Below are 241,664 nucleotides of genomic sequence, written 5' to 3'. Positions count from 1 at the left end.
TGGGGGGCAATGAAGGCCACCACTCATGGTATTTATATTAAACAAAAGGCTTACCTACAGATACTTTCAACCATTGGAAAATTAGATCTTGAAATTAAGATTTAGTGGAATTGTATAAGAGGACTTTTATATGTCTGTTGTCTTTGTCCATGGAGTTTTCTTGGCAGGGATACTGGAGTGGCTTGCCGGTCCCCCCTCCAGGTGGAATTATTTGAATTCTGGTGCTGGAGGAGACTCTTGAGAGTCCCATGGACTGCAAGAAGATCAAACGTATCCATTCTGAAGGAAATCAGCCCTGAGTGCTCACTGGAAGGACAGATCTTGAAGCTGAGGCTCCAATACTTTGGCCACCTCATGAGAAGACTCCTTGGAAAAGACCCTGATGTTGGGAAAGATGGAGGGCACAAGGAGAAGGGGATGACAGAGGATGAGATGGTTGGACAGTGTTCTCGAAGCTACCAGCATGAGTTTGACCAAACTGCGGGAGGCAGTGGAAGACAGGAGTGCCTGGCGTGCTCTGGTCCATGGGGTCATGAAGAGTCGTACACGACTAAACGACTAAACAACAACATAAGAGGACTTGATCTAAGAAAATGCACAAGTTGATCAAATATAAAAGACATGAAGTATATTCTTTTATTTCTGAACCTCAGAATAGTATACCCATCTTGATGCAAATGAAAGAATCTTTTGGTAAGATATCAGGTTATTCTGTTAATTAGTCCAAATCAGAATTGATGCCAATAGGTCAAAATTTGTTTAAACACTCATTCAAGGAATATCAATTTCGTGTTTGTTCCAAATCTATTAAATATCTAGGTATGTTAATACCAAGAGATATAACACAGTTAGTTACAGTTAATAAGAGTAAATTACCGTATTTTTCGCCCCATAGGGCGCACCGGCCCATAGGACGCATCTAGTTTTTTGGGGGGGAAATAAAGAGAAAAAAATTTATTTCCCCCCCAGGTGCGGGGCTGGGGCAGGGGAAGCCCGAGCTTCCCCCGACCCCAGCCCCCAGAACAGGCTGCTATCCACAAGCTGTGGGAGAGCTGCGCGAAGCCCGAAGCCTGAGGCGTGCTGAGCTCAGCGCGCCCCAAGCTTCTGGGTGCAGGCAAGCTCTCCACTAGCGGATAGCTTCCTGAAGCCTGCATTCACCCCATAGGACGCACACATATTTCATTTTTGGAGGGGAAGAGGTGCGTCCTATAGGGCGAAAAATACGGTAATAAAAGAGGTTTCTTCAGGTACTAATAGGTGGGAGTCATTGAACTTTACCTTTTGGGGAAAGGTGAATGCTGAATATTATTCCCAGATTCATTTATATCCTGAGAGGACTTCCTCTGGATCATATTTACAAAATATAAACTTATTGCTGAGGAAATGCCTTTGGGACTCAGCAACATCAAGAATATCCTTGCAGAGAATGCAGTTAACAATTAAAGAAGGTGATTTCAGAATCCCAAATTTGGAATTATATCACTATGCTTACCTACTGCCACCTACTAAATATTGGAATCCCATGTGTTGGCCCTAATTTTCCGATGTGGGCAACCCTAGACTATATGTAAATAACACATTTGGTTGCTTGGACAATACTAGAATCAAAATATATTTTAAATCTCAGGGGACTCTGGAAACAATTAAATCACTTAGAAGAATATGGAACATATTGGGTAATAAAAACATGTTTGATACATTTTCACATGCTAAACTTACTCTGTGGGGAAACCCCACACTAATAATTTTTTAAAAGATGGTTATATGGAAAAAAATGGATGGAAGCAGGTGTATTGACATTGGACCAACTGACAGATAGGAAAGATGAATTTTATACTTTTACTATTTTAATACAAAAATATCATCTATCAGATGCAGCCCAATAGTAATATCTTCAATTACAACATCTCCTAACAAGTGTGTTTGGGCTATCAGCCCTTTCAGCTTCTGAGATACCTGAGATATTGGAGCAATTGGACAACTCATTCAAAAATAAAAAGCCAGCAATTAGAGTTTATTGGACTCCTTTACGGTTGTATAAAAAAGGGTTAGCTAAGATAACTCAGTGTTGGAAATGTGGCAAGGACAATGCCTCTCTGAAACACATGTTTGTACAGTGTTCTTTACTTAACAAGTTTTAGGAGAATGTGCTGGACTGTGTAACTTTGTGCAGAAAAAGTTAAATCTTTTAGTGGAGAATATTTTATTGAATTATATACCTGCAGTATGGAAATTATCAACAGGACAACGGAAATGGATTTTTCATGCCCTAATGGCCAAGAGATTGATATTGAGGAATTGGAAAAATAAATATATGATACCCTTTAATCAATGGACTGACAATATGACATCACTGGTGTCAAGGCTGCCTCAGGTCTCAGCTCACAAAAGACCAACGCCAATCTCTTCTTATATTCAAAAGTGTTTATTGCAGTTCATTGTTTGCTTCATATCCGAGGCGCGCAGCCTCACGTCTGTACGCTTAGACCGTTGAAGTCCCCTCTGAGTCAGTCCCTCCCCTGCACCAGTTTAAGAGCCTTGCGCTGCTCCACCTCTTTCTCTCTTTCCTTTTCCTCAGGGTCTTCCTGCCCGCTGGGGTTTCGCCCCTCCTGGATTCCCCTGACGCGCTATCCCCCGACTGCTCTTCCCCCCTCCTGCGGGCTTTAGGACCTGGCCCTTCCTCCGGGCTCCCTGTACTTCCGCGCGCCTCTACATTTGAACCTGGCGCGCGCGCCCAACCTCTAACTTTCCTTTTGACAGTTACACTACTCCCTTTACTACTCCCCTCCCCTTCCGGGAGGGTGGCTTGCTCTGACCTCCCTCCCTTCTCTGCTGCCGGAGCTGCTTCCCCTGATACACTGGAAACTCCACCCCCTTCGCTGCACTCTGGTGGGGAGGCTGGTCCTGACGCCCAGCTGCCACTTTGGGATCCCCCGCTGGCCCCCTGTTCCTGACACGTCCCCCCTGGGGCTCCCCTGGCCTTGACCACTGGCGCCCCCTTCTGGGAATCCTCTGATTCGCTGGACTCATGGAATCTCTTGAGTCATTGTCATCCTCTTCCTCGCTGTCCTGGGATTCATCCCCATCGCTCTCCATCTCCTCCCTACCCTGTGCCTCTGTCCCTGAACCCCTGACATCCATCCCCCCCTCGAAGCCCCCCCTTCCCCCCTCCCGCTGCTCGGGCGCAGGTTCCGGGAGCTCCGTTGTAGCGGGGGTAGATGCTGGATACAGTTCGTCAACGTCGATCTCCTCTGCTTCCAGTTCAGTGTATGAGTGCTCGAAACCGGGGTCCTCCCCCAACACATCCAAACCCTTCCCTCCCCCTGTTACTTCAGGCGATGCTGCTTGCCAAGGCCCCCTTCGCCACCCCACTTCTGGTTGATCGTCCCACCAATAAGAGCGGTCCGTGTCCACCCCGGAGCACGATCCCCTTGGAGGGCTCGATTCCGGCGTGGTCTCCTCTGCGGAGGAGAACCCCCGGAAGGTGCTGCCTGAAAGTGTGGGCGTAAAAAGCCAGTCGTCAAAATACTCCGCTGGCATGGGCCTGTGTGGGAAGAGTGCATGGAACTCGTCTTTAAGAAGAGGTTCCTCCAGAGCATAATCTGGCACCCAACTGTTGGCGCTGGCCGGGGTACCTTCCCCGGCGAGGAGATATTCCACTCCCTCCTCCCCCCATCTCGAGTCCAGAATTTCCGTGACCTCGTTGAGTGTCGGGGTCCTCGGTGACTTCCCCCCCCTGGTGACTTTCTACGTGGGTCTGGTGCCGTCCCTGGCTCCTGAAATCTGTGTGGGGCCTTGTAGGGTGTAAGCACCGACCTATGAAAGACCGGGTGCATTCTGGAACCTTCTGGGAGGGTCAACCGAAAGGCTACGGGATTGATCCTGCCCTCAACTTGGTATGGCCCTAGCTGTTTGTGTCCTAGCTTCTTCTTAGCTAACGACTTGGCCGGCACCGCCTGGGCTGCTAACCATACCCAGTCCCCCACCTGGATGTCTTCTCCTGCCCTCCTGTGCCTGTCTGCCTGCACTTTGTAGGCGTGTTTAGCTAGTTCCAAGTGCCGTCGTAGCTCCTCGTGGACCTCCTGCAATTCTGCTGCTAAATGCTCAGCTCCCTGCGACTCCCCCTGCGTCGTTGTCTCCAACGCCGGGAAGGTTCTGGGATGTCACCCATTGTTGGCGAAGAACGGTGTCACCCCCGTTGACGCGTGCTTCGTGTTGTTGTAGGCAAACTCGGCCATCGGTAAGTAGTCCACCCAAGTTGCAGGCTTTTGATTGGCGTAACATCGCAGGTACTGCTGCATGATGGCGTTGACCCTCTCCGCTTGGCCGTTGGTTTGCGGGTGTCTCGCCAACGCTAAGTTGATCTTGACATTCAGGATGCCCAGGAGCTTCTGCCAGAAACTGGAAATGAATTGGCGACCCCGGTCGGACAGGATGGACCGCGGTAAGCCGTGCACCTGGAACACGTGGTCTATGAACAGCTTGGCGGTCTGTTCCGCTGTTGCCACCTTCGCGCAAGGAATGAAGTGCGCCATCTTGGTGAACAGATCTACAACCACAAGCACCGCCGTCTTGCCCCGCGAACTGGGCAGATCAGTAACAAAGTCCAGCGCCACCCTATCCCACGGCTGTAGTGGCGTCTCCAGCGGTTCCAGCAATCCCGCTGGCTTCTTGTGCACTGGCTTGGACCTCTGACAAGTGTCACACCTGGCGACGTAATCCGCGACCTCTCCCCGCATCTGGGGCCACCAAAAGTCTCTGGCTACTAAGTCCGCCATCTTTTCTTTGCTGAAGTGACCCGCGCTGGGTGCGTCGTGTAACTGCTGTAGAACCTTCGCGCGGAGATCGTCTCCCGGCACGTAGAGAGCACCTTTGCGGGTCAGCAGGCCGTCGCATATCTGGAATTCGCCGTCCTTTGCTGTCCCTCTTCGCACCTCCTCCATCTTGGATTGTGCGAACGGATCCGTCTGTAGCGCGCGTCGTACTGCGTCCAGGTCCACGGTGGCGGAAGCGCACGCCCACGCTTGCGGTGCGAAAATGTGCCTGGCTGCCACTGGTGCCGCTTCCTCGAGATACTGCGGTTTCCTGGAGAGCGCATCCGCTATGACGTTGTTGTCTCCCGGGATATACTCTATCCTGAAGTCGAAATCCGCAAAGAACTCCACCCATCTTATGTGCCTCTGGCTCTGGAGCTTCGCCGTGCGCCAATACTCTAGGTTCTTGTGGTCCGTGCGGACCTGCACGGTGTGCTTGGCTCCGATGAGGAAGTGCCGCCACGCCTTGAAAGCCGCGTGGATGGCCAACAACTCCCTGTCCCAGATGGTGTAGTTCTGTTCCGACTTGCTGAGCTTCCGGGAATAGAAAGCGCAGGGCCTCCAGTTCCCTTGTGGATCTTTCTGCAAGAGGACGGCCCCCACTGCTCTGTCAGATGCGTCAGTCTCAACCCGCATGGGCCTGCCGGGATTCACGTGTAGCAGCTGTTCTTCGGACGCGAAGAGGCTCTTAAGTCTCCTGAAGGACTCCGCCTGGTCCGTCCAGGTGAACTTTTTCTTCTTGGAACTGAGGGTGTCCGTGATAGCTGCCGTCTCTTTTGCGAAACCCCTGATGAACTTGCGGTAAAAGTTGGCGAAGCCGACGAACCTCTGGACCTCCTTCCGATTGCACGGGCTATTCCAGTCCAACACCGCGCGGACTTTGGCGCTGTCCATGGCTAGTCCCTTGTCGGACAGCCGGTAGCCCAGGAAATCCACCTCCGTCACGTCGAACTGGCACTTCTCCAGTTTGGCGTAGAGTCTGTGCTCCCGTAGCCTCTGCAGGACCTCCTTTACGTCTCTCTCGTGAGTCTCCTGTGATTCTGAGAAGATCAGAATGTCGTCGAGGAAGCATACGCACTTCTTGTAGAGGAGTCCTGCTAGCACGTGGTGCATGAATGCTTGGAAACAGTGGGAGCCATTTTGGAGACCAAACGGCATAACTCTGTATTCATAGGTGCCCAGCGGCGTGAACATGGCCGTCTTCCACTCGTCACCTTCCCTCATGCGTATTAGATTGTATGCTCCGCGTAGATCCAACTTGGTGAAGATCCTCCCCTTCCTCACCGTCGCGAGCAGGTCGTCAATCTTGGGCATGGGGAAGGCCTTGGGCTTTGTCATCGAGTTTATGGCCCTATAGTCCACAATGAGCCGTTTTTGGGGCGTGTCCTTCTTCTTCACAAAAAACACAGGACTGCCCCCCACTGCCTTGGATTCTCGGATGAATCCCCGCTTCAAATTGTGATCTATGAACTCCCTGAATTCCTGCATCTCATCTTCAGACATGGAATACAGCTTCGCAGTCGGCAGCGTCGCCCCTGGTAGGAGGTCAATTGCACAGTCGTAGGGCCGGTGGGGTGGTAATTGGTCAGCTTCCTTTTCGCAGAAGACCTCCAAAAACCCCTTGTACTTGTGGGGCACCGCCTGCAACATGCCGAGATGCAACTGCTGCCCCTCCTCGTGGCCCTCCTCCTCCTGGCCGGTCTGGATGCAATGTTGTGCGCAGTAGGACGAGCCAAAGGTGAGCTGCCGCTGGTACCACGCTAATGATGGGCTGTGTCTATCCAGCCAACTCATGCCTAACACTATAGGCGTGTCTGACAGGCGGGTGACGTTGAAACTGATGACCTCGCGATGATTCCCGATCTGCAGCACCATGGGTGGCGACTGCTGTACCACTTGCCCGCCCAGCAACTTCCTGCCATCTACGGTGACGACGTTCAGAGGCAGCGTGGCTGGTAGAAGCGCTATGCGATGCTGCTTGATGAACTGCTTCCCCACGAAGTCTGCGTTGCTCCCTGAGTCAATTGTAATGGGGACTTCCAGGGTGAGTCCATTAGGTAGCTGGAGAGTAGCAGTGAGCTGTACCACTGGCTTGGGTGGTAAGGGATCTGTAGGCTGCAAAAGCGCTGGGGACTGCTTTACTGACTCGCCTGGCCGTGCCCCAGCATTCTTGCTGCCAGCCAGGCATTGTCGTTTCCCTGAAACTGCTCTCCCTGTAGCGCTGCTTCTGTTACTGTTGCTAAGGCTGCAGTGTGCTTCTGGAGCCTCTGGGGACACTCTTTAGCCATGTGCTGTGCACTGTCACAGATGTAACACTTCCTGGTCCCTCTAGGAGGCTTCGCCTTGACTGCTCCGGACGCTGAGGCTCCGGCAGCTGTCTGAGCCTTTGCACCACCCAGCTCCATTGGTTCCTCCCCCCCCCCTTCAGCATAGGCGAGGGATTTGTACGTCCCAGGTCCCTGGGAAGAAAAGGAGGCGCTCTAGCTGGTGTGCGGACGTGACGCCCCTCCTCACTGTGCCAAGGGCGTTCTTCGTGGCGCACCCCTATCGTGAGTGCCCTCTGCACGACGTCTGCTAGGGTTTGAGGTCTGTCCCCCCTGGCCAGCTCATCTTTTACTGAGCCATGAAGCCCCTCCCAGAACAAGTCTCTCACTGCCAGGGAGTCCTTTTCCCAGCCCAGCACATTCAGCAATGCAAAAAAGCGAGAATGGTACTGACGCACTGTAGCCTTGCCCTGCCGCAATCCATGCATCTCCTGGCGCGCCACATCAACGTAAACGGTAGATTGGAAGCAAGCGTCCATGGCTTTGATAAATTCGTCAGAGTCCCTGCGGGCAAGACCATCTTCGCGCCACAAATTGCGTAATCAGGTTCTAGCTTCCCCATGCAAATGGGACACAATAAAGCCTACTTTCTCCTCCTCATCTTTGAAGTCTTTTCGAAGCAAATGCAGCGCGTATACGACGTCTGCTCTGAAATTGGGATAATGCTTCAGGTTCCCATCGAAGTGGGCTACTAAATTGCCCCCCCTCCGTCCGAGTCCGATTCCCTCTGATCTGGACCCCGGGAACCCCTCTTTGCACGCATGATCCCACCTGGCTTGCAGATCCTGGCATCGCGCTTCTGCTTCGGCAACTGTCTTCTGAGAGACCACTACCGCAGTGGAGAGCTCGGCGACTGCGTTTTGCAGGGACGCTATCTGCTCCTCAGTAGTCATGTCTGCCAAACTTCGTGAGCTTTGCAAAAAAAAATTTTGCGGTTTCTGTTGAGAGGGGACTTACTGTCAAGGCTGCCTCAGGTCTCAGCTCACAAAAGACCAACGCCAATCTCTTCTTATATTCAAAAGTGTTTATTGCAGTTCATTGTTTGCTTCATATCCGAGGCGCGCAGCCTCACGTCTGTACGCTTAGACCGTTGAAGTCCCCTCTGAGTCAGTCCCTCCCCTGCACCAGTTTAAGAGCCTTGTGCTGCTCCACCTCTTTCTCTCTTTCCTTTTCCTCAGGGTCTTCCTGCCCGCTGGGGTTTCGCCCCTCCTGGATTCCCCTGACGCGCTATCCCCCGACTGCTCTTCCCCCCTCCTGCGGGCTTTAGGACCTGGCCCTTCCTCCGGGCTCCCTGTACTTCCGCGCGCCTCTACATTTGAACCTGGCGCGCGCGCCCAACCTCTAACTTTCCTTTTGACAGTTACACTACTCCCTTCACTACTCCCCTCCCCTTCCGGGAGGGTGGCTTGCTCTGACCTCCCTCCCTTCTCTGCTGCCGGAGCTGCTTCCCCTGATACACTGGAAACTCCACCCCCTTCGCTGCACTCTGGTGGGGAGGCTGGTCCTGACGCCCAGCTGCCACTTTGGGATCCCCCGCTGGCCCCCTGTTCCTGACACGTCCCCCCTGGGGCTCCCCTGGCCTTGACCACTGGCGCCCCCTTCTGGGAATCCTCTGATTCGCTGGAAAGACTCATGGAATCTCTTGAGTCATTGTCATCCTCTTCCTCGCTGTCCTGGGATTCATCCCCATCGCTCTCCATCTCCTCCCTACCCTGTGCCTCTGTCCCTGAACCCCTGACAACTGGCAATTTATGAGCGGACTGCTTACAGGCACAGACTCTGTATGGATAAATATAGCATTTGGAATGAGTTTGTACAAAATGTAGTAGGCTATTAGCATTTACATAAGCACTAGGACAATAAAACTCTACCAATTTATACAAGAATGTATGGGAATATTGTATATCGCCCCCCTTTTTTTGCAAAGTTTCACTTTTATATGTATCTTTGTTGTTGCTTTTTCTCCCTCTCAATTTTCCTTCTTTTTGTTCCTGTATCACTTTATTTATTTTAACTGAAATCACCTTAAATTTCAGAAAGATGAAATGAGGGACTCTCTGGCTTAACTCCAGCTCAAAAAAAGGGGAGGGGGGAAGCAAAGTATATTTTCTTGAAATCAATCAAACTTTGGTCAACTTTTGGTACCTCAAACAGTGCTATTATAAATTCAGTGGTAAGAACTCCATGGTGTTAGCTAGCAAATGTGAATGTTGGAAAATCAAATTTAGGGTCAAATGCATCATGAAGGAGGGTGGGACCAAAACATTTCCAACTGAGGAAATCTGTCAATAATTTTCTGCTTTTTACCCTTCTTTATATACTTCTATATATCCCAAAGATACTAAGACAGATGGTATAACTCTTCCTGTGGTAAAACTATGGTGCGATTTTTGCTAGTTGCTTTGTCATTTTATTTCAGCAAATACTGACGACCAAAACTCCTGTACAATGGGACGCTCCCACCATGCATGGATATAAGCACCAACTGAGTGGCACCCCCCTCCAAGAGTTTGGCAACGAACCAGGACAATCACTGCTAATTTCCTAGGGCTTAGATATCACTGATACAATAACTTCAAATTTAATTCCCTGTTCCTCACCAAGACCAATTGAAAAAGGGGTCTTAAGCTCTTTTATATTCACTTGTAAAATACCTACTGTAGGATAGGTTGCTATGCCGCTGCTTTGCTGAGTGGCGTTGGGGGCTCCCCACTTTATAACTTTATTCTCTAAAGAATATCTAAATACATTGTTAGATATAGTGCTCTTTCTATTTTAGAAGATGGTATATGGAAATGGAAATAATTGATGAAATTCCAATATTGGGATTGTTTTAAAAGTGCAAAATAGGTTCAGTGCTTGGGCAGAAAAATCAGGAGTGTTGTCACCTGCCCTGTCACTATTAATACCCCTAGCCTTCCACCTGCTTTCTTTTTTTAATAATACTTACCATACATATGATATAGCTGGGTGGAGGGTTAGGGGTCTTTATTGATTGCATGATTTTTACAAGGGCAATTCATTGACTGTAACTGAAATTCAAACTAAGCTAGATAATAAACACATGCCATGGCTACTGAAGTAATTCAACAGCTTCAAACGTCTTCTTTTTAAAGCAAACTCATCTACAAAAGAAGCAGCTACCAGACAATTATCCTCCTTCGAGAAATTATTAATGTCTGGAAAGGCTTTAGGGAAAGGCCTGACATCTAAGATGTACAAAAATCTGTTATTTTGGAGGCACTCTGGATTCAATAAAGCACCAATGGGAGTGAGATTTTGGTTATGAAATTGATTCAGCTCAGGGGAGTTAGCTATGGGCCAGGAATGGACACCCTGACAGTGAAATGGTCTTGAGCGCCTCTATATATTTTCTCTCTGTTCAGCTTGCTCCTGCAGAAGGATCCAACTGTTAGGGGCAAAAGCACTGGATGCAGTGGCTATGGTTTCCAGGCTTTCTTCATCTCTTCACAGCAACATCATGGCATCTGCAGGAAGACATGTTGCAGCAGGAATCCATTTTCCACCCATCTCTGGAGCTGTTCCAACAGTTGTGGCTGTGTGGTCCTGGCTAGTGGAACCAGTGCTGGAGGCTCTCTTGGTGTCACCTAAAGACTATGAATATGAGTTTTCTTGGATTGATGCCAGCCTAATTGGGAAGGATTCCTCAGCCAGGGAGAGGGCAGATGTGTTGGGGTTTCTTCAGGCTGGTTTGGAGTGCCAGTACAATCAGGTGGCAGGTAACAGCCTTGATCCGTATTTTGAACTGTAAAGGGGACTTTGTGTTGTTCAGAAGATTCATCAAAGAGGTCCATTGTGGAATCTGCCTGTGGTGAATCGCTTCCCTGGTTTTCCAGGACCCCTGGGGAAACCATTTTTAGACATAGACATTTTTTAGACATAGACATTTTTACCATGAATTTCTGCTTGCAGGGTTCCTGGATGGAAGTGTCCAGGCATTTAGTCACAGCTGATGGGCGTTTTGTCAGCCATGGTTGTATGGGGATAGTGTCTATTGGGGGAAGTCCTGCCAAAACATCCTGCTCCCTTTGTACTGTTACTGTTCTCCATTTTGCTATGGATGTTCTCTGTTTGCCCTCTGGGCGGTTTTCTCTGTCCTAAGTATATATCTGCATCAGAGCAGGGGCCTGCCTGTTCTGGTGTCCTGCTACGTGGATGGCGTATTCATGGAGTTGAGGGATCATCCTTGCTCTGCCAGCCAGCCTGTCTGGTGAGAGTGAGAATGGCCCCTCCCATGGGTAGGATAATCTATTCTAATTAGTGCCCAACTACCTGGTAGCAGGTGCCATTCCAGTCTTGAGACTGCCCTCCAGGAACCCTGGGAATAGAAACTCACAGTAAGAATTTCTGTTTTCCACTTCTCTGTCATTGTCAATTGGCATCAGAACTGGACATCACATAGCATGTATTGTGTTCCTGTGAGAGGGAGAGGAAGAGTCACAATGCCCAGCCATATTTTCCTGTATCCTTAAGTGGCACCCTCCAGATAAAACTACCATTTGGTTGTGGTATGCACTGTATCAAGCAGACATCAGCCCAGCCTGTCTTCCAAGCTGGGGTTGTGCTATGTAAGGCCACCAATTTCAGAGAATTTTCTTTCTTAGCACAGTTGCCTATTAGAGGAAATACCTCTATTTCCTGGCTGCATCTCCCCTTTTTTGTGGCTATCTCTGATGTTTCATCAGAGTGTATAGAAACAAAAATAACTCAATCTTTTAACTGATGCTCTGCTTATTATTGTTCTAAAGTAGGCATAACAATAAATTTCACTTAGTGGAAAAATGCTAATTTTTATGCACCACAACTGTTAGAATAAAAAATCAGTTTAGACCCCAGTGACTCTTGTCAGGCCTTGTTAAAGTGTGTCAGAACTCCTGTGTGATGGCAGTAAATAATCCAGGGGACATCACTTGGAAAATCAAGATGATAATTAGGATTGAAAATCCAGCTGGATTGTGCCTTTTGCCAACAACCACAATGGACAGTGATCAACCATCCTGTTGTGGAAGGTCCAGGGGCATGAGCATCCTCTTAAGTACCAGCTGAGGGGGGGGGCAGAGCAGCAGAGTGGGGGATTGTTCGTAGTTAGATGCTACAACTGGAATCCCATTGCCCAAAGAGACAGCAATTAGGTAGTACAGGAGTCGTTTGTGAAACAAGACCAAGCCACTATTGTGTAGTATTAGAATGTAAATACAAGCCTGTGCATTAATAAAACAATAAGCAAAATGAATAATTTACCAGTGCTTGCATTAAAAAAGAAAAAAGAAATAGGGAGAGTGGGTTGGACGGAGATTTCCTTCCCGTCTGGACCAAATTTCCCACCACAACATTTCTGTTTGTAGACTGTGCTCCAAAGAATTGCATGCCTACCTTACCATGTTCACCGCAATCCCAATTAACACTTTTTCCAAACTGAATTTAGGTGTTCTCCCCCCCTTCCTAATGAGGTTTTTCCTTCCCTGCTGTCTTGATACAAAGCTTTATGCTGTATGAGTGTGTTCATATGGTGCTTGAGTGCGTTATCTGACCTTGATTGGTGTTTTGGGAGCCAGTTAAATAGATTACATAGAGGTTACCTTGACAACTGTCTTTGCTGATTTAGCAATGCAGTTCATTCTTGAGCACAAGACTCTCAGCAACAGTGGAATTCCACTGACTTCATATTAATCATTAACACAATGTTCTAGAGAGGCTCTGCCAAACCAGCAATAAGGCCTGTATTGAAATCATTTTCCTTTAAAGAGAGAGAGAGAATATTATACATCAACCAATGCTTGCAACATCAGATGCTTGTTCGCAGGCGTTAAAGCAGGTGTGCACATTCTCTGCTTTGTCTTCTCACTCTCTGTCCCTGTTTTTTCACATTCATATTGTACTAATAAATCAGATGGGTTAAGATGATCCTTGACATGGTATATCCTCTTTGAGATTCATTGACTACCATATGTTCTTTTAGGTATGTGTGTATGATAAATAGCTAACTACAGTCCTAAATAGGCCCAGGAGTGGAGAATGATGAGTTTAATCTTGGTGTAGAATGGTGAGGAGTGCTTAAAACCAAGTTCTGTTGCCTACAGGTGTTAAAGTTAAGCCTATTTCCCATCACAGGAGTGCAATCAAGACAGAGGGAAAAATGAATTGCTTGCTGCAGCGTAGAACCAGCAGCATTAAAAACTGCCATCAAAACATGTTTATCTTGTTATGAGCTTTTGTAGGCAGCAGCCTTATCTTGCATCTAGCATTTCCACTGAATTTTCCTCTGAAGTGAAATTCAGAGTGATTTTTGAGATTTCCGTTTGAGTGAAACATCTGAGAAATCCCAAGGGAAGCAAAAAAAAATAACAACATGATTTCCACATATCCTTGAGAGGCTTTTGTCTATACATGTTATTATCCACCAAGGGACCCTTGCATTATTTGTACCCCTGCAGCTAAAAGCTAATGCTTATATCAACAAATCTTATAAAATTCAGCAGCCAGGAATTGGGACATTTCCAGCTTTTGCTCTGAGCGGTTCTGATTGCTTCAAATAGGAAGTCTAGGAATTAAACCACACCTTAAAAAGAAAAAGGAGGAAGGGCTACCTCCTATTCTTGTGATGCTTTGGAGCTACTGTTTGTGTTTTGGCAGAATAATTGTTTAAACATGTTGCTTAAAATTCCTGTAGTGCTTTTTTGTGACTATATACACTGTCAAAAGGAAGAGCATATGATCAGTTTTATAGTTGAAAGAAAGTCTAAAACTCCAATTTCGGAAAGGAGTTAAGTATCTTGTCCCAACAGCAATACATAAAACTGCCATATTTGCTTTGGTAACCGAAATCTCTGCTCAGGAGAGATACACAATATAGTTTGCTTAGAGAGTGATTTATCTCACTTTCCTGTTAGCAAGAGCTGTCGTTCTAGGTCAAGGTTGAAGACTGTGCAGTGCAGACTAGCAAAGCTGGAGCTTTGATATTCTACATAGTACCTGGCCCAATGATAAACAAACAACTCATATAATTTTTTTGGGTGCTTCAAAGGAGGCTTTTTGTGAGGAAAATCATCTTCCCAAGAACAAAGGAAGAGGGAAAGGGGAAAGGGAGAAGAAAGGAAGCAATGAAAACTGTACAACAAATAGAAAGGTTTGTATCAAGGAACAGATCTTATGTTTGCCAACAAAGGTAACTGAGGTGAACCAGCCATACCAGAGGAGGGGTATGCGGTCCATTCATTCTTTTGTTGGATTTCCACCTGAGGTGAGGGGGAAATGAGGGACCAGCTTCTCAGTCTCCTCTCTAACAGACTCTACTAGCAGGTCCTTTTTTCCACACCTCTTTTGCTTCCCCATTTGCAGCTAGAAAGCTGGCTGGCATCTTCCCAGGAGAGCAAATTTGAGCAGGGGCCTGCATTTGCCAATCACCAATCTTTTCAGCAGAATTCACTAGACCTTGGTAAAGATACAGGCAGCTCCCCATTTAACAAGCATTCAAGGCAAGCACAACCGCGCGCACACGCATTGCCACAAACCCAGATGTGGCACAAAAAGGGGCAAAAATGGCCTTAAAAGTGCGCCAAAACTACAAAAATGGCACGAAAATAGCATATAGCAATCCCATGAGCCTTTGCAGGTGCAATCCCACGAACCTTTTCACTGACCTTTGAGACCTGTGGAGAGTTTGAGCAAGGAGGTTTGGAGAGAGCGATTGTGGTGAAGTTTGGTGGGTTTTTGGTTTTTCAAAGGGTTTGCAAAGGTTTGGAGGATGCTTGCAGGCTTTTTAAACAGTGTTCCTATTATACGCGATTTCACTTAAATGTGCAGTGCCTTGGAGCGTAACCCCCCCGTAAATGGGGAGTTGCACATGTGTGTCTGAATTTCCTCAGGCTCATGGAATGTTTACAATGGGACATTAATATCCTTGACACGGTGAGGAGCAACAACAACACTATTCCAGTTTTTGCTTGCTCCTTTTGTAGGCTGTCCTCTTTTGCATTCTGTTAAGTATACAAGACGTAGAAAACAATCTGTTCTGTAGGCATGTCATCATATAATTCTACAATAATTGGTTCCCCCACCAGGGGTACATTAAATTACCCTGTGGGTAGGTTTCTAGCCACCTTAGGTTTCACCTTAACAGTTAGAACAACATAAAAAATAGCTGCACTTCTTACACTTAATCTCATTATGCCTTCCCCTCTTGAATGAGTCATTTCCTCAACCCCCCATCCTCAACATGCCAAGGCAAAACTATTGGGTTGTTAGATAAGTTTGGGACATGGGGACCAGCCTCTAATTAAGCATTGCCCAGCACTGTCAACTTTGGCATTTGGATTGTATTTTCCAGTACTTTCAGATACGTGTATCAGTATATGGAGATTATTAGCTATAGCTCTGGAAGCCTATTCCAAAGTCATGCTGATTGAAAAAGCTGCAAAAACTTGCCCAATACTAAGAAATTATTCAAATTGCAGAATTTGGTTTTTCTGGTCACAGAATTCTGCCAAGATCTACATGTGTGTGCATGCACATCATTCTAAGTTAATTCTTATTCATTTGTTTAACATCAGATGAATTTTCTCACAGAGAGCCCCACAGCTCCTATTGCTGTTCTTTCCTTTCCTTTTCCTTCCAATATGACCTTTTGAGTAGAGTAAACATGTTTTGATGGGAATGTTGCACTACTAGGCTTATATGATCTTTGACCTATGTGTGATGTGTACTGTATAACCTTTGTGGAAAGCGCTGCCTGGGGTAATCTATCATGAAGCAGTCTTCTGGATTTAACGGCTGTGACCCTCAAACAAACATGCAGTTAAAACGGTTTCTGGCAACATTTGTTTCACTTGGGACTATATTCCATTCTGCATCAAGGGAAAGGGGACATGAAGCATCTCAGGGAAGCCTTCACGTGGGGCATTTCACTTACAGGGGAGAGGGGTGAAACTTACCGTCTTTTTTGCACCATAACACTCACTTTTTTCCTCCTAGAAAGTAAGGGGAAATGTCTGTGCGTGTTATGGAGGGAATGCCTACGGGTGGCGGGGGGATCTGCTGCAGTCGTGAGCAGAGGATCCATGGTTCCCCTTCCTTCCCTCCTCCGTGGCTCGCTTTGAAACAGCAAAGCGGGAGAAGAGCCGCTGAGTGGGGAGGAGAGAGGGACAGAGAGCCTGCTTCTTTAAAGGAGCAAAGCGGGAGAGGAGAGGAGCCACTTACACGAGTGTAAGGGCTCCTGTCCGGTTGGTTCCTTTAAAGCAAGCAGGCTCTCTGTCCCTCTCTCCTCCCCACTCAGCTCGCTACATAACAGCAAAGTTTTTCAGCTCGCTAAGCTGGGGATGAGCAGGGAGGAGGGAGAAAAGCAGAGCCTGCTTGCTTTAAAGGAGCAAAGTGGGAGAGGAGAGGAGCCTTCTCCCCTTATACCCCTCTTCTTCATTATTAGCAGCATCCTTCTCCACACACCCCCACATGTTCCTTCTCCCCTTAAATCCCTCACCTGCATTATTAGCAGCATCCTTCTCCACCCACCCCACGCGTGCTCCTTGTCCCTTGAGTGCTTTTCCTTCCCTCCCCACTTAAAACGTGGTTACAAAGCACGGATCCACATGGATCCTCAGGATTTTTGCACTGGGTCACCCCAAATTCACCATCAGATCACATAGCATGTCCATGGCTACATCTTGCACCAAAAAAATCACGCACCCACTGTTGCCTGGGGCCGCAGTGGTGCAAAAACGTGGTTACAAAGCATGGATCCACATGGATCCTCAGGATTTTTGCATTGGGCTACTCCAAACTCACTGTCAGATCACATGTCTGTGGCCACAGCATGAACCACAAAACTCATACATCCACTGTTTCATTTAGAATATTTTTTTTCTTGTTTTCCTCCTCTAAAAACTACGTGCGTGTTATGGTCAGGTGCGTGTTATAGAGCAAAAAATGCGGTATATTCTTTTATATAGCGTATTTGTGGGGTTTTGTGTCAGTGTCACTATTTGGTTGTTTTTTATGTTGTACTTATTGCTTAGGACAACTTTTGCTATGTTGTGTTTATTCATGTTGTAAGCCGCCTTGGGTGTGGTTTGAACTATGGAATGGCGGCATACAAATAAAATTATGTATGTAGAATGTATTCCTAGTTCTGAATGGGACACTTGCATATTTCACCCTGGCCCTACTGTTTGCTGTTTTGTATCTTGTTCTCATGTGGTCCAATGCAAGCAAGACAATCTCTTGCACCCTAATCCCTGACGGTCAGTGTCAGTTGCATAAAAAAACCTATGTGCTGTTTGTTCTGATTCAGCATTAAAGAGTATGTTTTCTCAGAGAAAATGGAGGGGCAAAAAGAAAAGAGTGTTTGGACACAGACTGAGAAAGTACCAAACTGTGTCTAGAAAGCACAGGGCAAAAAATTAGTGTGGATGAGCCCTTAATGAATGTTGCTGAAGGTAGGCCCTGTTGATTTCAACTGAAATTCTTTGCAACTAATGATGCTTAGTGTCACAGCCTAATATTGCCCCCCCCCCACCACCAATGTTGTTATTTATGTGTCAAAACTTAGGCTCAGCCATATATTATTTTTAAGGAAGAAAGATCATTTACCATTTTCAGAACAATTGTGCCTCTGACATCTCAGTGAAGTCAAGCAAGTGGTTCTACCAGAAAGGAAACTGTCAGGAATTCTGAATTACCACAGCCTGTTTGGAAAGAAAATTCATCATCTCTCAAATTTCCCATGAATTTCTGATATCTGAGTTCATTGTGCATAAGATTAGCACTTCACTGTAGAGTAAGATATCATCTCTTGCTACTCTGGTTAAGACGCCAATCTGATTACAATTTTATGACTTTGCATTATTATTCAGAATGATTTATTCCTGAGTTAGGAAATGCATATGTCTCAGGAGAAATAGTTGGCCTTTTGCCCTCTCTGATTATCCAGAGATTATAGAGAACAACTACAAGCTTCCATTAGATCTGTTCTGAAGTCTTTGCTAGACAGATCTGGCTGCTGGAGGCAACTTCTAACAGTTATTTGAGATGATATATAACTCTTCCCCCTCACAAAGAGATGGCTGGCTCCATTCGTTTCTTCTGCAATCCTCAGACATTGTTTATACAGCACCTATTCAAAACATGCCACCTACTTTTTAAAAAGCCACCTACATGATCTGCAGGGTGGGTTTGTGTTTGATCACAGCTGTCATTTAACCAACTTTGTATCTACATGGAGTCTTCTTTTAAAATATCTTAGCCATGCCACTAATTTTTAATATTAACCACTATGTACTGAATCCAGCCCAGTCAAACATTAGTGATGGCACATTTGCACTGGACATTCTGAAAGCTAGTCTAGGCTAAGTCAGGTGCATGACAGCATGAGAGGAAGATACACACATAGCTGACATGGCTGTCTTTCTCATGGCCACCAATTAGCTGAATTGACCATAAGAACAGGACATCATAAGTGCTGCCAGAAGAGAGATTTGTTTTCTTTGCAGATACAACTTAGTAGGGTGTGTTGAATTTGTCAACCTTAAAATATTGACTTCTTTGCGTTTTTGTCGAATATCCAATAATTTTAAATTTGTCTTACTAAAATTTGTGTGTGCTTAAAATGTGCTTAAGGGATGCGGGTGGGGCTGTGGGTTAAACCACAGAGCCTAGGACTTGCCAATCAGAAGGTCTGCGGCATTTCCGTGCACTGCTCTGGTTCGCCAGAAGCGGCTTAGTCATGCTGGCCACATGACCCGGAAGCTGTACGCCGGCTCCCTTGGCCAAAAAAGCGAGATGAGCGCAGCAACCCCAGAGTCTGCCACGACTGGACCTAATGGTGAGGGGTCCTTTACCTAAAATGTGCTTAACATTTTGTGCTTAAAATTGCATTAAAATAATTTAAAATGATTGCCAAGTACTTGCAGTTATATTGTATATGCGTAACAGACAAGTCAGGCAAGACGAGCAAGAAGACAAGAAAGAAAGCCTTGCTGAATTAAAGGAGAGAAGTAAGCAGGATGCTTCAATGCCATCAAATTTTCTCTGCTGGTGAAAATAAAGCTGGTCCCAAAGATGGAAATTATGGTGGTTATGAATTGACATTAGGAAAACCAAGCACATCTTCCACTTCTAATAAAAATATAGAGTACAACACATTAGAAATACATAATGTTGCTATACAGAACATCAGATATGGTGTTGGCCTGCATGCCACAACTGCCATCACCGCTGTTGGCTTTATTGATGACTTGATCACTGAAGAAGACAAGGGACTTGTAGTTGATCACAATAAAGTCAAGAGGGCCAAAGAAAATGTTACGAAATCCCTGGACCAGGAATTTGATTACCTTTGTCAGAAGGGTGAAACTGACCGCATCTTCTCTGATGGCCATAAAGATCCAACTGAAGTTATGCTGAAATCAACAGTTCCCCAGCATAATCACAAAACAGCATTCTTCTCTGTGCAGTGAGCCAGGTGGAAGATATCTCTACCTCTTTACTCTGGAGAAAGGCTCAAGCAGAGAAAAGTCAGCTGAAGTTATTGCTAATAATGTTATAGATTTTGTGAAAAAGAAGGGCATTGATAAGAGCCTACAGGCCATTGGAGGTGATTCTACAAATGTTAACACTGGATGGGAGGGTGGTACCAAGCACTAGGTGGAGGTCTAGCTTGGTCTGGTTGATTTGTGCCCTCCACACCAATGAGTTACCCCGTGACACTTGATCACAGCATTTGAAGGGAGGACCTTGTCTAACAGCAAGTAGAGAGGTAACATTGGCAAGCTGCTAGACAGCACTACAGAACTTGAAATTGATCCTTCTTCCTTCACCAAACTCTCAGTTGGAGAGCCTCTTACTTCACTGAATGACAACGTCATAAAGGATCTGTCTACTGATCAAGCCAGAAGTACAGGCAAACTTCTCACGGATCTGGCCCTTCTTGAAAGTGAGCCATTCAAGGTGGTAAACAACAGCAAACAGGCTTTCCTGCCTAAGGATTTCAAAACATTGCCTTAAAGGCAAAACCCTTAACAACTTAAGACTGAAAGTGGAATATATCATTTGTGTGCAGTATCCCTATTGCTTCAGTATCAAACTACCTTTGGTGGAAGGCCCACGCCACATCTTGTTTCAGCTGCATCAAGTTAGGCTGCAAAAGAAGGCTGTAGCGAATGCTGTTTTGCCAACTGTACAGTGCTCAACATGGTTTGCATTCAGCGAAATGATAACCCACACACTGTCAGATGACAGTGAGGAGAGGAGAGCTGGTGTCCAAAAGATTGTTAACTTGGGGGGCTGAGATGACACATTGGGAGATCTTTCTGTACATTGTGGGAATACACTTTCCATCAGCCCCAGTGCTCCATCCCGATTGGAGCTGATACCATGGCCTCCATGGGGCTGTCCCTGAATACGTTTGGCCCAACGCATAGCCACGGACATGCCTTAGACCTGGTTTCACCTCTATGGATGTTGGTGATCTGACATTAAGTAAAAGTGAAACAAAAGTGTCATGGTCAGATCACTTCCTGGTGCAACTGGACTTCTCTGCAACCCTTCCCCTCTGCAGGGAGGTGGGACCGATTCGGATGGTCCGCCCCCGCCACTTAATGGATCCAGATGGTTTCCAGAGAGTGGTAGGGAATGTTTTATCCCATGTTGATGGTCTCTCAGCTGATTCCCTGGTGACCCGCTGGAATACAGAGTTAACCAGGGCTATTGACTGTCTGGCTCCGAAGCGCCCTCTCTGATTGCATGGAGCCCAAACAGCCCCATGGTTTTCCCCAGAGCTGAGGGTGATGAAACAATCGCTGAGACGGCTAGAGCACCAGTGGTGGAAAACTCATTCTGAATCAGACCGGACATGGGCTAGAGCTCAAGGTCGAGCCTACCAAGTGGCGATGGCAACGGCGAAGAGGACCTTATTTGCCGCTTCTATTGCATCTGCAGAAAACAGCAGCAGGAGACTCTTTCAGGTGGTTCGTAATCTATCGGAACCACCTTCATCATCAGGGCCGGGTAGGGACCCCAAGATCTCCTGCAATGCTTTTGCAAAGTTTATAAAGTTGCTCAGATTCGGAAGGAGGTAGACTCCACAGTGGAAGCAGGTCCGGGGCGGGAGAGTGCTAGAGTCCTGTCTAGTCAAGTTGCACGGGATCAATTCCAATCTGTTACCCCCGAGGATGTGGACAGGCTGCTTGGACGAGTGAAACCAACCACCTGTCTCCTTGCTCCTTGCCCATCCTGGCTTATAAAAGCTAGCCAGGAAGGGCTGGGTGATGGACTTTGTGGGGTGGTGAATGCTTCTCTCTGTGAGGGAGCCTTCCCAGACCCACTGAAAGAGGCGGTTATCAAACTGCTTCTTAAAAAACCATCTTTAGATGCTGCCAATATGGCCAACTATCACTCATTCTCAAATCTTCCATTCTTGGGCAAGGTGATTGAGCGGGTGATTCAGGCCTCACCATGGGACTGAAACTGCCTTGGTCACACTGGTCGATGATCTCCGGCGGGCTAGGGACAAAGGTGAGAGCTGTTTCCTAGTTCTGCTGGATCTCTCAGCGGCCTTTGACACCATCGACCATAACATCCTTCTGGACCGTCTAGAGGGGCTGGGAGCTGGGGGCGCTGTTATACAGTGGTTCCGCTCCTTTCTCCTGGGCCGTGTCCAGAAAATGGTGTTGGAGGATGAGTGTTCAGACTCTGGGCTCTCACTTGTGGGGTGCCTCAGGCTTCCGTCCTCTCCCCCATGCTTTTTAATATCTATATTAATCCCTCCGCTGGGAGAGATCATCGGGGGGTTTGGGCTGGGTGTTTATCAGTATGCAGATGATACCCAGTTCTACCTCTCTTTTAAATCAGAACCAGTGAAGCCGGTGAAGGTCCTGTGTGAGTGTCTGGAGGCGGTTGGAGGATGGATGGCGGCTAACAGATGGAGGTTGAATCCTGACAAGACTGAAGTACTGTTTTTGGGGGACAGGGGGCGGGCAGGTGTGGGGGACTCCCTGGTCCTGAATGGGGTAACTGTGCCCCTGAAGGACCAGGTGCGCAGCCTGGGAGTCATTTTGGACTCACAGCTGTCCATGGAGGCGCAGGCTAATTCTGTGTCCAGGACGGCTGTCTACCAGCTTCATCTGGTACGCAGGCTGAGACCCTACCTGCCCGTGGACTGTCTTGCCAGAGTGGTGCATGCTCTAGTTATCTCCCGCTTGGACTACTGCAATGCGCTCTACATGGGGCTACCTTTGAAGGTGACCCGGAAACTGCAATTAATCCAGAATGCGGCAGCTAGACTGGTGACTGGGAGTGGCCGCCAGGACCACATAACACCGGTCCTGAGAGATCTGCATTGGCTCCCAGTACGTTTCTGAGCACAATTCAAAGTGTTGGTGCTGACCTTTAAAGCCCTAAAGGGCCTCGGTCCTGTATACCTGAAGGAGCGTCTCCACCCCCATCATTCAGCCCGGACACTGAGGTCCAGCACCGAGGGCCTTCTGGCGGTTCCCTCATTGCGAGAAGTGAGGTTACATGGGACCAGACAGAGGGCCTTCTCTGTAGTGGCACCCGCCCTGTGGAACGCCCTCCTTTCAGATGTGAAGGAAATAAGCAGCTATCTTCTTTTTAAAAGACATCTGAAGGCAGCCCTGAAGGCAGGGAAGTTTTTAATATTTAATGCTGTATTGTTTTTAACACTTGATTGGAAGCCACCCAGAGTGGCTGGGGAAACTCAGCCAGATGGGCGGGGTATAAATAATAAATTATTATTATTATTATTTATAGACTAGCTGATATGAATCTCCTTGGACATGTAAACATACTACAGTGAAAGAAGTTAATTGATGAAACCATGCAAGTTCCACAGTGGCCCTGTCATGCTCAGTCTATTGGGAGGTGTGTGGAACAAGTGACTGAGGCAGCATGCAGGGTGTATACACATAAGAAATGTGGGGGCTACATCAGAGGCCAAGAAGCAAATCGGCGGCCGATGTCCAAAAACTTGAGGAAACTTGTTTAAATTTCTTATTAGCTGATGTCATTACTTTCTAATGTTTTAGGATTATAAGGCAATGTTGTGTGCTTATTAGGATATGTTTTATGTAGAGAAACTATTTTTTTTATAGCATTTACTGACATTTTCAGAAGGTAAAACTTAAACTCTCTGTTTATCTTTGACCCATCTAGTTGTTTGGTGGGCATTACTTATGTTATCAAGTGCCTCACATCACTGCCATTTAAAGGACAGGAAATGCCTGCTATTAAAATACTGTCAAGATGCTTTCCATTAACAGTGGGAATGTTTGAAATTTGCAGCATGGCATAGCCAGAGTTTCAAACACAGGAAAATAGGGAAGCAGGTAGAAGAAGGTGATTAGCCTACCAGCTGCTGATTTTGCAGTAGTTCTTAACCCTGCAATAAAATAGATGGGTTCTGGAAGGATGTGACATTTGGGGCAGTCCCCCTGCTGAAAGGTGACAGGGTCTCAGACATGGACAAAAATAATCCCTCCTTCTTAGCTTTATTAAGGCATCTGTCCTTATGCAAGGGACATGGCAAAAAACAGGGTTCCAGTTACGGAGCTCCTTCCTTAGGGAGGCTAGCTGGGTGCAAACTACGGTATTATCTTTTAGATGTCAGGTTAACAGATTGTTATTCTCTCGGGCATATTTTTTAATGGATTGTATTTTAAGTATTGGAAGGGTGCCGTATATCAAACACTGTACGTGATGTTTTCATTCTGATGTTTTAATTGATATTTAATTTTCTTTTGTTTTTCTTAAAATATAATTGTTTTATTTTTCATATCAATGGCTTATCAATGGCTTAAATAAATTTGTAATATATAATAATAATAATAATAATAATAATAATAATAATAATAATAATATTTATTACGGCCATAGGCCCATACAGATAAAAACAAGACATAAATAACAGCTTGTGCACGTGGGTAAAAACAGCCGCTGAAACACCACTGTAACAATAAAATACTATGAGATGGAATGACATACTGCGCCTTAATTAGCTTGTAGTGCTCCTTGGCAACGCTTTTGGGTAAGGACAGCGACCAGAAACCTAGCCACTTTCAGGGTCGTATGGGTATCCTTATCCTGCAAGATTTGGGCAAGGTGGAATTTTGGTGGGGTACCCTCTAGTTTCTGCATGATTGATCCCAACAAATTTGCCCGTGGCACGTTGAACAAGGGGCAAGTGAACATAATGTGCTGAAGCGACTCCGGCGTCTCCTTATCACATTCGCACATGGTGGAGGCTTGGCCCTTTGAGAATCTATGTCTCAGGACATTGGAGGGAAAAACTTTAAACCTCGCTTTGGTGAAGGCCAGCCTATGGGCAACAGTCGAAAGGGAGGAGAGGTATGATGGAACGCAGTAAGTTAAAGTGATACCAATGTTCTGGGGCGAACAAACACCTCCCCCCAACGTATAATTTCGCTGTAAATCGATGTCATCCAGTCTTTGGCGGATCAGTCTTTGAGCAGTGATTTGATCTAGTTTTAGGGAATCTAAGGGAGAGATTCCATAACTCAGGAGTTTGGCATGAATTCTACTAGTCCAAAGGCTGGAGAATTCATCTCGCCATAAGCATTGGACAAGGTAATGGTCTGGTAATCTATGCCACAATGATAACCAATAACTGAAGACTTGCTTCCACAGGCAAGTTTCTAGGGATGCGATCTTCAATTCTAGTCGCATGGCTGCGTTACTTACGCACAGGGGGAGCATTAGGATCCGACGTAGGAATTGGTTTTGCAGAGTCTCAAGAGGAGCAAGATCTGTCATCACGGCCCAGAGCGGGGCAGCATAGGCAAGCGCGGTAACCACTTTTGCCTTGAACACCTTTAGGGCCGAGGGAACATGCAAGGCTCCATCCGAAAAGAAAAATCGGAGGAGCGCATATGACAGAGTTTTGGCCTTATTAAGTAGGTGTTGAATTTGTGCTTTCCACCCCAAATTGTATTGAAAAATAACTCCTAGGTATTGAAATTTTAGGACTTGCTCTATTTTTGCTCCGCCAAGCTTCCATTCGTATAATCTCCGACTTCTGGCGAAAATCAGAATCTTAGATTTAACATGGTTGATGGTTAATTGGTTGAGTTGACAATACGTGGCAAAGATCTTCAGAGCTCTGGTTAGTCCAACACGTGTATAAGATAGAATTACCGCATCGTCCGCATATAAAAGGAGTGGACAGCGGTAATCCGCTAGTCTAGGCGCGTGTGTACTTGGAGATGAGTTGACTAGGGGTGCTCGCATGTCGCTGATGAATAGGCTGAATAGGCAGGGAGCCAATATACATCCTTGGCGCACTCCCTTGTTTATTGGTATCGAATTTGTGAGGTCGCCCGCAGGAGTAAGTCTCACTCTGGCATGGGTATCTTCGTGGAGCTGACTTATAAGCCATAGGAGTCTTCTATCGATGCCCTGTTTCGCAAGTTTCTCCCAAAGAATATTTCTAGGAACGCTGTCAAAGGCTGCCTTTAGATCTAAGAAGGCAGCACAAAGGTAGCCCCGGGGAGGGGAGGAGTACTTCCGTGCCAGATGGTAAAGAACTATCGCATGATCAGTTGTAGAACGTTTAGTTCTGAACCCTGCTTGTTCATGGCCAATCTGGTTAGTCTCATCTACCCATCGCGATAGTTTAGTCAGCAAAAAGCTGGCATAAATTTTCCCTATGATCGAGAGGAGGCTGATGTTACGGTAGTTTTCCGGCTCCATTGGAGAACCTTTTTTATGAATTGGTACTATAATGGCCTCCTTCCATATTTTGGGGATGAGACCGGAAGCGTTGATTGCGTCGAAGGTTTTGGCCAAGATGCCAGCCCACCATTTTGGGTGTAGTTTGATGGCTTCAGCAGGGATCAGGTCGGGCCCTGGGGCTTTGCCCGGTTTCAGCTGGGCTATTAGCTTAGCTATTTCGTCAGGATCGGTAGGAGGCCAAATAGGTAGGTGGGAAAACAGATGCATCAGATGGTCGGAGGGGGCATCTGCCTGTGAGAAACATTTCTTCAGGAACAATTCCCATGTCGGTGCTGGGATGACAGCCCTTGGGTATTTCCTCACCCTTCTATTAATCAAAGACCAGAATTCCCTGGATCTATGTGGCTTTGAAGCAGTAATCAAGGCCTGCCAGCGATTTTGTTGCCACTCACGTTTGGCAGTTTTCTGCGTGCGTTTGTAAACTTGCTTGGCTTGTGCATAACTAGCTGGCAGAGTAGATGCATCAGAGGTCTTATATACATTATATATAGCACGAAGGCGCTGTCTTGCTTGTTTGCACTGAGAATTATACCAGGGGGCACCGTAAGTATACTCGTTTCGATTTAATATTTTGGGTGGTAACCTGAAGAAGGACGTAAGATCAGTCGTATGATGGTGGAAGCGTTTCAACACTATGCTATGCTCATCTGAGGCAGAGCCTATGTTGGAATGGGGCCCGAGGATTTCTTTTTGAAAGAATTCCTGATACCTTTGAGCCTGGGTCTCCGACCATTTGATTCCTCTTACTTGGAGAGATTCGTTGGTTACCATCTGGGTCGCATGTCTATGGGCCTCCGACTGCCAGTTCAGGGAAAGCTTGGCTACCAGGGGAAGATGATCACTAGATTGTACATTCTCGATCTTAAAGGTGGAAATACACTTAAGTAGATCACTGGAGACCAACAGGTAATCGAGGACGCTGTTTGATTTGACGCTCAGGTGAGTGAAATCCCCTGGAATATCAGGGAGGCATGTGCCATTTAGGGGGACCAGATTTAAACGGATGGCCATTTGATAGAGGAGTACTCCAGCCTCATTTGCTCGTTGGTCTTTAGAAGTTCTCCTCATGATATGTAATATATGAAATGAATGGTTCAGTAGGAAGCAGTTGGTGATGGTGGTGATAATTTATTCTTGAGACAGAGATAGGCAAACATGTCGATTTTGGTTTCTCTTGGTTTTTCATTTTTCTACTCGTAACCAGTTCTTCATATTTTCATGTCAGTTTGCATCTTTTGTATTAAAACCATCAAGAAAATGCATACATTTTGTGCAGATTTCTCCTACTACACATATTTTTATTTGCAGTTTCGCCCTAATACAGTTCACTTCTAACTTGCATGCATTTAACTTGCAGAATTGTAGCTTCTCGCGCTTGGCACCCAGCTAGTTGCCATCACACTAATTAAATGCACACAAGGCCAAGAGCTTAAAAGCTCTTTCCAAGCTTTTAAGCTCTCGGCCTTGCTTACTGAGCTCTGGAAAGGTTTCACGTGGGCTCCGAGAGGCTCCCATGAGATCTTGGATGGCCCCACGAGAGCTTCCACAAGGGAGCCTCCCAGAGCTTGGAAAGCAGGGCAGAGAGGTTAAAAGCTCTCTGCCTTGCGTGGGGTGCAAGGTCCACTTGGTGTGTTGGCTTTGGAAAGGTAAGGATGGCCACACAGGGGCAGTTTCAGGGTTGTTCGGAGTACACAATTTTGGCTTTAGGCCCAACCCTACAAAACCTAACCACTGAACAAGTGTTGAGCCTACGGTATCCACATTTTAGCAAAGCAATTTCCCATGATACACAGTAATTTATTTCTGTATGTTATTTTCACTAACATCTGCATTTACATGCACACTTTCCCCATTGTATGTGAATTCTTGAACAAATTACTTAATAATAATAATAATAATAATAATAATAAATTTTATTTATACTCTGCCCTCCCCAGCCAAGGCCGGGCTCAGGGCGGCCAGCAACCAATAATAAAAACAAGTTGAATGAATACAACTTAAAAACAAGATTAAAATACAACATTAAAACATTAAAATGCAGCCTCATCACAGGAGGAGAAAGGAAAAAAGAAAGAGGGGGAGGGAATCAAATTGACTCCAAGCCAAAGGCCAGGCAGAACAACTCTGTCTTACAGGCCCTACGGAAAGAAATCAGATCCCGCAGGGCCCTGGTCTCATGAGACAGAGTGTTCCACCAGGCCGGAGCCAGTGTTGAAAAGGCCCTGGCTCTGGTTGAGGCTAATCTAACTTCCTTAGGGCCCGGGACCTCTAGGGTGTTGCTATTTATGGACCTTAAGGTCCTCCGTGGGGCATACCAGGAGAGGCAGTCCCGTAGGTACGAGGGTCCTAGGCCGTGAAGGGCTTTAAAGGTCAAAACCAGCACCTTAAATCTAACCCTGTACTCCACCGGGAGCCAGTGCAGCTGAAAAACCACTGGGTGAATATGCTCCCATGGCAGAAACCCTGTGAGGAGCCTTGCTGCAGATTCTGCACCCGCTGGAGTGTCTGGGACAGCTTCAAGGGCAGCCCCGCGTAGAGCAAATTACAGTAGTCAAGCCTGGAGGTGACCATCGCATGGATCACTGTGGCCAGGTCGGGGAGGGAAAGGTAAGGGACCAACTGCTTGATGTGGCGAAGGTGGAAAAATGTCGCCTTGGCTGTTGCTGTAACCTGCGCCTCCATGGAAAGGGAGGCGTCAAGGATTACACCCAAACTCTTAACGAAAGGCAATGGAACTAATTGGGCCCCCGCAAGAGAAGGGAGTTGGTCCCTCATCCCCATACCATCCCGACCGAGCCATAGGACCTCTGTCTTCAAAGGATTTAGATTCAATTGGCTCCCACAAAACCGTCCAGCCACAGCTTCCAAGCATCTGGTGAGTGTGTCCGGGGCCGAATCGGTGTGGCCATCCATCAGCAGATAGAGCTGAGTGTCATCAGCATATTGGTGACAGCCCAGCCCAAAGCTCCGGACAATCTGGGCAAGGGGGCGCATAAAGTTGTTAAAAAGGATCGGGGAGAGGATTGCGCCCTGTGGCACTCCACACATCAAGGAGTGGCGCGACGACATTTCCCTCCCTAGTGCCACCCTCTGTCCCTGACCAGAGATAAAAGAGCACAGCCAGTTACGGGCTATGCCCTGTATCCCCACGTTTGTGAGGCGGTGGTCCAGAAGATCATGATCGACCATGTCAAAGGCTGCTGACAAATCTAAAAGGATCAGCAGTCCTGACCCGCCTCGATCCAGTTGTCTACGGAGATCATCTGTTAGGGCAACCAGAGCTGTCTCGGTCCCAAAACCAGGACGGAAACAGGACTGAAATGGATCTAAAGCCGGTGTTTCCTCCAGAAACCTACCGAGCTGCTCAGCAACCGCTCTTTCAATTACCTTACCCAGATATGGAAGATTTGAAATTGGGCGGTAATTGGATAGGTCTAAAGGATCTAGTGAAGTTTTCTTTAAGAGCGGACACACCACTGCTTCCTTCAGTTCCCCTGGGAATGTCCCCATGCCAAGGGACAAATTGATAATTTCAACCAGGGGGGTCCGTGCAACATCTGTACACACCCTAATCAGCCAAGACGGGCACGGATCAAGGAGGCAGGTGGTGGGCCTACCAGCTTGGAGGAATCTATCCACATAAGCAGGGAATATCTGATCGAAATGGTCCAACACTGGACCTGAAGACAGTCAAGGGGCCTGCAGTTCAGTCACTGTATCTAAATTGGCAGAGAGGTCACGGCGGAGCAACAGGACTTTCTCCGCAAAAAAGCTCGTGAATGCCTCACAGCTGTGGATTGAATTTGTGCTTAAATTTGGTTGTCCTCCTAAGGACGTTATCGACCTAATTATTCTAAAAAGTTGTGCCGGGCGAGAGCTAGCGGATGCAATGGAAGTAAGATTTCTTAGCAGCTTTCATAGCCATCTCATAGGCTTTCATAAGCGTACTATAAGATGTTCTTGAAGCTCCGTCACGAGTCCGTCGCCATACTCGCTCTAGCAGTCTGAGATCCCGCTTCATTTTCCGGAGCTCCTCAGTAAACCAAGGGGCCCAGTTTCAACAGGGTTGCAGAGGGCGCTTAGGCACGATTGATGGCCGCCAAGAGCCGGTTATTCCAGTCCTCGACAAGGTCATCTAATGAGTCGCCAGGAGGAGCACGGTTCTGCAAAGCCTGACAGAATCTATCAGGATCCATCAGCCTTCGCAGGCGAGCCCAAATAGGATTGCCACATGAGCAGGGGAGGAGCAGGAAGTCAATATTGGCTTTCAGAGCGTAGTGATCAGACCATGGCACCTTCATCGAAGGAGACATGATCACATCTATACCTACGCCAAAGATCAGATCCAGCGTGTGGCCTGCTTGATGAGTGGGGCTCCAAACAAACTTGGAGAGCCCTAGTGTTGCCATGGAAGTCACTAGGTCCAGAGCCTGTGGGGGGGGGGCATTGGCATGGTCATTGAAGTCTCCCAAAACCAGTAGGCTTGGGAACTCCAAGGCCCAGCCCGCTGCCACCTCCAGCAGATCTGACAGGGTGGCTGCCGGTGCGCTGGGTGGTCAGTACACCAGCCAGACAGCCAAGCTCTCCTTGGTGCCCCACACAAGACCAACACATTCAATGCCGGAGATCACTGGTGCTGGCAGAGCTCTGAAAGAGCAATACTCCTGGATTAACAACGCTACTCCCCCCCGACCCACAGTCCGTGATTGATGGAGGACAGAGAAACCTGGGGGTGTTATCTCATGTAGGGAGACTATTTTGCCTTCCCGTACCTAGGTCTCCATCATGCAAGCCAGGTCAATCCCCTGCGAGACAAAAAAGTCATGCATGGTGGCGGTTTTGTTGCCTATGGACCTGGCATTACACAACACCAATGACGGAGGTGGGTAATCCCTGCTCACCCTACCCTCGTCCCTTGGGATGGGGCGTAGATTGGAAGGGGTTTGAGCATCACTTCATCTCAAAACCCTTCGCTGATAGTGATATCTAGCCCCACCGCCATTCCTCCCTAGCCCTTCAATAGTGGGAATCCCAGACCCCATACTAGCTTCCCCAATAGAGGGGTAACATCCCCTCACTAACAAGTCATCCCTGGGCCAGGACTCCTGGGTCAAAACGGTATGGGGAAGAAGTGAAGGTTTGATAGGGTAAGTATCCCTAGAAAATAAAACCCAACCAACCGTACCCCAAGCAGGGAGGGCAGTCCCATGGTGTGAAGAACTGCTTCGCAAAATTCAGAGAAGTGGGAATTCCAAAGGGTAGCTGTATTTCAGTTTGCACGCTGTTAGAAAACACAAATTTTGTAAACTTGTCTTTAAATAATAATTTATTATTTATACCCCGCCCATCTGGCTGAGTTTCCCCAGCCACTCTGGACGGCTTCCAATCAAGTGTTAAAAACAATACAGCATTAAATATTAAAAACTTCCCTGCCTTCAGGGCTGCCTTCAGATGTCTTTTAAAAAGAAGATAGCTGCTTATTTCCTTCACATCTGAAGGGAGGGCGTTCCACAGGGCGTGCGCCACTACCGAGAAGGCCCTCTGTCTGGTTCCCTGTAACCTCACTTCTCACAATGAGGGAACCGCCAGAAGGCCCTCGGTGCTGGACCTCAGTGTCCGGGCTGAATGATCGGGGTGGAGACGCTCCTTCAGGTATACAGGACCAGGGCCGTTTAGGGCTTTAAAGGTCAGCACCAACACTTTGAATTGTGCTCAGAAACGTACTGGGAGCCAATGCTGATCTCTCAGGACCGGTGTTATGTGGTCCTGGCGGCCACTCCCAGTCACCAGTCTAGCTGCCGCATTCTGGATTAATTGCAGTTTCCGGGTCACCTTCAAAGGTAGCCCCATGTAGAGCGCATTGCAGTAGTCCAAGCGGGAGATAACTAGAGCATGCACCACTCTGGCAAGACAGTCCACGGGCAGGTAGGGTCTCAGCCTGCGTACCAGATGGAGCTGGTACACAGCCGTCCTGGACACAGAATTAGCCTGCGCCTCCATGGATAGCTGTGAGTCCAAAATGACTCCCAGGCTGCGCACCTGGTCCTTCAGGGACACAGTTACCCCATTCAGGACCAGGGAGTCCCCCACACCCGCCCGCCCCCTGTCCCCCAAAAACAGTAGTTCAGTCTTGTCAGGATTCAACCTCAATCTGTTAGCCGCCATCCATCCTCCAGCCGCCTCCAGACACTAACACAGGACCTTCACCGGCTTCACTGGTTCTGATTTAAAAGAGAGGTAGAGCTGGGTATCATCTGCATACTGATAAACACCCAGCCCAAACCCCCTGATGATCTCTCCCAACGGAGGGATTGATATAGATATTAAAAAGCATGGGGGAGAGGACGGAAGCCTGAGGCACCCCACAAGTGAGAGCCCAGGGTCTGAACACTCATCCCCCAATACCACTTTCTGGACACGGCCCAGGAGAAAGGAGTGGAACCACTGTATAACAGTGCCCCCAGCTCCCAGCCCCTCTAGACGGTCCAGAAGGATGTTATGGTTGATGGTGTCAAAGGCCGCTGAGAGATCCAGCAGAACTAGGAAACAGCTCTCACCTTTGTCCCTAGCCCGCCGGAGATCATCGACCAGTGCGACCAAGGCAGTTTCAGTCCCATGGTGAGGCCTGAATCCCGATTGGAAGGGATCCAAATGGTCCACATCCTCCAGGCATGCTTGGAGTTGTTCAGCAACCACCCGCTCAATCACCTTGCCCAAGAATGGAAGATTTGAGAATGAGTGATAGTTGGCCATATTGGCAGCATCTAAAGATGGTTTTTTAAGAAGCAGTTTGATAACCGCCTCTTTCAGTGGGTCTGGGAAGGCTCCCTCACAGAGAGAAGCATTCACCACCCCACAAAGTCCATCACCCAGCCCTTCCTGGCTAGCTTTTATAAGCCAGGATGGGCAAGGAGCAAGGAGACAGGTGGTTGGTTTCACTCGTCCAAGCAGCCTGTCCACATCCTCGGGGGTAACAGATTGGAATTGATCCCACACAACCTGACTAGACAGGACTCTAGCACTCTCCCGCCCCGGACCTGCTCCCACAGTGGAGTCTACCTCCTTCCGAATCTGAGCAACTTTATCTGCAATAAACTTTGCAAAAGCATTGCAGGAGATCTTGGGGTCCCCACCTGGCCCCGATGATGAAGGTGGTTCCGATAGATTACGAACCACCTGAAAGAGACTCCTGCTGCTGTTTTCTGTAGATGCAATAGAAGCGGCAAATAAGGTCCTCTTCGCCGTTGCCATCGCCACTTGGTAGGCTCGACCTTGAGCTCTAGCCCGTGTCCGGTCTGATTCGGAGTGAGTTTTCCGCCACCGGCGCTCTAGCCTTCTCAGCGATTGTTTCATCACCCTCAGCTCTGGGGAAAACCATGGGGCTGTTTGGGCTCCATGCAATCAGAGAGGGCGCTTCGGAGCCAGACAGTCAATAGCCCTGGTTAACTCCGTATTTCAACGGGTCACCAGGGAATCAGCTGAAAGGCCATCAACATGGGATAAAACATCCCCTACCACTCTCTGGAAACCATTTGGATCCATTAAGTGGCTGGGGCGGACCATCCAAATTGGTCCCACCTCCCTGCAGAGGGGAAGGGTCATGGAGAAGTCCAGTTGCACCAGGAAGTGATCTGACCATGGCACTTCTTTTGTTTCACTTTTACTTAATGTCAGATCACCAACATCCATAGAGGTGAACACCATGTCTAAGGCATGTCTGCGGCTATGAGGTGGGCCAAACTTATTCAGGGACAGCCCCATGGAGGCCATGCTTTCCATGAAGTCCCAAACGGCCCCTTGTAAGGTCGTGTCGGCATGGATGTTAAAATCCCCTAGGACAACCAAACTAGGTGTCTCCAGGAGCACATCCGCCATGACCTGAAGCAGCTCGGGCAGGGAATCCTTGGTGCACGGGGGAGGTCGGTACACCAATAGGAATCCTGTACTGCCCCTATTGCCCAACTTCCAGAACCTGCACTCAGAAAACTGGGTCTTCCTAATAGGACGTCTGGTGCAAACTAATGACTTCCTAAAAATCATTGCAACCCCCCCTCCCCGCCCACAAGGCCTGGGTTGTTGTGCGTAAGAGAAACCTGGTGGGCAAGCAGCGGCAAGGACGGGCCCATCTGCTTCATCCAACCAAGTCTCTGTCACACATGCCAGGTCAAGTCCTCCATCCACAATCAGGTCGTGGATGGCAGTGGTCTTATTCATCATTGACCTGGCATTGCACAGCAACACTTTCAGGCCATGTGGGTTTCCCTTGCTGATTCTAGTATCCTTCCGGTCAGGACCAGACCCGGAGGTAGGGATAGTCCTCAGACAACGACTAAACCTGCCTCCTCGGTAATGACATGTCTTAGCGTAGCTCCTCCTCCTGCCCGTGATCACTGAGATCGGGTGTCCTGGTCCTTCTGCCCCTGTGGAACCTGCCCCAGCCATTCTGTTGGCTGAGGCCCACTCCCAGGCAGCCCTGACCCTTTCCCCTTAAAAAGCAAAATACAAACTTAACAGTGGCCTAACAAAAAAGTAAAGCAAAACAAGCCAAAAACAATTATACTAAAATAAAACTAATCCCCACCCCACTCAACATTTATCCCACCCCAAACCAAAATAAAATAAAATAAAAATACATAAATAAAAACCACCGTTCACAGTGGTGCAACAAAGTAAAAGCACTTTTAAAACATTTTTAAATATGTAAAAACATTTTTGACATTTGCTGCAGCAGTAGCAGCAGCGCCAGTGTCCTTAAAGCTGTGGCGGTGGTGAGTCTGGGCCCCGCCCCTAGGCCTGGTGGAATTGGCCTGAGGAGGGAGCGGCCTTCCCCAGCACTCATGGTGGCAGCAGCAGCATATTTCTCTCCCATTCTTGCTACAAAAGCTCATTTGATATGAGACATTAGTGTTGTGTACAGTATAAGGTCAGGGAAGAAGGGGGGCGTGAAACTTATATTCTTTTATATATTGCATGTGTGGGGTTTTGGGTCCGCGTCACTTTTTGGTTGTTGCTTTTTATGTTGTGTTTATTTTTTAGGACTACTTTTGTTATGTTATATTTTTGCATCTTCATGTTGTAAGCCGCCTTGAGTGTGGTTTGAACTATGGAAAGGTGGCATACAAATAAAATTATGTATGTAGAATGTATTCCTAGTTCTGAATGTGACATTTGCATATTTCACATTGGCCTTACTGTTTGTCATTTTGTATGAGTAAGTCTCTCTGCATATACATTTGCATTGATAGTGCTGTAACAACAACAATAACAACAAAACAACATTGTATGATGTTTTAATAATAACGTATAATATATTTTTCTTTACTAAACCAATTTAATACACAGTGCCAGTCCCTTGACTCCTATACTTCCTTCAGTTTGCAGCAACAGGCTTCTATCGGGAAATCTCTTCTTAAAAGCTCGATTTCTTTTTGTAAATGTTTATTTAATAAGATCAGCCCATTGGCAATTGCATAAGCCTGCTAGTTTATCTGTCTTTCAATTTCTGAAGTTTTATTAATCAGCATGGCCCTTGAAGCAGCTTGCTTGAAAAATCCACTACAAGTATAAACAATCACTATTATCAGAGCTCTTTAATGGTGGTGGTAGGGGGAGAGAATGATCTGTCGGATTAAATTCTTATTTGGAAGCATTATTATTATGAGTTTCATTGATTATTATTGCACATTAATTTGCCTCAGTGAGACAGTACAATGCAGCTGTCTAAGCCAGAGCTGTAAGACTTGCGAGTGCAGAAGGAAACGGCAATGCTATCCTGCAGAACTCCTTCACAAACCTCCCTGTACACTGTGAAGTGCTGCCACAATCAGAGGGTGGGTTATATCCCACAGAGTAAGACTCCCTTAGGGACCCAGGGAGACTAGCACTCTCACCACTGCAACTACCGTATTTTTTGCTCTATAAGATTCACTTTTTCCCTCCTAAAATGTAAGGGGGAATGTGTGTGCGTCTTATGGAGCGAATGCAGGCTGCGCAGCTATCCCAGAAGCCAGAACAGCAAGAGGGATTGCTGCTTTCACTGCGCAGTGATCCCTCTTGCTGTTCTGGCTTCTGAGATTCAGAATATTTTTTTTTTCTTGTTTTCCTCCTCCAAAAAGTAGGTGCGTCTTGTGGTCTGGTGCGTCTTATAGAGCGAAAAATACGGTAATTTTGGTCCAAGTCCTAACTTGCTGGGAACCATCTGGAGTGGGGCTGTAGGTACCAATGTTCCAGTAAGGAAGGATGGGGAACATCCAGCCCATGAGCCAAACCTGGCCTGCCAGGCTTCCGCATTTGGCCCACATGCCCCCCCCCCCTTTAGAAGTCCTGCCTACCCGGGCGGAGGTAAGGTGCAGCTTCAAAGGAAAAATTAGGAGATTAAAGCCAGCTGTGGAACATTCATTTGCTGGAGCAGGGCTGATTCGCAGAAGCCTTCAGCTGATTGCTTTAGGAGGGGAGTGTAGCTTCTATTGAATAGAAGCTGCTTCTAATTCCTAGAACTGCTCTTTGAACCTCTGAGAACTGGAGGTTCAAAGAACAGTGTGCCCTGGCTCCTAGTTGCTAGAGAACAGCCTTTCTCAAGGCTTTAGTGCTTATATTACTGCCAAGGACTGTCAGGACCAAGTAAACACATTTCCCCAAATGAGGCGAATAAGGAAATGAGGCACTGGAACCCTCCAGCATCCTAGGAATTGCAGTTGTGGTATTAAAAAAGAAGAAGAAGGCTGGAAGTGGGACTGAACAGGGTGAAGGACGACCTCTTTCTCCCCCCCCCCACGCTTTTATCAGTCCCTAATCTCCCTCCCCCCCGCCACCTTGCCCCGGTCTCTACCCATGTCCTAGTGAACATAGCCCAACCTGGCTCAACTTTGGGAGGAGGAGAAAGGAAGGGGCACAGTAGGCCTGGCTTACAATGGCCTGCTGCAGTTGATTGGGAGAGATGGGGCAAGCAGGGAAGCCAGCACAGGGAGAGAGAGGGGATGCTGGGAATGGTTTCTCTTGGTGGCAAGGCCACCTATTCTCTATTGTGATAGAGCCAGAGTTGCTGACAGCTGCTGCTAGGTGGATTGGCAGCAGCGGGGCAAAGGAAAGATTGCTGTTAGATGATGGGTTTGGTGTGAAACTGAGCTGGCAGGACGGGGGGGGGGGTAAAGGGACACTGGGAAAGTTTGCTCTCCTGTCTTTGGTCCTCACCCTGCACTCAGTTCTCACCTGTAGCTCCTAGAAGCTGTCGGCATGTGACAGCAGCCACACCCTGGGAATGGTTTCAACTGGCTGGCTAAGCCAGGTAGCCAATGGGTCTCAAATGAGCTAGGGTAGGGGTCAGCAAACTTTTTCAGCAGGGGGCCAGTCCACTGTCCCTCTGACCTTGTGGGGGGGGTTGGACTATATTTTTTTTGGTGGGGAGAATGAACAAATTCCTATGTCCCACAAATAACCCAGAGATGCATTTTAAATAAAAGGACACATTCTGCTCCTGTAAAAACATGATGATTCCTGGACCATCCGTGGGCCGGATTTAGAAGGCAATTGGGCCGGATCCAGCCCCTGGGCCTTAGTTTGTGTACACATGAGCTAGGGACTTTCCCTGCATGTGAAGACAGGCTGTGTGGCAGATTGAGTGGATGAGAACCTGCAGTGTGTCCAAGAAGGTGGTTTCTGCATGAGCTATAGAGGGCAGTGAGGGGGTCATCAATCTGGGAAGACAGCCCATCTAGGAAAAAGAAAAACCTGATCCTAAACCTCTGCTGCCTTGCAGGATATATTTGGGAGAGAAAAAGGCTAGGAAGTAAACCCTACACAGATCCAGAGTGGAGTCCCTAATGGTTGGGTGGGTTCTTATATGCCTCCTTCCAGCAACTGCTGCAGCCATTCTGGTGCCAGATATATTGCTCTACCCCATCCTCCTCCTCCTCCCCTGAGCGCTTGCCTGCCACACACCTGCTGTTGCATGACCTTCCTTCCAGGGCTCCATTTTGAAAAACAAACCATTGCAACTTTGCCCTGCATATTACAACATGTGATGCCATCACATCTCCAGTTTTTGGAAGTTTAAAGAGCAACATGAGACATTTTTGCAAAACGGCTTTCAAACAATCCTGTTGTGCTTTGAAGGCCCAACAACTCCCTACCCCTGGAGTAAGGAGCAGGATGTGGTGTAATGAGAGTTGGACTAGGATCTGGGAGAGCAGGGTTTGGATCCCCATTCAGCCATGAAGCTCATTGGGTGAATTTAGACCAGTCTAACCTACCTCACAGGGTTGTTTTGAGGATGAAATGGGGAGGAGAAGAACCATGTACACCACCTTGAGATCACTGGAAGATAAAGGTGGTATGTAAATGGAGAGAGAGAGAGAGAGAGAGAGATGCTATATAGGAGTCGTCCCAGTTCACACATCAAGGAAGTTAAGAAGGTGGCTACATTACTTCTAGTCTCTCCCCGCTGGTCCCTTCTGCTCTCCAGCTGCCTTCATTCAGCTATGTCTCTTCCTTTTCCTTCCTGATTCCACTCTACATATGGGACATCACTCTTTGATATGTGCAGGCATGTGGTACCTTACAAACACTCCTAGCAAGTGGTCTGCGTATTTTATAAGCTTTTGCCATTTAAAGCAAAGAATACAATAAAATGCAATAGAAGAGGAAACCTGTTTCCTTGTTGGAGCTATATTCTAGAAATGATACAAGCACCAATTCTCATGGTGGTTATTTCATAGGATTGCTATGTTGAAAAGCCACCACATGGTGCTGTTTGTGGATGGTCTTCTGAACATTCTGACGCATCTCTAAGGATAAGCCAAGAACCTTTCTTGCTGCCATCCCAAAACTTTCCCAACACCAGTCATCCCAATAAATGTATTAGCCTATAACTTTTCCCCTGAAGCTAGATTTCCATGTTCTAGGGGTGTTAAGAAAGCAGCAATTTCTGTTCCAATCTGTATTCATTTCAATAAGCTCTGTTTCGGTTCTGCTGTAGTTCCGTTTCCGCCAAATACGACATTATTTATCAATGTATCTCTTTACATAACTTGTGTAACTTACATCCATTTCAGTGTAAAGGGAATGTCAAAACAATGCAAAAAGAAGTCATTAATTACGTATCATTCATGCGCTTAAAAACAACAAGAACTATATGAACGAATGCCGATTCTATTCGCTTGACAGATTTCTGTTCCTGACTGGAGAAGAGCATGCAAACTAATGCAATTTCCATTCCCTTTTCAGTTTTCATCAAAAAAATTCTCTGACATTCATAACTGAGAGCGTGTAAGAAATATCTCTAAGAACTCTAGCATGTCATTCTGTTGTGCACCTTAATTCTTAGTTGCACTTGATGAGCCTTGGGAAGTTGTTTAGATAGGATCATTATGATAAACAAAATCCCAGAATCCTGACCTGGCACAATTCTTCCTTTCTTCCTTCCTTTCTCTTGTTTTCATTTCCCATTTTTGGTGGTAAACTTCTTCAACGGGAGAAACCTTTTTGGCAGGGCTGGCCCAGAAAGTTTACCCACACTGCAGCCTGCCTCCTCCTCCTCCTCTGCAGCCACTTCCACAACTCTCAAGTTTCAGGGCCTCCACAGACCCTCCGAGTGTCACTATTTTCCAGGGACGTCCCTGATTTAGAGAAGCCATCCCAGTTTCTGATTTAATCCTGGAATGTCCCACTTTTCCTCAGGATGTCCCTATTTTCATAGGAGAAATGTTGGAGGGTATGGAGTTATCTGACCCCCAAACCATCTGAAGGAAATCCTGTATAGGGAAGGTTTTTAAAAGGAATGTTTAATATTTTATTATGTTTTTTCTATATGTTGGAAGCTGCCCAGAGTGGCTGGGGCAACCCAGTCAGATGTGTGGGGTATAAATAGTAAAAATTATCATTATTGAACGGGACGTCCCTATTTTCATCAGAGAAATGTTGGAGGGTATGCCTCCACCATACACAGCCACCAAAAGGGAGGAGGAGGCTGCAAGGGGGGAGGCAGAAGAGAAAGCTGCAGCAACTGTGGGGCTTCAGGTTTTTTACCTCTCTCAGCTGCCGCCCTGTCTCATCTAGTTTCATGGGTGGCCCAGGCCTGCTTTTTTGGAGATCTTAGAATCATAGAATTGCAGTGTTGGAAGGCAACACAAGGTCATATTGCCCAATCCCCTGCAATGTAGGAATCTTTTGCCCAATGTGGGGCTCAAACCATGGCCTGGAGATTAAATCTCTTGCTCTACCAACTGTTGAGCTGTATTTTTTCCAGCTGTATGCTCTATTCTGCCTGTAAAGATGCCACAAACTTCAGCCCATAATCTTCCTCCTCCTCCTCCTCCTCCTCCTCCTCCTCTCTCTTTCTCTCTCTCTGCCCCACTCTATATTCCAGTTCCCAAGATTCCATCATGCTTTACCATGACCAAGAAAATAATGCCAGGATGGATGACTGCGCATACACACGCACAAACTTTGCAATTTGCTCTTGCGTGTGATGAAAAAATGAAGCACTATGCAGAGGGACACTTTGTTGACTGTACTAATATGATTTGAATGCTTCCATGTCAGGAGTATAAACTGCAGCTTACAAATTTTATTGTAAATAAAACAAAACCACAAAACCATTCTTCCTTGGGAAGTACAAAGTGCCTTCCACAAAGGCTCCTGACAGTCTCCTCTTTCTATCTCCCCTCCAAGTATCTCTATTTTCCAGGGACAGTCCCAGATTCACAAAAGCAGTCTCGGTATCTGATTTGATCCCAGAATGTCCCACTTTTCCTTAAGACGTCCCTATTTTCACCAGAGTATTGTTGGAGGGTATGGTTAAGGTAAAGGGACCCCTGACCATTAGGTCCAGTTGCGGACGATTCTGGGGTTGCGGCGCTCATATTGCTTTACTGGCCAAGGGAGCCGGCATACAACTTCCAGGTCATGTGGCCAGCATGAAAAAGCTGCTTCTTGCGAACCAGAGCAGTGCACAGAAACGCTGTTTACCTTCCTGCCAGAGAGGTACCTATTTATTTACTTGCACTTTGACGTGCTTTTGAACTGCTAGGTTGGCAGGAGCTGGGACTGAACAATGGGAGCTCACTCTGTCGAGGGGATTCGAACTGCCAACCTTCTGATCGGCAAGTCCTAGGCTCAGTGGTTTAACCCACAGCGCCACCCCATCCCCAAGGGTATGGTTAGGATGTCCCTATTTTCATTAGAAAAATGTTGGCGGATAAGCAGCTATGCGACCACTGAGCCAAGGAGATAAGTATTTATACAACTATACAACCTTTAGAACACATCTGAATGCAGATCTGTATAGGGAAGGTTTTTCTAATGTTTAATGTTTTATATTTTTATATATGTTGCAAGCTGCCCAGTTATATTTTTAAATTCTTATTATTAAATAGGATGTTCCTATTTTTATCAGAGAAATATGGGAGCAAATGCTATCTCTCTATCTATATATATCTATCTATCAACAACCCACTCATCTTGAGCAGCACTACAGTTTTGAGTGTTCTCAGATCACGCAGTATGTCCTTTTCCCCCACAAAAGCCATATCTATTCTTCTCCCCTTGTGTAGGTTAGCACAACCCCTTCTGAAAGAGAATCCTTCTGAAGGATCACAATGTTCAATGTACCTTACCGAAGACCTTTGCAGGACGCAAGTCCTCTTACAACGAAGATCATTTCGCTGCTATTAATAGTCAGAACAAGCTTTGTAAAAAGCCAAGGTTCTAAATATGCCAAATTGGTTTCCATTGTCCACCAAAGTGCACATCAAGGAATATAACAGCAAGATGCTAACCACTTAGACCTGATAAAGCCAGCTGATCAGCTTGTAATTTTTACTCGGTTGCCCTGTTTAATTCAAGGCACCGCTAGAGTAGCAGATCAACACCTAATGCTGGGTAGATTTAACGGGGGGGGGGGGGAGAGAGAAATAAATAAAATTAAAGAAATAAGTGCTTAAGTAGCAAAGTGATTTTTCTTACAGCCCCAGAATTAATAACTACAGCTCTCTTTCAGAAAAGAAACAGTACCATTCATACTGAAAAATATTCTTTTCCCTCCCACAGGGGATGCCTGCGTAGGTGTGGAGCTGCAGTCTGGGAAATTAAAAAATGCAAATTTAAAAAATGCAAATGCAAAAGCAAAGCAAAACCACTTGCCATGGTGCTCGAAGGGCTTTCTTGAATAGCAACAAATTAAAGAAATGCTATGTAATCAAAGTTTATATCTAGCCTTAAGAAAGAAAAGCACCACAATCTCTAAATATAGTGGTAGTACTGTCTGTCTGCCTTTGACACCGTGTGCCAATTACTGGTGAATTACCAATACTGAGCCTCCAATTTTAACAAGAAAATGCCTCTCTCACTTTAGCTTGTTTAATTAACTAATGACAATTAGGAGGGATATCGCATTGGAGTAAACGGCAGCCAGGATCCAGGAACAATTCTATACATGTAAAAAGATCTGGCTGGTGCAACCACCCGCTGAGGTGTAGCTATCTAGGAATGGCAATCCTGCTTCCTGTACTGGGTTTCTCTTTAAAAATTCCACACTTTTAGCCATAACAGCTGTACTTTCTTACATTATTGGGAATCTGTGTCCCCGGTCATATCTGCAGCTTACGAGGAATGTGGAATACTTCCTGTTCTTCTGAACTTGTGCAGCATAATTGTTTACATACTATCGCATGAGGTCACACAGAATCATAGAATTGGAAGGGACCCAAAGTGTCATCTAGTCCAACCCCCCAGAATCATATCAAGGGTCAGAGCAAGGGGGCATGTTTTTGAGTCTACATTATAGGGGCACTGAAGTTAAGGCCAGTCGCAAAACCAAGGTAACATCGTTATAAGCCTCAAAGTTCTATAACTTATATTTAAGAAAATTGGCATCTGTTCGGCAAATAACCCGAAACATAGTAAACTATGTTAAATATGTATTCTGTAGTTGACCTCCTTTGTAATGTTTTATTTTGAATCTTTAAGATAATATTTTAGTTTTCTGTTATGTTGTTTTGACTGTATGCTCTATATTTGACTTTCTTCAGATTGTTTTATATATGTTTTATTGATTTAATATGCTGTAAACCGCTTTGAGATTTTTATTAAAAATATAAAGCGGTATAGGAATTTTATAAACAAACGAACAAACATTATCTTCCTAATGAGGTCTACAAAACTGCCAAAATTCAAGCCAAACTCATTAAAACTGCTTCAGATACAGCTAATTAAAAAATGTTGAAAATGTTGAAAATTGCTATATTGACCTCTTCCCACCCTCCACGCCAGTTCAGATCACATGTTGGCAGCAAAATCATCAGAATTGGCAGTGGTAGTCTCGCTGCTATCAGAGGATATTCCATCAGAGGAATCTCTCATCTCCCACTCCTTAACACTTCCTACCAGCTACTTAATGCGAGCAACAAGCAGGCATGGATCAACTCAAACTGCAAAGGTTCCTCTAAACAATGTAATCAGGCTCAGATGCTTCAGAGGCAATACAGAGCCAGGACTTAGGACCAGGGCAATGTGGGGCAGCTTTGCTAGTCCCAGGCATTCCATCCTACCATCTAGAATTTGGCCCAAAAGACCAGGGAAATGTGTGGATGCATGCAGGGTAAGTTGCAAGCAACCAAAAGACCAGTGCTAATTATGGGACATCAGCCTCAGGAACCATCCTCCTGGTTTTGTTGAGCTTGAGGCAACACCCGGAAACTTCAGATTCAGTCTTATACCAGGAGGGATTCTGATAATATCAACTTTTCATGTATGTGCTTGAAAGACTGTATGAATCATGGCCAATATGGTAAATGCTTTAGAAAGGCGGGCTCCTAAAATGAACTGGGGGGGGGGGGGGACGGCTGTGGAAAATTAAAGCATTCACAGAACATTAACAGAATTATAGAAGTGGAAGGGACCCTGAGGATCATCTAGTCCAACTCCCTGCCATGCAGGAATATGCAGCTGTCCCATACAGGGATCGAACCTGCAACCTTGGTGTTATTAGCACCACATTCTAACCAGCCGAGCTATCCAGGTATTGGATCCATTGCATCCAATGGTTCCCGCCCTCCAAAAAAAGTCTTTTCTCCATAGGAAGCATCTCCTTTGAGAGGAAGGGAACCTCTGAGTGCAAACCATGTTTTAAATCCTTTCCTGAATATGTATTGCCAGTTATTTGGCGCTACCTGATCCAAGGGATATGGTGGGTTCCTACAAGCCTTTGTTCCCCTCCAACGCAGAAGGAGAAGGAGCCATCTGCTGGAGCTGCATTCTTTGGCTCCGTGCTTTGGGGGCATGCAGTAGCCTGTCCCTGACCCCAAAAATATAGGGGTGGTGCAAATGGTTCACCCCTAGGAACCGGTGTCCCTGGCAGCACTAAAGTGACCTCCCTGGGGCACAAGCCTGGGCAGTGTGTCAGGAGGTCCTGGGCTGCCCGTCTCTCGGCCTCGCTGCTGTGTCCAAAGGAAAGCAGAGAAAAACATTTGGCACCAGCTTGGCTGTAGGAGTTGCCAGAAGGAGGTGTACAAGGTGCCAGCTAACCATCTTAGGGTCTCCACTCTGGATTTGTGTAGGATTTAATTCTTTACCTTTTCTTCTCTGGGGTTGCGGTGCTCATCTCACTTTATTGGCTGAGGGAGCCGGTGTACAGCTTCCGGGTCATGTGGCCAGCATGACTAAGCCGCTTCTGGCAAACCAGAGCAGCGCATGGAAAAACCGTTTACCTTCCCGCTGGAGCGGTACCTATTTATCTACTTGCACTTTGACGTGCTTTCAAACTGCTAGGTTGGCAGGAGCTGGGACCGAGCAACGGGAGCTCACCCCATCGCGGGGATTCGAACTGCCAACCTTCTGATCGGCAAGTCCTAGGCTCTGTGGTTTAACCCACAGCCCCGCCTGTGTCCCATGAATGAGGGTATTCTTGAGCTTTAGGACATCTCCCAATGGGTTGATTTTAGTAAATGATTATGATTGTGGGTGAAGCTCTCTCAGAATTCTCCCCTTCTTCAATATTAGCCACGCTGGGGAGCCAGAATAGACGGAAGTCTGGGTGCACCAAAGCCAGAGGGTTAGTTGCATTATGCTTTATTCTGTTCTTGGATTGTACCGACAGGGTCTTCCATGAATTTTAGTGCCTTTGAAATCAAGCCCCAAAGCCCAAAGATATATGACCACTAGAAAAAGATAATTTCTTGCATCCACATTTTAATTAAAAGGAAGGATAACTGCCCCATTGTGACTCCATTACAGTTTACAGTGCTCACTTCATTTTAATTAATCAGACAATTCCTATAAATCAGCAAAGGGGTTAAAAAATGTTTGCAAAGCCTTGCAGATTAAAAGATAAAAACTCAAGCAACCTTAACCAAATATATAGCTAATAAAAACAGCATTAATAACATTCCCCACATACCTCTATGGAGGAGCTGTGCTAATGGTCTTTGAAAAGATCAACTGTTAATACGTGTAAACAAAACTATAAAATATCTTTAATGTCTATTTCCCCTTTATCTAACTCATATCTAATCTCTCCCTATGGGAGGATCTGCACCCCTTCGCTTGTGCTGATTATCAGGTAGCAGCGGGGGAATACATTCCCCAAATAGGGCCATCCTCCCAGTCTCCAAGAAGGCAATGAAATATATATAGCGCATTCAAAGTGCTTCTGTCCCAAGAATCCCTAAAGCAACTCACTAAAGGTAAAGGGACCCCTGACCATTAGGTCCAGTTGTGACCGACTCTGGGGTTGCAGCACTCAGCTTGCTTTATTGGCCGAGGGAGCCGGTGTACAGCTTCCGGGTCATGAGGCCAGCATGACTAAGCCGCTTCTGGCGAACCAGAGCAGCGCACGGAAACGTCATTTACCTTCCCGCTGGAGTGGTACCTATTTATCTACTTGCACTTTGACGTGCTTTTGAACTGCTAGGTTGGCAGGAGCAGGGCCGAGCAACAGGAGCTCACCCCATCAAGGGGATTCAAACCACCGACCTTCCGATCGGCAAGCCCAATAGGCTCAGTGGTTTAGACCACAGTGCCACCCGCAATTCACTAGACTAGATTAAATATTGCAAGCTGTATAAGATGGCAGGGGAGACTGTCCCACCCACGACTAATCTTTGCAGAGTCAAGATTGAAACTGAGGACTTTCTGGTTCAAAGCTAGACTGCAGCAGCACATAGGGCTTGTCCACATTTGAACATAATTGAACTGTTAACCCACTCTTCTACCATTTGGAATTTAGACCAGGGTGGTCCACAACTCTCATTCTATAGCTGCACATACACCTTGTTTTTTACTTATTATTTTTTAAATTCCCCACCCTGGAAGCGTACAAAAGCACAGTCAGGCAACTGTGAATTTGTGCCGTTCTCTGGTTTTGTGGGAAAGTGAGGTATCAAAAGGAGTGTGTGTGTGTTTGGATTAGCTGCTGACCAACCTTACTAGCACATTGGGAAAGAAATGAAAGCAAATATAAATTCTTGTAACAAATTTTTCAGATTGCTACCCAATATTTATTGTATTTTATGTGGTTTGCTTATGTTTTTCTGCAAACCCGAGATACTAAAAGAAAGAAAGAAAACCGTCATTCAGGAAATAGTTGTGAGCATGGCCAAAAAAGAAATTAAACTGTTGAAGTACTAGTGAGCGCAGAGTAGAAGTGAGTTGCAGAAAGCGATAATTGATTCACCCACTCCAAAAAACACCAAAAGTAGTCATCTGCAGGCCAGAGTGGTGCAGTTTGGAGCTTGATTTCCACCAATTTATCAGATTATCCACACATCAGGCGGGGAGCAGTGAGATTGGTCTTGCTTGAGAGTAATGCCATGTGGATTACACAAATTAAATGGGAATACAAACAACTGAAAGAAAAAAAGTAAACTCTAGAGTGGACTTTGTGGCTGCAAAGTTTTAGCAGTAGTGTTGGCTGGGTTTGGAATTGGTCATAATCTTCCCTTGCCCTGCGCATTAAAAAATCAGATGTTGCGAAGAAGCATTTTAACTGAGTGTTCTAACCAACACCCCAATTTTCTAAGTGTAGGAACTGACAATTCTCAAGCACAGGTTTACCAACTAGAACCACATGTTACACAAATTTTTGTGTTTTCTTTCTTGGTTTTTTTTTTTTTTTTTAACTTCCAAAATCAGTCTGAACAGCCTGTGAGCCTGTGTGGAGGAAGGGTGGGCAGAGAACAGCTGCTTAATCCTGTCTCCTTTGGTCATTTTCCCCCCAATTCCTTAAGCTCCTTTTTCACCCTTGGGAGGTGGCGGGAGATGCAGGGAACCCAGTTAATCATCATCTCTCTGCCCACCCTCCCTCCACGCAAATTCAGAGCCTGTCCAATCCTATCTTGTGTTTGAACAGAGGGGGGCGGAAGTAACTATCCATGAAATGTGTAGTTTGAGCCTGAGATTTCAGCCTTAGTTATGCTCAGGAAGGTTGAAAGCATTTTCTTGCCTTGGGGGAGATTTGACAAGGTTTTGAGGACCCCCTGCCTTTTGATTAAGAGAGCTCATCAGGCATTGTAGTGATCAGTATTCTAGACACTTCTTTGTCCTCCTTATGTAAAACTCAGGTCTAAGTCTCCTTTGACATTTTAATAACTAAATGGGGAAGGCCACTTGTGTTTTTATGATAACCCAGTACATCTCTCTCTCTCTCTCTCTCTCTCTCTCTCTCTCTCTCTCTCTGATGTACACACTGCAGATTTGAAACATGTCCAAATTGTCTACTCTTAGACGCTTGCTACACGATTCCATTATTCTTAACTTCAAATGCTGTCATAAAAAAAGATTACAACCGCTTACAAACTCACCACCATTGTCTGCAAGAAAGCACCCGTTACTTTACTTAGACCTTGTCTTGGTCTGTGATTTCTAAATCCGTCTGATTTCGACGCAGCTGCAAAATGGGGGTGAAAGCCAGTTTAAAAAGTAGGGGAGCGGTTTTCATACAGCTGCTGGTTCAAGGTGCAAGCAAGTATGTATGAATAAGGGAGTTGCTGCATTTTGCTCTTGTGGATTATAGCAAGCTTCACCCCACTTTGGCAGTGATTAAAATGCTAATATGCTTATCTCTATCATACGTGCTTCATATCAGCCCTCTGCCTTTTTGTTTTTAAAATGTGGTATAACAGTTCATTCTATTGTGTATTCATTTGGCAACTAGTTTTTTTTTTGTTTTTGGTTTTTTTAAACTTGTTGAAAGCTGCTCCAGAAAGTGTTTATGGGGTGGGCTGGCGACCTTGTAACATCACAGGGCCCAGCCAATCAGTGCTGGCCACAGCCAGCTTCATTTGCAAATGAAAAGATTTTTTGATGAAGCTAATCCTGAAAAAAACATATGTTTGTACGAAATGCTGCATGTGCACTTTTCAGTGACTCACCACTCGAATTAAGTTATCTATGTACGTATCCTTATTATTCTTCTGTGCTGGAACTCCAGAGTTCCTTCTCCCCCCACCCCCCTTTCCTCAAATGAGCCTGGCTTTGTTGACTAGAAACAACTGTTTTGTTCCTTTGGACTATAGAGGTTGCATTCAAAACTGCTTAGGGTGTGACCAGCATTGTTATTTCACGTGGGTGTGGGCATAATTTTTGTCACACATGACCTCCGTTGATGAATGAGCAGTATCACTTCTAAATCCCATTAACTTCCTAGCATCATACTGCAAGTGTGATTTTTTTCCCCCTTCCAGTTTCTCAAAAGCAATAATTTTTATGTCCTAATGACCTTCACAAGTCTTTCCGAGTTCTAATGAAACAGAAATGTCTCCAGATTAATAGGATGGCAAGGTCCATGTTAGCATGCAACCACAGGCACAAGGGCTGCCAGGCGAACAGCTGCAGGTGCCAATGTGCCCACTTGTATGTCCTGTGGTCTCAGTAAAAACAAACAAACAAACAAACATAAATAAATCCACAGTGCAGAAGAGACTGTTTGCTCTCCTTGCTCAGTTCCTGTTTGCACTAGTTCAGCCTTTCCTGAATTGAACAAGCCCACATTTCATTCAGTTCCAGAATTAAACACTCATCTGCCTATGCATTTTAAACAGTGACTGGGTGTGGGAGGTCTCTCTGTGAGCTAATGCAGCACTAGCATTCCCAGGAGCCACATGTTGCTGGTGGGCAGGACTTGAGGTGAAAATAGGAAGAGCAATTAATGCAAATTTCACCTTTGCATAGTGGGCAAGTTTCTACATGCAATTACAGACCCCTCCCTTTCCTCCATACTGGCAAGCAAGGGCATACCTTCCAAGTGTCCCTATTTTCTGTGAATTTATAAAAGCCATCCTGGCTTTTCCTTCTCCTAGATAGGCTACCTTCCTAGGTTGACAAGTCCCTCACTTCCCTCTACAGCACATGCAGAAACACCCTTCTTGATTGTTGGAACCACTACTGGTCTCCTCTGCTCAATCTGCCAGAGCCTGTCTTTGCATGCAGGAGAAGTCCTTAACACGCCAAGGTTTTGAGACCTATCGGCTACCCTGACCGGGTTTAGATGGCCAGTTGAAGTCGTTCCCCAGGATGTGGCCTCTGTCACATGCTTCCAGCAGCCCCAGGTGAGAACTGAGTGCAGGGTAGGGACCAAAGGTGGACAGGCTACCCCAGAACTAACCCCCCCCCATACACTCCTATTCTGAATAATGCTTTTGAACAGGGTAGTAGGGTGCTAGGAATGAGTTGACGGAACCAAATGTGTGGTGGCCCAAAAAAGCTTTAGGTGAACGCAGACAGTCGTTTTAACAAAAGTCTGCACCTCACAAGTGGCAAGATGATGCAGAAAAGGTCAGTTTTCTACTAGAGGACTACCATGATGGGAAAGAGCTTAGTCTAGAATGGCTGATTGTCTCGATCTTATGCTAAGATTTCCAAACCAATGACTTTCAAGCATTCATTCATACATTACTGTTTAGTAAAAGTAATGTTATTTCACATGGGGGGGGGTAAATTTGTGGAAAAATCAGCCTCCTTTAGTGGACATGCTTATTATAATAATAAATATCAGAAATAAGATTGTCTTAAGCCAAGGACAATGGCCACACACGGTTTATGACCAGCTGCTCAGTGTAGTGGTTGAGTAGGCCAAAAGGGGAAGGTAATAAGTGAAATTAAAAAGGGAGAGCACAGGGTTTCTGCCAATTTTGAAGTAATCAAACAGGCAGGTAGGAGAGTTAAGACTAAAATATGTAACCTTCTTCAAATGTGGATTGAAATCTTTCCAAATATCAATTAATCCCTAATCTAACATGCATTTCTTAGTTGCTTCCTGTGCATTATTAATGGGCTGGTCACCCTGAGACGAAGGTAGGAAGTGAAAAGCAATTAAATCCCTCTGCCACCCCTGAAGATATGGCTGACCTAGAGAATTCAAGTAAAAGAAGAAGAAAAATGATAAAAGGGCACAAAATTAATAAAGATATCTCTCATAAGCTATTTCTGTAGAGGCAGGGATAGCAAAGCCATCTTTAGGATCGTGAGAGTCTTGCCTTCGGATCTGCAACAGATAAAGGGAAATCCAGAAGTATTTCCTCTAATTATATGTCTGATTTTGACGTGATTTAGTAGTAGTGGCAGTAGTAAGTCTGGTTTTTCTGAAGCAGAACTGAAGGCAGCAGCTTTTTTTTTCATATCATGACAAAAGGGAAAGACTCAACTGTTTCTTGGGAGCAACTGATCCCATTCAAAACACAAGTGATACTTTGAGCTTTACCAAAAGTTACTGTTTTTTGCATTAGACACCCAAATCTGCTTAAAGGTCTTTGTAAAGATCCAAGTTGTCCACAAGTTGTCTCTCATTCACCATAAGAATTGGAAAGCTAATAATAATAATAATAATAATAATAATAATTTTAAAAATGTATTATTTTTATGCTGCCCATAATGTTGCCCCAGCCACTCTGGGCGACTCCCAACAAAAAATAGTTAAAGCACAATACAACACCACACACTAAAAACTTCCCTTCACTGTATTGATTTTGGGCTGGGGGTGGGGCTGGGGTATGCCAAACAGCCAAATAAAATCCTTATGGTGTGCTTACTTCAGTTCATAGCTAATTATGTCTAAGCTATGAAGCTTTTTTTTTAACCAAAACAAGGTTTATAAGAGAAGTATTGACACAGCCTTAACTATAGCCCTGTGAATGGGGCTACTGTGATATTGTTTGGAAATACAGTCCTAAAAGGGAATCTTTTATTAAAAGAAATGCCAGCTGTTCTCTTTGGAAACATCTAGTTCAATGGCTTACAGTAAAACTGGCTGTGGAAAAAATACAACAACTCTTTAGGCTTATTAAGATTTAAGATCACAACAAGGCCTAAAACATGCGTGGATCCAGGAATATCATTGCTGCTTTTTTATCATAGGATTTGAATACTTATTGGCTTAGATTTCAAGGCTGGGAGATTAACTGGTTAGAGGTGGGTAACTGATTCCTTCATTATTGTATACCCTGCAAATGTCCGGGGGCGACGGGACATCCTGGCAGTCATTTTGGGTGCCATGATCTCACATGATTTTGCACCATGATTCCTACCCCAAAACAGTGCCCTCAAATGTGTGATTTTGGCCACCATACCCAGAAACGTGCTTTTTGGGGGAGGGGATTGTGGCATGAAATTACGTGAGATCATGATGTCCCAGGCTGTATGAATTGTGTATTGCTTTGTAACGATTTGTTGGGTCTCTGGACCGTAATAAAGGTTGATGATGATGATGTCCCAAATGGCCACTGTCTTTTCACAAGAAAAAGCAGGAAGATGACTTCTTGGAAGATGATTTTGCCTTTGATGCATTGGAAGGTAACTATTTAACACTGGTTTGTGTTAAATGTCATTTGTAAACATAGACCTGAAAAAGGTCAATAATAATGATGGCCAGTCTGAAAGCCAACAGAGTACATCTCTTGATCTGAGCTGTGTATTTCAACACCTCATCCCTTGCAACAATGCTGACAGTGCTCTGGATTTGGACCTCTGAGAGGCTGTGCTAGGGTGCAGTGAGTGACACACACACACCCCACTGACACCTTTAATGGTACGTCCCACCAAACATGGTTCACCTACTACACTGAGGTGGGGGCATTGGCACAAGATCTCCTCTGCCTGCATGCCTGATTTGAATCAGAACAGCTGGCATGGATCTTCCTGTTTGCACCACCACTTTTTTAACAACCTTGTGAGACATTAGGCTGAGAGATGACGACTTAGCCTACAAGCTTTGTATCTGAGTGAATATTGGAAGCCAGCTCTCCATAGGTCAAGTCTGGCACTCTGTCCACCGAATCGCCCTCACTTTGACCACATGTTGGTGTTGGTGCTAGGACAGGTCCTTCTTCTGGTATATTGTCAAAAGTTGCAACTGTCCACTAACATTGTAGCTGGTGTCAAATGGTCATGGTGACTTACCTTAATTAGGGAGCAGGTCACTGTGCAGTAACTAAAGGTTTTGAGCAGTCACTGTCCTGCCCTTAGAAGTTTTGCATGGACAGCTCTGAAATTTTTTGGCTAAAAACAAGCACAGTTTTGGCTGGGCTGTCAGTCAGTGCCTAACATACGCTGGGGCTGTTTAATTCCCCTTCCTGCCAATTGCTACGTTAGCTGGTTTCTTTTGGCCTTAATCAATCTATCATCTCTGTCTTTTGCCATGTCATTGAACTTTCGCTGCCTCTGGATTCATTAACAATCATTGTTTTGGTACAGAAAATAAATCCTGTACTGCACATTACAGGATGACCTGAGGCCATTCTGTAATGTTCCCATATGGGTATTCTGTATACCATATATCAATGTGCTGAGAAAATATCCTTTGTCCCAGGTCATGTAACCAATGTGGCTGTTAAATGTTTTAAAAGCAGTTATATAACAGGCATTTAAAATGTTTTATTGAAAAACCTTAATGCTACTGTAACTGAAATGACCTTAAGCCCAGTAAAAGGCATCCCATCTTAAAATGGAATTTGATTAGAAATATCACACAGGAATATGATACACCTCTTTCTCTTTTTGCACACCACCATTGTTCAGTCCTCATCAGTGGAGGAACTAGTGCTCTCGAGCACAGTTTCAGTCCATGTCAGTCTGTGTTGGAGCTGAGACTTCTGTTATTTGCCTTTCAACCTAATGCATTCCTTAAACTTATAAACAATATTGATAATCAATGCTTTCAATTTGCATTTTTAACATGGGTATAAACAGACTGGGAATTAAATGGCGAAATACACATGCCTCAATAATACAGTTTCTATGTAATAATCCGTCAAAGAGCAAGCCAGCAGTAAATCACACCATTCAAAGTTTTATTAGCAAAAGCATGTTCTTCATAGTCTTGGCTAAGTGTCACAGCAGATCCTCCCTGATAGGTCTTACCCCATGAATCAGTTGCTAAGGTTGAAAGTCCCTGCCTCCCCACAGCTGTCCATCTAAGTCCCCTCCTCTCCAGGGCTTTCCCCAAGCAATCAGATACTGTGTCTGTGTGCCTGTCTTGTTCCTCCCGTTTCATGCCTCTCCTGGTTCTGAGAGACCAGGGGCAAGGGAGATTGCCACAGCACCAAGTGGAGACACCAGCTTAACTCATCTCTGTCTCTTGGCGTCCCTCCTCTCCTGCTTCAGCTTCTGCCTCTGATTCTGGACTTCTCCCCGCCACAGACTCTCCCAGCTCACTAAGCCCTGTTACCTCCAAGGAAAGTGTATATAGGATTGCAGCCTTCGTGAAGATGAAGCTGTTGCCAGCCCAAGACATTTTATGACCCCATACGAGGCAGGATCATGTTGTGACTGCAGTGTTGTAGAGAAGCTGCTGCAAGACTTGCAAGCTTTGCCAAAGTCCCCAGCCAAGCAGCATGGCAGCAGCTGACAGGAGGCATGGTTGTTTTGGCTTCCCAGTGGGGGCTTGGGCAGGCAGACAGGGGATGACTCACTGCTGCTGCTTCAGATCTGCTGCCTGATACAGGTATGTGTGATTCAAAAGCAGGGCCAGTCATAGACACATCCTATGTCATTCCTTCACCGGTCTCATCATCCACCCTCTTCTTCCACCTGCAGGGCTGTAATTTTGCCTTGGCAAAATATCAGGACTGCTCCATCCCTAGCGTTTGTCTCAAATGCACCTGAAATACCGTATTTTTTTCTCTATAAGACTCGCTTTTTCCCTCCTAAAAAGTAAGGGGAAATGTGTGTGTGTCATACGGAGCGAATGCAGGCTGCGCAGCTATCCCAGAAGCCAGAACAGCAAGAGGGATTGCTGCTTTCACTGCGCAGCCATCCCTCTTGCTGTTCTGGCTTCTGAGATTCAGAATATTTTTTTTCTTGTTTTCCTCCTCCAAAAACTTGGTGCGTCTTGTGGTCTGGTGCGTCTTATAGAGCGAAAAATACGGTATCTAATAATAATAATAATAAATCTGGCTGAATGAATTGTATGTTGAAACTCCACTTCCTGTTAGCACTTTAATTCAGACAGAAGCATCCTTCAGTGCTTCCCAAAGAGGCATTTTATGGGGCTTGGCAAATCTTTGAATGCAAAATCTCTACTGCAGCTTACCATGAAAAATGGCCCGCTTAAGGTATGAACAAAGGAAAAAGAAGGCACAATTATGACAGGACATAGAGAGAGAGAGATCTATAAAGACTGAGATTCCCTCAATATCCTCCCTCCCCTGTGTCCTATTGAGACCCTATTGAGATCACCTAATGAAGCTGATTTTCAGTATACACAGACAAAAGAAAGTATACCTCTTCACACAATGCAAATTAGCTTGCAAAATTCACTACAAATGTGGATACCGAGATAGCTTTAAAAAAAAAATGTTCAAAATCTTATGGAGGATAGGTAAGTTAGCACTGGCTACTAACCATAATGTACAAGGTAGTGTACTTATGAATACCAATTGCTGAAGATGAAGACCATCACCTTCATGCTTTGCTTACGAGTTCCCAGACACATTTATCTGATGGGAAACAAAATGTTGGACTAGATGGGACTTTTGGACTGACCCAATAAGGTTATGAACACCATTATCTGTTGAGTACAACCGTAGCCGTACTCATGATGTATTATATTTAAACAATGTTAAACCATGGAAATGTTAAACTATGGAAATTGCCTCCACAGGACAGTGATGGTCACCAGTTTAATGAGGGATTAGACAAATTATTGGAGGATAAGGCTATCAATGGCTTCCTAGTCGTGGTGTTGGCTGTACAGTGGTACCTCGGGTTGCAGATGCTTCAGGTTACATACGCTTCAGGTTACAGACTCCGCTAACCCAGAAATAGTGCTTCAGGTTAAGAACTTTGCTTCAGGATGAGAACAGAAATTGTGCTCCGGCGGCGTGGTAGCAGCAGGAGGCCCCATTAGCTAAAGTGGTGCTTCAGGTTAAGAACAGTTTCAGGTTAAGTACAGACCTCCAGAACGAATTACCGTATTTTTCGCTCTATAACACGCACCCGACCATAACACGCACGTAGTTTTTATAGGAGGAAAATCCGTAGGCATGCCACCCTTAGGCATTCCCTCCATAACACGCACAGACATTTCCCCTTACTTTCTAGGAGGAAAGAAGTGAGTGTTATGGTGCAAAAAATACGGTAAGTACTTAACCTGAGGTGCCACTGTATATTAATTCCAAGATCAGCAGCATAGCCATAGCTGTCAACCGTCCCTTATTTGGTGGGAAAGTCCCTTATCCCAGCGCTGTGTCCCGCTGCTGTCCCTTATTGATGATGTCCCTTAAATTTCCCAGGTTTCAAAGGAAGCAGCTCCTCTCCCTCCCTCCCTGCCGGCAAGGGAGGAGGGAGGCTCCAACTGTGTTGCTTGGCTGCGTTGCTCACCCAATAAGGAGTCTAAGAACGACTGGGGGGTGGAGCTTGCATGCCTTGTGCCGATCAAATCGGCCGCATTGCCTGGGGACTCGCCTTTGCTCAGCGCTTCCCAGCCGAGAGGTGACGGTGGTTTTCCTTGCTGCATCCCCTTTGCCAGGTTGCTGCGCTGTGGGAACCACCGCTTGAGGCTTCGTTTGGCTGCTGGCTGGGCTTTCTGCCTTTGGCTCGGAGGGGCTCAGAAGTTGAACATACCTGTGCTCTGAAAATCCCTTATTTTGGCTGCTAATCCCTTATTTTCAAGGCTGATGGTCCCTTATTTTCAAATTTGAAGGTTGACAGCTATGAGCATAGCATAGCTGCTAGAGTGTGAGACTCTTAATCTCATGGTTGTGGGTTCGAGCCCCATGTTGGTCAAAAGACTCCTGCATGGTTAGGGGTTGGATTAGATGACCCTCATGATCCCTTCCAACTCTTCAGTTCTATGATTCTGTGAATCCCAGCCACCAAGGAAGAATATCAGGAAATGGTTGTTGGACTCATGTCCTGCTGGGTTTCCCATAGTCACCTGGTTGGACACTGTAGGATACAGGATGCTCTGGGCTATTGGTCTGATCCAGCATAGCTTTTCATATATATATATATATATATATATATATATATATATATATATAATCTGAGCTGCAAGGTCAGTGAAAATGCCACAAAATAATGGGTGGTTGCCAAGCCCCAGTCTGAGCATCTCCCATAAGCTATGTTCCATCTAAGATTTGATGGCTGATATTAAGAAATATTTTATTTGGTATATTTTGGAAATGATTTTATCATTCACCATGTACTACGTGCCCTGAGCCCCAGCATGGGACACACATCACACTTCAGAAATCAATGTCTGTTAAGTGTCTGTTAAGGGATGCATGGCCTGCGTGTTTGTCATGGAACACAACATGTGGAAAGAATCAAAAACAGTACATTCCGATGGATGTTTGGTCAATACACTGTTCCCTTTCACTGTGGTGTCCTAGCAGGGAGGTAGCAGTTAATACGCAATTTCTTGGGAATAATTCACAGTGGAAGGGTGCTTGGTGATTTGTCAGTGTAGCAAGAGAGAGGAAGGCTTGGACTGGCAACAAAGGAAATGTCAGTAGCTAAAAAAATAATTCTCCTGATAACGGGTCATATAATCAACACCGAGAGAGAAATGTTCAACTTAATAAATAACACAAAACCAAATTGTCCAATAATGCAGCTGAGCAGTGTTTGCAACATCATACCTTCCTTAGAAGCAGCAAGAATTGAGCAGAGGAGGGTAGAATAAGAGAGAGATACGACCATAACAATAGATGTATATTATGTGTCCTAAGAGCACATGATATGGAGCCAGATGGAGGGAATGAACTGGGGAGAAATCTTCACGGTCTCTCAGAATGCAAAAACTAAATCATCTGTTGACAAATTACAGGTTCAAGACAAGCTGAAGAAAGTATATACTTCATACTGTGCACAACAGACTTTTGGAATACATTGCTGTTATATAGGACACTCATGATTGTCTTTAAAATAAATGGTTCACAGAATGTTCCAAGAAGTTATCAGGCATATAAAATGCACTACTTCCATGCCTAGAGATAATAGACTTTTGACTGTCAGGTGATGAGAACTAACAACAGAAGAAAGGATATCACCATCATGCTTGTGTGTCTGCTGCACTTTGGGGCCAAGACATCATTCTTAGGTGGATAAGTGGTCCTGTGGCATAATATGGTTACGGCACAGAGGGGGTTGTGCTGTTGTTGTTGTATTGATTCATGGATCACCTTCCATATAAATTTCAAGGTGATTTACAAGCAAACAATGAAAATGACTAAAAATAGGTTTAGAAACAATGCATAATACAGCCAAAGACAGGTTTTAAAACAAAACAAAGCAAAACACCCAGCTCAGAGACCTAAATCCTACCCCAACCACTCCCAATCAACATGGAAAAGCTTGTTGAAAAAAACGTGTCTTCAACTGCAAATAGTGAGTGGCTGTCGTATCTCAACAGAGATGCTGTTGCACAGAACAGGGGCAGCCACACTGAGAAGCTTCCTCCAAGTTGCAGCAGGGTAAGGACTTGGAGAGACTCTCCTGAAGCACGCAGTAGCCCAAGAATAGTGCAAGTCTTGGGCTATCTCTGCAGCGGGAAAGCTAACTTAGCAACTTTGCCATACCCTTTCACACTTCAAGCACTGTTAGAAACTGGAAGAGAGACAGAATTCTAATTCAGAGTGAATTTGGAAAGAAGGGAGCAAGTGCCAGATAATTAAAATTCAAAATTTGGTCCTCAGTTGGACTTAGTACCTCCTCAGTTAATTACCTGGTATACAGTGGGCATCCTGAAGTACTGACAACCTGTGGTTTCATTGCTGTTGTGGAAGTGTACATTCATATCTTCCAACATAGCAATTCCTTGCCTTGGATTTAACACATGTACAGATATCTTTACCCATGCCTGTTTAAAAAATTGTAGTTAAGTGGTTTTGCCGTATTTTGAATGCCAAGATGTCTGGAGGAAGATTGATGGAAGAGTGCACAATTGTTCTCTCTGGGAGTGCCAGGCATCTACCTCATTATGTCAGCCAATTAGCAAGCCAGCTCTCTAAACCTGACAATCCGTTATGGCGGCTGTCAGTCAGTCAGTCATTGCTTAGCATATGCTTCTTGTGTTCTCCTTAGTGTGCTTATTTTGTAAAATTGACGATTTACGGGTCTGCCTCATTCCAGACTGTAAATTATTTGTGGGCATATACTTCAGCTCACTATATAAAGAGGGGCACTGGCTCTCTATATTTAACTCCTTTGTCACATACTTTTACTTACACTGTCTCCTTTGCGGGGGAGGGTAGGGTTTGATTGATGAATATTGATTCCAACTCAGGGTGGGTTTTGCGGCTGGGGCTGTGAGTGACTATGCCCAAATCTCAACCTTGAATATGTGTTCTTCGGCCCAGAGTTCTTGAAATCACTAGTTGAAAGGAGTGATTTGTGGAGTGTCCTTTTTTCGCTCCTGGTCACATTTAATGTTCTTCCAACCCAAGTGCTTTGGGACAGGTATACTGGCGGCACCCCTCCTTCCTTAAGGGCAAGAATCTATGCAGTGCATCCTTCTGTTCTGTCCTTTCTATGCTGGATTTTAGCAGTATACTATTGGCCCTTTGGCTCTTGCCAACCTAGCAGTTCGAAAGCACGTCAAAGTGCAAGTAGATAAATAGGCACCGCTCTGGCGGGAAGGTAAACGGTGTTTCCGTGCGCTGCTCTGGTTTGCCAGAAGCGGCTTAGTCATGCTGGCCACATGACCCAGAAGCTGTACGCCGGCTCCCTCGGCCAATAAAGCGAGATGAGCGCTTCAACCCCAGAGTTGGTCACGACTGGACCTAATGGTCAGGGGTCCCTTTACCTTTTATTGGCCCTTTGCTGACCAAACTGCTGTTCAATTTAATTTTAATTGATGGACTTACTGAAAACTAAAATGCAGCAGGCAGAAGTGCTATAAGCCAGGCAAGTGCAGAAAGCTGGGCTCTTAGTATATCCATAGCAGACCTGGCCTATAGAAGCACCTGTGCAATCACAACAGTTGGCGTTTGTTTGTTTGTTTGTTTGTTGTTTGTTTGTTTGTTTGTTTGTTTACATTTTTATCCTGTCCTTGCTCCAAGGAACTTAGGTGTCATGGACTGGTTGGGCACATATGATTAGTGGGATGAAACAGTTGGGGAACCACTAGGGGAAGAGGGCTCAGAGCCGGGGGGGGGGGGGGAATGGGACAACAGTGAGTGGCCAGAGGGAGAAGAAGAGGTGTTGGAAGCTGAAGAGGTAGCAGGGTTTAGTGAGCTGGGAGAATCTGTGACAGAGAGAAGTCCAGAATCAGGGGCAGAAGCTGAAGCAGAAGCATGGAATGAGGGAGGCCAAGAAGCAGATATGAGTCCAGCTGGTAAAGAGTCATGGTTGTCTCCCCATCCTGCTGCAACAACCTGCCGTTCCCCCTGGTCTCCCAGAACCAGGAGAGGCAATAAACGGGAGGAGCAAAGACAGGCAAGCAGGCACAGTCTCCCGACTGCTTAAAAAACGCCTGGGGAGTATTGTTAGGCCTGATACTGCACCAGGTCCAGGCAGATCATGTTTTTGCTAATAAAGAGTTAACTCCAACTTGCACAATGTGATTTACTGCCAGCCTGCTTCTGACATTAAGCCAGCATGCACAGTCTCCCTTCTCCCTCATTTTTTCATCGCAAAAACCCTGCAAGACACATTAAGCAGAGACCTGATGACTGGTGCATTAAGCTTCCTGGCTGAAAGGGGATCTGAACCTGCATTTCCCTGTTCCTACTCTAGCACAGTGGCTGCTACACCACAATGGCTCTCTCCAGGTGTATCAGACAGTGCTGTGCTTTCTGTGTGGGCTCAAGGTAACTCCCTTGGCTAGGTTTCAGCCACAGGAGATTCAGTTCCTGTCTCAGCCTTGGAATCCCTGCCACTAAAGACCGAGTAACTAATCACAAGGACATTTTCAGCAGATGTGCAGCTGTTCGTTCTGTCTTGTGGGAGAGTCAGCACAGGTCTAGGTGGAAACACATTACTGCCAAATATGAACTGTTCACATTTCTGCTTCTTCAGCTGATTTGAAGACTAAATGTGCACATAGCGAACCAGTCATCTGAGCACTACACTATGGTCCTAAACAGTGCTTTTTATTCTGGGGGGATGTGGGTGTACACATACCCCTAAACATTTTGTGAATCTAAGTTTGACCTCATTGAGGGGCAGCATTTCAAAATGAGTAGGAAAATGAGAGTACCCCAAAACATTTCTTTAGAAAAAAAAGCACTGGTGTCGCCACCCACAGCAACGGTCGCATCGGGGAGGGCCCTCCACGGACCGGCCTGCTGACCGGTGCTCAGGTGGAGCGGACGCCTCCCCTTCCCCCCGTCAGTCCGGCGTTCCAGCGCCCTCTGTAGCGACCCGATCTAGGCGCGGTACCCGCTCCCAGGCAGTGGCGCATCCTGCCCTGTCTGCACATGGCTGTGCCGTGCCGACAGCTTCCCCTCGCCTGCCGCCGTCGGGGTGGGGTCCAGGGGCCCACCGAGCCGGAGACGATTGCATGGCTGCCGTGCACCCGCTGTCCCCTCAGCATCTGCGTCCTCCCGGCGCCCGCCTGTCTCCGCGGGTGCATCCTTCTTTCGCTCCCCCAGCTGCGTTGTTGTTGTCGTTCTCCCAGCTAGCCATCCCAGCGTGTCGCGGGCCCCCTTGGCTGCTCCCCGCGCAGGGAACCAGAGCGGCTCCTCTCTCGCCCACCCACCAGCCTGCGGGGTCCCAGCCGAGGGGCCAGCCCCGGGGTGCAGCACGGCCAAACCGACCACCACGACCCGTCCCCCACCCAGCGAGGGTCCAGGGCGGCTAGCTGATTGATTCTGCCTGTAGCATATGCTTGCCTGAAAGATTAAGCCATGCATGTCTAAGTACACATGGGTGTTACAGCGAAACTGCGAATGGCTCATTAAATCAGTTATGGTTCCTTTGGTCGCTCCCACCGTTCCTTGGATAACTGTGGTAATTCTAGAGCTAATGCACAAAAGGGGGGTGGGGAGAGGGGAAAAAAAAAAAGCACTGGTCCTAACTAGTAAGTGTTTCAATGTGTTTTGCTTGGGAGCCTTTTTCCAACAATTGTTCAGATATTTCCAAGCTTTTGTGTGTGGGATTTAGGAGCCTGCTTTTACAAAAACGAGGAAGCTACTGGAAATTTGCTTTTTAAAAAGTACCCACGTTCTCTTACTCCTAGGGAAACCCACTTTTCAGGATGACTACTGGGCGAGAAGTGCTAAAGTGTTAAGGACAGTAGTAGGTTGACCCTTTCAGGGTAGAAGGGCACATCTCTTTCCCAAGCTGCAATGCACCAACTGCTGGTGGTGACCAGTGGCGTAGCGTGGGTTGTCAGCACCCGGGGCAAGGCAAGTAATTTGCGCCCCCTAACCCGTGGATTTTAGCACTCGAGTGCGAGCGCCCCCCCAGGTGTTGCGCCCGGCCCCCCTGCACCCCCCCACGCTACGCCACTGGGGCTGGGGGCGAGCGAAGGAGCCAAGGACCCCCCCCAAAGGCTCAGCAGGAATTTATTAAATTTATTATTTGCGGAGCCCCCGCGGGCCGAGGCAGCCGAAGCCCCCTCCCCTCAGGCGCCTCCCCGCCCCCTCCTCTCCTTGGGCTGTAGGTGGAGCTCCAGATCCGGGCTTGGCGAGCGCCTCTCCTCCTCCCGGCCGGGTCCGGGGGCTTCCAGCCGTGCTCCGTCCTCGCCCCCCCCCGCGGTTGAGACTTGCGCTGAGAGCCGGAGCCAGCGGCGCCCCCTTCTGCCGGGAGACCCTCGCCCGCCCGCCGGCTTCCTCTCGGAGGGTTTTGGGGAGCGCAAGGCGCGGCGAGGCCCCTCGGAGCTCTCCTCCCTCCCAGTCAGCAGAAGCAGCCGCCGCCTGTGGCTGGGCCGAGGGGATGGCGGCGGCGGCGGGGTGCGGAGGCTGCCCGTGCCCGGCCAGGCGTCGGTGGCAGCGTCGGCGCTGCTGCAGCGGCTGTTCCTCCTGCGAGCAGTGAGTGGAGCGCAGTCGCAGCGGCGGCGGGGAGCGCGCACGCGCTAGGGCGTAAGGCTGGCGGTAGCGACGGGGAGCCCGGCGGAGGAAGGAACTTGTCCCTTCCCTCTGGACTCGCGCCCCCCCAATGTTGCGCCCGGTGCGGCCGGCACCCTTGGCACCCCCCACGCTACGCCACTGGTGGTGACCAGAGACCCAACAGGTGAAAGCAGCACCCCAGGAAGTTAAGGTCATGCTGCTGTTTGTTTTTTAAAGATCAAACCATTCTGCATTTGCAAACAAGTTGACTACTTACAGGGATTGATAGTTTTCAGGGCCTGTGTATCATTCCCTTGACAATGTGCATGGTATGCTTTTGCGGTATCATTTGTGCATTCAGATTATTAAAAAGGGACAAGGACTGGATGAATCGTTTCTTTTTGAAATGCTTAGAGACTTTTACACACAGTCATGTGAAAAGAAAAGAAAGCCTGTAGGTCCAATGAGATTAGAAGTTCTCTGGTGCACATCTGGCTTGCCAACTTCCTTTCTTTCCGGGTCTCTTTCTTCCCTTTCTCCCCAGGGTGCTCCCAGATTCCTCAGGGATGGCATGAAAAAAACGCTTCCACAAAGCTCCAGTGACAGGAGGGCGGAGGCACAGGTATTCCCGGTAAACAGGAGGACTTGAAATGCAGCTGATCAAAAGAAAAATATAAGAAAGCTGCATTCACATCATAAGATAAATATTCAGAGAAGTGCTAGAATGTGGAGAGAAGCAAAAGGAGATGAAGTAGGGAAAGTTCTTTCCACAGTGGAAGTTTAGGGCACCTCTGACCTTTTCTAAAATATGTCCTTTTTACAAAATAAAAAGAAAGAAAGCAAAATAACTGAGATCTTCTATTCCAAAACACATGAGGCACTTTAAAGAAAGTGCTGTCTCGCTATTAGCCACCTTGGGTACCTAAACATAGAAAGGTAGAATATAAATAATAAATGGATGGATGTCCTCCTAGTGAGAGGGGCTGTTTAAAATAGTTGTTTGCAAGCGTTTTTCCAGAGGGCCCACCAGTTGAGTGTTGTCTTCACTCAGAACAATGATCCAATCAAGACTTCCCTGTTTGGGATGACCTACGGTGCTCAGTGATAAAGCCAGGATGGGTGAACAAACTCTTACCTCTATCTACAGTTGTACCTTGGTTCTCAAACGGAATCCGTTCCAGAAGTCCGTTCAACTTCCGAAAACATTTGAAGTCCAAGGCACGGCTTCTGATTGGCTACAGGAGCTTCCTGCACTCAATCAGAAGCTGCAGAAGCTGCAACAGACATTCAGCTTCCAAAAAACATTTGCAAACTGGAACACTCACTTCCGGGGTTGTGGTATTCGGGAGCCAAATGTTCAACCTGCTAGAAATACTTTGTGTATACCAATTCCAGACGCTCCAAGTGTCCCTATTTTCCAGGGACAGTCCCAGATTTATAGTAGCCATCCCAGTTTCTGATTTGATCCCAGAACGTCGCACTCTTCCTTAGGTTGTCCCCATTTTCATCAGAGAAATATTTGAGGGTATGAAATTAAGCAACACCCGAGCCAAGGAAATAAGTAAGTATAGAACCTTTAGAAGACATCTGAAGGCAGCCCTGTATAGGGAAAGTTTTTTTAAAAAAAGTTTTAATGTTTTATTAAGTTTTTATATCTGCTGGAAGCCATCCAGAGTGGCTGGAGCAACCCAGTCAGGGGCAACCCAGGCATAAATAATGTTGTTGTTGTTGTTGTTGTTGTTGTTGTTGTTGTTGTTGTTGTTGTAACTGAATAGGATGTCCCTACTTTCATCAGAGAAATGTTGGAGGGTATGCAATTCTTTTTGGGGGGAGAGAGGAGAGTACAAAGATCTTTCTAGCTCCCGCCTACTGTTGTTGAAAGTGAAGAGTGAAGAAGGGGAGGAGACCACACAGGAAGGATCCTGGGGATTTGATTTTATAATTCCCAGTGCTACTGAACTCTAGGTCAGAGGAAGCATGTGGGGCAAACCCAGTCAGTATTGCAAAAATCCCCCACTCACTCTCTTTCTTGCAAAGCTCTGAACTCTTGAAATCCATGGGAAGATGGTGCTTCCTACACTTGGGTCCTTAACCCAACAGTGAGCCTGTTCTGCCCTCCTGATTAGACCCTGGGGTTTAAGGAGCTCTCTGATACGCTTCTATAAAGCAGCCATGTCTGTGGCAAAGCACAGCAGCAGCAGCAGCCCTTGCTTTGTCACACTTAACAATGCTTCACTCAATAAAACAGTTTGACACCGCAGGTGAAAGATTCTGAAACATTTTAATTAACTAGCTGGAGCACCTTTTGATTTTATCTTCCTGGGGGTGGCAGAAACCCCCAGAAGCTCGGTTCTTTGACTGCTGATGAATAAAATCCCTAAATATGCCTGGAACAGGTTTGCTCTTAGAGGAGACATACTGAAATCTACAGGAGAGTTTGCATCGAGGTGGAGGAAACGATGGCTTGCCCATCTAGAAATTTCCATCAGCAAGATTTTTTTATCCCAAAAGCAAAGCAAAACAGCAGTTTAGGGCTCAGCTGTGTAGGCTCCTGCAAATATATTATGCGGTACATTCGTTCTCTCCATTTATGCTTATAAAATCAATTAATTAGGGCATACATCCCCAATGTCCTTGAGCCAGGCAGTGGTTTTTTGATGGACCTGTGACATTAGGCTTCTGAAAACAAGGGAAAACAGGCGGGGGGAGGGGGGACAATCCGAAGATGAGAGCAGCTTGCCTGTGCAGTTTCAAATGAGATGCTATTTTTATTTTTTGAAATGGTTCATTTTTTAAAAAAAAGTTATATAAGAGCATGCATTTCCATGGGCTGACATCGCACAGATGTAATAAGGGTTCTGAGTCATCATCAAAGAACCTCGCTTCCATACAATGAAATAATTATTCAACTGTTCCTGGCCTTTTAATTTAACTGAACCCAGTGGGTCATGGTGTCCCTGTACAAGATCTCCAGGGGACAGGAACAAGCAGAACAAGTGCAGAAACTTCCAGAAAACTAAAGGGAAAGGGACAAGAGGGGAGGAGGCTGTCCATTGTCTTCTCTCATCCCAGTTCCTTCACAGCCAGGTAGCAGCCAAGGGTGAGAAAGGGAAAAGGCAGTAAGAATGAGGAACAGAGGAGCAATTAAACTCCTTATCAAGTCTCTACTTAAAGTCTCCAATAGTTGTGAGGAAACCCTTGCCAGTGACTATAATGGGGGACACCAAACTAGCTAAGAAAAACTTTTAGATTGAAACTTTAAGCTTACTTAAGTAAATCTCAATGAACTCTGTAGAACTCGCTGAACATGCTTCAGAGATGGCGAGACACCTAAAGCTCTCCCATCACTTTCTAGAGATGTGTGGCCCTTGGATTCTTTCGCCCCATCTTTTTGTGCCTGCCAAACAGCCGTGTCATGCTTATGATAATATTTTACAGTCATACCTCGGGTTAAATATGCTTCAGGTTGAGTGCTTTTGGGTTGCCATGACCCACGCATGCACGGATGCCGGTTGCATTCGCTTCAGGATGTGTACAGGGATCCGGAACGGATCCCGTTCGTATCCAGAGGCACCACTGTATTCTCGTTAATTATTCCGTTTTAAATGTGCATTTTATATTTGACTTCACTTAGCAATGGGTTGTTGTTTTTTGGAAATGTTTAAGATTTTATTTTATTTTCGTTACCTTTGTTTGTGTTAAATATGTATTCTGTAGTTGGCCTCCTTTGTAATGTTTTACTTTGAAATCTTTTAAGATAATATTTCAGTCTTCTGTTAATTATGTTGCTTTGACCATATATATTTGACTTTCTTCTGAAATGTTTGATTCCTGATTGTTTTATTGATGTTTTATTATGCTGTAAACCGCTTTGAGATTTTTCTTTAAAATATAAAGTGCTATAGAAATGAAATAAATAATAATAAAACAATAATAAGTATACAGTGGTACCTCAGGTTAAGTACTTAATTCGTTCCAGAGGTCCATTCTTAACCTGAAACTGTTCTTAACCTGAAGCACCACTTTAGCTAATGGGGCTCCCGCTGCTGTGCAATTTCTGTTCTCATCCTGAGGCAAAGTTCTTAACCCGAGGTAATATTTCTGGGTTAGCGGAGTCTGTAACCTGAAGCGTATGTAACCTGAAGTGTATGTAACCCGAGGTGCCACTGTACCTGTTTTCTGAACATGCCTGTGACATGACACAGCTGCTGTGTAACTGTTAGAAGTTTAATGTGGTTGAAAGGTATATCTGTGCTCCTTTACAAAGCCGCAGTTCTGTATGCATTTATCCTGTTGAACTTGGTGGCACTTACGGTACTTTTGAGTAATATTGAACTATCAGTGTTGGGTTTCTGGGATGCACTATATAGCTGTGGCCTCTTCAGCCTCTTTTCCCAGATACATGAAAGGCTGTGAAGTATGCTTTCTAAACTTGGCTGTCTTTTCTCTTGGAGAACTTAGAAATGCAAGTGTTCTTGCTTTCCTCCAAGCAGTGTGCTTTCTTGAATGTAAACTAGCATATTTAATCAGTGAGGGATCATGCTATTAATTTCTCTCTTTTCAGGTTATAAGAAACTAGGCATTCATATTGGGGGAATACTCGAATCAGGAATTCCCTAATGGGTAATTCCGCCTTAAATAAATAACAAAAACATCAAAGCAGAGTAGTGCAATTGTAAGATTTGCCATTTGCTCTGCAGAAGTGATTACATGAATCATAAGAAGAGATTTTGCAGGTTATTCAGGTACAGGTCCGTGGGCAGAATTCTCAGGTGCCTTCCACTCAGTTTGTATCAGCCTTTCAAAAAGGAAGGCAAATAGTTTTAATAGCCCAGCAAAACAATATTATCACTGGAATATTATATTATACTGGAAGGTTTTTGCTTTTAGAAGTCATGCCACGGCTGTGAAATGTCTAGGTTTCTAGGACCTCCAAGTCTCGCTTTTTCCCAGGGACAGTCCTGGATTTACAGAAGCCATCTGATTTGATCCTGAAATGTCATGCTCTTCCTTAGGATGTCCATATTTACACTGGAGAAATGCTGGAGGGTATGGCACCCCAATTTTCATCAGAAATGTTGGGATGTCCCTATTTTCATCGGAGAAATGATGGCGGGTATGGTTTTCCTCTGGCCTTGGCCCTCACACCTTAATTCCAGCTTTTCCCAAAACCCATAAGAAGTTTGTGTTCTTTCTATGTCTTTGCTGTCACATCTGACTGCCCAGTTAAGCTCTGTGAGGGTCAGTTCACACTTGCAAATTGTGTGAACTGTCTCAGTTGAGCAGCTTAGTTTAATGGGGCAATAGGAAGTTTTGCCTGTAGCTAGATGGTTGTTGCTTCACACAAGCATGCCATTAATACAGTCATCATGCAGTGAATATGCACATGTGAACTAGTCCTTGGATGCCTTTCTGTAGTCTTAGGCTCATGCAGGTGGGAATGGCTGAGAAAGCAAAACAGGAACAGAGCTGGGCTTCCATGGTCACCATGTGGGGCACTGCTTAAATGTCTTACCCCCTGATAAATTATGCAAAATAAACAGACATGCAGGTGTGCCTAGATTGTGCACTTCATTCAGAATCCAGGTTGCATTGTTTGGGTTGTGCTGGTGCTTGTGTGAATCCAAGCTCTGCCTGTCATGAGCCAAGAGTCCAGAGGCAACCAAGACTCAGAGCCTGCTGCTGGAGACTGGGAACCTGAGATGGAGAGGAGCCCCAGAACAACCTCCCAAACCACCAAGGGCTATGGGGCCAGAACCAGCTCCCTCATGGGTACCTTTACCTGAGGAACCAAACACCCCACCTCAGTGGGTCAGCAGCTAAAGGAGCACAACAGATGAGAGGCTATGAAGAAGAGAAGGAGTGCCTGCCCTCAGGCCAAAAGGCTGGCCCTTTAGGAATCTAAAGTTATCCAGAAGTTATTTTCACTCAAAGAATTCTGGGAACTGTAGTTTATTAAGCCTGCTGGGAATTGCAGCTCTTGAGGGGGGAGGGCAAACTACAGTTCTGAAGTTTCCTTGGGGGAAGCCATGTGCCTTTAATGTACATTGTGTACACTGTCTCTGTCTGCTCCCAAACTTTGTGGGAGCAATTTGCTCTCTCAGAGCTTTCTGTGGACTGACTCAACTACATTAGTAAAGAAAAAGTGTTTTAAATGCGTTATAACACTGTGACACCAGATGGTGCTGTGGAGACCTGTCTTTTGGCAACACAGTTTCCCGTTTTGAGGTTTACAATGTGTTTTCCTAAAACATTTTTTTTACGCGTCTAGATCCAGTCTTAGGCCCTGTTGCTCCTGCCTTGCCATGGCACATGAGGTACATGGCACAGGACACTGCCCTGCTCTGCCTGTAAGGCACTATTGCCCTCAACCTGAAGGCCATCAGAATTGGTCCAAAACAAGAGAGGCCTTTCTGTCATATGTCATCCATAGGTCAGTGGTCTGCTTACTTTACCACAAATCTAATCCCTGTATACAACTATGAATAAATCAACAAGATCTCTACAAAAATCTGGAAATATGTAGGTGCTGTGTGGGAATCTAACCATCCAGGACACAGCTGTAATTGCACTCTCTGATTTATAAAATATGTATCAACATTAGAGCAAACTGTAACATGATCTGTAGCAATTTTTCTACATCACAAAAATGCTTCCACTTTTGTCTTTTTCTTTTTCTTCTTCTTCAAGGATCTGCTTTCTCATTCTGTTGCATATCTTTCTGAGCCTCCCCCTGGAAATATTGAAATCAACAGTTAAAATGGAAATATGCTAAAGACGCATAGTTTTGTCTTTATTTGCCTTGGCTAGGGGCAAAGTGTTAGTACATTATGTGGCTGAGATGCAACAGAGCAGACAACAGCAAAGAAAGGAACATTAGATGTTTATGTATAGATGCAAATCACATTGCTAACAGAGAGCCCAATGCAGAATAATTCTGGAGGGTTTAGCATAGCTGTTCATCATGATGTTGCATAACTGTTGGACAAGTCTTTCTTGTGCTGCTCAAGCTGAGCAAAGCAAAGCCAAAAGGCTTCATGGTGAAGAACTGGTGCTTGGGACACAGCGTCCAGATTCTGGTCACTTTTGTCCTTCTCCCCATAACATGGGACCTGCATGCTTGCGCAGTGTTTACTGTACTGCAGGTAGTGCACTGCTGTATGCCTGTTTCCTCCTTGGAGTTCAGACACCTTAACCAAAGGGGAAGTCCCAGTAGTGTAGCGTGGGGGGCCATGGGGGACATGGCACCGGGCACAAATTTCTGAGAGGGTGCAACCAGGCACCTCCATAACAGGCTCCCTCATTGACGTCAGAGCTGAAGGGAGGCAAGCCATGCCTGGGCCAGGCCTTCGGGGCTGGCGCAGTGCCTCTTTCTTGTGGCCAGTGAAGGGACACCCATGCACACCCCTGGGTCAGCTGAGAGGGAGGGCAGGAAGGAAGGCAGGAAAGTACTGCCAGAGCTGCATGTGTTGCCCAGAGAGCTTCGATGCAAGGATTAGAGAGTGAGACAATACAGCGGAGCTCTGGAAATTCATGTTTCTCTGCCTTATCTCTGCTCCCAGGTTGGGACTAGTTTGCAAGGAGAGACACCCTCGCAAGGGAAGGGACTGACCGCTGCCCAGTCCACTAGGGGGTGCAACATCTGCCCCACCCCAGGCACTGGCAACCCATGCTACGTCCCTGGGAGGCCCTGCTCCTGTGTGCAGTCCACAAATGTAGGCTGCTACCCCGCAGTCCTTTCTAGCCTCTCCAGGAACAGTCCAGCAGTTTATAAGATACAGCAGTCCCAGGGCTCCCAATACATGGGGCCATCTCCATTTAACATGGGTTACCAGCTGAAGCTGTGGCTACCAGAACAAACCGTCCTGCCAATGACAGCCAATTAAATGGCTATCAGGAGGTAGAGCAGCCCAAGGAAGGCAGAAAAACCTAACAGTTGTCAACTCTGAGCGGGGGGGTGGGGGGGAGAGTGTGAGTGAGCAGTGGGATTTGGCAGCAGCTCACGTGAAAGGGTGGTGTTGGTTCATTGGCAACCTCTGCCACCATCATTCATTCCACTGCCCAGCCAACTCTCCAAAGTTAGCTACTGAAAGGGGGTTCTGCTTCCTGTCGTTAATTTCTTCCAGCAACAAAACGTTCGTGCTTGAGATGGATGGATTACACTGGCAATTTTAACTCAAAATTGTCAATTTGTACAAAGGGAGAGAAGGGAAGTCAGTCCCTTCCTCAGCCGCCTAGGGCCAGCGATTCCTTCAGCACCAGCAAAGGGCAAAATAAGGAAGCAGCCACGGCCACCGGCTTTTCTGAGGGACCAACAACTTTTGGCTCCTCCTCTTGAACTGTCCCCATTCTAGCTGTTCATTATAAGTGTCTGAGTTTGGTCTTTCTCCCTGCATCCCTCTCCAGCCCCTCCCTTTGTGTGTCTGTCTTTTTTACTGTGAGCTGAAGTGCAAGGAATGTCTTATCCTTGATCTCTGTAAGCCTCTGCGGGAGCCTTTTTCCAGCTGAACAGCAGGGTAAAAACCACTCACATAAATGAATAGCCTTTCAATAAGCTTGTTGACAGTTGACTTCCAGTGTCAGTGAGTTCCGTAGATCATCAGTTTGTTCTACGAAGAAAATAAACCATTCATTCTTTGGCTGAATCTGCCTGCACCACGTGAAGTGATGCTGAATTTACAAAAGGGTTTTGTGTGGAGAATTGCACAGCAAGGTTTCCATACTGTAAGCCCAGGATCCCTCCTGAACAGCGCCAAATGTGTCCTCCTGTAGCTTTGCCTGTTCTCACTTTGCTTCCTGCAACACTGTCCAGATCATTGCTCTCCCTAAGGCATTTAGCAGATATTTCCTCTCTCAGAGCGCACACTTGTGGGAGATTAGCAGGGAGGAGTTATAATAGGTTTCCCTTCCTTCCCCACCACCCTTCCTTATTCCTCTATGTGGCTCCACCCAAGAGGGGGTGTTGGCATAGGACCAACTTCACCAACTTCAAAGAGTTCCCTTCTGCCAGTTGCTTTTGCTCTCTTTGGGGGGTGGGGGAGATATTGCAAATCATTGATTATTCCAAGAAGTCTTAGACCCAGAGAAAGAAATAAATAAAATAAATAATAAGCCAGAACAAATAGTGTAGTAAAATGCTTGCCTATCCAGTAGCAAGAATTCAGTGAAATGACCATTTATTTATTTATGCATTTATTTATTTTTAAATGTTTGTAATCTGTCTTTGCTCCAGCCCCGGCTACAGATTGGCTTACGATAGAATTGCTTTAGATAATCTATAAAGCCATTAAACAACATACCATCGAGAAATCAGAAGGCAATTAAAAGCAGCAAGTTATTTTGTTATTGCCTTCTCCCCCCCCCCCCCCCCGCCCCCGGAAAAAAAGATAACAAGGAAAATGGGGGAGATGACACAAAAGGGAATCCATACTTAGAAGGAATTGTGTCAGAAAATGATATCATGCTGATATATTTTGGTTCCAAACTTAAGATTATCTCACAGACCTTCAAAGATGCTATATTGGATCTTCATTCTCACCCAGAGAATTCTGAAATCAATCAGTCTATTCATGCCTTCACATCTGCTGAGCTTGCAGATGAATAAAACTTTGTCTGCCACTTTAACAGTTCACTGTTTTGGCAAGCAAATTGTTTCGCTCTCCCCCCCCCCCCCCCGTCCTAGGGACACACTGTGAACCAGCTCCTTATATTTAAAATCTGCATTTTGTTCACTGTTACCTCGGGGTCAATGAATTTTTCATTAGCTACAACCCTGTTCTACTCAGACCATTTCATGGATGTAACATAGGTAGACTCACAACAGGGAAGATTTTACATTTCTTAATTAATTGCTTGTCGCAGAGGTAACAAAGTTGCTGGGACTTGGGATAAATTAGGAACAGCAGGGCAAGTATCAGAAACCAGTGTAGGGGCCTAAAGCACCAAACAAGGATCTAGACCAAACTTGGATCACCAGTTCTTTTTGGACTACAACTCCTACCATCCCTAGCCAGCAGACCCAGTGTTCAGGGATGATGGGAATTGTAATCCAAAACAGCTGGAGACACAAGTTTGGGAAACTGTGATCTAGACTCTTCTCGGGATTATGTGCTTGCTGAACCTGCCTCTCTAGATGAAAGCACCTCATAATAATTTATTATTTGTACCCAGCCCATCTGGCTGGGTTTCCCCAGCTACTCTGGGTGGCTTCCAACAGAATATTAAAATACAATAACCTATTAAACATTAAAAGCTTCCCTAAAAAGGGCTGCCTTTGGATGTCTTCTAAAAGTCTGGTAGTTGTTTTTCTCTTTGACATCTGGTAAGAGGGCGTTCGATAGGGCAGGTGCCACTACCAAGAAGGCCCTCTGCCTGGTTCCCTGTAACTTGGCTTCTCACAGCGAGGGAACCGCCAGAAGGCCCTCGGCGCTGGACCTCAGTCTCCAGGCAGAACGATAGGAGTGGAGACGCTCCTTCAGGTATACAGGACCGAGGCTGTTTAGGGCTTTAAAGGTCAGCACCAACACTTTGAATTGTGTTCGGAAACGTACTGGGAGCCAGTGTAGATCTTTCAAAACAGGTGTTATATGGTCTCGGTGGCCGCTCCCAGTCACCAGTCTAGCTGCCGCATTCTGGATTAGTTGTAGTTTCCGGGTCACCTTCAAAGGTAGCCCCACACAGAGCGCATTGCAGTAGTCCAAGCGAGGGATAACTAGAGCATGCACCACTCTGGCGAGACAGTCTGCAGGCAGGTAAACAGCGAGCTGATAAACAGCTGCCCTGGACACAAAATTGACCTGTGCCTCCATGGACAGCTGTGAGTCTAGAAAGACTCCCAGGCAGCGCACTTGGTCCTTCAGGGGCACAGTTACCCCATTCAGGACCAGGGAGTCCTCCACATTTTTAAAAGAACTCTCCGCTGTTCTGAGTCCTCCTGGGCAGCAGCAGCAGCAGCGGCAACACTCCTTATGAGGCCTGTCAGGCCCTGCCCTGGGCTGGGAGGTGAGTGACAGGAACCGACCCTTAGGCACTCAAGCAGGTGAGTCCTCCTGGGCAAGCCAGTAATGATTATGAAGAATCGAAAGCTTCTACATAAGATAAGTTGAAGACAGGAGATGGGGGGGGGGGGGTTGCAGAATCCAATTTAGCCTTTATGCACAGATTCAGGGTGTTCCAGAACCCAAAAGCCCACCCAGAACAAACAAATTGTTCCATCAGTTTCAAGGTAAATTAATGAATGGTTTTTGACTCTGCAAAACAGGAAGTTTTAATTTGTATGCTGACGCTATTGCTTCAAAATGGCACTCTGACATTCAGCTGCTATGACAACAAATTACCTATACCTCGCTAACTCTTTAGTTATGGAAAGGCCCGTTTTCCCAGAAAAAGGGGAATGTGCTAGGCTATCTATTTGACAAAAACAACTGCTTTGACCACGTTTTGCAAATCCTTCTCTTCTGTGGACTCGGATCTTTAGAGCTGTACGATCACAGCGATGGAGAGGGTTTAGTATGCATGCTTAAAAGGGTGAGGTTCTCAAATTCAACAGGATCAAACATATCGGGGCACCTTATTGATTAATTGCTAACAGCATCTCTAATCATTGGCTTCTTTGGCAACAAATCACCTATACTTGGCCAACCAATTCTCCCAAGCAAACGGAAATATGCTGGGCTATCTACTTAACAGAGGAAACTGGTTTGCCTTTTTTAAAAAATTTTGCAACCTTCCTCTTCTTAAGCAGTAAAGATTAAAACAGATTGTTGTTGTCCTTGGCATCCATCTGTCTCAAGAGACAATGGAGTATGCCTCCAGGGGTGAAGTCAGACTGCTGGAAAATCATGGCACTCTCTGTAGCTTCAGAGACTGGGAAGTCCTAACTGCTGCTTCTTGCATTGTTTTTGCTGCAGCACTGAAGCAACTTCTCCAGGGCAGTGTGTCTGGAGGTCCTGGGCTGCCCAGAAAAAAGACCCCCTCTCTCAGCCTTGCTAATGTGGTCCAAAGGAAAGCAGAGCAATAAATTTGGCACCAGCTTGACTGCAAGGGTTGCCAGAAGTAGACGTACAAGACGCCATCCAACTGTCTTAGGGACTCCACTCCAGATTTGTGTAAGGTTTACTCCTGAGCCTTTTCTTCTCCCCAATATATCCTGCAAGGTAGTGGAGGTTTAAGGGACGAGGGTGGCGCTGTGGGTTAAACCACAGAGCCTAGGACTTGCCGATCAGAAGGTTGGCGGTTTGAATTCCCACGACGGGGTGAGCTCCCGTTGCTCGGTCCCTGCTCCTGCCAACTTAGCAGTTTGAAAGCACGTCAAAGTGCAAGTAGATAAATAGGTACCGCTCCGGCAGGAAGGTAAACGGGGTTTCCGTGCACTGCTCTGGTTCGCCAGAAGCCGCTTAGTCATGCTGGCCACATGACCCGGAAGCTGTACGCTGGCTCCCTCGGCCAGTAAAGCGAGATGAGCGCTGCAACCCCAGAGTCGGACACAACTGGACCTAATAGTCAGGGGTCCCTTTACCTTTACTAGTAGAGGTTTAGGATCAGAATTTTCCTTCTCTCAGATGGGCTAACTTCCCAAGTTGATGAGTGTCACCTTCTCCTCTCTTCTATCTACAGCACATGCAGAAGCCGCCATCTTGACCATTGGACCCACTCTTAGTCTCGTCCACTCAATCCACTGGAGCCTGGCCTGCAAACACTTCCAATCCTGTGCCTGAAAAGGAAGAGAGTCTGGGCGCAGGCTCACAGTGATGCTCACGGTGTCGCTCGCCCTGCTCCAAGCATGTGCAACCTCCACATGCCTCACTGGCTGCAGCGGCCTCTTCATGTTGTTTCCTGCCCTGCAAAACCCACCGCGTCTGCACATCTCTCGCTCTCAATAGGTACTGCTCAACCGTAATGAAAGTATTATGGAGAATCTAAATGCAAGCATTGTGGACAGTAAAAAAATTCTACATTTTGACGTATGGGGGAAATAGTTTTATATGCATGCGGCAAAGGACAAAGGGGTAGGAAGTCAGTCTGTGCATGGGATGGCAAGGTGGGGACCCATACACCCGCAGGACTCATATCTGGAGTACCACTGGGGCCATTCTTGTGCCCACTTAACTTATTATCTTCGTTAAAAAGTTTATCTTACTTTGTAAAATACGTGAAGTTGTGTGTCTATAAAAATCATATCATCTCATTGGAGTAAACCTATGTCAAAGATGTGTAAACAAAGGAGAATGATCCCTGTGATTTGCTTGAACAAATATCATGCTATATAAAATCTGTGCTGTTATAGTAAGGGTTAGGCAGCAATCCTCTGTACACTTACTTGGAAATATTCATTGATCTAACTTTCTGTTGTTAGCTAACCTGCAATCTTCAGGATGAATGGAGGAGGCATACAAATCTAATTAATAATAATAGTAATACTCAAATATGTATCTCCTACTTTTCAGCTCAATTGTTTCAGTTTTCTACTGTAGGCTACTTTGAGTATTCATTCCACAGACAAAAAAGAGTCAAAGCTATTTAAAAAGAGACACAACAGTTAAATTTTACCAAACAAAATCAAGGAAATATAAAACATGATCTGCTCCTCAGGCTTGTTGAGCAATGTAAAATAAAAAAAAGATATTCAGGAAGCAGCAAAACAAAAACAAAAAATCAAGGAAGAGGCAAGGTGGGCCTCCCTAAGCAAGGAGTTGCCTAACGAAAGGTGCTGCCACAGAAAAGTCTCTGCCCTCTGTCCCCACCAACCATACTGCTGATTTCAGGACATGAAGAAAAGCTTCCCCAGGCAAGGTTCATATGGGTGACTCCCATTTAGATCTGGGAGACTTAATTTTGAGTAAATAAGCACAGCCAGGCTCTTACTCTATGCCTAAGCTTTTAGCACAGGTAAGATTTACATCAGGAACAAATAGGATGGGGGAGAAAGAAAGATTGGCATTGGGATCTGCTGCCATCTGAGGTGGTCACCTCATCTTGCTGCACAGGTGGACTGGGCCTGATCACAGGTGCATTGAATTGAAAAGCTGGAACATGCACACTACGGACAGTGGTCTTAGTCGTTCAGTGACACTCAGGATGAGGAGTATGGGCCTTCTATATCATTCACAGTTGCCTAGCCTCTCTAGCACCCTTTAACTGCCACACTGTCTTTGCTACCGGAAGGCTTGATTATGCACAGGTTTGACTTTATGCTCTCTTGTTTTTTACACTGTTGCTTTAAAAATACTTTCTCCTTCCTTTTTTAAAAAAATTAATAGAAAACTAAAGCCAGCCTCAGCTTGTGCAAAAGCAAAACGACCCATGTATCTTCTGCCACAAAAAGCTGACAGAATGGAAGGTGTGCGTATGGAGGGGTGTCTTTTGAGATTTTATTACTTTTTTGCTTTGTGATGACTGGCTTCAAGCCCACACATTTATTGAATACACAATAGGGAGTTGGGTACGACTGCAGAAATAAATTTTATTAACACACATTTGCTACTGCTGCTGCTGCTGCTGTTGAAGCAGCAGACAGAGAGAGACAGACAGAATAATCTCCTTTAGCCTTCTCTGGCTTGCAGAGTTGGCATCATAGCTGGTCAAGTCAATTAGTGGTATAATGTACGACAGGTTTTATTTAAAGGGGGCTTTAATTAAAGTTTTGATACAATGCTCATGCAAACCAACAATCTGTCTTTGTGGGATACATATTATCCAGAAATTGATTTTAACTTCAGCACTAATTTATAGGCTGTCCCCTTCAATAAGTGTGATTCCTTGGGAGATATTAAAATCCCCTTGCCCCAGATAATTTAGGCCGTGTTCAGGGTTTGAGAACACACTTAACCTAAAGCAAATAATATACCTGATTGTTGAGCAAAGAATCTGAATGATTTTCAATTATCCTTTTTCACATGTGGCAGGAGTACAACAAGCACAAAACAGTTTTGTGAATCCCACAAAAAGGGAGTAGATCCATTCTCCAGTATCTTGTGTAATTAGTGCCGTAGATTAAACTATCCATTTTAGTTTAGTTTGGTGTTTTTTTTTTTGTTTTTTTTGTATATGCTAGGAAGCTTAACAGCTCTTAAGAGAGTTTTCCTTCTTTCCCTACGGGGTTTTAAGATGGTCAGTGAGAGAAAACTTCCATTTACACACCCTGTTAAAATATAAAAAGGTGCTGCAGGTTCCTATGTTCTTAACAAGTCCCTTGCCATTTGCTGACAAATATTTGCAAAACAACTCCCCCCCAGCCCCCCCAAACCGCATGTTTATCACTTACAGTTGTTGTCCTTCAGTAGAAAAATAGATCAATTCAATAGGTTTTAACTGAGTAGCTCTTGAAAGAAGAAAAAAACAGCACCCCAAATATGAAAGGCAGTTCTTGGGAGAAAGCAGCTACAGAAACAAATTTGTTCAAATTAAAAAAAAAATGTTTTTGAGAGGTTTGTAGCCATCAGTTCCATGTGGTTAACTCAGTTCCAAGAAGCGGTGATCACCACACTGATTAAAAATGAGAGGCTGGGACTATTAACCTCTTTATAAAGGCTAAACAAGCCAGCTCTTTCTTCCAAAAACAAACAACCCCCAAAACAAAACCCACCCCTTCACAGGTGCATACACACAGGGAGAGAGACAGCACACACAATATGATTTGTGGTTCTAATGTAGGAGCCAAAAGACTCAGGTGAATAGCTGAAGGCTCACCCAGCAGTAGTAACATAGGCTACAAGACAAGGTAGGGGATTGACCTGGGCAATTAAACTGAAATATTTTTATGGATTGGAATTCTAACTAGTGAGCCAAGAGGCGGCTTTTTTAAACTTGACATTTTAACAAGTGCAAGGCATAAATCTATGTATGACCGTTTGCTCCCAGTGTGTGGAGTGTGTGAGAAATGGAACAGGAACGAGGCCTGGAGATTCAGAGGCAGCTTTTTCCTTCTGTGCTTGTAAAGAACTTTGACAGACTAAGAACCAATATATGTAGACATTACCGCATTACAGCAGTAACATCAATGGGGTTCCCCCACTTTTTTCCCCTTTTGGTTTTGGTTTTTTATGAGGTTGAGTACATGCTGGCATCAAAGTTACTTTAACTACACTCAGGACATAATTCAGCCTACGGATAAGTGTGCTTAAGTGCCATTGATTTATTTTAGGATTTTTCCCGCGATCCACTTCCACCTGGCGCAATCCATAAATTGACCTAGAGGGTAGAAAGAAATCGAATCTAAAGAAATAGGCTTTCCCACCCTCAGATTACTTACGTTTCTGTCTAAAACCTGCAAATTCAAAAGCGTGAAGAGTTTTCTCACCAATAAAAGTTAGGTTTGGCACGAACCACAACAAACTGGTGAACATTTGCCATGCTTAAGCTGAATAGGTTTTGAAATTAGATTACTAATTTGCATAGGTTTTGAAATAGATTACTGCAGCACGTTATACATGGGGCTGCCTCTGAAGACTGTTCAGAAACTTCAGTTAGTGCAGAATTCAGCGGCCAGACTGCTCACCTGGGCAAGATGTTTTGAGCATATTGTGCTGATCCTGACCCAACTGTACTGGCCGCCAGTTGGCTTCTGGGCCCAATTCAAAGTGCTGGTTTTGACCTATAAAGCTTTAAAGACCTCAGGATCGCAACACCTCAAGGACCACCCCTTTCTATATGAACCAACCCAAACTCTGCAATTATCTTCTGAGGCCCTTCTTCACAAGAGGCCCAGAGAGAGGCAATAGGAAAACGAACCTTCCCTGCTTGTAGCTTGCTCTCTCAAGTGAGGCTTGCCTGACACCTTTGTTACATATTTTTAGGTGCCAGGAAAAAAACTTTCTCTACAACCAAGCCTTTGGTTGATTCAGATTCTATGGCCTTTCCTTTTAAATGTGTGGGTTGTGGGGTTTTTTGTTTGTTTTGTTTTTTTGGAGGGGTTATTGGTTTGTTTGTTTGTTTGTTTGTTTGTTTGTTTGTTTGCTTTTGTTACGTATCTTGTGTTCTCATTTTGTATTTCTATATTGTGAATCACCCTGTAATCTTCAGATGAAGGATGGTATACAAATTTAATTAATTAATTAATTAATTAATTAGTGTTGCCAGATAGCTGGGAGATTGTACTTTGTAGAGTTAAACTACACATAAAACAGAACATAACATTTCCTGAAATTGTTGGGAAAATGCAATACTCGAAAAGTTTGCTTATTTTCAATATTAAACTTGCCGCTGAGTGGAGGAGAGCAGAAATTCTCCCTCCTACTTGGATTGTCATATGTGGTTAATGTTTACATTGTTAGGGTTTTTTTAATCGATACTAATTAAATTTATATTCTGCCTTTCCTCCAAGTAGCTTAACACGGTGTGCACAGTCCCCCGCCTCATTTTATTCTCACAACAGTTCTCTGAGATAGATTAGGCAAATAAAAAATAAATCTGTGAACTGCCCAGAGACCTCTGCGTATAGGGTGGTATCTAAATTCAATAAATAATAATAATAATACAGTAATAATAATAAAACTACGACTGTCCCAAGGCTATCCAGTCAACTCCATGGCTGAGCGGACATTTGAAATGGAGGATTCCCAGTCTTGATCTGTTATTCTGTCCACTAGGTTGACTTAATGAACCTTCCTAGTTCTGGAAGTTATTACTTACATTTCTTTTCTCCAAAGAGCTCAAGGCAGGTGTACAGAGTTATCCCCCCAACTTCATCTTTACAACAACCCTGTGAGGTAGGTGGGTATGAGAAACAGCGACTGTCCCAAGGTCACCCTGATTCCAGGTCTGGCACTCTAACCACTAGGCCACACTGACTTTCGCAAGCACAGTGTCATTCCTTTTCTAAATTGTTCACCTTCAAGCATAAAGAACACTGAGCCTTCCCCTGAGAAATCTTAGCTGCTGGACTGAAAATGTTTAACAATGATTTTTGAATTCCTTTCATTTGTTTTTGAAACTCAGTTTGTTCCATCCAGATTTATCTCTGAGGCTTTGAGGACTAGTAACTTATTCTTTTAAAAGGGAGGAAAAATGAGTTCCGAGGATTTTACCAGGAGCTTGTGAGCCTCAGAGGTTCATGATGGAGCTGCTGTGGCTTTTTTCTTTTCTTTTTTTTGCATTCCTCTGTGTACCAACTTAACCCTTCAAATACTGCTCTTGTCTATGTTAGAAATAAAAGTGAAATAAAAACCCCACCCAGTTTTGTAAGAAGCAAATGGGGCATGTAAACTAGAGTGCTCTGGGGTAGCTGCTTCTATTTTATATATGTATATATTTTAAAAAGGTCCCTTGGAGCTTTCTGCCATATGCTTTCAAATGCTCTTTGCTCAGCCAAAGCGATCATGTGGTATTAAAAAAAAAATACACAGATTATTGCTGAAGGAAATAGGGGTGTGTGATAATGATTGCAACAAGAATTGAAATGTTTGTAAATGAATTAAGCTAGTGTCTATCAGCCTTTATTAGACTGATCTCTCATGGAAAAGGGGGGCGGGGAAAGGTCAGCGCACAAGATTTCCTCTGCTTCCTGGAATTCTTACATTTTTTCACTATGATAACATTGTGTGTGTGTGTGTGTGTGTGTGTGTGTGCGCGCGCGCGCATAAACACTAGCTGGAAGCTCCCCCCCCCCCCAGTGCAGTCCTGGGAGAATGCCTGAAGCATGAGCTCAGATGTTCAGGCCGCTCCATGCATGGTGTCATACACTTCCACAAGCAAATTCACAGTGACATTAAAGAAAATAAGAACAGAAGCATAATCTGTTAGGGAAGATGTTCTGCGTGAAAAACATTAAGAGGTGTGCCAGTGCATCTCTCCTAGCAGTGCTTGTGCGCATCTTCCGTACATTTCAAAGAGGCATGTGCAGGAGAACTTCCCATGAGATTGCATCCCTTTGCATCCTGTTCTACAAAACATTCGGAACCCCGGGGTGGGGGGAATTATTTTGGAAGGCGGTTTGGCTTATCAAAGTATCCGGTTGGCAGTCTGATCCTATGCATGTTTCACTCCGAAGCGTTTTATTATGGCAATTATTATTTATTAAATTTATATGCCGCTCTTCATCATAAGACCACATAATAAAATGCAAGATTAAAAACAAAACAATGACCTCTCCCCGTTTCCCCAGACAGATTTAAAAGGCTGGAAAAGGTCTGGTTGAAGAGGAAGGTTTTTCCTGAGGTTTAGTGGGACATATTCCCAAGTAAGTGAAAGGGGTTGCAGTCTGATATAAGAGAGAGATGGAGGTGTGCAGGGCTTTTTTCAGCTGGAACTCGACGGAATTCAGTTCTGGCACCTCTCAGGTGGGCACCATTGCCATTATAAGAGAACAAGGGAGGCGTTCCTGGTGAGGTCCGGCACCTCTTTTTCTAGAAAAATAACACTGGGTGTGTGGATCTGGTTTCTCCCCCCCCCCCCCCAATACACAGATATGCAGTTTTATGAAATCTCATCTTCAGTCCCCTCCTAAACACCTCCACTTTGTGTGCACAAAGACCAAGCAGGGTGGGCATGGAAAGGCCTGGGAGAACTGCCACACTTTGGTGCCTGTTAATGAATTCCCCTTTTGTGGAATAAAAAATAAAAGGTGGACAAAAGCTTCACAATAAGATGTGAGTACAAAGGGATGCACTGCTGTGGTATGTGCTTCTTAGGAACAGATTTAAATGATTTGCATATGGCCACCTAAATATTTAATGCCTGTGCCGTTGAGAAAGAAAGGTTTGGAACTCAAATGCATGAGCAAATGACAGTCTCACTTACTGACTTTGTTTGCGCTTCTACTGAAATGTGGAAGCCATTCCTGAGACTCCATATGGCGGGGGGGGGGGGGAGCTTGCAGCGGCACACAGCATTTTTGACCCCTTCAGCACCACACCAGATCAAACTCTTTAGCTTGCTGTTTTATTCCTGATGAGCTTGCATACTAACAGAGATTTGAGTTTTGAACACTCTTGCAACTTAATGTTGAGGGGAAATATGCAGCAATTGCTTGGTGGCTGGAAATAACCTTTTGCTGAAAAATTTGTATCAGCCCTCGGGCTACAGGCACATATATAATTTATTTATATTTTAAATTTTTTTACATGCTGTTATTCATAACTGTGTGTGTGTGTATAAAAATAGGAACCATGTTATTTTATTTTTAAAAAATTACAATCAGAAAGATGTGTTTTTAATTGGGAACTGTCTAAGGCTTAAGCCTATTAACATTTATTGCCATGGTACACCCTTGAGTCTAAAATGCACACCTCCTGGCCTCCCAATCAGTTATTCAGCTGCCACACAAGTCACATTCATATCACATATTTAAAATACTCTAATGCCTCTTTAAACAGTCACGGCTTCCCCCCAAGTATCCTGGAAACTGTGGTTTGTTAAGGGTTCAGACAGTTGTTAGGAAAACCCTCACATGACTACAGATCCTACAAAGCACAGTTCCTGGGATTCTTTGAGGGAAGCCATGGCAATTAAAATGGTGTTAGAGTAATTTAAATAGCATCCAGAACTTTCTAGTGGTTTTTGCACTATGTAATTCCGAATGAGCTAGGCGCATCTCCCTTTCCGTTTCTTCTGCTCCATCTTTCCTATTCTTCTTGCCATCTTCTTGCTTAGTGCATGACTAAGAAAGTGCAAGGGAGTGGCTTGGGAAACTACTGACTATGGGTGACCAACATTGTACCAACCTCTTGAGCTCATCTCCTGCAAACAGTCACTTGCAGTGGTGATAACAGCTGAGCACAGGTGACAGACCATAAACAAGTCTACTGTGAGGTGGTGAGGGCAGCAAAGAAAGCTTACTTCTCTGCCTCTGAAGTGGTCATCCAGCAGAGGTCCTCAGAGTGGTGAATGGACTGATAAACACCAGTCCATGGTTGGGACCATCAGAGCACTTCAAGACCTGCTGTGACAAATTTGCAGAGCACGTGGAGGACAGAGAAGTTTTTACTGGCTCTGAACCAGACTACACTGTTGAAACAGTTTTCAAGCAGATGCCCAGAGCACTATCAAAGTCAAATTGTTTGGAACCAGTTTCAGCTCCTGCAGAGGCATAGCTAGGGGGAGCGGGGGGTGGTGGCACTGGGCACCACACTGCGGGGGGCAGTACTTACCAGGGGGCCTTTAGTGCGCCCAAGTCACACACCTCTCCTGAGATTGAGGCAGTGGCTTGGGCACCTGTAGGCTCTGCACTGCCCGAAACTGCAGTGTGGGGCTTGCGTCTGCCCACCACCTCCCCCTCAGCCGCCCTACAGCTTAGGGGGAGGCAGTGAGCAGACTTCTTGGAGGCCACTGAGCTCCTGTGACCTGAGGATATAGTTCAGCCTCTCTCAATTCTTGCCCATTTTGGCTTGTAAGAGCTTGCTGGAAGAGCTTTACTGGGTGGGTCAAGGGACAGTTTCTCTTTGCCAGATGGGGATTTGCCAGCTGACTTGAAAGAAGCAGTGGTTCAGTCCATTCCTGGACCCCTAAGGGGTATAAAAACTGTCGCCCTGTCACAGACAAGATACTTGAGAAGGTACTGGCTATTTAACCTCATGAAATGAGTTGACAAGGACCATTTCAAATGGGTTTCAGAGACTGTTTCCATTACCTTTATCAGAAGAGAAACAGGTCCTCCTTTCTGACCCTGCTGATTCTTCACCTCCCAGCATTATTTGATCCAATTGTTCCTTGCATTCTCCTGCAGAAGCACTTCGTGTTAGGAGTTGGAGGTACAGTGATGCAGTGCTTCTAATCCTGCCTCTGCTTTGGCACCTTGGGAATTGCACCGTGCGTTTCCACAGGGTTACATCTCATCCATCCGTGTCCATCCCCCCCCCCATGCTGTTTAACATCTATATGAAGCTGCTGGGAGAAGTCAGCAGGAGATACAGAGTTCTGTGTGATCAGTATGTGGCCTTTGGCTGTGGTTTGCAGGGGATCCCAAATTTTGGGGTTCGTAGTTAATGAAGCTTATGCATGATATGCAGCCCTGCTTCTCCATAACATCAGGATTATGTGATAATGGGCTGGATGAGAGTCATTAAACTGAGACTGAACCCTGACAAGGCAAAGTTACTGTGGGCTGGTGGTTCTCAGGTCTGGGAACTGGAAGCGCGATGCAAACCCATATTTATTGTTGGGGGGAAGTTTAATACCATAAAATCAGTTGCAATTTGGGATTTAGCTCAAAGAAGAATAAGGTGAACTGAGAAAATATGGCTAATGAACATAAAAAGGAAAATGCACTTTTGGTTGATGTTAATATTTGTAGGTATATTTATATACCGCTTGGTAGTATATTTAAATTTATTATATTAGACATACAGAACTGTGTGCTATTTGTGCTTATATTTGTACTTAACTTTATTCGTGTTTTAATTATATGATATTAAATGTAAGGGCTTTTATAAAGGCAAGATGGCATGCATGTTCTTTTCTGCTCTTCCAGCATCAGAAAAAGTGCCATATGAGTTCTGTCTAATTGGCTACCGTAGTTAAAAATAGTTCCACCACATGCTGATCCTTGCTTCAAAATAAAGACAGAAGCAGGCATACTCTCACTTAAGCCTCCCAGTTGTCCTTCCTCCTCAGCCTGTATTATGTCACAACAGAAATGGTCAACAGTCTAAGAGTCCTTTGGCATGTTGTCTCTGTTTCTGGAGCTGTCAATCAGGCAGAATCTCACACAGAATCCTTTAGCCACCATCAGCATCATTATATTTTTCCTGGAGGCAGTTTTCAGGTGCACCTTGGCAAGCCTGTGAAAGAGGCCTCATGAATTTGTGTACCTATTTTATTGAGTAATTTTGTGACATAATTGTGGGCTTTAAGCCTAAGGGGAAAGGGAACAACGGGCAAGCACAGAAACCCTTTAACATCGTAACTCTCCTCCTTCCAGCACTGACTTCAGAGGCTGATTCCCCAGAGATTGTGGCATGATACCATGAGAGGAGGTGTGGCTTTATCCACGGCAGTATATCATGCCTCAACTCACTGTCCTTTCAGTGCCAAGGATAAACAACAGAAGATTGGCGACAGGGTGTAAATTGCATTCATACGTATCTTGTAATAAAATCATCTGTTATTCTATTATCTTTGGAGCATGTGTAAGGTAAAGGTAAAGTCCACTCAAAGGCGACTATGGGGTTGCGGCACTCATCTTTCTTTCAGGCCGAGGAAGCCGGCATTTGTCCACAGACAGCTTTCTGGGTCATGTGGCCAGCATGACTAAACTGCTTCTGGCACAATGGAAAACCATGACAGAAACCAGAGCGCATGGAAACGCCGTTTACCTTCCCGCCGCAGCGGTACCTATTTATCTACTTGCACTTTCATGTGCTTTCAAACTGCTATGTTGGCAGGAGCTGGGACCAAGCAACGGGAGCTCACTCCTTCATGGGGATTCAAACCGCTGACCTTCCAATCAGCAAGCCCAAGAGGCTCAGTGGTTTACGCCACAGCGCCACCCACTTATATCACAGTGGCATTGTATGCATTCTTCAGCATGCACATGAATGCCTCATTTCACTGTTAACTGACTGTGTTTTTAACTAAAACAAAAAAGACACTGTTTGTAGTCTGTGTCGATTGCTATCCCTTGGGGCTCAAGCGGCCTTGGTAGCATGGCTTCCATCAGCTTTGGCTGCTGGCCCAAGAGCATCCCTATCTGGACAGAGATAGCCTAATTACTGTTATCCGTGCTCTGGTAACCTCTAGGTTAGATTATTGCAACACTATACATATTTGAACGTTATACATAAGGCTGTCTCTGAAGAGAGTTAAGAAACTTCACTTGATCAGCAAGCCCAAGAGGCGCAGTGGTTTAGACACCAGCGCCACCCACTCCCTATTAGAGGATGTGTAGCTCCCAGTGGAGGCTGATCCCTTTGGACAAGTGGGGCACTGGCCCATCAAACTGTTCGCCCTCAGCCAGCCACCACCTGCTTGCTGTCTTATTTACAACCAGTCAGTTCTTCGACCAATGTCTCTTCCTGTCATTGGCTCTGGATCCAGCAGCTATTGATCTCTCCTCAGTGGCGTAGCGTGGGGGGTGCAGGGGGGGCCGGCCGCACCGGGCGCAACATCTGGGGGTTAGGGTTAGGGGGCGCAAATTACTTGCCTTGCCCCGGGTGCTGACAACCCACGCTACGCCACTGTCTCTCCTGCTTTCTGCCCTGCGAGTTTCAGTGAGCACCAGCCATGCCTGCTAACCCCAGATGGGTTTGTGCAAGAGAACCCCTTGGTAGATTGCTCACTCTGGGTCACACCTCTGCCTCCTATTCCGCTGTTCTTAATAGCATCCCAAAATCCCCCACCTGAGCCAGGTGCCTTTATTTGCTTCATAACAGGGCTGTCTCTGTGTCATAAGGTTGGCACCATGAACCAACCTGCATTCAGTCCAGTGGTGGACAAGACTGAAAATGTGAACTACCGAACTCTGACCCACCTTCAAGTGGATTGAGTGTCGAATTGCTCACAATGAGCAAGGGGCACTTCTGTTGTGCGCTTTATGCTGTGCACCTAAAAATAACAAAATTGCTTTAAAGGGTGATTACGTCCCATCATTTGTGTTATGGATTCAGTGGCCTGTGTTTGCCTGACCTTGAGTCTGGACTAAGGATTCTGAGCCCCCGTGTTCCGATTCAATACACATATCCAGTCAGAGAACATTTCAGGATTTGGACCATTGCCATTGGCCCTTAAACTCTGAGTTATGATTCGCAGCTTGGGAGCTTAGACAGCCAATCACGTTGAGAGTGGGAGTGGCCCAGGCCTTCAGAAATGTATATAAACAGTTGCCTTGCCCCTGTTGTCCAGCTCTGTTAGTTCAATAAAGGTTCTTGCTGTTATCACTGTGTCTTGCCTTGTGGGAACCCACCTGCCCTTCAGTTTGGTCACAAATAACATTTTTCATAGCCTGTCTTGTATCAGCCATAGAAACAGTGACTTTCATTGTGCTGATGGGATTAGAGATGGTTCTTATCTTCACAGAATTTATTTGAGAGAGGGAAAAGAATCAGGGGCAGTTGGGGATATTAAGAAGTCATAACCTTTTCTTCAGAAATGGAGGCGCCCTGTGAAATCGTTTTGGGTTGTTCTGAGTTTTCTAAAGGTCTTTTTCTTGTGATTCAAAGGGAGGCAGGTGCCGTGCAACTCTCTAAAACATATTGTTTTGGATCAGACACAATGTTTTCCCGTCCAACAAACCATGGCACATACAAGGAAATTAAAATACATAATACAACAACATGCTTGGAATCACAAGAAACAAATCTAATAATTATATTAAAGGTAAAGGGACCCCTGACCATTAGGTCCAGTCGTGACTGATTCTGGGGTTGCGGCGCTCATCTCGCTTTATTGGCCGAGGGAGCCGGCGTACATGTGGCCAGCATGACTAAGCCGCTTCTGGTGAACCAGAGCAGCGCACGGAAACACCGTTTACCTTCCCGCCGGAGCGGTACCTATTTATCTACTTGCACTTTGATGTGCTTTTGAACTGCTAGGTTGGCAGTAGCAGGGACCGAGCAACGGGAGCTCACCCCGTCGCGGGGATTCGAACCGCTGACCTTCTGATCGGCAAGTCCTAGGCTCTGTGGTTTAACCCACAGCACTACCCGCGTCCCCTAATAATTAAATTACTATGTTATAAATTTAGGTGGCCAGCATTAAAGAAACAGTCTTTATTTTTTTAAAGGTCATTCTAAAAATCCTACTAGAAAAGAATAGTCTTTATCATCTGTCAAAAGTGGGAAAATGACTTATTCCCAACTTATTCCCTGCATCACAACAGGGAGTTCCAGGGCCTGGGCTGGGCTACTGCTATGAAGATATTGTCCTATGTACTCACTGATCTGACCTCAAACAATGGTGAGACAGAAGACAGCTCCCTACAAATATATTGTCAGATAGGTGATATCCAAGCTGTTTATGGCTTTTAAAAGTAAGACTCCTTCAGGATGTTGTTGGCTCTCCTTCACTGGAGGTTTTTAAGTGGAGTTTGCATGGCCATCTGCCTTGGTTGCTTTAGCTGAGATTCCTGCATTGCAGGGGGGTTGGACTAGATGGCCCTTGAGGTTCCTTCCAACTCTACAATTCTAGAATTCTATGAACCAGCCTAAGAAGAGCCTGCTGGGTCAGGCCAATGGCCCATCTTGTGTAGTAGCATCCTTTTCTTACAGTGGCCATCCAGAGGCCTGTGGAAAACCTGCAGGCAGGACCTAAGTACAAGAACACACTCTCCTCCTGTGGTTTCTAGCAGAAGGTATTCAGAAGCATTGTTGCCTTGACTGGGGAGCCAGACCTTAGCCATCCTGGCTAGCAGCCATTGAGAGCCTTGTCTGATCCTCATTTAAAGCCATCCGAGTTAGTGGCCATCACTGTTTTCTGTTCTATAGTGTCACTGTGTGCTGCCTGAATAAATTATTTCTTTTATCTATTCTGAATCTTCTTATTTTCAGCTTCATTGGAACTCCATGAGTTCTAGTGATATGAGGGGTGTGTGTGTGTGTGAAAGCTTTAATCTGGGCTTCACGGATAAACTAACTGGAAGCCAGTCCAGTTTTGTTTTGTTTTTAATAGAGTTAAAACTCCAAATAACCAGCCCTTAATATCAACCAGGCACCGCCATTTTGTACCAGTTTTACTTTTCAAAGGTAGCCTTATGTACAGTCATACCTCGGGATAAATGTGCTTCAAGGTAAGTATTTTCGGGTTGCGCTTCGTAGCGACCCTGAAGTAATGGAGTGCGTTACTTCCGGGTTTCGCCGCGCGCACATGCGCAGACGGTCAAAATGCCGTCACGTGCGTAAGCGGCGAAATGCAACTCGCACATGCTCAGACGCGGGTTGTGTTCGCTTCAGGATGCGAACGGGGCTCCGGAACAGATCCCGTTCGCATCCCAAGGTACCACTGTACAGTGTTTTACAGCAGTCTAACCTGAAACTCAATTTTGCCTAAAGTGATTTGGAGAAGCTTCTGAGGAATTTCAGGGAAATCCAAGAGTTTTGATTAACATTTCTCTAAGGAGGGTTTGTACTTAACAAATAGGAACAGGACTTAATTTTTTCAACTGAAGGGCGCATTTTTTTCCTATTAAAAGGCCGTGTGCAGTTGGATGTCCTAGCAATTTCTCTGCTTTGCCTGTTAATAATATTATTATGAAGGCTAATCGGTACCATTGCTACTTTTGGATCTTATCTATGGCTTCATAGTTTGTGTTAGATCAGATAAATTAAGCGGAAAGAGTTAGAAACTGTAAACTCTTTCTTCGAACTCAAAATCTTCTAACAGTGTTGCTCATATTCAATGAAAAGCAAAGAAAGGGTTTGTTGGATCATCTTGAGGCTGTTTCTTATGATTTTTAAGATAATAATTATTAGCATTTATTTAGAATGTTCCAAGAAGAGGAGGAGGAGGAGGAGGAGGAGGAGGAGGAGGAGGAGGTAGAAGAAGAAGAAGAAGAAGAAGAAGAAGAAGAAGAAGAAGAAGAAGAAGAGGAGTTTGGATTTGATATCCTGTTTTGTGTGTCGAGGTCCCCAGGGCCACCCCAATAACTCACACATCACACAGAATTTTTGTTTAAGATTTTTGGCATAATTTTGGCCACAACTTTATTAAAATACAAATTAGTGAGTGGTTGCTTAGGCATTGGTAGCGACTATCTGCCCCCACCATAGGGGGGCGCACAATGCAAAAATCAGAAAAGGGGAATACACTTGGGGGTAGCGTCGGAGCAGGGAACCTGCCCTCAGCCCTCCCCAAATGCAGCCAGGAGCTCATTGCTATGGCCCGAGCCCCCTTGTCAGAGTGGACAAGCAATAGTTAGCCCCCAATTCCTTTAACAGAATCCCTTGCAGTAGCAGCATTAGAGGGGCAGGCACAGCCAATCCATGCCCCTCAAGCAACCAAACCATAAACCAATGCCTAACTGCAACCTTACAAGTTGTGACGATTTGCTACGCAGTAGGCAAAAACCAAAGGGCCCCAGCCAATCAGCCAGATGGACAAAATTCCTACCGGGCCCCTGCCCCAAAGCAGACGACCCCATGACAGGCATAGCAAGGTCAAAGCGAACAACCCTAATTCTAGGGAGGGGGGGCAGGCAATCCGATGCATGGGGCAAAAAGAGGAAGCCCTAGCCTCGTGCAAGAAGTTTTAGCATTTCTGGCTGTCAATCAACAAATGGCAACATTAACTTCTTCCCAACAACAAGGAAAGCCCCAATCGCATCAGTGGCCAACGATCAATTAACCCGCCCCCAACTTTAGAGTGTCCTGGCGGCCCCCACCGCAATACGTGCTCTCCGTGAAGGAGAACACGCTTTATCACTACCCTAAGGAGTATCAAAGCGGCTAACAATCTCCTTTCCCATCCTCCCCCACAACACTCTGTGAAGTGATTGGGGCCGAGAAACTTCAAAGAAGTGTGACTAGCCCAAGGTCACCCAGCAGCTGCATGTGGAGGAGCAGAGACACGAACCCGGTTTCCCAGATTATGAGTCCACCACTCTTAACCACTACACCACACTAGCTCTCACAAGAACTTGAAGAACTTGAGAACATACATTTACAGTGGTACCTCTGGTTATATACGCTTCAGGTTACATACGCTTCAGGTTACAGACTCCACTAACCCAGAAATAGTGCTTCAGGTTAAGAACTTTGCTTCACGATGAGAACAGAAATCGTGCTCCGGCAGCGTGGCAGCCGCGGGAGGCCCCATTGGCTATAGTGGTGCTTCAGGTTAAGAACAGTGTCAGGTTAAGAACAGACCTCCGGAACAAATTAAGTATGTAACCAGAGATACCACTGTATTTCTTTTTAAATGAATGAAGTTTAACTGAACTTCTGACTAAATCAATTTTGAACAAAGTAGGAACCTTGAAAATTAGGTATGGTAGAACTTGACGCACAGAGTAAATTAATAATGCAAAGTCTTCTTCAGTAAAAGAATAAAAGCTTTACTGAATTAAAACTTGTTTGCAAATCACAGCATAGTGAACAAAAGATTTAAACTAGTTTCAGAGCATACACAGAGTACAGGCTTCAATTCTGAGTCAGGCTCCATACACACACACTGACTCCACCCTGCACAGGCCCCACAGCGTCTCCAAACTAACTCATGGCTCCAAACCAGAGGTCAGCAAACTGTCCCTCAGACCTTGTGGGGGGACCGGACTATATTTTGAAAAATAAATAAAATGAACGAATTCCTATGCCCCACAAATAACCCAGAGATGCATTTTAAATACAGTCATACCTCATGTTACGTTTGCTTCATGATACGTTTTTTCAGGTTGCGTCCCGTGGCGACCCAGAAGTACCGGAAAGGGTTACTTCTGGGTTTCTCCGCTCGCGCATGCACAGATGCACAAAATGACGTCACGCGCATGTGCAGAAGCGGCGAAGCACAACCCGCACATGCGCAGACACGCCGTTGCGGGTTGCGTTCTGTTCATGTTGCGAACAGGCCTCCGGAACGGATCCCATTCGCAACCAGAGGTACCACTGTAAAAGCACACATTCTACTCATGTACAAACACACTGATTCCCAGACCGTCCGTGGGCCAGATTGAGAAGGCGATTGGGCCGCATCCGGCCCCCGGGCCTTAGTTTGCCTACCCATGCTCCAAACTGCCTGCCTGCAAGTAGATACAATACATTTACAGTGGTACCTTGGGTTACATACGCTTCAGGTTACATACGCTTCAGATTACAGACGCCGCGGCAGCAGCGGGAGGCCCCATTAGCTAAAGTGGTGCTTCAGGTTAAGAACAATTTCAGGTTAAGAACGGACCTCCAGAACGAATTAAGTACTTAACCCAAGGCACGACTGTACATTCTAAAATCAATTCATTCTAAAAGGTACGACATGCGGGTGAACGGCGGTATTCAAATTTACCGTATTTTACTGTCTCTAAGGTGCCCCTTATTTGGGGGGACTCAGATTTAAGAAAATGGGGGATATGTAACCGTGTATAAGACACCCCCTAATTTTTAACATTATTTTTTAGGGGGGAAACCTAGTCTTATACACAGAAAAATATGGTAATATCATCAAGGCTGATTGGTTGCAGGTGTTAAGACAGAAGTTTCACAAATTGGAGGTTTTTCTGGAAAACACACAGAGGAAAAGAAAGAAAAAAGTGAGACTGTTGCAAAGTCTGCAGAGAAGGTGCCTGATTTGCATTACAGTGGCCCTGCTAAGTAGCCTAACTATTGCAGTGAAAATTTGCAACAGCTTATAATACAACTTGGACCACGGCAGGTTGTATCACATGATTTTCTCAAAGACTAAAAAGCAGAGTATTTTCTCTTATACACCACAAAAGGAGACTAGGAAATGGTGAAGAAGTGTACCATCAGTGGCTGATATATTCAACCTAAAATGATGTGGCTTTTTGTTTTTGCTGTAGGATGTTAAACCAAAAATGGTACATCAATCTTATAAGAAACAGGTTAAAAAAACTGGAAGAGCATTGGAGCAACGCTGTCTTTGCATGAGAGGAATACTGACTAGAAAACTATCAGACCTGGAGCAAACTTGAAGTGTGCTTGTTTAAAGGAACACCAACTGAAACACCAGCAGAAATTTAGGCAAGAACAATATTGGCAACAAATCTTGGAACAATTGATGGCTTTAGTCAGAGTTCTTGGCATGCAAAACTTGCCATTCCATGGTACAACTGAAAAGTTGTACAGTGCTGCCAAAGGATTTTTTTTTTTTTAAGTTTGTAGAATATTTTTCCTTTTTTGATCCTATCATGAGTAATAATAATAATAATAATAATAATAATAATAATTTATTTATATCCCAGCCAAAGCTGGGCTCAGAGCAGCTAACAACAGTAAAAATTTCCACAATTTACATAAAATCATAGTCAATTAATTGAAATACATCCTAAAATCAGTTTAGAATCAAATGAATGGCACCATTGGGCTAGAGTTCTGTGAAGATTACAGAAGGAGAGAGGGGGTCAGGCTGTGCCCTGGCCAAAGACCTGATGGAACAGCTCTGTCTTGCAGGCCATGTGGAAAGATGTCAAGTCCCGCAGGGCCCTAGTCTCTTGTGACAGAGCATTCCACCAGATCAGGGCCATGACCGAAAAAGCCCTGGCTCTGGTTGAGGCCAGCCTAACCTCCCTGTGACCCGGGATCTCCAATATGTTTTTATTTGAAGACCGTAATGTCCTCCATGGGACTTACTAGGAGAGGCGGTCCCGTAGGTACAAGGGTCCTAGGCCGTGAAGGGCTTTAAAGGTTAAAACCAGCACCTTAAACCTGACCCTGTACTCCACCGGGAGCCAGTGCAGCTGGTATAGCACCGGGTGAATGTGATCCTGCGGCGAGGATCCCGTAAGGAGTCTTGCCGCAGCATTCTGCACCCGCTGGAGTTTCTGGGTCAGTCTCAAGGGCAGCCCCATGTAGAGTGAGTTACAGTAATCAAGCCTGGAGTTGACCGTCACGTGGATCACAGTGGCTAGGTCAGGGCGAGAGAATGAACACTTGCACAGAGTTAAAGATCAAGAAACAATGGTTTGCTACCTAGGAAAAGATACCCAAAATGAGTTTATACAGCTTCTAGCAGGTGCTATAAAGCAGAAAATTTTAGCACATGCAAAGTCAGTCAAATACTACTCAATTATCCTGCACACCTGGTGTTAGTCATGAACAAATGTCCATGATTGTACATTATGTCAATCATGTATCTTTGATGACACAAGCCTAAAAGGTTTATCTGGAAATACTTCCTGAGTTGAAGCTAAGGCCCTCGCTGATGCAATTTGTAAGTTCAAGTTTGTGGCGTCCCTGGTCGCATGGTATACCATCTTAGAAGCAAGCTGCTACAAAATAAGGAAGCTGATTTAAATTCAGCTGCAAGCCAATTGTAAGTGACCGAGTATTACCTTCTGGGCTGCAGGTGTGATGAGCGTTTTTAACAAGTTTTGATGGATGATACTGAGATTGCAAAGGAGCTAGAAACTCTACCAGGCTTTGAGACAGAACAAATTGGAAAAGCGAGAAAGAAATGGCAGCTTGCATAAGAGGCCCAAGAAGAGTCACTGTAAGATCTAAAGTACAAATTCAAAGCAGTTTTCTGCTTTGCCATCTTAGTCATGGCCATACAATCTGGTGAAGAGAGCCACCAACAGCTACAACAGTATAATGCCCTATTTGGCTTCCTTTATGATATATATACAGTACAGGCTGCAACCGTTTGTGGTGTATCCAATTGACGTGCGATTGCCAGTGCACAGGTCCTTTTGGACCTGGAACAAAGCAGAACAGGGATGGAATATGGTGGAACAGAGGGCAGAATGGGGTATGACAGGGTGGCATGTGCTTATGCATGTGTGGTAGGGGGGCAGGAACAGAACCTGAATATACTGAAATATACTTAAGATACACTGAATACTGAAAATATACTGAATATGTACTTAAGGCCTGCAAGGATTTGGAAAAAGCATTGATGCACAATGGAAACGAAAATATTGATGCTGAAGATCTGTATCGTGAATACATAGCAATCGCTCGAAGACTGCCCAAGTCCATGCTGCCACAAGGAATGCTTGTCTTCATACTACAACAAAAACTCCTGAATAGTATGCCTAATGTTTCTGATGCTCTAAGGATCTTCCTCATACTTCCAGTGTCAGTAGCAAGTGGTGAACGCAATATCTCAAACCTTATAAAAACTTTCATGCGCTGAATAATATTTCAAAAGAGACCAGTTGGCTTGGCAACTATTACCAGCTGAACATGCCCAATCATCAGCACTTGACCCAAAGAAATGGGTGACAAAATTTGCAGAGGAAACAACACACAAAGTGACATTTTGATGTGCCTGGAATTGAAACTTTGAAGAGATTTAAATTTTAACATCACAATTCAAAAGATTATTCAGAATGATTTGTGTACTAAAACATTTCCTATTATATTTGAGAAATCCTCTGGAAAAGACCATCCAAATAGGACTGGTACCGCCGCAAAAAAGTGCCATTCACTCCTAACTCTGACTGTCGCTCTAGAAGGATACCATTGTCAGTGGTGTGGATAAACCTGTCACTGTATTATTTCTGATTAAATGTGCATATCTTTTTGGATGTGATTGCAATCTTCTGTAAGACACTTTGGGCTATAATGCTGGATAAAAGTACGCTGCATAATTAAATGCCATCAACTATTATATCCTTCTAGGCCATCTTTCCCAGGATGGGACTGGACTGGACCATCGTAGGGCCCCATCTTATTATCCACACTATTTAATGTCTACATGAAATTGCTGCGCGAGGTCATCCGGAGGTTTTGATTGTCGTAAACATTCAAATGACTCCCAGCTTGGCCCCCCCTTTTGTTCCTGAGCCCAAGGTTTTCTTAGTAGACAATCAGTATCTGGAATCAATGTCAAACTGTGCGTAAAAGAAGTTACAGTTAATCCAGGCAAGGACACATCTCTAGTTGGCAGGAGGAAAACAGGTGCTCAGTGTCCTTCAGAATGGAGGCGGGGGCCGGCAGTGCCACGCCACCATCCGTGACCCTAAGACACCCCAATGCTCCTCTTGGGGTTTTGGGGGAGGCGCGGCCTCTAGCACTCTTCCCCAGAAGCCCCGCAAAGCTGAATCAGCCATGTCGTGGGAACCCGGAAGTGTGTTTTCTTCCAGATTCAATCACATTCCCTCAGAATTACTGAGATACCTTTTAGCATTCACTTTTGTTTAACTTCTCACGTGGATCTCACACTGATTTGAGCCACTCTGTATTTCTCCACGTGGAATTACACGTGGAATTAAACAGATTCTGCTTTATCTTATTCACTGTGCCAAAAGTTGCCCGCTTTTCACAGCATAGGCATGAATGGACAGGTAAGAAACACAGGTATAGGCCGAAGTTTTCTATGCATGTTCACTGAATGCACACCTAAAGCGCTTTGAAACCATAGTAGGAAAAGGCTCTTCTAGAATGGAGCGTCTTATTACAATCCGATGGTAAAACAGAAAATGGCTTGATATCCAACAACTGCACCCCCATGTGTAGAAAACCCCATCCAGTGTGTGTACTGCAATCAGCACACCCACACAGGGTCTTATAGGAGTATCAGAAAAATCTAAAGTGAATCCATATGCAAATAGGTTGAAAGTGGAGGAAAGCCTTCCATTAGTACATGTTTTCGATCTATTGTTATTACCAAAGCCTCTGCATTTAAAATGTTACGTTACTGTTCAAAGGCATCATCTTTTTTAAAATGGAAAATCTTATTAGTGGCAAAGAGGAGACGACAGTATCTCCTTTAGAAAAACATGAAAATCAGCTGCACAGTCTTTAATATTCTTTGTAGCTCCACTTTCCTAACCCAGAATATGCCATTGATCCAGCCTAGGCACACTCAGTGACTTCGGCGCATGAAATGATTACAGCAATGGTTAATAAGGAAAGGAATACAGGAGGGAGAACATCAAAATGTACCGTATTTTTTGTCCCATAGGACGCTCCGTCCCATAGGACGCACCTAGTTTTTTTGGGGGGAAATAAAGGAAAAAAATTTTTCCTTTATTTCCCCCCCCCAAAAAAAAACAGGTTGGGGAAACCAAACCAGGTCGGGGAACAGCAGTATGGCGGCGCTCCGCCTCCCCGCTGTCCCCCGAGCTTGTGGGGCTGGCCGATGTCTGCCCGAAGCGTGGGGCGCTTTGCTTCAGCGCGCCCCGCGCTCCGTGCAGCAGGCTGCTATCCGCAGCCTAGGGAGCCCTGCAGGAACTCCCGCGGGCTCCCCAGGCTTGCTGATAGCTTCCTGAAGCCTGGAGAGCGAAAGGGGTCAGTGCGCACCGACCCCTCTCGCTCTCCAAGCTTCAGCGAAAGCCTGTATTCGCCCCATAGGACACACACAGATTTCCCCTTCATTTTTGGAGGGGAAAAAGTGCGTCGTATAGGGCGAAAAATACGGTATCTAGCAATCTTTACTAGTCTATTGGGAAAGACAAAAATATTCCTTTATTCCGCAGTGTTGTTGCTTACATCCATGTTGTTGCTTACATCCCTTGGAGCAGGATGCGCAAAGTTGACTTGTTGTATGATGAGTATGGCCAGGCCTACCCTTAGACACAGTGAGAAAACTACTATGAGCAGCAAATACTATGGCACAGCAGGTGTTCCTCCTAAGCCAGGGGTCAGCAAACTTTTTCAGCAGAGGGCCGGTCCACTGTCCCTCAGACCTTGTGGGGGGCCAGACTAATTTTTTTTGGGGGGGAGAACAAATTCCTGTGCTCCACAAATAACCCAGAGATGCATTTTAAATAAAAGGACACCTTCTACTCTTGTAAAAACACCAGGCAGGCCCCACAAATAACCCAGAGATGCATTCTAAATAAAAGGACACATTCTGCTCCTGTAAAATCACCAGGCAGGCCCCACAAATAACCAGAGATGCATTTTAAATAAAAGGACACATTCTACTCATGTAAAAACACGCTGATTCCCGGACCATCCACAGGCCAGATTTAGAAGGCGATTCGGCCGCATCCGGCCCCGGGCCTTAGTTTGCCTACCCAAGCTTGTCAGCTATTCCCCACTGTTGTGTATGCCCTGCAGCCTGGCCTGCACCCCATAAACTAGCTTGCTGAACTCAGGTTTGGTGGAGGATGCTGGTTCGTTGCTGGTGTTGAAATGAAACATAGCTTCCTGACCAGTCAGCTTCTATAACTGGAAGAGGCAGCGGCATTTCATCCTTTGGCTCAGGCAGCAAAATGTCTTGTGCCAGCCCAACTGGCAAGAGTCGCCACATAGACCCAGCTCCAAGGGCTCCCAGGTGATGGAGATTACTTGGGTACTTTTTGGTTTTGTTTCTCTCTTTGTTTTAGACATGAAATTGCCTTAATTTCCCTGGTTTCCCTACCAAGCACTAGGCATGTGGCATGTGTTTTGGCTGGACATCTTTTGAAACCTTCGCCTTGGAGATCCCATTGGACCCGCTGCTAGCAACACAAAATAATACCAAGAGTGTGGGCAAAACATATTGCTTGGAATAAACCTGGCACTGTATTATTTCTGATTATACATGCATATCTTTTTGGATGTAATTGCAATCTTCTGTAAGACACTTTGGGATATAATGCTGGATAAAAGTACGCCGCATAATTAAATGCCACCAACTATTATATCCTTCCAGGCCATCTTTCTCAGGATGGGACTGGACTAGACAATTGTAGGGCCCCATCTTATTATCCGCACTATTTAATATCTACATGAAATTGCTGTGGGAAGTCATCCAGAGGTTTTGATTGTCGTAAACATTCAAATGGCTCCCAGCTTGACCCCTCTTTTGTTCCTGAGCCCAAGGATTTCTTAGCACACAATCAGTTTTTGAAATCAATGTCAAACTGTATGTGCATAAATGAAGTTACAGTTAATCCAGGCAAGGACACATCTCTAGCTGGCAGTAGAAAAGCAGGTGCACCATCTTTATCCACAGTCACTCCCACTCAAGCAGTTCAGAGATCTGGAGCACTCCCGATCTGGCTCTCTGCTGGCAGGTGGCAGGTGTCACTTAAGAGACAGCAGCTCCGCGGAGCTTGTGCATTCACGATGTCCGACTCAGACATGGTAAGTTTGGCAACTAAAACTTAATAATCCAATGAAGCTCACTAGGATTTCCTTCCAGTTTAGTGGGTGGGATGGGTTTTACTAACTTGGGAGTAACTTTCACTGGGGATAATTACTTCTCTGTGGATGTACTGTATACAGGATCAAACTATTGCGGGAGCGATCGCTTTTGAGCAGACATTCATAGGATTGCACTTAGGTATGGGAGCTCGCAGTTTTCTCGCAGTTTTCTCCCTGAGCATCCACTGGCCAGCTCGGAGGAAACCTCTTGGGTACAAGCATGTTTTGCAAGCATAAAAAGCATCCAGATTTTTTGGCAGCCGCCTGCATAATCCTATGCTATGCACCTCTGGAAGCAAAGGGACGCGCTTTACTGGCCAGTAAACTGGGAGTGAGGGGCTGGCGGCGAGTGAAGTTAGTTAGCCGCCGGCTGCGCGGAAAGTGTCTATCTACACCGGGCTCTTCCTTAAGCCTCCCAGACATGCTCGAAAGCAGAGAGAGAATGAATGAACCTTCTTCCACATGCGGTCTAGCTTACGATATTATTTTTGTTGGTTTCTAATTAGTTTGGTTAAGTATATAAATGAGGTTATCACCTTTGTGTGTTGCGGGGGCGGGAGTTGCTTCTGCGTCTTTAACATCAAGCATCCTGGCACCGTTTAAATGAAGCAAATGTGCATTTTTATTTTTCTGGCAGGGGAATAAGGGATGATACGGAAAGCGTCGCCTCTTGTGCCGTTTCTGGGGAGGCAGATTTCTGTTGGAAACAAGGCACCGGGAGCGGGGCAACTTTTTCTTTTTAAGGAGGTGACAATTCTGCGCGGAACTCAGCAGCCCTGCTCGCCGAATTAAGCGGCTCTTTGCGCGTTAAAATGCAGCGCGGAGCTCTCTGGACTTGTCGCTTTTTACGTTAAGGTGGCACAACGATGTGCTCCTTCCCCTTTAAGACTGGAGTTAGGCTGCGTGTGTGTAAGTGTAAGGGAAAGAGAGCGAGCGGCGGCGTGTCTCCTCCTCTCCGAGTGACACAGCAGTTAGATATGCCCTATCAGTAACTTCAAGCCCACAAACTCCACCTCTGACTGAGGAAACTGTGGGCTGAGGGAAATGTAGTGCGCGAAATGAGACAGACAGTGAATCATTAGCAAACTGCAACGCCAGGATGAACTTGTCGGGAACCTAAGAGGCGAGGGGAAACAAGCGCCGAGAGTCCCTCTCTCTTTCCCCACCTCCCTCCCTCCCTCCCTCCTTTCTTTCTTTCTTTTTTTTTTCTTTTCCTTTGAGCGCTGCTGGGTTTCGTCCAAAACAATCAAACTGGATGTAAAAGCTGGTGGATCACCAGTCCAAGATGCTTCTGGTTTCCCCGCGGGTAGATGCACCACGCATGGAGCCGCATATTCCAGTAAGTAGACTTCAGCCGGGCGGGCAGGAAGGGACGAAAAGTCTCGTTCTTAGCTAACGTCTCTGGGCACCGGGATCCCAAGAGAGACTCTGATGAGAGGGATTTAGTTCCTGGGATGGGGAAAGTGATCCTTTCCCACCCCCTTCCCGATCCGTGCTGAGGCTGTGCGTATAGACAACCGGGGCAGACGGCGCTTTCGCATTTTGGTGGTGACTTGGAAGCTTCCTGTATTTATTATTATTTTTTATTTTATTTTATTTTATTTTTTCCCCCGTCCAGAGTGCGCTTGTACGCCTGCGTGTGTCTATGTCTGTGTGTCCGTTTCAGCGTCCTAGTGCAATTTCTCGCTATGCTGTGTTTGTGTTTTAAAATGGTGGTAGATGGAGATGATTTCTTGCCGTCGTGTGGCTCCTAGGAAAGGAAGAAAGGAGAGAGCGGGGGGGAAAGTAGGACAGGCTGGCGTGCCTGTGGAAGAAGATCGGTTTCAAGGGAGGCAGACAGAAGTGCAGCCCCTTTCCTGCATGTCTGGCTGGGAAGCAGCTGCCGCTGGCAGTGGGAGAAAAAGAGGGGCGACGACGCGCTCAGCCCGCGCGCGCACACACATACAGTTTTCGTCTCCCATCTGTGTGCTCGCCTGCCACAATCCCGGAATAGTTTTGTTCCTTAGGCAGACACACTGTGCTCGACCTACACATCTCCTCCTCGCCGTTCCACCCACCCGCTCCGGCGCTTGGGTCGGATGAGCAGTTTACAAACGCAGACCTCCCCGCAAATAGCCCCTGGCTCCCCGGGCACGAAGGTGCGGTGATGAATGCAAAACGATACTTTTTATTGTGATGGAGGATATATTACGGCTTCCCTTTCGACATGAAAAATGTGTCTCAGAATCAAGTCTGGAAAGGAAGTAGCCTCTGTCTGACTTTAAAAAAAATAAAAAAATTATTATTATCCTAGATTAAATGCTGACTGCACAGAAGACTTAATAGGATTAGGTAACTGCCAATACTCCCAGACCTCGAAGCTGCGGTGGTACCCCTGTGTAAACAGAGTCATACAGGAAGGCTTGTTTTAGCCTGATTACTGGGATGGGGGGCTTTCCTTAAAACTTGCATCAAACAGAAAAGCATGAATGAACAAAACGTGGTGGGGAGATGTTCTCTAAAGGCGCCTCCCATGGAGCGTTGCTATATGAGATGCTCTAATAAAACGACCTGATCGGTGGGTACCTAAAAAGGCTAGATCATCGCTGTCTCGCTTTCAAAGGTGAGAAGTGTGATAAATATATTAAAGTCAGAAGCTTCCTTACATTCGCGTTTCTCTTCTCCCTCCGCCCCCCGAAAAACAAACCATCACACTACCGTAGTTTGCGAGCTCTTTGGGGCAGGGACTCTTCCTGCGCTCCGCTGTGCTCTCGGTGTGATGCACCTTGGTAGAGTTATATTAATAAAGATGTTAAACAAACCGGCAAGTGAAGCAGCCTGCCAAAGTTACCCCGTGGGGGTAGGGGTGGGGGTTTCTGCAAAAAAAAAGAAGAAGAAGAAAAAGAGTTACGTGTGACTGAAAAGCTGTCTTCCGGCATTTTAAACACTAATTAGTCCAAACTCTGACTGTGTCTTTCTTGCCTTGTGGTGAGTTCTTCCTCGTTGGGTTTCTTTTTTTTTTTTTAATCCACCCATGCTGACTCACTTTTTTTTTTAAGTATTTTGATTTCTCACCCTGTGATTAAGAGGTGAGGTGGAAGGAGCCACTTTGCGGGGTAAACAAGCTGCTTGTTGTTGATTGGGCTCTCCAGCTGTCTCCCTTGTTTAACCCAGAGGAGGAGGAGGAGGCTGTTGCTGCTGCTGCTGCTGCTGCTATTGCTATTGCTATTGCTTGGCTGATTAATTATTAGGCTCGCTCTTCTTCCTCCATTACAGTCTTTGACCCCCTCCCCCGCTAAATTAACTCACCACCCTAGTTGTTGGGACCCCCTCTTTCCCCAATAAGAGACTGCTGGGGAAATTGCGGGGGGGGGGGATTTGTTTGGGTGGCCTTTGGCTGCTAGTTAGTCTTATATTCCCAGGCAGTACAGCATGCTTTTGTTATGGGTTTACTAAAAGGGAAGGAGAGAGAGGTGTGTGTGTGTGTTTTGGGGGGTGTCCTGTAACCAGGGTGATTAGGGGGAGAGTATTCCTGCTTGGAGCGGAGGGGGGTGGCAGTTCTCCTTGGAAGAAGCCCGCTTGTGCTTTCTTTTCAGAGTCCTCCTCCTTCCTGGAATAATAAATTTAAAAGCTGCTTTCTCTCTCTTTCTCCTTCTCCCTCCTCAGCAGGCTGAAGCTGGGAAGGGAGGGGAGGAAGGGAGGGGAGATGGCACAACGTCTGCAAAAGATCCTGGCGTTTGTAACAGGAGATTAATAGGTTGCAGGGGCGTCTCTGTTGCCATTCTAGCACGACCAGCTCGGTGCTTCCCCTCTCTACGATTCGCAAAGGCTCGGGGTGTGAGTGTGATGGGGGCTAGTATCTTTCTTTTTTCTCCTCCACCTCTGACAACTGAAAACAAGGTAAGAGTCTTACCAGCTTTGCAAAGATGGTACCCAGAGGAGCCTCCTCGCTACCCCTGCACAAGAGGTGGGGAGCATGACCTCTGACATAAACCCCTGTGTGTTCCCATATTTCCTTTGCCTATGAGATTTGCAAAGGTGGAGATTAATGATTGGACTGATAATGCTATTCTTCTACCACCTGTCTGGAAGGTGTACTCTCTGCTAAAGTTGGAGAGAGGGGACTAGGGAGCTTGCCTGCTTGTCTACCTATAACACCACTGGTTTAAGCTATTCTCTCTTCTTTTCCTGTTCTTCCCATTCCTGGCTGTTCTGGTTATTGGGTGTGAGAAACAAGAAACCATGGCTCAACGCAGAAACCACTCTTTATACAGTGCCAACAGCATGCATGATGCTAAACATGTGTGCTGAATAAACTGGCAGGTGTCTGTCCCAAAGAGCTTGCAACTGAAACTGGGAAAGGAAAGAGGTAAGGGTTATTAAGTGAACCACTGCCTCCTTTGCCCTAGAGAAGGGAAGCAGCAGCTGTGCTCCTCCGAATGTTTTCTGATTGCTGTCATCACTGACCATCAGCAACTCGGGCTGGAGATTGGAGGTTCTGGAGGGTCACAAGAACCATGTCGCAAGTTCAGAGGCTCTGAGGTCAGATGTGAGAACCTTGGCTTGGACTGCCCACAGGTGAAGCAATACAACTCTGTAGATCTGGGCAATATATTGCCCAAAACCAGTTTGAAGTTCAGATTGTGATATCGGTTTCATAATTTTTGACCTGGCAATATATCACGAATCATGACGTGTTTGTGTTTTTGTGTGTGTTCCATGCAAAAATCACAATGTGGGAAAGATGAAGCCAGCCAATGCTTCTCTCAATTCCTGCAGCCCTCTTACCTCTGCTGGCTCAGCTTCCTCTTGTCTCCTGCAGGGGGCAGCGAATCACAAAGTCAGGTGTTGGCAAAAATCACGATGCAGGAAAAATAGTGAAGGCAGCCTCCCCATAGCTCCATCCTTATTCCAGGATGCAATATTGCAATGTTTAGGATGCAATATATTGCAATGTTTAGCTGGTGATAAATCACAATGTTGAAAACCAGATATTTCCCAGCCCTATTCTGAACATGCTCCAAAGTGTGTTATAGGCTTCACACACTCAGGACAAAACTCTTAATGCCTTGGTGAGTTGATCAAATCAAACCCAGTAATGAGCCTTTCTAACAGATAGTTCTTTATCTTATGGCAAGCTTCCCAAAGTTGACTGGGATTGTATAACTTATTTATTTCTGAGAGAATGGGCCAGGAAGTGACCATGTTTTCTTTTTTCCTACTCTTTGCAGTACAGTAGTACCTCGGGTTAAGTACTTAATTCGTTCCGGAGGTCCGTTCTTAACCTGAAACTCTTCTTAACCTGAAGCACCACTTTAGCCAATGGGGCCTCCTGCTGCCTCTGCGCTGCCAGAGCACAATTTCTGTTCTCATCCTGAAGCAAAGTTCTTAACCCGAGGTAATATTTCTGGGTTAGCGGAGTCTGTAACCTGAAGCGTATGTAACCTGAAGCGTGTGTAACCCGAGGTACCACTGTACTGGTGGAGGGGAATCAGGGCTGCAGAATTTACTCACTCTAGCTAGCCTGACAAGCCTGATCACACCTTCCTGAGTTAAAAAATAAAAATAAAAACCCACCCATCAGAGAAGCTCACTCACCTGTGAACTGAAGAGAATTCCTGTGTTTCCTTTTTGTTGTTTGTTAACCTCCTTCCACATGTATTTTATACTAAGGCAATAGACAAAATATTACAAAAACTGCTTAAAAAAGTTACAGAACAGTCGCAAATATAATAGAAGCTGAAAAACAATACCAAGCAGGACCCCAGTGGGAGAGACCTATTCATCCAACTTGGAAAGAAAGGACAAGATTTGGTACCTCCTCCTTAAATATTCCCCTGCCAACCTAGCAGTTCGAAAGCATGTCAAAGTGCAAGTAGATAAATAGGTACCGCTCCGGCGGGAAGGTAAACAGAGTTTCCATGTGCTGTTCTGGTTCACCAGAAGCGGCTTAGTCATGCTGGCCACATGACCCAGAAGTTGTACGCCAGCTCCCTCGGCCAATAAAGCGAGATGAGCGCTGCAACCCCAGAGTCGGTCACGACTGGACCAAATGGTCAGGGGTCCCTTTACCTTTACCTTTACCTTTACCTTAAATATTTCTTCTTTTGACAATAATTTGTTTTTGTATAGTTGCTTTTTTAAATGAATCTTCTCAGTAGGTTCCCTGTATAAATACAGTGGTACCTCGGGTTACATACACTTCAGGTTACACACTCCGCTAACCTAGAAATAGTGCTTCAGGTTAAGAACTTTGCTTCAGGATAAGAACAGAAATCGGGCTCCGGCGGCGCGGCGGCAGCAGGAGGCCCCATTAGCTAAAGCGGTGCTTCAGGTTAAGAACAATTTCAGGTTAAGTACGGACCTCCAGAACGAATTAAGTACTTAACCCAAGGTACCACTGTACAGTAGTACCTCGGGTTACATACGCTTCAAGTTACAGACTCGGCTAACCCAGAAATATTACCTCGGGTTAAGAACTTTGCTTCAGGATGAGAACAGAAATTGTGCAGCGGCAGCAGCAGGAGGCCCCATTAGCTAAAGTGGTGCTTCAGGTTAAGAACAGTTTCAGGTTAAGAACAGACCTCCAGAACAAACTAAGTTCTTAACTCGAGGTACCACTGTATAGGTGGTATCATCATCATCACCTTTTGAAATTCACCAGGCACATTTTGTACCTGACTATCAGCTACTTGTGACCAAGTGAAGATAACCAGGTGCCAGGATGGCACCTGATGTCTCCCCCATCCTGGAGGTGCATGCCTGGGGATCCTTAGATCTTGACTGTTTTCACACACTAGTAATGCATCCTGTAGAATTCTGTCCATTATATTTTATCTGCACAATCAGAATGAAATTCAGGAACCAAAGAGTCTTATTGAAAATTAAGACTTGAGAGACGCCTTGCCTCAAAATGGCAACTAGACATTCCGCTTTGGGTGACTGTGATTTAAGGAGCCATTTGGTGCCTAGCATATATATATCTGAGTTTCTAACACTTATTATTATCTTGTTGTCCCGTCCCCTCCCCCCCCCCCCGGCTTGGTGCCCTGTGTGGTGGAACTGCCCGCATCGCCTTAAAACTGGGGCTGCCCTATGTCACCCTTTCACCAAACAAGATTCCCTGGTAATACATTGTGTTTCTTTCATCTTATCCACCCCTCTCCCATGCAGCACAGTTCTCTCCTAACCCCATCACCACTTTATCTCCAATCTGTGAAGAGGGTGGGCCTTCCAGATAGGGATTGGCCCAAGGCTACTTGGAGAGCTTTACGGCTGGAAATGGGGCTCAGTCCCGGGTCTCCAGTTCTGGTATGTCACAATGCATTGTAAACGCCCTTCCCTCCAAAGCGTTTAGTGGTGGGGGTGGTATCTGTGGAATGAAGGCTGATCACCTAATACTGGCTTGAGATACCTCCACTCCACAGCCATATATATATGGGTATGGGAGTCAGGCACCAGAAATGGCCTCATCAGCTGTTGCCTGAAAACCTAGCTTTTTCAACTAGCAAGGAGTTAAGCAGAGTAACTTGGGAGAAAAAAAATATCATTTGACTATTATATAATTCTCTAGTGTTTCTATGTTTAGCTCTTTAATCCCTTGTTAATTCCTAATGCATGCCAATTTTTGAGGCCCCCTTGCTTGGGGGAGGAATTGGCCAGTGAGTCCTAAGGGCACTCACTCAGATGGCTTGAAACTTTGCTGGTTGAAGGAAATTTATAGGCCACTCCCTAGAATCCTGATTAAAGGAGATGGGAAATCATTGTGTCCTGTAGAAGTGTTAGCTGATGTCACCAAATGATGGTATGAAGGGCTGTGCATGGTCCACGATTCCATAACACATTATGAAAAAGCACAGAGTTTGATACTGACCACTTAATTGGGCATACATTTAGTGTGCCTGTTGGTTTAGTGGATAATGCCTGGTGTTGGGCACCAGGGTGCTAATGGCACACACAAGGAACATCTTAAAAGAGATGCCAGCAGGTCAGAGAAGATGGGGACTGCGAAAGAGAAGGAGTCATATTGTCGCCGAGAGACCACCACGTCTGGCTCCTGAGTTGGTAACAAGTCCTACTGGTGGTCCACCATGTCTGCCCTTTCCAGGAAAATCTTATTAAAGGTAAATTGATGCAGAATCTTGATAGATATCAGAAGCTTGTTGGAGAGTTAGATCTAGGGCGGGAGCTGCCACATTTGGCAGGGATATGTGATGTGACTTGTTCACAGTATGTTCCGCCTCCCATATGGAGGCAGTTTTAAAATCATATCTGTTGTGGTCCATTGTGAGGATCAGACAGTCTTCATTTAAGCCTCTTTAAGCAAGCTACATAGAGAAGCTTGTTCTGGTGTGAAAGTTTCTCAGTCACTGCAAAGATCTGCTAAACATGACTGACTGACCATGGCACAACAATTGGCACATAGTGCAATTGAAAGCGGCTTCCACAAGGCAGCCACAGTGTAGGCATGGGCCAGGTCTGCCCTACCCCCATTATATAAGGGAACAAGCCCCTTCCAGTGCACTGTCCATTAACAAATGCCCCCTGAGACATTTGGGTTAACTGGAAGCCCTGATGTTCAGATTACTCCATGACTCCTACCCTGTTGATTTCTTGCAGCAATCCTGGGCCAGGGCCAATTGTCACCTTTCTACTCTATCCTCTGCATGAACTCTCTGGTTAAGCTGGGACTTCACACTTAAAATTTCCAGTTTATCCAGGGGACCATGCATTGCTGACTCTGCAACTCTGCAACAGCAAAAAACGAGCATTGAAACCTGGAGGCTTCTTTTATTGTTCCTCCTATAACATGAAGCTAGTGGGAACATCTCTCTCTGTGTGTGTGTGTGTGTGTGTGTGTGTGCGCGCGCACATGCATGCATACAGTAAGTGTCACTATGCATAATATGAGCAAATACCAAATCAAGTGCAAAACACAAGCTTCCCACCTATATTTCCCACGTCCCTCCTCCTTCCGCCTCTCCCTGCCTTTGTGCTTCCCTTCTGGAGCAAGATTATTGGAAACTAAAGCTGCTGATGTGAGAGATGTGACATATGGTGTCTCCATAAGAGAGAGAGCTGAAATGGCCTTGAACCTGCCGGACTGACCAGCTGTTTATTGCCCACAAGAGCAGTTAATAAGCCCTTCCCTTAAAGAAACATCTCTCTTTCTCCCCCACCCCCCAGGTGCTCACTAGTTTGCATACTAAAGAGGGGGGTTCTCAATAGGAAGAAAAAGTAATGGTCTTGTGTACTGCTTAGCTGCTGGCTGCTGGCATTCTTCCCTTTCCCCTGGGCACCTGTTTGCATACTGCACACCCCCAGTATGCAAGCCGCTCTGTGACTTGTATATCTTTATGATTTAAAAAAACCCAGTTGCAAACCTCTCATTTGTGGATTTTAATGCTTGTGAGACAAATATAACTGTAAAGAAAGTATTGATTGACTAGCAAACACCTAGACTTCAGTAAGTTCCACCCTACCCTTTCATGGGGATAAAATATTCCTTAAATAATATGAGCTGCGCATGAGCGCAGCTGTTCTCTTTGTCACCCTCCCCCACCCCAAAATTCTATTCCTGCCATCTCTCTTGCCCACCTTTTGTTAGATGCCGCACAGCCCAGGTTGTGTGGTGATATATAACCTGGAGCATGCAGAACTGCACCGGCACTTAAAGTGCAAACACTTTAAGCCGCTGCATGAAGGAAGAGGCAGGCAAGAGCAGAAAGGAAGCCAAAATTCTCATAGTTTTGGCAGTGACCCCTTTCAGTGCTCCTGTATGTTGTGTGTGAGGGGAAACAATTTAAGGAAAAGATGCTTCTGGTTGGGAGGAACGGGGAGAAAAGGTGACAGGGAAATTCCACGTTAGGAAAGCATTAGCAAAGGGCGACTTTAATGTTTTCCTGCTGCTGACGTGGGTAGTGACACAGTTGTGTGGGCTGAGAAGGGAACGTCGTCGCGGAGCTTTAAAACTCAACCAGGAAGTAGTCTTGTTGCTGAGGGATGGAAAACAAATATGAACCAGCGTGTCTTCTAGGTGAGGTTTGCAGCTGCTCTCCAGTGCAGGGAAGGCTGTTTAATGTACAAGTGAAAGCAGAATTCTAATCTCCCTTCTATTTTTTTTTTTTAAAGCAAACCCTTCTGAATAATAAGCAACAATTTGGAAGGGGAAAGAAACTCATATTTGGCATCTTAGAAACAAAGTGTAGCAGAGTTTCCCCAATATGCCTACGGCAGAAAGAGGTAAAAATATGTGGCACCTTGGGGAGTAATGGGTTCATTGTGGCATAAACTGCCTTAAGCAACAGCCTGTTCTGTCAAAAACAAGAACGGACTCCCTATCCAACTTTCCATTGCATTCAAAAGACACTTCATTGTCTAAGAAATATGTTTAAAGAATGGAGAGTGTGGGTAGAAACAATTAATACACAATAGGCTGAACCCTGTGTTTTGGTATCTGAATCACTTTGCCTATTTTCCACCCCTTTAGACTCGCTAAGACCATGCTTTGTTTTGTAAGCTCTCTATCCACCATGAACTTGTCTTTACCAGATATTGCTGTCAGAGTTTTGTTTCAGCAACAACTGGTTATATCTAATTGCTATTCATTGGATATTTTGTGAATACAGTGGTACCTCGGGTTGCAAACGCTTTGGGTTACAAACTCCACTAACCCGGAAGTAGTACCTTGCCCCAGGATGAGAACAGAAATCATGCACCGGCAGCAGCGGGAGGCCCCATTAACGAAAGCGTGCCTCAGGTCAAGAATGGTTTCGGGTTAAGAACGGACCTCCAGAACAAATTAAGTTTGTAACCCGAGGTTCCACTGTACTGACAATTGTCAGCATGCAGAGGTCAGGCAAAATTTGGCCCGCTACATTTTCTTTCCATTTAAAAATGTAAACTCATATGCAGCCTCTGAAAACTCAGAGGCACAAGAACATCCCCTTATTTCACACCCTTGGATTATTCTCCCAGACTTTCCCTGTGCTACTGCCATATTTTTGCAGGTGTGGAGGACAATTATTATAGATCAAGGTGGGTTGGGTGATTGTGGACACTGCGGTCACATAGAGGAATGCAAGAAGATTTGGCTCATGGGATTAAAATCCACTAGGATTCAGTAGGGCTTGCACAGGAGAATTTGCAGTGAAGTGTAACCATGTTAACAGAGGGGAGAAGGATTTGGTTTTTCTAACTAGGGCACCAAACTGTGTTGAGCTGGGTCTTTTTCTGATTACTCCCACTGGTCCTAAGAAGTATGCAATCAACCAGCCATGATGGTATTCAGGAAAAGCACCCAAACAGAATTGTATTCCAAGTTAATAAACATTGCATGAACTCACAGCTCCTGGGTTGAATTGATAGTTAAGATTAAGACATATTCAGATATTCTGCAGATATCTGAATAGGTCTTAATCTCTGCAATTAAAAAACAACAACCCTAGTCTATTTGAATTAGTGTGTTTGAGGAACAATAAAAGAAATGTTGAAGCAAGCTGAGCTATCCATGAGCAAACTTACCAAATGTGGATTCTAAAATCAAAATCTGATCTCAGATTTCCAGGTGTGTGTTTTTTATGTGTGTGTGTACAAAAATACATTCTGCTTTGGATGTAACACTGTTTTTAAAGGAAATGCTGGATGCAAACAGTCTCATTGTTCACTATTCAAGAGTGGCTAGCGATGCAAAAATGTGCAGGGCAAGGTGCTTGTAGGTTATGATTCATTACTAACTGGTTTGCTTATTTAAGGAAAGATTAATATTGTATATTGCTCAGTTCTTCTTATTCCTTTCTGTAGAGGGAGCAATATCCAATCACTGCTCATTAGCAAGCTCTGCTGCCCAGTTCTCTTGCATGGCCTGATACTTTAAAAGAAAAAGGTACAGGTATTTCAAATTGAAAGATTTGTGTGTCTATGGCTGTGCGTCAAAATATTTTATATCAATATTGATTGATTTATTTTCAAGGGGGCTTGTTATAAAGAGGGTGCTTTTATCCCCCTGAGCTCTTGGGCAATTATCTCAGTGCCATAAATGTTGATACGCACATAATGGATGTAACTAAAAAATCTCCTTATCCAAGCAGAAAATGCTGGGTGTTTGTTGGAGCAGATAGAATGCTGAGAGTGTGAATAGACAAACCCATATGTTGTTGGTGAAAGAGATAAATGATGGACGAACAAGAGTTGGTTACTATGGATCCCATCTCTTAAAAATATACCTGCTTCAATGCTATTGATGGGTAATCCAGTTGCACCAGTTGATTGCAAGCCCACACACCCTTGTTTTTCTGTTCTTTGTTTATAATAGTTCTTGGGACCCAGGCTGCAGGGAAGGTCTCCTGCACAATCTCAGTTTTCCATAAAGAGAATATTAGTTGCAATGGAGCATGCACAATCCTGGTAATCTTATCTCCTTGAGAATCTTAAAATATTTCAGATAATCTATCCAAATGAGGCAGGCAGCCTAGTTGTTTCTGAATGTGTGGATGGTGCTGTAGTATTGTTTATTTATTTATTTATTTATTTATCTATCTATCCATCCACCTGTTCTTCTTTTTATTTATTACCTTTAAGTCCCAGAGTGGATTGCAGCATGGAAACAACAATTTTAAAAAGCAATTTGAAACAACTTACAATCACAAAAAGTGTCAAAAGTCAGGGCCAATAGGAATGGCTTCAGCATTCTCTGCAAGCTATATAATGAAGGTGCCAGACATACCTCTGTGGGGAGGGGGTTCCACATTTCAGGAGTCCAACACCTGAGCCTCTGAGCACAGACCAAGGGGGCTGCCTCTGCTGATTTGCAGAGGGGCAAGAAAAGAGAACAGACATGGACCAGGAAAGTGTGAACCTTATGGGGCGTAAGGTAAGTGTGACTCTTACTGTCAGGGAACTGACATCGGAGCGAGAGGTGAAGGGGAGGCTCCTAGATGACGCTGGAGAAGGACCCAGCAGCAGGGGGAGAAACAGCTCAGTTGAGGGGGAAGCATTTAAGCGCAACACCAGGGATAAAGGGGGGCAGATGGGGGAATCGGAGAGAGGGCTCCAGGACTCTTCACTGGAACTCAGTGAGGAGGGGACAGGTCCTCCGCTACCCACGCCCTCCCTGCACAGAAGACTCCCGCGCAGTGAGAGGAGGAGGAGACTGGGTGTCAAACAACTTTTATGTTGGAAGAGGTTCAAGAAATGCCCACTGACGGATTCTGCCAGCGACTGAGGCAGTCACAATTAGAAAGGGCTGTGCAGTCAGAAAGGTTTAACAAGGCAAATTAGCCTAGAGAGGCACCACTTTACGCACGAGTAACTCATACTCATCACAGCAATCCGTCAGTCCCTGAAAGTTGCTCATGCGCAGCAGCAGGCAGGCTGCATCATGAGCAAACCCAGAGAAGCAAGTACCCAGGGGGGAGCAGCTGGAGGGCAAACGCTGGTGGAGAGGAACCGAGAGTTGGAGCAGCATGTGGCCATTCTGACGGTGCGGCTGGACGAAAGGCGGTCTCAAGATGCACAGGTCAGGCCCACCCCCATAGCAAGGAAGGTACCGGGACTGGTGCACAAATTTGGCGGGAAGCCGCAGGAATATAGTGCGTTCCGAACGGAAATAGAGTACGCATTGGAACTGCAGCATGACGATTTTGAAGACGATGCGGCGCGGGTGGCATATATCGTGGGTCACCTGCAAGACGGGGCCAGGGAATGGGTCAGGCCCCTTATGGCGACGCAGAATGCCGCCATGCAGGACCTGAGGAAATTCTTCCAGGCAATGGACGCAATGTTTTCCAGTGATGTACAACAAAGTGTGACAAAGCGGGAACTGATGAACTGTAAACAGGGGAGCCAGTCAGGTAGGGACTACTGGTCGTGCTTTGCCATGATAGTTCACCGCCTCGGGTGGCAACTGGACTCCGAACCCATACAAATGTTATTCGAGGAGGAACGGTTAAGGATGAACTTTCCCGCGCACCCCGCCCACAGGGGATGGATCAGCTGACCAAGGCTGTGCTTGCGATTGGCGTGCGGCAGGAAGCGCGGGCCCAGGAGAGGCGGGAAGGGAGAGAGCAACGTTGCCATGACTACCGCATTCCTGAAATACCAAGGCAGCCTTCCCCGCCAGCAGAGCCAATGGAAATAGATGGGGCACGCGCGCGGGAAGTTTCAAGCGCCAGCGAAGGGCGCAAAAAGGAGGGAAAGGATTGGAAAACCACCAAGAAGTGTTTCCTTTGCCAGCGGCCAGGACATTTTGCCAGAGCCTGCCCTCAAAGAAAGGCCTGGCAAGGAATGGTGGGAGCCGCAGGGGGTGAGGAGGAGGTGGTAAAGGAACAGGAACAGGGAAACGGGAACGCTTGGCTGCCAATCAAGGGGCACAGCAGCCAGGCCAGCCACCAGTAAAAGTGCCCCAACCAGACCCCCCCCCAAGGCGGCAATAGCCATCGAAGTGGTGCTAGAACTCCCGAACGGGCACCCAGTCAAGGTGAAAGGGATGCTGGATTCAGGCAGCTCATGTAATTTCTTCAGCAAAGACTTTGCATTAGAGCACCAGCTCCACTTACTGCCTTTGGATTTTCCCTTGCAAGTGACCACCATTGATGGCAGGGAGCTTCTAGGAGGGGAAGTGACACACCAGACCCCACCAATGAGAATGAGGGTGTCCAGGCACTTGGAGACCATCGCCTTTCACGTCGCCTCACTAGCAGGGCCCCCAATAATATTAGGGATGAGCTGGCTAGCACAACATGATCCAGTGGTGGCGTGGCATCAGAGGACAGTCACCTTTGGGTCAGCTTACTGCCTAGAACACTGTCTAGGGGGGGAAGCCCCAAGAATGACCGTGGCCAGGGTGGCTGGGATGGCTGTGGAGCGGAAAGGGGAGGTGCCGCCGCAATACGCAGATCTGCAGGAGGTCTTCAGCGAGAAGGAGGCAGATAGACTGCCACCCCATAGGCCCTTTGACTGCCAGATCAACTTGCTTCCGGGGGCTCAGCTGCCAGTGGGTAAGCTGTATGCCATGTCGGACAGGGAGATGAAGGAGTTGCGAGAATTTATTGACAAGAACCTGAAAAGAGGCTTCATAAGAGAATCAAAGGCAGTGGGGGGCAGTCCGGTGTTCTTTGTGGACAAAAAGGACACAAATAAACCCAGGCTCGTAGTGGACTATAGGGCTGTCAATTTGGTGTCAGAACCCGTGACCTTCCCAATGCCCAGGATTGACGACATTTTAACACGAGTGAGGAAAGGCAAAATTTTTACCAAGCTGGACCTCAGGGGCGCATACAATTTGATCAGGATGAGGGAGGGGGACGAATGGAAGACCACAATGTTCACACCCCTAGGTGCCTTTGAGTACTTAGTTATGCCTTTTGGATTACAGTCGGGTTCCGCCTGTTTTCAAGCTTTCATGCACCACGTGTTGGGGTCTCTGCTGTATAAGAACTGCGTAGCCTTCTTGGACGACGTCTTAATTTATTCGGACAACGAGGAGCAACATGTTAGAGACGTCAGGGAAGTGTTACAACGACTGCAGAAGCACCAGTTGTGGGTCAAGCTGGAAAAATGTCAGTTTCACGCCAGAGAAGTCGAGTTTCTGGGGTACAAGTTGTCTGACAAAGGCTTAGCGATGGACCCAAGCAAGGTGCAGGCAGTGCTGGAGTGGAAGGCTCCCAAAACACGGAAGGACGTACAGAGGTTCCTAGGGTTCAGCAACTTCTACAGGAAGTTCATCAAGAACTTCGCCCACTTGACAGCGCCCATCACGGATTGTCTCAGTAGCAAAAAGAAGTTTGTGTGGACAGAAGAGGCCCAGCAATCCTTTGAAAAACTGAAGAAGGCGTTCGCATCGGAAGAGCAACTCCTGCACGTAGATCTGGAGAAACCCCTGAGGCTAGAGACCGACGCGTCCGACAGAGCCGTAGGGGCAGTCCTTTTGCAGCCAGGGAGGGGCAAGCAGGAATGGAAACCGTGTGCCTTTTTCTCGAGAAAACTGAGCAAGTCGGAGCAAAACTATACAGTGTATGACTGCGAACTGCTGGCGATCTACGCGGCCTTTCGTCGTTGGCGTCATCTACTGATAGGGGCGCAACAACAGATCCAGGTTTGCACAGATCACAAGAACTTGGAGTACTGGAGGACCGCATGAGTACTCAACCAGAGACAGATTCAATGGGCACAGGAGTTCTCCAAGTTTTTCTTTGAAATCCGATACGTGCCCGGAGAGGAAAACGTAAGAGCAGACGCTCTCTCGCGTAAACCGGAGTACCTGGAAGGAGAGGGGCCGCCGGAGAAACGACACGTGATCCCCGAGGACCGATGGGTGTGTGGGGGAACTTTGGTGGGGAAACGAGAACTAGCCGGGCTGACCAGAAACGACGTGTTCGCGCAAACTAAAATCCGGGAACTACGAGACGGAAGAGGGACCCAAGAAGGGTTTGAGGAGAAGGAAGGGGTACTGTACTATAGGGGAGCGGTGTACGTACTGGGGGAGACCCTGAGGGGAAAGGTACTCAAACAACTCCACGACAACCCCACAGCAGGGCACTTTGGACAGCACAAAACCATGATGCTCGTGACCAGGCAGTTCTGGTGGCCCAGGGTGAGGGAGGATGTACGGGAATATGTACGGGGGTGCGACCGCTGCCAAAGGGCAAAGGGGGAGCGGGCTGCCCCCGCAGGATTACTGGAACCCTTACCCACGTCGGGGAAACCCTGGGAGGTGGTATCCATTGATTTTATGACCGATTTGCCCAAGTCCCGGGGAAAGACAGCGGTCATGGTAGTGGTCGACCTACTGACAAAAATGTGCCATTTTATAGCTTGCTCACATGCTGTAACGGCAGAGGAAACAGCCCGGTTGTTTGTGGAGCACATATTCCGGCTGCATGGCGCCCCCTTGAGGGTTATCTCCGACCGCGGAAAACAATTTACTTCCCGGTTCTGGAGGAAGCTCATGAGCTTGCTGCAGGTGGAGGTGGGTTTCTCGACGGCGAGACACCCAGAGACCAACAGGCAAGCAGAAAGAGCGAACAGTATACTCCAGCAATACCTACGCTGCTACGTCAGCGAGAGGCAGAATGATTGGGTAGAAAAACTGGCGCTGGCTGAATTCGCGTACAACAACGCGGAACACGTGTCCACGGGAATGAGCCCATTCATGGCCAACCATGGGTGTCATCCCAGGGCCTTCCCAGGGAGTGGGGAGGAAAACTGGAGCGTACCCGCTGCAGAGCAGTTTGTGGAAGAAATGGAGGCCCTGCACCAGCAACTTAAGATGAACTTGGAGCGGGCCAAGGAAACTTACAAGAGGCAGGCAGACAAGCACCGCAGGGAAGGGGAGACCATACGGGTGGGGGACCGGGTGTGGTTGTCCACCCAAGGGCTACCTTTCAAAGGGGGGTGCAAGAAGTTGCAGCCCAGACGGCTGGGACCTTTTGAGGTAACACAGCAAGTTAATCCCGTGGCATTTAAGCTCAAGTTGCCTGATAGCATGAAAATACACCTGGTTTTCCACAGCATAGGGAGGGGCGGGAATTCCAGGGGCAAGAGGGAGAAGTCACCACACACCCGCAGGTAGAAGAAAGGGAACACCATCACAGGGCCACAGAAATACTGGACTCAAGGTGGCGAGGGCGCCGGGTGGAGTATTTGGTAGCGTGGGAGGGGGAACCTGGGTCCGAAAACACATGGGTTCCCACGGAAGCCTTCAAGGACAGGTATCTGGTGGAGGTATTCCACCGCCGGTTCCCGGACAAACCCAAACCCCTGGAGAGATTCTGGGAGGAGCAATTTAGAACCACAGATGATGAAGAGGTTTTTGAGGGATTTTCTGACTCCGAGGAGGAGGGAGGAGAGGTTTCGGAGGAAGAAGAATCAGACTGGGAGGACCACCCCGTTGGCAGGTGTAAGAGCGGGTGGGAAGCGGGTTTTGAATCCACAGAAGATGGTGACAGTTCCTTCCGGGGGTTCCCTGCCTCGTCGGCCGACGAAGGGGACAAAGTTGATCCCACAGGTCGGTCCAGGGGTGGAGGGGATTCTGGGGGGGAGGTGGATGTCAGGGAACTGACATCGGAGCGAGAGGCGAAGGGGAGGCACCTAGATGATGCTGGAGAAGGACCCAGCAGCAGGGGGAGAAACAGCTCAGTTGAGGGGGAAGCATTTAAGCGCAACACCAGGGATAAAGGGGGGCAGATGGGGGAATCGGAGAGAGGGCTCCAGGACTCTTCACTGGAACTCAGTGAGGAGGGGACAGGTCCTCCGCTACCCACGCCCTCCCTGCGCAGAAGACTCCCGCGCAGTGAGAGGAGGAGGAGACTGGGTGTCAAACAACTTTTATGTTGGAAGAGGTTCAAGAAACGCCCACTGACGGATTCTGCCAGCGACTGAGGCAGTCACAATTAGAAAGGGTTGTGCAGTCAGAAAGGTTTAACAAGGCAAATTAGCCTAGAGAGGCACCAGTTTACGCACGAGTAACTCATACTCATCACACTTACCTTAAACTCTTAAAGACATTTCCACTTCTTTCTCATGCAAGAGGGAAGTTTGCCAGTCCTCTTCAAGGACAGCCCCACGTAGACCACATTGCAGTAATCCAGTCTGGAAGTTGCCAGAGCATGGAGTACAGGGGCCAAGCCTGAAAAGAAAAATCACTTAAAGCAATATATACCGGTACTGGGGTGGTGCTCTGGACTGGCAACCGTTTTATTGCTTGACCTATGGCCCTCGAGATGTTGTTTGACTCTGACTCCCATCAGCCACAGCCAAGCGGGGCCAGTGATCGGGGATGATGGGGGCAGTAGTCCATCAGCATCTGAAGGACCAAGTTAGCCCCCTGTGCTTTATTCTGATAGGAATTTCAGATTGGAGGATTCCAAAAAAGTTTGGATGGCTCCAAAAAAGTTTTGGAACTTTGGAAGTTCCAAAAAAGTATTAATTTGTATGTAACAATTACTGGTTTTCACTGCTTTTTTATGACACCTAAAACAGAATGAAGGCCAGAACTATCAATTTCCTATATGGTAGTTTGGAGGTAGCTTGTGTTTTTCTTTAGGGAGAGGGAGTGGTCTTAAGGTATGTGTGTTTTTTCTTCTTAAGTCACTAATTTGTCTCAGATTTCAACAGTCTGCTTTTTTATGCAGGTGTGTCTGTTCTTATCTGAAGGATTTTTATCCTTCTCTTAAGCAACAATGGGGCTCCCAGAGCTGGTTGCAAATGCTGGTGATAAGATGGTCCCTGCCCTCTGGGCTTACGAACCAAAATAGAGACACACAAAAGGAAAAAGGGATTGGGAGGAAGGAGGGAGAATCAAGCACTAGTCCTTGTAATGCCCAGCTGGAAGGAAAAGATTTGGACAAGGAGGAGACGCCCTGCAACCCCATCTCTGCAGCAGCCTGATGGGGGATGGCCATGGAAATCAAATGAATTGGCCTGCAGTTTGGCAAGTTCTCTTGAACAGACCTGCAAATGCTTACTGGGCTGGGAAGAATAAAAGGAGTCATGGAAGGCCTGATTAATCCACACTGCCTGTCCGGTCAGGCCTGCCTGCCTGGTCCCTCTGGCCATGGTTAAAGGAACACCCTACTCCTGTTCTAGACTGTCCCTTAATGCCTTCACTCTAAATAGTGTGGTGCAGTGGTTAGAGGGTTGGATTGTGACCTGGGAGAGACTAGGGTTCGAATCCCCACTCAGCTAGGAAGCTCACTGGGGGACCTTGGGCCAGTCACAACCACCATCTCTTTAGCCTAACCTACACCACTGGGTTGCTGTGAGGATAAAATGGAGAGGAGGAGAGCCATATGCACCACCTTGACATCCTTGTAAGTTAAAGGTGGTATAGAAATGCAATCAATCAATCAATCAATCAATCAATCAATCATCAATCAATTAATCAACAGTCTGTCAGTGCTGCATGTATCATGCCCCAAGATCTACAGGCAGGCTCATACTGGTGGTGGTGGGGGGACGGCAGCTGGGTACACTCAGTCTGGGCCTCGGAGGTCTAAGCTGGCCAGGGGTGGGGCACCAAGGGCCTGCTGGACTTATGCTGTCATGCCAAGAACAAGACTCTGGTCACAGGCCTCGGACAAGCTCTGGACAAGCCTGTCTTTAGTTCTGCACTGGGTATTGCCAATGCAACGCACGCACAAATTCGTAGTGAATTATCCATATACAGTGGTACCTTGGGATGGAAACGGGATCTGTTCTGGAGCCCCATTCGCATCCCCAACGGAATGCAAGGCGCGTCTGCGCGTGCGCAGGTCATATTTCACTGCTTCTGCTCATGCGCGTGACGTCATTTTGACCGCCTGCGCATGCGTGAGCGGTGAAACCCAGAAGTAACGTGCTCCGTTACTTCCGGGTCGCCGCAGAGCGCAACCCGAAAGCGCTCAACCTGAAGCATATTTATCCCGAGGTATGACTGTACTACTGGTGTGTCCCTTTGCTCTGGACCAGGCTACCAATTTGCATTTGTTAAACGAGAGCTTGGATTTCTCCTTGCAAGATCCTCAACTTTTATGAGGCTTTTGCTTTCAGTGCTGGCCTGGCAGAGCATGCTGGGAATGCCTGTATTTTTTAGCATGCTAGGCAGGCAGAAATGCACCACAATATCCTTTGCAACTCTGCACTGATCCCTGAGTGTGACTTTCCACTGTGCTGGTCACTGTCTGGAACTTGGGCCCCATCATCTTATCCTGTACTGCCACAGGATCTTGGGACATGTGGTTGGGGCAGCAAAATGCCACAGGCCAGCCCTCCTTTGTCAAGTAATATCACAGCCACTGCTGCTGCTGCTGAAGTAAGCACCGGAGAGCTTGACTCTGCATGCTGCTTTGATGTTCCAGTACTGTGCAACTGGATTGGCAGATCAGCATTTTTGAAGGTGTGGGGTGGGTGTGGGGAAGGCAAAACTGCAAAACTGCTTTTCCTTCCCCTGTGGAGATTCATAGAGCTCTGGAACAAAGGCAGAAAGAGTTAGTTTACATAGTGTGCTAAGTCAAAACTAGTGCGTCCCTTTAACTAGGACTCTGGGATAAAGCTCTCTCAACACTAAGCACGAGCTGTTGCCAAGGTTTGTTTGGTTTCCTAATTAAAATGGCATGCTAAGCCCAACCTTGGCTTAGCTCAGTGAGGCCCCGGCAGCAAAAAGGTATGGGAGCCCATGCATTGGCACGGCTTCACTAAACTAAGGTTTGTGTTGTGGTTGTGGTTGTGGTTGTTATCATAAACAACATTAATATACCACCTTTACCTTCCAGTGGTCTCAAGGTGATGTACACGGCTCTTCTCCTCCACATTCATCCTCTCAACAAACCTGTGAGGTAAGAGATGGTGACTGGCCCTGTTGCCCTTGCCATCATGGTGGCAGCACGGGCACAATTAAAGTACATTTGTGACAGAACTGGCAGCACTGTGGGTGTGACAATGGGGGCAGTTCATGGGGGGCTGTAGTTATGGGGCAAGGGCAGTGTCCGGGTGTTTTGCCAACAGCAACAAAATTTCTTGGACCAGCCTTGCGCCAGGCCTAAACTCAGCCTAGACCGGGAAACTGCAGCTTGCCCAAAGTCAGGAAAAAAACTCCGCTGCTGAAGAGGGTTTTGAACCAACTCTCTGGCTACTGGCCAGTCCTACTGAGGCACTTGAGCTGCTGACATGGTTATTCTGTGGAGGGAGAGCCCTGGGGCCCTGGTGTGGTTCTCTCCCACGAGTGCATGCAATCCCTGTGATTATCTCAAAAGTGGCTTGCAGAGGTAATAATCAAATTTGCACAGCCCCAAGTCAAGCCACAGCGGTTAGGCTAGTGAAGAATGTTCTGCATGTTTACTTAACAAGCTGCCTGGGCTCTCATATTTCATCAACAAATAGACTTCTGTCACCAATCAGTGATAAATCTGGTACTTCCGAGGGTTCATTTCAAGCCCTTGCTGTTCTCTTTGCCAGCTTGTACCATGTGAAAGGCTTGGCAGCCTTACTGATAAAGTGGTATTTATCCAAACGCTTCCTTGGGCATATCCTGGAGTATTAATGATTTGGTGATCTGATATTTCAGCAGTATGCAGAATCATAAATGGATGCTGCAATGTCAGAGGTATCTCTCTCCCTCTCCCCTTTCTCCTTGGAATTTTCTTTAACAAAAAACAAAAAACTACTTGCTGACTTTGCCTCTGCCATTCTTTGCACTCTTCTGTTTGAAAAGAGACAGCTGGAGGTTCAGTCTGTTGCAGCCATGATAGGGATTACCTCTGCAGGGGGAGGGGGCATTGAGGTGGACACAGTAGGAAAGCTATAATCACTGCTGAAGTCTAGATTTGTATGTTTTCAGAGGTGGTGGTATGCAACAGAAGTGAGCCAAGCGAGAGGAGAATGACTTGTTCTGATTCATGGTGCTTCTGTGACTCCTATGCATGCATAATTTTAACCATGGTTTGTTTCCCCCCAACTACGGTTGAATATTATGTCTGACAACACCCGATACATGTTCTAGGCAGTTCCCCTGTTTTTCCAGCTCTCTGCTTGCAAAGCAACAAGCCACTTTTGTGGGTGTCTTCCTCTACATTAGTGGGGTAGGAGAGCTGAAAAAAATGTCACATCTGGCAACCAATGTGCCCCTTTGGTTTCAGAGAGTAAGTATGTGGGTAGTGGAGTCTAAAAATTTTCATGGCCCTCCAGTGGCCATGGTGGCTCATTTACCAGAAGTAATGTATTTAGCGTTAACTGGAAGTGTATACTCAATTCTGACCAAACTAAGCCTCCTAGAGCAAAATATAAATCCGGGGGGCTTAGTTTCGTCAGAATCAAGTACCGTATTTTTCGCTCTATAGGACACACCGGACCATACGACGCACCTTGTTTTAGAGGGGGAGAACAAGAAAAAAAAATTCTCCCCATCTCTGCTCAGTGCCCCTTCAGCGAAGCGGCAGGAGAAATGGAGCCCCTTCCATTTCTCCTCCCGCTTTGCTGAAGGGGCGCTGCGCAGCTCTCCCTCTCTGCTGAAGCCAGGAGAGTCTTCCTCTCCGGGCTTCAGTGAAAGGAACCTGAAGCCTCCGGAGCACAGCAGGAACTTGCGCTGTGCTCCAAAGGCTTCAGGCGGCTATCCCTGAAGCCTGGAGAGCGAGAGGGGTCGGTGCTCACTGACCCCTCTCGCTCTCCAGGCTTCAGCGAAAGCAACGCAAAGCCTCCGGAGCGCGGGGGAGCGCTTCCTCTGCTCTTCGGAGGCTTCACATTGCTATCGCTGAAGCCAAGGAGCCTGCATTCGCTCCATAGGACGCACACACATTTCCCCTTAATTTTTGGAGGGGAAAAGTGCATCCTATAGAGCAAAAAATACGGTATATAGTTCCAGAGGTAACACTAAATACATTACTTCTGGTAAATGATCCATCACAGTCACTAGAGGGCCATGAAAATTTGTCCTGAGTTTTTTAGACTCCTCTACCCATGTACTATCTGAAACCAAAGGGGAGCATTGGTTGCCAGGTGTACAATATATTGGCATTATTTTCAGCTTTCCTCCTGACTACATGCTCTCCTCATTCAGGAAGCTTTATGTTTGAGATTCTAATCAAGATTAAGACAACCAACCATGTTTAAGCATCATCTGCACTGCACTTACCTCCCAAGATGACAGTTTTTATTTCATTTAACATATAGGGTCTGCTAATTGTGGCAGTACAGTGGTACCTTGGGTTACATACACTTCAGGTTACAGACGCCGCTAACTCAGAAATAGTGCTTCAAGTTAAGAACTTTGCTTCAGGATAAGAACAGAAATCGTGCTCTGGTGGTGCGGCAGCAGCAGGAGGCCCCATTAGCGAAAGTGGTGTTTCAGGTTAAGAACAGTTTCAGGTTAAGAACTGACCTCCGGAACGAATTAAGTACTTAACCAGAGGTACCACTGTATGTGCTGAAAAGCAGAAGGTGGTCCACATAATTCTCTACACATGTTTATTCTTTTCTCCTGGCTGCCCCCCACCCTACACAGACACGCATTTTCAGTGGATAAAAATATAAGAAGCTTTCTTTTAGTAAATCAGACCATTTGTCCACCTTGGGCTACATAGCCTAAAACTTATTTTCTTAAGCCTGCTGGATCAGGCCAGTGCCCCATCTCTACCATCTAGTCCAGTATCCTGTTCTCACAGTGGCCAACCAAATGCTTATGAGAACAGACCTCCAGAACAAATTAATTAGACATTAATTAATTGGACATTAGACATGGCCCTGTGCTGGAGCATCTTCTTTTAACTGGAACTGCCAGGCATTGAATCCAGGAGTTCATGCATGTTTCCACTGCCCTTCTCTTACCATTTTTTGACACACAAAAAATGCTCATTGTGTTCCAAGCTTCGCTTTAGCCAATCCTACCTGTTGGAGTTCACCTACTTTTATCGGAGACAATTTGTCTCACACAGACACACCCACCAAATTTGAGCAGGTAGTGCCAAATCGAACCTCATGTTACCTCTGCCCTTGATCATCCAGTTTAGCGAGTAATTATAAGGTAATGTCAGTCTATCAATAAGAATTAGCTTAATACCAACAGCTGCCAAATGAATTAAGTTGATGAGAGAGAGAGAGAGAGAGAGAGAGAGAGAAGACTACACCAGAACTCATAGGCTCTTACTAATTGCTTTACTTAAGCTTTTATAATGAGTAGCTAACCTGTGGCTCTATAGATGATGCTGGACTACAGCTCCCTGACCATTGGTGAAAGCTAATAGGGTTTGTAATCCCAACATCTCATAGAATCTCATGGAAGGGACCCTGAGGATCATCTAGTCCAACCCCCTGCAATACTGGAATATGCAGCTGGATTGAACCTGCAACATTATTGAGTGTCCGTGTGTGTGTGTGTGTGTGTGAGAGAGAGAGAGAGAGAGAGAGAGAGAGAGAGATCTGCCTTATTTTTCCAAACTTAGTTGTGGTTGAGGGTTTTCTAATAACTAAACATAAACATGTTACATGTTCAAACAAAGCATGCACTTCTTGGAAATCATGTCCTCCCTTAAAGAGGGCACGTGTGGCGGTGAGACCTGGAAACCGATCCCCTGTGTTGTGGGTGGGTAAGATTGGTCAGCCACAACACCCAATTGGTAGGTCCCTCGATGCTGGGTTTAATCTGGCCAGTGGGGTGCAGTCCAAATGGATCGAGGGACCTATATATACCCATGCACGTGACCCAGAGCTTCCTCTTTCGGCGCGTGCATTCAGAACACCTGCCCACCTCTCTCTACTTTTAGGGCATTTTGCGCTTGACCTTGCTATGCCATCGTGTGTCATCTGTCGTTGGGACAGGGGAACGGCAGGAATTTTCCCCACTTGGCTGATTAGCTGTTGCCATTTGGGTTTCACCTGCCGCATAGCAAATCGTCACAACTTGTAAGGTTGTGGATAGGCTCTGATTCAAGTGATAGGGATGGGAGAATGCTCTTGCCATCCCTATGTGAAGCATATTCCGTTAAAGGAACCCAGGGACTCAAATGGTTTGGTCAACCCCCGAGAGGGGGTTGTGCCTGTGCCTGAGTCCAGGGGGACATCTGGGTGGCGGAGATAGTCCGTTTCCGATTTTTCACTTATCCAGGTGTTCACCCTTGGCTGACCTATGCTGGAACCCTGGGTCAGCGCTACCTGCATGGCAGGGAGCTAGTCGAACCAGAGTCTATGCAACCACTCACTTTCTGTCATCAATAAAGTTGTGGCCTAAATTCTGCTAAAAACCAAAACTAAAATTTGGGTCAAGTGTGAATTTATATAGAGGGGAGGTTTCTGGGTCTGAATACGCAAACATTGCAACAAATCCCATATACTTCAGGAAAGGAGGTACTGTACATTACTATATAGTGGAACCTCGGTTGTTGAACGTAATCCATTCCGGAAGACCGTTCGACTTCCAAAAATTTCTACAACCGAGGCGCAATTGCTGGTCGGCAAAATCCATTGAAAAAATGGAGAAATGTACCTCGGAAGCTGTCCGACTTCCAAGGCACGTTCAAATATGGAAGCATTCACTTCCAGGTTGTTGGCGTTCAACTGCTTTACAATTTGTAAAAAGACAGCTGTGTAATTGTATTGCCTACTTTAAACTGACCAGTAGTGGCTCTCTGGGAATCTTTACCCACCCTAATGTGTGTCACACCCCCAGTGTTAGAAATTAGCCAGGCACCAGGCGCATTTTGCACGTGGCTTCTGACCACTTTTGACTAAGTGAAGATGACTTGGTGCCAGGATGGCGCTTGGCATCTCCACCATCGGGAGGTGCATGCCTGGGGATCATTGGATCGGGACTGTTTTCACACACTAGTACCCCATCCTGTAGAATTCTATCAGTTATAGTTCATCTGCACAATTGGAATGAATTTCTGGAACCAAAATGCTTTTTCTTACAGCAGGTATAAAATATAGTAAAAAGAGGTCGGAATAGGCCAATATATATGTGGACTGTCCCTGGATCAAGCGACTTTTCTTCTTTTAAGTTCTCAAACTTCTTAATTTAGTACAAGGTTGCCACCTGAACTAGCCAGATGTTTAACTTGTAATCAATCACAGTCAGTCCCATCATTTGAAAAACAATACATTGGAGCCGTCTTGCCCCAAAATGGCAACTAGACATTCCGTAACTTAGTTTAAAGAGTCATTTGGCACCTAGCTTATATACTGTATCTGAGTTTCTAACGCTGCCCACCACTGATGTGTAATCTGTGATGTGTAATCAAGCTGTCGTTGGAGTATGCTTCTCTACCATCACTCCTCTGCTCTTTGAGAATCCTTGATGGACTGCAGCCCAATGACAAAGTTTTCTCTTTACGTGAGTAAATAATTCCAGGATGTTTCTGTTGCAATAAGAGGGGCCATTCACATTCAAGAAGTTACTGTGTTTTCCTCTGTGGAACTCTGAAACCAGAGAGATCAACCCTGTTAAATGTGTTTACATGATCATTATATTCCAGGTTGAACCAAAGGTGCATGATCTTGGCAAAGGCAAGGCTGTCTGTCTGACGCTTCCCACTCATCTCAGCCTCTGATTCATCCCTTAAACATATACACAGATTAGAGGTTGAATTGAGTTCAAGCATCGTTAACTCAGGATAACTGATTGTGTAAATGGGTCCCTGGTGGCAGGAAGTGTTTATGCAACTTACATAGCTAAGTGGGCTACATTAGAATTTGGAGTGAATGGAAGGGCACTGCTAATTTACATATTTAGTTACATTTAATTGTTATTCCTGTACTGCTACCCAAACTCCAAACTCCACATTAGATGTGTCCTACAGTTTCAGAATTAAAAAGAAAAAAGAAAACAAAGAGGGAAAAGAATTCTATAAACTTCATGCCCCCATCCTCAGAATTGTGCAATCTTGTTGAAAAACATTGATGGGCTGTGACTCCAGAGCTATAACAAAATAGATGATAGAATTGTAGAGTTTGAAGGGGATCATCTAGTTCAGGGGTCCCCAAACTAAGGCCCGAGAGACTCGTTTATCTGGCCCGTGGCAACCCCCGCTGCCTGCTGCTGCTGCCCGCTCTTACTGACACTGTGCTGCACGGCTGCCCACTTCTGGGTCGGAGCACCGGAAATAGCTTGTGTGCATGTGCAAGCGTTATTTGCGCATGCGCAAGCGTTATTTCTGGTGCACATCTGGGTCGGAGGAGGCCCATGCACATACGTACAAGCTATTTCTGGTGCTTCTCCGACCCGGAAGTGTGCCAGAAATAGCGTGGGTGCACGCGTATGGGCATACACTCCCCCGCCCTCCGGCCCACCACGTTTCAGTGCTGGAGACCCCAGCCCAAGGCGTGGTAAGTTTGCTGACCCCTGATCTAGTTCATGGGTAGGCAAACTAAGGCCCGGGGCCTGGATCCGGCCCAATTGCCTTCTCAATCCAGCCTGCAGACGGTCTGGGAATCAGCGTGTTTTTACATAAGTAGAATGTGTCCTTTTATTTAAAATGCATCTCTGGGCTATTTGTGGGGCATAGGAATTTGTTCATTTCCCCCCAAAATATATAGTCCGGCCCCCACAAGGTCTGAGGGACAGTGGACTGGCCCCCTGCTGAAAAAGTTTGCTGACCCCTGTTCCAGTTCAACCCTTTGCAATGCAGGCATATGTGGTTTTCCCATATGAGGATTTAACCTGCAACCCAGAGCACCACTCTCTAACCAACTGAGCTATAATTCTCAAACTGAGCTCTATATTTTCTGTAATTTCACCCCCAAAGTTACTACCATTCTGGTTTCCAATTGCTTTCCACAGCACATCTTATCCAGGAACACACTGATTTTAAAAAAGAAAACAAAACCTGGGATTTCTTTTTGGGAAGACTTCTTTTTAATGACTCGTAGCGCTCCCCTAAAATATCTTGGGATGGCTGCATGTCATTTGTAAGCATCCAGCGTAAAGCTGCATCAGAGGCTCATGTCAGCCCAAGTTGTTGATTCTGAGCTGATTACAGTGCCTGTCGTAATTGCACTGCACTGTAACTTAGCATTATTTTTTTTAGGAGGTCTAGATGTGGCTGTTGGGCTTTTGAAGCCTTTCCCCAATTGCTTACATCTCCACTCTTTTGTGTGAAGATTGACAAAGTGCATTACAGCTGCAAATGGTCTTTGTGCCTAATTCTGCAAGACTGGCGAGCTCCCGTGCACTGCTTTGTGAAGAGGTCCTGGATTTACTAAGCCGCTTGTCTGTCAGGGATTAATTTAACCTCTAATTACTACATTTTCTTCACAGTTTGCTACACATGAGCATGTTATAACAAAAACACAATGAGGGATGTGGTCTTACTTAGCTGTGGCTCTGGAATTAATTTAGAGGGTATAAAGTCAAACCCAACATACTTGGTGCTACAATATTTGTGCTGATTAAAGAATATAATCTTAATTTTCTAATGATTCCAGCAGCAGTAGAGCAAATAGCAGTAGCCTTTTTCCTTTTTTTTGGCTTGATGGGAAAGCAGCTCAGCAAAGGCTCATTCTGCCTCAATCTGGTTAGGGATCGCTATGTAAACCTATCGCTACACTTGGTTTTATTGCTCTTTCTTATATGGCTGGTTCTTCTTTCTGTACAAGAGATTATATCTTATGTTCAAAGCTAAACATTTTAGATATGTTTCTAAACCGTTGCAGCCACACTGATAAGGCGGAAGTCTCTTCACCTTTGGGGACTGATCTTGAGACTTAAAAAAAAAAAAAAAAGAGAAGGAAGTTTTAGTTTTTAATGAATCGCGCTGCATGTTTTATTTGCTGATCTTTTTAGCTTTTCTGCCTTTTCGTCAGGTTCTGAGAGTGAAGGGCTTTGGAGAAAACATGCGAGATAGATAGATAGATAGATAGATAGATAGGAAAAAAGATATTCTTAGCTATGTTTTGAAAATCTAAAATTTGCTTTTAACGATTCACATCCTTCTTTCCTCCATCAATGAAGAAGCTAAAGTGATGTGCAGAAATGAGCCTGGCTTACGATATCAAATCGCAACACTAAATGCAAGTGGAAAGAATACAAAAAACTTAGAAGGTGCAAAAGCAGAGTCAGCAGTACCAATAACCACTCCTGGAAGTTCACAGAGCTTCTCGCTGTCATCTCCTTAACCCATTTTGAACAGCTACATTATTTTTAATAGCATTGCATAGAGAGTATATATAGCACGTCAGTCATTCAGTGGTAGGGAATATGCCTTACATGTCAAATATCTCTGGTTTAATCCTTAGTTAAGAACATAAGAAGACTCTGCTGGCCAGTAGCCCATCTCATCTAGCATCTTGCTCTCATGGTGGCCAACTAGCTGCCTATGAGAAGCACACAAAAGCAGGACATGAGCAACAACATACTTCCCAAGTGTGATTCCCAGCAACTGGCCATGCAACACAGTTATAGCAGAAAGTAAGAGGAATGGAGTGTCTCTACCTACCTTTGACTCTGCCCCAGTCACTGTCAGGGTGAGGCCTACAGATTTTTGTCTGAGAAAAGGTTGATGACCCCTGCTGAAGATGGGTCTCTGGTGTCCATGGCCTGGTTTGAACATCACATACCCGTCAACTGGCCTGGAAAAACTGGGACATCCTGGTTTCCCCCAGGAAGAGCACAGAGGCCATTTTGGGTGCCTTCTCTTAGACAATTTCGGGCCAAGATCTTGCCCTGAAAAGAAGCATTGGGGGTGTCCCACAATCTCTTGCAGTGCCCCAAAATGTGTGTTTTTCGGCACCATGCCTGTAAAAAGCGCCTTTTATTTCTGTTGTCAAAGGTCAAAGGCAGGGGTCAGCAAACTTTTTCAGCAGGGGGCCTGTCCACTGTCCCTCAGACCTTGTGGGGGGCCGGACTATATTGGGGGGGGGGGAATGAACAAATTCCTATGCTCCACAAATAACCCAGAGATGCATTTTAAATAAAAGGACACATTTTACTCATGTAATAACATGCTGATTCCTAGACTGTCCATTGGCCGGATTGAGGGATCTGGCCCCTGGGCCTTAGTTTGCCTACCCATGGTCAAAGGGATTGTCTATAAAGGTGGACAACCTTTCTTATTTTTCTGTCAAGGGTCATATTTCCTCGGAGGAAATTTGGCAGAGGGGTGTAAACTGCCAGTGGTGAACAGAGCCAGAGCTGAAGATGTTCTGAGATAGTGGCAAAAGTGGTCTGAATTAAGTAACCTGGAATAAGGACCCTCCCCCCACCTTCAATTTTCACCATGGCTACCTCAGATTGGCATCCACCGGTCTAATCAAGAAGGAAGGAACAAACTGATGGGATGGAAGAATGGGGTGGCTTTAGGAGGTGTCAGAGACTTCATAAAATTAGGTTGTCTGCAGGTTGCCCACCTGTTATATAAAGAGAAGTAGCCAATCCTAATTCATGTTAATATATGGATGTTCCTCTGTTTGTCAGCCTGGAATAAAATGATTTTGTGGGCATTCAGTGGATCTGCATTATGGGAACACCTCTCTCTCTTTTTGGCAGAGGAATCCTCTACTGTTACTAGAAGGGGGGGGGAGGCTAGCGAATGAACACATTTCCAGGCCTGCATCTTAATGACTGACCTTCAGGGTTAAATTTTCCACAGGTGACCAAGCTAAGTGGGCTCCAGTTCCGTATCATTCCACTCAACCCCTAAAAGCAATCTTCCAATACGGTTAGATAATTGTTTCCAAATAGCTATCAGGTACTCATCTGGTACAGTCAGCAGAAGGATACAGAACTGATAGCGGATTTAATTCAATTTTGTTCTTTCCAGCTGCTTCTGCTTTTGTTAGAGTGCTCTGAACAGTTTCCTCATATGAAAGCAATTGCTGCATTCTTTTAGTTTTTTAGAAACCAAGTAGATTAAGTGATCCTGGTTTTTATTCTTATTTTTTTTTACTTACTAGACTTTCTCCAGCTTGCTCCTTTAGGATTGCTTGTGTTTTCTTAACTTACCCTTAACTTATCCCTTTTCATTTTTCAAAAATCACAAGGGCTACAAAAACAGCTCCGTTCAATGCAGCCATCAGAAACACAGGCCAAAGGGGTTGATCTTTGGCTGCCCAGTGATGACTCATTGGGATGGAATTTCTGTTCCTCCCTTGTCAAAGAGTGCAACTTACTCCAAAAGGAGCAAGTATCTGTTTTTGATGCTGCTGCTTTTAAATGCTTTGCATTGCTGATTTAAAGCCACAGGCTTCTGTCATGAGACCTTGTTCTACATGAGGAGACAGTTGCAAAGTTTCTTTTATGTGCTCAGCCAATATGAATTTAAAAGATAAACGTATTATCCATGCTAAAGTAGTCAGGGCACCTGAGTCTTCTCCTAAGTGGGCCCTGCTGAGTCAAATGGGATGGGTGCCTATGCCAGAGCCAGGCTGCCCATCAGTGGTGTGCAGTGAAATTTTCCATAGGGGAACAGTTAGGGTCAGAGGCGCCAGCTTACAAAGGCTTCCTGGGCTTTGGGAAGGAGGCACAAGGCCTCAGACCCCTTTTAGAGACTTTGGGGGCATTTAAAAAAAATCCAGTGTTTCCTAGTGAGCATTTATGATTGCTTGGGGTGGGTGGGTGTTCAACCACTTAGCTAATAGAGTTGCATTTTCCCTAGGAAATAATCCAGTCTTAATGTATCAAAGTATATGGTAGAGCTGCTTTTCAGTTATAAAGAAGTCTTGTGTCAGCATTCCCAGCTTTTTTGCTTACCTGCCTGTCTGCAAAGCTCCGCTGACAAGAAGTGACTTGCCGGTGCTGCTCGAAATTCCAGGCATTGTTTCTTGAAAACGAAATGCCACCCAAGGCACAGGTTCGGAAGTTGCATGCTTCTGTGTGCCATTGCGTCATGAGTAACTTCTCTGTCATCCTCATGGTGTTCATTCCTCGCATTGGTTTGCCATGCATCCTCCACCCATGCATATTTGCTCAGCAAATGAGGTTAATTAAGTGTATGTTTCATCACAGAACTATGAGAGTGCTCTTCATGATGCACAAACCTGTCGCTTTCTGAACTATCCTGTAGCAGCATTTAATGCATTCATTGCATTTATTTCTCCCCTTTTTCTTCAAAGATTTCAGTGTGGCATACAGTGTTCTCCCACAATAACCCTGTGAGGTAGTGTTACAGGCCCAGGTTGGGATGGAAGTGGACTGTGAACTTTAAACAACAGCCTTGTAGTGTATGCCAATTTGATCCAAGTTTGACACACACACAACTCACAGATCTTTCTTTGAAAAAGGGAGCACAAAGATCCCAGGATAAACAGCCAGACGACAAAAAAAAGGGGGGGGGGGGAAGGTTCAAAGCTTTTTTCTTTTGCTAACCAAATGTTATAGCCAGAGGGTTCTCTTGCTAATGAAGAGTAACCGTGGAAATGAGGGATAGAAATGGGAGTGAAGGAATTATTCTGGCTAGACAGACTAAAACTTAATTCGTACACACAAAGAACCAGTATTCTCACATATACACATACCAAGGTAATTAAGGCAAGAGTGCTCTGTGCTGTGTTGAAGTATAGTTTAAAAATTGCTACTATGGCCTACTGAGCATTTTCCTGCACTGTGTTATATGAAATTGGGTGATAACCAACTCTGGAAAGCAGCTTGTCAATATGTTTTAGCATATTATTATTTTCCAGAACTGAGCTCTGCTTTGACTTTGAATGAGTGCCAGCTAAGGGATTGCCTCTTCTGGATAGAATCCCAAAGGAACCTGCAACTAATTAGAAACACCGAATTCTCCTCTGGGTATCCACTCATGAGAACAGAGCATTTTAGAGCTGGTTATCTGACCAAACTCTCACCAGTTTCCTTAAGAAAGGCCTTTATTGAGCTGTATTTCCAAGTGATGCCCACCGCAGTCTTGGATGGCCAAACACAGATGGACTCTGTATTTGTGGTCAACCCCAGGTGGAAGACATCACTCATTATCCGTTAGCCTGCAGCTTATATAGAGACCCAAGAGATTCTGAAACCTTTGTTCACGCAAGCAAATAGTTACACCCTGGCAGAAATGGTTCAGTTTCTTATGAGTGAGAATAATAGCTTTGTAATACAGAGTGGCTCTCTATGCACCGACTGCAGAAAAAAACCAGGAAAAAGGAGTTAGATAAAATTGCTATAAATAGCTGTGATGATTCGGAGATTTAATCGGAAAACAAGCTGGATTTGAGTTTGTTGGTATCTCTGGTAACTTCTTGCTCTTACATCGTGGATGTTGGCTTATGTTATGTTCTGCATTGTTTTATTAATACTATCGTATAAATAAATTTATGAAACTGAAACATACCAAGGATCTGGGCTAGGGATCCTATAACAAGCAAAAATAAGAGGGAAATGTAAATGCTGCAGACAAGTGTCTCCTTGGGTTTTACTGATTTAGGTATTGTAATCCTTTTTTGTGAATTGTAATCCTTTTCCCAGTTGGCCTCCTCAGTTAACACTAGGTCTTCTTCACAATTGCCTTCACCATCCTAATTGGCTTCTCCAAATTGGTCCTGAGAGAGAACTGCTCACCTGTCTCGGTAGGTAAAAGTTATTTCCAATAGAATCCATAATGCCAGTTGGCTTGTGAAAGCAGCACTCTTCTCTACCAAGGTCCAGGTTTGAATTGTCTCGATATTGTTATTTTGCATGCATGGAAGCATCCGCCATTTGTGTAGGGCCAAAGGTTAAAGTAGCAAAAGTCCAGATTGACTATGGATGTGAACTGTGATGCAAGCCATCTTGCTTTCTTCTTAGCCCTCTGAAAGCAAAACCCATTCACACACAAAGACGCACACAAATGTAATTTTCATTCCCTGCTTGCCATGCAATCGCTAAGGCTTGATCTATTTCTTATTGAGGTACATATATTCTGTTCTGAAAGGCTCACAACTTAAGTTTTCAACCCAGCTAGGTTAAAACAGCTTTACTTAACTGTTAAAAGGATAGAATAGTATAAATATGTTTGATACACATTTTAAAAGCATTGTATATGAATATATCATAAGCATATATAAATGAAACGGTTGGCTGGCATCCCATCTGTCCCAAGAGACAATAGAATATGTCTCCAAGGGTCAAGTCAAACTGCTCCATTAGCAGCCCCAAAGCAACCTCCCTGGGGCACAAGTCTGGGCAGCATGTATGGAGGTCCTGGGCTACCCAGGTGACAAAGGACTCCTCTTGGGCTCACTGGTGTGGTCCAAGGAAAAGCAGATCAATACGTTTGGCACCACCTTGCCTGCAGGAGTTGCTGGAAGGAGGCACCATCCAGCCATCTTAGGGACTCCACTATGTATTTCTGTAGAGTTTACTCCTTAGCCATCTCCTCTCCCAAAGGTATCCCACAAGGCAGCGTAGTTTCTTCCTTCTCCTGGATGGGCAACCTTCCCAGATTGACAAGCCCCATCTGCCCCTCACTTCCCTCTACAGCACGTGCAGAAACCTCCTTCTTGTCGGTTGGACCCACCACAGTCTTGTCTGCTCAATCCACCAGAGCCTGTCTTCAAATGCAGGGGAAATCCCTAACTCACTCAGGGTTTGAGACCCATCGACTGACCTCTTAGTAACTTAATAGATTGCCAAATACACAGCTTGACCCTAGTGCTTCTGCGCATTAGGTTTGCCAACTTGTTTTTATTATTATTATTTTAAAAAAAGGTTTAGACGTATAAATAGGAAATAATAGGAATGGAAAACCCAAACCCCCACCCTCAAAATAGCACTCTTAAGTAATGTGCTGTCTTAGCTTAAATGTCAAATGCTACATGACACAGCCTAAAATGTAACTCCATTGATTTTATTTGGGGCATTTGCTCCCCGCTCTCTAAGATTTAATAGGCTTTGTTGAAGTCAGGCAGACCAAAGTATGTGAGGCAACTTCTTAGAAAAGTATAAAAAGTGATCCAGAGTGATATCATATTCCTGCTTGGGGCAACGCCAGTTGCAAGTCATTGTTTGAATAAGTCCATTTTAATGTGCATTGAAATCCAAAAAGGAAAATCTGGCGAATACAGCCCAGTCTAGTTGTATATGGAACATGTAAGGACAGCACAGTCTGGAGACCTCAATATTCTGACCTAATGCAGTTTTGGCCTGCAATGAGAACTGTTCTTTGTACTTTCAAAATGGCTTAAAATCTTCCAAACCAACATTTAAATAATCACATGTGTGGGGCTAATGATGCATCATCTAAGGTGACTTTTTCCAAACAAACGAGGCAGCTGAAATGAAGGCTCATTGCTCTGTGAAAAGACCATGAGCTCTGAGTAATAATACTGAAAATAAATAAGAATATGTTCAGAATATGTCTGCAGTTCCCCTGTTCTTTGATTCCAGTGATGTGGCTTATGCATCTGGCTCTGACCGGTAGCTCATTTGGGCAAAAGATTCCTGCATTGCAGGAGGTAGCACTACATGGCCCTTGTGCTTCCTTTCATGTTGATAACAATGTGAACGCTATATGCTCAGACCCCACATTTTCACTAACTTTAGTGCTGTGTAAGCAGGGATTCTCTACTACGGATGCAAGTGGCTGGATAGCTCAGTTGGTGAGAGTGTGGTGCTGACAACACCAAGGCAGCCGATTCGATCCCCATATGGGACTGCTGAATATTCCTTCATTGCAGGGGGTTGGACTAGATGATCCTCAGGGTCCCTTCCAACTCCACAATTCTACGATTCTATGACCAATCTTCCAAAAATAAGATAAACTCAAAGAGTTGCGATGTAGCAAGGGGCATCACAGGTTTTATGGATTCCTGATGTTCTGCAATAAGGGATCAGTCTTGACAATATGGGGATGTACGTTTAAAATGATAGCTTTCTGGTCTTTCTTGTTTCTTGTTAAGATCTGGCATTTAAGTGTGCAGCCGGACAAGCCATGACTCTATTTCCTTTCCTGTTTTCTTTATTCCTGTATTGGCTTGTTTGCTGGAACATCCTGTTGCCCCAAATGCTTACTTCCTTTTGGTTGCAAAAAAAGATGTTTGGGTTTGGCTTGAAGCAAAAAGAGAAGAAAGAGGCTGCATGAGAACTTTTTGTTTTCGATCAGAAGTGAATCTTGGTCAACAATCTCAGAAGGTAGATCAAGTTTAATTTCAGCTGAGAGTTGTACGTCCTTCTTACATCAGTCATTAAAGTTAAGTGTTTCGACATTTCATGAAAGGAGGCAAGAGGAATATGAACTTTAGGATTAACTGATGAGACAACTTACTCTATACATGACTGCCACAGAAATGCCCCGCCTTTTCCACTTCCCTCCAGGCTGTCTAAAGCCTTTCAACTGTAATGGAGCAATTTGATTACTTTGTAGTGTTAAACTAAGAGGATAAATCTTGCTGCCTAGGGAGTGAGGAACCAGCCAAACAATCAGAACACAAACAAGCTAATGAATGACCAGCATTTCTGCATAGAGTCCAGCAGGAACACAGTTCCTGGGATAGTCTGCTAGCAGCTATGCTTATTGGCCTCATTTATTTTATTTTATTTTTTTGCTATGAACACTTTTATCATTCTTTGTAAATGGAGAGACTGTGTCAGCTTACAATGGATCATTATTGTACTCTGCTTTAGGGTGGGGAAGAGACTGAGGTGCAGAGGACTATTCTGGCCTGTTGCAGTTTAGAAACTTCCTAGCTGATCTCGTTTGACTAGAGCATAGGAATGGTGTTCAGCCTGGCGTTATCTCCTATGCACCCACATGCTCGCAGTTCCCAATGCAGGAGCAAATCTTAAACACTTTATAATAGGGGTTAAGGGAGACTTGAAAGATTAAGCTGTTGATTTCTTCTTCTTTTTACTTTGCACTTCCTGGCTTTAAACATCTACTATGAGCTCCTTATTATGCCTGTTCTATTCCCCGCCCCCCTACCTTCATACTACCTAGATATACAACATTTCAATTAATCTCCATAGAGACCGGCTGAAGTCAAAATTAGGCCATTTAAAATTGTTTCTGAGACTCATGTGCCTAAACCCACTGTTGGACAAAATTAATTTGAAAGAGCTGTGAGGCTGGAAATAGTTCCAAGTGGCAACAAAGGACCGTGTTGGAAATGGCTATACAGTATAAACCTACATCGCTTGCCTGAATAGAGAAGGTTTTGTGACAGTATAGGGTTTTCTGATACTGTGTGTGCTGCTTGCCAGAGGTTTTGGGCAAGGCAGTGGCTTAAATTTTTTAGAGAAGCCGATAAAAAGGTAGCCGTGCAAATAGCCGTGTTAAAAAAATAGCCACCCAGAATGAGCCGACTTGAAACTTGATTTATAATAGAAATTGTATGCAGCATTGGGACTCACCCCCCCCCGCCATGTGCTTTATGTGCATTATATTTTTGTAGCCCTTAACAACATATGTGTGTAGCGAATCAGGATTATTTCCTCACCATCATATTGCAGATGGAGGAAGTCAGCCTGGACAGCTCAGTTGCTTAGTGTGTGGTGCTGATAACACCAAGGTTGCAGGTTTGATGGGGGTTTGGCTGGATGATCCTTAGGATGCCAACTCTGCAATCCTATGATTCTATGACTGGGGATGGGAAAATGAGTTGCCTACAGTCATTTTAATAGTTAAGGGCAGGTACAAGTAGGGACGTGAGGATTTGTAGCTTAGCCCTTTCCACTGCCCCCCAGTTGTGCTACACCAACTCGCTTAAAATTTGCCCTAGTGGGCACACTTATCACCGCCTTCTCAGGGTATTTGCAGATGAATCATGAAAACTGTACATGGGAACTACGCAGTGGCATAGGGAGCCCCAGTGATACCACTCCATAGGGCAGGACACCCAGAGGCAAGACATCCCAGGGGTGGGGGGCGCCGCCAGAACTGCATCCCTCCCTGGTGCCCTCCACCTGTAGGAAGCTGAGGGGGGCATGGCATGGCTGCCCACAAAAGCAGTGTGGAGCAAAGCACTGCGTCCCTCCCAGCCCCCCCCCCTGCAGTGTATCACTTACTGGGTTGACTTCCTGATCTGTACTTGCAGTTCTTTATATTTAGCACTGGGTCCAGTTAAGTCTCAGAGGCCTTGGCTATCTTGGCTACCCTGCTTTGGCTACCTTGCTATCTTTGAAGGTATGGGACTTGATTCCTGGTTGAAAGAAATGCCTTGGTTGTCCTACCCACTTGTTTTACAACAACTGTACAGTGGTACATCGGGTTACAGACGCTTCAGGTTACAGACTCCGCTAACCCAGAAATAGTACCTCGGGTTAAAAACTTTGCTTCAGGATGAGAACCAAAATCGCATGGCGGTGGCAGCGGGAGGCCCCATTAGCTAAAGTGGTGTTTCAGGTTAAGAACAGTTTCAGGTTAAGAACGGACCTCCGGAACGAATTAAGTTCTTAACCCGAGGTACCACTGTACAGGTTGCGGGTTTGTTTTGTGGTACCAATTCAAGATGCTCATGTTTGTGTTTAAAGCCATAAATGCCTCAGGCCCCAAATAACCAAAAGTCCACCTTCTGTACAGACCTTCCCAGGTACTTAGACTGGCAAAGAAAACCATTTAGGAGCTTCCACAACCATCGTATGCTAGGGCAGTGGTAGCCCTTAAGAGGGCATTCTCGTGGCAATCCCTAAGTTGTGGAACTTGCTCAACACACTGGAGTTGCTACCATTATTAACTTTAGTGATACCCTACCACTAGCAGAGGCTTTGACTCCATAGTGAGCTGATTTTCTGTATGTTATTTTCTTACTTATTTTCTGTATGTTAATTCCTTGCCGACGAAGTTGTTATCATTCCGGTTACACAGCGCGGCCCAGATCTTGCATGGTTGTGTAGAACCTTGAGTTTCTACCTACTGAGAAACCTGGTAGAATCCTACAAAATCAAAACCCATTATCTGATAATCTCGTTTGTTTGATTTGGTTGTTAGAACTGGTTTCCAAATTGCTTTTCTCCCTTTTGTTACGTGCTATTGTTCGGTTTCCGCTTGTAGCATTGTGCCGCAGATATTTAAAAAATTGCTAGAGTATGCTGCTCTAAAAACAGCTTTTAAATGCTTTTCAAGGAGGACAGTAGATAATAGGAATAAAAGAATAGCTATGTAATGGCATTATTAATAGGGAAATAATTTAGGGGCGATTAAGGAAGAACAATTTTTTATTGTATGGAGAGGATCCAGAAGAATGGACTGATTACCTTCTGCTCTAGGCTCTTCTAGCAATCAATTTTCCTTTCTAGTGTTCGGTTGCTTGCTAATTGCATCGATTTTATCAAATATGTGTACAAATCAATTCTGTATTTTAGTACTGTTAAAAGCTTCCTTTTTCCCTAGCAGGCACAGGTGATTTGATCATACTAATCATATTCATTGTCTTTCTCTAAAATGTTAATTGTTACTATAGCTTGCCCTTGTTTCTTTGCAACCTTCAAGGCATGTGTGTGAATATGGCTTCTGTCCAGTTCCCATTTAAACATTTGTCGATTGCTCCCAGTATGTGAGATGGGTCTAGACAACCAGTTGAAAACTGGAGTTGCTTGATGTTGTTGTTGTTGTTGATGATGATGATGATGATGATGATGAATACCAAGCACTAACAGCAAAGAGAGAATTTGTATATTCCATGCAGTAATTGGCTAGAAAGGCCCAGTATTCAGAACCCTGTCCTGGAGAAAGTTCATAAATATATGCTCCAACCCACCTGCTCATGCTGTTGCTGAGACCAGGTGAGTTCAGAATGTGGGGGAATCTCACATGGGACTGCTCTTCTACATCATAGAATCATAGAGTTGTAGAGTTGGAAGGGACCACAAGAATCATCTAGTCCAACCCCTTGCAATGCAGGAATCTTTTGCCCAACATGGGGCTTGAACCATGATTAAGAGTCTCATGCTCTACCGACTGAGCTACCAAGCTGGATTTCAGAAGTGCATTGCTTGTGCCAATCTCCCATACTAGGGAGAAGAGTTACAGACTGTGTACACACCACTCATTTAAAGCATCCTCAAAAAGAATCTTATGAACTGTAATTTACACCTCATAGGGCTACAACCCTCAACGAACCACAGTTCCCAGGATTTAGGGTGTGCGTGTGCTTTAGATATATGGTTTGTACACAGCCTTTTTTAGCCTATCACCTAGACCACCGAGATCTCCATAAAAGGGATTTATTTATTTTTTACCAAGGGGGGGCACCTGCAATTCCCACCTGCCATTCTGAAGATCAATTCCAAGATCAAGCAAGCATGCAGGAGCAGCCAAGGTGCACCCATTGTTAGAAACTCACATATGCTAGGCGCCAAATGGCTCCTTAAACCAAGGTTACAGTCGCCAAAATGGAGTGTCTAGTTGCCATTTTGGGGTCTGATGGCTCGGAATTTTTCAGTATTACTTTTTTGGTTCCTGACATTTGTTTTGATTGTGTAGGTAATATATAATGGATAGAATTCGACGGTATGTGAAAATAGTCAAGATCCAAAGTTCCCCAGGCATGTACCTCCAGGTGGTAGAGACGTCAGGTACCATCCAGGCACCCAGGCCTGGGCGCAAGTGGCCGATAGCCAGATGCAAAATGCGCCTGGCAAATTCCAAATGCTGTGCACCACGTTCTGATGTGCATTAGCAACTGGGGTGGCAGGAAAGGGTTGCAGGAGACTGGCGAATTTGACCTGCCTCCATCCCACTCCAACCTACGGCTCCAGATCCTGACTTTGAACCACAGCCAGATGTTCTAAGCAAATTGAGACAGAAGTCCTGCCCTGCCAGTCAAGCTGTCTCTTACTTTGATCAGCTGAGAGAACTGTACTTATTATAAAGGTGAACCCCCACCCCACCACCCTGAAGGAACTATGGCTTTGACAATATAAGTTTAGATAGCTGTATTTCCGCAGTTCTAAATTCAGTATGGAACATACATCATATTTATTTGATGTATCGTATATTTATATGATGTATGTAGATAATAATCTCCCTTTCTTCAAGTCCCTCCTCAAGTCTACCTTTTCCATGGAGCATGGAAAATATCCATTCCCAGTTGCAAGGAAATTAAAGGATATATAGCAGCATTTTCTCCATTCTTCATGTCTTCATTTCTTTTTCCTCTCCCATCCTCCCTCTTATTTTCTCCCCATTGTCAGAGGTTAGACTGTAATCCTTGGGGCCGTGTCTCTCTTCTGTCTTACGCCATAAGGTGCTATGTTTATCAATGCCACTGTATAAATAACTCCCCCGTATAACTGAATATATGTGAACTAGGATTGCAAAAACATTTTAAAAGAAAAAAACGAGTGAAATTTATATGGCCAATCTTTCCAGTTTCAAAGAACTCCACGGACTATACATTTAAAACTAAGTCACCGCCTGAGACCTTTCTGTATTGCAGAAAACGTACAGAGTGTAAAGCAAAAAGAAAGAAAGAAAACAACCTTATCCATTTGTGTTTGTTTATGCCCATGGCAGTTTAAATTGTTCCTGTCAAACATACCTCTTTTCTAAGATATACGTTCTTTAAGTAGAAGCTACCCAGTTCTGCACAGGGGAACAATCTCTGGGCTGTTCTATAAGTAAACCCAAGAAACAGATTTACAAAATTGACACCGGCTCTTTTGTTTCTTTCTCTTGGCTTTGTTTTGTTTTTGGTTTGTGAATCAGGCTGCCAAGGAGAGTTTTCTGTAGTTTGAACTTCTAATGGTAGGTTCACAAAGCAATTTCATTTTCCTCTAAATGAAAATTCGCTGGATTTTATGACATTCTGACACTTGCTCTTGTCAAAGCAAGCTTGGAGGTAGATTTTTTAAAATTCTCCTTTTACATCTGGAGACATCAAATGCAGTGATAGTAAGGAAGTAAATGTTTGATTGAGACACATCCTTAATTCATGTACGTGGGCTTGCCAAGGTTTGCAGCCTTATGGCTAACAAAGCCCATTGAGGTCTTAAGTAGAAATCCTTTACTATATTATGTGGATTGAATTACACCTTTCAGCTGAGAAATTTGAAGGTTTTTTTGCTTAAAAAATGCTTTATTTGTAAGCAGTTCACAGCCATTGGTTTTAGAATGGTGTACTCAAAAGATCTATGCAGCTGGAACATGGCACAAATCCCTAGTCTTTGTGTGTAATTTGACTTTGCTGTGAGCTATGTGTTGGAGGATCACAGCAATGGATAGGGAAAGCCCTAGTGTATATGCCAGCAATAATCTCAGCACATGCCACTCACAGGCAGGAGGATGTCCCCAGTCTAATTAATTCCAGTATTCAGTACCAAATCTAATCCAAAATAACACCAATAATTTGGCAAGGAATCTCCCACCATGGACAAAATAGTCTCCAAGCAGCAAGCATGCCCAACCATACCTGAATTAAGCACATATTCTTATGCTGTGTGAGGGAAAGACAGCCCTACCCCCTTTCAGCTGAGTAAGGGCACCTTGCTAAGAAGCTATGAATAATCAAAGCAAGAAGTTTCCCTTTTGCTTTTATTTAGAGCTTCCGGTTTTAACCACTTTGTGTAGGGGGCACAAGAACTTCACTTAAAAGAGGAAGCTCTCTTATGCCACATTTGTTAATGAAATTGGGATATCCCAAGAATTTCTCCACCTATGTCATTGTCATGAAATGTCACGTGGATATAGCCCTCAACCCCCTCTAAAAAGAGGCTGTTTATTGGCTCTCTGCTCCGTGACAACACCGTCCTTGCTGCAGACCACGAGAGCTGTTTTCTTGATTTCCTCTGCTGTATGTTTCTGTACAGTGGTACCTCGGGTTAAGAACTTACCGTAAGTCGTTCCGGAGGTCTGTTCTTAACCTGAAACTGTTCTTAACGTGAAGCACCACTTTAGCTAATGGGGCCTCCCGCTGCCACTGCGTGATTTTTGTTCTCATCCTGAAGCAAAGTTCTTAACCCAAGGTACTATTTCTGGGTTAGCAGAGTCTGTAACCTGAAGCGTCTGTAACCTGAGATACCACTGTACTGGCATTTCAAGCAGCAAAACAGCTCCTAAATCTTGCATATCAGCATGTTGTAATCTTTAAACCTTTATTTATAAATAAATATTAAATTGCAGCTGTGGTGCTAGCTTTCTGGAGTGAGTGCAGTAGGATTGATCCATGCTGAATTTCACAAATTAATCAAGGTTACTGAAGGCACCGCAATTCTATGTGTGCACAGCGGTCTCCAGGACATATTGCTATGTCCTTAAAATTAGCCTTTTAATAAATACATGTGTAAGATGTGTCTGCAGTGGTGCACTAACAGATCTGGTAACAATGATGAGTCTTTGCCACACACCATAATTTGTCATACTAGCCTGGTACTCATTCTTAAGGCAATACAATGTTCCCATGAAAGATAAATTGATGCACATTTATAATTTTCTGGCATAATGGATGGGTGGATAGTCCCAAACTTTGGGTGCAGGTCATTGCTGGCATGAGATGATGGGATCTGCTATATTCAAATCCACTGCAAGTTGTGCAAAAATGGGGAGTTGTGAGGAGGGGAGGTTACTACTACAGTGGTACCTCTGGTTACAAATGGGATCCGTTCTGGAGGCCCAGCCGTATCCCGAAAACTTTGTAACCAGAGGTGCCCTTCTGTGCACACATGCATGCGGCAAAACCCAGAAGTATACACTTCTGGGGGTGCCGTGTTCGCAACCCGAAGTTTGCATTACCCGAAGGTAACGTAACCCGAGAGTCCACTGTATAGTAAAAACTTCTCTTTTTTGTGCTGCATTTCATACCTCAGACAAATCCTATACAAACCTACTCAGATCTTGCATTCATTTCAGCAGAACTTGTACCCATCTTTATGGCATCCGTCTTGGGAGACAATGGAGGAGTGTACCTTTGAGGGAGAACTGCTGGTGAGTTACCTTGCCTGTTATGGGTGTAGAGACTGAAATGGGGGAGATATGTTTTGTTGCAGCCGGGGCAGAGGAAGACATCTGGTTTCTCTGCTGCAGATGTACCACGCCACTTCTTCTCTCTGCATTCCTCCCATCTAAATGTGTATTTAAACATTAGACGAGTGGCATGGCGGTTATTTTTCTTTGGGTTTATCCCATGGTACTTGTGGGATCATTAAAGTCTTGCAACTATGTAGCCTTTCTCCAGGAAGTGGTACCCTTCTTTTGCAGCAGAACAGTGAAACTATAAACATTGCACTCGTGCCAATGGACGAGCCTGTGGGAAAGTGGTACAGGCAGCACATCCATTATTTACTAAAGGGCATTTTAGGGGCTGGTGATGGGGGCTGTCCTCTACATATGGTAGGATTGCCATATTTCAAAAAGTGAAAATCCAGAAACAAAAGTTGTTGAGCTTGTTTTGTTTTGACCAAAGTTGTTGAGCGTTCTTTTTTGAAAAATCTGAAAATTAAGTTTTTAAGCTATTTTTAAAGGAAATTCACCAAATAGTCAACACTTCCGATATGGGCTGTCATTCGCCCAGATTTCCACAGACATTGTAACTGGTATCTGAAAATTCTGCCCAGATGCTATTTTTGGCAGACAAATGCCAGATATGTCCAGGAAATTCTGGGTGTATGGCAGCCCTATATGCTCTGTAAAAACCAATGTGCAGGGCAGATTTCAGGATGCATGGTGTAGTTCGTGCTGGACATGAGCCTTTTTCTTCATGCTGGAACAGAGTACAATGATACCTCTGGTTACGAACTTAATTTGTTATGGAGGTCCATTCTTAACCTGAAACCGTTCTTAACCTGAGGTACCACTTTAGCAAATGGGGCCTCGCGCCACCACCACATGATTTCTGTTCTCATCCTGAGGTAAAGTTCTTAACCCGAGGTACAGCTTCCGGGTTAGCAGAGTCTGTAACCCAAAGTGTTTGTAACCTGAGGTGTTTGTAACCAGAGATACCACTGTATCTTAACTGTAGGAGATGGCCAAACTTAGACAAATGGTTAGTTTTTGCATGTAGCAGGAGTTTGTTTAGGGTTTTTGCTTGAGTCAGTGTGGTCAAGCAATATGTAGATTAGGGCAGCTTCAGGCCCCGGACCAGACGCTTGTGATAGGCATCCCAAATACAAAACAGCCTGAAAAATAACAGTGGCAGGCAAGAATTCTACCACGGAACCACCAACGGCCTTAATAAAAGGCCTAAATGTAAACTTCATATTAAAGGAAAAGAAAAAATAAACAGTTGCCTACCACCCTGATCTGCGTTGAGCAATCCTAGGGGAAAATATTGTTGTGTACTTGTACAATTATGCCCAAGTACAGTACAGTACAAGTACAAGTACAGCCCAAACACAGTGTGAACAAATTCCTTTTACCTTGGCTGATGCCTATCTGCAAGTCACACTTTCTAACCTGAAGGATCCGCCTCCATTCTGCAATATGTTCAAGGCAGCTGGTGTTCAGATACTCTCTGCTTTATTTTAATTTCGCGTGCTTTCAATTCTGAGCCTGGAGAGCCTAAGCTTAAGCACATATTTGAGCTGGCATTCCATGGATTTTAAACAGAAACTGAGCACACACCTTTCTGAAAGGCATAAGCAGTATTATTTTCTCTTTCCAAGCCTGCTAAGCCAGAGTTAGCCAATGTGGAGCCCTCCAGATGTTGGACCTCCCACCAACCCCAGACAGTGTTCAGGAACGATGGGAGTTTTAGTCCAGGAACATCTGAAGGCGTCGGCTGCCCCTGTGCCAAGCGATTTTTAAGGTTATTCTTGTTTTACATACATCTGTGCATAGACAGTCACTTCAAAATTGGGTTGAGACTGTCCCTTAATGTCTGAGCTAGGGCAAAGCAGAACTACAAAGCTTGGCTTGTGGACTGCCCTGAGAACAGGCTTATTCTGTTTATTTTAAGTAGGCTAAATATCCATAGAATTTGCTATGCCCCTTTCCCCCTCCCAGATATCAGGGCTCTGCAGTCTCTGGGAAGTGCAGCTCCTCCCCCACCCTTCCTGCTTTGCATAATTTCACACACTTCAAGTCCATCTTTTGTATTAGGATTGCCAAACAACTAGATAAGCTATTGGGGCGGGGTGGAGAGAGAGAGAGAAAGAGAGAGAAGAAAGACAAGGGGTGTTACAACACAGAGAAGATAAATGTACCGGCTGCGCTAGAGGCTGTCCTCAGGCTGTTTGTTATGTGTCTCAAACACTGTCGCTACATTACACACTTCCTCGATCTCCGTATTACCCTACAAGCTTGTCGAACGGGATCCTCTGTTGCAGATTCTAGCTTACTCTGACCTACTTCTTTCCTGTGTCCCAGCAAGCTGTCAGGAACTATCAGAGCACTGGGAGCTGAAACAAACACTCACCGAGGGCGAAAGCAAGCTAGTCTCGAGCGAATGTAATTAGCTGCGTTCTAACTGGTTTGTTTGCTTTATAAATCACATCGTTTTTATTTCTCCAGATTTGGAGTAATTGTGTTATTGTGGCGGGGTGTTGTTTTTAAAACCACCCCCCCAAACCCTGTAACTAAAATTTAAAATATAATAATGAACAGCTCTGCTTAAAATTCAGGAATGGTTAATTGGTGATATACCACAGATAAACCACACTAGAACTTACTTCGTCAGAGGAAAATAAATTAACCCAAGATTTATTTATGCACTGCAAAGGCAGTGGCTCATTACTTAAAGCCCTGACATCCTTCATTTTCGTTTCTTTTTGGGCTGAAGAATTCATTAGGGTTATGATTCACAGCTTCCAAGGTAATCCAGTATTGCATGACAGCAAAACAAAAAAATATTGAGGACCATACAACCCCCTTGCCGGCCCCCAGTTCTATTTTTTCTCATTGTTTGCTATTGCAAAGCCTTAAGATGCCACCTAATGGCTGACAATCTACTATTCTAATAACACGTGGCTTATAATATGGCATCTTTTAATATATTCTACCCAGTCTACAAAGGATGCCAGGGTGGAAGTGAAACTGTCTGACCCAGAAACGCTTGCCTATTGTTCTAAGTGTAAAGTTCAATTTCTGTGATAACTCATTGCGAGAAGAGGGAGACTCTCTGCCACATGTTGGCTTTCATATGTTCCATGGCCGTAACCTAACTATCAAACTGGTTCTGTAACTGAGCTTTGATCAGATTTTAGGCCAAGTTTCCACTGGCATTTAGTCTCTTAGTATAAAGGGTACAGGTGCTTGGGTAATAATAAATACCTTCTTGTTCAGCCAACTGCTGTTGGTGAAAGTTTACGGACCGAAGTAGTTATGTGTATATTTTATTTACCGAGTGATGCTCACTCTAGCTCCACAAATGGTTTGATACAGGTGTAATGCCAAAACCCACTGTTTAGTGTTACGTGCCTGAGCCTTATGCGTGAGCACACTTCTTTCCTCTTGTCAAATACAAAATTCTCTTCCTAGTTTGAGGCAAGCCATGGTTTGCTGTTGCATCCAATCCAGCCAACTACATTCTGTGCTTGCCCTACAAACCACAGATCAAAAGCAGCCATGGTCTGCCTCAAGCCAGGAAAGGAAGAGAATTGCCATTGGTGAAGGGAGGAAAAAGGAGCACACTATGAAGTTTTGTTCCCAATAGCTGTGCTTAACCTCTAACCATGCCTCTGTCTCTTTTTAAGGTTCTAGACCTTGTGATGATATGTACATAGCTTGGGGCAGTTCTGGATCCTTTACTGTTGCTTGAGGCTCCAAAGGCCTCAGTGGTACACAGTGCTTCTATCAGCTTTGCCTGGTGGTCCAGCTATGCCCCCATCTGGACAGGGATAGACTAACATTTGTAGTATCTGCTCTGACAACCTCTAGGTTAGATTACTGCAATGTTTTATACATGGGGCTGTCCCTGAAGACAGTTCAGAAACTTCAGCTGTTGCAGAATTTGGCAGCCTGGCAACTCACGGGGACGGGGGGGGGGGGAAGAGAGACAAGACAGTTTGATCGTATGAATTGGCCTGACTTTTCCAGGCCCAATTCAAAGTGCTGGTTTTGACCTATGGAGCCTTAATTGGCTCAGGATGGCAATACTTCAATAACCTACCCAGACCCCGCAATCATCCTCTGAGGCCCTTCTTCGTGTCGTGTGCCTCACTTGTGAGAGGTTAAGAGGATGGCAGCATGAGAACGGGGCCTTTTCTGCAGTGGCTCCCTGTTTGTGAAATGCTCTCCCCAGGGAGGTTTGCCTGGCACCTTCATTATACAACTTTAGGCTAGGGCTGAATGATAATCTGGTTTTCAGCACTGTGATATATCACCAACTAAACATTGTGATATACTGATATATCACAATGCCTGAAGTAAGGACGGAGCTATGCAGAAGCATTGGCTGGCTTCACAGTTTTTCCTATATTGCGATTTTTGCGTAGCACACATACACCAATATCACGATATGGACATCAAACCAGTTTTGGGCGATATATCAATATATTGCCTAGCCTTACTTTAGGCACTAGATGAAAGTGTTCCTCCTCAACCTGGGTCTTTGGCTGATTAACATCCTATAGCCTTGTAAATGTGTTTGTGGGAGGGAGTGGAGGGAAAATAATAATAATAATAATAATAATAATAATAATAATATCCCACCCATCTGGCTGAGTTTCCCCAGCCACTCTGGGCGGCTCCCAATCAAGTGTTAAAAACAATACAGCATTAAATATTAAAAACTTCCCTGCCTTCAGGGCTGCCTTCAGATGTCTTTTAAAGAGAAGATAGCTGCCTATTTCCTTCACATCTGAAGGGAGGGCGTTCCACAGGGCGGGTGCCACTACCGAGAAGGCCCTCTGTCTGGTTCCCTGTAACCTCACTTCTCGCAATGAGGGAACCGCCAGAAGGCCCTCAGTGGTGGATCTCAGTGTCTGGGCAGAATGATTGGGGTGGAGACATTGTTCCTTCTTGTTATTGTTTTTATTTTGTATTTTGTGTTTTTATGTTCTGAACTGTCCTGAGATCTACAGATGAAGGGCACTGTACAAATTAAATAAATAAATGAATGCTTGGCAATGTGCAGGATTCCACCCCCATCCCACCTCCCGTAGCCTGTCCAGGCATGGATGTGTAGGATATAAATTTCTACAACAAGCAAATGGCATCTGACACCTTGGAATTCAAGGGCCAAATTAGACATGAACAGCTACCTATTTTGCTTTCGTGAACTAATTACAGAGGCGTGGGAGCCTGATTCTCTCTGTGAAAGCGGGGTGGGGTGGGAAGAGGCGGCTTATATTACCCTTCCCCCCATCTCCCATGGCTAGGAGCCCGTGGCTAGTTTGGTCCTTAGGCCAAAAACTTTTTCTCCCCCTCCTCTTGCTGTCAGCTTCTGCAAAATGTTGTGGAGTGGGTATACAGTATGCAATTTATCATAGATCTATCTTGGGTACCTTCATCACAGAATTGTAGAGTTGGAAGGGACCATGAGAGTCATCTAGTCTGTCCCCTGCTGCAATGCAGGAACCTTTCGCCCATTGTGGAGCTAGAACCCTTGGCCCTGAGATTAAAGATTATCATGCTCTCTACCAACTGAGCTATCCCAGTTTATTCAGAGTGCAGAGCATGGGCTTCCCCTGGCAACATTTCGGCAGCAGAATATTCCCAGCCCAATTTTATAATAGAATTTGCCTGGTTCTGTTTTGTTAACCTGTGTTTCCTCACAGGACACAGAGGTGGAATATTCACGGTTGCTCTCCTCGTTTAACTTAATCAGTCACCTCCTACCCACTACTGACATATCTAGAGAGGCAATGAAGTGTGTTTAATTGCACATGTGTGGACTCTGCAATTTGGTGGGCAGTTGGTGGCTGAAAGGTCCTCCCCCAAATACTTCTCTGTGTGTTAGAATATATTTGATACCACAAGAGGTCATGTTAGCCTAATGTGAGCAATTTTGCCATTTCTAAATTTAAGTGGAAGGGTGTTTTTTCTCCCCCCCTTTCTTTTTGCTTCTAGTTCAAATGATTTTAATTGGATGCTTTCATATTAGAGGGACACCAATCTTGTGTCCCCTTCTGTTTGTAATAAGAGCTGAGAGGAGGCCTTGCTGCTTGATAAATGGGTTAATTTTATTCACCAAGCAGGTAATGGTAATCCGTATTAATAGGTGCAAATAGGCTCTTGATACCCAAAGGGGGGGGGGCATCTAATTAACATATTATTGTTGGTTTCAGCTCTCTGCATATTTGTGAGCAGAAAGGCAAAAGCTTCTATTATAGTCTTATAACGTATTTGTCACACCACATAGCAGAGTGGGTGGGTGTTCAGTCACTTCCTTGTTTCATGCCTGTTTTTGAATTTACCTTTATTTCGCTGGATGTGTTCACTGAGTGATTCCGAAAGCCTACACTTTCCTTTCCTTTCCTTTCCTTCTTCATGCACTAATCTTGCTGTTGGCATTTGTTGGTACACAAGGAACCTAATAATTAACCCCTTCTTGCTGTGTTTTTTTATTTTTAAGTTGTAGCATGCCTTTTGCAGGCTGTAATTCTATACAGTGCCTTTTGCACTGTAATTCTATATAGTATTAAAATGAGATGTTTCTGCAGGTATACATTGTTCTTCGTGTCGAATGCATTAAGTGCTTGGGTTTCTTCCGAGACCGCACAGAGACTTCCTGAATGCAGTACTGGTAGATAATGGGGAAAGTGTTCATCTTTTATAGGAAGAAAGACAAAGGATTCAGAATCATCTGCTTTCCCTCGCCTCATCTCGCTGTCCTCTTTCCTGTTCCTTAATCACAAATCTCTATCTCTCTCCCCCCCCAGCATTGCATCATTAAGCATATTTCCTTTATTGGGGGAGCTAAGAGGGGGCGGAATATATACCCAGAGAAATATACTTGCAATTATATTAGCACTTCTGTAATATTCTTACAGAATATTCACACACACAAGTTAGGTATGCATGCTTATGTACATATCAAAACTTCTAGAACGTTGGACATAAATCACTTTATCTCACTGAACCATTATGGAAGCACCGTCAAATAGATCACTCCTCTAATTACCGTATGGGGCAGTTAAGAGATGAGATCTGAACCAAGGGCTTCCCAGTTTATGCTTTTCTGCTGCCCTAACCCTAACGATGCATTTAGGTACCTGGGGAACAATAATTAAAACGTTCCTGAGGAACATCAGGGCAAAAGCCTCCCCACTCCTGGTTCAAAGTATAACCTCAGGATCTATTGTTTCCCAGCAAAGCAGTTAGGTCAAGCTATAGACTGCTACACTTTTCTTTCTCCGCCCCCACTCCCTTTATTCTAATAGTTTCTCCTCTTCTGAAACTGAACAAGGCATATGCACCAGTCACATCTATTTTTAGTTCCTCTCTAATCATTTTCACTTCTAATTTCTCATCCACCAAGCTAAAGCGCTGCAATAGTTGAGCTGTAAACACTGCAAGGGAACCTGGTTTTTTTCTCCTTTAGAATTGTTTTGTTTCTCCCGTCTTTCCTTCCTTTCTGTCTGCCTTGGTTTTGAGTGGTGTTAAAGTATTGAAGTATTTAAAAGGCAGGGGGGGTGTGGCGGCAGCTAAAGAGTGGACGCTTCCTCCCTTACAATATAATACCTCTGTTATACTATTATGCAACTTGAAAAAGCCACATGGCATCGTAATTACAGAGCAACATTAGAGCCCATGGAACCAAAGGTGTCAAAGTCCTTTCTTCTTCGTCACTTCTTGGTTCTTTCCCCTGCTGTCAAAACTGCAGGTGTGCAATTGTGGTGGGAAGGAAGGCACATTGGGGAGAGTAACCCCTTGTTCTGCTTCCTCCTCATGTAGCTCCTTCCTAGTCCACCAAACAGCTCTTGGACAAGCTGGGGGGGGAGGCATGGGGAGGATGGTACATGGGGTGGAGAGGGGGCCCCCCTGTGTGCCTTTCTCACATTGTAGACCAAGTTGATCCCCAGAGAGCTCTATGGCAGGCTGGGAAGGAGGATCTCTCCCTGATAGAGGTGGGGCGGGGGGAGAGACAGTTTCTATACCCAGTGCCAGATTACCAAATAGGCATTGGCTTACGGGCCCCATGCATCTTATGGGCCCCATGATCAAAATATTGGAAGAAAATTACAATCGAGCTTTTCTTAGCTCAATGTTATCCCACTAGAACACACACATGACGAGTGGGGGTGAGATTTGGACTGCCTACTGTGGCCTCCACAGGGTTTAATTTGGCACTGTCCATGCCCGCTGATTCCTGAGTGCCCCCCCCCCAACCTCTGTTTGTGTCAGGGGATGCACTACCTCTGAATCAGGGCGTTCTACTTAGTTGTCCTAGTTGTCTTTCATGAAAGCCAAGTGGCTGTCTCATGCTTTCCATTTGTGTACTCCTTAATTAACATGCATTGTCACTCAAGAGAGTGACATCTGGGATCTGAAGCAGAATTATTTCTCATGTCTGTTGTGATCAGTGGTTTGGCAGGGATGCAGAAAACCCTTTACTGAGTCACACGATTCTGTGTGGGGCATGCGAGCCAGATGTTTGTGATGTCCTCCCTGCTGCTTGGCAGGCCACTGCCACTGTTCTGCTCCCCCAGATGTCTGGTCAAGTGTGACAATTCTTCTTGGTCTGCATGCAACCTTGTATTGATTCCTGCCTACTGGTGTACTGGTTAGTGTCAGACTAGAACCCAGCAGACCAGGGTTCAAATCCCCCGCTAAGCCTTGAGGTCGCTGGGTCACCTTGAGGTAGCTGCTGCCTCTCAGCTTAATTTACCCTGCAGGGTTGTTTGTGGGTATTTAAATGAGGAGGGGGAGAACCATGCATGCCACCTTGAGCTCCTTGTGGAAAAGGTGCAAGAAATAAATAAATATCCTAGCAACATAAGGTGCTTAAGGACTTCAGTGCAGAGTTTTCTGCTCTCTGCTTTCGTGACAGGTGAAATAAAACAGCTGTGAAAAACTTTCAGCAGCACACAAATTTAGCTTGCTGCAAGCTAACACAACTTTGTAAAAATAAGGAACATGATGTTAACTGTGGTGTGTATGCTGTGCAGTCTAAACCGAGCTCTAAAAGAAGGGATTATTGTGATGCTTCATTGGAACCATGGACAGGGACCAGCAGTTTAAAATGGAAAGGGCACATTTAAAAGCACCACTGCAAAGCCTACCTTAGTGCCCTTAAAGGAGCAGGGCTGTCTTTGAATGAAACTTCTGCAGTCTTCAGAGGGCTTAGCCCAGAGCAAAAGATTTACTGTGATTTGCTGTTGGTGCTGGGTAGGGGGGCGGGGCTTCATTGCATCATTTTAAGCCCAGTAGAATCTTAGGAGAGAAAATTGTTAAAAACAGCAACAGCAACAGCAACAGCAACAGCAACAAAAAGGCAATAGTTGGGGGACACTTAAAAAAAGAAAGAAAGGCAAACCGTTGCTTGGAATGTTTCTATTCAAATAGGTTGTAGGCTGTTTATTGACTGCGCAGGTCATTGGTGAAAGGTCAATAGCTCTGCTGTGTCGGCAGATAAAGACTGAGGGAAGCATGTCTGAGGTCACATTGCAAAGGAATTCAGTCGTGCTAAAGGAGGGACGTTTTGGGTCTTTATTTCCTCAAAGGAGGGTGGGGGCTAAGGAGTCTGCACATTTACAATCCAAGTCTATATTAGATTAAGGACCCCCTCCCCCTGGTTTTATTTTGCTTTGCTTTAATAAGCTATTTTTAGAGCTTAAGTGTTTAAAAGCAGACAGCTGTAATTATTTATCTACCATTTTGTTTTTGGCAAAAGATACCTTTTAAGCATAGACAGATTTGACCATTTATTATGAATTGTTAAGCCTTGGACACCCATCTGAGCTGCCCAATTTGTTAGCAATTCCACCCCCCCCCCCTTTCTCTCCTTAATATTCCTTCAAGGAGCCCTGCAGTTTTTTGAAGATGCACACAACATTCTTTGTTTCCCTAGTAAATAATTGGTCTTTAACCTAGATGAAGTGGAAGAGCAGTTACTTAACACTCTTTTCTCCTGGGGTCTTCATTCTGTTTTTGGCCCAGACTGAGAAGTTATTTCTTTTACAGAAACACTTTAGGCATGTGCTGAGATCCTTCTGACTTGGCACGGCTGTAAGTGAAGTATCAGTTTAAATAGTTCCTTGAACTTGAAACTAATTTGACGCTTTGAGTGAAGAGGGGTGTGTGGGTATTTTCCCAAGGTAGAGAGAACTAGTCCAATACCTTTGCTTTCCTTCTACCTTACATGTGCTAATCTCAAAAGAGAAACTTCTTTTATATGCACATTTTTAATTTGGAGTGAGGAGAGAAAAATCTTAACCAAAGTAGTTCAGTGGTCATGGTCATGTTGGCTTAATCTTTAAAACAGGAACAGTGTCTTCCCTTACAGGGAACTGCTGTCAATGTGAATAAACTAAAGACTGTAAAGAATCGTTTTGTCACAACACATAGCTCAATTTTTCACAGCACTGAGGGAGTAACCTTGCTGCAAGTGGAACTAAACTGTTTTTAAGTGCTAGCAATCCACCTTAATCTTCCATGTTTTAATCTTCCTTGTGGTCCTTGTGTAAGGGCAACCGTGGTAGTCTGTATGTGCTCAGAGCAACATTTCAAATCTTTAGAGCAATGATGGGAGTTACCTGTGTCCTCTCAGGTGAAAACTTCCATCATCCCTGAGCATTGGCCAGGTGGCTGGGGCTTATGGGAACTGGAGTCAAACAGCATCATAAAGATTTTTTCTAAGCGAGAAAGATATGCTTTTTTTTCTCTCTCTCTCCCACTCTACTCCATCCAGACAGCTCTTTATTCATTTTGTGGTTTCTTGCAATTTGTTTGGCACAGAGTCTCTTCACTACCTTTGCTGCTTAGTGCACAGTAGAATAGTTGCCTGCAATTAAGGGCCAGGTTGCTGCCACCTCTGCCTTGGAGAATGGACACCTGCACTCGTTGCCAGAATTTCACAAAGCAGCCTTCTTGAACTGGATCCAAGTCCTTGCAGGCTGCACTTGGCTGGCTGGCTAAGCAGGACCATGGGGGTGTTGTTTTAAAATCTTGTTTAAGCAGAGATCGGGTATCAGGTACCTGTCACCCTTCTGGATTCTCATCCCCCATGGAATGCTGATTCCTTCCCACCATTTCCCAGAGGGCTTCTCCATTCCTTCAAGCATAATAGCTCTTGTGCAGCGGGAACTCTTTTTCTGTGGTGTGAGCAAGGCATGGGACCACTTCCTTAAACGTGTTTTAAAAAGCTGCCTCTTTCCGGAGAAGTTGGAATCAAAAACGAGGAGAGAGTATTGCTAGAGAGGTTGAGACACCAGGCCAAGAACATCCTGCAAGAGATTATTCTTGTACTTTATATCAGCGTTGGGCAGGCAGATATGGGCCTGAAATGTGGGGTGGCATTCTTTATTATGGCTCTTGGGCAATGAAAACCAGAATGAGTGCATCGTCTTTATTGTTTGCTAGTCCATTCAAAAGGTGCATATTGTGGTTGTAGCTGCAGAAACAGCAGGGCCAGTGATTTAAAGCTCTGAAGCTGGCTGCAGGTTTGAGGGGACCCTCACCCCCTTCCCTGGTCCTGGCAACAGTGCTCTTGGGGAATGGCTATAACTCAGTGGTTTGCATGGAGAAGGTTTTGCATTTACTCCCCAGCAGCATCTTCAGAGAAGGCTGAGAGTGAAAACCTAGAGAGCTACTGCTGTAAAGTGCAGACTAGGACTGGGTGATACCTGGTTTTCACAACCTAAACATCGTGATATATCAATATATGACAATGTCTTAAACAGTGATACAGCTATGTAGAGGCATTGGCTGGCTTCACAGTTTCTCCCATATGGTGATTTTATGTGTAGCGCACACCCACACCCCATGATTTGCGATATGTTGCCAGGTCAAAAATTATGAAACTGATATCACGATATGGACTTCAAACCCGTTTTGTATGACCTATAACCCAGCCCAACACCCATCATAATTCGTGATACATTGCCAGGCCAAAAATCACAAAACCATTATCACAATATGGACTTCAAACCAGTTTTGGATGACACATATATATCACCCAGCCCTAGTGTAGATAGTACTGAGCTTGGTGAATCAACGGGATGGCTCGGTTATAAGGCAGCTTCTGGTGTTGAGTAGTGCTGGCTGCTTGGGAGCCACCATTTAAATTGACCACAATGGCCTTGGATGATGCTATATTGGAGCCATTGTAGGAAATGAAAGTAGGTATGAGACTGTGCCCCCTGGTGCTCCCATATGCATGCTACTTAAGTAGTTTGGCATCTCCAAAGCATTAAAGGGTAACCTCTATCTACCTATGTAATGAAAGCACCCCTAGCTACTCCCACTCTGTGAATGCATGCTGCAAAGGAGGCATTCCTCCCCCCCCCCCCCCGATTCCTTCCTCACCTTCCCTCTATGCTTACCATCCTCCTTTACTCTCCTATACTTAACTTAGTTGGTCTTTAAGGTGCTACTGGAAGGAATTTTTTTGTTTTTTCTCCTATACTTGTAACAGTGTTGATGACTTTTCTGTTCAGTCTCTCAGTGTGTTTGCAGGCTAATGGGTTGGGTGTGCCGGAAAGGTGGCCAATCTACTAATGATTTACTGTTGATTTACTGTTCAGTGCACCCCCCACCTCTGACAAAGTGGTATTTCCTCTGTCGTTTAATGGGGGGGGGAGAGAAAGGGAGGGAGAGCTCTTTGCGCCAACGCTAGGACACTCAGCCTGAACTTCCTTTGACTTTTCGAGACTGCTAAAGATCAGTCAACAATTTGTTCAGGGAAAGCATATTTGAAAATGCACTGTTGGAACGAAGTCCGTCAAGCAGTAATGTAGCAAGGGGGCTGATTCACACGACCAGAGGAAATTCACCATTATATTCATATAGTATGAGAGATAGTTTTTCTTTCTTTCCATGTGGCAAAATCACAAGTTCACATAGCCCGAAAGTTGCTTTTGCAGTCTGACCACATGGGGTCCCAGTCACAAGACCGTTGTGCTCTATGAATATTGAATGCAAAGAGATGCCTTGTGGTATGGATGCCTGCCTTTTAACTTAAAAAAAGAAAGAAAAAAGAATACAATAAAAAGAGGATAAGATTGTGCAAACTGGGCAGGGAATCTGGAAGCCAGGATCTGGATGCCTTTAAAAAAGATGGTTATCAAAAATTTTCTTTGTGTAGAATTCTCTTTAACAACAATTTCCTGACACCCCACAACCACAACCAAAAGTCCTTCTAGGACTTTTAAAATTGAAACACAGCACATGTTGGGAAAGAACCCATTTTCAGTGTAATACTTAGGAAAATGAGATCAGCTAATGAAAAAGAGATTGTTTTTGAACATGCACAGAGTGCCCTTTGCAGAGTGTTTGCAAACAGCCGGGGTTGGGAGGACAGTTTCCCTGTTGGTCTTACAGGAAAAACTATTGTCCTTGTCACTTGAGAAATTAAACACTGTGGTCTTTAGAAATTCTCTGTCTGCCTCTATGAATTCCCTTTAAGAGCTTTAAATGACAGATGAGAAATGAAAGGTGCATTCTCTTTGAGGAGAGGAGAATTCTGCAGCGCTTGCCACACCAAATAGATGAAAAACAGAGCCATTGTATTAGCAGCAGCTCCTATCTTGCTCTGCTATGGCACAAAGGAGTGGCTTGCTTGACTCCAGAATTAATAGAGCAGAGAGGAAATGGCTCTTAAAGAGATGTGTGCCGGTTTCCTTCCTGTTCAGAGAATTGGAAAGCCTAGAGCAGTGAGGTAATGTCATTTCACATAACTTAGAGGGCTCTTCTGATAAAGGACAATTGCAGTAAATGAAGTGAGCCTGGGAATTTTTATTTTTTTTTTAGAAAGAAAAATTGTTTTAACTTCTAAAGGGTTTAGAGAGAGAAAATTCCTGGTAGCAGGCTGCATGCAAGAATAGATAGATTTCTTAATTAAATGACTGTGGAAATAGCACAATATTCAGTGATGGTTATACCACGTCTTGGAGAATCCTTGGCACCTAAAAAGTTTGTGTTGGTGCCTAGATATTTTGTATGTTTTGTTGATTCGACATCATTCCATGGCTGTTAAATGGTTCAAAACAGTTAACGGAATTTGAACTAATGAGGTAGCTTTTGTTATAAGAATTATAAGGTTTTGAATATAGAAGAAATGTTCATAAATGCACAAGGCAAACACACATACATAATTATATAAACTGCATGTCTGAAATAGTACAGGAGAGCAATACTGAAGCCATCTTGACTCTTAATGACCCCAACTATTTCCTCTGCAGAAGGAAATATCTTTGAGAAATCTTTCCCAGTAGTTCTTTTCACTTACAAATCCTTCACATCCTGTCTTGAGGGTATATTTTGTGTATGAATAGGGTATGCTGGACCTGGACTCAAGAACTAAAGTATTTACCATCTCGAAAGAATGGCCAGACTGCCCAGGTAATACAAACAGCAAAACATTATCTTGGCAGACAGGAAAGAAGAATCATGCTTAGGGTTGCTGAGCTTCTTTTGGCAAAATTGTGGAGCCTTTTTTAATTGAAAATCAGCAAAAAACGACACTGCTAACATGGGTTGCCATGTGTCATATTTCTGTTGGAGACTGCCTCCTTCTGTGATGTATGTAGGATACTTTTCGGGTGGTCTTTGGTTAAGGGGTGAAGAATTTTAAAAGTCTTTAAAGGGGCTTGCAGACCTTTGTTCTTGGTCTCTCACCTCCTTGCAAGGGGGGTGTGGTGGACTCTTTCAACAGAAAATAACGATCTTCCTTGCCTCCATCCATTTTTCTCTGCCCTATCACAGACTTAAGGGATACTGAATCCCTTAATGTAGAGTTGGGCTGTAAAAGCCAACCCCAGATTTTTCTAAAACACTCTCAATAATCTATCCCATTCAGGCGATACTCATAAGATTCCATATAACTAAGGTATTTGGACTCCATTTGAATTCTGAGGTATTCTCTCAGCTGTCAGCCCAGCCCCAGTTCGGCATCAGAACAACTTAAGCACTTGAGGAACACCAAGGCTAGTGATTACACTGATAAAACATATCTTAAGCCCATATTCAGTCAAAACAAATCCTGTAAGACATCCCATGAAATCACAGGATTGCAGAGCTGGAAGCATCCAAGGGTCATCTAGCCCAGCCTCTTGCAATTCGGGAGAAACTGGTATTTCTGGGTACATAACAAGGTAAAGGTAAAGGGACCCCTGACCATTAGGTCCAGACGTGGCCGACTCTGGGGTTGTGGAACTCCTCTCGCTTTATTGGCTGAGGGAGCCGGCGTACAGCTTCCAGGTCATGTGGCCAGCATGACTAAGCCGCTTCTGGCGAACCAGAGCAGTGCATGGAAACCCCGTTTACCTCCCGCTGGAGCTGTACCTATTTATCTACTTGCACTTTGACGTGCTTTCAAACTGCTAGGTTGGCAGGGACCGAGCAACGGGAGCTCACCCCGTCACAGGGATTCGAACTGCTGACCTTCTGATCAGCAAGTCCTAGGCTCTGTGGTTTAACCCACAGTGCCACCCATGTCCCTTCTGGGTACTCCTGATAAATCCGCCGTCAACTGAAACAAATAATGTTCTCCCTCTATTTCTGGCATTTGCACTGTGATTGTTTTGGTTACGCAGCAAGGACAGCAGCACCCAGGGACAAGAGCTAGGTGTTGGCGGGCTTGCAGGAACTGTCGGGTTTTCAGAAATATAAAAACGTATTTTTGTGGGGGGGGGGGCGGCAAAAAAGAGCCCAACAAAGACTGAACATTTTCAAGGGCCATGAAATGCTGACTGGCTGCTGGCTGGGGTGGGAGATGTAACGGGGTGCTGGAACTGTGAACATGCATATGCTGCAGCCTGACCTCTAAATAAGGAATTGCAATGTTTGTAGTCCTTAAACCTGCAGTGGTAGTTTTGAAATCTTGTGAGCAACGCCAGATGAAATCTTTGCAACCAAAAGAAATAATTGATCAGGCTTTGGGATGCCAGGAACAGGCACTGAATCTCTGTGTGAGGGGTCCCTCTGAACAGCAGCACTCCTGGCTTGCAGCAAGAAAATCCATATCCATGTAGCTCTTTGCTTATATTTGTTTTCTGAATCACCCATCGGGCAAATCTCTAATAAAATACCTCTCTACAATTGAAAGGCAGGAGCAATTTTTCCTGAACAGCAGCGTGGTGGTATACTTTACATATTGAACAATAGTGCAATGCATTGCAGAAAATGTGTTCTTGATATAAAGATTACACCACCCGTGCCTCCCACGTTTATTATCTGATTCATCATAGCAAAATCACAGACCTACAAGGGCCGTTTTCAAGCATTCATTCATCTGCATGATTTGTAATGACAGTTGTAATCCAGTGAAAAGAGGAAGTTTAAATTTTGAGTAGTTGTGCATCTCTCTGCAGTTAACGAGGCATCTAATTTCAGGGCAGATTCAATCCAGCCTGTCCTTTGTCCTGGGTTGCAGACGTCGTATTTTTCAGTTTTGCTTCCACACCTCTCGCTGCTGATTTCTATCTGTCTGTGTTAAGACCAATCTCATTTCAGAATTATTATTTTAATTTCCTTTGGAAAGAGACCAGAGGCCTAACATTGCTCCTGGACGGATCAGGGATGATGGGAAATTACTTGGTTCCTAATTCTAAACTTGCTAGCGTGCATTAACACTATTAATCATTACAGTGGTACCTTGGTTCTCAAACTTAATCCGTTCCGGAAGTCCGTTCCAAAACCAATGCATTCCAAAACCAAGGTGCACTTACCCATAGAAAGTAATGCAAAATGGATTAATCCGTTCCAGACTTTTAAAAACAACCCCTAAAGCAGCAATTTAACATGAATTTTACTATCTAACGAGGCCATTGATCCATAAAATGAAAGCAATAAACAATGTACTGCAGTCATGCAACATATTCAATCAATCAAAATAGCAAAACAGACAGACCTCAGCATAACACTCAAAACAGAGCACGTTCAGCTTCTGAAAAATGTTTGCAAACCGGAACACTTACTTCCGGGTTTGCAGTGTTTGGGTTCCAACTTGTTTGAGTACCAAGAAATCAAGATACCACTGTAGTGGCAATTGCATCTCAATACAGCATCTTTTTAAGAAAGAATATTAATAACCTCCCCTCCCATAAACAATTTAGGAAAGGAAGGAAGGAACCCCGGGTGCCTTTTTAAGAGTTGGAGGGGTTTTCTTTGGGGGGTGGGGTTTGAAAATCTGGTTTTCAAGCAAATATTATGAATAAGATGCATCAGAATAGGGCAATTACTAAGCTGGCATGAGGTGATGGGTAGTATGCTGTATTTGCATTCAGGGAGACCTGCATTGACATCCATACTCTGATATGAACCTCACAAATCATTTATCTGTTGACAACCCTACTTTAGATGGTTGATGTGAGGCCAAGCAGAAAAGTTCTTCTAAGTATTCTCTCCTGAGCTTTCATTATGAAATTTTGGGATACAAATGCTGTGGCAATTGACGCATGTAGCTGCACTACATTTTTGGTCCATTCTCCCCAGGCCTCCTGCCTCAGAAGCAAGAGAGGCAGCAGAAATGGTGAAGAACCATTGCTCAACATGAAGTCCGCTTGCTTGGGCTCTTGATCGGGTGCCATGTACTGTACTTATAATGCATTTTCTGTAAACCAGAGATGGAGAAATTGTAGCACTCTTTTTTACAGGGAATAGCCCTTGAGTAGGAATGTTTGAGGAAGCCTTTGTGCGAACTGACCTGATCTGTACTGCCTGAACTCAAGCGATGACCAGGCCTAAGCTACCAACTGGCCTTCTCACTTTCTAAATGTTCAGATATAGTTCTTGACTCTAAAACTGTGTCAAAATAAGTTCTGAAAATGTGTGTTTTGAGAAAGGATACATAAAGAACTATGTAGTTTGAAGGAGCTTCCTATATTCCTATGTTCTTCCCAGTGCTTTTCCCCCTAGAAAAACAGATGCTGGTACTCACCACGAAGTTGTTACAATAAGTGTCACACTTTTTAACAATGACAAAAAGAGGTGCCAGTACCATGCACCCTTGCGTACCCCCTGAAAAAAAAAAAAGCACCGGTTCCTCCTAACATTCATAAAATAGGATTTTTAATGTGGGGAACAAATGGCAGCTTAATGGCTCGGTCAGTAGAGCATGTGGCTCTTAATCTCAGGGTCATGGAATTGAACCCCACATGGGGCAAAAAGATTCCTGCATTGCAGGGGGTTGGATTAGATGACCCTCAGGGTCCCTTCCAACTCTGTGATTCTTTTATTCTAATGCAGAAATTGGTCACAGTGACACAAACTGGAAGAAGATTCACCCATCCTGCTTTTGAAGAGATTTGGGGTGCATTTTATTTAAAAAGTCAGTGTGCCTGTCTAGCTATAGGGCATGTGTTGTTTGACCCTAGTCCAATGCTCTAACCAAGAGATCGACAACCTAAGGCCCATGGGCCGATTCCGGCCCATGAGCTTCCTGAAACTGGCCCATGGCCGTTCCATGGATCTGCGTGGGGATTCCATGCTTTCCCCCCCGCAGCGCCACTTTTTTTCTCACTGTGGGGACTGACTTCCATTCCAGAAGTGCGCCGGAAATAGTGTGTGTGCATGCACACTAGCGCTCCTCCATCTCGGAAGTGCGCCGGAAATAGCATGCACAGACGCCCGGAAGAGCTCCCGTACATGTGCGTACACACTATTTCCGGCACACTTCCGGGACGTAGAAGTACCCGTGGGCATGCGCACATGCTATTTTCGGAGCTCTTCCGACCTGGAAGAGCACTGGAAATGCTTCAGCACACGCACTGGCACGCACGCTCCAGCCTACCAAGAGGTCTGCGGGGGAGTGGACTGCCCAGCCTCAAAAAACATTGCCAACCCCTGCTCTAATCACTCTTGTTTTTAACACTTGATTGGAAGCCGCCCAGAGTGGCTGGGGAGACTCAGCCAGATGGGCGGGGTATAAATAATAAATTATTATTATTATTATTATTATTATTATTATTATTATTATTATTATATTACACCGCACAAAATCAATTACACGGGAGACAATGGAGTAGCCTGTGGGATCCTGACTTACTCTTCCCCCTCCCAATACTTTCTGTGTGTTTTGTTTCCATTCTGAACAGTGATCTTAAAACAAATAGCCTTCCCTTAAATTAATAACCACCATTCCCCATGAATTCTCACCTCTGTGAGAACATGAAAAACTAGCACACTTTAAAAATATCATCTTCTCCCACCTTTGTTCAGGAACGATGGCCTGGATTAGATATATTTTAGTGCAAAATGAGTAAGGAAGCCTGGGAGGAAGTGGCTTGACACTTTTACACTGAACTGCGTTCTCGGAGCACAATGGTTTTGAAAAATAAGGAAATGCTCTCTGAAAGGAAAACAATATGAGATGCTGAAAGGGGAACTTCCTTGAGCCAATCCTTCACCTGTGATGTCATTGTGGTTCTTCCGCACATGTTCTGGCTTCCAACTTAAGCCAAGCCTGTTGAAGAAAATAATCACATGAGCTTATTAGGGGAAAGTCGGGAGATGATAAGACACAAACTTCTAAAACTGGTTGCTCTTGTTTGGTCAACAATTTTAGGCCCCAGAGCCCTGTCCTTCAATGCAGACCACTTACTGAGATAATGAGGAGTTGGTTTGGGCATGATGGCCTGCAATCTTTGTACTCTGTAAATTGGGGGTGCAGCTTCCAATTTGGGAATGAGATAAGCCTCTCCTACCAAAAAGAGGACTTTGCTCCATGACCATGGCTACTCAATGCAATCCACAGTGTGTTGCAACTAGAGCAAATAGGTTCAGTGCCTCATTTTCTTGAGCCAAATGTCATGAGGACAACATTTAAGTGTTCTTTGCACTTACCAAGTTGGGGGCATTTCGCTGTTAAGCTTTGTTCCCCCGTTATAAATATTAATATGTTATACCCGTGGCCCTTAGTGTTACCATAGATGTAACACTGTAAACAGAAAAAGGTGAGTAACAAACTCTGCTTTCAGTTTACTGCTCTTTCACATGCTCCTATGTTAAAAAAAGCAGTTCAGCATTTGGATCTGTTTTTTCCTTTGGAGTGAATGTAATGGGTACTTCACTGAGCATAAACATATAATGAATAATACTAGATAGGCAGAAATAAATGGCAGCCATTGCCACTCTGTTTGATATTTGTGTGTGTGCGCGCGCGCTTTTTCCTGTGTGTGTTCAGCCTTCATGTGGCATGGTGAGATAACTGGTATCTTGGGAAATCATCCATTAAAATGGCTCATTTTGATTTCTCCCACTTTAAAAACACACACACCTTAAGGCTGATCCTCACAAACACCTCTGATATTAGGTTAAACCCTTTGTGAACAAACCTCTGTGTCCCTTGATGAACCCTCAGACTTGTTGACAGATGTGATGAGTTAATGTACGTAAGTAAAATTGCATTAAAAGAGTGATACTTTCATTGTTTTGTGTGAAACAGAATTGGCCTCCCAAGCTTCCAAGGGGGACAAAGGAATTCCTGGGGAGGGGGGGTTAGAGATGAAATGTCATAACTAAGAGTCGACAGCAGTTCTTTCATCCTAAACTAAGTATGTGCAGCTTAAATGGTCTGACCTTTTAGCACGCTGTTTATTCAGCTCTAGGCATAATCTCTGCATCAGAAATGTAAGGGTAGCTTCCTAGTCAGGCCGACAAAAGATTCAGAATACATGTCTGAAGTATCTTCTTGTGAGGGCAACAAAGACAACAACAACAATGAAAGGCCTTTTGGAACATATCAGTGAATTTCTTGATTTGTGTTTGGAACTCCTGGGCAAGTTCTCCATCCTGCTTTTGTGTAATTTGGCTTGTTGTGGAATATTCGGACAGCTGCTTTGCAATGGCTTTGGAAGGTCATAGAGGAGCTAAGAGGGGCTTGTTGACACATCACAGTAAGACATGGTTAATAGTTTATACTCTAAGAGAGAATATTGTTCTCACTTTGCTCGCCCCCACCCCACCACATGTGAATGAAAGCAAAAATTGCTTAGGATTGGCTTTGTGTTATGTCCAAAAAGGAGCCATGGTTTGTTTCACTCCAAACCATGATCTGAAGCCTTGCCAGGCCTAGCCAAGGATTGCTTGGCTCAGGAGAGGTGCAAAGTGGGAGTGATCTGCTCATTCACAATAAATCTCATTAACCATATGCTGTGTGAACACTTCCACCTTAGTTACTGCACCTCGATTCTAAACGTTTCCTTCCCGAAGCTGCTAGATGAAGTTACATTTGCTTGTAAAATGTATTTTTCGGTTCACACTGTTGGGTTTTTATGTAGTTAGTCATAGAGTTCCTAGTCTTTATTCATGTTTTTTGGTTTGTTTGCAACTAACAAAAACAAACACCAAACTAAACTCCAAGAGGAGCATTTATTGTGCAAATATGAGTAGCAAGAAATAATTCCTTTTTTGAGTCTTTATTTCCACAACGCACCCAAAGTAACTGCAATAAGGAACCTTTTTAACTGTTACCTGCAGAGTCAAGACTGCTCTTGCAATATGAGTTGTTTAAAATATTAGTGCCTGGGTTACTGGCTCTACGTGATTGTTAGCTCAGATGTGGGGGTTATGGCTGACGATAGGAGAAACCTTTTTTTGGTCAAGGAGAGCAGTCTGTACTTCCCTGCTTTAGAATCTGTAGATATCAGCTGGTATAATGGATTTACCTGGGACACACATGCATTGGCTACTCAGCATGCAAGTAAGATGCCACCTCAGCTAATTTCAGGGCTCCTGCTGATTCCAATGGGGCTGCAACATCAAATGGCGCTAGAACATTTGCAGCTTTCTGAGCTGTCAAGAAAGCCGCAAAATAGCCTACCATAACGTCATGGAGTATTGATTTCCCAAGAACAATCAAGGCTAGAACTGTTTTGTTTTTCCAGACACACTACTTTATCTATTCTGGACCAAGAACATTTTGTTTCAAGGTTGGCCTTTGCTGAAGGGCTGAGATTGGGGAGACCCTGTGTCAAGTCCCAGAATGTTCCAACCCCTGTCCCCATCCTCTAGTTCTGGAGCCGGATGTTCTTAGCAGTACAGTCATACCTTGAGTTGAATGTCCTTTGGGTTAAGTGTGTTCGAGTTGTGCTCCGTGGCAACCCAGAAGTAACGGAGCGCGTTACTTCCGGGTTTCGCCGCTCGCGCATGCGCAGACACTCAAAATGACATCATGTGCGGAAGCGGCAAAACGCAACCCACGCATGCGCAGACGTGCCGTCGTGTCTTGCATTCCATTCAGGATGCGAACGGGGCTCCGGAACGGAGTACCACTGTACTTCGTTCCCTTTTGCCCTTGCTTCCTCTCAGTGTGCAATGATCCCCCAGCACCCCAATGCTCCTATAGTCTCTGCTGACCCTTCACCCAACAAGTGTCGTTCTGCTCACCTCTGCACTCCGACATCTTACAGTGCTTCCTTATGCCTACCCTGGACAGTTGTGCTGACACTTGGGACTTGCCTCTTCCCTCCTTAAATTGTTGCTGGCATCCATCGGTCTTGAGAAAGATTAGAATAATGTTGGATAAAAAAGATATTTGATCTTTTCTTTGTAAACTCTAATATATATATATATAATATATATATATATATATATGAGAAACAATGGAGTGTGTGCCTCCAGGGGCAGAGTCAAACTGCTGTGTTAGCAGCACTGAAGTAGACCTCAACCAGAGCACAAGCCTGGGCAGTGTGCATGGAGGCTCTGGGCTGCCCAGATGACAAGACCCATCTCTCAGACTTGCTGATGTGGTCCAAAGGAAAGCAGAGCAAGATGTTTGGCACCAGCTCAGCTGCAGGTGTTGCCAGAAGGAGGCGTACAAGGCACCATCCAACCATCTTAGGGACTCCTCTCTGGATCTGTGTACATCCTGTGTACAGATGGATGGTGCCTGAGCCTTTGCTTCTCTTGAAGATGTCCTGCAAGGCAGGGGAGAGGGGGAGCCTTCTCATGAATAAGTATGGCCACAAGGCAGCAGTGGTTTGGAATCAGAGTTCTCCTTCTAGATGGGCTACCTTCCCACTTAACTTCCCTCAACTTCCCACTACAGCACATGCAGAAACTGCCTTCTAGACAATTGGCCCCATTATTGGTCTTGCCTGCTCCATCTTCATATGCAGGGGAAGTCCCTAACTCATTGAAGGTTTGAGACCCACTGGCTGCCCTCACCTTGTTTTAGCCAGCCAGTTGTGAAGCTATTCCCAGGTTGAGGCCACTGCAAAGGTGCAGCATGGGCTGTTGCCCCAGGCACACACACGGTGGCACCCCCCCCCCGCAAATGCCAGAAAGACATGTGCCATCACTGGGCCACTGTCGCATGCTGACAGCTTCTAGGAGCCACAAGTGGGAGCTGAGTGCAGGGTGCAGACCAAAGGTGGACACATTAACCAGAACAATAATCCCCCCCATAACACCCCATACACCCCATCTCCTTAAATAGGACACTACTATTAGTGTGGGTCCCAAACTGGGTCAGCTACAAATACAGAGATCACATGCTCTGTGCTTCTAGCCTACCAGTGCCTGGCAAAGCACAGCTGTGAACATTTCCTCAGACATTTGCCACCTGTGTTTAGCTTTCATTCCCTCCAGGCTGCTGACCACATGCAGGCGGCCACTTGCTCCTTCTCTTAGACAAACAACATTGTTCTTCTCTCCTTGCCTGCCTATTGGGCTTGAGGTGAAAGCAGCAGTGGGGAAGGGGCTGTTTGGGCTGTTTTCTTGCTTTGACCTGGCTCCACTGGTCCCAGTCCCCTCTTCCAGGTCCCTCATTTCTGTTTCATCCTGACAATTTGGTGTAGGGCACTCTTTGCCCGCGCTTACACATTCCCCTGGCGGTGATCCTGAGCGTCATTCTCTTTTTCTGAGGCACCCGCACCCCCTGCCCTCTCTGGCACCCTCCTGCATGCCCTCTGTGTATGGCCAGTCATAGGGCGCAGAGTGACCCATGACACTTTTGTCCTTTGCAGCCCAGTGCCCAAAACTCTGTATCAGATACACCAAGGTTTGGCAGAAATCTTGGGCACAACTGGGGTCTCTGCTTTCAGTTTTTTGGGGGATCCAGGATATTAAATTACTCACCCCCCATCTCATTAGGGCAAGTTAGCCCTCAACCTAATGGAAGTTAGAAGTTAGAGTGGTGATGAGAAATAAAGTTCATGATGGATGGACCTATATCCAACTACCGGCTGTGGTGGATAGATGGAATCAGATTTTTCTTCATTTGAGTTCCTGTGGGACATCAGCAAGACTGGGCTGCGGCCTTCACGTTTTATGTATGGGGTTTCTGGAGATAATGACATGCTGGATGTTGGACAAGGCAGAGCCTTGTTTTGTTCTAGCGGGACATGTTTTGGTTAGGTTTATATGTTTTCACATTTTTTTTACAGTAGTCCTTGATAAGAATGGTTTATGGCGTATGGTTTAAGCTAAAGAGGATGATAAGAAAAGAATTTATTAATGAGGAATCCCATACTTAAGCTTCCAACACTGCCGAGTTCGCTCTCTTAGTGTGCAGACTTAGAGCATGGACGGTAACTTTGGGCAAGAGAAGCTGAGCTCGCTTTTGGCTTCTTACGCCCTCAGAGAATTGGGAAAGATGAAGCGCAAATGGCCAGGCAAAAGGATGGTAAGTTCTAGGGTTTACTGAAGAAATCTGTTTATTTCTGTAGTGGTTGTTTTAGAGTGCAAAACTCCTTCGGGAGATACAAAGATAGCAAGCAACAGCATAGAGATAAAAAATAATTAGAAGCTTAAAACTGTCCTGTTTTAACTTGTGTAAACTTTTTACATGAACTGTGGGCAGCTGGGAAAGCACAATGTTAAGGATTCCTTGTTCTTTCCATGTGGAGGACTTGGGCATACAATGCACAGGTAGATGTGTTCCTCCCAGGGCTCTGTATAGAAACAGCCTTGGTGCTCCCTAGAGAGTCAGAAAAGATCAGACCCCTTAGAAATCCCATTTGGGGTGTTTGTGTATGTAAACCTCTCCATTTTTTATTTATTGGTGGAGGATATCCACATTGTGGCATCACAAGAAATTAATGTAGTCTAAGAAATTACTGTAAAGAGTGCCAGAGGACTTTGAAATTAATAGACTATAAAAGAAAGTGACATAAAATGTTACTACAAGCATTTAGAAAAGAGGTAAAGTGAGGCAGTGGTGATGGGAAAGCATTGAGTTTGGAGATTGATCTTGATTTACAGCCACAAATGAAAGAATTGTGCTTTGCAGCTAGAGAAAATAGGAGAAGCAAAAAAAATTAAAAAGGGGGGGGGGGAGAGAGCCGTTCTTCTTTCTTCAACTGTCAAGTTAATAACACTTGTCAGTAAATGAAATGTGAAAGTTACAACTAAACAATATGCCCAGTGTGGCTGCCGTTAAGTCTTCGGATGACTAATTAAGAGGCATATTCTGCAAAGAAGATGTTACGGGGAGGAAACAGTGTTGTCTGGTTCTTTACAACTATGTTTGTCAAATGCAATTTTTGCGATGCTACCTTGTGCTTTTTGGTGGTTTATGGTGGGTCTGTTTTAGAGTGTGGCTTTTTAGTGAAATTGGGAGTTTGCAGACCTTTTATCCAAAGAAAGATATTTCTCAACTGTGGATTTTAAAATTTGTCTTATGGGCAAACTCATTTTACAGACTTTTTTTTTTAGTTACACAAAACTCTAAAATAAAATAAAAACTGTTAGACGTCTTTTGCACAGTTTATGAGTTGTACCTGTTTGGTTTGTCTGGATTGCTGATAGTTAGTAGATGAGCAAATGTGTTTGGTGATCTTAGCAAAGACTGTTTGTTGCATTGGGGGCTTTGGGGTGGGAGGTTGAAAAAAGAAATGAGGAAGAGGGAAAGGTAGCTAAAGACAGATATAATAGAGGTTATTGATATACAAGATGAAGATTTGAATTGATACGCAAGATGAAGATTTGGAAACGTAGTTTGAGTTGTAGTTTGAGATTAAAGGTGGGTCTTGAAGACAACTTCGGTGGAAGTCCTTTATATTCTTTAACAGAAGTCTGTGAAAAGATCCCACATCTATTCGTTTTGCATTTCTTCTGCGTGCACCGACACAATAAATATGTTTGCATCTGCTGGAATCTTTGCAATATATTTTAAAGTGATGCAGGGAGTTAAAACTCACCCTGAGATATTAATGCTAAAATGCTCTGAAATGTGTTTTGAAAATGAAAGATTCTCATTTTCTAGCCTGCCACTATTGGAGTTGTCTATGCACTCTGCAACAACTTGCTTCTTTTCTGCCTGTGTGTCATACAGCTTAGAGGCTGTTCTAGCTGGGGTTGCCTGCTGAAGAAATGTGCCTTCTTGTAGCTGTTATGCAAGACAGGATGTGAATTAGTCTGGAGGAAGTGACACGGCCTATGGTCATAATTTAAGAAGGCATCTATCATTAACAGTTTTGAAGGATGCAGTGTTCTGCCTAGTTACAAGCTCGTGTGGGGAGGGTGGTGATCATCCTGTCAGATACCGAGGAGAATGTTTTCAGTGCTGTTAACCTGCCTGATAGTGGGCTCTTCAAATGTAAGCTTCAACTTGCTGTCACATCAGCCCAGATCAAAGTGATGTTGACAGGCAGGTTGTGATCCTGGAAGGCAGATCTGATTAGGCATTGCTTGTTAAGAGGGAGGAGAGAAGACCTCTTTTGTTGTTTAGTGTAGTACAAATACATAAGGCAATAAAAATGTCGGCAACACTGCAGTCGCTGATAAGGGATGAATAAGAATATTGTATATTCTTTGGATTGCTGCAAGGTTAGGCTAAGCTTGGACAAAATGTCAACTGCAGACTTGTAAGAAATGGGGATAAAAGCCAATAAGAGAGTGGAACCGAGACTTCCACCTCTCTCCAAATGCTTTGACAGCCCCTTTGCAAAATAAACCAAGCTGTGAGCTGGCCCTGGACAGAATCCTAACTTACCCATGCTATTTTTAAAGGGTAGGTACCCCTCTCTCTTACTCACATCCACCTTGGAGTAATTGTAGCCAGTCATAACATGACTGTTGACTCAGGAATTTCTCTACCTGTGTTAATCCTAGAGTGTCTTCAGAGGTGACTAGATCTCTTATTTGCACTGGGATCTGAAACACACAGACAGTTGAGGTGCAACTGCTTCTTGTCTTAATGTTCTGCTTTTTGCAGCCTGCCAGCGTTAAAAAGAAAAGTCAGTCAGCTCCACTCTTGAAATGACTCTTTCAGAGCAAGAGAAATATTAAGGATGAAGTGCAGGTTTATGCTTGGTTTGCACTGAAGTGGTAGAAATTAAGGGATGGTCTGCTCCTACTCTTTCAAACAGCAGTATTTCACTTCAGCAACAACTTCAGTAATAAAGTGCTTCTTTTCACAATTATCCAAACTGCTAGCTCCTAGGTTCAATCACTGGTGTCGCAATGTCAGGCTGGGAGAGATTTTGTGGAGCCATTGCCAGTCTGTGTAGAACAGGATTTTCTAAACTTGGGGTCTCCAGCTGTTTTTGAACTACAATTCCCATCATCTCTGACCACTGGTCCAACTAGCTAGGGATGATGGTTATAGTCCAAAGACAGATGAAGAACCAACACTGGGGTAACCCTGGTGTAGACAATTATTAGCTAGATATAGACCAGTAGTCTGAATCAGTGTAAGGCAGCTTCCTGTGTCCCTATGTTCCTCAGCCAAATTCTCAGGGCAGTTTACAAGCTTTTAAATCAATAAAATCAATTCTGTAAAAATGGTATCAACTAGCTATATAAAAATCAGCACAAGATAAACCTACAAGCCAGCACAAAATGACAGAACACTTCACAAACTATTTACCAGTTTATTTTGCTGTGTCCTACTTAAAGTAGGAGGCTTTTTGCTTTTAAAATAAACTATTTTTTTTCTTTTGCAAAAACACCCTCTACCTTGGCATACATGCTTGCAGAAGAGCTGTAGCACCAAATTCTAAAAACTAGGGTAGCCTAATGGACAGAGTATGGGACGCGGGTGGTGCTGTTGGTAAAACCTCAGCACCTAGGACTTGCCGATCGCATGGTCGGCGGTTCGAATCCCCGCAGCGGGGTGCGCTCCCGTCATTTGGTCCCAGAGCCTGTCAACCTAGCAGTTCGAAAGCACCCCCAGGTGCAAGTAGATAAATAGGGACCGCTTACCAGCGGGAAAGTAAACGGCGTTCCGTGTGCTGCGCTGGCTCACCAGATGCAGCTTGTCACGCTGGCCTCGTGACCCGGAAGTGTCTGCGGACAACGCTGGCTCCCGGCCTATAGAGTGAGATGAGCGCACAACCCTCGAGTCTGGCAAGACTGGCCCGTTCGGGCAGGGGTACCTTTACCTTTAATGGACAGAGTGATGGTTTTGTTTTTGGGAGACTTGTACCTATCACCCCCAGTTACTCTGAGCTATGGTGTATCCAGAAAACATATTTTGAAGGGGCCCAAGAAATTCTGCTATGGTCTGTTGCAATTTGTGTGCATAATGTAGGCTTTTCCAAAATTACGGTAGATCTCCAGCTGTTTTTGTACTACATTTCCCATCATCTCTGACCACTGGTCCTGCTAGGTAGGGATGATGGGAGTTGTAGTCCAAAAACAGATGGAGGCCCAAGTTTGGAAAACGCTGGCATAGTGTATGCTGTTACAACACACTTATGCATTTCATTGGCCCAGTTTGTGCGTAATGCTAAGCCAAAGCATGCATACCTTGAACAAAACTCCCCCCTCTCCCGATCCTGCTGTTGTTGTCCTACCCAAAGCTAAGCCATGGTTTGGTTTGGTGTAACGCAATCTGTGAGCCCAGGCTTGTGATTAGTCTAAACACCTGTTGGCTTGGTAGTTAAAAGGGTATGTATCGCTTTCCCAATTACTTCTTTTCTTCCAATGCAAGATTTGGATAAGCATTACAGTACATGGAAAACCTCCAGTTGTTAAAATGACTGACGGAGGAAGCTGGTTTCTGGCCTTCCTCCTGTAAATATATTCTGGAAGGGTACCAAACAGCATTGCTCCTGAAAACAAGCAATTGAGGGAGAGATATTTCTAGAATACTCCATCTGTAGCATAGGACTAATATGCAATACTTTTGTACTTATTAGAAACTTTTCTTGCTGCAGGCAACCCAAGACAACTTTACAAAAAAAATACACCGAAACACCCCTCACATCTGTTTTATAAGGCCATAGATTATTAACAGCCAACTGCCTGGTTGAAAAGGATTGTTTTTGCTTGGTACCTCTGCCAAGTTGGTGCCCACCAGATTTTTTAGACTCCGACTTCTGTCATGGGAGTTCTGTTGATGACACACAAAGGGCTCCAAATTAGCAAGGTTGATTTAATCCGTATCAGTCCAGTTTGGGGCTAAATTTTAAAAAGTTGTTCCAGATTGATAAGGAGGCTTAAAAATATATATCAATTTATTGTTAAAAGTTTTCAATATAAAATACAGTAACAATCAATCTGTCTCCCATATAGTGGTGGCAGGCTTTAAGCTTTCCAGCCAGGCGTCTGCCATTGGACATGTGTGAGGGCTCTTCTGAGCTGTCCTAGCCATCTGCTTGAATCCCATGACACCCTAGACTTTAGCCAGGTCTTATTCTCCGCAAGGTACTGAATGACTGCTCTAGGGGTACAATTGCTGCCTGAGCAAGAGAGATGGCAAGTTAGACCCACCGCTGTAGTACAGTGGTATCTTGGTTTACAAACTTAATTTGTTCCGAAGTCCATTCTTATACCAAAGCGTTCTTAAACCAAAGCGTGCTTTCCCATAGCAGCGGGGGACTCAACAGGAAGCGGAACATGTTCTGCTTCCAAGGCAAAGTTCACAAACCAAAACACTTACTTCCAGGTTTTCAGCGTTCTTAATCCAAGTTGTTCATAAACTAAGCTGTTCTTAAACCAAGGTACCACTGTATCCTAAATTCTGACGTTCTGCAGGGAATGGCTCACACCTTTCAACGATATGCTACATGTTTAAGTGTAACAAAAGCAGGCACTGACTTTTACTTGATGGGGGGGGCAGCTGCCCCCCTGCCCCCTTGATTACGCCCATGTTTCTTAAGGTGGAATCTTGAGGTGCAACTAGGTTGAAGGTTTGTGGAGTAAGGTTAAATTTACATTGTGTAATGTAAAAGATCACTTTTTATTTTGTATAACAAATAAATTAAAACATAACACCCCCCACCAACAGCCAGACTTTTTAGAAGGTAATCTTAATAAAGACTACAAAGCATTTTGAAGTGCTACGTAGATTATGTTGCTGAATTGAGCCTTCATGCTTCCTTCCGGAATATTGTTGAGTACAGTCTCTTCTTTTTATAAAAGTGATGGCCAGTCTTTAGATAATTTCCAAAGGCACTATCTCCCTCTTGATAAATAAGAGCATAATTTTAATACCCTTAACTCAAAGCAGCAGCATTAATAAATGATTTAATCCTGTTGGCACCTAGGTCATGCTTATTAACATGGTGGGCCACAGATAATTGCATTTTGACGAGATTGACAAGCCATCTCAAGTGGCCCTGATTGAAACGTTGTACAGTGGTACCTCTGGTTACGAACTTAATTCGTTCTGGAGTTCCGTTCTTAACCTGAAACTGTCCTTAACCTGAGGTACCACTTTAGCTAATGGGGTCTCCTGCTGCCACCACATGATTTCTGTTCTCATCCTGAGGTAAAGTTCTTAACCCGAGGTACTACTTCCAGGTTAGCAGAGTCTGTAACCCAAAGTGTTTGTAACCCGAGGTACCACTGTATTCTGCTTTAATAATACTGAGATCCTATGGCGGTGGGGGGGGGGGAGTTACTTTTTCTCTTGCTGGTTTCTGGTTTCCCAAATTGCTCTGTTACAGAGGTCCTTCTTTTCATAAAATCTATGCTATGCTAACATTTTTTGTTTAATAAATTAAGATAATATTTAAAATCCCCCCCCCCCAAGTAACAACAGGTTGACTGGTATGGATTGCGGATGACTAAAATAAATTAAGTCCTTAGCTGTCAGTTGCTGTTTTTGAGCAGGCGGGAAACATCTGTGGTTAGGTAGCTTGAAAGATTATAGTCTGTTTAAATAGCTGAGACTGTTTTGTTTTCCTTGGTTTAAAAAGTATGCTGATTATTTCAAATGCTCTGCCTGTAAGGAATGTAAAATAGTTGAGCTGCTTCAGTATGGACTTAATATCCCTTGCTGGCTATGCGTTGCCAGCTTTGGTCCATGATTTCATTCAAACCTGCTATTGTTTGAACAAAAAATTAATTTCTATAGAATGGGTGGTTGGTTTGTTCACACAAAGCATGCTGCCATAATTAAAGAAGAACCCAGATCTTTAAAATGTGACCATATATAAACATATCTATATGAATGATCTGAGTTCTCTCTTAATTATGACAGTGTGACAGAAAATGCTAAACATTTCTAAGAATATGTGTTATAAAAATATGATATACAGAGTTTTATAGTATAAGAAAGAAAGATAGGTCTCTGCCCTCAATCAGCTAGCAGTCCTTAGAAGCTGAGAGGGTGAAAATGAAAGGGGCAGGATAATGGGAGAAGCAATAGGAAACCCAAACCTAACTGCATACTTAGATCATTTTTGCAGTGGAGATCAAGAAGGTTGGGAGCTAAACAAGGACTTAATTGAAGGTGGTTTTGAGGAGGGAATCGTTTAAATGGAACTTTGCCTTATGCCTGGATGTTTTGGGTAATCCTGAATTGATCTGTCCTGATATTTACTTATTTTTAGAATATTTCAGGTATATTTCCTTTGCAGGTTTAGATTCCCTGTTAGGTAATTAAAAACGTTTTTGTCTTACGGTTGCAGGGACCCATTAAGAGAAAGCTAGACGATGACGGTTCTCCAACCTCTACCAGCATGCCTGAGGCCAGCTTTCCAAGCGACAGTAAGAGACTCTGTCTTGACGACGTCACTCTTTCCATGGGACATGGGGCCAATCCTGTTTCGTGCGCAGATATGCAGCAGTCCCCATTCTCCACCAGCCACACTGCATCCTCTATGGGAGTGGCAGGGCATGGAATGCTGCTTGAAAACAACCACATGAGTGGTAGCAGTATCGGTTCTCCATTTCAAGTGCCACCTAACAATGAAGTAGCACAGAAGGGGCCCTTAGGTGGCCATTTTGATGAGAAAGCAGGAAACATGCATGCTGTGGACCAGGAGCTGCAAGATCTGCTGGAGGAGCTGACGAAAATGCCTGATCCTTCTCCCAACGAGTTGGACCTTGACAACATCTTGGAGAAAGATCCCCTCGGTGGCCCATGCCACCCGCAGCAATCCGTCAGCAGCACTCCAAGGGCCTCTCCGCAGACCCCGCAATTCGACAGCCATGTGCCCAACAAAGACTTATCGCAGGGGTCTCCTCAAATGAGGCCTTCATCAGCCGGCACAAGCTACCTGGTTCCGAACCAAATCAAGAACATTGGTTCACCGGTTTCTTCAAACAACGCACCAAACAAGAGCCAAGCTCAGTCTATGCTCCAAGGAGCTATGCCCAGCATGCCTGGCACCAACTGGCATGCGCAGCAGCTAAAGCAACTGGCTGCGAGCAAGCAAGGCCCAACTGCTAAGCCTCAAGCTTCCAGTTGGCCTGCTATGTCATCACAAGGCCTCTCTCCTCCTTATCAACAAGGATCGTCCCCTCACCACCAGCCATTCAGCCCTCAGAATGTCATGGTGTCTGGCATGAGCTCTAGCAGTGTGCCAGGGAGCAGCATTCAGAGTCCTCAGAACTCCCTGCTCTCCAGCATAACATCTGGTAACAACCCGCCCGGCGGTCCATCTCCTCCTTATGGTTCCGAGAAGCTTTCTAGCCCAGTTCTCAACCAGCAGCCGTTCAGCCCGCCAAATCCTATCCTGACCAACATATCCGGCAGCAGCATCAAAAGCCCACAGAGTACCAGGCCCTCCCCACCATACAGGCCAGAGAAGTTGTCGAGCCCTGCTCTGCACCAGCAGCCCTTTAGCCCTCAGGGCACCATGATGCCAAGCGCCGCCTCTACAAGCAGCTCAGCCAGCATGCAGGGCTCTCTCTACAAACCCATGTCGGCAACCCAGGCCAAAAGTATGGGCATGATGATGCAGCAGCCCTCCAGCAACATGCAGTCGGGCTTGATGAACGAAAGCGACCTGGGCAGCCAAGACCAGTTCTCCTTCAGTAACACCAAGCCGCTGTCCCATTTCAGCTCTGAGCCCCCAGCTCCAGCTCCTCAGAAGATAAATTTCCCTACAGCCCATAGGAAGACGCTCCTGCACTATCTGCAGGCAACGGGGCCGGTGCCCCCGCCACCGCCAAAATCTTCTCAGCAGTCCCAGCAAGTTAACAGCAGCCAAGGCCAAGTCATGCAGCAGCAGCAGCAGCAGCAACAACAACAACAACAACAACAACAAATGATGCACCCGGCTCCGGTTCCGCGGCCTCGACAGGTACAAACGTCTTCTGCTTTTTGTTCTGCACTCCTATACCATATGCCCTTAGCTACCGGTGGCGGACCTGTTAGTATGTTCTTTGCTTCTACCCCGTGTTACGTGGATGCCTGCTGTCTAACTGTGCATTTCTGACTGCATCTACCCTGCAAGGATGCCCTGACTCAGGATGGGGTGGGTGACTGGGGGTGGTGTATGTCTCTCTCTCTCGCTCTCTCTCTCTCTGTGTGCATTTAAATTGATGGTGTCTTTTGGGGAGCAGGGGCTATGCTGCTGTCCATTTCTCTATTATTATTTTTTAAAGTTAATTTCTTAACATGTATGAAATCTGATTTTATTTAAACTACCCAGGTTAGTGCATCCGGCTGTTAACCAGAAAGTTGGTGGTTCAAGCCCACCCAGGGATGGCAGGGGGCGGCATTGCGGGGGGTTGCATCGGGGTGTCTTCCCACCCTACAATTCTGTGATTCTATTCAAGGTGGTGCACCAGGCCAGGTGGGGAGTGGGGAGGGGACAATTAAAAATACAAAGGGCTAAATATAAAGGACTACGAGGATTCATGCTGTTTATCACAGCATCATTTATTTTTCTTTAAATATATGGATTGCTGGGGTGGAGGTCAGGTGGGTCCATGATGACAGATGCCCATTGCATTATGTGTTACCTTAAAACACAACAATTCTCTACAGCACAATGGCACTCATTCTCCCTCGAATGTGTTTGCCATCACAGCAGCAGACTCATACCCATTTTATTCCCATATTCATGACTGTGCTATGATCTAATTTGGTTTAAAATGCAAAGCTGCACGTATTCAAGGTAGAAATACATATAAAGCATGGGACTGGGTGGTGGGAAGGCAATAGCGGCATTATTTACCCAATTCATATGCTTCGAGCCTAAAGAGTCCAGGGTCTAAAATTGTCCAGCTGCACCCAGCCCGTTAGAAGATGAATTTCATAAAACTAAGCCGTGTGTTGACTTGGCAGACTTCCTCGGGGAAGGCATTAATCAGCTTTGGCTGTGTCTTGGAGACAACTTGGTCCTGCAAACAGCCAGGCTCTACTTTTCAAAAAAAGAAAAGAAAGGGGGGGTCCTGAAGCAACAGTCCTGAGTCCCTGGAGGGTGGTGAAACATCTTTTTTTTTTAAAGCAAGCAAGCAAGCAAGCAAGCAAGCAAACAAACAAACAAACAAACAGGCAGAGCCTTGTGCTGCTAGACTTCTATCCAGATGTGGTTATGTAGGAGGGCTTTTTTTAAGACAAAAGAAGATGTCGGACCCTGGAAAACAATTCAGCATTGGATCCCATAACTTGTATATGGTTGTGATATGCTGTGAGTTCTGCTATGGTTGAAGCCAAGTTTCAATTTTATGTTCCTTATAAGAGCTTCATGGTGTTGTGAAGCCAAATGAGCCCTGCAGATGATGTTTTGAATAGGAGCAAGTAGGACTTGAAATACTTGATGCAGCCATTCTTCCAGAATGACCTTTGGGGTGGGGGGAGCAAATAACCTTATTTGCCTGTTCTGCAAGGGATCTGGTTGCACATAGAGCAATAAAACAAAAGGATTGCCACAGGCAGGTTAGCTTCTTGGGAGTTATCTTACAAGGAGCTCTCTGGTGACTGGTTGATTGCAAAGGATTATTGCAGAGTAGCTGGTGGTATCTGCCGTGAGGCTTTTGAGACAGAAAAAAATGGCAAAAGCCCTGTATTCTATTTGGGAACAAAGCAATTTACATTAAGCATAATTTCTCATACATTTCCAAATTTGGCACATGCCAGCAAAGCTGTAGAACCCACTGCCCAACAGACAGGTAGCATTAGGCCAACCAAACAGGAACGGCAGGCAAAATCCCACCTGCAAGTAAAAAAAAATTTTTTTTTTTAAAAGTACTCTATCTGTTTAAGAGTGCTTGGAATGTATCATTTTCTGTCTGTCTCAGGCACATGAGAAGAGGTTCTCCAACACAGGTAGTTTCTTGAACATGCTCAAAAGTGCTTCTGTAACCCGTAGGGGTCACCTTTGCTCAACTGGCTATGATCTCCTGATCTTCTTCTTGAGAGGTATGGACTGAAATTTGTCCATACAGAAGAAGTCAGGGGTAGCAAAGCGCCAGGTTTGACACCCAAGCAGTTTTGGACCTTGAGTTTCCCTAAGGTGGCCGGCAACATCCCACAATGGGAAGGGAAACGACCCTCTTCAACCTTCAGGTCAATTTCTTCCCATTGTAGTTTGTCTATCTGCCCAGATCAGCTGAGGAACGAGACAGGGGGACTGTAGCAGCTTCTGGAGCACTTGAGTTGCAGTTGTACTCATGCCTGCTACAGTGATTTAATTATTTTTTTATTTTTAAAAAACACCCTCTTCTCCATGGGTCTTTATTTCTCCTGGACTATTTCCCCCTGTTTAAGTTTGTTCTTGAAACTACCAAACTGGGAATGCAGGAATCTTCTGTGCTGATGAGCTATAAGAATCCAAGTCTATTGTGACAATAAACATGAGCAAAGACAATTTCACATTTTCAAATCGGTTAGGTAAGCTCATGACGCCTGACTGGTTTTACTAGGGAAGACTTATAACATTAATTATGTACTAAACGACAGCTCTGCTCTAGATTTTATATAGCTTGTTAAGCTGCCTCTGAATAACAAGTGAGTGGAGGATCAGGGCATTTATTTTTAAGAGCTTAATGGCTTTTATCACAAAACGTGGATTCTGAGTGCAAACCTTGGAACAGCCCGTGGAGACATAAATGGATTATCACAATTCTGGTATTGCTCAAAAAGTTCTCTTTCATATTGCAGTGTGTCTGTTTCTCATGGGCTAAGGGTAAAAGCATCAATTGATTAATAGGATGGAATAATCAACTAATTAATCACAAGTCAATGGTGTGGATTTTTAAACAGAGTTTTTTTAAGATGAATGACCCTTGGTGCAACTGTGTTCAGGGCTTGTGACCTGATTGTGAAACGCAAACACACACTCTGCCTAAGAGTCTTGATTCTCACAATGCTGTTTGAGGGCGGCTGTTCTCAAAACTAGGAATGATCTTTCTACCTGGTTTGATCTAAGAAACATGGTATCTCAAGTAAATATTTTTTTAAAACGAAACACTGATGCAGTAATTAAATTCAGTTCATTTGTCATTTGAGAGCAAGATGAGAGTTTCTTTAGGTTTTAGATTGTACCTTCGTAGCTGGGTCACCACAGGGCTTTTTTCAGGTGGAACTCTCCAGAACTCAGTTCCGGCACCTCTAAGGTGGGCACCGTTGCCATTATAAGAGAACAAGGGAGGCATTCATTGTGAGTTCTGGCACCATTTTTTCTAGAAAATAAATAGTACTGGGTCATCATTGCCTTTTGCTTTCCTAGTCTTCCAAACCTACTAAAGGAGTACACACACTTCATGTCCGTGGCTTGGCCCACTTTCGTAATGTGAGTTCACTCACTGCTTCTCCAGAAAACAAAAGTGGGAAAGCTGTGGGGGATTTCAGTTGACTTGACTGAGTCTGATCCTCCTTGAAGGAGAAGAATGGGGAGTTTGGCATCCTTTTTTACACAACATATTTATTTAAAGCATTTTTAACCACACTCCTTAGCCAAAAAGCTTCCAGAGTAGCTTACATATGATCAATAAAAACAAGTTGGTTCTGCCCACAAGCTTACAGTCTAAAAACCACAACAGGAAAAGGGGATAGGAAGGGAAATGAGGGGGAGAAGCAAACTGGAGCATCTGTTCTTAAAGTTAAATAGTAGTTCTTATAATCCCCATCTGGAAAGGAGACAGTTCATGCAGAGGAGGAAGCAAATGGAGCTGGTCTCTTAAGCTGATGGCATGGCCCACTCCCATATCTCCCTTGCCTGCAGCTTGATTGAATGGCAGCTGTCAGGCAACAGCCAAGGGAAGGAAGGCCCAGTTGAGCTGGTCATTCATCAGAGCCATTGCAGTGGCCCTGTTTAACCACCTCTCCCTGTTGAATTGTCAAGGCAGGAGTCAGGAGCAAGTCAGCAATAACTCACAAGGTGTCACTGAAGTTAACTCTTTATTCAAAGAAATCAAAGCAGTGCAGGGCTAGCAATCACAGCAACATTTCCCAGTAGGTCTTGCCCCAATGAGGCACTTGCAAAGACCGAAGGCCTTCTGACTGCTCTCTAAGGTTCCTCCTTCCCCAGCAGCCTAAGGCTCCTTTGCCTGGTCTCTCATTGCACCACCTTCTTCATTTCTCTCTGTGTTCTGGGAGACCAGGGGGGAGAGAAGCTGGTCACAGCAGGAGGGGGAGGCTCCTTGGCTTCTTCAGCTGCCTGCTTCCACTCTGCCACCTGGCCCCCCCTCCTCTCCCACCTCTGAGTCTGAACCACTCTCTTCCCCAGCCTCTTCCTGCTCACCAAGCCCTGTTGCCTCTTCAGCTTCCAACACCACCTCCTCCCAGTCTTTTCCCTCTTCTCCCTCTGGCCACTCATGATCTTCCCACCACCAGTCCCCTGGCTCTGAGCCACCTTCTCCTGGAGGTTCCCTTGGGGGTTCCCCAGCTGGTTCCTCCCACCACTTCTCTGCATCCAGTTAGTCCATGACATGAAGGAACAGTGGAAACTGGTTTGGTACAGTGGTACTTCAACAGCACAACCTTTCGTCACAATGGAGACACTCTGAGGAAGTGTTAGTACTGATCTATGCAATATAGTCCTCTTTTCAGACCTTCTGAAAGTGTGTAGAATGCAGGCTTTGTGACCAAAGAACCCATTGATATATGGAGGTTGGGGTCCATAGACCCAGTTTCAGTTTCCTTCCTCCTCTTTGTGTTGATTCTACTCACATTTTCGGAACATATAAAAGAGTGATTGCAGGGGATGCTGAGGCTGTGGCCCTTCAGATGTTGTTGGACTACAGTCCCCATCAGCCCCAACCAGTAGAGCCAATGGTCAAGGATGATGTGGGTTGCAGTCCAAGAACATCTGGAAAACTACAGGTTCCTCATCCTTGACTTACAGTCTGGAATCATTCTACAGTCTTTGGGAGGCAACACCCTCCAACTAGTGGAAGGCGAAATAAACAGGGAACAAAATTTATATTTGCAGAGGGTAAGAAGGATAGAAAGAGAGTTGTGGAAGTAGTGATGACCCAGTGGTACAGCTTGCATGGAGGTGAAGCGCCTTCCTTTGGGAAATCTGATGCACTCTTATGCAGCTCACTTCCCAAAGTATAGTGCTTATTTACTTGCATCTAAAACAAATATCCTGGAGACACCATAAATCTGTCTGGTGCACTCTCTCTCAATGAAAGGCAATAAAACTTTCTGTTACTACCCTTTGGTTTCTCGTGCTTGAGGAAGTGAATAAAACTTTGTCATTACTTACATGGATAACCTGCCCTTCTTCCAAGAGTGGGCAAAGTATACCACCAACACCACCTGATTTCATCTGAGAGATAGTGGCCTGGTTTGCACTTCGCTTTCAGACACAGTTAAGCTTAACTGTGATTTAGAAGTCAACACACAGCATAAAGGGCTAAAATAACAGTGACTTTGCCCCCCCCCCCCGCTCCTGTTGCACTTCCACAAGTTAAGTCATGATTTGGCTTAGTGTTATTACGTATTTTGTTCTTTTTAATATTGTAATTTTGTGTTGTGAGCCACCCTGAGATCTACGGATGTAGTATACAAATTTTAATAATAATAATAATAATAATAATAATAATAATTATAATTATAGCAAAGGATTGTTCCTGGGTTTGGGAGAAACAACAACCATGACTCAGGATTCAGGCAAAATTCTAAGCCAAATTTTACCTTCCCTGTAGTGAAGAAGAGGCTGGGGAGAGGAGCAAAACAGCCATGATTTTATACCTGGGCACTATTAGTGTGATGTGCCTTCATCTTTAAACCTTCAAACCACAATTAAATATAGGTAAAGGTAAAGGGACCCCTGACCATTAGGTCCAGTCGTGACCGACTCTGGGGTTGTGGCGCTCATCACGCTTTATTGGCTGAGGGAGCCAGCATACAGCTTCCGGGTCATGTGGCCAGCATGACTAAGCCGCTTCTGGCGAACCAGAGCAGCATACGGAAACGCCATTTACCTTCCCGCCGGAGCAGTACCTATTTATCTATTTGCACTTTGATGTGCTTTCAAACTGCTAGGTTAGCAGGAGCTGGGACAGAGCAATGGGAGCTCACCCCGTTGTGGGGATTCGAACTGCCGACCTTCTGATCAGCAAGTCCTAGGCTCTGTGGTTTAACCCACAGCACCACCCGCATCCCATACAATTAAATATAGCTGTGGTTAAATGTGACTTGTGAACCAGCCATTGACTGGCTGAAGGTGAGCCAAGTGCGGACTTGAGTCTCTTTCATCCTTGTCACTACTTTGCCACATTGGCTAGAGCAGGCATGTCCAACTCCCAAGAGACTGTGATTTACTGACAGTATAAAAAGACCAGCTGTGATCTACCCATTTTCACTGCCAGTTGTTGTTTTGTTTTGTTTTTTTTTAAATATTTTATTAAGGATTTTCTTGTTTTACAGAAGTGTAGTGCCTCGTTTTTTTCCTCTTCATGTAACATTTTTACAAATCCGTTTCATTTGTTGAGGCATTAGGGGGAGAAGAAAAAAGAAAGAAAAGAGAAAGGGGGGGTGGAGAGAGGGAAGATGGATGGGGGTGGGGTCGGGTGGCGATGTTTGTGTTATGCTTAATGTAAGTAGGGTTTGGTGTCAGCGTTGCTTGTGTTGTTCACTTGTGTTCCTTTGGTGGTGAGAGAGGTTGGGGTTGGCCTAGGGTGTGATTGTTTGCTTGTGATTGGCTGTGGTGATCTTTGTTTTCGTGTGTGAGTGAGGTGGGTGGGTGTTTTGGATCAGGTTAGCCATATTGATTTGTATGCTGTTGGTGGAACTGCCAGTTGTTGTTGAGCTTTTTTTAGGGGAGGGTTGGCTAAAGGTGATTACTAAACTTCATGCCGCGATCTACCTGGGATCCCCGCAATCTACCAGTAGATCGCAATCTACCTGTTGGACATGCCTGGGCTAGAGCATACTACTAGACAAGTGGCAATTTTTAGATCCCCTAATAAAAAGCAGAGCTAGAGTTAGGATCTGGTAAAGAGAGGTCATTTGGTGAGGCAGGAGGCCACTTCTACATGTTTGGGATTAACCGTTGATGCACTTTCCTGTTTGCCAGTTCTGCAGGAGCCCTGAAGTGTTGTGGTGTTGCTTTTTCATAGCTGACCCGGTTCTCTTCTGCACATGCATTTTGCAAATATGGCTTAGACTGGCTTACTCCTATCCTCCCTTCTTCTCCCCTTGCTCCTCCTTGAAGCAGGAGGTGAAGTCTTGTGGAGGAAAGAATGTGGCTAGTAGCCAGTAGGGGGAAAAAGAACAATATGCATAAAACTGGACATTTGTAGCAGGCCCAAGAAGGTGGAGGAAGGAGCAGCTGCTCTCTTTTTTGTGTGTGTGTTTTCGTTCTTCCTTCCTTCCTTGCTTTTTGTGGCTTTTAAAGCACATTTTAAAGGGATGAGTTTGCATTCCAAAGAGTAACCTTCTTGAGGCTATATGTGCTTTTTTGTTTTGTTTTGTTCTTAACACCCTTATCTTGGATCTCTGATTTTCTGTAGCCCAGCCAGACAGTTCATAAAACCCCAGATTGCCTGGACAATTGGTAGATCTGATAATGCCTAATCTTTTCTCATCTGATGCTCAGCGTCTTTATTGTTACGCATTGACAGGTATTGATTTGGCCACTGAAGGTTTGCATCAGGATAGTGGAAAGCTGAGCCCTGGAGGATATATTCTGTGTTAATGCAGCCATTTGAGTGAAATGATGTTCAAAAGAAACAGGGTTTGTGTGGGAGGAAATCAGTACAGTAGTTCACTCTACAAATACTTTGCACTTCATAGCATTGGGGTAGGGGGTCCTTCAGATGCTGTTGGACTACAATTCTCATCATCCCTGATCATTGGCCATGTTGGCTTGGACTGATGGGAATTGGAAGCCACTTGCACCTGGAGCACTGCAAGCATAGCTCATTTCTGGTGTAGCCATTCTTGATCCATGAACACTGGTCAGACAGGAATCTAGGATCCTATTCAGTCGATGTGTAACACTTGGTTAGATAAAATCCTTTGGGAAAATGTATTCTGTGACGGATCTATTTCACACATTACATTTTTTTAAAAAAAGTTTATACCAAAGAAAGTTCACAGCTAAATTCATAAAGTTGTGTGAATGCAGCATGCAATGTGTTTGAATATGTGAGATCCCCTTGACCAGAGAGCTCCTTTGCTGAGTGCACACCACCAGGGCAAACTTGGGTTTGCTGTTGTGAAATGAGAGAAGTGGCCCTTAAGACACAGCCGTAGCACTAAAACTGGGGTGGGAGGGCGAGTGGTGGATTTCTGCATGATGGGTGAGAACACGCAATCTTAATTTGGCTCATTTCTGATCCATCAACACCAAAGTGGGTACTTGCCCTTTGTTGCTCATTCTGTGGGTTTGGTTTTTCTCTCTCTAGAAATGTTTCTCTCCCCCGCTCCCTTTAACATCACAGAGGAAGGGAGAAACCTATATTTGATTTCAAAGCCTCCTAGTAGTGATAGCACAATGGCTGAAGATTAGCCTTGGAAGGGGGTGGGAAGCTTTTGAAGGAAGGCAGAAAGCTCTTCAGCTAATTAAGTGCCTTTTGAGTCCACAAATAAAAGATGTTGGTGATGAATTGGAATGATAGGAAGCAGTAAGTCTGATCCAAAAGTATGCCCTGTCCACAGATGTGGAAATGTTGTCTTGAATGGTAATTTCTACTCAGTTTCTGCAGCTGAAACTGTTGCAGAGGGCTTATGCCCCATCCATCTGTTCACTTTTTGCCAGATTTCAAAAGGGGCCCTTCATGAGGTATCCATGAAACATATTCTGCAAAAGCAATAGCTAGATGCAGTGTGAATGGCAGAAATCAGAATCCAATGTGGATTCCTATTTTTAAAAGTTTTATAAACCAGGGTTTTTTCTGGTTGCCTTGAAAGCAAAAAGAGGACCAGTTCAGAGGAGTCTTAGACATGTGGGTATACATATGGTTTTTAACACCTCTTGGACTGGGTGGGTGGTTTAGGGGACAGAAATGCAAGCCTCCTTTCTTGCACAATCTTTTCCTTTCTTTTTTTCCTAACTGCAAAATGATTATGCGGGGGGGGGGGGGGAGACACGATGGCACCCCACCAGGACCACACTGCTGGGGGCAGTGTGCTCCCCCCCGCACTACTCTTCCTCTGCCAATGGCGCCAGAAGGCCCTCAGCGCTGGACCTCAGTGTCCAGGCTGAATGATGGGGGTGGAGATGCTTGGTATTTGCCACCTTCCACCGCAGTGTAAACCGAAGTAGTAGAGTATTGACTCCAGTTTGGGATGGGGAGAGGTCTCTTCTAAGAGAGGGTCAGGTTGAAGCCCCTAAGCTGTGTCACATTTGCCCCATAAAATGTACATTTAACAGAAAGGGTTATTATTATTATTATTATTATTATTATTATTATTATTATTATTTTATATGCCACCCGTCTGACTGAAATCATCCAGTGTTTTCAGTCAAAGGTATTTGATACCTTTGAGTGAAGATGCAACTGCAAACATATTCCTTGCAGGAAACTTACTGTATTTGCATATGAAGTTCCCTTGAGTGGAAATACTTGACTGCACTAGTCCCAGTTCTTGATTCCCTTGTTCAAAACACAGGCAAACCCCACTGTCAGAACCAAGCCCCCCTGAGTGCATGCCTACCTCTTTAAAAGCATTAAACCCTGCCCTAGATTTACCCTCTCCTCTTCCTTCCAGCCCTGCTCCCTGTCCGGAAACTTGGTCTGCAATGGCAGTGCTTTTTTCTGGGAGTACGCAGGGGTACCCCTAAACATTTTGCAAATCTTTGTACTTTTGTCCATTTACTGTATTTGAACTATAAAATGGGTGATTTTCTTGAGTCAAAATGAGAGTACCCCTAAACATTTTTTTAAAGAAAAAAAGCACTGTGCAGTGGTACAGCATTGAGCTGCTCAATATCCCTTGTTTTCATCTGAGGAATGTTGGAGGGTATGGGCTTCTCTGCCAAACTGACTGGCCAGATGTTCTTCTTCACATTACTTCATTGGGCAGGTTTTTAAATTACTTGTCCAGCCCCTCAGCTAACAACTTGAGTTGTCTTTATAACTGTGGTTCATTGTGTGTTCAGGGATGGGCTTTCTCTGGGCAAAAGGCTATGCCCCATTCCCCCAGAAGAGGCAGGCTTCATAATGAGTTTTAGCAAGTGTCTTCATGACCAGAAAAGCTGTTCCTTGTTCCATGTCGGAATGCACATTTGTAAAATGGTTAAATCCCATGCGAATTCAGAAGCTGTGAGGGGAAGGGAGCTGTAACTGAATGCCGAATAAAAACAAATTAGCAATTCATTATTTGTTTAAGAAATTGTTATAATGCATTTCATGTATGTAAACCTCACAGGGCGGCTTACACAGATATTGTAAAACAATAAGCATTGATCGAAATGAGTAATAAAGCAGCAAAGACAAGACAGAAGGCCTGGGGGAAGTTTGCTGGAAACCCCCGCAACCCTTCAGGGCGAAATGCTCATTAGGTAGCCCAGTAGTGGCAGTTTGGGGAGGCAAAGGTCAGTGGATAATGGCAATGGATCCCTGTGTGACAGATGAAGGTGTGAAGCTTAGGTGGTTCTCATTGACGTCTTGTCCAAAAATTAACTTTTGCAAGGAGTTTGGGTGTAGAGCTAGGTGCGCTGGTGCTGTGGGTGCGTGTCCCCCACCTCCATTTTTTCCTTTCCCTTTTAATAGAGCAAGATGCACCCATTTGAATAACAGTTTCCAGGAAGCTGTATAATGGCCTCCTTCCCAATATTTTATTACATGTGCTTTCTTTTAAAATTATTTTTCTTTAAAGAGCGCTCCAGTTCAGAGCACACTGGTGCATCTTACTCCTCGGTCCAGGAGCAAAGACGTCTGAAAGCCAAAACGGCTTTCTACATTGTCACTCAAGTTCGGAGATAGTGAGAGGGTGGGAAAGCATGTTGCGAGCAGCAGAACGGCTCGGTGGAGGCGCAGAAGACCAGAAGGCAAGATTAGCGCTAACCCTGGTTGGTTGCTGTAATGATTCTGGTTCAAAAAGCAAACTTAGAGGAATGGCTTGAAACAACTTGAGTCTTAAGAGCTTCTAAGACAAAACTTGTGCTGCCAATTTAACGCCTTTGCATCATGTGACCTTAGGACAACTCTTCAAATTACTGACTTCTAAACACCATGGGGAATATCTCTAAATAATAAACTCTATGATTACCATTGCTGCTAATCCTGGTTAAAGTCCCAAGCATACAACCAAACAGTCCCCCCCCCCTCATTTATTCACTTATGAATGGCTACTCCATCACAAATTTTCATTCAGGGCAGTTCACAACAAAGCTCCTGAGTGTTGCACCATATGACTGTGAACACAAACTGTAGTTTGCAAACCAGTCCTACAATGGGTTCACAACCTGGTTTTGCAGTCAACCCTGGTTTAGATGACTTGTCTTGAACTGGACGCACTACCAGTTGATGGCCTGATCTAAGGTTAGTCACAACAGCAGTGCTACTACCATGGAAATGTGTGCTTTAAAAACAAAAGGTAATAAAAGGGCTCCTCAGTGCATGGTTGGTTTAAAGGCAGGTCCAAGACCTGAAAAGGTTGAAGACTATTGGACTGAATGTTTTAACTGTTGGTAAGTAAAGCATTATTCGGCATAATGTCAGAATTTGGCTGTTGTAATCTGTGTTATCTCACCACTTTCTAGTAGCATAACGATTTGGTTCAAAAACGAAATCCTGAAAACTCCAGAAGAGAATAAAATGCTAAGTGATTCTGCTTTCATGTGAATTCAGTAGGGAAGAGAGGCTAGGGAAATTACAGGAGTTTTGTTTTTTCATTCTTGCTTTCTTGTTTTCTGTTTCATTTTTTTAAAAACGGCGTTAGAAGATTCCATTCCCCTCAGAAAACTTTCTTAGTAAAGTGAACTAAATTTCTCTCTCTCTCTCTCTCTCTCTCTCTCTCTCTCTCTCTCTCTCTCTCCTGTCTGGGCATTTTGGAGAAATTTCAGCATATGGGTGGGGAAAACAAAGAAGTGTCTGTGAACAGGAACTGGCATTTCTCTCTCTGAATAGGGAGGGAAGACTGAACTAACTTCATTTGGTTCTCTTGCACATCTGCAACTCTAGAAACAGAGGGATGATTCATGGTTTGCCTACAATACAAGAGCAAGCAAAACACTGTAAATTAACAGCCATTCTGAATTTGTGTTGAAAATACACCCTAGGAACAAAATAATATCCCATAATAATTGAAAATGAGAATTTTTTTTAAAAGGTAATGAACCATAAGCACAAATCAGGAACAATGCATTCAGAACTATCCATAATGAAATTTGAAGCAGAGTACACTTTCGAAGAAGTTTTCACTCCTTCTCACCAGGGACAGATCCACTAACTTGCCCTGTTTATTTGTCAGCTTTATTTCTCTTCCCTAGACAAATATTCCATCTCCCTGATGAAATGAATGTTCCTGGTTTTTTTGGGGGGGGGGGGGCGGATATCGTCTTGTTTCAGAATGACTTGACAAATCTAAGAGAGGACATTCCCCCTCTGACGCCATTTGAAATAATGTGTTCAACTTCTGGGTGGTTCTTTTTTTAAAACAAACAAACACAAATCTATGCTTCTCTGGGTTTCTTTCACTCTGCAGATATTTGTGTGTGGTTTTCAGTAAGAAAATGTGTTAACTGAATAATTGCATAACTAGTTTGAGCTATGGTTTTCCTCCCCCCAGCCCGCCTTGCCCAGTTCCCAAGAGGTGTCCTGTGACTTCCTCTGTTACTTCATTAATCACTGCAACTCAAAAATTATTCTGATCAAAGAAGCAGAATGAGGCTGAAGAGGTACAGAATCTGGCAATTGACTTGGCTGTTTGGATTCCCTGCTGAGCTCATTTAGATCTAGAATTAAGCTGTTCCCGCTGTATTTTTCCTCTACGGCTTCTTGGCAGTCGTGCTGTAGCCAAAACCGTCCTCAGCCAGGAGAGCTGGGAGGAAGTTAGGCTGACTTAGCATTCTACTGATTTATTTATTTTTTACCTGCAGCTCTGCTATAAAAAGAAGCAGATTTGTATGGCACCGGACTGGTACTTTTTTTTTAATTCCAATTATTTGATGCAGTTGGAAAATAGGGTGAATAGCAACTCATCCACAAAAAATAAATTAAAAAGTGTGTCTATCATGTTAGTTGTTGTTGTTGTTTAGTCATCTTAGTCGTGTTCGACTCTCCGTGACCCCATGAAACAGAGCATGCCTTGGAAACTCTCACTTTCTTCTTAAAGCTTCTCCTTTTTTATGTCCATGGAGTTTTCTTGGCAAAATACTGGAGTAGTAGTGGGAAAATAAACTGCCATGAGGTTGAGTGGTTTTGCAAGAGAAGCATGATAATGTTACGGAGGAGAAGTCAGTTCAGCTCCTGCAAGGGTGGGGAGTCTTTGAAGCCTCTTGAGAGATCTAGGGAAAGCCTTTTGTTCAGCATGGAATGGCTCAGTAGAAGAGTTCAGTAGGTTTTAATGTCTGTTTCGTTTTAAGATTTACAGCCTGATCCTGTACAGGGTTGGTGCACCGGCGGCTATTGGTTTCAATTGACTTAGGTTTTGCCTAACTCTGCTGCACAGTATCAAACTGTTGACACCTTAATGCCTTTGAATTTTAAAGTGTAAAATTTAAGCATCATAATGGCAAGGAGATGCTCTGGAGCTTCTAGAAAAATCTGGCAATGAAGAGCAAAGTGTTCGTCCTTTTGTTTACTGTGCGCATGAGTGGTGCCTAAGTGGTTAAAATAAAAAGATCTGAAAGTGGAAGCCTCATCCTCTGACAGGAAGTCCAGCCACCTCATCCCAAAATATGAACATATGAAAGTGCCTTACTCTGAGTCAGATTGTCTATCAGAACATTGTCATCTTTGGCTTGTAGTGTGTTCAAGGCTTCGCTATCCAGGATTTTTTTTTGAGCCACAGCCACTGAGCTGTGGCCCTCATGTGTGTTGGGCTGGCTTAGGTTGATCTATGGCAGTGTTTCTCAAAACTGGGTCCCCAGCTGTTGTTGGACTACAACTCCCATCATCCCCGACCACTAGTCCTACTAGCTAGGGATGATGGGAGTTGTAGTCCAACAACAGCTGGGCACCCATATTCGAGAAACACTGCTCTACGGTGATGGAAAGGCACTTTGCACATGTTTAGCCACTCTCTCTTCTCCAGCGGTCAGTGACTGTGGCCAAAACCATAGTTTCTATTTTACTGATTTCTTCCTGTTTATCCAGCTGGGGTTGTCAAATCACAGCACCTCACTTTCAAACCAGAAGTGGGTTTCTCATCCTCTGCATGTTGAATCATCTTTTTAGGTGTTTCCCTCTTAATTTTTTTTGGAGATAGTTTTGGGTGCTATAAACTAAGCCTGAAAAGACAAAAGAAGGCAAGGCAAAAAATGCAGTCATGGTTGGTTCGGCTGTACCCTGTATTTTTTGCCACTGAGGCTGAATGAGAGAGAAGGCACCAGCAACTGCAGGTACTCTGGCTTATCTCTTGTGCTGTCACACGCAGCCAGAGGATGACACATGGTCGGTAGTTTAATATCCCTTGTTGACAAAACCACACACTTACAGTAGCTCCTCAGGTGCACTAACCCTGCACACAGATGCTTCTGATGATTAGGTAGATGGAGCCACACCCTGGACTTCTGCTCCAAGTTGGACTATTGGAGCAAAGGATGGCCATGCCTACTCCCCGCCCCCCCCCGGCCAAGCATCTTTTCCTACATGAAAGTTATCACTGTGTCTACCTCTTCAAGGCCCTCTGGGTCCTAGGGGACAGCAGGGCAGGGGACAGAGGAGATTCTGCTGGTCCCCTCCCTTCAGTCACAGTGTCTCCCTCAATCCTGACACGGTCCTGTCCTCCTTCTACCATCTCCAACTGCCCAGACCCCTCCCCATCCTCCAGCTCTTGCACAAACCCCCATAAATCACTACCCGCTTCCCCTGCATCAGCCTCTGGCCCCGCTACCTCTCCCACCCACTCCTCGGAGCACTGCCAGCCCTGGACATCCGTCTCCAAAATTGTCTGTGAAAGCATACCGCTCTCGCAGTAAAGATCCAACTCTGATTGTTCCAACGCGGTGCGAGATAGTAGTTTGCAAGGCACGCTGCCTTTTGCCTGGACACACATTATGGGTTGTTTGCAATGTAAAGGCAGAAAAAACCCAGTTGGTTTTTCCCCCTGCTCCTCCTCGTCCTCTGTCCACTTGCATTCTTTTCAGGAAAGAAGGCAAGAGGACGCAATCAGCCAAGCCTTGTTTCTCCCCCGCCCTTGTAAGCCATAGCTGGGAAAGGACTCCTCTGTCTTGTGAGACAAAGTGGGCTGTCAGACAGGCCCTTTCCTTAAATCCCAGTCAGGCACCAGACAGCTAAAGGAAGAGAGGCACCAGGCTGAATTAGATTGACTGCTTTGGACAGTGAAGCAGAGTTGGTCTTAATTGGCTCACAGCTGTTCGCTTTGACCCTTCCACCCCCACCCTCTTTTCTTCCACTACCATCTCCCTCTCTCCGCTTGCATTCTCTTCTCCACCCACCAGTGTTCCAACCAAAGAAAACCTGCCAAGTGTGGGCTGAATTTTCTACATTGGCTAATAATTTTATGAGCCCTCCTTCATGCCTCTTGAGAGGCAGCAGCAATTAAGGAGGAAAACCAGAAAACCTTAAAAAGCAAACACATTAATAAAAAGTTGGTGGTGCAGATGCTCTGTTTTAAAACAAGTCTCCTGCATTTATATACTAAGGCTTGGCTGCTTCTCCCAATCTTCCCTGCACAATACTCCCGGTAGAAGCAGAAGTATACCAAGGAGACTCTTCGGTTTATTATTATTATTATTATTATTATTATTATTATTATTATTATTGCTATTATTCATTACATTTGTTCGTCACTTTTTTCTTGCCGAAAACAACTCAAAGTGACTTGCAGCCAAACATGGGTTTACTCGGGGGCCAGATTGGGCATTAGCGGGTCAGCTCTGTCAGGCAGTTGCCCAGAGCCTGAGTCTGGGCCTCCAATATAGTGCCACTTCAGAGTGGACCTTCATCAGGGACCCAGAGGGATTGGGCAGGGAGTGGAGCTTAGCACTTGCAGCTGCTGCCTTCCTCCTCTCAACTGCTGCTGCTATTAGCACTTTGCATGTAGCTCCCTTGTGGGGAAGGCAGACCGGCAGAGGAAGGAAGGAAGGAAGGAAGGAAGGAAGGAAGGAGGAAAGGGGGAAGCCTGGTAGACAAGCTGTGGAAGGGTGAATCCTCTCTACCTCTCAGAGTGTGTTTTTGCACTGCTTCAGGGGCAGATTTTCCCCTCCCAGCTGCTACCAGTGTGCCCAGGAAAGGAGCACATTTGCTATTCTGTACCACCAGTACAGCTGATCGCCGAAGAATTGATGCTTTTGAATTATGGTGCTGGAGGAGACTCTTAAGAGTCCCATGGACTGCAAGAAGATCAAACCTCTCCATTCTGAAGGAAATCAGCCCTGAGTGCTCACTGGAAGGACAGATCGTGAAGCTGAGGCTCCAATACTTTGGCCACCTCATGAGAAGAGAAGACTCCCTGGAAAAGACCCTGATGTTGGGAAAGATGGAGGGCACAAGGAGAAGGGGATGACAGAGGACGAGATGGTTGGATGGTGTTCTTGAAGCTACCAGCATGAGTTTGATCAAACTGCGGGAGGCAGTGGAGGACAGAAGTGCCTGGCGTGCTCTGGTCCATGGGGTCACGAAGAGTCGGACATGACTAAACAACAACAACAACCACCAGTACTCTTTGTCTAGAGAAAGAGGTGTCAGAACTCACCATGAACATCTCCCTTGTTCTCTTATAATGGCAATGGTGCCTACCTGAGAGATGCCGGAACTGAGTGCTGGTGAGTTCTGGTTGAAAAAGAAAGCCCTGTGGACCACCACTGCTACTATCACTCAGGTGTGTGGTTCTGCCGGCTCCTCTGTGCTCTCAAATAGATTAAAATTAGCTAATGCAGTTTCTGTGCAAATCTGTGTCCCATTTTTGCCATGTTCCTGTGGTGACATGTTTCCTTTGTTTTTTTGCAATATACAACTGGCTGGAATGTGCATTGGGATTGTCTATAATGTGCAGGAGCTTCATTAAAATTTGAAAACCGTTTCTTTCAAATGGTTTTTATTTAATTGCGCAGTGGCTATAATTTATGCCTGCTCAACATTCTGCGTAAGCCACTACTTTTGATTCTCCTTGTGGGCTGTATTCTGTTGCACGTACGTTTCTTGCACTAAGGTTACTGGGCCACAGTTGTTTTTTTATTGTATTGCCTCGAGCTTCCCAGTTACTTGAGCTAAAGGAAGTTCCAAGAACAGACTTGGCAGGCCTGGCTTCCTAGCGAGGAGAAAGAACTGCAGGCTCTGGGTGTTTTGTTTTGGTTAAACCTGCAAACTGAGTAGGAACAGGCCACCAAGACTGGGCAGCGACAGCCCCAACAGCAAACCCTTACAGTTCCCAAAGGTTCTTTATTGCCAGTCAGCTGCACAACCGTCCCTCTCCTGTTGGCCAGCCTCTTTATTTCAGCTGTGTGTGTGTGTCTCCTCCCTGATCTTGCATCCCCAGCTCACCTCAGTTGCCCATTAAACTGCATGTAATGGTTAGCGGCCAAGCTTCTGTGCCGGCTTGTTCTATCAATGGTTTAAGTGCAATTGCTGCTTTTTATTTGAGCTCTTCAAATATATGTAAAGAAGAGACTGAAAGAGAAAGAATGATGGGAATTCTTTTCACACAGGTCCTATTAGATGTTGTAGTTGAAGGTACAGGATTGCAGTGTTGGTGAACTTTCTGGAAGTGGTGGACTGTGTTGCACTTAGTGTCACCCATAACACATGCTTGGCCTGCAAAAGGTTCCATCTGCAAGTAGAACCAGGCCAGATCCCTGTCTGAAACCAGGAGAGAAGCTGCCAGACACTGTAGACACTACTGAGCTAGAGGGACCCAGTGGCCTGATTCTGCATGATGCCACTCACTGAGTTCACAGTGAGAGCCAGGGCAGGTAGAAGCTCCTAACAAAGGAAAGGGTAATAAGACAAGAAATCCCATATTCATTGCAAGCCTTTAGTTGCTGGCATCCGTCAGTCTCAAGAGACATTGGAGTGTGCTTCCAGGGGTGAAGTTAAACTGCTGCATTAGTAGTACTGAAGTGACCTCACTGGGGCGCAAGGCTGAGCAATGTGCATGGAGGTCCTGGGCTGTCCAGATGACAAGAGCCTCCTCTGATGCAGTCCGAAGGAAAGCTGAACAAGAGCGCACAAACGTAAACTCAGCCAGATGTTTTGTGTAGGGTTTACTCCTTAGCCTTTTCATCTCCCAAAGATGTCTTGCAAGGCAGCAGAGGTTTAGGATCAGAGTTTTCTTTCTCCTAGATGGGCTACCTTCCTGAGTTGATGAGCCCCACCTGCCCCTCACTTCCCTCTGTTAGCACATCCAGAAACTGCCTTCTTGACTGTTGGACCCACTATCGGTCTCGTCCACTCAATCTGCCAGAGCCTGTCTTCTCATGCAGGGAAAGTCCCTAACTCACCAAGAGTTTGAGACCCATCAATTTCAGTGAAAATCTGCTCAGAATCCTGTTTGGAAGGGTGACATGGAATGTTCAGACATATGGAATTTTTCAGACTGGAGGCCTTACAAGATAGCTTTTATCTTGTCATGTACTCAGGAGTGCCAAAATATTCAGGCTAAGAAAAGTTTTGTTTTGGGTTTGGGCTCTTCCTTTTGTTTGTAGTTACTGCCATTGGCTTGTTCAAGACCTCCCTGCAGTTTCTACCGGAGATAAATTCTCTCTTATGCTATCTTTGTGAAAGGACTCCATAATTGTGCTGGTGTGTGTCTGAGATCTGTACTATCTACATGAAAGCTCTCCACCAGCAAAATCTGGCTAACCTTGCATCTTTCCAGCTGGTGTGTCATTTGCTGGAGAAAGAATCCGTGGGTATCTCCTTTCCGCTATCCGTACCAGACCGTGGTTTTTGTTTGTCTTCCAGCAGATGTTTGACTCAAGATTTTATGAAGTGGACATTCATCCTGTCCTATGGAGGAGGATTTTAAAAAAGCAAAGCAATGGCTATTTGATGAAGTTCTGAGATTATATAGGGCAGGGCTTCTCAGGGCTCACTTGAGATGCCTTGGAAGTTACTGAGGCCCACCAATCACAAAATGGTGGCAGATAGAGCAAGAGCTTGGTATAATCAGCTGGAAATCGCTGTCATCATTTTCTACTAATATCTAGTCCATCAGCAGCTTCCTTCTGGCAAGGAGTTCCATAGCTCAACTGTCCTCAGGCTAAGTGCAGACATCTGCCCAGGAGCTATTCTGACAGCCTCCCCATTTTAGTAAGAATTTACCAAACCAGAGGCTTTTTCTTTTATATTTCCCACAAAGTATTTCTCCAGATCCGCTGTAATTTCTTCTCCTTTCCTCTTGTACTGTCAGTGTGTTCTGCAACCCTCCAAGCACCATTTCTGGCACCTATTCCTTTTCTCCCTTTCCTTATATTTCTTTATAAAGGTTAATCTTTTGTCTCATTTTCTAATTTCCTTCAATACGTCCTCGGGTCCTTTCCCCTCAGAGGAAGGAGACCTTCCTCTCTCCTCCTCTCGCTTTTCTGCCTCCTGGACCCCTTTATTCAGCATGCAAGGAGTTGCTGGTACTGGCATGAGTCAAACCAATGGCTCAGGGTAGGTAAAGGTAAAGGGACCCCTGACCATTAGGTCCAGTCGTGACTGACTCTGGGGTTGCAGCGCTCATCTCGCTTTATTGGCCGAGGGAGCCGGCATACAGCTTCCGGGTCATGTGGCCAGCATGACTAAGCCGCTTCTGGTGAACCAGAGCAGTGCACGGAAATGCCGTTTACCTTCCCGCTGGAGTGGTACCTATTTATCTACTTGCACTTGGTGCTTTCGAACTGCTAGGTTAGCAGGAGCTGGGACCGAACAATGGGAGCTCACCCTGTCTCAGGGATTCAAACCGCCGACCTTCTGATCAGCAAGCAAGTCCTAGGCTCTGTGGTTTAACCCACAGCGCCACCCGCTCAGGGTAAGGCCTGGCAAATGAGGAGGCGCTGGGTATGTTATGGTACCAAGGCCACATGGTACCTAAAAATGGCACACAGCCCAGTGGTGGGTTCTGGCCCACTGTTTGAAAAATACTGGTGGATACAGGGGGAATGTGAGGGGAGGGAGTGAATTTCAGTTACATAACCTCCAACCTTTCTCCGATGAAAATAGGGACGTCCCATTCCATTACGATAATTTTACTATTTATACCCCACACATCTGACTGGGTTACCCCCTCCACTCTGGGCAGCTTCCAACATATATAAAAACATAATAAAACATTAAGCATTGTAAAAACAAAAACCAACAACTTCCCTATACAGGATTGCCTTCAGATGGCTCAGTGATTGGGTAACTCCATACCTTCCAACATTTCTCCATTGAAAATAGGAACGTCCTAAGGAGCAGTGGGACATTCCGAGATCAAATCAGAAACCGGGACAGCTTCTCTAAAATGGGGATGTCCCTGGAAAATAGGGACACTTGGAGGGTCTGGAATTATTCTTTCAAATTTCTAAAACTTTAGTTCCTTGTGGGGGTTGCATCAAGTTTTTGTGCAAACAGAGCCACCAAAGTTGTTCAGCTTTTTTAAAAAGAAGCTCCTGGAAGTTATCAGCATGGGAATGACTCTCTCTTTCTCAGTCCTTTACCTTAGGCTTAGAGAATTTAAGTGCCCCGTTGACCTTCAGCAACAGAGCCCAATCTGCTTTGAGTCTACCTTTTTGTAATATCTCTCAAGGAGCCTGCCTTGCCTTGCCTTGCCTTGCCTTTCCTATTTGTCTGGTGCTCAGGGTGCTGGGCTTTGGGAAGGAGATGTAAGGGTCCTATAGTCCTCCTTCCAAAAGCCTAGTTAACACTTTCCCAGCTTTGGGAAGGACGTGGGAGGTCTCAGGGACCCTGTCAAAACCTTCACACCTTCTTCCCAAAGCCCTTAGCCTTATATCCCCAGCTTTGGGAAGGTGGCAGGAGGGCTGGGGGGGGGCATCAAATGTTGCAGAGGGCTGCCCAAAAAGTCCTGCTGTTTTGTCCCTCGGTTTGTGCCTTGAACCAATTTTGCCTAGCCCATCCCACAGAAGCCCTTCCTGGAAGCCCATGATTAGGTTGTTCTCAAAGCACAGTTGTTCCAGGGCTGGTCTATGTACCAACTGTTCTGCATTCCTCTTCTCAGATGTCTTTCCAACAGTGTTGTGAAATGGACCTTGTGCCCCTATGGCACAGATAAGGCACAGTGATTGGGAAGCACATCTCTGAAGGCCTGCACAGAAGGCGGCCTTACTGGTTGGGACTGATAGGAGTTGTATTTCAAAACATCAGAAGGGCACATACCATATTGGTGGAGGTTGGATTGACACCATGTGGAAATACAATGTGGGAGGCTGTGTGCTGCAGAATAGCAAGTTTGTTCTCTTTGTGCATCCTGTCATGGGTCTACCAGAGAGGAGGAAATGCTAATGTTTGCTCACAACCTTCCAAAGGTTCATGGATACAATCAACATTGACAGTAATTGTTGGACATGTGGCTCACAGTGTTCTGGTCTTGATTATCCTGGTTTGAATTCCACCTGTTTTTAATTTACTTTTTTATTTTTTATTCACAGCTGTGTGTCTAAAGCCTAGGCAAGTAGCAAGGTTTGTTGGTTGGTTGCTTTTAATTTTGACACATACTTAATTTTTTTATTTAAAAAAATCAGCTAAACTACATATTCCACAAGTACAGATTCTGTCTTGCAAACTTGTTAAAACTGACTTTTCTGTGACATGCTTTTTGAGGCCCCTACGTTTCTTGAACCTGTGATACCTTTTAATAGCTGGGAGGAGTGAAAGCTTTGCCCTAAGATAATGGTGGATTTCTATTTGAAAGAGAACCCTGTAATTTAAAAAAAGGGGAAGAAAACCTAACTATTTAAGAGTTCAGCACTGAGTTCCAAGCAGCCTCCTTGGACTCCTCTCTGTGATGTTGCATTCCAAAAGCAAGTGTTCTGTTACGAAGTGTAAAATCTGCTGGAATTACAGAACGCAGCAAGAGCAAACGAGATGGATGGGCAGATAAAGAAATAAGGGTTTAATTGTAACAGATGAGAGGAATGAGTAAACTTTAGGGTACTGCAGCCAGAGGCTGTGGTGGGCAATGGTTGTTTTTTTCTGGGGAGGAGGTGTTACTGTAGGGTAGCAAATAGCAGACTTTTGAAAAGTATGAAATTATGAGGCCATTTTTATCACCATAGCAATTTCTCTTGGGGGAAATATTAGTTACTACAGGATTGTTGTTTTTTAATCATGCAAATGTGTTACCACATTGTTATGTACTGAGTTGAATAGGATCCAAACTGCAGCAGTCTGATTGGTCCTAGAACAACAGGATCCAAATTGCAGCAGTCTGATTGGTCCTAGAACAATAGGATTCAGAATGCAGCAGTCTGATTGGTCCAAGAACAATGCAGCAGTATGATTGGTTGGCAGGAACCACCCAATCATGCTCCAGATATAAGTGAATCCACAACCTGATTGGCTTACAGTAGAATTCCAGAATTAACCAATCATGTGCAGCCCATTGTGTAAATAATGTATATAAAGCAGATACTTTGAGGGGACATTCATTCATTCCTCCTCACCACTATGAGCTGAAATCACTTTGCGACTCTGAGTATATTTCACTGGCGACGAGGATGGGATCCCGCTGAGCTGACTGCCACACACAGCACCGCAGCACCGCCACCTGCCGCACCGCTGCCTCGCACTGTGTATCCAGGCTTCAGCTCCGGGACACAAGGAACTCAGAATGGCAACCGACAGCAGCTTCTCGCCGTTCAACCCAGCATCTGGAGACTGGGAAGCGTACGCCTCCCGTTTCACCTTCCTCCTAGAAGCCAAAGGGGTCACCAATGAAGAAGACGATATTCTTCAGCATCTGCGGAGAGGAGACATTTGAAATCGCCCGGGCTCTCCTTGCACCTGAAGACGTCGCTACTGTTCCATACAAAACAATAATGGAACAGCTGAAGGGGCACTTTTCGCCGCAGCCCTCAGTGGTGGCTCGTCGAAATGCCTTCTACGCAAAGCGGCAAGCCCCTGGGGAAACCATAACTGGGTTTGTGACCTCTCTCCGCCAAGCTGCCCGGTTCTGCAACTTCTCAGAGCTGGAGAACATGCTTCATGACTGCCTCGTCGGTGGCCTGAAGGATGAGAAGCTGCAACGACGCCTCTACGCCAAGAAGGACCTAATGTTCCAGGTCGCTCTGGAGGAGGCCCTGGCAACGGAAGCTGCCAAGAGGTCGACGCAAGAGGCACGGCTGAGCCTGCCATCCCAACCGAGGGTCCACCATGAAGACCTCACCGACGACTCAGGATCTGACAGGGAGGAGGTGCACCGAGTGCAGCAGCACACTCAAGCAGCCCACATACCACAGCTGCCTCGACGAGAAGGAGGGAACTGCGCAAGCTGCGGGGAAAGTCACGAGAGGAGGACCTGCCGTTTCCGCAAAGTGCAGAAAATTGGGACACATCGCCCGGGTGTGTCGAGCTCGGCCCACCCGACACCAGGCATCAGATGACCAATCCAAGAGCCCCAGGTCCCGGGGCCCAACGCACCAAGGCAACTCTACGGAGCTCACGGACTTCCAGGAATACCAGTTGCCCCACCCCAACGTAGAGAAAATTTATGTAGAGGTAGAGATAGAGGGGGCCCCATGCCGCATGGAGCTTGACACGGGTTCAACTCTATCCATAATCTCGGCAAGGACCTTAAGGAAACTGTGTCCTACTGGGGGTCCCAAACTCAGGCTGGCCCCATTCACCCTCCGGGACTTCCAGAAACGTAAGGTCCCCACAATGGGGGTGGGGACCTTCAGGGTGCAATACCGAGGGCGGACGCGGCAACTGGACTTGCTTGTGGTCAAGGGCCCCTACATTAGCTTACTGGGATTGGCATGGTTTGGACCACTGGGGCTAGCCATCACCGGGGTGAACCACACTACCTTACAAGTCGACATGGACGCCATCTGCAAGGAATTTCCAGGGGTTTTCGATGGGAAATTGGGACAGTATACGGGCCCCCCCATTGCTCTACAGCTTGACCCCGCAGTACGACCGGTCAGGCTCAAGGCCCGCCGGGTCCCGTTCGCCCTGAAACCCCGTATAGACGAGGAATTGGATCGGCTCGTGGAGCAAGGAGTGCTGGAGCCGGTGCCTAATGCCCCCTGGGAAACCCCAATCGTTACACCCGTCAAGCCTAATGGTTCGGTCCGCATCTGCGCAGACTACAAATGTACCATAAACAAGGCCCTCACGGCCCATGCATACCCAGTGCCAGTGGTCAGCCATGTCCTTGCCACCCTGACTGGGTCGAAAATTTTTGGCAAGCTGGACTTGGCCCAAGCATATCAACAGCTGCCAGAAGATGAGGCCACAGCAGAGGCACAGACGATTGTGACGCACAGAGGAGCGTTCAGGGTAAAGCGGCTGCAATTCGGTGTCAGTGTGGCACCAGGCATATTCCAGAATCTAATGGACTCGCTCCTTAAAGGGATTCCTGGCGTCACCCCCTTCTTCGATGATGTGTTGATTGCCGGGCCCACACCAGAGGAGTTTGAGGACCGCCTCTGCACCGTTCTGCACTGTTTCCAGACGGCGGGTCTCAAGGTGAAGCGGGAAAAATGTCTACTAGGAGTGCCTCAGGTGGACTTTCTGGGATTTATGGTGGACGCAGAAGGGGTCCACCCGACTGGGGACAAGGTACGGGCCATTTGTGATGCCCCAGCGCCCAAGAGCAAGACTGAACTTCAGGCCTTCTTGGGACTATTGAACTTTTACCATTCCTTCCTTCCCCACAAGGCGGCGGTAGCAGAGCCCCTACACAGCCTTCTGGACAAGCGGGCCCCTTGGGTGTGGGGCCAGCGCCATGAGGCTGCATTCCAGGCAGTCAAGGACTTGCTTGTCTCAAACTCGGTCTTGGCACACTTCGACGAGAGGCTGCCGGTGGTGCTAGCATGCGATGCCTCGCCCTATGGCATTGGCGCTGTCCTGGGACACCAACTCCCAGATGGAAGAGAGGTACCGGTGGCATACTTTTCCCAGACACTCAACGCAACCGAGCGGAACTACTCGCAAATAGACAAGGAGGGTCTGGCAATCGTGAAGGGAGTAAAAAAATTCCATGATTTCTTGTACGGGCGGCCCTTCACCGTGGTGACTGACCACAAGCCGTTGCTTGGCTTGTTTGCCCCCGAAAAGCAGACCCCCCCAAGTGCTGTCTCCTCGCGTCCTCAGGTGGTCAATTTTCCTTGCCAGCTACCAGTATGCACTGATTCACCGCCCGGGAAAGGCAATGGGCCATGCGGCCGCCCTCAGCAGGCTACCACTACCGGAAACAGGCCCCGACCCAGCACCTGCACAAGAGGTTATGAGCCTGGAGCTGCTTCCCGACCGCCCCATTCAGGCACAAGAAGTTGCACACCATTCCAAGAAAGATAGGGTCATCTCCCAGGTCCTGGACTGGGTGTGGAGGGGATGGCCCAGCAGCAGCCCTGGGCCAGAATTCGCTGGCTACACAACCCGCAAACATGAACTGTCAGCCCACAAGGGGTGCCTGTTATGGGGAAGCAGGGTCGTTGTTCCCCAGCCCCTCCGCAAAAGGGTCCTCACAGCCCTACACGAGACACACCCAGGGGTAGTAAGAATGAAGGCCCTTGCCAGGAGTTATGTGTGGTGGCCAGGGATCGACGGAGAGATAGAAGCCTGGGTCAAACACTGCCAGGCCTGCCAAGAATCCCGCCCAGATCCCCCAAGGGCCCCAGTCCAGTCCTGGGAGTCCGCCCGAGCACCATGGTCACGCCTGCATGTGGACTTCGCTGGCCCCTTTCAGGGGAAAACATTCTTCATAGTGGTGAACTCCTACACCAAATGGCTGGAAGTCGCACTGGTACCGTCCACTTCTACATCCACAGCCATCCGGGTACTACGCAGGCTGTTTGCAACCCACGGGCTCCCTGACACTCTCGTCTCAGACAACGGGACTGCATTTACGTCAGGAGAATTCCAAACCTTCACAGCGCAGAACGCCATCCGCCACATCCGTTCGGCGCCATTCCACCCTGCCACCAATGGCCAAGCAGAACGCATGGTGCGGACCACCAAGGACACCCTTCGCCACATGACGCAAAGGGATTGGGAGTACCGCCTTGCCACATTCCTCCTAGCACAGCACAGCACCCCCAGCTCAACGACTGGCCGGAGTCCCGCTGAACTACTAATGGGTCGGCGCCTTGCAATCAGATTGGACCGCCTTCACCCCGATAGAGCTCAGGATGAGGTAGTGGTGGGGGAAGGCAGGAACCCCTGGACCTTCGAGGCCCAGGACCCAGTGTACGCAAAGAATTTTGGGGCAGGCCCAGCATGGGTACCCACCACAGTCACCAGGGTCACTGGCCCCGTGTCGTACGAGATGCTAACGGATGGGGGGCAATGCTGGCGCTGCCACTGCGACCAGATACGGCGACGATTCCCAGGAGAAAACCAGGAGGAGGAAAGGTCAGAGGAGTCCCAAGGGAACAGAGGGGCAGTGAGGCCCATAGAGCAGGAGGGGCCAGCAGGAGAGGCAGAATCAGTAAATACAGAGAGGACCCGCGAGGCCGAAAGGACACCGGAACCAGAACCACGACTGAGAGAGCCGGTTGCGCCAGACCAAACAGGCCCATCACAGCCAGCATCCTTGGAACACGAGCCAGAACCTGAACCCCGGACCAGGGAACACCACAGGCCGCAACGCACACGTAGGCCGCCGGCGTACCTCGAGGACTATGAATGCGACCTCCCGGGCAGGACTGGAACTTAGAGGGGAGGGGTGTTATGTACTGAGTTGAATAGGATCCAAACTGCAGCAGTCTGATTGGTCCTAGAACAACAGGATCCAAATTGCAGCAGTCTGATTGGTCCTAGAACAATAGGATTCAGAATGCAGCAGTATGATTGGTTGGCAGGGACCACCCAATCATGCTCCAGATATAAGTGAATCCACAACCTGATTGGCTTACAGTAGAATTCCAGAATTAACCAATCATGTGCAGCCCATTGTGTAAATAATGTATATAAAGCAGATACTTTGAGGGGACATTCATTCATTCCTCCTCACCACTATGAGCTGAATAAAGAGCATGAAATCACTTTGCGACTCTGAGTATATTTCACACATAAACACACATACCCCCCCCCCAAGAGGGTCACTTCAGTTAAACCTGCTTTATGTAAACCAAAAGCTTGTGGCGTTTGGAGCTGGATTCAAATCTGTCTCCTTTGGATAGCAGAACTTCTTGCTGGCTAATGCTTTAAAAAAAAAAACTTGGCTGCACATGCACCATATATTTAAAGCACATTCCCTCTCAAGAATCATGGGAACTGCAGCTTACCTCTCACAGTGCTGCAGTTCCCAGCAACTTTAACAAACCGCAGTTCCTGGGATGTGCATTTGAAAGTGTTTTAAATGTATGGTGTGTGTGTGTACAAAGGCCTACTAATCACATTCAGGCTATTTCCCAGTTTCACTTGTATCTAGCCCTTGTTCTGGGGACGTACAAATAGTTTCTATGTAGTCTTCTATCCTGACAGGATTGATAGGAGAGAGGCCTTGATCCCACAACCATTATTCCTTGGCTCAGTCGGTAGAGCATGAGACTTTTAATCTCTGGGTTGTGGGTTTGAGCCCCACATTGGGCAAAAAATTTCTGCATTGCAGGGGGTTGGACTAGATGACCCCGTGGTCCCTCCAAACTCTACAATTCTATGAATCTAATATTCTATGAAAACAAATTTTGTGTGTTGGTCGTTTAGTGACACAACTTCACAGGGATCTTCTGTGCCCCTTGTTTACTCCCTGTGGGTCTTCTCCTTATACTCTGTCAGCCTCCTTCTCCCAATGTGTTTAATGTTCGCTAGTTGTGTGTGTGTGTGTGTGTGTGTGGTTGGTAACCATCAAAAGAATGGAATGAATCTAATGATTTGTTGCCTGCAGTGCCCAGTATGATTTAAGTCAATAAAGCTGCGGACAGACAGTGCAGTTGCTGGATATGACTTTAACCTTGTTTAATGCAAGCTTCTGTCCTCTTTGCTACTGCATCACCATGCCTTGCATAAAGAAAACCTTGACCAGGCTTTAACCCATTAAATAATTCATAAAGCGAAAGCAGACATCAGCTCCTTGCAAAGCGGATTGGTAGCCCTGGGGTCAGCAGTAACTTTGGGCTCTCAGGATGATCTCCAGAGTGCTTTAACTACAGGGGTGTCACTGAGCAGGCATTCTCTAACCTTAATTCACTTTGTTCAGGGACGGAGGGAAGTTTTAACTGTTGACTTGCTCTGTCTCAGTGGAAGCATTAGTCACTCTCAGCACTCTTGTTTAGAAAAGCCACTTTCGGAGTAGCAATCATAGGGTGTGAAATCGCCTTTTGGAGTGGCAGAGGTCAGAAATAACAACCATTTTTCACATAATCTGTTTCTCTTTCTTCTGTACATTGTGTGTCCTTCCTCAGTTACCCCTTGTACTTACAGGGAGTCACTGTTGTCTCTGTTTCTCTAAAAAGTTGCAAATGCGTCAGCATCAGTCTGTCTTGGGAGACAATGGAGGAGTGATCCTTTGGGAGTGAAGTCAAACTGTTGGTAGGTTGCAGCTCCTCCTTTGGCTGTAGAGACCGATAAGTGAGAGACATGTTTTGTTGCAGCTGGGGCAGACGAAAGTGTCTGGTTGTGCTACTGAAGATGCACCATGGTGCTTCTTCTCTCTGTGCTCCTCCCAGTGCTCATTTCCCCTCTGGTCACTGCTATGAATATGCAACTTGACTGCTTGCAGTGGCGTAGCGTGGGTTGTCAGCACCCGGGGCAAGGCAGTGGGAGAGAGTGAGTGAGCCAGGTAGGGGCAGAGAGTTGCAAGTGCGAGCGCGCCCCCCCCCAGATGTTGCGCCCAGTGCGGCCGGCCCCCCCTGCACCCCCCACGCTACACCACTGACTGCTTGCCTCCAGACACTGCAGTCATCTGCAAGGGATTCCTACATGGTGGGGTTGATGTTGTCAGCCTTCATGTCATTATTTACCTGGTGTGAACCCCATCGCATTTACCCTTTGCTCTTTGCCCTCAATATATGTAGCTTTTTGTGCTACTGAGAGACCCTGTTTGGTCTCAGTTTTTCTGTAAATCAGAGGCACCACCTGCTGTTTCTTTCCTGTCATTGCCCTGAAGCCATGCAATTTGGCCCTCCAAAGGATACTAGAAAAAACTACTTGTTTGCAAAGTTGAATCTTTCTTGAACTTTCTGTAGCTCAGTGCTTCACTAGGTTCTCCCTTTGGGAACTGGTGTTGCCTCCCTCCCCCTTCTCTCCCTCTCCTCCCACTCCTGGGTTTCCTGGCATGAAAATACAGTGATGAGGAAAATTTGGATTTATGGCTGTCATGCAGCTGTTTAAAAACATAGTCTCCTGTCGGAGTGATGGGGGAAGAGAAGAGTTAGCTAAGAGACTTCACTTAAACAATTGAGGAGCCCAAACTTGCATGTGGTGAGAGTTATCAACAGTTGCATGGCAATTAACATAGCACATATATGAAAAGTCATACAGGGTTGACTTGGGGGGCAGGGACAGCCGTGGCTTTGCTTTCATTGAACAAGCTCAACTCTTAGGCTACCTAATTTGAAAGTGAAATTTATCATAAGAGGCAAAATCAGGACATCCACCTTTTTTTCCTGAATCTGGAGGAAGGAAGATTAACTTTTAACAGTTAGTGTGCTAATTCCCGAACTCTGTGCCAGGGCACACTAGTGCTCTGTGAGAACCGCTGGCATGTGGAGAGAAATAAATTAATTTAATTAAAGACTGCTGAGAGCCCAAAGCGCATACCCACTGAGGAGGCATGTCCACCTCTGTGACTTGGGCAGGAATGCTGGGGAGGGGGAAATTGACTTTTACTGTTGCATGCTGCAAAAGTACATGTTTTCGAGTGGAACGTGAAGGTGTACCTCCCAGTTTAAAATCAGGGGGAAAGTATACTATAAGAAGTTTCAGGAAACTTGCATAGTGTCTCATGTTCAATTAAATGGAGCTGGGATCTCTCGAAAGGTGGGAACATCCCCACCCCCATCGTCCAGCCTGAACACTGAGGTCCAGTGCCGAGGGCCTTCTGGTGGTTCCCTCACTGCAAGAAGCCAAGTTACAGGGAACCAGGCAGGGGCCTTCTCGGTAGTGGCACCCGCCCTGTGGAACGCCCTCCCAGTAGATGTCAAGGCAATAAGCAACTATTTTACTTTTAAAAGACAACTGAAGGTGGCCCTGGTTAGGGAAGTTTTTAATGTTTGATGCTGTATTGTTTTTAAAACTTGCATAGGGAAAGCCAGCCAGATGGGCAGGGTATAAATAAATTATTATTATTATTATTATTATTATTATTATTACTGCAGCTTGAGAGCATGACCAAGGCAACCTGTAATCTGAAAATAGTACTGTTTTATTTATTTATTTATTTATTTATTAAAATATTTAAACAACTCACCTTGCATCTATATGGATACCAAGGAAGAGTACAATACATAGATATTGATATAAGATAACCATACAGTAAAATGAGAAAAACAATAAACCACCCTTTAGCAGAATACACAGAAGCACCAGAAAGCAAGATTACACCAGCCGATCAGGTAAAACAGTATGTAATAGGCACTCAGTTTCATTTCCCATTCTGGCTGTGCACTAATGCACAAGCCTAGTAAGGGAACACCCTCATTGTTAAGAAATGCCATATAAACTTTGGGGTGCGGAAAGCTCTCCCATGTTCTGAAGTAAATCTGCATGTCTCTATTTATAATTAAACATGTTAGTCTTCCTTCACGTTTATCTACTTAATTCTCACGGTTCGTTCAGCATTTTGGCCGCCCCATGGGAAAATGGAATACTGTATATGTTTCTTGGGGAGTGTGGGTTTGGGGGGTGGGGCAGGGGCAGAGAGGATGGACATTGGCATCTCAGGCCAAATAGCTGAGCTGCTGCCAATTTGTTTCATGGAGATGTATCTTGAAGGCAGGATTGTTCACCCGCTCATGTCATGATTCATTTCGCAAGCTGGTGTTGAGAAAGAATGGTCTTGCGGCTACAGTGCGAGGCTCTGGTCCAGGAGATGTCAGTTCTGTTCCAAATGATGCCACAGACTTCTTAAAACAATACGTGGCAAGTTGCTTAAGCTCTTTCTGGGTCTCTTCCCTTCCAATGCCCCTCAAATCTCTTGTTTCATGAGGTGGTGCAGTGCTGTAACCCAAACTGTGGAGCTTAGCCTTTGAGCACATAATAATCATGATGATGATGATGATGATGATGATGATGATGGTAATACCTGAACACTTTCTGTTTGTACATTGCTTCGCATTCTTTCCATAGGCATCTACTAAGGCCAGAGGTAAGCAATGATTTTTGAGAGCGATGCATTTGGTACATGCTGCTGCTGCTGCTGTCTGTCTTAAGCTCTCACGTATTTTTGCCCTGCTATGTTCTCTGGTCAAGCTGGACTTTTGGGGCTTTTGAACTACCTCAGAGGAAAAAAAGTTTTTCAAGGCCAAGGCTTGGATAACTGTCCTAAACCTTTTGCACCCTACCTCCATGGAATAGTCCTTTATGGTTGTGTTCCACTGGCTCTTCAGGGACATCACCTGATATGTTGCAGCAAAACAGTCCTGCACTCTTCCAACATTTTATTCACATTAGTCTCTTTCCTCTGTGAGATTATTTATTTATTTATTTGCAGATGACAGTTTTGGAGCATCATTTGCAATGCTGCAAATGTTCTCCTGCTTTCCTCCCCCCCTCCCTCCCCCGGTTCCCTCTTGACGGAACAGCATGGTGCTTGAAGCACATGCAGAGGGAAAGCAAGGAGGAGGATGTTTCTTTTAGACCCATAGATAACATGTTTGAAGTTTATAAGCAATTTCCAAGGATTTGTAAGCTACAGCTTTCAAATGCTTTGGTTATCTACAAATAAACATTGTTAATTGCTTTATAGAGTGTGTTATCATGCACTGGTTAAATAATGAGCTTCATGTCGGTGGGTTTGTGCATTGTTGTGTTTTGAAATGAAAATGCAAACAATTCAAAGTGTTGAAAATTCCGAAAAGTGTGTGTGTGTGTTTGGCAGGTGGAGAGGGGAGCACATTTAACAGTAAGGCAGAAAGAGCTGTCAGCAGTAGAAAGCAGCCTTTTTTCCCTTTCTCCCCAATGTTCTTGTCCCAGATGACATTGCTCCAAGGACAAATCGGAGCTTGATGAAATGAAACTGCAGATGGCTGGTGATCTCAATTCTGTAATAATGAAATGACACAAGGAAAAAAAATTGAGGTGGCTACAGTTTGTAAATACAATCTCAATTGGAGGAATAGAATGGTTTCTTTTTCTTATGTGTCACCTCTTCTCTCCTTTGCAAACCACGCCCCCCCCCCCCCCGGCACTTGCCTTTTAGGTAATAGGAACTTGACCTGAATAGCGTTTCACCTTTTTAAAGTAAACAGTACATTTCTATATCTTCTTTGGTCAGAAAAATCCTTAAAGGTGTGTGTCCTTTAGGCGGTTTTTTTGAGGCTGTGGAAGAATGCATCAGGTGCTTCCCTTGGTGTCGTGGACCATGCTAGCGTGTGGCACAGTGAGAGAGGTCTGCAAACCAGATTGTCTAAGCTTCAAATCTTGCTTCTGCTGTGAACTCAGAATAGCCTTAGGCAAGCTTCAGACCCACTGCTCCACCCCAAAAAAGATGAGGACAAAGATTATCAGGTGCATTACAGAATTTCTTTGAGAATGAATGGGGAATGCCTTGAGCTCTTGAACAGCATGGCGTAAATGCAAAGTATATCATTGCTGTCTTAATAGGGTTTTAGAGTGTTGGTGTGGCAGAAAAGAATGAAGAAAGCCATTGTTGACATTAGTAATGGTGATCTTACATGGCTGTTTCCTGGGTGTGCTTTACCTACAAACTAAAGTAGGAACCGCCAGGATTTTCACCCCTTTAAAACAAAGGGTGATCAACCTCTGGGGCCCATTGCTTCAGGACAAGGGTATCACTAGCAAAAATAACTGGCTTCAACAAAGTGTTAGATGCATTGGCAGGCACCATCTTTTAAAAGGCAACAACCAAGGGCTGTAGTCAGCGCTTGTTTTACTCAATGACCAGTGACCAAGGATGACAGAAGCAATAGTGCAGCAGCATCTGGAAGGTGCTACATTGGCATCCCCAGGCTTAGGGAATGCAGGACAGAAAGTGGCAGGGGGTTGGACTCGATGGCCCTTGTGGTCTCTTCCAACTCTATGATTCTATGATTCTATGACTCCATCCGCTCTTATGTCCTTCAGCACCTGCCACCTGAGATGGCTTTCTCCCTCTGACTAACAGTAGGGCCGACTGTGGTGACCTTGCTTTAACTGCACTGTTGGACAGCCTGTGAAATAGGAATTTATTTCCTGCTGCAAATGGCCATGTTAGATGCATGAGGTGTGTGTGTATGTGTGTGTTCACCATTCTCTTGACTGGGGATGTAAGACTTGCACTAAGAGGGGGAAGCCTTATTCATCCCAGCAGCCATATGCCAGTAGTGGGTGGGGCCAGAGACAAATGTGGAGGGAGCATTGGGTGTAGCTCATAGAATTACAGAATTGTAGAGTTGGAAGGGACCACAAGGGATCTTCTAGTCCAACCCCCTCTTAACATTTGTACAGTAGGCTGAATCTCTGCACCCCACATCCAAACAAGCCTGTTGAATTATCGCTTTCTAGCCAGGCAAAAGAATTTGAGAAGGGTACAGAGCAGGGAAGGGGTTGTAGCCTAGGGAGGGTCCTGAGGGCCAGCTATAGAGGCTTGGAGGCATCTGACTGCTGGGCCAAAAGTCCCACACCATTGGTTTAAACCTTCCCTCACTGTGTGTGCTGCATTCTTAAGGACAGTCTCTCCCCTCCGCAGTTATTAGATTTCCAAAGACCCAAGACACAATTGCAAGTTGCATCACTTGCCTTACATGTAGACACTCTCACTGTAAATATTAGTTTGTTTTTCTTGGGGGCCAAGAGATGGCTCAGTCAGTAGAGTAGGAGACTCTTAATCTCAGGGTTGTGGGTTTGAGCCCCATGTTGGGCAAAAGATTCCAACTCTACAATTCTATAATTCTTCAAAAGGTCTGTCCATTCCAAAAACGTCTTTATCTATTGCTCTTTTCCCTTCGCTGTGTCACAGTGATAGAATAGGGCCAGAGAGAGCAGTAGAATAGTGCATTTTCTCTACTTTTCCTAACTATGAGGCCTGTGTTCAGCTTCTCACCAATAATTTTATCAGATTTCCCACCACCACCTCACTTCACACATCCAGCTGTCACTTTCCTTTAAAGGCAGTTTCAGCCGCATGTGCAATTACCTGACTCCTCTGAACCTCATCAGCCTCTGGGTTAGCGAGCACCTGCCACAACACAACAAACTGATTGCATGAGTCAACCCCTCCTTTATAGGCAGGCCCAAGGTGGGGCAGTTTGTCATTGGTGCTACCGCAACCTTGTAGGGAGAACCAGAAGGACTTACCAGACGGAAAGACAGGAGGGAACCCTGCGTAAGATGAAAAAGGCTTTTAGGTTTTGCTGGATTTATGGGCAAGCTGCCCTCTGCAGGAATGAGAGTGTGGTGCTGTCTGAGGTTGGGTGGTTATGGGGAAAAGTCTCAGTAGCAGGGCAAGAAAACATCTTGCTCTTCGTAGAGGTTCTTTGAAGAGCTGTTGCTCAGCAGAAGAGCACGTGCTTGGCATGCAGAAGGCCCCAGGTTCAATCCCTGGCATTTCAAGCTGGTATCAATAACAGTGAACTACATAGCAGGGCTGCTATGGGCTGCTCTCCTTCTCTCAGCATAACTCTCCAATCTGCAATAATAGTATATTTATTTGTTCGTTTATTTAAACACATTACATTTCCTCCAGGGTGTAAGTGCTTTCCCCACTCTTTTGTCCTCACAACAACCTTGCGAGGTGGTTTAGGCTGAGAGACTGTGACTGGCCCCATGGACTTTATGGCTGAGTGAGGTTCAGTGCAGTGACTACATTGCAGGCTTGTTGTGTACTGCTCTGTCAGCTCAACCTGCAATGGAGGGTTTGTGTGTGTGAAAGCAACAAAAAGCCAGTTCCTTCCCCTCTCTCTGCCCCTTTTAAGAAACTTTCCCTGTGCTCAGAGAAACTCTCTTCTGCCATTAGCTAGAGAGAGAAGCTCTGAAACAAACCCTGGAAACAGACCAGAAGTTTCACAGAAGATCAAGAATGGAAAAAATATGTGGCTGTGTAAACCAGCCAAATCAATTTATGTGTGCATTGGGGAGAGCAGATATACACACGGCATAAAGGCCCCAGTTCAGCATTTCCACATGAGCTCGGACGTAGGACCCTCTTGCTGGAAGGGCCACACACACAAAGGAACATATTTCCATCTCTGGTGGGAATGCCCAAAGGTTAAAGGCAGCCTGGGATACAATGAGTTAGGAAAATGTTGAAGACACTCGGGGGAGCAGTCCTCTTTACCCCACAGTTGCTTCCCCTCTCCATCGTCGTTGAGGGAGAGAACAGGCCGCTTAAAAACAAAAAACTGCTGACCATCTTCTTGGCTGCTGCATGGCTGGCAATAGCCCAAGCATGGCTACAGGGCCTTACTTTTGAACTGTGGTACGAAAAACATTTGGAAAACAGCAATATCAGAAGAGATTACACATAGTGTCAAAGTGACCCGTAGGAAAGAAAACCAGATGCCGCTTTTGGGGGGGGGTTTTGCAACATGGTTGTCTTTAGTTACATATGCAGACAACCTTGGACTCATAAAGCAAACTTTCACAGGCAAATTAGCAAATCTGGAGGTCATAAACAAATATTGGGATTCCCGCTTGTGCGCCACTGCTCACCTGATGACTCTCAGACTGCACTGCTAACTCCATGCTATCTTCACCCGTGCCTCACAGAAGCTAAAATAAGGTGTTCATATAATCGCTTCTTTCTGTAAAATCACTATTGCTGGGGGAAAGGGGAGGTGGAGCAATGAGGGAAATGTCATTATGGTATCTGTGTTGTATTTGTGTTCATAGAATCATAGAATCATAGAGTTGGAAGAGACCACAAGGGCCATCGAGTCCAACCCCCTGCCAAGCAGGAAACACCATCAGAGCACTCCTGACATATGGTTGTCAAGCCTCTGCTTAAAGACCTCCAAAGAAGGAGACTCCACCACAGTCCTTGGCAGCAAATTCCACTGTCGAACAGCTCTTACTGTCAGGAAGTTCTTCCTAATGTTTAGGTGGAATCTTCTTTCTTGTAGTTTGGATCCATTGCTCCGTGTCCGCTTCTCCGGAGCAGCAGAAAACAACCTTTCTCCCTCCTCTATGTGACATCCTTTTATATATTTGAACATGGCTATCATATCACCCCTTAACCTCCTCTTCTCCAGGCTAAACATGCCCAGCTCTCTTAGCCGTTCCTCATAAGGCATCGTTTCCAGGCCTTTGACCATTTTGGTTGCCCTCCTCTGGACACGTTCCAGTTTGTCAATGTCCTTCTTGAACTGTGGTGCCCAGAACTGGACACAGTACTCCAGGTGAGGTCTGACCAGAGCAGAATACAGTGGCACTATTACTTTCCTTGATCTAGATGTTATACTCCTATTGATGCAGCCCAGAATTGCATTGGCTTTTTTAGCTGCCACGTCACACTGTTGGCTCATGTCAAGTTTGTGGTCAACCAAGACTCCTAGATCCTTTTCACATGTACTGCTCTCAAGCCAGGTGTCCCCCATCTTGTATTTGTGCCTCTCATTTTTTTTGCCCAAGTGCAATACTTTACATTTCTCCCTGTTAAAATTCATCTTGTTTGTTTTGGCCCAGTTCTCTAATCTGTCAAGGTCGTTTTGAAGTGTGATCCTGTCCTCTGGGGTGTTAGCCACCCCTCCCAATTTGGTGTCATCTGCAAATTTGATCAGGATGCCCTTGAGTCCATCATCCAAGTCGTTGATAAAGATGTTGAATAAGACCGGGCCCAAGACAGAACCCTGTGGCACCCCACTAGTCACTCTTCTCCAGGATGAAGAGGAACCATTGATGAGCACCCTTTGGGTTCGGTCAGTCAGCCAGTTACAAATCCACTGAGTGGTAGCATAGTCAAGACCACATTTTACCAGCTTCTTTACAAGAATATCATGAGGCACCTTGTCAAATGCCTTGCTGAAATCAAGGTAGGCTACATCCACTGCGTTCCCTTCATCAACCAGGCTTGTAATTCTGTCAAAAAACGAGATCAGGTTAGTCTGACATGACTTATTTTTCAGAAATCCATGCTGACTATTGGTGATCACAGCATTCCTTTCTAGGTGCTCACAGACTGTTTGCTTAATGATCTGCTCCAGAATCTTCCCTGGTATTGATGTCAGACTGACTGGGCGGTAATTATTTGGGTCCTCTCTTTTCCCCTTTTTGAAAATAGGGACAACATTTGCCCTCCTCCAGTCTGCCGGGACTTCGCCTGTTCTCCAGGAATTCTCAAAGATGACTGCCAGTGGTTCTGAGATCACATCTGCCAGTTCTTTTAATACTCTTGGATGCAGTTCGTCTGGCCCTGGAGACTTGAATACATCTAAACTAGCCAAGTATTCTTGTACTATCTCCTTAGTTATTCTGGGCTGTGTTTCCTTTGCTGAATCATTTGCTCCAAATTCTTCAGGTCGGGCATTGTTTTCTTTATCGGAGAAGACTGAGGCAAAGAAGGCATTGAGGAGTTCAGCTCTTTCTGTGTCCCCTGTTTGCATTTCACCATCTTCTCCTCTGAGTGACCCCACTGTTTCTTTGTTCTTCCTTTTGCTACAGACATACCCATAAAAGCCTTTTTTGTTGCTTTTAACCTCTCTAGCAAGCCTGAGTTCATTCTGTGCTTTAGCTTTTCTGACTTTGTGTCTACACGTGCCGGCTATTTGTTTGAATTCCTCTTTGGTGGTTTCCCCCCTTTTCCATTTTTTGTACACATCCTTTTTTAATCTTAACTCAGTTAAAAGTTCTTTAGATAGCCACCCTGGCTTCTTTAGGCACCTTCCATGTTTCTGTCTCATTGGTATTGCCTGACGTTGTGCTTTTACTATCTCCCTCTTAACAAACTCCCAGCCATCATGAACTCCCTTTCCTTTTAGTATAACTGTCCATGGGATCTCACCCAGCACTTCCCTAAGTTTTATGAAGTCAGCTTTCATAAAGTCAAGAAATTGAGTCCTAGTATGCTTGGCTGCTCCTTTCCGCTGTATAGTAAACTTCAGAAGAGCATGATCACTCGCGCCTAATGATCCTTCCACTTCTACCCCACTAACCAGGTCATCAACATTGGTTAGGACCAGATCTAAAATGGCTGTTCCTCTTGTTGCTTCTCCCACTTTCTGGACAATGAAGTTGTCTGCAAGGCCAGTGAGGAATCTGTATGACCTTATGCTCTTGGCTGAGTTTGACATCCAACAAATATCCGGGTAATTGAAGTCCCCCATTACTACTATCTCCCTTCCTTTTGCATGCTTGGCCATCTGTTCCAGGAAGGCATCATCTATGTCCTCCGTTTGGCTTGGGGATCTATAGTAAACTCCCACAATGAGGTCACTGTTATTCTTCTCTCCCTTAATTTTGACCCAAATGCTCTCACTTTGGCTTTGAGGTTCTAAATCTTGGATCTCTTCACAGGTATACACATCCCTGACATATAACGCCACTCCTCCTCCTTTCTTGTCTGGTCTGTTTCTCTGAAATAGATTGTATCCCCCCATTATTACATTCCAATCGTGGGACTTATCCCACCAGGTTTCAGTGATGCCTATTATGTCATATTTAGTTTGCTGTACCAAGAGCTCAAGCTCATCTTGTTTATTTCCCATGCTTTGCGCATTAGTGTACAGACATTGAAGTCCATTAATTATTCCCCCGTGACTCTTATTTAAGGATTTTTTCCTCCCACCACTAGGTCTGTGTGCTGTTTGCTCCATTTGGTCTATGACATTTGGATGATCATCTTCATCAATTGATAGACTCCTACCTTCAGGAGCACTGTCTCCCTCCCCCACATTAGTCAGTTTAAAGCCCTCCTGATGAGGTTTCTGAGATTTTTGGCAAAAACATTTCTCCCATACGTTGTGAGGTGCAGCCCATCACTTGCCAGAAGTCCATCTTCAAGAAACTGCAGTCCGTGATCTAAGAATCCAAACCGTTCCTGTTTACACCATTTGCGAAGCCAGCTGTTCACTTCCACTATTTCCCCCTCTCTCCCTGGGCCACGTCGTTCAACTGGGAGGACAGATGAGATCACAATTTGTGCATTTAATTGCTTCAATTTCCTGCCCAGAGCCTCGTAGTCTCTTTTGATCTTCTGGAGGCTATTGCTTGCAGTGTCATTGGTTCCCACATGAACCAAGAGGAAGGGGTATTTGTCAGTGGGTTTTATGATTCCTTGCAGTCGTTCAGTTACATCTTGGATCTTAGCCCCGGGGAGACAGCACACTTCCCAAGACATCTTGTCAGGCCCACAGATCACTGCTTCTGTTCCCCTCAGTAGGGAATCCCCTATCACCACTACACGCCTCCTCTTAGGTTTGGTCGGGGTTCTTCCGTGAGCTGTCCGCTCCAAGGTCGCCTGCACATTCCCTGAGGACTGACTTTGCTGCTCGTCTTCATATACCTGATCGACTGTAATGAGGGAGAGATCCTCAAATGGAGTCTGCTCTTCGTCTTCCATGCTAGGGGAGAGGACCTTAGTTCTTTATAACTAAGAAGAACCTCAGCAACGACTAAAACTCTAGGTATCAGGGAGCAAGTACAGTAATTCCCAAAGCACCCCGATTCATCATGTCTGACAAGAAGCATCAGGAGGAGATTTTGCCCCATTTGCACCTGACTCGTTGGCAAATGCTCATGATAAAATGTCCCCCAGAGTAGCAATGCTAAGGACAAGGGGGGCTGGGGGGCTTCTGCTGACTGGTAAAGCTACTTTCTACTTACCCCCCCACACACCCTTTTTGAATCTCCTGAGATAAAAAGAGAAAAGTTTGTGATGTTCTAGTTATCCTTTGAATGCCTACCATGCAGGACCAGCCCACCCATGAGGCAAGGTGAGGTGACTGCCTCACACGGCAAAATCCATAGAGGCAGCAGATCCCTTGTTGCTAATGTAGAACTTCCCTCACCCTTTTTTCCCTGGCAGAGAGGTGGTCACCATTTGGGGACCTGCCTCATGTGCCTAAATGCTGCGGGCTGATCCTGTGAATCAGCTGGAATGACCGGTGTTGTTTCACATTTGCAAGTTGGCAAATATACTATGTGTATTTTTCCTCTTCTAAAAACTGCTCTGTCTTGGAGTTCTTCCTGATGTTTAATCAGAATCTCCTTTCCTGTAACTTGAAGCCATTGGTTCGAGTCCTGCCCTCCAGAGCAGGAGAAAGCAAGCTTGCTCTGACTTCCATGTGACAACCCAATTTGAAGATTTGTGAATGTGTGAGGAAGAGACAGGGAGAGATGGGATATAATAAATGGGAATTCGTTATCCTACCCCCCTCCACCGAAAAAGGTTGGGCTCTGTTGTGAGTGTATTACTGTTGTGTTTCATAAGCTGAATGGAAAAGGCTGGCTTGAACATAATATGGCACAATATGGTTTTGATGCCTCAGTGCCATAAAATGTCACCTCCCTGACCTGCCTGTTAATAATTGTTCAGTTATTTTTGGAAGATGTTCTTGAGCAGGACCTCTCGCATTTGGAATGGGAGACAATATAATAGTCGTTCCATGGAGATTGGGGGCTCTTGCTTTTTTTGAGAGGGTGAAGCAGCCCTTGATATAGATGCCAACCAGGAGTTGTGCTCTTGTTGCCATTTTTTTTTCCATCAAAGAAATCAGGGCTGGCTTTGTATGAGACACATTGGGCCAGCCACTTATAAGGATTGGGGGTGGGGGGGAGGAAGAACTTGAAAGTGCTTCGCCTAACAAAACTGTCTACCCCGTCAGATCGCTTACAGACTTCAAACAAAGCCTTCCCTTGACTGGCAGCCTCTGAGATAAGCTTCGAAACCAGAGTCTGACAGTATTTCACATGGTTATATATCAAGTAAATGGGTGGGAGAACCAGGGGCCCTGCTGAGCTTACATCGTTTTTATCAATGCTAGTGTTTAAAGAGAAGTGGTGGTGGGGGGGAGAGAAAGGCTGGGAGAAGCGTCAAGAGATTTCAGAACAGAAAGACTCAATTTTTATCTTTAAAAGAATCTCTGAACTGGAGGCAAAGGCAAATAAAGGAAGGAGTCCCTAGCAAACAAGAAAGCAAGTGTAAGGTTGTTTAAGACCACCTGCCTTCCCTGAGAAGAGGATGAGCAAAGGGATCATCATTATGCCTGGTGCTGAAACAATGATCTCCACGTCTAGCCAAATAATAAAATTGGCTGGGGGGGGGCAGGGTGGAGGAAAGGTCTATCTCTTGTTCCTCTTGAAAAACTTTTCAAGTCTCCAGGAAACTATTGTTTGTATGCAACCACTAAATGCCCTGACACAAAGGGGCAAAGTTTTTGATGGGTGTGGGCGGGAGAGCTTCTGAAATAGATAATGCACACATGGTTAGAGGAAAGGCTGTACTGTATCCATTCTATAACACACACATACACCCACTTACTCTTTAGGCCCTGAGACCTGATTGGGATGTGTGTCATACCTATGATGTTAAGCTAATTGCAGGTTTCATTTCTTCGTTCCTGCAACTGAGTCACTAATGCAGAACTCTTCACACATGTCTGCTTAACTACTTTAAGTAGCCAAGTCAGGTAAATGTCTTACTAGAAATTAGTGTCCCCAGTCTTAGCTTGGGCCTGGAAAAATCCCAGGTACAGTCCTGTGCGTACCTGCATCTTAATAAAATAATATTATTTTCACTCTTCTCCCCCATCCCACCCTTCAAACTGTCCCAGTGCAGGTGTAACAAGAGCAGTGTCTGGGGCACCATGACCTATCTGCCACTGTGTCATAAGCTATGATCCATGTTCTAGTAACCTCTGGATTGGATTACTGTAAAAAGCAAAAGAGTTTCCCACTCTGCTTTTGGACTACAGTTCCCATCATCCCTGACCACTGGTCCTGCTAGCTAGGGATGATGTGAGCTGTAGTGTGTAATGTGTTGTGCACAGGGCTGCCATTTACTGAAACATTGTCTAGTACAGCATTTTGGCTGGTTTACTAAGATGGAGCCAAGTTACACTGGTTCTAAAGGAGTTGCATTGGCTCCCTATTTGCTGCCAAGCCCAGTTGGAGTATCTGAAGGAGCACCTCTGTCCTTGCATTGGGAATGTTGGAGGAGACCCTTCTCTGTGGTTGAATAATGTCCTTCCATGGGAATTGCATCTGGCACTTACACTGTGTACTTCTTGGCAGCAAGTAAAAACCATTTTCTCTGCCCAGACATTTCAGATTGTGACATTTTTAACTGGTTGAATGGTTTTATTCCTCTTAATTTTACTGTACTGTTCAATTGTCTTAATGTTTTGTTTATGGAGTGTGTTTTTTTTTGGAGGGGGGATGTAATTTTTAAATTTCTTTGTATACTACCCTAAAAACCGTTTTCTGGATGAAGTGCCATTTATAAGATATAAATAACCCTGCTGGCAAGCCACCCTGGGACCTTAAGGTGAAGGGTGGGCAATTAATAAGGCCCCTGGATGGGCTGCAACAATTAAAACACAATTGCAGTTTAAAAACAATTTGCAGTCACAGAAATAAGGTGCGTCCTAAAAATATACATCTCAAGGGTCAAAAGCCAGTGTAGTCTTACACGGAATCGTAGAATTGGAAGAGAATCCAAAGTTCATCTAGTACACACCCACACCCCAGGTGTCCAGTTTTGGTAATGTGTGTGTGGTTTGGTGCTCTCTCTGGATGCAGAGTTATGTTGGCAGCTCCCGGCTCCCTCCCTCTCTTAGAATTTCACTTCTAAGAGAGAAGAGTGGCCCACAAACCTTTAATTGTATTTTGATTTCTGTCCCATCTTTGGGTCCAGAATGATCTTCCCAAGGCAGCTTAAAGGATGCTTCCAAGCCAATATTAAGACTTCTGTTTCGAAGACCTGGGGCTAATTATTTTCTATCACACAGGGCACAAAGTGGGTTATTTCTGAAGTGCCTGTTACTGACCTGTTGCTTGCTGATGCCAGTAGCAGTGAAGAGCCCTCTCCTGGTCCTTGAAATCTGCCAGAAACATATTTTTGCATTGGAAAGTGGCTGTCCCAACTTGTTTACGAACTCAGACTTTCTAAAAATAGTTTGCTTTTAATTAACGGTTCTTCTAATGTGATGCCCTTAAAACTTATTTATGAGAGGAGGGAGGGAGGAAAAGTTTATGTAGCACAGGAAGAAGAGAAAGGCAAGACAACAAGAACCCTAAACTTCCCAAAACATGGGTGCTATCCTGAACTGATCTAACTGTCCTGAGTTGACCTGGCCCCACCAAGTTGTTGTTTTTGAAAATCTTCCCAGTATATCATTTTCCTGTGATTTCAGTGTAATTGTTTGCGCAATAGGGCTGAAAGCTTTTATTTGGAAGATTAATCAAATATGGTGGCAGTTGATTGAGTAACTAATTTTGATCCACAAGAGAAAATAAAACTTGTAGCACCACTGATTACAAAGGAACTTCTTTGTTTGCGGCTGTATATTGGATCTGGTGTGTTGCTGCATTGGGGAATGCCAAGGGGAAGGGGAAGAATCGCTTCTCTAAGAAAGCGTGGTGGTGTTTTGTTGTTGATACAGTTGTAAATTACAATTGTACCTATAATGAGGTTTTGGTTGATAGGTTTAACTTTACATGATTAACTGTATAATCTGCTAAAAGGCAGGTGATTGTTTAATTGGTCAAACAGCCCTCTTATTTTGCATTATGCATCATCTTGTTTGACTTAGCCTCTGAATGAGAAGGCAGATGAGTTCCTTTCTAAATGATGAAAGGGGGGAGGGGAATAGGTTCATTAACCTTTGATGCAGATAGCAATGTCGTCTTGATCATGTGCGGTGAGCTATTCTTAGCTGCTATACTTGCATGCCCTTTTTTTTTTTTGTCTTAGCAGAAGGGAATACTGTAGTTCCCACTAGCGGTGAAAATAAGGAACTTTCCTTGTTGTTGTTTAATGTAATTTTGCAGGGTGCTGATTGCCAATTGTCATTTCCTCTATTGTTGTGTTTGTTGCAGCGTACAAAAACAATACTTTTTTTTCCTCAGAAGCTAATTACATTTTCTGTATCAAACTTCACTCCAAAGCTTTGCAACTCTTCGCACATCCTTGCAGAGAAATGAATCCAATTGCCTTTATTGCAGTGGGGCATGTACAGAGCACCTTTATATAATTAAAGCCATAATTAGCGCTGAGCTTGAATGCTTACTTTCCCCTACTAATACAGGGAGGGTGGGGGGACATTATTCTTGTGTTCTGAATGAAATTGAGTCAGAACTGAGGTGGGAGTTCTGCCAGCAAGAACAGCCCTCCACAATGGGCTTATTTAATGCAGTTGCCCTCAGCAAAAGCCTCTGTTGATCATCACAGTGATAAACCTGTTTGCTTCAGCGCATACACAGCCAGACAGATTGGGAGGAAATAGGCATGAGAGCTTTGAGTGCCTTTCAAGTGTAGGGCAAGCAAATTGAATCCTTGCTACTTCAGATCTTCCCCTGCAGGCAGCCTACATTTGTTCAAAACTGAGCTACAGACTATCATCTGATTTGGAAAGGGGAGGTGGGCTTGCAGCCTCTGTACGTTTTTCGCCTAGAGAGTAATCCTTGTTTATTGCATCGGTGCTGGCTTTAGGATTCGGACCAGGCACCTTCAGGGCGCCCTAGTAACCTGTAAGAGGTGAGATGTGCCAACCAAGAACTCTCCAAAACTGCCTCCAACTTTCCTGGGTGCTCCATAAGTGAGAATCGTAGCACTTGTGGGACCATGGTGCCCTTTCACTGCAAATTTCTAGCCTTTTTGCTCTCTGAAGCTGGCCCTGATTTTTCTGTGCAGGTCAGAGGGGAGAGGGTGTGAAACAGGAAACCAGATAGTTAAGGGAGCAAAATGTTCACCAGTATCATGTTCACTGATGCTATCAAAGTGCAGTGTGAGGTAGAGGTTTGCATCAACTAGGAAACTGTATCGCAAGTCATTGTATTCTAGCAATTGTGGACTTTGTATAGGCAACAAGTGTTACGGCAAACATGCACCATAAAAGTAAGTGATTTTAGTTACTTCCTTTGGGGGCTTTTTCTTTTCTTTATGGATGTTATTACCAAAGTGGTGTTTCTTTCTTTGCATGATGTGGCCAGCCCCACCCACCCACCCCCCAAAATCCCTTTTCTGCTTTGCTCTCCAACAACACAATCCAAGGTTTCCTTGCTGACTTCCTGTTTTCTTCATTCTAGCATGATCCTAACTGTCAGATGTCAAAAGGCAGCTACGCTTTTCTTGGTTCCTTATCTTCTGATAACACGGACACTCAAACAAAGGATGCAGGTTTCCATTTGGCAAACAAAGGAAATGTGGCCCAGTTTTGAGCATGCTAGCTGTATAATGTACATATCCTTCTTTGCCAGTAATAACAAAATGTCATCAATAATGTAAAATAGTACTGGAGGCTGAAGCAGATTACGAGGCAGATGGCGACGAAGGAGCAGACAGTATAATTTCCTATATCGTTGGGCTATTCTGTGTGTTTTGATTCTTCTTTCTCAAGTATCCCCTATGAGATTTTGGTTCAGGTCTCTGCCCTCCTCATCACTGATGGTGAGTGGTTTCTAGATAACCTCTCTCACCCCTCAACACTGCCTCCCCCCACTCAAATACAGCTAGTTCCAGGATATGTAAGACCTTGAGTCGAACAACTTCAGTGGCTCCCCTTTTAATCTGGGGGAATCAGGGTGTGCAAACCGAGAACTCTCATTCTGCCTCCCAACTTTTATGCATGCCCCTGCAATCCAGAATGATGGTGCTGTTGGGACAGCGGGCCCCTTTGCTGTTCTTGGGTCCCCTGCAGATGCCCAAGACTGCCATCTAAGGGATCCAGCCTTGTGTTAATTCTTAAATGAGGGCCCCAGGTAGTGTAAATCAGGCCAGTACTGTTGCTTTCTGTGAAAGCCTTAAGAAACAGAGCAGCACAAACTCTTCAGCTCACCCACTATGGACTGTATCGTCAGTGTTCGAAACTCCCGTTATTCTAGATACATTTTGTGACCGGAAATTTCATTAGCCTGAGCAGTTTCTGAGCTCTGGGCACAGTACTGCGCCTAAGATTTGAGAGTAAAACTGCAGAGTGGAAGGAAAGGAGGACCTTTTTCTGCCTCCCCACTTTCAGCTACTCTCTGAAGACTGGAGAAGAGACCCTCTTAAGAATATTAGGGGGGTGGGCAGGGGAAGGAATAGACTATGTGAAAAATGAACATAATATTTCAGCTGCAGATCATTCATTTTCAGCTTTGTATTCTTGTTCTAAAACAGTGCACCTAGACATTCCGTTGTTGTTCCCGTAACCTAGGTGTAAGGTGCCATTTAGCTCCTAGCTTTCATATCTCAGTTTCTAACACCATGTATGATCCAGAGGTGCTTCCTCCTTCCTCTTAGATGAGGGATTTGTAGGAGAACACTGAAGAGCCCTGGCCAAAGTGATGCAAGGTTCTTGCAATAGTAAATTACTTTTCCCTGTGTTTCCCTGCCATTCAAACAAGCTGTAAAGTTAGCTAACTCTGGCGTCCTGCCTGACGTTGCTTTGAGTACCTCAAAACTTTCTGCACTCCAGACTAACAGAATGTAGTCAGATATATAGCTCATCTTTGGGTTTCAAATTACAGGAGATGGCATTTTATTAAGCTCTTAATGAGCCGTGAAATAAAGTCTTCTTTTTGCTTGGCACCTAAAAATGTGCTACGAAGGCATTCCACAAATGGGGAGCCACCAAAGAAAAGTTCTCCTGTTCTCCTCTCTGGACCTCTTGTGGAAGAGGTACACAAAAAAGGGCCTCAGAGGAAGATTACAGGGTCTGGGCTGGTTCATATGGGGAGAGGCGGTCCTTGAGGTATTGCGGTCCTGAGCTGTTTACGGCCTTGTAGGTTAAAACCAGCACTTTAATTGGTGCTGAAGACACTCCCCAAGCATAACCCTCTGGAAATGACTGTCCCAGTAGGACTGGAACCACCAGAAACCAGTGCTACCCACCCTTAACTCAGACAGCTGCTCCAGAAAGATACCATGGTTGAAGGTTTTAAAAGCATCTTTAAAGGCATTCCCACAAAGATAGCATTACAACAGTACAGCCTGAAAATGGCCAGTAGATAATTGATTATAAACATGGGATCAAATAAATGCATGCTTTAAAAATATCTCCTCCTACAGGCTGTTCCTATCTGGGCCAAAATACCAATTCCTGGTTCTAGTAATTCAACACAGATCAGACACATTATATCCTACCTTAAGATTGACAGTCACTTACTTATATGCTTTGGATACCTGTGGTTATTACCTCATCTAGCCCTCCCTTTTCAAAGGCTTTATTTCACAGCTCATTAAGAGCAGGACTTGGGCTGATTTACACCATGTGGCATTTTAAATGTGTTTGTGGGAGGGCCATTATCGGGGTTTTTAAAAATGTATTTTGTGTTCTCCCTTTTTATTTTTATGTTGCAAACCACCCTGTGATCTTCAGATGAAGGGTAGTATACAAATTTAGATGATGGTGATGCTGATAATAATAATAATAATAATAATAATAATAATAATAATAATAAATAAATAAAATAAAAATTTAATTGGATGAAAATTTATCTGCCAGGAAACTGATAGGATTAATGTGGCCAGCATCTGTTAAACTGATTTTGTGGTGAACTGGTTTGGTCTGTTTGAAGACTTACCGTATTTTTTGCTCTATAAGACTCACTTTTTCCCTCCTAAAAAGTAAGGGGAAATGTGTTTGCATCTTATGGAGCGAATGCAGGCTGCACAGCTATCCCAGAAGCCAGAACAGCAAGAGGGATTGCTGCTTTCACTGCGCAGCGTTCCCTCTTGTTGTTCTGGCTTCTGAGATTCAGAATATTTTTTTTCTTGTTTTCCTCCTCCAAAAACTAGGTGCGTCTTGTGGTCTGGTATAGAGCAAAAAATATGGTACCTGTTCTCATAGCAATTTCCTTGGCATTCACATTTATCTCGGAGGCCCTCTCGTTGATGAAAGTCAAATTGGTATATCCTAGGGACAGGGCCTTCTTAACTGTGGCTCCACAATTGTGGAATTCGCATTCCTCGGAGATCCTCACTTCCACTGGTCTTCAGATGTGGAGTGAAAACTCTTTTATCCCACCGGGCCGTTTTTATGGACTAGGTTTAGGCTAGTTCTTGTATTTTTCTGTGGTGGTGTGTAGTTTTAGGGTGCATTTTAACTGTTCTTATTATGTGCATGCTGCCTTGGCGGGATGTAAATAAAATAAAATTTAATTGGCCCAACCCATTCAGCTTTCCACAATGGCCCTCTTGTCCTTCTTTACAGAAATTCACAATCACCTGGTATGGACAAACATGAATATATTGGGGACAGTTGTTTCTTTTTCCCTGTCTTAGAGAGAGAGAGAGAGAGAGAGAGAGAGAGAGAGAGATGCTTCTGGTAATTTAGATGATATTTGGCCTTACAAACATTAGAAAGATTCCGGGTTTACAGTAATTGCCCAAAAGGGGGTAAAGCCAGACTTCAAGTGGCTTTTCCTCAGTTTGCAAAAGCTCATGTGCCTGGATGCAGAGGATTGGGCGAGTGATTGTTGACAAGCCAGTATGACACATTGTCCTTATTTTGCTTAGATGCACAACAGTTCTTACTTGCCCCATAGACAGAAACTGGAACTTGGTTGCACAATTCAGATACCTCATTATTTCGGAAGCTTAAATATGGGTTGGGGTGACTTCTGAATAGACAAGTCATATTTATGATGGGTGGGTCTTCCTCCAGAGGTTCCTGTACCTAGAGATGGGAGAACTGTACCAAAGGAAAGCAAGGCAGATACCGTGTTTTTCGCTCCATAAGACACACTTTTTTCCTCTTAAAATCTAAGGGGAAATGTCTGTGCGTCTTATGGAGCGAATGTGTGGTCCCTGGGGCTGGGGGGGGAACCCGGGCTTCCCCTGCCAGCCCCGACAAAGCTCCTGAGAAGCTCTGGGGTAGCCCGCGAAGCCTCTGCAGGGCAGCGGGGAGCCTTCATCCTGCTGCCCTGGGGAGGCTTCGCGAGGCTATCCCTGGCTTTTGCAGGAGGTGGGGGAAGGGACAGAGCGAGGCTCTCTCACTTCCCCCACCTCCCGCAAAAGCCCCCAAGAGCCGCGCTCCCTTTAAAGAGCTGCGCGGAGTGTGTGTGCGGCTCTTGAGGGCTTTTCCCCGAGGAGGGAGAAGGGCAGCCCATCAGTGACTGCAAGCGCCGCACACACGCTCCACGCGGCTCATGAAAGGGAGCGCTGAGCAGAGCCTGGGATGCATACAGCCTCTGCTCAGCGCTCCCTTTAAATAATATTTTTTTTCTTGAATCCCCACCCCCAAAGTAGGTGTGCCTTATGGAGCGAAAAATATGGTAATCTCTAAACCATGGTTGATTGGAAGCTGAAACCATGGTTTTGGTTTTAAACTATGGTTGGTGCACAACTGGGCTTTGGTGTGATTTTGGAACTGAGAGCCACTCCATTAGTCTTATCTGGAAAGTTTGGACAGATGGTCTAAATGCCCTTTTAGTGTTTGTCCTGCTTAAAAGAGTAACAATATTTCCCCCTTTTTTAAAGAGATCTCAAATCATTGCTAGACTTCAGGAGCCACTAGAGATCCCACCTGCAGTCCCAGCCTCAGCCTTGGTGAATGGCTGTAACATAAGGAACCATCTACTGAAGCAGCAGATAATGAGACGGCAGCAGCAGCAGCAGCTACAGGTTGGTCTCTTAGTTTCTCTGGGAAGCCAGATGACTGCTGATAAGGCTGTTATTTCAAGTGACGAGACTTCTTTAGATTACCACGGCAGAGTGATGGAACTTAAATTGCAATGCTGTTATCCCTAGGGTTAGTTCAGCAGTTGTGGTACTTGATTGAAGTCTTGCAATGGGAGCCATCTTTCCTCATGCTTGATCACCAGCCCTCCTTTCTTCGGCAAGCAGTACTGGTGTTCGAAGTCTCCCAATAACTTATCACCCCCAAGGTGGCTCACAAAGAACAACTGCACCAATGCAAATACAAATAATGCAAATGATTAAAAAAAATCAAAACAAAATCTTAAATTCCCAAAGGTATTAAAAAATAAATAAATCAAGATACATTTCTGTTCCTGCCGAAAGGGCAAAGCGTACTCCCCACCAAAAAACAAAGAAAATTAAAAGACAGCAAGAGTAAATACTTAAGCAGTCTTCTAGGGGTCCCAGATGAGTTGGAGCAAGGCAGGTAGGAAAGCTTGATGGTTTGAAAAGCCTCTCCCTCTTGGACAGAACAGAGGAGGAGAAGGAGGCAGCAGTGATCAAATGCATGGATGTGTTCAATCAGGACACGGGGAGGCACAAGTTAAGTTCATAAGAGGCTGTATGTAATCTTTGTGGGTTTGTGGAGGGGGTTGTCATATTAATATACCTTGTGAGGTTAGAAAAGAAGAGACAGACTGCTTCCTTTTTCTTTTCACTTGTTACAAAAGCTATTTTTATTAAAGCTTGAAAAGAGAAACAAAGAAAAAGCGATATGCAAAAGTTAGAATCAAATACCAAACATTTTAAACATAAAAACTTAGAAGAAAAGAAAAGAAAAAGATTTCTGATTCTCCATCTATCGGCTTTATAGACTTAACTTGCTCCATAACAGTATCTAACTCTTCTGATTTCCATAAACCAACCTTATGTCAGTCTTCAAACCCAGATATCACAAGCTCATTCTCCTTTTTGCGCAAAAAGCCCATAAGGGGTTTCCAGTCGTTAATAAATGTCAACAATGATTTTTCTCTAATTAAACTTGTCAACTTTGCTATCTCAGCAAAATCCATTAGTTTCAATAACCATTCTTCCATAGTAGGTCCTTCCAGCTTTGTGCGTATAAGAATCTTGCCGCTGTGTTCATGTATTGCAATAATCTTGCATACTCTTTTTCTTGTTGTATAGTGGTACCTCTGGTTGCAAACGGGATCCGTTCCGGAGGCCTGTTCGCAACATGAAAAGAGTGCAACCCGCAGCGGCGCTTCTGCACACGCGCGGGTTGCGATTCGCCGCTTCTGCGCATGCACGTGATGTCATTTTGCACTTCTGCGCATGCGCGAGCGGCGAAACCTAGAAGTAACCCTTTCCAGTACTTCCCGGTCGCCGTGGGACGTAACCTGAAAGAACGTAACATGAAGCGGACGTTACATGAGGTATGACTGTATATCCATTAGTCCCAGCAGGAAGAGTTCTGGTTTGAGTTGAACATTAAGCTTCAGCATCTTCTGTATCAATGTGTCTATTTGTATCCAATAGTTTTTAGCTTTTTTGCACAATAAAATGTCCCCTCGTGTTTTTGACACTTTCAGCAAACAGTTGGAACATTTTTATACATTCTAAATAACTTCTCAGGACTTAGATACCAATGGTACATCTTTACATGAAAATTCTCTTTTAAATCATAACACACTGTGTATTTTAACCCTTTTGTCCTCATATGTTCCCACTCTCCCATCTGTATATTATAACCAAAATAGATTGTTCCTAGATGGTTATTGAAGACAGCTGGTGGTCTCAGTACTCAGTGGTCTCAGAGGGAAGGCAATGAAACAACTTATTGGGGATCTGTCTAATAATACTCAGGGCAAAACTATGTGCAATTCTTGTGTGTGTGTGCACAAACTTGTGCTAAAGGTGACCAGTTTATTTGACCAGAAAAGACCAGTTCTGATTTGAAGTTATTCCAAGTAAGCACACTTCCATTTATTAATTTACATCATTTGTTTTATTATAAACTACCACCTGCCCACTTGAAATCCATGGAAATTACAAACCACTGCCCACATTTCTTTCTTCCAGGGCCTATTTTTACAGCTCCCCATCCCAATTCATGGCTAGAAACTGACTTATGTTTAAATGAAAACAGGTCTTCCAAATATTCAGTTCTGTGCACAAATGCTCAGTTCTTGGATGAGATTACAGTGTGGAGGAAAAACACACATATAGTTAATTGAGGTGGTTCCCCCTCTCTAACTTCCCTAGTCCTGGAGAGACCTTAAGATCACGTCTTGTCTACATTCTTAAACAGGTTGCTCAGCAAAGGGACAAAGCCCTTTCCTTTCATTAATAAAGGAATTCAGGGCCAATGCAACACATTTCACTGCCACCCACCAGTTGCAGCCTTCTGGTCCTCCCATCACCTCCTCATGCTGCGTGCTTCTGGGCCAGTGTGTTGTTCTCAGCAACAAATGGTTCTTTACTTGGAGCAAGGCTTTGGAGAGGGCCGATGTTGCCATCATTTTGGCAGTAGCAGATGCTGTTAAAATCCTTCACACTAAATTTCTGCAACGCCTTGTTCTAAAGAAGGGCCTTTCCTGGGACTGAGACATAGGCAAGCAGACTGGGCAGCCCTCAAGAAGTGACACTTTGCTGCAGTGTCGAAGTGGCAGCAGGGCTCCTAGACTCCAAGGTACAGGCAGCTGGGTCTTGGGGCTGGACAATGGCTGGCAGTGGTCAGCTGGCTGGCTGGCCAGCAAAATAGAATTGAGGGGCAGTCAGCAGCAGAGGACTTGAGGGGGGTCGCTGGTCTAGCATCCATCCCAAACTGCCACCTAAAACAAAGTGATCAGCTTGCCTAATGGGTGGGCTGGAGCTCTAAACCAGCTCTTCAACTTGGATGCAGGAACTGAAATGCAAACCTTTTGTTCCAGGGCTATCAAAGACATCGTAATAAAGTATATAGACCTGTCTCTGCTCTTTCAGCCAGTCGTCAACAGCTGGTAAACATCAGTTTGCATGTCCATAGAGTAACTGCATTGGGTTGTCTTCTTAACTGCAAACTTTCTGGATGGGTTTCTCTCTCTTTTCCCTTCCCACACCACCTTGCTGGATATGGGGAGAAAATCAATAGCCGGTCTTTCTGTTACCTGTTCCAAAATCACTCTGCCAAAATGTGTTTGCCTGGCTAGATTAGGACATGTGTTAGAAAGCTTTAAAAGTTCATTTGCTTTTATTTCTGTTTAAATACATGTGTTAAAATGTATCTTGTCTCGGGGTTACACATTGCCTTTTGATGGTGTTGCCCAAAAAGGCAGCCTATAAATACTTTAACTAATATCCTAATCCCTATTAACTCTAATAAAAACCAAACTTCTATGCCTGGTTCAAATGTAAATCCACAAGAAATTTTTACTGATGAACCACAGTTCGAACAAACCACAATTCCTTGAGTTCATGCATTTTTGGGAATTGTTGTTACTTAGTCACACTATTCCAATTGCAAAGGTTCATTTTTGTAGCAGTCAACTGTGGTATGTGAACATGATCTCTGTATAATGTGTTGCCTCCCACCAACATTGGGGTTCCCAATAATTCAATTTAAAATACAAAGCATCATGGTGCTTTCTAACAGCCCTTAAGGAATAGAAAACTGATACGCGATTCATCCTTTTCTGAAAGAGAGAAACAGAGAGAGAAAGAGTGAGAGGACAGAGGTGGGGGGGAATGGGGGAAAAATACCCTTCTATTGCAGCCCTTTCGCATTTCACCTGGATCTCAACCCAATGAGATTGTTTAAGAGAGTGACAGGGTGCAACAGAAGGGGAGAAACAACCACTCAGTGAAAAACGAGGTCGGGAAGTTGACAAAAATAAGAGGAAAAATTGTAATTATGTATTGATTGTATATGTTTAAAATGTTGAAACTTAATAAAATATAATTGCAACAACAACAAAAGAGTGGAACTTGTATTTGATGTGAACATTTTCCCCCCTTTCGCCTAGGAAAAGCAGAGACACAGCATGATGGGAGTATCATCTGAGCAGAGGGGTCATTTTGTGGGGCAGCTGATGAATCAGTTTACTGGTAAGGAGTTGGAGAGCATATTCTCGAAAGCTTGACCCTTTTTGTGTGTGCTGTTTTAATTCAGGGATTTCAAGGAAACTCGTAATAATACATAAATATCCTGCTTGCAGATCTTGCATGCCTTCCATTTCTGATTTGCATAAGCCAGCCTGACCCTTAATAAAAAGAAGGGTCCTTTGGAATACAAGGGGTTACATGCCTAAGGTGCTGTCAAGTTCTAGTTGTGATAGCCTCCGAACTGTAGGTTCTGCAATGTGGACTTCAGCAGAGCAAAGCTAATTTCGTATAACACAATTCCTGCATTTGCAAACTAGAGCTGAACTGTGGAATTCGGAAAAGTTAAGATATTTGAAATGCAGGCTTCACAATTTTAAATTACTGGTTCTAAATTGGATGGATAGATTTTACACGCCACTGGTGAAATGTGAATATAGCAACTCTATAAATAAACAAATAAATCATTGAGACGCAGCAGAGGAAATTGAGCTGCAGCACATTAGTTTGATTTTTAAAACATGTTTGAAGAATGTTCAGGTTACCCTTCCACCTTGTTGGGAGCTGAGGGTTCTAGTTTGACCCCAGCTAATCCCTGACACACTGGTTCTCCATGTGCAGGGAATCTTTTTACATGGAGGAGCATTCAAACATAAGATTTTAGGTTTACCTGCAAACCGAAGTGCTGAAGCCTAGCAAGAGTTGCACTCTGTAATCTTGCTGATCATTTAATTTGTCTCTAGGGCAAATTGTGTTTGAACCATTAAACCAGAACAGCTTTACTCTATTTAGCAGAGAGAGAAACTAGCTTTGCAACAGTTAAAAGTGGCACTGGCATGTGTGTGTTATATTTGTATGATATTTTGTGCTTAAAGAATTGAAATGTTGCGTGCAGAATCCAGTTTCATGCCCAGACTCTTCCTAACTTAATGCCTTGCTTGTTCCTCTATGCAGCCGTTTCCCAGCCTATGTCAGCAGATTGCACCCAGTCCATGTCGACTCCTTCTCCAAATCACCGCCTAATGTCATCTCCCCAGGGAATGTTGCAGAGTACCTTGGGCTCTGGGATCACTCAGATGGCCCCTGTGAACCAGAATACTGGGGCAGTGGTGATGATTGCACACAACCCCAGCAAGCAGCCAGGAATGTACCCACCTAATGCCGATTTCAGCCTCCCAATGCGGCAAAGCCAAAATCCCCTGGGTATGAGTTCCGGAATGCAAACGGTTCACGGCCACCCTACCCTTCGGCCTGGCATGGTGCTGGCCAGCTTTGCCTCTGGTTCCCTATCGAGCCACACTTCACAGCAGCAGCAGCAGCAGCAGCAGCACTTGAGGCAGCAGACGATGCCAAGAATGGCTAACGTCTACTCCACCTCTCCTCAGATGTGGTCACAAAGGATGCCAAATCAAAGCCAGATGGATGCCAGTATGCAGCAGTTCTCTGGCAATGCTATCTTCTCGAAGCAGAATGCAAGGCCAAATCTCTCTGGTCCGTCCTTTACCCAGTCCGTGGCACCACCCAATCAGATTGCTCCTGGGGTCCATGCCAGACAGATGCAAAAAGCCAGTATGGGACAATCAGGCCAGAACTTGGGCCCTCTGAATAACCAGAACCTGAGACCCAATCTGACAAGAGTACCTTTGCAAGCAGCGATGAATGTCATGAAGCCAATGCCGCAAGGCATAACCAGTTTTAGCCAGCTCAGTGCTGCACACGCAGTCGGCCTACCAACTTATCCTGGCTCTGCCAGCCAGTCGTCAGGATCGTTCAGCAGAATGAGCCCTGCCTCTGAGATGCAATCCCAGTACGACTTCATGGTCCAGCAAAACGATGCCCTTCTGCCTGATAACTGCAGCGATGTGGACTTTATCGATAATCTCATGAAGAATAGCGGCGGCAGCGGAAGCAGCGACGAAGAGTGGCTGAATAATTTGACAATGATAGATGACATTTTGGGGCAACAAAGCTCTGGACACGTGTGATTCTTGAGGGATGATGCTGATGGGTATGTAAATAATCTGTGCAGGACTAAAAAAAGAAAAAAAAGCATTTACAATAATAATAATAATAATAGAAATCCTCCCCTTCTTAATTAACTTGCCCAACTAACTCTTCACCTTTCTCCCAGATTTTTCAAATAGCGCTGTATATATAGTTGAATATTTTTTGTAAATTATGTTTTCCTAAACATTAAATATGGAAGTATTTATACTTCTTTGCTGGACTCTTTGTAAATATCCTATAGACTATTCTCTCCCTTTTCTCTTTCTCTTTCTCTTTTTCTCTTTCTCTTTCTCTCTTTCTCTTTCTCTCTTTCTCTTTCTCTTTCACTATTTCTCTCTCTCTCCCTCTCCCTCTCTCTCTCTCTCTCTCTCTCTCTCTCTCTCCTTTCTTATTTTTTGGTATATTAGAGGAGTTGAGTTACATCTTGTTCTAAATATGCAAATGTTAGTTTCAGTAATACTGTGTATTACAGCATCAAATATTTTATGTCCAGAAAAACAGAGTCAACAGGAAGCAAGGACTGCCACATTCCTTGCCTTCCCAAGCCCATGTAAATTTAAGATGACAGATCAACTGAATTAAAAATCAGTTTTGATCTGGCCAACAATAATTCAATCCCTACCAGGCCCAGGAATTCATCCAAGTAAATTGCTTAATAAAGGAGCTCATTGTGGCAAGCTCTTTTGCTGGACTGAAGGTGCCAACAACCTGTACACTGTTCTTTTGCTCTTTCTATGGCTGTGGTTGACCCAGGTCTGTTCCACACAATCAGTGTTTGTGCTGAATGAGTACAGCACCAAACCATGAATTGCCCATACAGACAAGCCACAGGCTGAGCATCAGAATCACCTCAAGATATAATATTTGCCGCTTGCATCAGCTACAAGTCACCAGGTGATGAGTAAGCAAGCAGTGATGTAAGCGCATGTGTGAACTGGTCCACAGGGTAAGAAGGTGGTTGATCTGAAAGACTGTGACAAATACCAAGTGCTTTTGTAGAAAATTATCTGTGTCAGAAGCGCATGCAAGCCTGAAAGCATGAATGTCGCCTTTCAGCAATTAGAAACACTTTCTGGCTTGCGCACCTCAGCAGTGTATAGTTGCAGTTTGCAGTGTATAGTTTGCAGTTTGCAGGCTATCTGTTCCTAGTTCTAAACAACTTTCGTATCTTCTTCTCTGTTTTTGATGAGACTGTCCTTCCTGCCCCCCCTTTCCATTTCTCACCTCCCAGATAAAATGTCTATAAACGCTAATAGCTTAGCTTTTGATGTTTTTCCTGTTAAATGTATATTTAAGAGTCTGTTTATAAAAGAATTCCGTTCTACTGTAAGCTTTCTTCAACAATGTTCATACTTTGTGTAATCCGATTTTAATGGCCACATCAGCATCCATTTGTATGACAATGTCCACTTCAAGCACACCAAAATGTTCTTTTTTCCTTCATACCATAATAAACTGCCAGGGAAAAATTGCAGTCACTGCATGTTTTCATTTATTCTTTTTGCTTTTGTTTTGGTAGAAAACAGCATTTTAAGTAAGCTTGCAACTGGAATGAATACTAGGCAACTTGCAGGCATTTACTATTTTTGGAGAGGGGCAAGGTCACAAGGCTTGCAACTCTTTTGGGGAAACTGAATCCCTGTTGCTAGAAAAAGGTTTTGAGACCTGCAGGACAGAGAGACTGTAGTAGTTCAGCCTTAACACCTTTTGGAAGCCCTGGTACACGAAGCAGGGAATTGGTGCCTGATCTGCAGGGTTTCCCGTTGTTGTCCTGCAATATCTACCACTGTAGTGACACCATTGGTTTCTGCCACAATAGCACAGTGCTGGCAGGAACCCACCAGTTTATGGGGAAGGGCCATATCTCAGTGGCAGAGCACATGTTCTGCATCTAGAAGGCTCCAAAAGAATCAGGTAGCAGATGATGAGGCAGATATTTCTCTCTCTGGGATCTGCTGTGTCTGTCAGGGGAGACCAGGATTTCCCAAACCTTGTTGGCCTCCTTGATGAGCTTATAAACCTGCCATCAACCTCAACCCCAAGGTCTTAGGGATGTCAATAATGTAATCCAATATATAATAAATATTTATTAATCACCAGTTGCCATTACAAGCAACCGTAAAATCTAAAAACAACAACAACCCTGTATTATTAAATATAGAGGTTTCTTATTACTAAGCGAAATGCATGCACTTTATTTCTGAAGCTCATATTTCCTAACCAAATTTTTGGCACTAAAGCTCACAAACTTCTCACCTCCCCCCCAGATCTTCATTCACCACCTCTCCCATTGATTGTAGGCAGCCTACATTAATTGTAGGCATAAGAACCATCTCCTAGGCCCCCTCCAAAATATTTGAGGGGGCCGCCCAGCAGAAGTTGATGGGCATTGCCATTCAAATGGAATGTGTGTGTGCTGTGTATAAGATCGATTATGCAGAGTGGGGATTATGTCCATCCGCCCCCGAATATTTTATTCAAGTTGCCACCCCTATGTCAGCATGGCCTCCCCCAAAAGAAAGCTCTCTTCTCAGTTATACTGGTATTTACTCCGTGTGAAATGTGGCCACAGGAAAGGGGAGCCCCCTAAGCATACACCTAGAGGTACGTCACTGCTCTACTCCTGGGCCCACAGAGGCACTTGTAGGAAAATGGGGCATTTTAATTTATTTTCATTATTTGTTTATTATATTTCCACTCCAATGTCCCTCAAGGTGTTCTCCCGCTTCCTCATGTTATCCTCACAACGGCCCCATGAGGCAGGTAAGGTACTTGCCGTAATCTTACACATTGTCAGTACTCAGGGCCGGCCCAAGACTTCATGGCACCTGAAGCAGGCCACAAAATGGCATCATGGAAGAAGGGGTCAATGGTTGAAGTGGGAATCAATGGCCATTGACTCATGGTGGGCGGGTGCAGACACCCCGTAGGGCAGCCCCTGCCATTTCCTCCCTAAGGGTAGGCAGAGACCAGCAGCACCTCCTATTCACCAAGAAGCCGCTGAAGAGGCAGCATGGGGGGCACTGCCGAGCAGGCAGCAGCTCCAACCTTTATAGAGTGTATGGCAGCCATGCCTTCCTTGGAAGCTGGGTCTGCTGCCCCCACAGATCCTGCCACCTGAGGCAGTTGCCTCACTTTTCCTCAAGGGTGGGCCGGCCCTGTCAGTACGTCATCGTGGTGTGCTTGCCATAATCTCGGCTTCTGTTCCATGAGAGGAGGGAGGATGAGCTTGTGAGTGGGGATTCTCTTGAGAGAGCGTGGCAAGGGCCTCAGAGGAAGGTGTTGCTGCCTTGGCTCAGGTCTCCTCACATGCTGTGGGTGCTTTCTGCTCCACACTCCAGCACTACCACTCTCCCCATGCTTTTCCCTTCCCCACTTTCTGCCCCTGCCCCCTTTTATACAGGGATTCTTGATGTGTGTGGGTCTGGCCACCCAGCACCTCCCACTAATGCAGGGATGCGGGAAGCTGACCATGCTGACTTGGGGGTGGGGGGTGGAGTCCAATAACATCTGGAGGGCTACAATCCCCCTTCCCAGTAATAAATGCAAACAAGAAGCCACAAGGATCGTTTAGTTGCCTCCTACGCCACCTTGCATATCCTCCGACATTCCTCAGATGGCATTTCTCATTCCCCACCTCCAACTGACCCTCCTTGAACCCCAGTTTTTCAGTGTGTCCCCCTCAGAGCATTTCCTATCAGAAGAAGGGAGACTGCTACCAACGGGACCAAGCATGCACGGCCTCCACCGTTCTGAAAAAACAACCCTTAATCCCTATTTTATTTTATCATTCAGTAGATTTACAAAAAAGAAAAACACACACCAATAAATAAATTTTAGAAAGGGGCGATATTAGACACAAATGCACAAAGCATAAAAAATAAATAAAAATAAATACTTTTTGCACTTTGCTCCCCCTTTCCCCCCATCCAACATGGCCCTGCCGTCTACCTGTCCCTCCAAGCTGGCACATCACCGTGGGGCTGGGCCTTGGTGGTGGCAGCCTCTCCTCCTCCTCCTCGCCTGCTCTCCTGCAGCCGCTACTAGCTGCCCAAGGGAGGATGCTGGCAGCAGCCGTCATAGAGAAGCCATGCAGCAGCCATTGCTGCCACTGCTCAGGACAAGTGCCAGCTCATCCTCAAGCTCAGTACTGGTGGCATGGTGGGGGAAATAGGGACATTCTGGGATGAAATCAGAAGTTGGGGTGGCTTTCGTAATTCTGGGACTGTACCTGGAAAATTGGGACACTTGGAGGGTATGGTGTTGCACCCATTGCATCTGGGCCCATGCACTTGGAGTTAGGAGCAGACTGATTGGTTGATTGCATGCATGCATGATTGTCTTCCATTACTGCCTTGGTGACTCTGCCTGAACCTGCACCTCTGCACCAACTGAGTGGAAGGCATGGGGACTGACATCTGCAGAAACAGGGGACCAGCTAGAAGCACCAGACAAAAGCTAAACGTCTGATCACTCGAAGTTGCACTGGCTTCTGAAAAGCTTCGGCTGGTCTACACACACACACACACACACACACACACACACACACTCACACACTTTATCCACAATATTTTATGGCTAGAAATGTGCTTCTTTTCCAAACTGAAAGCTGGTTCTTGGGGCGCAGGGTTTCTGAAGAGCTACCTGGCTCCATGCTAATATGTGCAGGCATCCCTGCTCATTTGCTAGATGAGCTTTTTAATTCCTTCCATTGCTCTGAGTGCAAATGGTGGTTGGTAATGAGGAAGTCCTCAGAAGATTACTGTAAGTACTCTGATCTGCCAAACCCCAAAGAGAGGTCACTTTGCAATAATAAAACACATTAAAATACAAATGAAAAGAAATCATGTAATTCCACCCTCCCCCCATCGAGAATTATCCCCTAAAGAGCTGCGGGGAATAAAGGATGGATGTAAGTACAGTAAAAAAAGGATAATTCTCAGAGGCAACTGCCCAGAGCTTTGCTAATTGACTGGAGAATCCTATTCCACTAGCCTAGGGGAATACACCAGGTTTCTGGAAAATATTCATTGGTCACAGGGATTAAAGAAGTTTAGAGCTGAGTATTTGGTGTTCTCCTTCAGTGCAGGACTCTTCTTTTAACTGTAACACTTTATTGAGCATTTTTAATTGTTTTACTCTATTGTTTGTAAGGTTTTTTTCCCCATTGAAGAAACACAACACACATTCATAAAATAAAAAATTCTGTCGCCTATGCGGCAATGCAGAAAACAAGGGCTGTAGCTCAGTGGTTTTGCAGTGCAGAACAACCTCAGTTAAATCCCTGGACTCTCTAGGTAATTGTACACCAGGCGCTGTGCAGACCACAGGCTCGCCTGATTTACTTTAGGTGGCATCCAACTAAGGCCTACTCACAGGAGACCCATTAATTTAAACATAGCCATTAACTACAATGAGTCTACTCTTGAGCTGGACATAGTGTTAGATGCAACCCATTGGTGTCATCCCCACTCACCAGAACTGCATGCAAGATTCCCAACCAGAGCCCAGAGCCATCTGCAAAAGGCATTCATTAAAATTAATACAGTGTTCGTTTCAGACTAGGGATTTGTTAGCAGCACTAGAACTGAACCAAGTTCACAGTCCATTCACACAGAAATCCACACCTGGTCAGTTTTCTTCATTCCAGCCACCTAATTTAGGTGTGGAAAGTTGGTAGTGTTAAAGGCAGTTGGGAGTCGGAATCCGCTTGCCAGTGATCTACTGCAAATTACTCAGAAAGCTATCTTCTGGCCACCTCTCTTGAATTACATGGACTGGTGTACTGTTTCTGGGGGACGGGGGGCAGGCAGGTGTGGGGGACTTCCTGTTCCTGAAGTACCAGATGCACAGACTATGGGGTCATTTTGGACTCACAGCTATTCATGGCAGTGCAGGTTAATTCTGTGTCTACCAGCTCCATCTGGTAGGCTGGCTGAGACCCCCTACCTGTGTCAGGTTTCACCGGAATGGTACATGCTCCAGTTATCTCCCTCTTGGATTACTACTAATAATAAATAAATAAATAAATTTTATTTATACCCCACCCTCCCCAGCCAAGGCTGGGCTCAGGGCGGCTAACAACCAATAATAAAAACAAGTTGATTGAATACAACTTAAAAAACAAGATTAAAATACAACATTAAAACGTTAAAATGCAGCCTCATCATAGGAGGAGAAAGGAAAAAAAGAAAGAGGGGGAAGGAATCAAACTGACTCCAAGCCAAAGGCCAGGCGGGACAACTCTTACAGGCCCTGTGGAAAAAAATCAGATCCTGCAGGGCCCTGGTCTCAAGAGACAGAGCGTTCCACCAGGCCGGGGCCAGTGTTGGCTCTGGTTGAGGCTAATCTAACTCCCTTAGGGCCCGGGACCTCTAGGGTGTTGCTATTTATGGGCCTTGAGGCTCTCCGTGGGGCATACCGGGAGAGGCGGTCCCATAGGTACGAGGGTCCTAGGCCGTGAAGGGCTTTAAAGGTCAAAAGCAGCACCTTAAACCTGACCCTGTACTCCACCGGGAGCCAGTGCAGCTTGAAAAGCACTGGGTAAATATGCTCCCATGGCAGAGACCCTGTGAGGAGCCTCGCTGCAGCATTCTGCACCCGCTGGAGTTTCTGGGTCAGCTTCAAGGGCAGCCCCGCTTAGAGCGAATTACAGTAGTCAAGCCCGGAGGTGACCGTTGCATGGATCACTGTGGCCAGGTTGGGGCGGGAAAGCTAAGGGACCAACTGCTTGATGCGGCGAAGGTGGAAAAATGTCGCCTCGGCTGTTGCTGTAACCTGCGCCTCCATGGAAAAGGAGGCGTCAAGGATTACACCCAAACTCTTAACGGAAGGCAATGGCACTAATTGGGCCCCCGCAAGAGAAGGGAGTTGGTCCCTCATCCCCATACCATCCCGACCCACCCATAGGACCTCTGTCTTCGAAGGATTTAGTTTCATTCAGCTCCCACAAAACCATCCAGCCACAGCTTCCAAGCATCTGGTCAGTGTGATCATCTGCAATGCGCTTTATGTGGGGCTACCTTTGAAGGTGACTTGGAAATGTGGCAGCTAGGCTAGTGACTGGGAGTGGCTGCCAGAACCATATAACACCTGTCCTAAAAGATCTATATTGGCTCCCAGTACATTTCCGAGCACAATTCAGAGTATTGGTGCTGACCTTTAAAGCCGCAAACAGCCTCAGGTCTGTATACCTGAAGGAGCATCTCCACCCCCATTGTTCATCCCGAACACTGAGGTCCAGCTCCGAGGGCCTTCTGGTGGTTCCCTTGCTGCGAGAAGTGAGCTAACCAGGAACCAGACAGAGGGCCTTCTCAGCAGTGGCACACGCCCTGTGGAACGCCCTCCTGTCAGATGTCAAACAGATAAACAACAACACAACTTTCGGAAGACATCTGAAGGCAGCCTTGTATCAGGAAGTTTTTAATGTCTGAGGTCTCACTGTGTTTTTATGTTTTATTGGAAGCTGCCCAGAATGACTGAGGAAACAAAATTATTATTACCACTACTACAAGTAATAAATTGTTGTAGTAGTACGTTCCTTAATGCAAAAATTAAAATTAAAAAATACAGTGGACATTTACCAGAAAAAATGATAAATGCTGAACACAACTCATTGGGCTTTCCAGTGCAGCTGTACTGTGAATACATAAAGGAAGAGGAAGAGGAAAAGGAGAGAATTACTAGGTGGTGGCTATGCCTTAGGTGGCTATGCAGAGTCACTGGCCTTGTTTGCATGCCATGCCTGGCCATGATTTTGCTCCGTGTGAATGTGCAGGCTCCTGGAGCAGAGTTTTGCTTCTTCCTGGCAGTTCTACTGCTGAGCTTAGCTAAACTATGGCTTTGCTTGGCTGAGTTTGTTGTTCAAACCTTGTGGTTTAGTCAGACAAACCACAAGCTGTAACATACAGGGCAAACCATGGTTACAGCTCAGGGTTTGGGGAGACTTAAACCATGAACCCAGATTCAGATGCAAAGCCATGGCTTTGTGCAGCAGCAGAATGCCTGGGGAAGAGCAAAGCAGCTGCAATCTCCTCTCCTGGTCCTAGCGACAGGCTTTGGGCTTTCAAATTTCAGTGACACACTGCGCGAGGCCAAAATTTGGCACACACATCTGCCTCTCACCTTCCGTCAATTCACTATGTTATAGTTGCCAAGTCCTGTAGCACCCTCTAGTGTTGGTGGCCAGTGAAGCAGAACTGGTTGCACTGCCCCAAAACCGCCTCTGCTGGAGCCCACCTTTGTGCTAAGCCATGGTTTGGCTTGGTGTGATGTCCGAACCAGGCTACTGAGTCGTTTTGACATCTTAAGATAAAGTAACATTTTGGTGACACCCATTAGCTTCATGTTCAATACAGCTGCATAGGAGTGCAGAAGTTCAGTCTCAATTTGAAAAAACTTTCACACAGGTTCGTACAAGGGAACTGTAGCATATGAAAGGGGAGAGGGACCCACAAGCCAGAAAAGGGTATGCAATAAATAGAGCCGGTGTGGTGTAGCAAAGGGTCAGACAAGGTAGACCTGGGTTCAAGACACCTCTCGGCTGTGACCCTCTTTCTGTGAATGAAGTTTTATTCCTGCCCTGGCACTGGTCAGGGATGATCCGCCCTCACCTCCCCAACTCCAAGCATCTGGAGCTGGGTCTAGGGAGGCAGCAGGTCATTCCTTGAGCTGCCCTTCTGAGGCTCTTCTAGCAGAGGTAGGTTTAGGGGATCACATCTGGTTAACCCATACTGGGTGTCGAGCCAAGAGGGTGCTGCAGAG

At 45.4% G+C, this 241,664-nt stretch overlaps 1 protein-coding gene and 1 long non-coding RNA gene across 13 annotated transcripts; one reads left to right on the top strand and one right to left on the bottom strand.

Moving 5' to 3' along the window:
* Positions 1 to 68,264: 68,264 nt before the first annotated feature.
* LOC308468761 lies at positions 68,265 to 78,172 on the bottom strand. The gene is made up of 3 exons (XR_013981855.1): positions 77,591 to 78,172; positions 70,860 to 70,937; positions 68,265 to 69,061 (listed from the first exon to the last, which is right to left on the bottom strand). It is a non-coding gene; the product is annotated as an uncharacterized lncRNA (long non-coding RNA).
* Positions 78,173 to 99,927: 21,755 nt separating this feature from the next.
* On the top strand, positions 99,928 to 234,375 carry MAMLD1 (mastermind like domain containing 1). 12 transcript variants are annotated; one of them, XM_080991085.1, is made up of 8 exons: positions 99,928 to 100,275; positions 120,164 to 120,226; positions 143,072 to 143,143; positions 175,000 to 176,619; positions 226,656 to 226,799; positions 229,748 to 229,816; positions 230,819 to 230,900; positions 231,849 to 234,375. In XM_080991085.1, exons 1-8 carry the CDS (start codon positions 100,222 to 100,224, stop codon positions 232,877 to 232,879), a joined length of 3,135 nt encoding a protein of 1,044 aa, XP_080847211.1. In that variant the 5' UTR covers positions 99,928 to 100,221; the 3' UTR covers positions 232,880 to 234,375. The 12 variants fall into 12 exon arrangements, with proteins under 12 accessions (XP_080847211.1, XP_080847206.1, XP_080847214.1 ...); XM_080991080.1 differs by having other exon boundaries at positions 143,069 to 143,143; XM_080991084.1 differs by lacking the exon at positions 99,928 to 100,275 and adding an exon at positions 102,654 to 102,815 and having other exon boundaries at positions 143,069 to 143,143.
* The last annotated feature ends 7,289 nt before the right edge of the window (positions 234,376 to 241,664 follow it).

This window comes from Podarcis pityusensis (genome assembly GCF_964106645.2).
Source record: "Podarcis pityusensis genome assembly, chromosome: Z".
Lineage (NCBI taxonomy): Eukaryota > Metazoa > Chordata > Lepidosauria > Squamata > Lacertidae > Podarcis > Podarcis pityusensis.
This window is presented reverse-complemented; position numbering and strand designations above follow the sequence as displayed.

Bases quoted from the DNA above. Each gene is read 5' to 3' on its own strand.
- MAMLD1 (XM_080991080.1), top strand. From the start codon at position 100,222: ATGCTTCTGGTTTCCCCGCGGGTAGATGCACCACGCATGGAGCCGCAT. The intron at 100,276-120,163 runs GTAAGTAGACTT...TTTACCTTCCAG, and splicing joins GCATGGAGCCGCATATTCCA to TGGTCTCAAGGTGATGTACA. The intron at 230,901-231,848 runs GTAAGGAGTTGG...TCCTCTATGCAG, and splicing joins GCTGATGAATCAGTTTACTG to CCGTTTCCCAGCCTATGTCA.